Here is a 268,032-nt window from a genome sequence, read left to right as displayed (position 1 = left end):
CGGAGCCGCAGACACACAATAACAACATAAAAGAGGATTTGACGCTTCCAAGACAACCCGAAGAAATGGCAGTTGGAGGTGGAGAGGAACCGGGAGACCAATCCTTCTCACAAACCTCTGATGTGGAATGTGAGAGCGATGACGAGCGAAGAGAAAGCGAGGAAGAAAATTCATCTGAAAGCTATCTAAGTGCAAGTGATAGTGAAGAATCACCCATTTCGACTCCTGTGGAGATTTCTCCTACAGATGATCCTGCAGGACAAGATGATGTGGATCCACAAACAGGGATCTTTCTTAACAAACAGCATCCTGCGATGGAGGAATTGGTCAATGAAACAACGACAGGAGGAAGGAAAAGAAGTGTCTCGATGGCGTCTTATGGCAGAGATAAGAGAAAAGACGATCGATCCAGCCCTCCGCAAGGTAATGTTGAATCTACAATGTTCCCTCCCTCTACTGAATAACCCTCCTACTACATAAATATGAGCATTCTTAAAATAATAACATGGAATGTTAGAGGGTTACAATCAGAAAGACTAAGGAAGAAGAAAGTGCTTTTTCTGCAAAAACTGGACTATGACATATTATGCCTTCAAGAATTAAGATTGAAAACCAAGGAAGATATTGAAGAACTGATTAAATTATGGGGTCCAAGCCACTCAGTAGTCTCAATAGGGGAAGATAGTGCAGACGGGGTGGGCTTTTTCTTCAAAAACACTCATGTGAACATCATAAAGAAAAGAGATATAATACCAGGACGGCTTTTACTTGTTGATTGCCATTATGGTGGTCAAAAATTTCGGTTAATTAATGTGTATACTGCACCAGAAAGAACAAAGAAAATGCAATTACTAAAGAAAATGAGACATTTGTTGGAATGTGGGTTTAATACTGTTCTATGTGGGGATTTTAATATGGTTACGGAAGAGAATGATAGGATTGCTAGTACAATTTTCAAAGAGTCCAGGGAAGGCAAATTACTTACACAAATATGTAATGACGCATCTCTTAGGGATTTATATAGGATCTTAAACCCTCAGACAATTCATTTTACAAGGTTTGACTCATCCTCTAAAACTAGAATAGATAGGATTTATATATCTTCCGAGATTGTAGCTTTAAGATATAATGATTTCGTAACAGATTTCTCTGATCATAAGGTAGTCAGAGCTACGATTTTGTGTGGCACTGACCCCCCTTCCACTTATTGGAAATTAAATACGAGCTGTCTAAGTGACGGGGCACTAGTTTTGGAATTAAAGGTAGAAATTGTGAAAGTTTTGCAACTTAAAAAACTCACAACATCTGATATACAATTGTGGGAGATACTGAAAGAACGGATGCGAAATTTTTTTAAATTTAAATGTAGAGAAATAAATTATGCAAAAAATATAAAGTATAACGAACAAGTAAATCAATACATATTGTTGAAGAATAAAAAATTTAGAAAAGAGGATGAAGAGAACCAGATTGAAGAACTTAGAGTTAGTATTGAAAAAGTAAATAATGAAATATTATTTAACATACAAAAATCAATGGGAGGTGATATAAATGGTAATAAAGATTATATGATTGGTGCTAACCAAAAGAAACGTAATAATGAGTTCATTTCTTCTATAAGAGATGAGGGAGGAAACTCCTTCGTAAAAGAAGTAGATAAAAGGCGAGTTATCAGAAGGCTATGTGCCCATATGTTCTCTCCGTTATCTACAAAAACAAGTGCAGTAAAATGTTTGTTAAGTAAAATAGAACCTCTGGACTCCATCCAATATACCTCACTTTTAGGAAATATTACTAAAGAGGAGGTAGAATGTGCGATCAGTCAGTTAAACATAAACAAAACCCCTGGTTTAGATGGGCTTCCGTCCGAATTTTATAAAATAGTTGTGAATGAAATATCCAAATTTTTAGCCACTGTTTTTAATGAAGGCATGCATGAGGGAACTTTGGGTGACTCCTTTTATAATGGATTAATGTGTTTGCTATATAAGAAAGGGGAAAGAGATAATATAAATAATTATAGACAATTGACAATAATGAATGTTGATTACAAAATATTTGCTAAAATAATTATGAATAGGTTTGAAGAGGTATTAGATAAAATTATAGAAAAAGAGCAAACATGTGCAATAAAAGGTCGTCTGATGTGGGATAATTTATGTACTCTGCGTGAAATAATTTACAGTAGAAAAGACACAGAATTTTTTATTTTAAGTCTCGACCAAAGGAAAGCTTTTGATTACATTTCCCACTCTTATTTGTGGGAAGTAATGAAAGCATATAATATGCCTGAAACCTTCATCTCCATGATTAAAGTATTATATAAAAAATCCCTTGTCCAGATTAAAGTAAACGGAAGACTGACCGAACCCTTCCATGTCGAATGTGGAGTGAAACAAGGATGTCCTTTAAGCGCAGCCTTATATGTTCTGGCAATAAATCCGTTACTTAAAACAATCAATAGTGATAGCCGTTTTACTGGATACATCCTAAATGACACCTACAAGGTGACAGCCCTTGCTTATGCGGATGATGTCTCTGTAATTATTAAAGATCAAAAGGAGATATCAACACTTAAGGATTTGCTAACAAAATACGAACAAGCTTCTGGTGCTAAGCTAAACCAGGAAAAGACCGAAGGAGTTTGGTTTGGACAAAACTTAAAAGAACCTGTAATTGATTTAAAAACTAACAAGGAGATGAAGATTTTAGGTATTTGGATTACTAAAAATGATCCATGTCTTTTGAATTGGAAAAAGAAAGAGAGTGAAATAGAAAACGAAGTAGCTAAATGGGACAATAAAAATACAAACTATAAAGCGCGTGTGAATATCGTGAAAACACATGTAGTCTCAAAAATGTTGTTTCTGGCTACTGTCTTTCCCCCTCCTCACAAAACTGTTATTAAATTAAGTAAATTGTGTACCAAATTGATTTGGGGGACAAACCGCGAAGTAACACAGAGGAAATTAATGTATAAAGGAAAAGAAAATGGAGGATTAGGAGCGCCAGATCTTAGTATTATTTTGATGATTCCTTTTCTAAAAAATGTATATAGCGCATTTGAGCGAAGCACCCACTGGATCCAAGGGAAGGAATCTTTGTGGAAAAAAATGAAAGGGAGAGCCCGAACGGGTGTGCCATACTTTAAACTTGTGTTTGGGGATCTTGTGGATCAGTGGAAATTGGATGATTTAAATCTTTTACAATTAAATTCAAAACAGATATATAATAAAATCAATCTAAAAAAAAATGAAGGTATGATACAATATAAGGCTGTGGAAAAAGAAGAAAATCAGAAAATAGTTAAAAACATATATGACAAAGTAATATCCGAGAACATGAGAGATACAGTGTGGCTTATCTCTGTCGGACGGCTCCCAGTAAGAGCTGTGGTTCTGTGGAGTTGCTTCGTTACCACTAAGAAATGCCCTATGGAGAATTGTGATGAAGACGAAACTCTTGATCATCTATTGATATCGTGTTACAGGACGGTTGAAATAAGGAGGATGGAAAAACTAGGTTTTAATATTGAAAATAATATAAAATCAGTAAGATATGGTTTGTTTAAAGAAAAGATGAGTGAAAATAAAAGAAGATTGCTTTGGTTGGTGATGTGTATTATAAATGTTCACATATGGAAAACAAGAGCTAAATGTGTTATAGAACAAAAAATGATAAGTAGTTTCACCGTATGTAAAAACATTGTCACTGAGCTGAGAAGAAGAAAAACGAGAGATATGAAATTAGGAAATGATTTGCCGTGGGAGCTTTTATTATTGTAATATGTAAAATAAGATGTGAATAATTTGTACATGGCGCTTGTATTATGTGTATTTGTAATTGTGAATATTGATATTTAAATAAAGTGATTTTTTTAAAAAAAAAAAAAGAAAGGGAGGTTTTATGCGACACTACACAGAAATGGCAAGCGGTAAAAAGAGTACGCTGCTGTCGTCTTTAGCGGTCTATGGAGATGATTCGGAGCCCGACTCTGACCCTGAACAAGAAGAATCAGGGGGGCGTGTAGGAAGCCTTGTATATCGCTATGATGAGGATGACTTGAACCAAACTGTGGACCCAAAAGAAAAAGAGTCTGCAGATGAAGACAGCAGAGAAAACAACTCGGAAGTGGACGAATCTGACGAGGGGAGAGACGCAGATGACTTTGAGATCTCAGAAGCAGAAAAAAAGGACCCCAAGGAGCTAGTTGCTCTGTTTTCAGAAAAGGTGAGAAACATGTCACCTGACGAGATCAAGATCCCCCCCGAACACCCCGGACGCTGCTCCAGCCATCTACAGGAGAAGATTCATAAGCTGTATGAGAGGAAGCTCCATGGAGATTTTGACGTAAACGCCCATATCCAGCAAAAGAAGGAATTTAGAAACCCAAGTATTTACGAGAACCTCATTCAGTTCTGTGCCATAGATGAACTGGGAACCAACTACCCAAAAGATATGTTCGAGCCTCATGCCTGGTCGGAAGACTCTTACTATGAAGCTCTCGCCAAAGCTCAGAAGGTGGAGATGGACAAACTGGAGAAAGCCAAGAAGGAACGAACCAAGATTGAGTTTGTCACGGGGACTAAGAAGGGCACCAACCCCTCAACAGCACAGCAGCCTCCACCACCAGCAACACCACAACTACATCCACAGATGCCCAGAAGAGGAAAAGTAAGTTGGACTCTGCACTCCCTGTGACCCTGGCCCAGCCCACCCTCATCACAACCACAGCCACGCTGCCCGCTGTCGTCTCTGTGACTGTGTGAGGCTACTAAAGGCAGTGCTATAACATTTTTCTGTCATCATTTTATTTTCGATTAAGTGCAAGAGTTGTTAGGTGTGGATAATTAGATTATAGTTTATTGCAATAGTTTATTCCATCCCATCCATGATGGGAGGGAAGGAAGAAGAGAAGCAAAGAGTGATTCACAGGCAGAGCCTAAATTATTTCTCACAGTTTTTTGTTGCCTTATGGTTCCAAGCGCTGCCACCAATCTTTGCATTTTGTTATTATCTCATGACACTTGTTTAATCAGCTACCATCTCTCCTATGGACTTTTTAATGTCTACAGTCTCAGATCAACACAGCCCTGCCCTCCAGCACTATCCACAGCAACGCCTCAACGGCAACATTGTACCCATCAGGTAAAGCATCGGCTACGTTTGCTTTGCCTTGTTGCCCATATTAGATTCTTGATGAATGTGTGTTGTTGTTATTCAGCCTGGTTCAATGTGCCCCTTTTTAACTTTGAGCACCCGCCCCTTTAAACCTCTCTGCACAGCCCTGCCCAGGAGAAGTGTGGAGCGCTAGACAGCAGCCAGCACGAGGGGTGCTGAGACACGGACTATTCACGGAGAGACACGACACGGGAGTCAGGGAAAGCACGGGGATTTATTGTTGTTTGTACCATACACTGTAAATAAACGCACTGTTTGTACATAAAGCACCGCGCCTGGGTCCTCCTTCCCCACACCTCCCACGGTTTGCCATGCCGAACCGTGAGGAGAGGCTCAGGAGGGAGGTTATGGACAAAGTTTACACACACACACACACCTACAAGCATGGAGAAGAGCAGCAGCAACACCAAAATACATATGATGATAATAATAATAATAATATAATTCATAACTGCTCAGGGATCCTGGGTCGCTCAGACCCAGGACCCTGACAAAAAGTGATTTGTGAGGAGGAGGAAAAACCGTGGCAAGGAAGAGAAGTTTAGATACTATATGGGTTTTGACTATATTAACTCGCGCTTTATAGTTAGTATTTTTATTTTCCCATTTAGCTACTTCTTTAATTTTGCATTCCTTTTTAGACCAGTTTAACAAACAGGGGTCCCCTTTGTTGATCCAAATTCCCAAGACTTTCATTTCGTTATTTACTTGTATGTTTATTTTGGGCTTTTGTAGTGAGGAACCAAACCACACGCCTTCTGTTTTTTCTGGGTTTAATTTTGCCCCTGATGCCAATTCATATTGTTTGAGGTGAAAAAATAACCTGTCCAACTCATCCTGGTTCCTAATAATAACTGTAACATCGTCGGCATAAGCCATAGCTGTCACTCTATAGCCATCATTAAAACAGTAACCTTTAATATTAGTGTCTTTATTAATTAGTTTCAATAAGGGATTGATGGCTAAAACATACAAAGCAGCGCTTAGCGGGCATCCCTGTTTCACTCCACAGGAAGCATGGAATTGTTCGGTCAAACTTCCATTTACCTTGACTTGTATGATGGATTTTTTTATATAACAATTTTACCATGGCGATGAAACCGTCCGGCATCCCATAGGCTTTCATAACCGCCCATATATACGAATGAGAAAGATAATCAAATGCTTTCTTTTGATCTAAGCCAAGAATAAAAAAGTCAGAGTCTCTTCTGGAGTATATTACCTCTCTTAGGGTGCACAGATTATCCCACATCTGGCGACCTTTTATAGCACATGTCTGTTCCTTCACAATAATTTTATCTAATATATCTTCTAATCTATTCATTATTATTTTAGCTAATATTTTATAATCAACATTCATTATTGTTAATTGTCTATAATTATTTATATCACTTTTATCACCTTTTTTATATAATAAACACATCAGGCCAAAATAGAAAGACTCGCATAATACTCCTTTTTCAAGCCCTGAATTCAAAGCTGAGGTTAAAAGTTCATTTACTTCCGCTATACCCAACTTGTAAAACTCAGCTGGGAGACCATCTAAACCTGGAGTTTTATTGTTATTCAGTTGCTCAATAGCAGCTAAAACCTCTTCTTTTCTTATCACCCCACGGAGTGAATCAAAAACAGAAGGTTCAAGAGGTTCAATAACACTTAACAATGATCGTAAAGCATTGCTGTCTGAGGGTAATGCAGAAAACATGGAAAAGCATTGTTCTCTGACAACGTATCTTTTCTCACTCTCATTGGCGGTTAATTTTCCACTTCCATCCCCAATAGAGGGGATAAAGTTGCTACCACGTCTCCTCTGACCAGAGACAATCGCAAAGTCAGTGTTTCCGTTTTCATCACACCCTGCTGTTATCTGCATATTAAATAATAATTCATTATTTATCAATTCTATTTCTTTTTTCAACTCATCTATCTGATGTTCATCTTCTTCGTTTCTTTTTTTATACTTTTTTTTTTATACTTTTTACAGTGTCATGTCTGCCTCAACACTACGGTCAGTATATGGCCCACTTTAATATATAAAAACAAAACAAAACAAAACAAAAAACCCCACCGACCGCAACTACTGCAGAACTGTATCACACATCAAAAGCTTTTCCAATACGGGTTCCAAGTCAGATTGACCATTTATATGAAAAGAAGTTTGATAGAACTTGACTAGACACAAACAAAAGAGATAGGATCAGCTCTACAGAAGAGATGGGTGGCCCTTGTTGATCGATCAGTGCAGTAAGCTTAACCACCAAAGCCGTACAGAGTGCGGCCCTGTCTCTTGAGAGTGTACACCACATCCATGGCGGTGACGGTCTTTCTCTTGGCGTGCTCGGTGTAGGTGACGGCGTCGCGGATGACGTTCTCCAGAAACACCTTCAACATGCCACGGGTCTCCTCGTAGATCAGACCAGAAATACGCTTCACACCGCCACGGCGAGCCAGGCGGCGGATAGCTGGCTTAGTGATGCCCTGGATGTTATCACGAAGCACCTTACGGTGACGCTTTGCGCCTCCTTTGCCGAGTCCTTTACCTCCCTTTCTTTTTTTGTTTTTTTTTAAAAAAATCACTTCATTTAAATATCAAAATTTTTTACTGCAATGCATCTTGGGAGTCGTAGTAAATGTATCTTTCAACTCACGGTTCTGCAGCGAAGTTTTCGACTGGACACGAGGCAGATCCTAGCTAGGTAAGTTGTGATAAACTGTGGGTAATTTGCATGTTCACTGAAATATTAATTTCAGTGATATTAAACTGATATTAAACTTGAAATGTTTTCACAGAGCAGTCTGTGTACCAAGAGAACTACTTTTGCAAAAGTTTATTTAATTTTTTTTGTGATGTATTCTCATGTGTAAGACACTTGCTTGGCCACCCAGCTAATGTTAGTACTGCTCTATGCTCAATGTATCTTTTCTGTAATCAATTCAGTTTTCTTTTTAACCCTATTCACGTAATTAACTCAATATTAACGACTTAAATCTCGTAATTGATTTTTTTTCTAAATATGGTGTAATACTGCCTGTGTAACAGCAGTCTGGTGAGGAAGGAGCGGCTAGCCGGTCCAGCGGGCATGTGGTGTGGAGGTTAGCCGATAACACGGAGCCAGTCAGTTAAATTAAACAACAGACCTTTATTCCTTGTCAGCAACATAAGACCATACAAGCCAGGTCTCCACGGCTCTACACTGTCCGTACATACATGTGCGGGGATCGGTAGTCGCTGGTGCCAGGCCGTTACAACGGTGAGGTCTATCCTGAGAACAGAACACGAGCAGCATGTAATGGCTGCCGCTAACAACTCACACACCCCCTAGGAGACTCCCATAGCTACTACAATAGTAGGGCAACCCCCCCTAGTGGTGCTATAACCCAAAAGGGTTGTTACATCACCCCCCCGGCAATTAGGAGGCTGTCCTCAGCCGGACCCAGGTAACGCTCCTCCCGCTACCCCCTTTCACTATACATAGCTACTTTAGGTAGTAAGCAGGCTGTGGAGGAATTGTTATACAGCATCGGTACAGTCAATACAATCAATAAACAAAAGTAGTGTTTGCCGGCAATTGGGAGGCTGTCCTCAGCCGGACCCCAGGTGACCCTCCTCCCACTACCCCTTTCACTATACAAAGCTACTTTAGGTAGTAAGCAGGTTGTGGAGGTACACCCTTACGGCATTGGTACAGTCAATAAACACAATTAGTGATTGAAGCAAACAATACAGAACATGCAGTGTTACTGGCTAGTCATCCTCTGGAGATGGTCCTAGACAAGGGAAAAACAGTCAAAAGTACAACACATCCCACTGCTTACATCAGTACAACAGAAAACCAAACCAAAAGCCTCTCACGGGCTGTGGTGACGAGGGTTCAGTGGAACAGAACAAGTAATCATCCCTTGCGAACAGAATAATTACATCACATACATCTTGCATGAAACCAACCCTTAGTCAACCTCAAGATTGTCCGTATGATAACAGTTAGTCCACCTGGTACCCGTCCAACCAGCGGTCATTACGGGGCACCGGCGGGGTTCGTTGGGGAGATGGCTGCTCTCCTGGCTCTCCCGTAGCTCCCTGATCCAAACACTTCAGCAGGCTCTTCTGCCGCTCCAGCGAAGCCTGTAAGCAAACTCGTGGCTTCTTGACCTCCCCTTTCAAGTTTACCACTTCAAGATTGAGGTAAAGAGGTGTAGAGTGAGGGATGATGTACTTTGTCAGGCCAGGCGCCTCAGCATCCGGGTCGCAGCCATCTTCCTCACTCCTCGTGTCTGCGTGGGACGCAATTTTAAAAGTGTGGAAACAACTCGCTCCCACAAAAGTTATGGCGAAGTGAAAAGAGCGTTCACACACAGTACCTAAGCGCATATATCAGTCAGACCGAGAGCGTCCATGCACACTCTGATGCTTCAATGCTTGACACAAAACAACACGTCCTTCTGAATAAACACTGAGTCAAAGTCACTGCAGCATTAGCCTTAGCTTTAGCGCCGCCGATGTCGTAACGGTCCAACAGCACTGAGTTGGCGGTCCGACTAGGGTTGCCAACCGTCCCTTAAAAAACGGAATCGTCCCGTATTTCGAAACAAAAGTACACGTCCCGTATTGAGCTAATAAGGGACGCACTTTGTCCCGTAATACAGTGAGAATCAAAAGTAGTCTATAAATGTTTATGGAATTAACGCTTTGTTTGAAAGCATAACTCCCAGCCCCTCTCCTGCTTTGTGACCAATGAGCTGACAGCACACTTATGACAATTCAGATTACCGCTCATCTCATTGGTCGAGGAAAGGTCGCTTGCGGAGAAAATACCGGAAGACAACAGATGACCACAACAAGAAGCATGGCCAACAGGGGAACAAACGCCGACACTGCGGTGCAAGTCTCGGACAACAGTACACCTAAAGCTGGGCAGACACTGTGCGATTTTTTCAGTCACGTTATTCAGCTCCTGCTCAAACTGCACGATTGACTCGCAGGGGTTAGAAGTTGGTAGGTCACGATGCAGGTCTCACACTATACCACCCGATGCTCTGATGCGACCCGAGTGCTCACACTGTGCCTCCATAACATGAAGGTTATAACAGAAAATCTGTCGCTCTGTCTTTCACTCACACAGACACACACACCACCACCATCAACTTTGCTAAATTGCTAATGAAAAACATTGATCAGGCAGCTGTGAATGAGCAGCAGTGTAAATCCAACTATTTTAACGGTTGTTGTGGTCGTGATAATTTTGTGATGCCACATCGAAAAGGCTCGGATGAGCTTTCCAAAGTTCTACAAGTTGTGCCTCCATCGCTTGTGTCCAGATCACACGCTGCACAGCCGTGCTGCTCCGTCTTTTTCACCGACGTTTACGTGTTTGCGCGTGAGCAGTGTGAGCGGCTCACGAGCGATTGATGATCGGGAGCTGCTCGAGGTGTTAATCGCTTCTCGTTACCCCACGTATACTACACGATGCACGATGAAGGCCAAAATCGGGCCGATCACCAAATCAGTCGCACGACTCAAAAATCGTCTCAAAATGGACCAAAGATCGCATAATTAATTAATATTGCACTTTTAGCAGGTGTAAACAATTTTTAGTGCAGCCATGTGTCTCTGTGTTACCAGTGATTTGGTGCAACTGTATTTGATTTTATGTAGAACATGCTTTCTTTTCCCTCAGGAGGAACCAGAAGAGCTGTCTGACAGTGACTTTGAAAGTCCAGTCTGCCGGAGAAGACGAGGTATGTGACGTGAATGAAAACCTAGTGAGGTTCTAAGCTCAATGACCAGTTAGATTTTGTTACTGCAGTGCGTAATAATTCCTGGGGGGTTTGTTTGATGAGAGCATCATTAATTTGTCTGATTTTAATGTTTACGGATTATCACAGGTGATTACAGCCAAGGAGGAATATGTGCCCAACTTTTATTTGAACTAATATAAGGATATATAAAGGCTCTGTTAACATTATGAAGCAAGTCATGCTGACCTTCTTTCCTTTTTTCAGTGCATCATGCGTTGCCTACAACACCAGGTGAAAGTGAGGCCAAGCATCAGGAAACAGAGAGCTGCATTCAAGAGAGTGAAAATGAGGGACAGCAGATGTTTCCATATAAATTGGCAGAATTTGAGTAAGCTGTTGTCTAAGGGTTAAAGAAATCCTTCATTCTAGATGTTGTTTAGGATATTGTTTCGATGCAGGTTTCCAATTTGCATGTTTGTTTGTTTGGTTTTTTTGGGGGGGGGGTTGTATGTTTGTTTTTTTTGTTGAATGACTGCAACTTTAGGATTTACATTTAATCTTTCTTTTTTTTAATGATGTATGGTGAGAAATTCTTCAAGGCTGACATGTTTTATGATTTCTAATATCTCTTGTCTACTTAGCCCTCTTTTTCTGGAGGAAGATGAAGCTCTTGAAGAAGCAATTCAGCATAGCCTCCTAGAAGAGTCTGATAGACTGAGTCAAGTGATGATTTAGAATCATATAGTCGCTATTCCCATGAAATTCAGTACGTCTCAACATGTTAAATAAAACTTCTCTATTGACTCGATCAATGCTCTCCTTAAGAGACATCATTTGATTTTCCTCCTCTTCTTGTTTCTCCTTCTTATTTCTTAAATATATATATATATATATCTACTTACATTTTCATTGTATTTCATATTCTTAGCATGATTTAATTCTCTCGCTTTAAATTTAAAAAATTTACACATGCGTTGTTTAAGAAGTTCCCAAAGTTCCGTGAAAGAGGCAGTAAAAATCTTAAGATGTAATATTTTCTTAATTTCAGATTTAACTTCAGGCACAAGCAACCCATCTGCTAACAAAGATGTATTGAGTTTTCAATAGTTCAAAAATTCGTGGGAGCAACACAATATTATTGCCATAACCACCGTGTGATCAGAAAAATCTGTTAAGAATGTGTCATATTTAAGACTTTTAATATTAGATGATATGTAAAATCTATTAGTCGAGTTTTGGTTAATGAGTCGAACCTAGTGTAATGTACAGGGAGTGCAGAATTATTAGGCAAATGAGTATTTTGTCCACATCATCCTCTTCATGCATGTTGTCCTACTCCAAGCTGTATAGGCTCGAAAGCCTACTACCAATTAAGCATATTAGGGGATGTGCATCTCTGTAATGAGAAGGGGTGTGGTCTAATGACATCAACACCCTATATCAGGTGTGCATAATTATTAGGCAACGTCCTTTCCTTTGGCAAAATGGGTCAAAAGAAGGACTTGACAGGCTCAGAAAAGTCAAAAATAGTGAGATATCTTGCAGAGGGATGCAGCAGTCTCAAAATTGCAAAGCTTCTGAAGCGTGATCATCGAACAATCAAGCGTTTCATTCTAAATAGTCAACAGGGTCGCAAGAAGCGTGTGGAAAAACCAAGGCGCAAAATAACTGCCCATGAACTGAGAAAAGTCAAGCGTGCAGCTGCCAAGATGCCACTTGCCACCAGTTTGGCCATATTTCAGAGCTGCAACATCACTGGAGTGCCCAAAAGCACAAGGTGTGCAATACTCAGAGACATGGCCAAGGTAAGAAAGGCTGAAAGACGACCACCACTGAACAAGACACACAAGCTGAAACGTCAAGACTGGGCCAAGAAATATCTCAAGACTGGTTTTTCTAAGGTTTTATGGACTGATGAAATGAGAGTGAGTCTTGATGGGCCAGATGGATGGGCCCGTGGCTGGATTGGTAAAGGGCAGAGAGCTCCAGTCCCACTCAGACGCCAGCAAGGTGGAGGTGGAGTACTGGTTTGGGCTGGTATCATCAAAGATGAGCTTGTGGGGCCTTTTCGGGTTGAGGATGGAGTCAAGCTCAACTCCCAGTCCTACTGCCAGTTTCTGGAAGACACCTTCTTCAAGCAGTGGTACAGGAAGAAGTCTGCATCCTTCAAGAAAAACATGATTTTCATGCAGGACAATGCTCCATCACACGCGTCCAAGTACTCCACAGCGTGGCTGCAAGAAAGGGTATAAAAGAAGAAAAACTAATGACATGGCCTCCTTGTTCACCTGATCTGAACCCCATTGAGAACCTGTGGTCCATCATCAAATGTGAGATTTACAAGGAGGGAAAACAGTACACCTCTCTGAACAGTGTCTGGGAGGCTGTGGTTGCTGCTGCACGCAATGTTGATGGTGAACAGATCAAAACACTGACAGAATCCATGGATGGCAGGCTTTTGAGTGTCCTTGCAAAGAAAGGTGGCTATATTGGTCGCTGATTTGTTTTTGTTTGGTTTTTGAATGTCAGAAATGTATATTTGTGAATGTGGAGATGTTATATTGGTTTCACTGGTAAAAATAAATAATTGAAATGGGTATATATTTGTTTTTTGTTAAGTTGCCTAATAATTATGCACAGTAATAGTCACCTGCACACACAGATATCCCCCTAAAATAGCTAAAACTAAAAACTACTTCCAAAAACATTCATCCTCCTTTTCCCATATATGTTTTTTGTTTGTCTCCTTATTTATGAAGAAGGGGTCCTTTTATGATCTACAACGTACTTTTATTATTCAATCTTAGCCAGCCGGAAGAACAAGAGTATCTCACCGCTTCTTAGCTCGCATGCCCATGTTAACAGATAGGGCCACCTTGTGGTATGGCATGAAACTACATTAATTTACAGCAACAGCTGCTGATCATTACAATATGTATCTGTAAATGTACGTAATGATTTGAAATGTATGGGATTCTGTTTGTTTTTCACTTTGTGCTGTTAATGAATAAAAACTGTTGAATCATAAAGAGGTTTGGATAATTAGCACATTCCCTAGAACTGTTTCAGCTGCTCGACAGGCTTAATTCAGTGCAATGTACAACAAAATGAAAAGAAGTGTTTTTAATGTTGATAATCACAGGTTCCCATCTGTTTTGCACCAGTTTTTAATCTTTCTCAGAGTTCGTGTCATCAGAATTGTCAAGGCTAGAAACTGTTTTCAGTAAGTTCAAACGTAAGTATTTAAATAAGAGACTGTCTGAAAAGGTAGCATTCATTAAATTAGCGCAGGCTTCTTCTGACCTATCGCAACAGTCCACTTCACTGTACACTGAAACGGACAGAGCGGCTGCTCTCGCACTGCTGGTTGAGTCATTGGAGCCTCAGGCAGAAGTCATCTTTATGGCAGTAATCTTTTGAAGAAGCCTGTATATAATTACACTTTATTTAAAGTAAACAAGTTTACATATAAAATGCACATACACATACAATTACATATACAAAACCATGAGCACATACAAAAAGGAGAAACAAGGAGGAAAATCTAGCATCTGAGTCCACACAACGTTCACAAGACTTACAGTTTTAATTCGTTCCAGGGGAAAACTTTCCCAAGTTTCAGGTCCATTGTTCGTCTTCTCCGCAGGTCTGTAATGATATGTTTACTCACCACATCACTACTTATCATCTTTTGTTCAAGTACTCCTTTGGCACGAGTTTTCCAAATATGTGTGTTTATTACACACATTACTAACCAAAAGAGTCTCCTTTTGTCGTCACACATTTTTTCTTTAAACAAACCATATTTAACTGCTTTGATATTAACATCCACATCATAGCCAATCTCTGTCATCTTCTGTCTTATCTCAGTTGTCCTATAACAATCCAATAGAAGATGTTCTAGGGTCTCATCTTTATCACAGTCTGTCATAGGACATTTCATGGTGGTAACAAAGCAACTCCATTGTACCACTGCTCTCACAGGGAGGCGCCCGAGCGAGATGAGCCATACCACGTCTCTCATGCTTTCAGATAATAATTTGTCTTGTATATTTTTAACTATTGAAAGGTTCATCTTCACACTTATATTGAATTACACCTTCATTTTTGGTTTCATTAATTTTTTTATAGATATTTTTTGTATTATCTTGGAGAATATTTAATTTATAATTACCATCTCCTTCCTTTAATACTAAATATTTGTTACCCACGTGGTACATTGAGCTTTCTGCAGTGAAGTTCTTGACAAAAATAAGTTGCAAACACATTCAGAATTTGTGTGCTGCATGTCATGAATAGTTGCTGCTTTGGATGCAGGTCACGTGGAAGCCAGACGAGGGAGACGTTACGCAGAGAATAAAGCGGCGACAGTAACCTGAGAATACGGTGTCATGTCTGCCTCAACACTACGGTCAGTATATGGCCCACTTAAAAAAAAAAAATTAATAAAAAAAAACAAGAAAAACCCCACCTACCGCAACTACTGCAGAACTGTATCACACATCAAAAGCTTTTCCAATACGGGTTCCAAGTCAGATTGACCATTTATATGAAAAGAAGTTTGATAGAACTTGACTAGACACAAACAAAAGAGATAGGATCAGCTCTACAGAGGAGATGGGTGGCCCTGAAAAGGACCTTTGTTGCAGTTGTTGTTGTTGTCAGTGCAGTAAGCTTAACCACCAAAGCCGTACAGAGTGCGGCCCTGTCTCTTGAGAGCGTACACCACATCCATGGCGGTGACGGTCTTTCTCTTGGCGTGCTCGGTGTAGGTGACGGCGTCGCGGATGACGTTCTCCAGAAACACCTTCAACACGCCACGGGTCTCCTCGTAGATCAGACCAGAAATACGCTTCACACCACCACGGCGAGCCAGGCGGCGGATAGCTGGCTTAGTGATGCCCTGGATGTTATCACGAAGCACCTTACGGTGACGCTTTGCGCCTCCTTTGCCGAGTCCTTTACCTCCCTTTCTTTTTTTTTTAAAAAAAACTTTATTTAAAGTAAACAAGTTTACATATAAAATGCACATACACATACAATTGCACATACAAAAGGGAGAAACAAGGGGGAAAATCTAGCATCTGAGTCCACACAACGCTCACAAGACTTACAGTTTTAATTCGTTCCAGGGGAAAACTTTCCCAAGTTTCAGGTCCATTGTTCGTCTTCTCCGAAGGTCTGTAATGATATGTTTACTCACCACCTCACTACTTATCATCTTTTGTTCTAACACTCCTTTGGTACGGGTTTTCCAAATATGTGTGTTTATTACACACATTACTAACCAAAAGAGTCTCCTTTTGTCGTCACACATTTTTTCTTTAAACAAACCATATTTAACTGCTTTAATATTAACATCCACATCATAGCCAATCTCTGTCATCTTCTGCCTGATCTCAGTTGTCCTATAACAATCCAATAGGAGATGTTCTAGGGTCTCATCTTTATCACAACCTGTCATAGGGCATTTCATGGTGGTAACAAAACAACTCCATTTTACCACCGCTCTCACAGGGAGGCGCCCGAGCGAGATGAGCCATACCACGTCTCTCATGCTTTCAGATAATAATTTGTCTTGTATATTTTTAACTATTGAAAGGTTTTCATCTTCATTTGCATACTTATATTGAATTACACCTTCATTTTTGGTTTCATTAATTTTTTTATAGATATTTTTCGTATTATCTTGGAGAAAATTTAAACTATATTGTTCCCATTGACTTGATAAGTCACCGAACATAAGTCTGTGGTATGGAACACCCGCTCTGGCCCTGCCCCTTTTCTTTTGCCACAATTGCTCCTTCCCTCGAACCCACGGGGCACCCCGAGAAATTGCGCTTTGAGTAATTTTTATAAAAGGAATTCGCAAAACAATCTCTAAGTCTGGGGCTCCCAAGCCCCCGTGCTTCCTACTCTTGTACATAAATTTCCTCTTAGTCACTTCTCGATTGGATCCCCAGATAAATTTAATGCACATCTTACTTATTTTCATTACAGTTGTTCTCGGGGGAGGAAAAATTGCGGCAAGGAAAAGAAGTTTCGAAATTATGTGTGTTTTTACAATATTAATACGTGTTTTATAATTTGTATCTTTATTTTCCCATTTCATAATTTCCATTTTAATTTCATTTTCTTTCTTATTCCAATTTAGTAAACTAGAGTCAGTATTATCAATCCATATACCCAAAATTTTAATCTCCCTACAAAGGGAGATCATCATTTTAGGTTGTCTGGTCGGATGTCCAAGCCACACCCCTTCAGTTTTGTCTTGGTTCAGTTTGGCACCTGATGCCTGTTCGTAATGGTGTAATATCTCCATAACTGAAGACAATTCGTTTTGGTTTCTAATTATCACCGTCACGTCATCTGCATACGCCAAAGCTGCGATTTTAAGGGATTTATCAAGGACGTATCCCTTAATCCGTTTATCATCATTTATCCTTTTCAATAAGGGATTAATTGCAAGGACATATAACGCAGCACTCAAAGGACATCCTTGTTTAACCCCGCACTCAGCACTAAAAGGGGATGAGAGCTTTCCATTTACCTTAACTTGCACTAGGGACTTTTTATAAATCAATTGGATAATAGAAATAAATTGGTCCGGAAAATTATAAGCTTTCATTACTTTCCATAAATAAGAGTGGGAGACAGAATCAAAAGCCCTCCTTTGATCTAATCCTAAAATGCAGAGTTCTGAATCCTTTCCATTATAAATAATTTCTCTTAACATACTTAAGTTATCCCACATCAGTCGTCCCTTAATTGCGCATGTTTGTTCTTTTTCAATGATAATATCTAATACATCCTCTAGTCTAGACATAATTATTTTAGCAAAAATCTTATAATCTACATTCATTATTGTCAGTTGCCTATAATTATTAATGTCTTCTCTATCACCTTTCTTATATAATAAACACATAACTCCTTCATAAAACGATTTACCCATTGTTTTTCTTTCTATTCCTTCATTAAAATACTGAGTTAACAATTCAGACAGTTCTTCACTCACAGTTTTGTAAAATTCAGAGGGGAGTCCATCCAGACCAGGTGTTTTATCGGTACTAAGTTGGTTAATTACTGACTCCACTTCCTCTCTTTTAATTTTTCCAATCAAAGTTTCATAGATGACAGAATCTAATGGTTCAACCTCACTCAAAAAATTGTTAATAGCGTCGCTGTTTGTAACTATGGATGAAAACATCTCCGAACAATAATCTCTAATCACTTGTCTTTTCCCCTCTTCTTTAAAAACTGACTTTCCATGTTTATCCTTAATTGAGACAATAAAGTCATTCCGACTTTTCTTTTGATTATTAAGAATCATATAATCACTGTTCCCATGAAAGTCAGTACGTCGCAACATATTAAATAAAACTTCTCTATTGACTCGATCAATGTCCTCTTTAAGAGACATCATTTGATTTTCCTCCTCCTCTTCCTTCTTCTTATTTCTTAAATATATATATCTACTCACATCTTCATTATATTTTACATTCTTTGCATGATTTATTTCTCTCGCTTTAAATTTAAAAAGTTGACGCATACGTCGTTTAAGAAGCTCCCAAAGTTCCGAGAAAGAAGTAGTAAAAATCTTAAGATGTAATATTTTCCTAATTTCGGATTTAACTTCAGACACAAGCAACTCGTCTGCTAACAAGGATGTATTCAATTTCCAATAGTTCAAAAATTCATGGGGACAACACGACACTGTTGCCATAACCACCATATGATCAGAAAAGTCTGTTAAAAGAGTGTCATATTTCAGACCTTGAACATTATGTGATATGTAGAATCTATCAATCCTTGTGTTAGGTATTTTGATACCATAGTAGCATTTACAGGATATTGTTTTATACAGGAAAACTGTTACTCAATAAGGCCCAACTACTAGTTGTTTTTCTCTTTCTATGTGACCCAAGAATTAATGTGTAAGACTCACAAGCTGGTACCAGAAGGTCGAAAACACCACAGAGATGAGACCACTTCCTTACTCCCATCCTCCCTTTTTCTTTATCTCCTGGAAAAGGCTCGTTAAAGGCTAGGTGGTTTGTTTCAGAATTCACTGATGAAAGAACTCTGTATTTTATGTCTAGGAGTGTATTTTGCTGGGATGATCATAAATTGTAGCTGAACTGATAAACTATACAAGGGATACTTTGCTCAGAAGGCAGGAAGACGTTTCCTTATTTAGTCTGTACCGGTTTGAACTGGGAAAGCTGACACACGAACCTTTTTTCCTCTATATAAACTGCTGTGTATCAAATAAACCTTTGAGTCGATTTGGGAAGACAACCTGAAGCAGTCTGTGTTTCCTTGTTCTCCCAAGCTGCTCCCGACGTCGTAACTAACCCAGCTGAATGGCATACCTGAGTGTTACTTTAAATAATTAGGAATCTTATAAGGAAAGGACAGAACTCTGCTTATCGCTCACGCCACGGAGGAAACCCGGGAAGGCAATTTCCTTCAATTTTGGTGTCAGAAGTGGGATTACTGACAGAAGGTAAATATGCGTCTTTCATATTTATATAGAGACCATATTATACCTCTCTCAGTGATCGATCCATAAAAAAACGGGATATGCTGACGAAGTTTCACTTAGTGATCCAGAGAGATACACTGACTGACTTCCTCAGTCCCCGAGTAAAGAAACGGGATATGCTGACGAAGCTTCACTTAGTGATCCAGAGAGATACACTGACTGACTTCCTCAGTCCCCGAATAAAGTAAATTAACCCTTGTGTGGTGTTGGTGGACACAGGAAGTTGCCTGTTGTCTTGAATATTTTAATTTTGTTTAAAAAAAATAATAATAATAATAATAATTAATTGTTTAATTAAACGTACGTTAAAAAGTGAGAAGTTGCTCACTCAGAAAAAGTGACACAGAAAGTTGCCTGTTGTCTTAAATACTTCTCGTTAAGTGAGAAGTTGCTCATCAAAGAGTGACACAGGGAGTTGCCTGTTATCTTGAAACGTACGTTAAAAAGTGAGAAGTTGCTCACTCACAGAAAGCTAGTAAATAATTAAATTTAATTTTGTTAAAAAAAAAAAAAAAAACGAAAGAAAACTGAAAACGGGTCTCACAGACCCGATTACCATACAAGGGTTAAAAGCAGTAAATTAAAAGCAGAAAGACACAGGAAGTTGCCTGTTGTTTTACGAGAAGTTGCTCGTTAAGCGAGAAGTTGCTCGCTAAGTGAGAGTTGCTCACACAAACAAAAAATTGCTAGCAATAAATTTAAAGTGACCTCAGCTGTGCCGCAGCGAAAATACTAACATAAATCCTCCTAGCGTGTAAACCCCTCTGGAAATCACTGAACATGGGTCAGAATTATTCAAAGACCACAGACAGGTCCGATAAAAAATCTAAAGTACCTGTAAAACCAAAAAATTAATAAAATACAAAATAAAGTCTCAAATAACGGCTCAGTATAACTCCCATTTCCGGTTACGTGTATCCTACGTCCGCGAATCGGTGAAGACGTCCATGATCACGTATCCAGAACATGCGGGAGTGCTTATGTGACTGACTTTGTTTACAACTTAAGAAGTTCAATGCATTCTAATTTCTTTTCGGAGCCTTATCCCGAACGATTATCGCCAGAAAACAGGTCAGTAGAAATGTTGAATATCATTTGTGATAAGAAAAGTAGTCTGCTTAAAAAGTCCTGTAGAAAATATATGATAGAATGCCGCGACGTGATGCATCAAATGTTACCGCTATGGACAAAAGGAGGGTAAATAATGACAAAGTCGCCGATTTCTTTAAGAATCTAAAGAAATTCCTGCTAACAATGTCCAGAGACAAAATTGACTTAAATGCAGTAACTATGTGTAAACAGAAGCCTGATGAATCTATCCTAGTATTCATAAAACGCTTTATGCACTGTTGGACAAGCTAGAGGTGCAAATTTAGCTCAGTTTTCCAGCAGCCGCAGACACCCAAAGCAAAAATGAATTTGTGTATTTAATTTAACATAAAGGGTGAAATGTTTGCTGACACTGATAACAGCTTATGTTTTCTCTGCCCTATGTACCAACATGATGGAGAAGGAACATCCTCTGTGTCAGCTGGACCCTCAGCAGAGAATGAACTCAACATCCTTTTTGTCCGGTACTCTATGTCACACACTGTGTCAAAAAAAAAAAACGTGTACAGACGCCACTAACAGGTAATCCCATGACTGGGAGCCACACTTTTGTTTCTCTCACACTGTTCAACAACATGATAACTGCTCACACAAGTGAAGGTCAAACAGTGATTTTGTTACATAACTCAGACATAGGTTACGAAATATGTCGTCACATAGATCTAACCTACCCTATCCACTGTACTATTTCTGCACTTACGTTGCCAGCTGAATACCAGAATATGACATTGTGGTCTAAAAGTGAGAATGATATAGGATTTATTGACTGTACACTTTATCACGTACACCTATTAAAACACAACAAGCAGTATATGTCAAGCAGCATCCCATTTCCACGGAAAAAGCCGCAGTCCTAGATGTCATGATAGGAGATTTATTGACTACAGGAGTAATAAAGCCCACACTCCTGTCAATCCTGTGCCAAAGCCTAACAAACCTGGCGTATGGCGTTTCATACAAGACTTAAGGCAAGTTAATGCAGTCAACATTCCTCTGCCACCTCTCGTTTCAGATGTTCACAGCATATTGACATGCATTGCATACACATTTTACCGTGGTGGATTTATGCTCCGCTCCTTTTTCTCAGTACCTGTGACACACAGCCGTTATTTGCATTCACACATAGAAATAAGCAGTACACTTGGACTCGTTTGCCTCAAGGCATGATAGACAGCCCTGCTGCTTTCTCAATGGTGATCCGTGCTACCCTGGACAGCTCCACTCCTCCAGGGCTGCACCCTGATCCACATGTGGATGACCTCCTCCTCTGTGCTGAAAGTGAAAAAACTGTGTCAAACTGCTACACACATGCTTCTCCAGCACCTCCAAAAGACTGGCCACAAAGCATCTGCAAAGAAAATGCAGTACTGTCAGACTTCTGTTCAATATTTGGGATTCACACTGTCTCACGGAAAACGTCCCATGACTGCAGACAGGGTCAAAGCTGTGACCTCCGTCCCTCGTCCCACTACACAGAAGGACATGTCGTCCTTCTTAGGCATGGTGAACTATTGCAGACAGTGGATACCAGACTGTTCTTTTCATGACCACATTCTGCGTGAATGCTGCAAAAAAGACAAGCCTCCTCGAATACTGTGATCCACAGAAATGACTGCCTCTTTCAATGCATTAAAGGGAGTGCTGACCTCCGCCACTCAAAGGTGCTGCCTGAATTGTTCAGGGAATGCCGGCCTGCCTGAGGGCAGTAGCAGCTTGCTCTATCATGATAAGGGACTGCGAGAAGCTCACACTCTCACATGACACTATTCTACACACCAATCACAAGGTCACGACCATTCTAGCAAACATAACTAAACAGCATATGCAAATCTCACTATAAAAGCGAGCAGCACACCTGATTCGCCAGCACATTTATTGATCCTATGCTGTGTTCTTCTGACCGACAGGATGGCTCAGACAGGCTTGACGATCATGACTGCATGACACGTATACAGGAATCCACAGCACCACGTCCAGATTTAGAGCAAACACCTATCCCAGACTCAGCCACGGTTTATGTGGACGGGTCCTGTTCAAGGCTGAATGACAACTCATTTCTTTGTGGCTATTCAGTGGTGACATTGCCTGACATCATACTAGAGGCTCACTCATTACCATTTCACTCAGCACAAAAAGCAGAGCTCATGGCTTTAATACGCGCCTGTGAGCTACATTTGGATAAGCATGTGACAATTTACGCACACAGTCGCTATGCATTTGGCGTTGTGCATGACTTTGGCACATTGTGGAGACAGAGAGGATTTAGATCTGCTGATGGAAAATAAATTGCTAAATTGTGATTTTGTTCAAAGACTTTTTCAGGCTATACAGCTGCCATCGGCCGTTGCAGTTGTAAAAACGAAAGGACACAGTACAGCTGACACAGACGAAGCAACAGGTAATGCCTTAGCAGACGTGACAGCCAAGGCTGCAGCTGCATCACAGCTCCCACCTCCGCAGGAAGTATTATCTGTGCCCCTACAGCTGCCACTTAAACTCCCAGACTATTTAGGAACAAATGTTGATTTAAAATTCATACAAGAGCAAGCCTCTGCATGTGATTGCACCTATTGGGAGAATAATGACTGTACCTTAGATGACAGAGATGGCTTATACAAAATCTTAAGGGTTTGATTGCCCTCCCATATTCCCTGATGCCAGTCCTTGCCCGACATTTTCACTGTGTGAGTCATGTCGGACAAAGAGGGGTAATAGGGGCAATAAAATCAAGATTTGTAATTGAGAAAACATCGCATGCAGTAAAAAGCATATTAGCAACCTGTCTAACATGTGCACGAACTAATGTAGGAAAATCAAAAGCAAAACATCAGCATTTACCACAACCAGATTTTCCATTTCATACATTACAAATTGATTTTACACATATGCCAGCACAAGGAAGCATCAAGTACTTACTGGTAATAGTGGATCAATTTAGTAAATGGGTAGAAGCTTATCCAACCTCAAAAGAAACTGCAGAAGTAGTCTATCAAAAGTTGAGCAATGAAATAATACCCAGATTCGGAATACCTCACCAGATTAACAGTGATAGAGGATCTTCATTCACATTAGAAGTAATTCAAAAGTGTGCTAAAACTTTAATGACCTGGGTCAAATTACTTCCTCAAGTCCTCTGTGAGATTGGAATGACTCAATCTGCAGTAACCAAATTATCTCCATTTGAAATAAGACTATTTCCAACACCATGGTCAGCTTCCAGAGGGGCACCGCTAGTAGAAGGTGATGTATATTGCATTGTCCACTGATGTTCACAACCTGGTAGAAAAACTGAATAATAACTATCAGAAAGTTTGTCTCTCTCAGCTTTTCCCCTCCACAGTTCCACCAGTGGAGACAAGGAGACGCATGTTGGAGAAGCCACTAAAACCAAGGACTCTCTGGGAGGCCGCGCGTGTTCCAGCCCCAGACTGTACTGGCAGTGACGAAGAACCAGCATCCTCACGGACGGACAACCTCAGTGGATTCATGCCAGCAGGGTTAAGACCAGCCCAATCGGACCATCTCAGGCGTCGGATCAAGCAGATGACATCTCCGGCGAGCCAGCGCCCGGAACTAGAGCAAATAAACACACACGGGTAGATGACATCTCCGGCGAGCCAGCGCCCGGATCCAGTGCACACACGCAATCACTGATTAACACACAACGTCTGAAAGAACAACGACAAGGTACTCAAACATCCAGCAGGAACAGAAAGCCAAAAGTACCACATGATGTCTAACCTGATAAAGCCAGACTCATTTCATCCTGATAATGGAGAAAATGAAATGCCCATTGTCATCATACGACGCTTATTCAATGTCTCTCGAACCTGGGACCAGGCCAGGAGACGACTGAAGAACTGTCTTTCTTATATATTTAGGTTATTTATCATATCTATCGCATTAACCTTAGGATTTCTCTTTGCTATTTTGTATTGTAAACTGCAACCATGTTCACATTTCTGCAGGTCATATTTTGCTGACTATACCTCATGCTCCATTTTGCAAGACACCTACTTAATGCACTCCTCACGTTCCCTAAAATCAGTAAATAGCAACATAGACGCCACTAATAAACCATTTTATGCACCCTCTAGAACAGGAGCTAACGCCTGGTATGAAAATGCCAGAACAGCCGCTCGTGATTTAGGAAACAGTAACTGTTATGTCTGTTCAAAGGCTAATCCAGAACAGGTAATAGTAGGATACCCCATATCCGGTTTCCCCCTCACTGAGGGACTAGAGAAAATCAGCGGAAATAATGCTCTCTTTAAAGACGCTTTACAGTTGACTCTGAGCCCTCTCGACTGCTTACTTAGACACACACACACACCAACTAACCCTGAGACTCCATTAGGCGAATTATTGAAGTTATCTAATGACACCGCAGGGACCTGCGCCCCAATGAAACGCCCTAAGAATAGGTTAAAGCCCTCACTGCCCTTAGGACAGATCCCTCTCCATTTTAATACTAGTATGATATGTCTGCGCAGGCTAAAGTTAACTGGCCCAGACACACACATAGATTATACAAAGGATAACTATACATTCTTCTCTGACTCCCCAGGTGCACGCTGTAATGAGACATGGCTAGCTGTCTCTATGGCTGAAGTTTTATCATATCTGGAGGAACACACACACAGTTCAAGTTCGAGCAGAGAATCGATCATTGTTCCCCCAGAGGGTGTCTTAAATGATACTGACTGGGGGGAGTTAGTTAAATCACACATGGTCACGCGCCTGACCAGACCAATCCCACATGCTTATTGGTTGTGCAATAATACCCTTAGATTAGCTTTACCTGTTGATTGGACCGGTACCTGTGGTCTAGTAACCGTTGATGTATGCTGTACTTTCATTCCCAATAATACCGCTCCTAACGGTTCATTCACACAAGCTATGAATAAACTTGAAGCATTGCAGATAGAACTAATTGCCAATACAGGTCACGGTCAGTGGCTACATAAGTGGCTACAGGACACGTTTGGGAGATGGAAGGAACTAATTGTAGCCTTTGTAACCGTTGCAGCATGTTTTTGATGATTATTGTCTGTTGTGTGGTACCCTGTGTACGTTCAATGATAACCCGTATAGCTACTAGTACAGCTACTTCAATGTATTTGCAATTGGCACAAATTGACCCAGATTATGTGTCAGATGTTACCAATGATGTTCCTGATGTGTATATTGAACATTAGGTTGTGAACTATTACATTTTATGATTTGCTTTTTATATTATGTTATTACATTTGTGATTTTTCCTTTCTATTTGAGTTATTATTTTTAAAAATAATAAAAGAGGGGAACTGTTAGGTATTTTGATACCATAGTAGCATTTACAGGATATTGTTTTATACAGGAAAACTGTTACTCAATAAGGCCCAACTACTAGTTGTTTTTCTCTTTCTATGTGACCCAAGAATTAATGTGTAAGACTCACAAGCTGGTACCAGAAGGTCGAAAACACCACAGAGATGAGACCACTTCCTTACTCCCATCCTCCCTTTTTCTTTATCTCCTGGAAAAGGCTCGTTAAAGGCTAGGTGGTTTGTTTCAGAATTCACTGATGAAAGAACTCTGTATTTTATGTCTAGGAGTGTATTTTGCTGGGATGATCATAAATTGTAGCTGAACTGATAAACTATACAAGGGATACTTTGCTCAGAAGGCAGGAAGACGTTTCCTTATTTAGTCTGTACCGGTTTGAACTGGGAAAGCTGACACACGAACCTTTTTTCCTCTATATAAACTGCTGTGTATCAAATAAACCTTTGAGTCGATTTGGGAAGACAACCTGAAGCAGTCTGTGTTTCCTTGTTCTCCCAAGCTGCTCCCGACGTCGTAACTAACCCAGCTGAATGGCATACCTGAGTGTTACTTTAAATAATTAGGAATCTTATAAGGAAAGGACAGAACTCTGCTTATCGCTCACGCCACGGAGGAAACCCGGGAAGGCAATTTCCTTCACCTTGTTTTAGTAAACGAATCGAATCTAGTGTAGTGGACGGTATGTGGATGCAAGTGCCTGTATAAATCACGGAGTGCTGCTTCCTTACAGACTTTAACCAACAATTTGCTTTCTCGCAGTTCTCTAAATTCAACCTTGGATATTCTGTCAGTAGCTTCAGTAACAATGTTAAAATCTCCACACAAAATTATATTAAAACCAATCTCTAATAAATACTTCAATTTTTTCAACAATTGTATCTTTTTCGTTCGTTCGGGTGCATTATAAACATTAATAATACGCAACCTTTGCCCGTAATAACAGCAATCAACAAGGAGGAGTCGTCCCGGTATTATGTCTCTTCTTTTGATTATATTCACCGCATCTTTTTTAAAGAAAATACCCACTCCATCAGAGCTGTCTTCCCCTATCGATATTATTGAATGGGCAGTGTTCCACATTTTATTTAATTCACATACATCTACGTGTGTCTTTAATCTCATCTCTTGAAGGCACAAAATATCATAATCAAGTCTTTTTAAGAAATCAACCTTCCTTTTCCTGCTCTTATCTGATTGGAGACCTCTGACATTAAATGTTATTATTTTGATGTTACTCATAGGTTGACTAAAGGAGAGACCATCTCAGAAATATTACTCACGGAGGACTTGGTCTATTATCCTTCCGCTTATCTCTTCCAGAGCTAGAAGCAGAAACGCTCCTTTTTCTGCTTCCTCTCGTATCCTCGTTGACGAGCTCGTTGAGGGCTGGGTGACTTCCACTAAAGAAGGTCTTCTGTTTTACTTTCGTTTCCCCGGGCAGCGAAGCAAGAGCCAGAGATGCCGCCTCTGAGAGAGGGAAGGATCCATGGTCCTCGCTATCTCCGTCGTCCTCAGGTGTCTGCTCGCTGTCGATTTCTTCGTCGTCACTATCGCTTTCATTCTCGCCATCCGATGTCTCTATGATTAGGTTACCATCTAGCTCTTTATCACTCTCGTCGCTTGACTGAGACAGTGGAGATGGTAACTCATTTTGAACAGGGCTAGACTGGGTATCCTGTTCATCCACTTGTGGATTGTCCAATCCAGGCGAAACTGGGAGTGACAGTGAGGTAGTTGTCGGAGGAAGGTGGGGAGGAGTAGAGGGAGGGGGCTCTCTCACCTGGTCATTCACAGGGGGATCCAAGACTTGGGAAGGGTCCACCAAAGAAGGAAATTCCATGGTGGCGGAAGGTCGAGGTTGTTGGGAAGATTTAAGTATATTCACGTAGGACTTGGGGCATTTAAAGAAAGTGTGCCCTTTCGCACCACAGAGGGAGCACTCACTTTCGTTTTGGCAAATTTTAGCCTTGTGGCCCAACTCACCACATTTCCAACATTTGACAGTGGGGCATTCTCTCGCTTGGTGGTCTGGACCTTGGCAGATGAAACACCTCACCGATTGGCCCGGATAAATAATCCTGCCATTGTAGGGGCCCAAAGAGATGGAATTCGGAATAGAAATTATATGTCCAGCTTCGTCTCTACGCATCCGAACTTTGTATTTTCGGACTCCATACCAGAATCCGAATTTATCCACTGGCTTGACTGGGGGTTGAAGAATCTCGCAATACCTTTTAAGATATAACTCGATATCTTGGTCTGGAATCCTTCCAGTCCAGAACTTAACAACAAGAGTCACTACCTCTACCTGGACAGAAGACTCCACTTGCCAGTCTTTCCATTTCGGATGTGATGCGTTGGAAAGGGAGATCTCTAAGAAGCGACGTAAGGGCGCCTCTTCGGTGAAACACAGCTCAAAATCCCGTTTACTGGGCAGAGCGATGAAGGAGTATATGTCCTGCACATTCAGCCATGATGTTTGCAATATCAGCTCTTCAGCAACATAATCACGGGTCGGGGGGTCCCCGTCTCCGATGTACTTGAGTCTCACCCATAAATTGCTGAAGTTTGAAGCAAACGATAATGGGGCATACGGGGGCATGATTACATAACTAATAACCAATTACTCCGGTCTTTCCGCGTACACTCATTTTGGCTGTTCAGAAACAAATGTGAGTCGTTGCTTGAAGGACTCCTGAATTTACATCTGATTTGAGGACGTAAAAGAAAACAGGAGTGCTTGAAACTACGGCCATCTACTGGCCTTTGGCGGAAACGAGGAACAGCATGACTGTGCCTGGGGTGCAGTAGCTATGGGGCGCCGTTTGTAAAGTGAAACATGCTGAAATTAACGGCAACATTTTTCCACATTTAGCTCAAAAACAAGTAATTTTTTACAACATTTAGTAAAATATTTGTAACTTTTCATATTTAAAACAGAATTTTAAATGTTAAATCTAATTGTTAAATATTCAATCTAAATGTTAAATCTAAATATTATATTTAAATCTAAATGTTAAATCTAAATGTTTAGGCTAACATGCAAATTTATTGCACGGATCCGCGGAAATACCAAAATAAAAGCTTTCCGAAAACCTCCAGTGCAAAAGTGTGCCGGTAGTGGTCAGACACGTTCTCACTCCCAAAGCGTAATAATTTTCTCTAGGTGACAAATTGTCAACATGTTATGCTTTTGGGTACCCAACACGTTCCTAAATGATAGCATCGGAAAAAGGAGAGCTCAATCTACACATGTTCGTTCATTTTCTAAAGATCGATTTGGAAAACACTATTTTACGTCATTTAACTGCTAGTAAAGGTTATGAATAAGGTTATAGTTAGGGATAAGGTTAGGTTTAGGGCTGGAACACATGGCTGGAACGTCTATTATGGCGGGACCGTCATTCCACTGGAATTCAGCCATAACCCGACCATGAGAAAGCACGTCCGGCGATTTAGCTGAAAACATCGGAAGATCCGTTTTGTCGGCCATCCAAAGGTTCAGCAGTAGTGCACTCTTAGCAGCTGCAGTCTCCACTTCACAATCGCTGCAGCACATGTCCAGCAAAATCGCTGGACATGCTCGTAGGCAAGAAGTGAAGCAGCACATGGCGGGGAGAAGTGAGGAGGAGAACAGACACAATGTTGCACCGGAGGTTTTCGGGAAGCTTTTATTTTGGTATTTCCGTTGATCCGTACAATAAATTTGCATATTAGCCTAAACATTTAGGTTTAACATTTAACATTTAGATTAAGATTTAACATTTAGATTTAAATATAATATTTAGATTTAACATTTAACATTTAGATTTAAATATATTTAGATTTAATAGTTAACATTTAGATTTAATATTTAACATTTGATGAAAAGTTACAAATATTTTACTAAATGTTGTAAAAATTACTCGAAAAAATATGTTTTTGTAAGGTTTTGAGCGAAATGTGGAAAAATGTTGCTGTTAATTTCAGCATGTTTCACTTTACAAACGGCGCCCCATAAGTAGCTGTGTACTGTACATGATATGAGATTGAGTACTACATGTGTCACAGAGACAATCCAACAGTTTATATCCAGTTAATATCTTTATTAAAGGCCAATAACCAGTGGTGCCTCCAACAGAGCCAGAAAAGGGGGGAAGGTCATGCCATGAAATATTATTAGTTGTCCCCAGATCAAATAGGTTGTTAATGAGGTTTTACCTTGAAACTCTGAATACCAGAACTTCCATACTTCCAGAATCAATGTAGTTTTAGAAGTGGCTTTAGTACATGCAATAGCATTCACAGATGATCGCAACAGATTATTCAGAATGTCAATACTATATTTTCTGACTTGAAAGCGGCGGGGAGTCATACTGTGGGAGCACTATATCTATGATCTCTACTTGACTGGACTGATCTGGACAGCTTCACAGTATAATTTTTCTGTATGTTATCAATGTTAGTGTCAAAGTCTGAACACAGTTTGTGCAGTGAGATTAGTTTAACAGAGTTCCCAAAAGTCCGCTTCAATGCAACATCAGCGATGTGGCCTAGGTATTGGATCAACGCCAGCGGAACAAGATGATGCTGTGTTTCCATGCTCAAAGTTAGTTCAAAGAATTGTGTTAAATTGTTAGTTTTTTATACATCTTTGGGGAGTGAAAAAAAAAAAAAAAAAAAAAAAAAACAACCGCACCTGTGAACTGAACATGAACTGTGAAAAATATCTGATCCATGTTAGGCTTATTGTTATGTACATTCATAGTTTATAGCCAATTTAAACAACTCTAAAGGTACTTTAGAGCAGGGGTGTCACAGTCTTCTTCTACTGTAAGTAATGTAAACTTATGTGTAGCAGGAAAGAATTGGAAGTACTGGTACTTAGATCAAGTTACTGGATGCCACCTTCATGCCAAGCATATGGCTTCTATTATATAAAAAAAAAAAAAAACTGTCTTGTACTGTCTTGTATGAGGTTAATGTTATTGTAAGAAAGGAGCGCGCTCTCTGTGTGAGTGTGTTGGCTCTGAAAAGAGCCGTTGTTTGTAGGAGGGCGTGCAGACAGCTTAAGCCCTCTCTCCGCGGATGCGGCGAGCCAGCTGAATGTCTTTGGGCATGATGGTGACCCTCTTGGCGTGGATGGCGCACAGGTTGGTGTCCTCGAAGAGTCCGACCAGGTAAGCCTCGCTGGCCTCCTGCAGAGCCATGACAGCTGAGCTCTGGAAGCGCAAGTCGGTCTTGAAATCCTGAGCGATCTCACGGACCAGGCGCTGGAAGGGCAGCTTGCGAATGAGCAGCTCGGTGGACTTCTGGTAACGGCGGATCTCGCGCAGAGCCACGGTGCCGGGCCTGTAACGGTGAGGTTTCTTGACGCCTCCGGTGGCCGGGGCGCTCTTACGAGCGGCCTTAGTGGCCAGCTGCTTTCTGGGAGCTTTGCCGCCAGTGGATTTGCGAGCGGTCTGCTTGGTTCTTGCCATTCTTTCTCTCTTTAACTTTCCTGCGTTTAAAACAGAAAATGTAACAAGCGGAGGAGACTCGCCGCTCTTAAAGTGTGTGACTGGCTGTGACGCGGTGCCGCTGCGGCTCGTGATTGGTGAGGGGCTCCGCGTGATGCTCAGCACCGCTCAGAGGAGCCCCGCCCCGCCTAAGTGTGCGCTGCTCATTGGAGGAAGGTGCTTTGAAAAGGCGCGCTGCCGCGAGCCTGTCTGCGATTGGTGTGTGACGAAGCCGCCCGCGCTCTGCGGAAATATAAGCCAGGCTCGGCGCCGATCGGGCCACATTTCCTTTGAGTGTTGACACTGCGAAGAGAAGGTTCAAAATGAGTGGGCGTGGCAAAACCGGAGGCAAAGCCAGAGCTAAGGCTAAGACCCGTTCATCCCGTGCCGGGCTCCAGTTCCCCGTGGGTCGTGTCCACAGACTGCTGCGCAAAGGCAACTATGCGCAGCGCGTGGGTGCCGGCGCCCCCGTCTACCTGGCAGCTGTGCTCGAGTACCTGACCGCTGAGATCCTCGAGCTGGCTGGCAACGCAGCCCGCGACAACAAGAAGACTCGTATTATCCCACGTCACCTGCAGCTGGCTGTGCGCAACGACGAGGAGCTCAACAAGCTCCTTGGCGGAGTCACCATCGCCCAGGGTGGTGTGCTGCCCAACATCCAGGCCGTGCTGCTGCCCAAGAAGACCGAGAAGCCTGTCAAGGCCAAGTAAATGCCAAAGCCTCTGCTTCACGCACGAAACCAATAAACAAAGGCTCTTTTCAGAGCCACACACTTCTTTCTGAGCAAACATCCTCGTGTATATGGAAATGTAGTATTACCTTATTCTTGTGTGTGTGTGTGTGTGTGTGGGGGGGGGGGTCTTTCGCCTCCCAACCAGATCTTCAGGTTGTTTTAATTTATTAACAATAATATAAAATTATGCACAATGAATTACTAATGTAAAAATAGTTCAAAAGTTCAACACTGCCCCTAGCATCCTGGAGCACTTGTGTTGTCTTTTGTAGGTGTTTTGGAGTTTTTACGTGTTTTGTCTGTAGGGGCCACCGTAAATATACTTTTATTTATTCACTCCACATGAAATGTAATAAATCAACTATAATAAAATCCAACTATTCACATTTCAACTTTTAACTATTTAAATTTTCAGCTTTTTCCTTTTACAAATTTAAAGTGAAACAACACAAAACACTGCAAACCACAACACAATTAAATAGAAATTATAATATGAAAATAAAAAGAAGATGCATATTCTCTGTCATATGGACCTGCATGAATAAACTTTGTCCCTGGCTCTTTCTCTCTGTCCCTCCTGCTCTGTTCACTTTCTGATTGTGAAATGTGAGCCATGATAGTAATACAAGCTGCAAGTGTTATGAGAAAAAAACAAACCCAAAAAGTATCTTATCTTGCTTTGACAATAATGCTATTATTGTGAATAAGAGAATGTTGCGTGATTGTGAGGAAGGAGCTCTGGCGTGTTGCTGTGGTGGCTCTGAGAAGAGCCGTTGTTGAGTGCGAGAGTGTTGGCAGCTCACTTCTTCTTGGCTGCTGTGGCCGCCTTCTTGGCTTTGGGCTTGGCGGCCTTCTTGGCGGGGGCTTTCTTGGCTGCGGGAGGCTTCTTGGTGACCTTCTTGGGGCTCTTGGCTGCCGCCTTCTTGGGGCTCTTGCTGGGCTTTTTGGCCGCCACAGCGGGCTTCTTGGCCTTCTTGGGGGACTTCTTAGCTGCTGCGGGCTTCTTGGCTGCCGCTGGCTTCTTGGGGGACTTTTTAGCGGCTGCTGCCGGCTTCTTGGCTTTGGCAGGGGCGGGCTTCTTGGCTTTGGGAGCGGCTTTCTTTGCGGGCTTCTTGGCTTTGCTCTCGGTAGCCTTCTTGTTCATCTTGAAGGATCCGGAGGCCCCGGTGCCCTTGGTCTGCACCAGAGTGCCCTTGGCCACCAGGCTCTTGATGGCGGTCTTGACGCGGGCCTTGTTCTTGTCCACATCGTAGCCTCCGGCAGCCAGAGCCTTCTTGAGAGCGGCTGTGGACACGCCGCTGCGCTCCTTGGAAGCGGCCACGGCTTTCACGATCAACTCGCCCACGCTGGGGCCCACCTTCTTCGGCTTGGAAGCCGTCGTCTTCTTCTTGGCCGCCGGGGCGGCGGCAGCAGCAGGTGCGGGTGCTTCCTCTGACATTTTCCTCTTTCCCTCTGATCGAGTCACGGTGCAGTGATGGCAACTCGGAAGCGTCACACTGCACTTAAACGCACCATGAGAACCGTGGAGAGTGAATGTAGCGCGCGCCGCTCTCGCGTGCGCCACGCAATGCTTCCGTTTGTGTTTCGTGTCTCGGGATCAAAGAGCTCAAAGTGAGTGTGTGAGCAGCACTGCAGGCCGACAGTGGAGCAGTCCACAGCGGACTCGTGTCTCCTCGGGCAGGCCTCGTGTCGGGCTCTGGTGCTCTCTGCTCTTGCTTTGTGGAGCCTCCAAAGCTCAGCGACTCAGTGCGGAGCTCAGCGCTGCTCGGCGGCTTTTTGCGCTCTTTTCTTTCCTAAAACAAAGGAGCCGCAGCACAGCTCCGTGAAAAGCCCTTTTCCAGCTCAGACACATGTTCGTTCGCGCACTCCGACTTAAAAGCAGCATCTGGTGAGCGCAGCTATGGGACAAAGTGACGCCGCGAACTCCCAGCAAACACACCGATGCAGCTGGACGCCCACGGAGCAGCGAGACGTCTGTGAGAGCTGCTCACTTCTAACCAAAGCACAGCGGCCTCGAGTTTCACTCACGTTGTTGTATATCAGAAATCACCATTAGTTAGTCACCTTACGGCAGCTCACTTCCACACTTTGGCCCTGATCTCTTAGTCTGCATCAGTCCGTTTCCTTCCAGCTACAGTTACCGACTCTACTATAAACAACAACAGCGAATGAACACGTGAATACACACATCCACCAACTGATCACTAAGTATCTCAATGTGCAATACTCAATACCTGCTAAAAAACATCCAACATCTCACTATTAAACATTCTCTTTTTGTCGCTACTAGTCAAACGTATTTTTATATCTATTTCATTTATTTAATCAGAGTAATATTGCTGTTATTTTTTTGGCATTTATTTAATCCTGCTCTGTCCACGTTGCTGCTGTAACAAGGTGAATTTCCCAGCTCTGGGACTAATAAAGCTTATCTTATGTCCTGGATAGCGACCTCAGTCTAATCTAGTACAGTGCATTTAATTATGCCCAGTATATCTGTGCTCCTTTTTCTGGAGGATTCTATTATTCTTCCACCCACTAAAAAAATGTAACCACAGATTGTTGTCCAAGATAAGTAAAATGCTGCACAATACCTCCCACCCTCCCATCGTGTGCTTGACCAGTCACAGAAGAGCGTTTAGTGAGAGACTGAGATGACCAAAGTTCACCTCTGAATCAGAATGGGTTTTATTTCCTAATGTTGAGCAGGTTTACAACATTAGGAAATTGCTTCGGTACTTAGTGCAAAACACACTGTAAGACAACACTTAACTAAACATAAAAGATAAAAGTGCTAAGCAGATAGATATATCTTATTCATAGCACTTGCTATAATAGTTGTACTATCTAAAGGCATATAGAAAGGTGGCTACGGAGCCAACAAATTATGAATTAGATTCAAATAGGCACAACTTTAGTTTTTTTATTTCTATATGATGAACTCTGCATTAATATCAGTGATAAGAACAAGTAATCTTATGTCCTGTAATCATTATGACGCTATAATTTGAGATACAATAAATAAAATACGTTTTTGTACAAAGTATCGTATCGGATCAGTATCGTCGATACCACCCTGAATATTACTCGTTATCGGATCGGAAAGGAAATCAGTGGTATCGCACATCACTAGTGATTATAGTGTTTACGAGCACATCAAGTCAAGTGGCTTTGTTATTTCAAACATGTGCAGTGCTACAGTACACAGTGAAGCAAGTCAGCGTTCTTCCAAGACCGTGGTGCTACATAGGACAATCAACACAGGACCACATAAAGTGCAAATGTACAACATAAGAAAAACGGCGCAACCCCAGATCAGAACGATACAGACAAATTGATACTAAATTTTAAGTTTACTGCTTCTTTGGATTCTGCTATGCAAATTTTTTGTGAAATGACAAACTTTGGATATCAGAGGAGAAAAAAAAAAAAACAACAACAACAACAACACACAAAACACTTCCATTTCACACACCGTAAAGGAACTGTCAAAATGAGTTAACTGGCCAGAGCAACATTTGTGTTCAGTACTGTTTTCAATTTGTTCTTTGGAATTTGCTTTGTATTGAATGTATTTGGAAATCAGAATATATATGTAAAAAAATAAAATAATCAGCCCTTATCCCCAAGGGGCAAATAAGATACAATGGAGCAGCACGACATTGAAGACAAGGACAGGGCATAAACAGGCAATAAGAATGAGATAATAAATACACAGCATATACACAGTTTTAAAATTAAAGTGACTGAATAGGTGAATAAATAACTAAGTGACTAAAAGTGAATAAAGTGGCAGCACAAAAAGAGCGTAGAGTAGTTCATGTTTACAGGTGTGGGAGATGGTCTTAAGGGCTGGAGTTAAAAAGCAGAGTGGCTTTGGGGACAGAGGTGGCTCTCCTCCTCTCAGTCCTACAGGAAATGCAGCAGAGGCGCCGCCCACAGGGGAGCCATTGAAATGCACTGAAAGACTGTCAAACATAAAGTGGCATTAATGTTGTATTTGTAGTTACTTTGTCATCGTTCCACAACACACACACACACACACACACACACACACACACACACACACAATTTCCTGAGTCTGGGTCAATGTAGCGGATCAATAGCACCTAGTGACAAAGAAGCATTTCCGCGATTGCAGTAGTTGGCAACATAGTAACTGCACGTTTGAAGGTAGAACGTATGCTCTTCAGGACAGAGTGGATGGCTCTGAAAAGAGCCGTTGGGTTGACTGACAGCAGGATCAGTTTACTTGGAGCTGGTGTACTTGGTGACGGCCTTGGTGCCCTCAGACACGGCGTGCTTGGCCAGCTCACCGGGGAGCAACAGGCGCACTGCGGTCTGGATCTCCCTGGACGTGATGGTGGAGCGTTTGTTGTAGTGGGCCAGGCGAGAGGCCTCGGCAGCGATGCGCTCGAAGATGTCGTTGACAAACGAGTTCATGATGCTCATGGCCTTGGAGGAGATCCCGGTGTCGGGGTGGACCTGCTTCAGCACCTTGTACACGTAGATGGCGTAGCTCTCCTTCCTGGTCTTTCTCTTCTTCTTGCCGCCCTTGCCGGCGGTCTTGGTCACGGCTTTCTTAGAGCCCTTCTTGGGCGCGGACTTCGCGGGTTCAGGCATTTTGTTCCTTCGATACTCTGCAGCAACGAATGAGCTGTGTAACAGAGAGCAGCTCCTTTTATACAGCCTGTATGCTAATATCACTGCGCAGGCCCTCGGCTCTCATTGGCTGAGCTGCACAGTGGGCCGGACATTGCGTTGGAGGAAATCTATGAATTGTGCTACAACAGGCGCGTGTTTAACAAAGAAGTGGTCTGTGTGATCGTTTCCTCATTTGTTGGAACGGTCATTTGTATTAAATGAGCAGTAAATGTAGTGCTCTGTATGGCAAATATGGAGGATTTAGGGAGACACAGACTGAAAGCTAGAAAATGCTTAAGATGTGACTACAGTAGTGAATTGGGCCTCAGCAGCAGCAGTGTTTCTTTGGGGCAGTGAGCTTTGTTATCTTCACACCATGCTGGCGTTTTCAGAGTGATGATGATGACATTTACAGTTTTTTCTGATTGCTTAAGCACATTTTTTGTAACTATTGGCTAATTTTGCAAAACTCTTCACACAAATAAGAAAACCTGTCACCCAATAATCAAAACATTGTAGTTCTCTTGCAAAAGCAAACACAGCTAGATTAACTCTTCACACCTTTGTAAAAATGGTGTTTCCGTATCAAACAGTACACACAAGCCATCATCTACTAAGCACACAATGCGCCAACTGCACACTGATGGTATGAATACAAAACACATCTGGCTTTTGCTTCCTCTGTGTACAGATGTCAATTTGAGGTCACACCTTGTCATAGTGTCATGTAAACATACAAGGATCCAAACGTCAAGTATTGGTGTTTATTAACACTCATCAAAACCAAGACAAAGTCAGAACACAAAATAGGAATTCCACAAATAAAAGGGGAAAAAAAAAAAAAAAAAAAACACCACACACACACCACACAGACAATCAGCCTACATCATGTCGTCTTTCTGGGTCCGGCCACGTCGCCTGCGATATCCTCCAGTCCAAGGCACCGGGGAAAATATCTCCTTGAATGCTGTATCCAGGCCTGACATGATGCCTGGTCAATATCTCCACATGCCTCCTCCATTGCCTGTAAAAGGGCTACCTGTTGATGAGGATGACGGTCATACACTTTCCAGCGCCAGGCAGAGAAGAACTCCTCGATGGGATTCAAGAATGGAGAGTATGGAGGGAGGTTGAGTGCCATGAAGGATGGTTGGTCTGTAAACCAGTTGCGGACCAAAGCAGCCCTATGGAAACTAACATTGTCCCATATGATGACATATCGGGTCTGCTCTGGTCTCTGAACAGTGAGCATGTCATGCAAGGTGTCCAGGAATGCAATAATGTGTGCAGTGTTGTATGGGCCTATGGTTGCATGATGGTGAACAACACCATTTTGGCTTATAGCTGCACACATGGTTATGTTACCACCATGTTGTCCTGGGACATTGATGATGGCACGGTGTCCAATAATGTTCCTGCCACGTCTCCTGGTTTTACTGAGGTTAAAACCGGCCTCATCTACAAAAAGTAGCTCATGTCCCATTGCATCTGCTTCTAGTTCCATCACTCTCTGGACAAGACAAAACAAATGCAACACATCAGGCCCATGCACAGCACTACAGTATGCACCTCCAAATTCAGAACCAATGACACTAGCTTACCTGCACGTAGTCATATCGCAGTTGCTTTACACGTTCTGTGTTTCTCTCGAAAGGAACTCTGTAATTTTGCTTCATTCTTATTCTGTGGCGCGCAAGTACACGACTTAGTGCAAGCATTTCTGCACTGTGTATATTACTCTTACTGCTCCTTCCATTGTACTCCACGTAGACAGCTTACCTGTGGCCTGTTTATAGTGCTTAGGCTGATTGCAAAGTGGACTAATTATCTAAAACAGTTTTCACATGTGAAAGTGTGCCAGACAGTTGGCAAATTAGTGTTAATGATAGCCATACATGTGTATACTTTTGCTAGGAGTGTGTTGGAAATTTGGTAATTGGGTGTTGTGCAGTGAATTGTGCCTACAGTTTTGCAAAGTGTGTGTTACAAAATTGCAAACTGAATGCAAAGCAGTTTTTGTGCTTTTAGTTTTGCAAACTCAGTGAGTGGTTTTGCTATAAGTCTGAATAGTTTTAGAAATTGTGCTACAGGAATCACAGTTAGGGTTTAAGCATTCAGAAAAAACTGTAAGCCCTCTCTCCGCGGATGCGGCGAGCCAGCTGAATGTCTTTGGGCATGATGGTGACCCTCTTGGCGTGGATGGCGCACAGGTTGGTGTCCTCGAAGAGTCCGACCAGGTAAGCCTCGCTGGCCTCCTGCAGAGCCATGACAGCGGAGCTCTGGAAGCGCAAGTCGGTCTTGAAATCCTGAGCGATCTCACGGACCAGGCGCTGGAAGGGCAGCTTGCGAATGAGCAGCTCGGTGGACTTCTGGTAACGGCGGATCTCGCGCAGAGCCACGGTGCCGGGCCTGTAACGGTGAGGCTTCTTGACGCCTCCGGTGGCCGGGGCGCTCTTACGAGCGGCCTTGGTGGCCAGCTGCTTCCTGGGGGCTTTGCCGCCAGTGGATTTGCGAGCGGTCTGCTTGGTTCTTGCCATTCTTTCTATCTTTAACTTTCCTGCGTTTAAAACAGAAAATGTAACAAGCGGAGGAGACTCGCCGCTCTTAAAGTGTGTGACTGGCCGTGACGCGGTGCCGCTGCGGCTCGTGATTGGTGAGGGGCTCCACGTGGTGCTCAGCACCGCTCAGAGTAGCACCGCCCCGCCTAGGTGTGCTCATTGGAGGAAGGTGCTTTGAAAAGGCGCGCTGCCGCGAGCCTGTCTGCGTGTGTGACGAAGCCGCCCGCGCTCTGCGGAAATAAAAGCCAGGCTCGGTGCCGATCGGGCCACATTTCCTTTGAGTGTTGACACTGCAAAGAGAAGGTTCAAAATGAGTGGGCGTGGCAAAACCGAGAAGATGACCAGAGAGGATTGGCATGACAGTGAAGATGAGGATGAAGACAAATATGCAGATGATATCGACATGCCCGGTCAGAACTTTGACTCCAAGAGACGAATCACTGTCAGGAATCTGCGTATCAGAGAAGACACAGCTAAATACTTGAGAAATCTGGATCCAAATTCAGCGTACTACGATCCAAAGACGCGAGCAATGAGAGAGAACCCGTACTCCAACACACACCCTGATGAAGTGGGGTAGGCTGGAGACAACTTTGTTCGCTACAGTGGAGCCACAATTTCCATGGCTCAAACACAATTGTTTGCCTGGGAGGCTTATGAGAAAGGCTCCGAGGTGCATCTGCAGGCTGACCCCACCAAACTGGAGCTGCTACATCGTTCCTTCAAGGTCAAGAAGGAGGACTTCAAAGAAGAACAGAGGGAGAGCATCCTGGAGAAGTATGGAGGCCAGGAGCATTTGGATGCACCACCGCGGGAGTTGCTGTGTGCCCAGACGGAGGACTACGTGGAGTATTCGCATCACGGCGCTGTGCTGAAAGGACTCGAAAAGGCTGTCGCTCGCTCCAAATATGAGGAGGACGTGCTCATCAACAACCACACTTGTATTTGGAGTTCCTACTGGAAAGATGGCTTCTGGGGGTACAAGTGTTGCCACTCCATGGTCAAACAGAGTTACTGCACAGGATCAGCTGGAATTGGAATTAACAACTCAGAGTGCACTCCATTTGAAGAGGCAATAACTGAGCCACAGGAGGAGGAACAGCCCAAGACTCTGCTAGAAATGCATCAAGATAAGATGAAAGAGAAGAAGAAGAACAAAAAGAACAAGAAGCGCGACTCCGACAGCAGTGATTCGGAGGATGAGGAGAAGAAGAAGGAAAAGCTGAAGAAGGCTCTAGAAGCAGAGGAAAAGCGGGTGAAGCAGGTGGAGATGCTAATGCAGCTGGATGAGAGGAAGAGGCCGTACAACAGCTTGTTTGAAGTAAAGGCGCCCACTGAGGAGGAGATGGAGGCCTTCCGCATGAAACGCAGCAGGCCAGATGATCCCATGGCTTCCTTCTTGGGACAGTGACCTTTTCAGTCCCGGCAGATTCCCCTAAACTCTCCCCAAGGACTCTACTAGAGCAGCTGCTCAGTAAAATATAAAATCCCACATTCACTCAAGTTTTGTGTTTTGGAAAGAAGTGCTGGAGAAACTGTACAGTATTTTGTAAAAGTTAATGTTAACACATTGTTTTGAAGCTGCATGTCCATAAAATGTAGAACAACAATAAAAAAGGTGTTTCACTTCAACAGGAGACATTTAAATACTTTCAAAGCTTTCAAATTCAGTCTTTACAGGAAACATGAGAAACGTAACTGCATTTCTTTTTATAATAAAATCCATTTGCCTGGGAAAAAAAAAAAGCAAAACCAGAGGCAAAGCCAGAGCTTCATCCCGTGCCGGGCTCCAGTTCCCCGTGGGTTGTGTCCACAGGCTGCTGCGCAAAGGCAACTATGTGCAGCGCAGGCACGTGCAGAGGGGTGGGGGGCTAGAGGGGCTTGAGCACCCGCCCCTTTCCTGATGGGTACCCAAGGTGCCCTTTTGTTGAGGCAACTTTTTTTTTAAAAATTCTTATTTTTTTTTTTATGTATGTGTGTGTGCGTGCGGAGTCCTGTCTGTGCCCCTCAACAATAATATTTAACTAGTAATCACAGTTTTGCTAAATAAAAGGATCTGGCTTGCATCAGTCACATGATCACATTTAACCAATGATCGCCCTTGACGGCAGAACGCGCTGGTTACGAGCCGGGAACGAGCTCACTAAGAGCACGCGCATTTTTAGCGGTCCGGAGCTGTAGGAGAAACACAAGTTAACTCAGAGACACAGACTGATGCGACAAAACCAGTAAGTAGGTGTGTAGCGTAAACTGTAGTGTGTAGCACCCAGGAGTATTGGCTTATTGGGCGACAGTATGCCACGGAGTATGTGGCACGGACTACGCACCATTACGGACTACAAAGCCAGGGACACTGCGCCGATCAACGCCAACTCTGCATTCACCAACGAGCTGAATCGGTTCTACGCCCGTTTCGAGGTTAACCAGGCGGCTAATGCTATCTACCGCCTGACTACCGAGGACAGTGACGTCATCAGCGAGAGACCGGTGACCAGCATCGCGGAGCATGACGTCCGAGCGGCACTGAGGAGAGTGAACACAAGGAAAGCGGCAGGGCCAGACGGCATCACCGGCCGTCTGCTGCGCTGCTGTGCTGACCAGCTAGCAGGTGTGTTCACTTACATCTTCAACGAGTCCCTGGCGAAGTCTGTGGTCCCCACATGCTTCAAAAGATCCACCATCATCCCTGTGCCCAAGAACAGCAAACCCTCATCTCTGAACGATTACCGGCCAGTTGCACTGACCTCGGTAGTAATGAAGGTGTTTGAGAGGCTGCTGAAGAACATCATCTCCTCCTCCATCCCAGACACCATAGATCCGCTGCAGTTCGCCTACAGATCCAACAGATCCACAGAGGATGCCATCGCCCACGTCCTACACACCACTCTCAGCCACGTGGACAAGAAACAGGGTAACTATGTGCAAATGCTGTTTGTTGATTACAGTTCAGCGTTTAACACAATAGTGCCCTGCAGACTGTTCACAAAGCTGAGGGATCTGGGACTTAACAGCCGTCTGTGTGCATGGGTGTTGGACTTCCTCACTGGCAAAACTCAGGTGGTGAGGGTGGGCAGGTGCTTCTCCAACAGCATCACCATCAACACAGGAGCACCTCAGGGATGTGTCCTCTCGCCACTGCTCTACTCCCTCTACACTTCAGACTGTGTGGCCACCCATGGCTCCAACACCATTGTGAAGTTTGCTGACGACACAGTGGTGTTGGGTGCCATCTCCAACAATGATGAGGCGCCCTACATGGATGAAGTGAAGAATCTGGCATCGTGGTGCCAGGACAACCACCTCCAGCTGAACGTCAGCAAGACCAAGGAGCTGGTGGTGGACTTCAGAAGGGGTCAGCACAGAGACTACAAGCCCATTATCATCAATGGAGCTCCAGTGGAGAGGGTGCAGTCCTTCAAGTATCTTGGTGTCCACATCTCCTCAGACCTGACATGGGCTGCCCACATTCAGGTCCAGACCAAAAAGGCTAGGCAGCGCCTGTATCACCTTCGACAACTGAGGAAGTTCAGGGTCTCTCCAAAGATCCTCAGGATTTTCTATACAGGCGCTGTGGAGAGCATCCTCACACAGAACATGACATCGTGGTTCGGGAACAGCTGTGTGAAGGACCAAAAAGCTCTCCAGAGAGTGATCCGTACAGCAGAACGCTGCTGCAGGATTGCTCTCCCCCCGCTTCAGGACACCTACACCAGGAGATGCCGGACTAGAGCAGCGCAGATACTGAAGGACCCGTCCCATCCTGGCAACAAACTGTTCCAACTTCTGCAATCTGGTAGAAGGTTCCGCATCTTCTGGGCAAGGACAGAGAGACTCAAGAGGAGCTTCTATCCCCAAGCCATTCGTGCCCTAAACACACACACCCGCCCTCTCACATCATCTATAATTGACTGAGACAGGACTCTCTTCCAGACACTAAACCAAGGCACAATGTACATTCCAAATTCCTTTAATTTTAAATATGTTTATATTGTCTATCCTGTAAAATAGTCAGATGTCTATTCATATTAATGTACAGAATTCACCTGCTTGCTGCTACTACTGCACATTCACCCAGTGTATATACTATATAGGGTGGCTGTAGCTCAGGTGGCAGAGCAGGTCAGCCACTAATCAGAAAGTCGGTGGTTCGATCCCAGGCTGCCTCCTGGCTGCATGCCAAATATCCTTGGGCAAGACACTAACCCCGTGTTTGCCTACTGGTGGTGGTCAGAGGGCCCGGTGGCGCCAGTGTCCGGCAGCCTCGCCTCTGTCAGCGCGCCCCAGGGCAGCTGTGGCTACAATGTAGCTTGCCCTCGTGAATGTGTGTGTGAATGGGTGAATGACTGAATGTAGTGTGAAGCGCTTTGGGGTCCTTAGGGACTAGAAAAGCGCTATACGGATGTCATCCAGGGAAGGACGGACGTTGTTTTGCTGTGCTGTATTTTAATGTGAAGTGTACATATTTATTTTTTATATTGCATGCATTGGTTATATTTTTGTGCAGTGTTTTATTTAGTTTGCATGTTTTAGTTGCCGGCAAATTGTCCTGGAGAGACTCCGCCTTTTCCCCCGTTTTTACTAATTGGACACACCTGAGAGAAAAGAAAAGGTAATTTACAGAGTGCTCAAGGACACATAAGAGGTTTGGAGCCGGTGTTCAACAAAAAATGTAACACGGAGAATGCGAGACAGACAGAGGAAAGACACAGACGATCAGAGAGTAGAGATGATCAGATGGAGCAGACGACCAGCGACTGGGAAGAGAGATTACCAGCGACTGGAAAGGGGAAACGATCAGAGGAAAAAAAGGCAGATGACCAGCGACTAGGGACGCGTAGCGGCAGTCTGGTGGCAATAACGACAAGAGCCAGCTCGTGCACTGCGGGAGAACAGAAGCAGTGAGACCGCGGTGCCGATTGCAGTTTGAGGAAGCGGCGGGCGGAGTTGAGAGCTCTGCCCACCCGGGTAAGTCTTTGACTTATCCTTTTTATAAAGTAAACTGCCAAAGGAATAGTGACTGCCGCTCCCTCCCTTTCTTCAGTGCATCAGGACGTGGAATGCGGGGAGGAAGGCGAGGACTCCGCTGGGTTTCCCTCTTTTAATACTACGCTGGACCTCTTAGTTTTCTGTGACTTTTAGGCCGTGGTGGATTCCACTGGACTTTTAATGTTGTGTGTTATTGATTTTTATTGTGTCTTCCCTTGGCCAAGGTTGTTTTAATTCATTTTATATTTTTAACTATTTAAACATAATAAATTATATTTTTAATTCTACAGTTTTGTTTCGTGTGCTTTTTCCCTCGGCGGCTCCACTGCTCTGCCCGCTTTGAGGAAGGTTTCCTTCCTTTTAAAAAACACAAATCACCTGTGGAAAGAAGATAAGAGAAAGATAAAACTCAGCCTTTCCGCACCGGTGTCACACAAATGCAGGCCATTTTTATTTATATATATATATATATATATATATATATATATATATATATATATATATATATATATTTTTTTTTTTTTTTATAATGTTCTTCCTCTACACCCCCCCCCAAATTTTTGCACATGTCGAGGAGCGTGTCAGGCCACATTTCACTGTGTGTTATACTTGTATAACTATGCATGTGACAAATAAAGAACCTTGAACCTTATTACGTACACGTTGGTAAGTTGTCTTGTTGCAACTGATGAACTGAAACAAACGAGCGTGCTGTGTGTGCAACAGCGTGACAAACATTACCTGTCCTTTTATTAACTGCACAAGCAGTGCTGGTCATAGCTGCTGGCTACCTGTGTAAGGCTGTCATGGGTCTGCAGCTCTGTCACCGTTTTAGGGAACATATTTAGTTTTAAAGTACGTTTCCGGGCTTTTCCTGCCTTTCTGGAGGGATTATATTTCACTAAAAACGATCTAATATGCATGTCCACATAATAATTATTATAATTATAATATATTAAAAACACACGCTGTATTTTAAAGAACATACATTAAGAAGCAGATTATATCAGATTTATATTTTAAATAAGACAATTTGGATTTTACAGCAGTAAAATTATTGTATCTCTAGAGTTTAAACATGTAATAAGCTTTGCCCTGCACAGAGTGGATAGTGAAACAAATTGAATCATCATAATGACATTATTTCATATTTATTACTTCCCCCTCCTCATTGCTTTATTATTGTAGCTCTAGTAATAAATAATAATGTAAGGATTCTGGATCAGCACCATGATGCCCATAGTATATACAGTATTCTGAAGAAGATCTAAAATGTCACTGTGTGTGCATGTGTGTGTTTTATTTAGATGGATTTAAAAAAAAAATCTCTCTCCCACAATCGATATATGATCCATTGTTGATCTGCACACAGCTGTTGCCACCAACGGCGCACTCGCTTACGTCACTGTCGTGAGACATTCTCGCAAAAAAATCATGGTTTTAGTAACACAGTAACGCAGCGTTCCTACGGGAAAGTAAAGGTAATTTAATTACCGATTTTGCAATAGGCAAGGCAAGGCAAGGCAAATTTATTTGTATAGCACAATTCAACAACAAGGTGATTCAAAGTGCTTTACAGAGACATTAGAAACAAAAACAGATAAAAAGCATGATTTAAAATTGATTAAAACAAGCAAACAAACTAACTAACTAAACACACACATTCACATTCACACCTGTTCGCGACGATCTGAACCCTTATTGTAAGGGGCGCTACCAGTCCTTCTGTGGACGAGCTACTTTCTATTTTAAATTCCCTGAATTTAAAATACTCTCTAGACCCAACTGGGGAGCTACCCAGAGCTTACCTATTGATACAAAGTATTTCCTGTTTTCTAAGTATGTCTTGAACCAGTTTAGTACAGTTCCTGAAAGACCTGTCCAGTTCTCCAGTCGTTTGAGTAATATGTTGTGGTCAACTGTATCAAATGCTGCACTGAGATCCAGTAAAACTAAGACTGACATTTTTCCACTGTCTGTGTTCAGACATATGTCATTAAACACTTTGGTCAGAGCGGTTTCAGTGCTGTGGTTCTGTCTAAAACCTGACTGGAAGGCATCGTAGCAATTATTCTGTTTTAAGAAGTAACTGAGCTGTTGAGAAACTGCTTTTTCAATGATCTTACTTAAAAATGGGAGATTTGAGATCGGCCTGTAGTTGTTCATTTGTGTCTTGTCAAGATTGTCCTTTTTCAGTATAGGTTTTATTACAGCAGTTTTTAGTGATTCTGGAAACACACCTGATAATAAAGAAAAGTTGACGATCTGTAACAGGTCTGACTCTAAAGTCTTTGAGACCTTTTTGAAAAAACTTGTTGGCAGGACATCTAAACAGCAGGAGGAGGAGTTCAGTTGACCTAAGATGTCCTCCAGGTCTTTGCTGTTAATCGGGTGAAACTGTTTCATGGTGTTTAAACAGTTTTTTGGTGGACACAGTACATATCCTGGATCTGCTGTTGATGTACCAATTGCTTGTCTAATTTTTTGGATTTTTTCAGTGAAGAATTTGGCAAAGTCATTGCAGGCCATGGTCGAATGAAGTTCAGCTGCCACTGACACAGGAGGGTTTGTTAGCCTGTCAACTGTAGAAAATAAGACCCGAGCATTATGGCTGTTTTTAGTGATGATGTCAGAGAAGTAGGACCTCCTTGCACTCCTCAGTTGTAAATTATAATTGTGAAGTTTCTCTTTATAGATGTCATAATGAACCTGGAGGTTTGTTTTTCTCCATCTGCGCTCAGCTTTCCTACACTCTCTTTTTTCATTTTTCACCAGTGTGGAGTTTCTCCATGGAGACTTTTTCCTTTCAGAGATAACCTTCACCTTAATGGGAGCAATAGTGTCCATTACATTTAACATGTTAGCATTGAAGCTATTGACGAGCTCATTGACTGACCCTCTGGACAGGTCAGGTGTTAATGGGAAGACCTGGTTAAAAATTGCACTACTGTGTTCAGTTATACACCATTTTGTGATCACTGTTGTTGATATATTTATGTGGGCTGAGATTTTACTTTCAAAGAAAACACAGTAATGATCAGACACGCCCACATCAGACACAGTAATGTTTGAAATGCTCAGGCTCTTGGAGATCAGTAGGTCAAGAGTGTGTCCTCTATTATGTGTGGCCTCTGTTACATGCTGAGTCAGCCCAAAGTTGCCCAGAGTGTTACTCAGGTCTTTAGTCCCTTTGTCCTGAGGGTTGTCCACATGGATGTTAAAATCCCCAGCAATAATTACACAGTCAAAATCAACACAGATCACAGACAGCAGTTCACTGAGGTCATTAAAAAAGTCTGTGCAGTATTTGGGAGGCCTGTAAACATTAAGAAACACAACTTTGGATGGGGCCTTCAGCTGTAAAGCCACATATTCAAAAGACTGAAAACTTCCAGGAGATAGCTGCTTACATTGAAATGATTCATTAAATAAGACAGCAACCCCTCCTCCTCTCCTGCTCGCCCTGACCTCACTGATAAAACTGTAGTTAGGAGGGGTCGTCTCGATGAGAACAGCTCCACTGTTACTTTGGTCCAACCAAGTTTCAGTTAAAAACATAAAATCAAGGCTGTGCTCAGTGATTAAATCATTAATTAAAAATGTTTTCCCAGCTAGAGATCTAACGTTTAATAAAGCCAACTTAAGTGTTTTAGAGGTATTACTTGTCCCCTCGTGTTTGGGAGCAGTCTGTGGCACACAAGGTATGTTTACTATGTTTAAAGATCTTTTAGAGTGCACCTCTCTGTGTTTTGACCAGGCCACATGTCTCCTGTCACCTAAAAGTACAGAGATTTTAAAACCTTCTAGTAAACAGGGTCCCCGCTTCTCCTGGGAAAAGTCACCACTGCCATAATCCTCGCAGCCCGGACCCTTCACACATCACACATCAGACTGCGGAGACAGGGCATGAAGGTGGTAAAGAGGAACTAAGGGGGGCGAGGCTGGGCAATGTGACTTCGATTGCTCTGTTGAGGGTGGGGCTCGATGGCGAACCTTTGGCCGCTCTGGTGGGGGGTTTATGGGGGACAAAAAGGGATTGGGCCGGGGGGTAGATCTGAGCCCAGCATTGACCCGCTCCATCATCTCCTCAGTGAATTTCAGGTGTGGGGAGGAGGGAGAAAGGGAGGGGGAGGAGGGTGATGGCCTGTCAGGGGTTTGGGGGACTGGGGAAGATCGTGGTCCCTGGTCCTGGTCGTTGGTGTTGTTGAGAGAGTTGGAGGCAAATAGGGACCCCTCTTCTTGCCTTAGATGTCTCTCCTTTCTGAGGCTCTTCCCGGGTGGGGGCAAATGGAGCTCCTCCTCAAGGTTTCTGCTGGGCTTTGTCTGTTCTTGGAGTTCTGTTTGTTCCTCTTTATGAGATAACTCCTCGTTTATCTCAGCCTTGGCACCAAGCACAGATGGATGACGTATGGAATAAAACAAGTTGGAGGTGAACAGTTTCACCCTTGACTTGTTAAAATTAAATCCATTTGCTTTAAACAGATGCCTGCGTTCCCAAAAAATATTAAAGTTGTCGATAAAATGCACCGAGTGGTCAGTACATGCTGATATAAGCCATTCAGTGTAAACAACCTGCTGAATCTCTCGTCTCCTCCTCTGACCGGCGGTACAGGTCCACTGATGAATACAGCTGCATTCAGAGAGTTTACAGTATTTAGTAATCCAGTAAAGTCCCGTTTCAGAACCTCCGATTGTTGTTTGGACACATCGTTTGACCCTGTATGCAGAACAATGTTTGTCACAGTTGGATATTCATCTGCAATTTGAAGAATTCTCTCTTTCAGGTTGTTGACCATATCCTTAGGAAAGCAGAGGACTTTAGTGTTCTTACCGCACATCCTTTGTACATCCTTTACGGCAGAGTCACCCACAATCAGAGTTTCAGGCCTAGCCTTTAGATTTCCCTGTGGTCTTTTACTTTTCAACAGATTTTCAGACCTTACTTCGCTGCTTTTAGATGGATGGTTGTCCGATATAGATCCAGGGTCCTTTGATAGTGGAGCAAATCTGTTGTGCAGTTTCACATTCAGTTGTTTTGGAGGTTTGTTGTTAACCTTCCTATTCACGGTTGTCCAGTCCTGTTTCCTCTTGTATACAGGGGTAGAAGAGCTTCTCTGTCTCGTAGGAAGTGAAGGCCAGTCAGTTTCAGAGATTTCAGCTCGCTGTGCTCTGCCCGTGATACGTCCTCCCCCTTCCAGGAGACATGATTTATGTCTTGGTTTTGCACCAAGACAGTCCAAGGGGGGGATTATCACTTGAGGATTTATAATAATGCACAGAGTCTACTTTCTTGGTCATGTTATCTGTGCTCCTTAGCTGTGTACTAGCTTGCTCGTCGCCATTGTTTTGAATCAAAGGCAAGGTTGTTTCATTTCCACACAGTCCATTTACCTCCACGTTTACTTCTAAGCGATGAATTTTTGTCTCCAGTACTACAATCTTCTGCAGGAGGCTGTGGTAGTCATCTGTGGAGAGGGAAGGCATCTTGTTGCTAGTTAGCCTAGCGGTTAGCACCTTTCCAGGCTATAGAGGCTGTTCGGTGCCCAAATGCTGTAATCAGGCTTCAGCTGTGTCTAGGCCACAGACACACGGAGCGCTGAGGATAAGGTAACTATAAAAATGTTGCTGTTTCTGTTAAGAACACTTTAGTCCTAATGATCTATAAGTGTCCAGAAGCTATCGCAGGTAAGCTCATACGGAAAAAAGGGAAAAAATCAGCATAAAAATCAATAAAAGAAAAAAAGAAGAAAAGCATTTAAGGAGCAGAGAGATGAAGCGTCCACATTCGCAAAAGGGGAGGGGCAGTTGTAATAGTAATCCCTTACTTTACTCGTTACTTGAAAAAAGTAATCAGATTACAGTAACGCATTACAAGTAACGCGTTACTGCCCATCTCTGCTAGGGAATAAGGAAATACATTTTACTTTACAAAAGGAAATTGAGGATACAAAATAGGGCTGAACGATATATCGCATTTGCGATAATATCGCGACATGATCAAGTGCAATTTTCTAACCGCAAAGGCTGCGATTATACTGCGATTATATTATACAATTCATGGGCTGCATCCTCCTGAGGCCGCATTTGTAGACCGATTACATCACAGCGACGCGCCGAAGGCTGTCCAAATTACTACCATATCCCAGAATTCATAGCGCGGCCCAGCCAAACTCCAGTTTCCAGCAATGGCGGCCGCTACTAAGTTTTAAAATTACTCATACTAATCTTTCTGGGTCACAAAATAAACTTTTAACATATTTTCAGGCGAGAAAGTAGTTGTGTAAACATCAAATATCTGCTCGGTTTATCAAGATATCCCATATTTGCAAAAGTGCTTCGACGTTTTCAGAGGCGTCTGCTACCCACCAGCTCGACAGCTAGCCGGGAGCTCGAGGGTTACTGATGCGGCCGAGAACGGCACAACTCCCGGCACATCATTTTCAGATCACCGCGGAGTTTCGCTGCTCGGGTTAAACGTAATATATAAGTCACTTAGACAACCTAAAAATGTTATTGTTGGGCTTTTTTCAGTGTTTTGTTTGTTCGTGAGTAAATCGGTTTGGCTGAGATTAAAGTTATTAGATTAGATAAAATAAAACTTTATTAATCCCCCGGGTGGGTTCCTCCTTGGTTTTCACACAGCTGACTAAACGTCAAACAGAAAACTTATTAAACAGAAGTATGAGACAGTCGAGAATTTACACCAGTGTCTGGTTATATTTTAGATAGCAAGAAGCAGACGGCCGAGTTTATTAAACTCCACCGAGACAGCGGTGACGCTAATCAGAACTAGACCGTCCAATTTCACGCCTTTAAATTTTAAAGGCGTGTTTGTGTGTGTGTTTATACAATTGCTATTATGTTTGCACTTTATGTGTAATGTTACTGACTGCAGAGATCAGTAAGATGTGTGTATTTTTTATTTATTGGTTTTATTTATTTAATATTATTTTTTAATTGAATGACTGTCTAGTAGTTCACAGATGTCGAAAAACTGAGTGTGGTAAAGCCACTGATTTTTTTTATGTATATTTCTGCAATCTGCACATTGTACTGACTTTCATTTTAATGTTTACACCAGGGTTCCTTGCCAGCACTTTATGCTCAGATGTTTGTAAGCTAAAAATAAACTATTGTGTATGTTCAAATATACTGTTGTGATTGAAGAAGTTAAATAAAAATGTCAGTCATCAATTCATGCATCACCTCATGTCATCATAACAGAGGTCTGTCTTCCAGGAAAGAACAGTTTAAAATTAATGTAATATAGTATTGGCCATACTATATGATGTATTGCTTGTCTTTGTTTAATAATACAGAAGACAAATACCTTAAAAAATAATCGCATATCGCATTGCAATCGCAATATTGGGGCAAAAAATCGCAATTAGATTATTTTCCATAATCGTTCAGCCCTAATACAAAAGGTCAAATGATATGTGTCCAATAGAAGGCTTACAGGTAATATTATGCAATATCTATGCACCAAATAAAGAAGATTACAATTTATTTATTTTTTTATGAAGTGAATAAAGTGTCAGGGGATATAGATCAACAAATAATACTGGCAGCATGAATACATCAGTGCTGCAAGACAAAAATGTGAAAACATTTGAAAATAGGCCCATTTGGGAGCCCTTCAAAGTATATATAAGAGGGAAACTGATTGCCCACTCTGCAGAAAAAAAGACAGCACGCTATTGGGATTAAGATATTAGACACTGAAATCATAATAAAAGAGAAAAAGATGGTGGAACAGTTCTCCCTATCACAATATCAAGAACGATAACATCTAGTTATCGACCACTCTCACTAATGAATGCAGATATCAAAATTATAACCAAGACATTAAAATCAGAATTGAGAGAGGAATTGGGCATGGAAATATCAGAATCAATGTGGGACAAATGCCTATCAAAAATTCATTCCTGCTCTGTTAACAGCAGACATCAATTAATACAATTTAAAATTGTCCATCGGCTACATTATTCCAAGGTTCGGCTACACAAAATTTATCCTTCAACTTCCCACATAAGTGACAGATGTAAAACACCAGAGAGTACGCTTTCTGGCATTGCCCCTCATTGACTAATTTTTGGTCCAAAATATTTGATTGGTACTCTAAAGCTTATGGAATTTCCATCTCACCCAATCCAGAAATTGCAGTTTTTGGCTGTGTACGTTCCAGAACTATCCCCGTGACTGTGCGGGTGCCAATCGATCTCGGAATGATGATTGCGAAAAGACTTATTCTAAAGGAATGGAAGTCCACTGCTCCTCCCCCCTTCAGTGTCTGGCTCAATGACATGTTATTCAATTCAATTCAATTCAATTTTATTTATATAGCGCCAAATCACAACAAAAGTCGCCTCAAGGCGCTTCATAGATACAGAGAAAAACCCAACAGTCATATGACCCCCTATGAGCAAGCACTCTGGCGACAGTGGGAAGGAAAAACTCCCTTTTAACAGGAAGAAACCTCTGGCAGAACCAGGCTCAGGGAGGGGCGGCCATCTGTTGCGACCGGTTGGGGTGAGAGAAGGAAGACAGTTATGTTATCAGTCATTCAACTGGAAAAAGTTCGATACCTGCAAACACCTGCAGCAAATGTTTTCTCAAAATCCTGGACTCCGTTTTTTACTCATCTTGAGAAAGCTTACGTTGTATAAACATGTACCATCCATCCATCCATCCATTCACTTCCGCTTATCCTTTTCAGGGTCGCGGGGGGCGCTGGAGCCTATCCCAGCTGTCATAGGGCGAAAGGCGGGGTACACCCTGGACAGGTCGCCAGTCTGTCGCAGGGCTAACACACAAGGACAGACAACCATTCACACTCACATTCACACCTAGTGGCAATTTGGATTATCCAATTAACCTATCCCTACAAGCTGCATGTCTTTGGACGGTGGGAGGAAGCCGGAGTACCCGGAGGGAACCCATGCAGACACGGGGAGAACATGCAAACTCCACACAGAAAGACCCCGGCCTGATGTTGGAATTGAACTCAGGACCTTCTTGCTGTGCGGCAACAGTGCTAACCACCGTGCCACCGTGCTGCCTAAACATGTACCATGGCACTGCAATTTCCCTGTTTATTACATATTCATGACATTTAATTCATCATGGATACTGGTAGTTTCTAATTTTAATGTTTTCTTTCTTTTCTTTGTTTTTTTTTTGTCTTTCTCTATTGATTATTATTATTGTGCAATTTCTTGTCCTATCATCTCAGCGCCGAGCAGTATTTGTTCGGCGATGGGGTTTTCTATGCTGAAAAAATTAAAATAAAATATTGAAAAAAACAAAAAAAATCAGAATTGAGAAAGTCATCTCTTTCCTATTTCACCCTGATCAAACACATAGATCTTTTAATTTAATGGTTTCAATACGTCATAAAAATTCAGCCATTATAACTTTAAATGCAGAAAAAGCATTTGATAAAGTAAATTTGTCATTCCTGTCCTTGATATTAAATACATTTAAATTGGAGATTCATTCATAAACTCGTTTAAACTATTTTATACATGACATTCTTGACCTCAAAGAACTTCATCTTACAAGGAGGTACAAGGCAGGGATGTTCACTTTCTCTGTCCTTGTTTTCCATTTTCATTGAACCTGCAATTCATCAAAACTCTACCATAAAAGGAATTAATTTAACAGAACATGAAATTTTGTTTATACGCTGATGATGTTCTCCTATATCCCATATCCCTCAAGGATATGGTTCTTGAGCTCAACTCACGCGGAAGGGCAAGGGCTGTACTAAAACTTTGATGCTTTACGATGTTTTCGCTGATGTCAGCCTGTAATTGCTTCAGCTCAAGCTGTTATTGGTATCTACCATCACATAAAATTTGAAAATGATATCTTGAAAACTGTAGACCCTAGAATGCTATCAAACAGACAGACAAACAGAACCAAACACAAACTCACTCACTTCAGGGGATGGATTACATAAAGAGTACACAAGTCACAGGTGAACAGAATCAAACTAACAAGATAGGGATTGTGAGGGAGTAAAACTAAATATAAGGCACAAGAGATAACAGAGTACCAAAATAAAACAGGAAGTAACAAAACAGAAAAATACACGCTGAGTAACTAAAACTTGAAAACAGACTACAAGAAACAGAGGTAGGTAAAATCAATTGAAAATCCAAGGTGTCATGTAGACCCAGGACCATGACACAAGGACTTAAATATTACCTACAATGAAAGTAAAAAGCAAACCTGAAATACAAAACTCAAAGAACCATAAACTTTACAGAAATTAAAACAACAGGTCAACAATCCAGGACGGTGACAAAAGCAGAAACTCATAATTAGTTAATGTATGTAAAATAAAATACACCTGCCCAGTGAATACACTTGTCTAATATTTGTGTTTTAAGCAATTCCGTTTCAACCATGTTAAGTTTGAAAAAGAAATGTTTAAATGGACCTTTTAATATGACTTACTTTTATTGCATTATTTAGTGTCATTATATGTTAATTAATGCCATGTTAAACTGATTTTGATCACAACACAGTTCACCAAACACCAAACATTTCTCTCAACTCCTTCTCATATAAGTTGAATCTAGTTTGGCTGTATAACAACAAAGGAAGTAAAATGTTATTCCTTTGCACTGTTGATAAGGAGAAATGAAACTCGTACTTTGGCCTGATCCACTATCAATAAAACCTATAACCCTTTACAACCTGCCATAAAATAATATTACTGGGGACAAAAGAGGGCGAGGTAAACAGCAGGTTCCTCTTAACACCTGTTGTTCATGTGTTCAATTCAGTGTCGGTTTTCAGGTTTGGGGAAGAACAACTGTGCCGACATGGACACGTTGAATAAGATTTGTGTGGTCCTCATTCTATCCATTTTTGTTTGTGTCATCACTGGAAGTCCAATAGGTAAGTGCAGCCTGAATAAATGGAAAGAATGTTATTTTGTACCATAAACAGCTGGAAAAATGATGATGATTGTTTTCAGTCTATGCTGAATATCTTATTTTTACTATATACATATATTACATTATACTGATAATGGAATCATTAATCGGTTTTTCCAATAGTTACAAAAATCAAACAGAAATACATGGTATTTGTGTAGTTATAGATGATAAATTCTGACAATGGGATACCTGGATTAATAGTAAACATTTTGAGCTATCATTAAGTCCTGCAGGGTATCAGGCTATGCAGTGAGTAATCCATAGGTGACACCTTTTTCTACCCCATACTAAATGTACCATAAAGCTTTTTATTTCTGCTTAGACTATAGCAATGTCAAATTGTGCTGATAATGCTTGATTTCAAACTCATTTCACATTTCAGTATTTGTGTTTCAAAGTCCAGTTTAGACAAGATTGTGTTGTAGTGTGTGAGAGAAAAGCTACATTGATCATTTTAATGCCGATAAAAAAAAAATCTAGACTATTTTTAACTCTCACTGGTGCCTCAGTTCTTGTTTGTTTGTGGGAACTGAAGTAGCATTTGGATCCAATATAACTAACAACATTAAGCTTAATTTAGCAGTAAGGATCGATTCTAATTAAGTGCTTTTATTTTTCATATGTATATTTTGTTATTAATAGTATTTGTTTTTTGTTGGATTGTTTGTTTGTTTCTTTTATGTTTGTTGTCTAAAACCATGAACGTGATATTAGGACCGGAGTAGGCTACTAACAGATTTTGCAGTTTTGTGTTGGAGTAAATTATTCACAGATTTTTCCCTGTCAGTGTGTCTTGTTTGTGTCATGGAAGTTTGTTTAATAAAACACAAGCACTTGATGAGTGTCTTTGAAATGGGTTTAATTACAAGCTGCAGCTTCCCCCAGGAGGCCCCCTTCCTCTTCAAGGGTGAGACAGGGGTCTCGAACTCCAGGCCTAGAGGGCCTGCAGGTTTTAGATAGCACCCTGGATCAACACACCTGAATCAAATGATTAGTTCATTGCCAGGCCTCTGGAGAACTTCAAGACATGTTGAGGGGGTAATTTAGCCATTTGAATCAGCTGTGTTGGATCAACACACATCTAAAACCTTGAGGCCTGGAGTTCGAAACCCCTGGTCTAATGTCTCTAATGTCTAATGGTGCCTGGGTGTGCTAGTCTACCTCTAACTATTACAATACTACAATACTTAACTGTGTGGAATAAAGTATAAATCAGATATATGATCCTATCCTTCATTTAAAACTAATACCTATATATTATTGTCAGAACATGTGATCAATCCCCTAAGGTAAAATACAGTGGGGCAAAAAAGTATTTAGTCAGCCACCGATTGTGCAAGTTCCCCCACCTAAAATGATGACACAGGTCAGTAATTTGCACCAGAGGTACACTTCAACTGTGAGAGACAGAATGGCTCCTATCCCAGCTGTCTTAGGGTGAGATGCAGTGTACAAACACCCTGGACAGGTCACCAGGGCTAATCACAAACAGATAATTGGCACTCACATTCATCTATCTACTGGCCTATCCCCACTGAAATCAATCAAATCTGACAAAATTTTCCACCTGCTCTATTCCAAATCAACTACTTTTTGGTTAAATAACTTTATCATAGCTAATAAAATCACGCAAAATATTATGTTCATACTATTAAAATTACAGTTACATGCCCTCAAATTATATCAAATTATATAGTTATTTTATAATATTTGTTAAATATTAAATGTGAGATTTTTTTATTTACTGAAGGAACTAAAAACCTTTATAATGATGATTAAACCTCATACAGCACGTACAAAGGGTGGGGTTTGTACGTTAAACCTTGGCCCTTTGCTGATATCAGGAGCAATGTGCCCTGTTCTAATAGTCATGATGTCATGGAAATAGAAATTTCCACTTGGTCATCATGAGTGTATGAATTTTAATTGGTAACATAAAGTCACTATACATGGGAATATAATGGAAATATAATGTGAAGAGTCAATTGACAAACTAAATCATTATGGAGTTCTACAGTTGGTGTTTTCACAAACATGTCTCCCACAAGCGAACTTGTGGCACATATCCTAAACAGCCATAGCAAAAGCTTTTGTGATTGAAATGGAGGAATGATTAAACACCTTGTGATACAGCTAGTGATGTGTCAGTCGTGAACGAAACAGCTCTTAGTAGTGATGGGTCGTTCGCGAACGAAATGGCTCTTAGAGCCGGCTCTTTGACGTGAACGACGCGAGCCGGCTCCTTATCGCGAGCAGTCACGTGTTTTGTTTTTTTTTTCTTTCTCTCAGCCTCTCTCTCGCACTTTTTTTCCCGCTTCACTCTGCACGCGAGCCTTGTGCTTTACGCTGGGCAGAGGGGGGAGGGGCGGTAGTTACACTCACAGTAGCACAGAGAGAGAAAGAGAGCAGGGACAACAACGTCACATTAGAAAGGTATAGTAATCATCCACAACTATTTTCGGTTGCAGATGATAAAGGATTCGGAAAGTGCGGATTCATGCGGGCCCATATGACAGAGAATGTGCATCTTCTTTTTGTTTTCATATTATAATTTATATTTAATTGTGTTGTGTTTTGCAGTGTTTTGTGTTGTTTTCACTTTAAATTTGTAAAAGGAAACAGCTGAAAATTTAAATAGTTAAAAGTTGAAATGTGAATAGTTGATTTTTGTATTATATGATTTATTTATTACATTTTATGTGGAGTGAATAAATAAAAGTATATTTACGGTGGCCCCTACAGACAAAGCACATACAAACTCCAAAACACGTACAAACTCCAAAACACGTACAAAACACAACAGAAGTGCTCCAGGATGGTAAGGGCAGTGTTGAGCTTTTGTTACCTAGTGGCTACACAAGCCAGGAAGTACCAACGACCAGATTTGGTGTGTGGTAGTAACAGGTAAATGAACTTTTTTTTTTTTATTTAAATATATATGAGTGCTTGTGTATAAATACACAAACAATGCGCATATGCTTTCAATTGTGTAATTTAAGTGATCTAGGTAGCTCTGTTTTGAAGTTCAGTTAATGCTAGAAATGTGTTTGGGAGGTTCTTTGTCTCTAGGGGCCACCGCATATATTTATATATAAACATATATAAATTAAAACATGTTTTTTTTACATTAGTAATTCCTTTTGTGCATAATTTTATATTGTTGTTAATAATAAATTAATTAAAGCAACAAAACAACCTGAAGAGCCGGTTGGGAGCCGAAAGAGCCGGTTCTCTAAAAAGAGCCGGAAATTGCATCACTACAACCAAAAGTGTTCATATCAAAAGGAAGACAGAGTAAGTGCAGTAAATCCAAGGAGCCAAACCAAACTGAAAATCAGGAGGGTGTCAGGCAAAGAAAATACAACCATTGTCCATATCTGAAATATTACTGCAGCAGCACCGGTGGTGCCTTTTAAAACAATGCATGGTACCTTGTAAGAGATTAGAAGTTAACACCATCAGAGAGAAGAAAGTGTTAAATAACAATATTGGCAAATCATTTTAGCACAGAAGGAACCACAGATAAAAGAAAAGCCTGGTATCAGAATGTAAACAAAGCAAAACAAAACAAACAAAATGGAAAAGAAATCTCAGTGAAATGGACATGCCCAGTTACATCTGCATATCAGCTGTTAGAAATAGTGTTTTTATGTAATATCGATAATCTGTTCACTCGGTGCTAATTCATCGGTTTTGTTTCTGAAGGTTCTTCAACCATAAATTGTGAAGCGGTGACTCCTTCTAAAAATATAGGTGAAGTCAATGAAGGATATTCAGGTAAAGTGTCTTCTTTCATCTTTACTTTATAATTTTTTAATAACAAAATAATCAAACATAGTATATTCCTGTGCCAACAATCATTTAGTCTGGTATGAAATGAATAAATGCGTGATGGTAGTAATACAAGTGTCAAGGATGCACTGTGTGGCAGGCTGGGTGAGGACCCAAAAAAGGAGTGAAATGAGGGAGGCAGTTTTATTCCTGTATCAAAAATATTAAAACATGTACAAGTACAAGTATTATTAACCAAAAACGCAAAAACTAGAAACAAAGAACTAAACCTAAGAAACTGCAAAACTAAGACTGGACCAGAGAACTAGGGAGGTAACGATAGGATGAGAAACAGGAGGGAAACACAGCTGGAACAGATCTAACACGATGAGAGAGGTAGGAAGCAAAACAAAAAACAATAACACAGGACACGAGACTGTCCAAGTAAAACAGGAAACAGGAGACACACTATAAGACACAGACTGAGTGAACATAGGGGACAGAGGAAGTGAGAGACACGACTGGGAAACAGATGAATAAACACGGAGACAGAACTTAAATTCACAAGAGACATGGCAGACTCCCTCAGGGGAGGCAAGGAAACAGAACCAGGAAGTATACTGAAGAATATAACATTAACCGGAAAGCACACACACTGCGTCACACACCCAGGATTGTGACAGGAAGACTATGGCATGAAAGAAACAAGAAATACAATGTTTTTTTTCTCCTGGTCTGGAAAACTATCCATACTTACACATTTAGTGTTTATCTTGTATTCTTCATAATTCTCCATGATGCTGCAGGGGATGTGGAGAGGATCGATGGTATCGTGCCAGGAACCAGTGTGAAGTTAGTGGACTATGTCTTTCTTCCCCACCTTGAGTTTCTGGAGCTGAGTTTCACACCTGGGGACAGCTTTGCAGTTGTTCACACCAAGAAACCTCTAGATGCAGATGCTCCGATGTCTGTAAGTTTGGGCAAACCTATTTCCCAGAAATTCCATATGTATTATAAATACAGCTTATTTTAAACATCAAAAGAAAAGGAAACATTTTCAGTAACTGCCAAATTAAAGATCTGCAAGCATACTCCTATTGATTGCAATACAGTATCTTCCCATTGCAGCTGAAGACCAATATACTAAACCCTTTAAAAACTTAATGGGAGCCTTTTGTAATAAAATGCCAAAAACATATGTAAAAAAAAAAATATGTAAATCAGTGCACTAAATAACCACAGCAGCATATAGTCTTACACATCAAAACATCCAAGTGAAATTCTGCTGCACACACAATGGGCAACACTTAAGAAATTCTACAATTATGCAACATTTTATTATAATCAGCTGCAGTTTTTATTAGATTTCATTATCTTTTTTTTTTTTTATGCTGTTCGGTTTAGTTTAAACATAAATGACTCATTTGAAGGTAATCCACTGTGTTCCTGTCTTACAGAGTCCTACCACCCTGTATTATTCTGTCATGTGTGATGGTAATATTAAGGTGGGTGATATTCTGTGGTTGCAAAGTTTCAATATTTATGCATTACAAATATACATTACAAATGAAATATGTCAAATTATTTTATTTCATTTTTTATTTTACAGTACAATAACACTCGGACACTGAAAATCATAGATCTCAATGACAACGCTCCGATATTTGAAAAGAAACTGTACTCCAAAGATGTCTCTGAGGTTAGCCACTAAAATCTGTTAAAAAATGGAATGTAGACCAGTTGCATGATACATTTCTATAAATGTGAGAATCACACCTGTACTTAAGAGGAAAATTAAGAAGGATAGGATGGAACTACAAAACGTGTTTTTCTCTGGCTGTATATGATTTAACTTTTTCTTCTTTCAGACACTTAATCTGAATGCTGAGGTTATTCGAGTGACAGCTGTGGATGCAGACGCCACCTCACAAAACAACAGAGTGACATATTCCATTGTAAACACATTTAAAATTTCTTGAAAAGCTAGTGAGAGTATGTGTTTCTTAAGTAACGTGCAGTTCTATTTACTTGTCACTTCAGTGTTAGCTGAGAATAAAGCTCTTCACTAATTTTTGTGTTTCTTTTTTTGTGCATTTTTCTATGTAAAAAAGAAACATTTTTAATGCAAATGTTAGTGAAAATTATATAAATAATTAAGCTTTCACATAAGGTAATTCATACTGGTCGTCGGTAACGTGTCTGTATTTAATCTGTCATTATAAAAAGTAACAATAACAACATGGTGATGATGTTTTGGGCTTTTGTTGCTTTTTCATAAGACACCAGCCACAGAAGACTTTGAAGTTACTGACTCAGGGGCCTTTATGTTGAAAAGACGTTTGAACTACAACGCAGTCCAAAACTACCACTTTACTGTAACGGCCAAGGTGAGTTAAAATTATTTCGAGCAACTGAACTACTTCAATCAAGAACATCTATATGATTATAGTCTTACTATCCTTCGCTGCAGGATAACGGAGGATTGAATGACACAGCCTCGGTGGTGATTAATGTAGAGGACTTTGATAACTTGAATCCCTATTTCAGCCACAGTCTGTACCAGGCCTTTATTTCAGAGAACCAAGTAAGTCTCAAAATTTTAATTCTGTACACGTAGTGTTTTAATCACAGTCTTTAAATATTAATTCTGGAAATTTTGTTTTTTCCAATATGTTTTATGTTCCTTCTGAATTTCATGTCTACAAGACATGGGGGTTTTTTTTACAAACAGATTTGATTTGATTTTATAGCCATGTTTACATGATGAACACAGTGCAGTAGTAAATGCAAATAAAACTATACAAAGACAAAAAAAACAAACATGAACAAGATTCAGAAATGCTGATGCTTTCTGAGAGGATAAACTCAGCCAAAACCAGCCAGAAGTCCAGAATTTTCTTCTTCTTTTTTTCTTCTTTTTCCTTAAATTTTCAAAACATCTAGACTAACATCACAAATCAGATTTCATTTACATATCTTCACTTTTTAAATTAAACATGTCAAAATCTGTTAGTTATTTGGGGCCCATCCTAGCTGTTATAGAGTAAAACGCAAGCAACGCTCTGGAAACGTCACTGCGGCAGCTTTGAAATACAGAATGTAACTCTCGTGTGTGTTGTGTACTTCAGCTTGGATTATTCCATACCATTCAACCAGAGACAATAAAGGCACAAGATGGAGATATTGGGATCAACATGACTTTAACTTATACCATCAGTGCTGGTAAATGCTTAAAAAAATGTGTTCAGTTTTTTGTTTTACTAATACGACATTAAACCTGTGAAAACCTCTAAATTATTTATGTTTGTTTAGTTTCTCCAGACAAATATCAAAGAAACTTCAACATTGACCCCTCCAGTGGAGTTTTGTCTGTGATTGCTGCCTTCGATAGAGAGGAAATGAACAGCAGCATGATCTCTATCAGCATCAAGGTACTGACATTTTAATCTATGCATTCATTAAGAGTAAAAAGGTCTGTTGTGTCAAAATGGTTCAGTCTTAGCTGAAGGCTCATCAAAATTTAACACACTTTTTTTTAAACACACAATTTTCACTTGTGTTACATATAGAATTTGCACAAAAGTTAAGAACGTGGCCCATATGAACAAATACTGCTATTCGTTATCTAAATCTAAATATCGCTCTGCTTTAATACTCTTCAGGCAGCCCAAACAGACGACAGTATGAAGACAACTGAGACAGTAGTGTCTGTCACTGTAGAGGATGTTAATGATAATGCTCCAGGGTTTGATGAACCCAGCTACTCTGTGACACTTGTGGAAAACTCGCCTGTTGATGCTGTTCTGTTCAAAGCTCCTGTCACTGATCTCGACCAGGTAGTCTACAGTTACAATACACATATGATTTCGAGATATATTCTGTCAGTTGATGCTGTTAATAATATATAAAAACTGCATGTATATTTTCATTCACTCTCTTCATTTTCATATTCACTCCTAGGGAGGGTTTGTGGGAACCATGAGGATCATCCCAGAGTCTGCTCCTTTCTCTATCAGCTCTGATGGGACAGTCAGAGTGAAAAACTCTACAGCTCTCGACCGAGAGACCACTGAAACAATCACATTTCAGGTCATTTAGATTTAAGATAAAACAACTGTCAGTATATACTGGGTCTTAATTCATGTTTAAAAAAAACTTGAAAACTCATTTTGAGCCATTCAGTTTTAAACAGATTAAAATAATTGAAACGTGGGAGAAAAACTGTGTTTTTCAAAGAGTAAAGTTTGTCCCAACTTTCATCTCAACTTTGTTCTTCGTACTAATTTTAAAGGTAGAAGCAAGAGAGCAACATGAACCCAACAATGTTGCAACAGCACAAGTTACTGTGACTCTTCTGGATGAAAACGACAACATTCCTAAATTCACCAGCGGCGTGTATGAGGGAAAAGTGTTTGCAAATCAAACAGAGGGATTGTTGCTGGTCCAGGTTAGTGAGTTCTTCTCAATAAGACATATAACTGCATGTGTATTTTTTTAATCACTTCAATTTACTCTTTTGCTTGCATTGCATTCAATCATACCAACTCAGAAAAATATTTTTTACAACTAAAAAAGATAATCACTTTCTCATGGCATTACTAAATCATATTTTATGCATATCATCCAAAGATATTGTTTTTTGTTTTTGCTGTTATCATCTTGTGTTTTGTTTTTTAATTTCCGTGACATTTAAACTGTGATTTGTATTATGTGACTCCAAGGTTAGGGCAGAAGATCCAGATGTCGATGCAAATGGGCAGATTAAATACTCTATTGACTTTGGGAACAGTAAAGGATACTTCACAATCGATGAAAACACCGGAGAAATTACACTAGCTAAAACCATTCCCCTGCAGGAAAACCAGATTTTGGAGTTCCCTCTCTATGTAACAGCAAAAGATGGTAGATTTTTTTATTATTATTCTTATTATTGTTGTTGTTAATATTGTTGAGGTTGTTGTGGTTGCGGACATGGCTTGCCAGAATAGGTTATTCAATTTCAGAATCACTTATTCTGACATTCACTAAATCATAACTTACACACTGTGATTATTTGGCATGTATGCAGCACAACTGCAGCATATGTGCACAACTTCACCGCCTGCTTTCTTAGTTGCTATGCCTAAGTGTAATGTCATAGCAATCAATCCACTTTAGCATCATAACATTGTTACCTTGCATGTGCCAAGGTTTTTAATCTCATATGACTAATTCATATTTTTCACAGAACTTCATTGCTTTCAACAAGGCATTTTACAGTCAGTTCTGTCACCTGAGTAACTTTAAGATGGAAGTAACTACTGTTACATAATCTTAAAGTAGACCAGCTGACCTCTTAATGCCTGCCATCATTAAAGTAGCATAATATTCTTCTTCATCTGTCCTCTAGGTGGCGTCATACCTCGCTCCTCCTCAGCACAAGTGAATATTTTTGCTCCTGGTGATTCAAAACCTCAGTTTTTACAAAAACTTTACCATTTTACCATAGAGGAGGAGCAGGAGCCAGGAGTTGCAGTTCTTAAGGTATGTTTCCCAGTGAATTTGTGTGCAAACCAGTGTTTTTATCATCCAAATGTTCCTGTGTCAAATGCCAAGTTACATTTAGCTACTCACTGTTGTTGCTATAGTTAACTTTAAATGTCATAGTAGGATTTTGTCAATTCTGTATTTCTTTCAGGTTCACTTCCTTGCAGTACCTCCAGCTATTCCAGAGTTTTTAGTTACAACAGAAGGTGACAAATTCGAAATCTCCAACAGTGGTGAATTCACCACCAAGGTTAAGCTTGACCATGACGAAGGCCCTCAAAACTACTCAGTAGAAATTACCATCACTGACGGAACAACCAGTGACAGCGCCGTGGTTGAGGTCCAAGTCACTGACATCAATGACAACAGTCCAGTTTTTGCCTCCAGCTCAGTCACCAAATCTGTTCTGGAGGATGCAGAGGTAGGATTCAATGTTACTGCAGTTCCAGCTACAGACAAAGACAGTGGCTTCAACAAGGAGATCAGATATTCACTGAGAGGAGGAGAAGGGAGCTTTTCTATTGATCCTGTGTCTGGGATGGTCAGTTTGGCCGGCGCACTTGACAGGGAGACCAAGGCAGAATACAGCCTGCTGGTGGTGGCTGAAGATCAGGGTCGTCCAGCCAGGTCAGCCACAGCCACTCTGACGGTACAAGTATCTGACATCAACGATAACGCACCAAAGTTCTCAGTGGCTGAGTATCAGGTTGAAATCTTAGAAACAGAGTCAGTGGGTGCAAGCTTGCTCACCTTATCAGCTCTAGATCCTGATGAAAGTGTAAATGGAATAGTTACGTACAGCATTTTCCAGCAAAGCCCTTCATCAGACCCTGCTGTTTTTGATTTGGAGTCATCCACTGGGATCCTGCGACTGGCCCAGCCTCTGGACTACAGTGAGGCAAATATGTATACCCTAAAGGTTCAGGCCACTGATGGGGGAACACCCTCTTTAAATGGGAATGGCTCAGTGGTGGTGAAGATAAAGGACGTGAATAATAACCCACCTGAGTTCAGTAAGGAAATCAATCACATACTCATCTATGAGAACCTGCCCGGTGGTGCATCCATCCTGGTGCTGGAAGTTACTGACAAGGATGAGGTGAGTTACATGACCGGGTCCAGCTATGATAAGTTTTGGTTCTTATTTGGTCTACTGTGCAAAAAGACCAAAGTGTTTTTCCACAGTTGTACTGATATATCAGTATATGCACCTGATTTGTTCTTAATAATTACCTTTGGTTATGAAGACGTCTTATTTAACATAACTACCTTCCTTTTTAGGGTGGCTTCTCCAATGGCTACTTCCTTTACAACAATGACACTTTTGAGATCAATAAGCAGGGAGTCGTCTCACTGAGAAGAGATGTAGCCTTGGACAGAGAGACAAAAGACAGCTATTTGTTACAGGTAAATATACAACATATGTATGGATACTGAAAATTGTGATATTATATTGTCTTGCACTATTGTTTAAAACGTAATTAATACATGGCATTCTTAGATTGCCATGTATTAACGTATACACACATCAAATATTTTCTGTTTTTAAAACTTAAATACTTATAACCCAATGGTGAGCCACTGAACCATTTTTGAAATTATTACATTGGGAATAGAAGAACGAGAGGCACAGAATCAGTTCAGCAATAGTTTTCTCATTTTTTCATTATTCAGTCCTCTTTCCATTTTCTTTTTATGTGTAAAAATATAACTTTACTGTAGTTAATTTGTGCAATGTTAAAAAGCAAAAATAACAATAATAATAAGTTAAAGGGAACAAATACTATGTGCCCAGGCTAAATTTTATGTTTTTTGGTTAAAAAAAAGTAACTTGGTGTCTAAGAGCTAAAGTTAGTAGAATCCTGTGGGGGAGGTTTCAGTAACTTTCTGTGTTTTCTGTGTCTCTATTCAGGTTGTCGCAGTGGATCAGGTGACTGATGGTCTGAGTTCCACGGCTCAGCTGAATATCACAATCCTTGATTACAATGACAATTCTCCACAATTCCCAAGCATTCCTGACCCACTGATGATCATTGAAGGCGATTACTCAGTGGAAAGCCCAGGAGAAATTTTTACCATCACACCCACAGACGCAGACCTTGGGCTAAATGGAGAGGTCACCCTCTCCCTTATCTCCCCCCACCCAGTCTTTAGATTCAGAGAGGTGAGGCAAAAGGGAAAAAACAGCTGGGAACATTTTCCAACATGCCAGAATTCCGCTTTTTGTCTATTATAGCGACTGCTTTACCTGACATGATGTTATATATTGCCACACACATATTAATTCTGTTCATTTGTATTAGCGCAATCTGAAGTCTGAACCTTTGGCACAAAATGAGCCTTATTTAGTATGCAGTATAAGAGGACATAAACTTCTAAAAAAAGAAAGAAAAACAAATAAAGGAACGCTTAAAACACATCAGATATCCATGGATACACCTCCACAGACAGGTATGCCGTTGGCTAGCATGGCGTTATCCATGCTTCTCCATACCCTTTCTTGTTAGGCTCAGGGTGAATTTGCTTTCAGCAGGGTACAAGTGGTGGACCTGCCAATTCTATGGCAAATTCTGATCAGGCTCCACAGACAGTGCCAGACAGTGAGTACAGGGCCCATTAGATAATGTTGGGCCCTCAGTCCACCCTAATGAAGTCTGTTTCTGATTGTTTGCTCAGAGACATTCATAGCACTGGCCTGAAGGAGGTAATTTTGTAGGACTGACAGTGCTCATCCTGTTCCTCTTTGCACAAAGGAGCAGATACTAGTCCAGCTGATGGATTAAGACCTTCTATGGCCCTTTCCACTTATGTAGAGTAACTGCCTGTGACCTGGAATCTCCACCATATTACTGAGACTTTATGAGACACAGCAAACCTTCTGTCAATGACACATGTTGATGTGCCATCCTGGAGGAGTGGTAATACCTGTGCAACCTCCGTAGAGTCCAAGAATCACCTCACACTGCCATGCTACTGATACAAGCTGAATGTAAACCCAGTGAAAAAACAGTCAGAAAATATGTTGAGGGACAAAAGGTCAGTGTCCCCCACCTGTAAAACCATTCATTCATGTTTTGGGGGCTTCTCTCCTTGTTGCTCCTCTAAAGCACCTGATGATAATTCTGTTAACACCAAAGCAGCTGAAAATGATTAACAATCCCCTTTGCTACTTAACTGACCAGATCAATATCCTACTCTGATTGAAAAAGTTTTCCTTTATTTTATTTTTATTTGGTTTTATTTTAGTGTATATGACAGAAAATAAGGAAAGTCATACTCACAATAGAAATGTATAATAGGGCCTTAATTAATTAATCAATTACAGTAGTTGTGGGCTCTACAATGCACTGTATTGGGAAGCAGCAACAAAAGTTACAGTATAGACATTGTTCGCAGTGCTGCATATTTTAGGATTGGATGGAAAAATCTGTCCTAAAGAGGGGCAAAATGATTGTTTCACTATTATGTGAGTGCTCTTGGGCTGGTTGTAGTTATGTTGTAGGTATAGTATAATTATGTTGGATGTGTGTTGCAGTTTCATGTGTTGTGTTACAGGATGGGACATTGCTGGCTATTGGTCCTTTGGATCGGGAGAGCAGGGAAACATATGACCTGACTGTGACGGCTTTAGACAAAGGCAACCCTCCAAGAGAGGTAACTACAGAAAATGCTTACAGACCCTGAAACAGCCAACATTCCAAAAAAGTTCTTGTATTTTACAAAATTAGGTCTACTTTTGGTCCAGTTGAGTATTTTCACATCAGAAAGGCACTCTTAAGTTGTACTTGACAATTACTATTGTAATTGAACTTTGGACTTTGAACACCAGAACTTCACCTCGATCAGAGTGAGCCTAGCTGACCTGAACGACAACAACCCCGTTTTCAGTTCCAGCGACTACGTCAGCACCATCCTGCTGAAAGACGCAGAGGAAGGAAAGCTTTTGCTCACGCTGTCTGCTACTGACAGAGACACCGGGAACAATTCTCTCGTCACCTACAGGTCAGTTCAGATGGACAGGACGCTTTTGGAATGTGACTGCAAAGTCATTTCACCTTCTTTATGTAACAAATTGAAAGTTGGAAGGCTTTGGGAAATTTCAGGGACTCTGCAATTATGTTTTTTTGTATCACGATAATACATTACAAACTATAAATACTACGAGTGTTATTCTTTTTTGGGCTGTTTTTAAACGAACTCCTATCTTTATGATTCTGACTTTTCTGTTTGATTCTGGTTTCCTTATATCATTCTACTTCTCAACAAAAACGACTCTACAATATTAGAGAAAAAACACTCAAACAATCAGGCAATCCCTGATAAGCAAGCACCTGGTTATGGTGTAAAGAACACATTCAAGGAGGTGCAACCATCTGCTACATAGGAAGACAAGGACAAAAAATCATACTATGGGAGAGAGGAGTTAAAAGTTAATGACATGAGGTAGAATGGTAAATGGCCTGTATTTATATAGCGCTTTACTAGTCCCTAAGGACCCCAAAGCGCTTTACATATCCAGTCATCCACCCATTCACACACACAATCACACACTGATGATGGCAAGCTACATTGTAGCCACAGCCACCCTGGGGCGCACTGACAGAGGCGAGGCTGCCGAACACTGGCGCCACCGGGCCCTCTGACCACCAGTAGGCAACGGGTGAAGTGTCTTGCCCAAGGACACAACGACCGAGACTGTCCAAGCCGGGGCTCGAACCGGCAACCTTCCGATTACAAGGCGAACTCCCAACTCTTGAGCCACGATCGCCCATGTAAATGCATCGTGAGTGAAAAGAGGAGAGGAGGAATGCTCAGTGCATCATAGAAAAGTCTCCCAACATTCTAGCAACTCTGCAATGGCAGAGTTCAGGGTTACCTGATCCAGCTCTAAGTATAGGTTTAATTGTCTGTGTAGTAAAGACCTGGTACCACCAAAGTGAATGCTGTTGCGTTTTATTGAACAGGGTTTTGACGCAATTTCTCGCAGTTTCTGCTTTCCAACATTCACATTGCAGTCACTGCAATGCAGTGACTGCATCGTCACGCCAGGGCATGTTTCAAAATGGTGCTCTATGTGAGTGGAAAGACCGGGCAGGTGAGAAACACATCTCCAAAACGTTGTTGCAATGCAGCAACATCTGCTCTCTGAGCCTGTGTGAGATGGTTGTCACAATGGAGTGAGGATGGAAGCTAAATTTGGCACTTCTGGCCCCAACTTCTTTCTTTCCTTAAATCGGTTCACCAGAGATGGATTCAGCCTGTCTTTATGCTTTCAGGAGGCTCAGGTGATATGATTTGTGTGGCTTGCTTGATTTGGTCACAAATCTGACGCAGGGCTAAGAGCAATTTATCTCCCAGTGAAAACTGTCTGAGTTGTAAATGTTGTAAAGTCACTGCTGACATTCCTGGGCCTGGAACAAATTCTCCCGTGACAACCTGCGCAACACTGGCGCACATCCCCTCAGATGTCCAGCTACTAAAATTGGGCAATGATTTACTCCAGATTTTTATCATAACTCTGGAGTAAATGGAAAATAGCCTGGAAAATAAATTCCCGCCTGCTTTTAGGCACCAACAACTAGGCGTGCTCTTCCTGTGTATGAGTCTCATGACTAGGGATGGGTACCGGTGTCCGGTGCCATGATGGCACCGGTTCTGACATAAACGGTAGTAACCAGACCGAAAAGCAGCGCACATTTCGGTGCTTTATTTCGGTGCTTTTTTTTTCCTGAGCTGTGATACACTTCTAGCCAATCATTTTACGTTTCCGAGGATAGTAGGCGGGGCCAGGTACGTACGTTCTGTTAGAGCAGAGCTACAGATTAAAAATGCCCAAGGCGAAGCGGTCAAAAGTCTGGCTGTACTTCACAGCAAAATATGCAAACTCAGCAGCAACAAGTGCTTTAAGCTGATACTGTGATACTGTCAAAGGAGGTAACACCAAGAATCCGATGAAACACCTGGCGACGCATAGCGTTTTTTTTAAAAGCCGAGAAATGCGCCGTATTTGATGGCAGCAGCAGCCGTTGTTCTCTGTTGTTCGCGTGTAATTTACGCTGAGTAGGCTAACCACGTTATTACATTAATGCATGTAAGGTGAACTAGCAAACAGCGTCGTAGCTACATGCGGCTGTCTTCTTGTTTGATGGCAGATACTCCCTTCACCCTGGCCAAAAAGGCTAAAATGACCAAAGAAAAAGAGGGAAACAGCTAAACATGAGAGGTTTTTGGACAAAGTTTGTATTTTTTCCATTGTTTAAGCACTGCTTCCAGCCAAGAGTGATACCATATATGCCCCATAGCTGCAGAAAAGGCTAACATTGTTATCTTTTTACATAAAACCAGCTGAATATGAGAGGTTTTTGGACCAATTTTGTGTTCTCCATTCTTTAAGCACCGGTTTGAGCACCGTTTGAGCACCGGCACCGTTTCAAAAGTACCGATTTGGCACCGGTATCGGATAAAACCTAAACGATACCCATCCCTACTCATGACTCACTCAATATAAACTGTCACTCATTACAAAATACAGAAATTTCAGTGCTACATCAACTTTGATCACTTGCTGAAAGGCTGAGCTCAGACTGTCATCACTGCTCTTGTGGGAAATCTTTTGTGGAGCAAATCACCGGAGCCAGTGGGCTCTCACGTGAAGGCCCCACCATTTCTTCTTCCCCAGAGTTGGTGTCTGATGACTTCGAGGTAACAACTGAGCACAGCACAGGCATACATACTTCTGTATGTTTCTCCTGGGCTGGGTGAGGGTGTCAGAAGGCTGGTGGTGCACATCATCTGCGCAGCTTCCACGAGTGGACATTCTTGGCAAATGTTTCCTGGCCACCCACACGTCCAGCACTCCTGCCCTAACTGTCATGCTGCTCCCGGTGGGCAGGGCACAGCATCCATAGCCACAGCAAAACATATGTGTGCAACCAAAGTCCACAGTTGAATTAAGTAGATCCAGCATGTTCTTGTTTTCAGCTGAGGGAAGCATGTATTTTTTTTCTATAGTATTGTATAGGCGGAAGAGTCATTGTGTACGTGAATATTTTTTTGTTTGTTTGTTTGTATTTAATTTTTTTATCTATTAAAATGCATGGATTAAACATATTCCAAGATAGTTTAGTGTTGTTGTATGTTGTTGTAGCAGGAGTATTTATTAAGGTTCCTTAAATGTATTTTTTTCATTTTTGCTGTTTTAGTTTCTCTGGAGAAGGTTCGCCATACTTGGACCTAAACACCCAGACTGGGAATGTGACTTTGACCTCTAAATTTGCTGATTTAACAGAAGATACCGCACTGGTGCTGACAGCTGTGGCCACAGACCACGGCCAGCCCCCTTTGAGCACCACGGGTCAGTCTAACGGCTCTTGGCATCATTGGTTATTTGAGCTTTATTTTTTGATTTAACTGTAAACCATAACATCATAGTATGCATGCATTTTAACCTTCCCAAGTTTAGAAATAAATGCATTCCTGCTTTGTATTGGGAACAGATTGATAGGAAAGGAAAGAAGTAAAACTGAAATGTTACAGCCCTGCATGGGGAAAATGTGAGGCATAAACAATCTAGAGTTGTGTTTTTGCAGAAAATTCATCTTCAAAAACAGACTGTGAAAAAAAGGAAGTTGACATGAAGAGATAACAGTCTAACGTTACAATTTACAATTGACATTTAAAGTGACCTTGAAGTGGTTTAAAGTGACCAATGTAGCAGCTTTAAAGTTTACAGTATGAGTGAAATAAAGTGACCAACATGAGCAGGATTCCTGAGTGTAGATAAGATAAGATAAGATAACTCTTTATTGTCATTGCACAGTCATACATAGTACAGTAGTACAATGAAATTGGAAAAACTGTCCTACGTCGGCACTACATATAACACAACACGACACGATATGACACATCACAACGTAACAAACAACACAACACAGTATATTAACTTAGTATAAAAAAGAAGAATAAGTGTATGTGTATTGCACACTGTTATTATTGCACATTAATTATTATTGCACCTTGTTATAAATATAAATATTATTGTTATCGTTTTAAACATTGTTACCTCCCCCTAAAAAGTCCAGGGAGGTATCCAGTCAGGTCAGCTATTTACATTGATCAGGGCTATTGCCCTGTTGTAAAAGCTGTCCTTGAGTCTATTTGTTCGGGACCTCAGCAGCCTGAACCTCCTGCCAGACGGCAGCAGCTTAAACACCCGGTGTCCTGGGTGTGTGCAGTCCCGTAGGATGCTGCGTGCCCTCTTGAGACAGCGAGTGCTGTACAGGTCCTTCAGGGAGGGAAGAGGATGTCCAATGATTTTTTGGGCCATGTTGATGACCCTCTGGAGTGCCTTTCTGTGTGCTGTGGTGCAGCTGGAGAACCACACACCGATGCAGTATGTCAGCACACTTTCAATGGAGCAGCGGTAGAAGACGGTCAGCAGCTCCTTCTTCAGGTCCATTTTTCTGAGGATTCTCAGAAAGTGGAGACGCTGTTGGGCCTTCTTTAAGACCGCAGAGGTGTTAGAGCTCCATTGGAGGTCTGTGTCTATGTGCACACCCAGAAACTTGAAACTGGAGACCCTTTCCACGCACTCCCCGTTGATGCTGACAGGCTGCAGCTCGGACTTCCTCCTTCTGAAGTCAACTACCAGTTCTTTTGTTTTGGTGGTATTGAGGTCCAGGTTGTTGTCTGCACACCAATCTGACAGCCTCTGAACTTCAGCTCTGTATGCAGTCTCATCTCCCCCTGAGATGAGCCCCACCACAGTGGTATCATCTGCAAACTTGATGACTGTGTTGTCTGGGTGGGAACTAACACAGTCATGTGTGTACAGAGTGTACAGTAGGGGACTCAGTACACAGCCTTGTGGAGAGCCGGTGTTGAGGCTGAGGGCTGAGGAAAGATGAGGCCCCACTCTAACTCTCTGTACACGGTCTGAGAGGAAGTCTCTGATCCAGCGGCAGGTGGTGGAAGGAAGTCCAATTTCCAGCAGTTTAACTATTAGTCTGTCCGGGAGTATCGTATTGAAAGCAGAGCTAAAGTCAACAAAGAGCAGCCTGGCGTAACGGCCCTGCACTTCCAGGTGAGAGATGGTGGTGTGGAGCGTTGTAGCGATGGCATCTTCAGTTGATCTGTTAGCTCTGTATGCAAACTGGAGCGGGTCGAGTGTGGGTGGCAGGCAGGACATGATGTGACGTCGGACCAGTTTCTCAAAGCACTTCATTATAACAGTGTAGGATTGTCTATAGAGCAACATCTGTATTTACAAAGGCAGTGGTATCAAAGGCTGTTGAGGTTGTTGGGCTTGACAGAAAAGTGTAACTCTGTGTTATCTGCATAGTAATGGTAGGAGATTCCATTAAAACCATTAAGTAGGTGACCCAGTAGTCTGTCAAGGGTGGATTGGACCACCCTTGACTGCTGCCTAACACACATAGCACCTGACCCCTATGGTGCCTCGTGCTATTGGTGGAATTACAGAAGGGCAGGCCCATGACTCCTCTAAGGCTGCACCCAGCCAGGCTCCATGAGCAAAGGGGGCAAACAGACGCTCTTCCTTGAGCTCCCTTCTCAGCTAATTGTGCCTCCACTCTGGGGGTGGGGACACAATAAGCTTATCCCTGGCAGGGTAAACTGGTTCCTTGGTTAATATCTTCTCATAGGTGTCATCTGCAGTATGTAGAAATGTGTAAAAATGTTTATGAATAACTCAAACACTGGACACATTTGAAAAACGTATGTTTAGACATAATGCTATATTTTATTAGTCTTCAGTTCCAGTCACTGCTTGATCAGGATTAGGAATAAATTAATAAATAATGATTTATTGGAAGTTAACATGATTTGACTTTAAAAGCATCTTTTCACAATGTTAACCAATTCAGTTCAGTTCAGTTTTATTTCTATAGCATGGAAAATTATTCGACTCAGCTACGAATTACACAAAAAAATCGACAGAAATTTCAGTATGTACTAAGAAATCCTAAATTTTGTATGGACCGTTAAGTTTCTAAAAATTAACAAATTAATTGTTCATGTGAAGATCCTGTTCGATGCATTTAAAAAATTAGCTTCACCTGTGTGGGAGTTTAACCCATGAGCATTCTGTGCTATAATTTCCCTGCAGCTCGTGTTGTGGTGAATCTACACATTTCCAGTCTGACTGAGACTGTGGCCTTCCTGAGCTCCTCCTATAACTTCAGCCTGCCTGAGAACCAGGAAGCAGGGGTTTTGGTAGGCAAGGTCACTGCCTCCTCAGGAAGCAACCTTTACAATGTCACGTATTCGCTGAATACACACAAAGACCTGTTCTCCATAAACCTCAGTGGAGCTATCTTCACCAAAGCACAGCTCGACAAAGAACAGCAGGAATGGTACTTCTTGGAAGTGGAGGTTGTGGACACACGGAATCCACCTACATCAGCAATGACGACGGTATTGACTTTAACAAAAATGAGCTATTTCAATTCAATTCAATTTTATTTATATAGCGCCAAATCACAACATAAGTCGCCTCAAGGCGCTTCATAAAATTCACTGATTGCAGAGGAACAGAGGAAGGGAACAGAATTAGATAGAAGGTATGTCAAGATGGCACAGCAAATGTGATCTGGTGTGTCTACAACAGACTAGCATAAAGTTTTCATGAAGTGTTACTAGAGCTCCTTGGCAATCCAAGCATGACCAAATACGTGTCCTTGTATTTTAAATTTTAATTAATTAATTGTAAAGTAATCCTTTGAGTTTACTTGTAGTGTTATTAACATGAGATTAGTCTCAAAGTCAGGAAATTTATTATTACAGTAGCAGAGTGAACACAGCAGGGATAAATACATACAGCATAACCTAACTACAATAATACTATACCAAAACAATACTGTAGTACTGTATTGCAGAGTTTTGTTTTTTGTTTGGTTCTGTATATCTGTGCATATGTATATACACAGATATGATACAAAATACAGTTGATGGGAGAGAGAGAGAGAAGTCTAGCAAAAACTAAATGCTTCATAGTGCAGTGGACAGTGTTGCACATTGAGATATGTACAGACCATGTGTGTATCCTCATGTTCATTTCTGTTAGACATAGTAGACTCTGGAAAAAAAAAGGCATCCAAAATCTCTCCTGGGTACGGCAACCTGTCACTGAAGGAGCTTCTTAGTGCTGCATGAGGTGGGAGGTGTTCTCTAACAAGGATGGTAGCTTAGCTACTGTTCTCCTGTTGCTCACTGTTTCCATTGAATCAAGAGGTTATCCCAGCATAGAGCTGGCCTTCTTGATCAAACTGTTTAGTTTCTTTCTGTCCCCAGCAGAGCTACTGCTGCCCCAGCAGACTACACCATAAGAGATGGCTGATGCCACCATAGAGTCATAGGAGCTATACCTGCACTCCAAAACACCCAAGTCTCAGTAGGAGATACCAGCTGTTTCTGTAGATGGCATTTGTGTTAGTCGTTAATAACCATGTACTTATGAGTCCATGATCTCAATATCCGTTCCATGGATGGTTTCTTCTGAAAGTGGAGGATGTTTGGTGCCTGCAAAAGTCCTTGTTATACCCATGGGGGACATGGCCAACAACTGAGTCATCAGAGACTCAAAAGCAGTTAGCCGAGTTGTAGAAGTATCCGGTGCATATAGTGAAAAGAAACGGATCCAGGACTTCTGCTTGTTGGTCATCTATACTGCCGGGGAGCCCATCACCAACACAATTCTCGATCTATATGTACTGAGGCCTGTTGGTAAGGTAGTCCAGAATTCATGTGGTGAGGTGATGGTCCACATCTTTGTACTCCTGCCATGATTGTGGGTATGATAGTGTTCAAAGCAATAGGAAAAGATATACTCAGTTATGCTGATATACTCAGCTATGTACTGGAGGTCAGGGGCAGCACACAGGCAATGTAGTGGATAAGTGTGAAAGGAGTTAAGGTGGGATGGGCAGTCACTAGAATGCCAAGATGATGGTTGTGGCAGTAGTTGCTGCACTGGGAGCAGACCCGGCAGATGATGAATCTGCCTTATCTGAGTTTACTCACCGTAATCCAAACAAGCAACAGAAAATTCTGTTTCTTAAAGCCCGAGATTGAAGGTGTTTTCCCCTCCCCCTCTCCTCAGCGATCTCTTTACAACCTTCATTTCTTCCTTGATTCCTCACTTGAGCGTGGACTTGATTCTCCTTTTCTGCTTAAGGGCAGCCTTGATATTATGAGTGATCCACAGTTTATTGTTAGAGAAACAAAGTACAGTCCCGGTGGGTATGGCATTATGTACACAGATATTAAAGTAGTCCATAATGCAATTGTAAGGTCAAATACCTACAGTCATTCAAATCATGCTTTACTTATCGCCTTGTTTTTAAGCTCTAGGCAAGGTTACCTAAGCATTAAGATAGCCAAAGACTCTCATTGCCGTCTAATCATTTTACAAACTAGAGGAATGTGACATTGAAATGCTTTAAGCATTGCACAGAAATTCTCTTCAATGTTTCTTTCTGTCTCAGGTTAGAGTTCAGGTGAAGGATGTGAACGAGTCACCACAGTTTCCCCCAGAGGTTTATAGTGCCTCTGTATTCAGCATCGCCCCCTATAAAACTCCCGTCATCCAAGTGAAGGTAAACACACCCAACTTTTTCAGTTTCCATCTGTCTGGAAATAATATAATGGTTCTGCGAATGTTTGCCTCCTTTGATTTTATGTTTACATAAAAGGCATCTGCTATCATGCAATGTACTTTGAACTGAAATCCACTCAGTAATCTGTTCATGGTTAATGTGTCTGTGAGTAGCAATGAAACACACCACATCACCAGGAATCAGAGAAAAGCATTCACAGCAACACTTCCTACATCTTCCAGTATGTCAAGTGTCCTGGCTGAGTAATCACCAATGAAAACACTAAATCAGTCAGTGTGACGTGTGCACTGCCAGTAAACACAGCGACAAGAAATATCTAGTGAAGTTAAAAAGATACGTCAAAGATGAAGATTTATGCTTAAAAATGTAAAACTAAAAGCTGTTTCTCCTAAGTGGAACGAGTATTAAGCTTTTATTGTGTATTAAATGAAAATACAGCAATATTATTGGCTAACTGTGCTTAGAATATAAAAAGAACAATTTGCAAAAGAATGACAATTATTACAAATTTAAATAAATTACATTGTTAAAACTGAAGCATAAATGATTAAGCAGCATTATACTGCTGTCACTCACTGATGTGCAGCTAGTTTGGATAACTTAGTTTTAGACTTTTGGTTTAATCCAGTAGCTCACAAATTAGTATCAACTACAATCGACTACATTAGTTCATAAAGGTTTTAAGTGCTTTTTTTGCTCTCTACCTCCAGGCTTCAGATCCTGATGTTGGAGATGTGGGGCAGCTGGTCTACAGTTTGACAGCAGAAAGTCCTTATTTTGACATTAACCCATCCTCAGGTCTGGTCTATGTGATCTCAGCAACAGAACTGGCTGGACAGACAGCTAAAATGGAGGTGAAGGCCACTGATCCCCACGATCTTCATGCTACCGCTGTAGTGGAGGTGAGTGTTTAAGACCCCCCCGCTTTCCTGTCCACTCTGCTCCAACGAATAAAGGCAAAAGTCTTTATTAATAATAATTACACAAAAAAGAACTGATAGCTGATTTTCATATGCATAAATACAAAGTATTTCCTTTTAATTCATCTTCTTGTTTATTTTGTTCAATAAAACAGGTTAATAAGAAGTTAAATTCCAAGTTAAATTAATCTCTCTTCTGCCCCCAGGTGATGGTTCAGGCAAGTGCAAGCAGCTCCAACGTTGTGACCATCTCACTTAATCAGCCTGCTAACATTGTGGAGAAGAAAGTTGAAGATTTATCGACGTAAGACAGGTTTAGCTGGTGTTAAAGATTGCTTTCTATAATCCACTTCTGTTACTTCTAATAGATTTTTGTGTCTCCCAGGTCTTTGGGCAAAGTTCTGGGCTGGACTGTGAACATCGTTCAGGTGTTCAGCGCTAACGATGGATCCACTGGCACCCGAAACCTGAGAGTTTCTGTGAGGACTTTGGTCCGTTTCTTTGCTGTAGATGGAGGGGAGGTTGTTTCCTCTGAAGCAGTCATAAAGTAAGAGACTGACTTCTAATGTGTTCTACATCAGGCCCATCTGTTAGACACTCAGTATTGTTTTGCTTTGGTTTTTAGCAAACTTGCCTGAAATTCATTAGTCTGAGTAATGTTGATTTTGAGTAATTTTCCAGAGGCACCTACCATTTTGACCAGTTTGAAATCTAAACCTGGTCTCATAAAAATTAACTTCTATATTTAGATATAATCAGGGAAAGATCACCTTGGTGAACTGTGTAAAAAGGTCATGTGACAGATTTCTTTTGACCTCTTGCTGTCTGATCCACCAGGAAACTGCAGAGCCAATCAAATGCTGTGAATGCAGAGCTGTCTCAGTTGTTTGGGGAGGAGCTTCATTTTGATGTTGAGATGGTGGACCCTCAAGGGTCCACCTCCAATCAGGTGCTGGTCATTGCTCTGGGCGTCCTGTTTGGGCTGAGCACCCTGGGATTGATTCTTGCTGTTGCGTTTCTCATCAGGTGAGATTGCAGTGTTTCAACTGTTGCTACACATTTTCTTCAAATTGGTTAAATTGTTTTCTCGGCTCAAAAGCAGACAATAATTGTCCAAGTGGACAAAAAAGAAAATACTGCCGCTTCAAATTTGTAATTTAACTCATTATTTCTATACTGTTGTTTTTAAAAATGGTAAAGTTTACCAAAACAATTTGTATATCATTCAATTCAAATCAGTTTTATTCATATATTGCCAAGTCACAACAACAATCGCCCTAATGTGCTTTATATTGTAAGGTAATAACCCTACAACGTTAGAAAGAAACCCCAACATTCACACGACCTCCTATGAGCAAGCACTTGTCAACAGTGCGAAAGAAAAACGCCCTTTTAACATGCAAGCAATACCAGGCCAGACCTCAACTGGTTTGGAGTGGAGAAAAGACACACAGTGATTTAAAAAAAAAAAAGTATGAATATATAGAATAAATTAACCTTATGTTGAGGTTTTTTTAATTCTCTGCCTGGCATCAGCTGAACTATTTCAGTACTTTGTAGAGTTTGATAACTGTTTTGCGACAGCTGTTCAAACTGCAAATAGTACAAATAATTTTGAGTCTATATTGCGTCACCTTAAAGATCATATTGAAGATCCCCCCTACCCAGGGGGAAATTGCACCCAAAAGCATAGCTTCTGGGATCACTGGAATGTATTAAGCCCTCTACTGCAACTTCACAGTGGGATTGATTTATGTGTTTATCCTGACAGGTTCCATAGGAAGGGGAAACATCAGAAGAGTTCAGACAAAGAACATCTTACCAAGAACGAACAGTCTGAGAGTTCCATGTAAGATGTCTAAGAAATTAATTTTATATCACAGTTGTGTATGTCAAGCATTTTTTAAATGTTGACTTCCTGTTATATTTCAGAAATAGTTCTCGAAAACCTTCACACACCTCTGAACAGGTACATTTTACCCAAATGTAATCCAAAAACCACAGTTTGCTTCAGCTGCTGCTGATCGGTGATTTGTGTTACAGAAAAGCTCACATGAGTTTATTGATTGATGTGTTTATCCTGACAGGTTCCAGGGAAAGGGGACACATCAGATTCCAGACCTTCAAGTCCGTCGTCTGAGTCTATGACCAGCAGCCACCATTTCTGAGCTGAAAGTGTTTCTACATGACATAAGAATCAACACCATAAACCAGGGGTGTCAAACTCAAATACACAGTGGGCCAAAATTCAAAACTGGAACAAAGTCAATATTTATTGAAAAAAAAATCTTCCTCCAGATATAAGAATGAATCTTTTCTTATGGACTCAAATAAGTTTTGCTGGAAAACTGAATATGGAACAAGCAAAGCTTAATACTAAACAATATATATATTAGCTGTATAATACCAGTAGGCCAGCTCTGATAGTCATTTGGTGTGGCTTCGCGGGCCAAATGTAATTAGGCTGCGGGCCAGAGTTTGACACCTATGCCATAAACACAATAACTGAACATGTATTTAATTTTTCCACTTGTCTTGATATTTTATTTTTTAATGAATGAACATGAATGAAAATGAGAGTGAATAAAAGTTGAGAGGCACTCGGTGTATGCACAAGATGTACAGAAATAAACTACAAGAATGATTATTATTTTCTGAAAGTTATTCATAACACAAATGCAAAACTTTGGCTATGAAAAGTTTAGCCTTTCTGAACGAGAATATTCTAGATATGCAAAGGTTTTAGTGCTCCCTTTTAAACACTCACACCAGACAGAGCACATACAAATAGATAAAGAGACACTGACATACAGAAAAGCCTATGAAGAGACTCAGGGAGGGCCGACTCTGTCTGTTCTAATTCTTGAATAGGAAAATGAATCAAATTATAGTAGAATTTGTTTTAAATAACACTATGCATTATGTAAACAGAGTTCAGAAGTAAAGCAGCAATGAAAATATGCACAGGCTCATGGAGAATTTTGTTTTATCCAAGTAAGGCACACACTGATTAAAGCAGAGTATAAGAATATATACAGTAAAAATAATCAAAGTTACTGTAACTGTTGAACACCACGATATCAGATCATCCCTCTGTTCCTGTGCTACTGCGAGTGTAACTACCGCCCCCCTCTGCACAGCGCAAGGCACAAGGCTCGCGTGCTGAGTGAAGCAGAAAAAAAGTGCGAGAGAGAGAAAGAGAGAGAGGGTGAGAGAAGGAAAAAAAACCCCACGGCTTGCAATAAGGAGCCGGCTCGCGTCGTTCACGTCAAAGACCGGCTCTAAGAGCCGTTTCGTTCGTGACCGACACATCACTATACTGTCGGCATCAGGACCAGCAGAGTCAACCTGATGATCTTCATTATGACTGAACTCAGTAAAAATAAGACCACACACAGCAGATCTGTGTAATGTACAATTTGGTCAACACATTAGTTTTATTTGCGGTGCTGTGGTGGCACAGACTTTGTATGTTAGTTCACATGACTGTATAATTTATTTTCATTGACTTAAAATGAGCAACATCCTTTTTTGTTATCCTTTTGTTGTTACTTTTCCCTGGCACACTCTCTCACAGTCTGTTCTCTAAAACCTAAAAGAGGAATTATGGATTGGATCAACTGGTCCCTAAATGCAATTGACACCTGTTACGCCCCTAGTCTAGGCGGGTAGGGACGCACATAAGGTTGGAGGAGAGAGAGACAAATCCCCGCCCTGGTTCCCAAGCCAAACATCCAAACCAGTTGTGAGTAAAAAAAGTGATTTTATTTAAGGACAAGAAGCATAGCTCCAGGGTGAGCCCAGGCCAAAATAATAAACAAAACCAACTAAGTCCCACCAGAAAAGACTAACTAAACCCTAAGAAAGAAAAAAGAACAAACAAATGCCAGAGCTATCCCTCGCTCCCTGACCAAGAAAACAGGAGAAAACGATTCCAAAAGAAAAGGCAGCTCACCCCTTCCGCTTCAGCCCACGAGTGCTTTTACAATTCACACTCCCACAAATACACAAGATAAACACAGGCTGGGAAAACCAGGGTCAGGACTGCGACGGCTCCACACTCTCTCTCTCTCTCTCTCTCTCTGGAGCTGTCAGAGCGGCTTTTTGAATGTGGTCACCTGTTCCATGGTCCAATCAGCTGCTCACTACTCTTCATTAGGGGAGGGACCTGTAAAGAGTCTTAAACACAGTAAAGAGACAGAACAAACAGCCCACACAGTGTTCTTATGGCCACAGCCGTAACAACACCCCTTTCTCAACGAGAAGTTTGGGCTTGGGTGAGCCTGAGTGCTGAAGATATCTACCTATTCGGAACCATGGTAACAGGGTTCTGATTGGAGCTGGCTTGGCCCTGACTTATCGAAGAATTAAGAAAGCAGAACCGGCTGTTCAAACCCCCACAAGGCTGCCCGCTGGGATTGGAACATTGGGAAGAGGCGTGAGTTTCTCAAAATGGGCTCATTGAGTCAGCACGGATAAGATCTTGGAGAGGCTACGGCTGCTGTGAATACTCAGAATAAGATCTCTGACTGCAGACTGGATGACATCTCGGAGGGGCTCGCTCGGAATAAGATCTCTGGGCGCAAATTGGATGACATCTCGGGGAGGCACACTGCCGTGAGTTCTCAGAAATCGGCTCCTTGAGCACAAGAAATGACAACATCACAGAACGCAAGTATGGAGAAGCTCGCGGCTCTCCAACGGGAGATTGAGAGACCAGTGTTGGACTGTAGAACTGCTTTGAAATTCATATGAGCTGTTCTCAAAAAGCCATCTCTAGACCCAGCAGTCTTAGCTAATTATAGGCCAATCTCCAACCTTCCTTTCATATCAAACATCCTTGAAAGAGTAGTTGTCAAACAGCTAACAGATCATCTGCAGAGGAATGGCTTATTTGAAGAGTTTCAGTCAGGTTTCAGAGCTCATCACAGCACAGAAACAGCTTTAGTGAAGGTTACAAATGATTTTCTTATGGCCTCTGACAGTGGACTCATCTCTGTGCTTGTCCTGCTAGACCTCAGTGCAGCATTCGATACTGTCGACCATAATATCCTATTAGAGCGATTAGAGCATGCTGTAGGTATTACAGGTACTGTGCTGCAGTGGTTTGTATCATATCTATCTAATAGACTCCAGTTTGTGCATGTAAATGGAGAGTCCTCTTCACACACTGAGGTTAATTATGGAGTTCCACAGGGTTCAGTGCTAGGACCAATTCTGTTTACATCATACATGCTTCCCTTAGGCAGCATCATTAGAAGACATAGCATACATTTACACATGCAGATGACACCCAGCTCTATCTGTTCATGAAGCCAGATAGCACACACCAATTAGTTAAACTGCAGGAATGTCTTAAAGACATAAAGACCTGGATGGCCGCTAACTTTCTGCTTCTTAATTCAGATAAAACTGAGGTTATTGTACTCGGCCCTGAAAATCTTAGAAATATGGTATCTAACCAGATTCTTACTCTGGATGGCATTACCTTGGCCTCCAGTAACACTGTGAGGAACCTTGGAGTCATTTTTGACCAGGACATGTCCTTCAACGCACATATTAAACAAATATGTAAGACTGCTTTCTTCCATTTGCGCAACATCTCTAAAATTAGAAATATCCTGTCTCAGAGTGACGCTGAAGAACTAATTCATGCATTTATTACTTCCAGGCTGGACTACTGTAATTCATTATTATCAGGATGTCCAAAAAACTCACTGAAAAGCCTTCAGCTAATCCAAAATGCTGCAGCAAGAGTCCTGACAGGGACTAGAAAGAGAGAGCATATTTCTCCTGTTTTGGCTTCCCTTCATTGGCTTCCTGTTAAATCCAGAATTGAATTCAAAATCCTGCTCCTCACATACAAGGTCTTAAATAATCAGGCCCCATCTTATCTTAATGACCTTGTAGTACCATATCACCCTATTAGAGCACTTCGCTCTCGCTCTGCAGGCCTACTTGTTGTTCCTAGAGTATTTAAAAGTAGAATGGGAGGCAGAGCCTTCAGTTTTCAGGCCCCTCTTCTGTGGAACCAGCTTCCAGTTTGGATTCAGGAGACAGACACTATCTCTACTTTCAAGATTAGGCTTCAAACTTTCCTTTTTGCTAAAGCATATAGTTAGGGCTGGACCAGGTGACCCTGAATCCTCCCTTAGTTATGCTGCAATAGGTGTAGGCTGCCGGGGGATTCCCATGATGAGTTTTTCCTTTCCAGTCACCTTTCTCACTCAGTATGTGTTAACAGACCTCTCTGCATTGAATCATTGAACCTCTGTCTCTCTTCCACAGCATGTCTTTATCCTGTCTTCCTTCTCTCACCCCAACCGGTCGCAGCAGATGGCCGCCCCTCCCTGAGCCTGGTTCTGCTGGAGGTTTCTTCCTGTTTAAAGGGAGTTTTTCCTTCCCACTGTTGCCAAAGTGCTGCTCATAGGGGGTCATATGATTGTTGGGTTTTTCTCTGTATCTATGAAGCGCCTTGAGGCGACTTATGTTGTGATTTGGCGCTATATAAATAAAATTGAATTGAATTGTTCGCACTAAAGTAAAAAGCACCATCACTTCATGCGGATAGCCCTTTGGTGCCAGTGGCGGTCTCGAGGCTGGAGCCGAAAAACAACACCCTGATAACGACTGTGTTTAGTCTGTTCCTTCCCATTCCATGCTAGGCCACCTGGGTTGGCTGGTAGACTGTTTACTTAGCCTGGCAGGGCGAAGGACACTGTCTCAGCTGAACTATGGACACGCACACACATACACTTACACTGATAAGCACACACTCATCCCCCTCCCTTTCCAAATGCCTTCGATGCTTGTTTCCTGCGGGGGAACACGGCGGGTCTGTGTGCCGCGCTGGAATGGTAGCGCTGTGCAGGGCGGCTGCTCTGCTCGCTTCGGATTACTCCTCACCCCCCACCCAATCCTGTGGCTTGTCATGTCTTTCACAATGTTGTGCCGTGGACATTTATGTGCTTTTTGTGCAGAGGAGTTTTTTTGTTTCCTGTTCTCATGCTGTCCTACCATGGAAGCACAGCATGAGAAGAGGTCTCTTTTTTCCTCTTGTACTTTCCCATTGTTGTGTATATTTCAGTGTTTTTCTGTAATGCTACCGATCTCCGACTTGCATCCCCATGTGATGTCTGTGTTGTGTGCGTAAGGTGTGTGTGTGTGGGGGGGGGGGGTCCCATTTCACTGCAGGGCAACCTGCATGTGGCGAATAAAGCTTTGATTGATTGATTGATTAGTTGCCAGGTAGAAATCCCTGTTCTTACATTGTGAAAGTTTCAGTTTAGATAGAAAGTGTCAAACTAACTAGCCATAGCAGTCAGATGTCCTCTTATGTTGTGGGCTTTGCAATAATAACTCCCACTATGTCAAGTGTGAAGTCAGTGAAGTTTCCTCATGATGCTTCTGCTGAAGTCTTCATTCTCCTTGTACCTGGTATAATTAGCTGCTTTGTTAGTATTGCTAAAGAGTCACTGAACTGTGTGTGGGGAAGCTTTGGAGCATCTGTGGGACAATGTGAGGAGAAACAAATTAATATGAGATAAGAGTTTGTTCTCTTTTTTCTTTCTAGATGCCAGTTATGCTTAAGTAAATGCTGTGGAGGACCAGGAGTTGAGCTCATCAAAATAAAGCATGTATGGATTAATAATTATTTGTACTGTAAAAAATGCATTAATGACTTAATTTACTATAATTCTCTTTATTTAGACATTAGTAAAATAACTAAACTATGTAAATGATTAGCAAAGGTTTAGGGGCGCATTTATACATAGAATGATAAAGATATCTCTCAAACATCTGTTAGGGTGTTAATAAAACCTGTCCCTGGATTAAACTGGGATGTTACTGCATTACATTAAGAAGCTCCTAAATAACTGGCTCATCCTTGATGTAACTCTTCATTCAGAAACTTGGATAAAAAATGCTGTCTTCATTGTAAAATGCATCAACTAATTATTTATTGGTAAGTATTAATTCATGAAAAGCTTTATCTCAATGAATACAACTCTCCTGGCCACCCAATCAAAATTGCGCTGCGAAAAAAAATGAAGCAAACATTTGATCATCACAGTACAACACCAAATCATTTAAACTTTAGAGATATCATTGTGTCCAGTTACAAAAAGCATAAACCACTGTGAATCCATAGTGGTGTACAGTCGTGGCCAAATGTTTTGAGATTGACACATATATTGGTTTTTCCAAAGTTTGCTGCTTCAGTTTTGATTATAGCAATTTGCAGATACTCCAGAATGTTATGAAGAGTGATCAGATGGATTGCAAAGTCCTTCTTTGACATGAAAAAACCCATTTCCACTGCATTTCATTGCTGCCATAAAAGGACCCGTTGAGATCATTTCAATAATCTTCTCGTTATCTCGAATGTTGATGAGCACAAGGCTGGAGATCATTATGTCAGCTGATTGAGTTAGAATAGCAGATTAGATGTGTTAAAAGGGTGACGCCTAAGATCCTTGTTGTTCCTGTTAACCATGGTTACCTGCAAAGAAACACGAAGGAGCATGCCAGGGCGAATTGGAGAGGTCAACACTGCACGTATTGACTCTTTGCATAAATGTGATGTAATCGTCAATAAAAGCCTTTGAAACCTATCACGTGCTTGTAATTATACCTCAGTACATCACAGAAACAACTGACACAAAGATCTAAAAAGACTGAAGTTGCAAAATTGGTGAAAACTAATATTTTTGTCATTCTCAAAACATTTGGCCACAACTGTAGTAGTAGTGTTATACTGTGATGACTGCAGCAATTTGTGTAATATAACCCAAAGCAGAGAAAATACGCATAAAGATGTCCAAAAAGCTCATGAATATGGCAAAAGAATCTGTTGGGCCTGGGTACTTTTACCCCTCACCGTGAATGTTTGAGTGCGGTTGCTTAAATTTGATCTGAAATTACTTTTCTATGCTTCGCCCTTCTTCCTCTCAACTTTTGAGTCAGTTTCTTTAGCAATAAAGTTTAATAAATTGGTTCATTTCATACACAAAAAATGTACAGAAGGGTTTAGTGTTTTAGCAGTTAAACTCTCCAGTTCAATATGTGAAATTGTCATTAAGTCAAATTGGTGATGGAAACATTTAAACATTTTTGCCAGTTAGCAACAATCTGCCGACATCACTTGAAAGAAATACACAGATACACCTGTGTGACTTCCCTTTAATGAATATTAACATGAAGTTTTTTGTTCCGTTTTCCATCCCAAATCCATTTCGAGTTTCCCTACATCAGTCTACAGTTGCTTATAAGCAGATGTTTAGTTTATTATACTTTTAGATGAGAAGTTCAGGAAAAGATCAACAAAACTTTTTCTCTTAAAACAGATTAGTCGTGAGCTAAGATTACCAGCTTTTCCCCCTTTCAGAACAAATGCAGAAATCCTTCGTCATCAGACCATCTACCATCTACAGTGTTAGTTTAACAAAACATAAACAAAAAAGCCTTTTCTGAGTTTTAGGAGTCAAGATAACTACATACAAAGGTACTTTTGGCTGTTTCCTTGGTTCACAAAGGATCCCAGCAGATGGATCTGCATGTTTAGTTTGGCACAACCATCCTTTAAATCTGGATTTGGGACCAGCATGAGTACACTAGCAATAGCCGCTGAATTTCATTTTTTTTTATCTTTTATGTGCAAGACAAATGTGTTAACTCCTAAACTATGTTAACAATGTACACTATTGACACAGTGATTCTTTAATAACGAAGTATTGATGTGAATAAATAATTCTTTTTTTGAAGGCTTTGTACAGTTACGGTGCCAGACTCAAACCCAACTTGCCAATAAAGAAAGCGGTCACAATTTTTTTGGTGGCTTGGTTGCCGTTTTCTACATTATTGTGAATTTTTCAAAATCACAATAATTATGAAGAAAACAAACCCAAACCTAACCCCCACTACTGTACGTGCATAATAAACACACAGTTGAGCTTGCCATAGGCCTAGATTCTGAGCACAGCCTGAAGAAATTGACGAGCTACATTTATTTTGGATATGATGCAAAGCAAACAAAGGCAAGAAATCAAACCTCACAGCTCGAGAAGAATTTTAGTTCATAATTTTTCATATTAAAACTGTCTTTATTAAGTTAATCTCTAATAAAATAAAAGGAGGAAAACCAGAACACAGCAGAAGCCAAAAAACAAAAAAACAAAAAAACAACGAAACAAATTGGAATGTACTTCAGTAAAGAAAATAAAAGCTCCAGCTGGTCCAACAGGGGGGCTTTATTTCAACCACAGTCAAATAAAGCACCGCTTTTATATATATATATATATAAAGATATTTTATATATATATATATCTATATATTTATATATATATTTATGGTTTTCATATACACCTTCAGGCAATGACTAGAGAGGATTCTTTACAGAATCAAGTTTCTTGTGGTTCTCTTCATTTACAGGTAAACTTAGTTTCTGGATAATTAAACCACAGAAAAACTCAAGGCAACTTTTCTTGCCTTGTTCATAAAGTACAAAACTGGCACAGAGGACAACCTTTTTTTTTTGTTTTTTTTGTTTGTTTGTTTTTATACACAGTAAAAATGCAATAAAATTAAATTACATACAGAGGAGACAAAAGTTCTGTAAACCTTTCCCCTTTACAGCAAAGCTCAAATAAAATCAGTATAAAACACACCAAGAAAAAAAACCAAAAAAAAACCCCACCAAGCCCACTCACCCACCCACCCTTTAAAAAAAAATGTGCTGTAGTCTGTACTACTTTTTCTGCTTTTCTTCTTTATTTCTCAAAGGAGATGTTGGCTCTGCGTGGAGTCGCAATCTTATAATGCGAAAAGAGCGGCGGGAGCCGCTGAAGCTGGAGAAAGCGTCCGACTGAACATCGGCAGAAGGCAACAAACAGCAGCACAAAACCAGCAGAAGAAGAAGAAACATAATGAACAGGAGAAAGTTTGTTTCCTCTGAGCTGAAGTCAGACGTCCATAGCAGAGAGAAAAGGGGGGGAGGGAATTCAAGATATGGCGGTGGTCAGTTGATGATGTCATGAAGAGGGCTGGCCTTTAATAGAAAGTTTGGTAACAATGGCAATGGTGGCTTCCACCGTCCTGTACAGCATGTCCAGCGTGTCAGGTGGGGGGCCAACGCTCTGGAACATCTGTGAGGAGGAGGAGGAGTGGCTGCCACAGCCATCTGGACCCTCCCCCACCAGCCCTGATGGGAAAGCAGCATCCTCTGAAAGGGGTGGGGCCGGGCTGCTGCTGGTCTTAGAGCTCATCTCCTTCTCTTCCTTCACCTCCTCTGAGCAGGTAGACACGGCCTCATCCCTTCTCCCCTCCCGTTGATCTCCCACCTCGTCGTTCTCCTCGCGTGGCACCACATGTTGCTGCAGCTCAGGCTCCTCCCCCTGGACAAACCCCTCTCCCGTCTCCTGCAGCAGGGAGGAGGAGGAGGAGGAAAACGAGGAGGATGACGACGAAGAGCCCTCCATCTTTTCCTCTTTGGGAGAGGAGTCCAGATTTCTAGAGGAGGTGGGCATGGGGTCAGGAGAGGGCGGATCCTGCTCAGTGCCTGGGTCGATCAGTGATGAGGAATCTCGTGTTTCCGTGTCTGAGGTGCTTGTGGGTGTTAGCGCCTCCTGTTGGTCAGGCTTTGGATCACTGCAGGGCGGAAGAGTTGAAGAGGAGGTGGAGGCGGCGTAGAGCTGGGCTCCTCCATCTCCGGCTCTGTCGTCATCACCGCTCACCCTCCGCCGCTTCACCGGGGTCGCCCCTTCATCCTCAGCTGACAACAAACAGACTGTTACTGAAAGGAGCCACTATTCTACATCATTTACAGCACTGACTTTAAATTTTTCACAAAGTCTACTTTGTTGAGTCATACTCCAGATTATTCTGCCTAAATGGTCAACCCAAAGAAATGTGCTCAAATTGAGGTTGTGTTTTGGTTTAGTGATTGAATGGCATGTTATACCTTTGCATTTGTGGTCTTTGGCCTCCAGCTCTAGAGTGCTGCGTTGCTGGAGACAAGCACGACAGCAGCTCAGAAGCTCTTGCAGGGCTGGGAGGAAAGCTGGGTCAATGGCCTGAGAAGGCTGCACAGACAACAGCAACATCAATGCCCTCAGGTCCTGACAAAGAGAAGAGAGATCAAACAATGAGAAAACAGTGGCACCATGTATCAGGAGGACTGTTCTATGAGTGTGTGCATGCATGCATACAGCATTGAGCAGGCTGCTGGTCTTGTTAAGCTCCAGGCGATGAGCTGCCAGTTCAGGCTGCAGACTGCTCCGTTCACTCAGCAGGTTTGTCACCAAAACACCAATGAGGTTGGAGCAGCTGGGACCAGACAAAACCTGGACCTACACATACACAAATTTTTATTCTGTATTTAATTACAAATTAAAATGCAACATCATTTGGACAATCAGTACAAACTGGGTACAACCTTGATCAAATGTAGTGACTATTTAGGATTCCTACAAGAAAAGCTGAAACTTTTTATACCTTGTGCAAAAAGCAGTTAAGGAAGGTGTAGGCCACGTTGTTGTTCAGAAAGGTCCTCTCGTCCATTAGGATACATTTAATGTACTCGCTGAAGGCTGGGTCTTCACAGAGCAGCTTCACACACGTTTTAGCCATAACAGACTGAAAGAAGAGCGAGATGAGAAGGATTTACCATTGTGCTGCTGTCCATATCCAAAGAGCCCGAGTCTATTAACAAGGCCTGACCTTAAAAATGGTTGAAATGAGTGAAATCAGAGGAACGCAGCTGTACCTGTGACTGACAGAGCTCTGTCCACAGTTTGGGGAAAAGCGCAAGATGGAGGGGAAGTCCTTCATACGCTATCAACACACCTGAGAGGGAGGCAGAGCATTAACATGGAAACATCTATGTTTCTGTGCAAATTCATGTGTGCTTGCAGACAATTTACGGGTTGATCAGTATGCTATAATGATAACAGTGGAAATACAAACACGTACTTAGCTTGACAAGTGTATCTGTGAATTTCTCACAGTTGATGGCAACGCGACACAGCAAGTGAATGAACTTATGGTAGGACAGGAAATAATCCAGCAGCATTCGATCGTACACCTCATCTTTACCCTGAGATGGACACAAACAAATATTACCACCAACACCAAGCCTCTGCAGGTACTGAAGGTTTTCTGTTGAGGTTTCTTTTACTGCTGACACAAAACGATTTGGAACAGGAACAGATAACCGTACCTTGCTGCTCTCCACCAGTGAAGGCAGCAGACACATGTTCAGCTCCGGTCTTGGAGGTCGGATGTTGTTTTTGGCTCCCATAAGTTTGAGGTTCTCTCTGCATGGCAGGTAAGGACCAAACGACACTGCACAGGGACAATTAAAAGTCAGTGAAAAGAAAGACAGATTTTTAATTTAATCTGAAAGAGTTTAAGTAAAGATGAACCAGAGATTTTTAAAAGTCGAAACCACTGAAGGTTTTACTTAAAAACCTTTTGGATTATAAAAGCTTAACTTGAAGAACATCAGACAGTATATTTGTCAAATATGTACTGTTCAAACGGTGGATGATTATCATTAAAAATGGCCCAAGTTTCAAACACTGAGACAAATGTTCATGTAAGTAATCTCTGTTCTACTTTGGTTACCGTTTGATGTCACTGTGAGACAACAGGCCTCATATACTGATGTTTACCATTAATATTTTGTTGTTACCACGGTGCGTATGCTAGTAAATCAAAATTGAAAAAAGAAAAGAAAATATAGAAAAAGGTTTGGAAACAAAGCTGATATGAAAATGACTAACAGTCAAAAAGAAAAAGAACATTCAAGGAGAAGCTGTGACATCTAGCAATGAACGGCATCATGCAAAGCTACCATGTTCTTGGGGATCCATTTTAAGCTATAAAACAAGAATGCAAACCAAAAGAGGACAATCAACATGAATAATGAGGAGAAGACTTACTGGGGATATTGCTGTGGTGGTATGTGCAGTGGTTGTGTTGTAAGAAGGGGACTAGAGTGTGCAGGAAGTCATGAGGACTCAGCAGAACGAGTTCCTTCAGCACATCTGCAACAAGAACATCACGTTACAGGACACTTTCTAAAACTTCCAATTATTGCTACATCTGACCCGTTACATTTTTAGAGAGACGCAGATATGTATTCTGCTAGCCAAATTCTACTCTGTCTCAGCTGGAACAAAGGATGATTTCTGTTTTCTAGAGTTTGGCTACAATAGTTGCCAAAAATGTACACACAATCACACAGAGTCAAAAGTGTTCATAATACTCAATTCAATGTGATCACTGGTCTTTAAATTGTAAGGCAGAAACCCTTCAAAAATCAGACAATCCCCTGTGAACAAGCACTTAGTGAAGATTAAGAAGGAGCGCAGTAGTTTTTCCTTCCCACGCTGAGCTCTTTGGACTTTCCCATTGTTCTGAGCATTGGTGAGTCCAATGAATGCTGTCAAACAAATCTTTATCATCCTGGCAAAGACAAACTACCAGTTGTAGCCAATCACAATCACTAATGAGATCACAGGACTTGGCTTTATCAAGTTAGCACATTGTAGGAACAGTTCAAATAAATGTTTAAAAGCCCCAAATTACCAGGACATACATGTCCATAATAAGTGTATATAAACATCTGACCTAACTTAATATACTTGAATGTTAGCTGGTGGGTTATCAAAGGTGAGTGTTACCCAAGCAGGCGTTGCGGAGCTCAGGTGGGCTATAAGAGTTCAGCAGAGTGAGAAGCTTGTGGGCAAAGTCAATCCTCTCCTGCCACTGGATCAGAGCCTGTTTCACATCTGGGTAACAGGAGAGAGGAAAAAACAAAAGATCAGCACAAATACGAGAACACACATCTGCAGATATTTTACTCTAATACAGCCCTTTGTAACCAATGGAGTTGGTACACTGTACCAGAGCTGCTTCTTGGATGTTCAGAGTCAGATTCAGGGACATTTCATGTTCACTGGTTAAAGTTTGTGTATCATAATTTCTAAACACAAAAAAATTGTCATTTTATAGGAGCTAAAAATACAAAGTGGCTGAAGTTAAAGCTATCCAGAGATCAGAGCCAGCTGTAAGCCAGCAGCCTCGGCATGAGCAATGGAAGAAAAGAAAAAAACCAAAGCAGTTATGAGAAAAATGAAGACTATTAAAACGGTGAAGTCTGGTGAAATGATGCAAGTAGTTAACATTTGTATTTACTATATGAATCTGTAGCTGTCAAATAAAGAAGGATGTACAGCAACTCATTTTTTCCAGTATCAGAGCACTTTTGTTTCACTTGTATCTACTTGTTGAGCAGATACTAAAGTCACTGCTCAGTTTTGTTATGAAAACAATATTTCACATTTGCAGCAGTAACTGCCCAAGAAAAGTGCAATCAGTGCATCTCCAAATATGTTTCAGGCATTCGTTGTTTTCCTGACATCGTTGTATTATACTCAGTCGTACATAGCATTTGTATTTTATTCTATTCTATTGTGTACAGTTGATTCTTATCCTATTCCAGTGTTTTTCTAATTTTTGCTATGTAACTTTGCACTGTCCACTTTCTGCTTTAACAAAACACATTTCCCACCAATAAAGGTTATCTCATCTCATCTAAGGTCACATTTTTTGCACATTCATTTACTTCATGCCAGACAGATCAACTCTTCTGTAGTGTAATGCTGTCCTGGGGTTTTATGTCTTAGTATGGTCATCTCCTTTTTAATGGCAAAAATCAAAGTAGTGATCGCACAACAATCATCCAACTAACCACACCTCTTTATGAACAAGAGCACAGCAACTTCAATTAATAAGACTAAAAAAACTACCGGATCCAAAGTGACACTCCTGTGCTACGAGTCAGTGTAGCTCACTGCTGCACCATTTCAAATCTGGCAAAATAACCACAAACAGCTTCTAGCTCTGCATACGTACTATCAACAAATTTCCCACGTGTGGGACTAATAAAGGTTATCTTATCTTATCAAGTGAAAACTGGAGTTCACCTACAGAGCCTAACTTCTTGCTAACATGTTGCATTAACTACAGTTTCATTTTATAGCGCCACATCACAACAGCAGTGGCCTCAAGGGCCTTGATATTGTAAAGATCCTGCAATTATAGAGAAAACGCCCAACAATCACATAACCTTCTTTGGGCAAGCACCTGGTGCCAGTGGGAAGGACAAACTATTAGTTTTAACTGTTTAACCTGTGTTACTATTACATGTGTTCGCCCTGTTAAACAGTAGGGGATGGTGCACACCTTTGCGCTGCAGGTATGGCCTGGTGGCTTTGAGGACAGAAAGAAAGATGGAGAGCAGCTCCACCAAGTCTCCAGTGACGTGGCATGCTGTCGCCTCATGGTACATCATGTGCAGAGTGTTGAAGGACTGCAGGGAACAAACAAACAGTGCACATAGCTTTACTTATTAGATTTGGAAGGGTTAAAAAAAATGTAGTAAGCAATGAAATGCAAATTTTATTTTCATGTACATATACATATTTTAAATGCACTTGTAATATACTATATTTAATTTTATCTTTTTAAATCCAGATATTAATGATTCCCTTTGGCCTGTTTTAAATATAATGCCAAAAAAGGCAGATGATGCATGAAAATGAATTGGATTATGGCAGCATAGAAAGATGAGACGACAGCTTAATTTAGCAATTCTTTTTGTAATATTTAGAAGAGACCTGGATTGTACCTCAGTCATTAGGATAAGTCCTCTGTTGAAGACTACCAACAGTCGGTCCTCGTCATTCTCCAGCAGAACTCTGAAGGCACTGAGAGGAACAGCACAGAGAAAGGTCAACTTAGAAAGTAACGTCAGTAAACTTTCCAAACTCTGATACAAAATGGACAGTTTCTGTGACAAACATCTTCACCAGGTTACAAAAACAAGCTTCACAAGACCTTCAGTGATAAAAGTGTGTGTGTGTTCTTACCTGATAAGTGTGGTCCAACAGGAGCGCCCATCCAGACAGCGGAGGTAGCAGCTAATAGTGGTCTTCTTAAATTGTTTAATGTCCTCCACTTCCTCTTCCCTCATCTCAGCTCGCTGCGCCACAAACAGCTGCATCAAATTGAACAGTTCCTCCACTGCCTGCAGGGAGAAGCACATCAGCGGTTATGATTTTTACATTATCACAAATAAACATAACCAAGGCAAGATCTTTAACCCTTTAAGACCTACCATAGAACCAAGTCCGCCAGAGCTTACTTTATATTTTTACATGTTGTAGAGCCATTTTTGGGAGCATTTCAAGTTGCTATACATCAATACAACTGTTATAGCCCATATTTTAATAATATGTATGCATTAAGTCCATAGTAACTACATTAATTGCAAAAAAGTGCAATAAACTACAAAAAAATTGAAAATTGTTTTTGTTTTTTTTACATATATTTCTACTTGGAGAAATTTAAGAGGCTTATCCCTCAAAACTTTAAATACAAAAAAGTTGCAAAAAATAGAATAGAAATTTATTTTTAGTGTCTTCATAGTTTTATTTTGGAGATACACCATTTTTTATATACTGCAGGAAAAACGAAAAACAATCCTATGATGCAAGTTTGCAAAGAAAACAGCAGGTGCATCAAAATAAACTATTTCCAGCAGTGCAATTCGAGTTCTAAGCATCCCAGCAACTATTCAGAAAAGCATAAAGTCAAACATGACTTATAAAAACACCAGTATAGGCTCTTAAGGCCTACAAATAAAAAACTACATTTTCCGCGAAAATGACGTCACTTCTGGTTTCGGCCAGGAAATGGTGGACATGCGATAGTTCGCGCTGACGTCTGTTTCACTGTGGGAAGTGTTACGAACAGCTGATCGGATCGGCAAAGCGTGTTTCTGGAATATTATGTTTTTGTTCCTGCAAGCGCTTTTTATGCAATTTTTGCAAAGCTTTATGTGGAAGGAAACCGTGACCGAGGACAAGCTGATGGCATCAGATGTAAGTACAACTCCTCCGGTTTCATATGCAAAACAAATTATTGCGCTAGCTTACATGGTTGCAGTGCTACTGGGATTTAAAAATAGTTACGCAAAAAGGAGCGTGCCCGCTCCAACCGGCTTTAAAGGGTTAACAATTAAAGACTTCCTTTATGTTTTGCTTTTAGGTGGGGAATTTTCAAAGTGCTATGGACAATAAAGTCACATCACTGCTAGAAGTCTGACTGTCCTCTCACCCCTGGATACTGGCTGGCATGTGGAGTCAAGTTCTTGAAGGCCCACTGGATGTTTTGGTGTGATGCTAGTTGGCGGGTGAAAGCAGTCGACTGCTCGCAGCACATGCGCAGGATGCCATAGTAGGCAGGGAGCATGCCGCGGTTGAATAGCACCACCTCCTGGTCATCGTGGTCAGCCAAGATATAGTTGAAGGCAATGTTTTTGGTCACCACAGGGTTCTGCACCACTAGCCGGACGTTCTCCGGACAATCCACACAAACGTTGTACCAGAAGGACAGCAGTGCCTGCTTATTGTGGTTGGTTGCAATGGCTGGCTCTGACAGTTTCGGCTGAAAACGTGAAAGAAAAAAAGTTCTAAATTCTGCACCTAAGACTCGGACACGCACATTGAAGTGTACAATCGGTACAAATCTTTAAAAATATCTTCGCAGTCAAAGAAAGATGTACCTGGAAGAGGTTCCAGAGGTCCATGAAGTAGCCAGAGAACATGAGTTTCTCCGTCTTGGAGATGAGGCAGTAAGTCATGAAGCTGAAATACTGCACCAGTTTGGTAGTACCATGAACACTGGCATCCACATACAGCTTGGCACGTCCCAGCAGCCCTAGCAACAGGTTGTAGACCTGGTGGAGAACCACGGTGGTGTCGGGGGACAGTGGGAGCTCACGGGTCGGCAAGTGGAGGGAGCGTGTGGAGCGGAACATCTGTCGAAAGGAGTTGCTGGGGATGAGGGAGACCAGGAGGTATGCAGCAGCTAGAGGGAGAAGAGAGAGTTAACTGCTATCATAAACAAAGGACTACTGTGGCTGCAGTGGTACCTCATGTTAATTTAAACATGTTGTTTTTAAAGGTGGTCTTTTCATTATTGACAGAATGCTCTGCTCTTATTAAACAGGCTTGAGTTTTTTTGGACTTGAATGGTCTCATAGTTTGCAGATATTTTTTTTGGTCATCTCAGACATCGCTCTGGTAGTCAATACAGAAGCCCAATCAGAAGAAATTTAGCTTACAGGGAGCTAAAACCGCTCATTTCGACAATGGATGAACTTAGTGCTGCAGCAACAGCCACTGTAAGACTAATGAGGAAATGTGAACCATGCAAATCTCTTTAACCATCTTTATTTAACCATCATATTTAATCTTGAGATTCTTTTCTGTGAGAGCCCTGGCTATTTTAAGAAGCAGGTTACACTATTAGTAAAGTTCTATTTACATTAACAATAAAGGAAGAATGTATATCTATATAGTCAAAGTAAAAATTGGGTTGTGTACACTAAAGGGCTGTTTAATTTAATAATTAGCATTTTTTTAAAAAACTTAACGTTATATTTGTTTTGGCTTCTAAAGTTCTCAGTTTTCAGAATTTAATCCACCTTTTTAAACACTGGCACAATGTCTTTTCATTCGTAGTTGGTTTAACTCCCTGTTGAGTGTTTGTTAAAAAAAAGAACATGAAACTAAATACAATGAGACAATGCAGAGGCCCTTACACGTGCGGACTCGGGGATAGTTGTGTGCCAGCAGGAAGCGTTCTACCCAGTTCTCCATGTTCTGCAGCACCCAGCTGTGGGCCAGTTTGTTCCTGGGAGTCTGCACAGCCAGCCAGTCCAGACATTGGGATGGATTGTACTCAATCACCTGACAGGAGGCACACAGATGAGACAGCATATATTTAATAAGGACTTTATAAGCAGTATATTCATTTTAAAATGGCAATCCTAAACACTGACCTAATTTTTTCTGTTTGGTTTTATTGACTTTTGATCCTGCATGTGGTGCAAGTTTACTTTATTGATAAATAAGATGTAAACCAGTTGCAACTACATGTATGGATCTCATTCCATTCATCCATCTTCCACCACTTATCTAGGGCTGGGTCACAAGGGCAGTAGCCCAAGCAAAGAAACCCAGAAGCCCGTGTTCAAAGTCACATCCTCCAGCTCATCCAGGGGAACTCTCTCCAGGATGCCCTGGGCCTACACCTCAGGACCTTATCCTGGTAGGACATGCCCAAACCACCTCAGCTGGGTCCTTTCAATGTGGAAAAATCGTAACTCTATTCTGAGTGCCTTGCAAATGACTGAATTTCTCACCCCTCCTTGAGAGAAAGCACAGCCACCCTTTGGAGAGAATTCATTTCTGCTGCTTGTATCTGCAATCTCATTCATTTGGTCATATACGTGAGGGTGGGGACATAGATCAACCGATAAATCGGCAGTCTGTCAATCTCCTGCTATACTCTACTCTCACTCGTGAACCAGAAATACTTAAATTGATCTACTTAGTGCAGCAACTTGTCCCTGAGCCAGAGTGGGAATTCCACCCCTATCCAGCTGAGAACCATTGCCTCAATCTGCTATGAAACGCTTGGTGCAAGGTGGAAGCCCCAACCTGATGAAGCCAACAGAACCACATCATCTGCAAAAACCAGAGCTGCGATTCCGCCATCTGGCTACGCCTAGAAATTAGGGGCAAAGGGCAGCCGGAGCAAAATCCCACACCCACCGAAAAGAACGAGTTATTGCCAGTAATGCAGATCAAGCTCTCGCTGCACTCGTACAGGGATCTAATAGCTCCTAAATATGAGCCAGACACCCACTATTCTGTAAGGACCTTGTACAGAATCACCTGAGGGATGAGGCTCAAGTCTACAAAGCACGTGTAAACTCCCACATGACCCAGGTACATCTTTCTTTGACACATCCATGCATGGAATTATGGTTAAAAAACCCAAATCATTAAAATAGTGATTTGGGGTTTATAACAAAGCCAGAAACAGAAATTTTCTGAGCAACCTGAAATGTTGAAATGAACGTTGGAAGCAACTATTGAACTATAAACAAAGGAAACCATATTTTTATGCAGTATAGTTTTGTCCAGCCTAAAAGGATCAAATTTTGGCAAAGCACCAAAATTATAACTAATATTATTTCTAGTAAATGACATTTGATCAACTTTTTGAAGACCTGTATTTAACAAAACCCAGAGAGGTTTTCTTTTGATAATGATAACTACATATTACATTAAATCATTTTATTAGATCTAAACAAATGGAAAATATTAGTGTGTCAGTGTTTACCTCCCAGATCCTTTGGAGAATGTAGGAAGCAAAGGAAGGCATCCCCGGAGGTCCACCCGCAAACTCCATCAACATTGTTAGCAGCTTGAAGAAAGGATTGGCAGCCTAACAGAATTTAAGGGGGGGTCATGAAAAATCATTTTTGTATCACTACACCATATTTTTAAATGGTTTATTAAGCGTTATTAAAAAAGGCAAGTTAACAAACGTGAATAGACAGAAGTTCAGTTTCTATCTATTCAGGAAAACAAAATGAACAAAGGCTAGATTCGATTGTTTTTTCAAATAAAGATGATTTTAAGCCCAGTTTCATTTCTGTGATGCTTACCTCAGGAGTCAGCTTTGCAATCGAGGTGAAGAGCATCGACACAATCTGCAGAGAGAAGCATTCAACATGAGAAAATTAAAATGGATGCATTTTACACTTGTATAGGTGGCAGTCATTGCAACATTTACTCAGTCCATTTCCTACAAACATACATGTTCAGCCAGCCGGTTATTATAGCGACAGAGGCTAAATATGAGGTTACAGGTCTGCCTGATGTTGATGCCATCTCTGATGTGCTGGAAGAGGAAAGGGAAGCCCTTCCCTCCAGTCAGCGCTGCCATGTCGCTCTGGGACAGAGTCAGATGTCTGGACAGAGAGGAGAGGAGAACGCAGTGGCTGCTTGAATGCTTAATTCTAATGAGAATGAATCTAAACAGAAAAATGCATGCATGTTGTATACTCGCACCTCTCAGAGCGAGACTGCTCCACCAGCAGAGCAATGAGTGCGATCATCTTCTCCAAAGCTGCAGGACGATATTTTTCTTCAGCCAGAGACAAGATGTCTTCTTCCTCGTCCTCCTCCTCTCCTTCCTCCTCTGACAGCACCTCTACCTGAGGCTGAGAAGGACGTTGGTTAGGTCCTTCTTATAATTAGGTCATGTCTTCTAAACACAATATAACTACAGGCTGGGTGTTACTTCATTTAAAAAAGACAAATAATATTACAAAGAAACAGAACCATTCAGATTAAATCTCTCTTTGATAATATTACTGTAAATAAATGAGTTGTGAAATATAAGCAGTGTGTAAGCTTACATTCTCAGGGCCTTTTGTTCCCATGTAGAAATGCACCATGATAGAAATGGCTTGTAGTGACAACAGGAACTGACTCTGTGGACACAAAACACAAAAAATATTAATCGTTTTTAACAAGGAAGGGGGAAAATAACCAAACCACATTTATGAAACTAAAAAAGGACTCAAAATCATGCTGTGTCAACTGTTAGCTGAGAAGAAAGACCCAAAGAAAAAGCAAAATAGTGTCAGGTTTCTTTTTTTTTTTTTTTCCACACTAAGTGATTTCAGGCTGCAAAACTCAATTTACCTCCTCCTCGCCCATCTTGGCAAACTCATACAGAAAAGCGAAGTACTCAGTCAGGTGTTTGCTGTGAGGCTTGACGCCGTGCTCCATGATAGAGAGGAGGGTCTTAACAAAGCGAGTGACACAGGACCGGCTGCCGATATCCTCCACTGGCCCATCCATGTCGTCAGAGCTGAACAGACACAGGAGCAGAGGTTCTGAGACTGAGGTATCTAATGACACATCTAAACTCTTTAGTTCATGTGGAGCCACAAGTTTTTTTCTCAGAGTCTAGTGTGGCACAGACACTGAGTGACACATAGCTCCTGCTTGGATCTGTGTGGCCATCTGATTTCACAGACACAACACTGTGTTTGTGCTGCACACCTTGCATGGCAAAAATGTACCACATGAGATTTAAGTGGGTTGTGTTGCTAAGCAATAAAGATAGCAGGGATGAACTGTAAAATTCTGGGCCAGTGTTTTAAGTAACAGTGTGGTCGATTTTTTTCTTATTTTTGCTTTATTTGATCTTTATCCCAGTAGGAAAAGAAGTAAAATAAACAAAATGATACAATCTTAAAGGCTTTCGGTTCCTTCCGAAAAGCGAGAAGAGGTTTTTGAATGACATTAACGCTATGTCAGCCTATTATACAGGGAGGCACTAGTCCCTCCTGACATGGGTGTCACTTAGCCAGCCTGTAAGGCATAATTTAGCCATTTCAATCAGCTGTGTTGGATCAAGGACACATCTAAAACCTGCAGGACACCGGCCTTTGAGGCCCAGAGTTCCCCCACCCCTGCGGTAACGTCTGGCGTAATGGCATTTAAGCTTCTGATGAAGTCTCGCAGGAGGCAGTCTCATAGTGAGACACGAAATGAATGCTATGAAAGAGAACTATCAGTGTACATTCAGTACCGGTGCACGAATCGTCATAGGAGCGCACTTGCTGCCAAATGCAGTCATCCAGTTGGTCAGATCTATTATTTGGATAATAATAATAATAATAATAATAATAATAATAATAATAATAATTTGTCTAGTGAATTTACATGAACAGCTACATTAAGAATGGTTTAGTTGAAAACTATTTTTAATGCACAAAATATTTGCACAGACTTTGCATGTTCGGTGTGAAAAGGCCTTAATGGAAGACTTTGAGACTCCTAATCTTGGAGAAAATGTTTTGATCAGGGAAACCTGTCCCACAATAATGAGTGACATACCCATCCTCCATGCCAGGCTGCAGGTAGAGATGAGCATGAACTGGCCGCAACCTCTGGATAACGTGAATACACAACCTCTGGAACATCTGGAAGACAACAAATTAAAACAAGAAAATTTACATTTAAAAGTCAATTTAAAGACAAACTTCCACTGACAATAAGTTCAGAATGACGTAAAAAGAGTTACAATATAGCTATAAACATTGGGAAAAAATAAAATATAAGTACTTTTGAGTCGTTTTGGTGTAGTACTGTCTCCTCCACCTCAATCTAACCCTTTTCTTAGAATCACACATCTGCCTGTGTCTTCGTTCACTACATAAATGAACCTTCTGTTTTTTTCCCCTTTAAATCCAATATATCCACTGTCCCATATGTGCACATGTCTAAACATTCTCAGTCTTGCCTGTCTAGTTTTCTAATCTTCCACTACGTCGAGCTCTGCCTGTCTTTTAGGTCAGAGCCACCTTCTCCAAACCATACATCCTTTCACTCTTGCTGCTATCCTTCCGTCGTGCCACATCATTTTTTTCCCCTTTAGCTACACAATTAGTATTTTTGAGCACATTAGTCCAGTTTCAGTATTGTGAATGTTGTTGTTTTTTGAGGTTTGTTTTGTGTACAGTGATGTTTTATGACTTGTCCCTGACCTGTCTGACAATCTGATTGGGACACTTTATTAGGATCTGCATCGGCCACCAGTTGTCATCAGCCATCCGGTCTAAAAACCACTGAAACAGAAAAATAATGATCAAAGGTTGTGCAAAAAAAAGAAAAAAGTTTATTCACAGTATCCATTTACTTTGCTGTAATCACCAGAATAAAAAAGGTTTAAAACTCAAACCTCGCAGGCGGCCTGGCTGTTGTTGAACTGTTTGGTCAGCAGTTCAATCCACTGCAGCATGGTGGGCTGGAGGTAGCAGAGCAGAAAGGATTAACAGTCTATCAGTAACTTCCTTCCTCCTCCCCTTTCTTTCCACTTATCTTTACAAATTAACAACACTCAGAAAATGATAACAGTGAAAAGGATGAGTGTGCATTACCTTCTCCTTGGAGTGAATGAAAGTCTCAAGGACAAAGGAAGTGCTGAGCTGCAAATGAAAGGGGAAAAAAACAACAGTAGAAAAGCAAGTTTTAGTTAAACTAATTAGCATTGCAAATCAGTGACATCACGCAGCATGGTATAAATATTTTTAGAAAATGCGGTCAGTTAGAAAATAGATTAAAATAACATCTTTCTGAGTAAAAGATGCAGAAACTTTTACCCATTTTCATTTTCTAGATTGGGCTTCAGCCAGCTGTTATTCCAGTGTGTTTTATCCAAAACCCAAAGTAGCTAGGAAGGAGCTAGTTTCCTTATTTTAAGAGAGAACTGTTCCATTTTTAGTACTTTTGTAGTAGTAAAGTGAAAACAAAAAAGTCTTTTTATTTTAAAAAGTAATTCGCACAATTACAGTTTATACATTTTCTCAAAAATCCAGGTTTCAAGTCAATAAAAGCCAGAAAATAATAGCTAAATGCTTGCATTACTTCTCACCTTGGCAGTCATGAGGGAGACAGCTTTGGGGTCTGGCAGGGTGCTGGGGATGCTGCTGCAGAGCTGCCACATGAAGCTGAAACAATGACAAGTCGTGCCATTGAGTGAGTAGTGATCAAAAAGGCCAATAAGATGTGACCAAAAATACAAACTGATTTATGCTCACCCAAAGTAGGTGTGTTCAAATATGTTTTTATCCTGCAGAAACTGCATGTTGTCGTGCCAAATCCACTGAAAGAGAGAGTTGGACATTTAAATGAGGGATTTAATAGGAGTAATGCACAGAGATCTGCTACATTTAAAAGAAAAAAAAGCACAGTCAGTACCTCAAGTAGATCAGGAGAGACATCAAAACTAAAGTCCTTCCCATTGTCATCCTCCGGTTCCACTCTCTTGTAGAAGAGCATGTAGGCACTGTGTGTCTGAAAGTTTGATTATCATTTCATTGTTACCTTCTGGATCAAACACAGAGGATAAAAACTACAAAAATGGACCAGAAATTCTCACCTTCTCAAAGGAGAAGTCCATAAACTTGTCAGTGACAGAGTCGTAGGTTTTAGTCTAAAAGATAAATAAAGTAGGTGAAATTAGAGATTACACGTGGAATTAAGTGGTAGTATTTATCTTGCAACTCTCGCTCATACCGTCATCTCTCCACCAAAGCACTCAGAGGCCAGCTGAGCTGAGTCAAAGGGTTTTACCTCTGCATCATTGAAAAGGTACCTGGAGGACAAGATAAACCTTTGAGATGGTGGCGTCCTATGACAGTCACTCACTTTTTGGGTTTAAAGACTGATTATTAAAACTTTAATATGCATCATCCATCACCATTTATTGTTCTTGTAGGCATGGGGGTTGACAATGTCCCGGATGAAGCTGTAGTAATGGCCGCCATCTGCTGTGCCCGTGTGCACAGTGACGCCAATGAGGTCATACTCATAGCTCTCTGTGACCTTTGCTTCACCCTCCTCTCGAAAACCTGAGGCCCATGGAAGGCAACACTTGAAGAGTCAATTACAATCATCAATACACAATAAATGTCCGACTGGGTGAACAGAAACTAACCCTCTTTGCGCTCCCCTTTGCCCATGAGGAAATCCTCAGTGTAAGGCGTCATGTCGAGGCGCAGGGGGAAGGAGAAGTGGGTGTTGACCTTCTCCTTCATCATGGTCACCATGTTAAAGGTGTATCTCATTGTGTTGAAGCTCAGGATGCGAGGCAGTTTCTTAAAGCAGGCCCTGTGTAAAGAGACACAGTGAGACATGGTGAGACACTGTGTTGAGAGAGGGGCATTATTTTTTTCAGGATTTTAAATCGTTCTGACCTTTTCTCTGCGCGGACCTTCTTTCCACACTGTGAGCAGGTGTACATGTTGTCACCCTCCAGGGTGTCTTTGATGGTCACTTCATCCAGAGACTCCTGAGGAAAGATAACAAAGCACAAATACATCAAAGAAGGAAAAGTCTGCAGTGCACTTTTAGAGAACAAAAGACAAAAGTTTGTGTTTTCTCTCTTAGTTGGTAAAAGATGCATGTGACATCACTCCTTGTTAAGCAATGGCTTTTTCTAAACCCTCAAGATGAGCATTTAACTCATTTTGGGTCTGAATATGAAACTGATGGAAGCTGAACCATACTGCATCGGTATATGGTAGCAACCCTGCGTTATTCTTCTTTTTTATTCTAATGAGTATCATTTACATACAAGATTTCTGTATATAAAAAAACAAAACAAACAAAAATGGACTGCACTTTTCAGAACCATTGTGGTTTGTGCAGGACTGTTTATGTGGCAGAGGTTGATCTCCACTGAAGCTGTAAGAATCACAGGTGAGCTTCAAACTTGCGTAACATTTTCGCCCCACTCACATAGATGTTCTTCATGTCTGCCACCTGACATCTGACTGTGTAGAACTCCTCTGCAGTCTGACTGACATGGTCACAGTCCTGTGGGAGACACAGAACAGTGAGAAAAAACAATGGCAGAAAATGTACCTCACGCTGAGTCTGTGGAACCCTTAACTCATCTACTGTAACCTTTGTAGTTTTAAAAATAACTACATTTGTGTGAGGTATTAAAATAAACACGAAATTCAGCTGTGCTTTGTTGTTCTCAAAACAGTTTTCCTTCAATTTAATATTCCTCCTTTCAAAATCAATTCCCGCACTCACCAGAGACACCACATTGTTGGTGATGACACCTCCAAACAGAGTCTTCACTGTGTTTTTCTGTCAACGTAGATAATTAAGATACATCAGCTTATTAATCAACTTTAACATGTACTATGATGCCTGAACTATTACTCATGCTCTTAAAATTATCTTTAATATTGCATAATATTTGTGGTCATCATTTGTATAATAACAACATCTTATTTGGATATGTACTTTTTATACAAACAATCTACTTCTTAATATGTATAGTGCTATAGAGAGATTATTGTGATTTTCTGAATGGCAGAGATGAACACTAAAGGTTTTATGAAGATCAGTAATAAGTGGCACCTGCTCCAATCTGGAAATTAGTGTTTGAATCCTTTAAAGCATTAAATATATAATTTGTGTGTATGTAAAGATGTATGCTCACCAGCTCCTGGGACATCTCTTCTATCTTGGTGATGAGGTCGGTGAAGAACTCTGTCATGTCTTTCTGCTCGCCGGTGTTAAGAGGCTGTTTGTCCATTGTGTAGGTTTTACAAAATGGCCGGGGGTTGTATGCTTTTCTCTCACTCTCCTGAAAACACACAGATTAACACAGATAATCCATCTCACCAAACCTTCTGATTTTGCCGTCTGTGGTGCTCAGAAAAAAAGTCCAATCGTCCAGATCTTCAGAAACTGAACGGGTGTTAAAAGTTACTCTACTAGTGACTGTAGTTTTAAACAAATACGACAGACAGAAGGGAAGGACTAAAAGGAAAATCAAAACTCACCATGAGATATGTGAACATCTTCTGCAGCTCCAGCAGTGTTGTCTTGTGTTTGATATCTTCAGCGTACTGCACGCAAACACAGAGGGTGAGGACCTGTGTGCCATTTGAATTTTAATGACGTTATTGTAACAATCTTTCAGATACTGACCTTGGCAGTGAAGACAGCCTGGCGGGCCTCAGGGATCATATAGAGCTGCTGAATGGTAGAGGCCAGGTAGCATGTTGCTCCCAGGTTGGTCAGACCCACGAAGCGGCACTCAGCCCGGACGTCGTCATGGGGCCAGTAGTCCCACTTGTATGGAGCATGAGAGCCTAGAAGCAAAAGATTAAAAGAAAGTTTGAGTTTTATTAAATTATTCAAACTGGCAGTTGCATTATTGCAGGGGTGTCAAACTCAAATACACAGTGGGCCAAAACTGGAACAAAGTCGCGGGCTAACGTTAATATTTATTGGGGGGGGGGGGGGGGGGGGGGGGGGGAAATCTTCCTCCAGATATAAGAATGAATCTTTTCTTATGGACTCAAACAGGTTTTGCTGAAAAACTGAATATGGAACAAGCAAAGCTTAATACTAAACTATATATATTAGCTGTATAATACCAGTAGGCCAGCTCTGATAGTCATTTGGTGTGGCTTCGCAGGCCAAATGTAATTACGCTGCGGGCCAAAGTCTGACACCTATGTATTATTGGGTTGCAAATGGAATTTCCAACTCGCCCAAAACCTTTTCCGACATAATTACAGATGGCCTTAAAACAAACTAAACTTGGAGAACAGTCTGGTAATCTGGTTGTTAAAGCTATGATTAAAATTAGGCATGGTGTAAAAACATATCTAAAATTAAGTCTAAAATAATGATAGGATTCTGCACTTCTGTAGAGCTTTGTAGTTTCAGCTCATAGTGCTCTTTAAAACTCTTTCACAACAAAAAGTGTCCCAGTCTCTTCAGCATTAGTCCCAATTGTGGGTCAATGTCTTGTAGAAGAAGACTGGATTCACTGTGGCAAAGCTTACATTGAGTCAGATCACTGACCTAGAGGACTACTGACACAGAGTGTAGCTTGCATATACAGTCAGAAACACAGTACACAGAAGTAAAATAAACTACAGAAAGAGCACTACCAAATAAAAGTAATCAAAAAGTGAAGCTCTTCACCCTGCATGTGCTGAGACATGACCCAATTATGGAGCAGCCGATAGTTTTCTACCGAGCCCTTCACCGTCTCCACCAACAGATCATAGGCGGCGGCCCTTGCAGCGTGGGACTTGCACTTGGGCTGAGCACGGTCAACCAGACTGGGGAGGAGGAAGAGGAGGTTGTAGACATCCCTCAGAAACTCCTGCCCCTCACGGGAGAACTTAAAAGGAGGCTTGTGTTTGAGGACGCTGGTGGCAAGACGAAGGAGCCCTGTCAGGCCATCGTCTTCGATTGTTCCATCTTGTTGGTCCAAGATCTCACGGCTGGAAGTGAAAGAGTTATGTTTACATCAAAGCAGTATCAATTGTAGAAATTTGCCATTTGGTTTAATTTTAAAAGCCACTGCCATCAGTAATATTGTCAGCATGAACTTTCAGCAAAATGCAAACATCCTTTAAATCTTTGTATACGGAGCATAAAATTCAGTTTGTGACAATCAAACCTCCTAATGCAGTCGGCAAGATGTCGGGCAAGAGCATCCAGGTCCAGCAGGGTGGTCTGCATCGAGCCGGCCAGCGACAGAGAGGGAGAGACCTTCTGTGAGTTCAAACAGATCAATACTAGCAGCAGCTCAATACAAAAATCAAAACGTTACTACAAACTCAAATCTACTAAATCAACAGGTTGGTATGATCATCAGCATTGTGGTTTGACGTTCCCACCTGGCTCGCATCTTTAACGTGGATGTTATCGATGAGTTTGCAGAGCAGCCAGAAGTATTCCTTACAGCCCGTCCTTAACAGAGGCTCCTCTTCATAGTCTTCGACCTGCAAATATAAATGCACAGTTACTGCTTAAGAACATCCCAATGAAACGTTAATTCATCAACTCTTAAAGTCTCATGATGTGATCTAATAGAGTGCATGTCAGGTTCTGCTGCATTAAACCAATGTGAGAAACAAGGCTTAGTAGAAACAAACCAGATTCAAAGTAGCAAAGGTCAAACTGAGTCCAACGTTGCCTCTGAGGAGTACTGACAAGCGTACCGCTTCCAGTACTTTAAGAGGCTGAGCTACTTGAGTGCGAGACCTACCCTTAGTGGTTTGAGGGCCTGGGCGTCAGGCAGGAACTTGAGCAGTGTGGAGGCGGCGAGCAGCAGGAAGGATCTGTTGATGGACTCTCCTCCCTCCAGACCTGACAGAGACAACTTGTACAGGCCATTACATGCCTCGTGTCTCACTGCCGGCTACAAAGAAAAACAACGCACCTCAACAAAATGATGATAAAGTGAAGCATACTGACATGCTGATTAAACGACTAAAGTCTGAACCACAATCTTGCTTGTGCTCTACTGCCCTGCTGCTAATACGGCGAGGACCCGACAGAAGTATGAAACAAACTTGAAGCATTCAGGTATCACAAACAACTGAATTGCATAAATTATCCTCAAAGAAATGTGAACTTGTCGCCCTCATCAGGCTGTAATAGTAATTACAAAAACAACTGAATTGAGTGTTATAAAGATTTCTAAAACAAGTCTGGAAGAAAATTCATGAACATTTTAACAGAGGTGTGACTGGGACCAGTTTAGATGTGAATGGTTTTTAAAGTCCACCTGAGGATTAAGGATTAATATTTTTGACATCCATTGTCCCGGTAAAATGCTACTGAGAGCTCAAGAAAGCACAAAAATGATCCATCTATACGGTCATACAACATCACAAGACCATTAAGAAAACTTCTACCTTTTTATGGAGTAAATTAATATCTCTTGACTTGTGATGGAGCTGTGGATGTTAGACTCACCTCAGGAATCAGGAGGGTGAGTTTTTTCAGCCAGTCGTGCAGGTGGTCGCTGTCAGCCAGACTGGATTTCACTGTTGAAGAGCAGTGAGCCCAGCTCACCAGCAGCCACATGGAATAGTGAGTCACTGTGGGTAAAACATTACTGTCACACTCCACCAGCTTACTTCTTTTAACATTTTTAGCATGATCACCGTCTGAAAATGTAAAATCCTTACCTTCGTGTCGAGACCTGTGGTCAGACTGAGCCTTCAGAACTCTGCAAACAAAAACAAACAAAAACAACAACAAACATGTCAACTATGCTGTCCATTTAAAAGTAAAGAACACATTTTTGAGCTTTTGTATGGCAAACCTGTGTGCAAGGTTGTCGTAAGTGTAGGCCACATTGATTAGTCGCTGGATCAGGTTGGTGCCTTGAACAAGGCTGAGGAACACCTGCGAACAGACAGAAGAGCCGATGATAAAGATCCAGAAGTCAGAAACGTCCTGTTGGCAGTTTCTGCTACAAAGCATTACAAGTCAGCTGGAATAGTTACTTCAGTCAGTCGAGGGATGTGCAGGCCTTTGCCATGATCTACAGTGGATTTGCGCGATTTGCCTGGCCATGCCCTTTTACGTTGGCTGTCGGAGAGGCCTGACCAGGAGAAGACATCGTGGTAGGCTAAATCCAAGTCTGCAGGGTCTACAGCAAACTGGCAGATCAGCTTCAGCAGGCAGGCCAGACAGTCCAGCAGCCACTATAGATAAAAGGACATCAAACCAAACACTTACTTATATTAGTCTGCCCAATAATATGCTCATAAAATACATCTACTATCTACTGAAAATGTAGAAAATGACAAAGGTAGACTAAACTGTCTCACCACTGTCCAGGATTCTTGGTCTTTGGGTTCGAGGATGCCCGAATTAAAAATTTCCAAAAGCAGCTGTAAACCTCCAGATGAAACAAACTAAAGAAGAAGAAGACAATTAAAGCCAGGATTGAGAGGAATTTGATTTCCATCCTGCTTGAGTTAGTGTTGTGCTGTACCTTGCAGCTCCAGGTGTTTTTGCTGTTTTCTATCTGATCCTCACTGGAGTCGTCCGAGTCTGGATACAGGTCACTATAGCTGCCCTGGGAACGAACAAGCAAGAACTAAGTAAAATAGTAATACTGTCACTAACACAATTTTACGTTTTTGAAACGATGATGCCAAGTTCTCCATGAAACACGCATTGCACTGTAAAAGTATCATTATTTATGGAATGTTTTTAATGCCGGCTTTAGTCCAAATAGGGGGAAAGAAACTACCCAAACTTTTCTGGATTTAAGGGCCAATTACTTTTTTACGCAAGTCTTGTATAGCTTTTTTCCCTTCAAAAATGAACTCATGATTTAAAAATTTATTTTTATATTTTCTTGGGTTATCTTTTTTATCAATTTATCAATCTGAAAAATTTAAGTGTGACAAATATTTAAAGAAAGGGGCAAAAACTTTTTTCACTGTACTGTACAGAGCACCCAGCATATTGATTTTAGTGACTTTACATTTAAATATATTTGGGATTACAAGTTGTACCTCAATTTAAAAAACAAAAGTGTCTACAGTCAGACTATAGTCGCAGTAATGGTGCTACCACTTAGTTAATTTGTTTTAACTCGACTCGTGTCCCTATATTAACATCTACAGATTCCACACTTGGCAGCGGATCCTGCGGACAGAAAGAGGCCATCAATCCTTTATCTGTCTTACTGTTGACTCTCTGTGGATGCGTCGATTGGGCTTTCCCAGAGCCTCGATGATCTCTAGAGCGTACAGCAGCTTGTGAGGACTTTTAATCCTCAGCAGCTCCTTCCAACACAAACCCTCGCCATTCTTCAGACAAAATAAAAACACAAAATTAAAAGCAAATTTAGTTATTCTATGTTTGTGCGATCAACAACAAACTCTTGAAGAGCCCTTATTTAAACAGGATGACTGACCGTATCATCTGAGATGTTCTGGAAGGCCTGCAACATTTTGGGACAGGTGGGAAGCAGCATGAGCAGCTCCCAAACTCGACGAGACAAATTCTCTGCGTGAAGGTGAAGCTCCTCGCATCGTGCGCTCTGAGTTTAACAACAAAACAAAACAAAACTTTAGTTAGCAGGGACGTTCCTGGTGACTGTCTTGATGCTCATCCAGGTAACTAAATCCCTAAAGGTTGATTCTATTCATCTGGACGTAGCGTTCTCAGTGGGAGAAAGGTTTCGTCACTCATCGAAGTGACTGAGTGAACAATGGGCTGTCAGTTCAGTTCCTTGATCATTAATATGCAAATTGTCATCACCATTGATCAACAAGCACAGATCAAAGACCTTGAATATCATTCACAGAGAGTTGGGGAATGGCTGCAATGGCTGGTGATTAATTTACTTGCAGATTAAACAGAATTTATGTCAAGTAGTCTGCGAAAACTGAAAGAAAATAGCCAAAACTGAGTACAGCCCTCATGGACAAAGTTAGGAAAGGACATATTCAAGAGCCTTAAGAAATCAATGATTCTGATCTTCCAAAATCAAACAGTGTTTTAACATTTTGTTATTTTATAAACACATCTGTACTGAATTTGGTTATGCTTTGTTCCAGTTAAATGCTTTTATATCATTTCACGTTTGTCAGTTTATGTAATTTCTCCTGAACACCTACATGCAACGGTTCATTTTTTCAGCCAAAGAACTGTCGAACCCGTCTTACTTTCAAATTTGTCTGTTTACAACTTCCTGTCACAGAAACACGCTGACAATGCTGCCTTCAGGCGATGGAGTAACCAAGGATGACACCAGTGAGTAGTAGGTGGCAACATAACATCTTAGACAACATGGTGTTGTGCATTAATTAAATACAAATAAATAGTCTAGCATATTTCTAATACTAAGGCAAGAAATGTTAACCATTTTGCATACTTGAGGCATCTCTCTTACCCACAAATGTAGTTATACATGTGGATGAACATGACTGTGAACATCAACTAACATAAATCAAAGGTACACCTTAAAACAGTTTTCTGTGTTTCAGTGACCTCACCTCTCAAACTGGGTTTCAGTTCATACCTGCTCTTTTGCATTATTACATGTGGTCTAATATTATACCTAGTAAATACAATTTTCCATACATTTTAGCCAATATAACAGCCATATGATGTATACATCCCTTCAGGAGTTCTTCCATAACTAATACCCACCTCTGGGCTCTCCTGGACCTTCTCTGTGTTTGGGCTGGGTGGTTTGAAGCAAGCCAGCATCTCCAGCAGGTCGAAGAGTGTGGTGAGATGTGGCTCCTGAAGGAGCAGTAGCATAGGAATGTGCTCTTTCTGAGGAGGTGGAAGACAGGAGGCAGGCAATTGGATGCCCTCGCCCTTCCTCTCCCTCCGTGGAGCTCCCAGAGACACAAATACCATCTGGGATCAGATAAGAAGATGGTTCATAAAACTCATCTGCACTGAACAAATGTAATCAAAATTTACATGATTAGACAACAACGTTAAAAGATGTAAAACAATCTTTCAGACTTGAGCTGAACTGCAGTCTGTCCTACTGTTGGCCGTTTCTTATACAGAAGAGAAGTCAAACTGTTACCTGCATGTCTTTAAAGCCCAGCTCATGCAGAGTCTTCTCATCATAGTCTGTGGTAAGTTCATGACCAGAAGAGATCATCCTGACCGGTCCCATCAAACCACCTGCAGAACACGAGACAACATTTCACTAGCAGACTCACTCACACATTTACACACAAACAAAAGCAAGGGAGAATATTTTATGGAGGGACCTGACCTGGGAAGTCTCCTGGCTGCCGGCCACTCTGGCCAAATTCCTGCAGCTGAGCCTGATGGTTCATCTGCTCCTTCTGCAGGTTCTCGTACCAGTGGGTCACCTCAGCTCGCAGGTCAGCTACTTGGTCACTGGGATACATCTCAATGGTCATCTGCAGAAATATGTAATGGGTAGTGGGTCCAAACATTTGACTTGTACTGTAGAAGCACATTATAAGTATTTATGCAATAAGACTTATTTGCTTTTAATAAAGTGTCACCTTGTCAGGCAGGCCGGCGGGCTGACAGACGATCCTAAGAGGTAGAGACTGTTTGTCACTCAAAGCTTTAAGGTGGCTGCTGATTCCCGTCCCCTCGATCTGCCACTGTCGCAGGTGGTAAGCAAACCTGCCACAGACCAGAGACGAAACGATGTGCTGCAATACTGTTTGCTTTTTTTTTTTTTCCCCATATAAAATGATTTTGACCACTGAGTTTTTCATAATGTAAACATTCCAGGTGTGTGTACCTGCGCCGGAACGCCTCCAGGTGTGTTTTGAGCATGAGCAACCCCCTCTCAATGCTGGTCAGACTGGAGTGGGCATCCTTCTCCAAGTTGGCAGAAGCCATCAGGAGGCTCTCCATACATTTCCTTATGAACTCTTGTTCCTTCTCCAGTCCTGTTTTACCAGCTGGAGACACACAAAAGTAGAATTAATAGATTAAGATCAGCAATTTTTCAAAGTCTTCTTGTTCTTATTGGTACGGAAGAACAAAAACAACAATTTCATAACAAAGCATATGACTTCATCATAGTGCAGTGAGTAAAAACTGACCATTGATGTAGTAGGAGTTGATGTACTGTATAGCAGCGCGGCTGATATCAGCAGATTGAGCTCTCAGAGCGATCCCCCACAGCTGGTCCATCCCACACAGCTGGCGGCACAGACATTCCTCAATTAAGCATCTACTCAAATGTGTCTGAAGACAACATGTCTGATTACGAGCATCACATGCTTTTGTTTCCATTTACCTCACAGCTAGAGGCGTTGTCCAGTGCAGTAGTGGCAAGCCGGGCCAGGTTACAGAGGTGCTGAAAGAGGTTGAGGCCTGTCATGCTGATAGTCTCTGGTTTCAGCTGTGGCATCTGGAGACACACAGTGACATTAACAAACACAAAGTAGTCAACATCAACACACGGCTGCTGCTCGTCTGAAGCTGCCCAGAGGGTCGTGATTGTGCTCCACCCCAGCTGAGTTTAAACCCATCCAGTTGAATAAACGTATGAGAAATAGTCTGATAAATTCTGTTCCTGTTTTTTTTATTTATTATTTATTTCCAGCTCTAAACTATAAACCTGAGGCTACAGTCCCACACACTTACACAAAACCCTATTCTAATGAGGACACGCATATGATCTTTCTTTTAGTATTTAGGTATGAACACAAAGCGAAGATGGGGAAAAAAAGCACAAAGAGACTTTAAAGGAATCGCCGCTGTACAAACATGAAGAGGTAGGAACAGTGGCTGCAGCCTGACTGCTCATCACTGCTTTTGTTACCCGTTGAAGTTCAGGCTGGCTGCTGGGCTGGGCTCTAACATCACTTTGTTCTTTTGACTAGCTTAGCATTAGCATGCTGTCTGTGTAAGTGGTTGCAAAGAGCTGAAGTTGTGTTAGCAACACATCATGCTCTTGTCCTCTTGTGTAACATTTCCACCCTGTAGACTGCCATACTATATGCACAACTACAGACAAACTAAAAAAAAAAAATCTAGCACAAGTGCAAATGGAGCTGATAAGAGAGCTCGATAGCCAGGCAGACTAACAGATCGCAGAAATTGAACTAGAAGACAACCAGTTCTTGTACAGAACCTGTATAGTGAAACCAAGAAAAGAAAAGAAAATCTTAATGCTATGATTCTTTTCCAACTGAAAAATTTCCTGCCAAATTAACGTTGCACAGCACAGGAAATAAAGGGTATTTTGTCAAACATTTAAGAGATTTATGGAATTAAATTTATGTCACAAGTTGTACACGAAACGGGCACAGGTTTTTGCCCCGTCCCTCCACTTTGGAATTATCTATAATTCCACAGCCATTCTTATTCATTACCCATGGGACACCCATAAAATTCTATAATCCACGGTCTTTTTACTACCTTCTCCAGGAAGAGATGTTTGTAGGTCTCCATGCCCATAGCATGCTGGTCTTTGCTGCGGACCTGGTTGAGGAACCAGTGCAACGCATCATCGTAACATTCAGCGTCCTCCACCAGACAGTGCCACAGAATGTCCACTTGCTCCAGACTCAGTCCTGACAAATCCAAACACCAAAATAATTACAAACTAGAGTTCAGCGATGTCAAACGCAGACCGGGTTCATATAACGCAGACCACTTTTCCCCCTTATCTTTGGGCTTTTGGCCATAATTATCTGCTTACGTTGCACATCCATACATAAGAGGCTAAGAGCTTCTAAAGGGGATTAAAAGGTAAGAGACACATTTTCTTTTATTATACGTAAACACGCTAAAAAGGTGGATAATTTTAGAGATCCCCAATGTAAAATGAAAGAACCCAACAAGAAAGGCTCAGAAATCAAGACTGAAATGCAAAGTGCTAAAGACCACGAAACTTTAAGAAAACACTTCACTCCTTTAAATTTTTTTCCCTCTTTTGGGGTGTAAAATACTCCTCAAGAAGTGAATGGTGTGGTGTGGAAACACAGCAGAGATCAGGGTTATGTTATGAAAACCACAGCTGTTATTTACTAAAGCATAATATGGACACCTCTACCTCTGTGCAACTCTCTGGATAGGTGCATGTCTTTTAAAAGCATCTTAGTTCACAGAGAATATTACTCTAGTACATAAATGGTATCGGAATCTTACTGAAGTGGTCGGGAGATCCCAGTGTGGAAAAGACACAGGTAAGGAACTGCAGACGGACCTGGACCTCTGCACTGTGACTGTACCTGCACAACACAGACGAGTTATGTGTCAACAGTGAAGAAAGTGAACTGATGTCTGAAGATCACAGTTTGCAGAAGCTTCCAACTGCTCTCTCAGAAGTATTGACACCAAGCACACTTCTGCTAACGCAGTCTTTGAGATGCATGTGTAAATAATTTAAATGAACAGTGGCTGCTATCATGGGCACTCCAGAAATATCACACTAGTGGGCAATTACAGTGTCATTAAAGGTTAAAGCAGGATAATAACTGCACACAAGGGAACATTAAGCAAAGCAATCAAATGGAACTAAAGAGGTGTTATGCAGATAATGTGAAGATAAAAATGAATTTGCTGGTGGACAGAATCATGAGACGCATCTTTGTTTTCCAAAAAGCAAAAACTCAAACACTTGGCTAGTCTCAACGAGGAATTGTAACACTGATGCTCTCACAACAAAAACTGAAATTTTAAATTGGGTACAGGAATTCCACTGTCAGCATGATTTTTCTGAGAAGTGACTTTAGTGTCCAATTCTTCCTAAATGTGGAATTATCAGGTGGAAGGTGCTTTGTTTTCTAGCCATAATTAAGAGAATAAAACTGTGACTCAGAAAGCTGACAAATTAATTACAAACAAGAAATGATAAACTGAAAAAGGAAGCATTGTTTAACTTAAATAAATGAACTAAGGTCAACCAATTTTTTTTTAAAAAGTGTGCATATATGAGTCTCTTAATTTTAATAAAGAACAGAAAGTATTCAATGACTACTAAAGTAATGTGGCCTAAAGAACTTCATAGAAAGATAAAAGTCATTATTAACAACTGCAAAATCAAGCGTCCTGTTAAGTACAGTTATAGAAGTTTATTGTCATTTCGTAGTGTTACCCAGCCTGAAACGAAATACTGTTTCTCACCAGCTTCTACAGTGCAAAAAGCAATACAGTTTAAAAAGAAGTTTAAAAAGAATAGGTTTAAAAAGAGCAGTAAAAGAGGCAGTAATGAATTGCAACAACAGTTATGGATAAAGAAATAACATAAAATCTAAGTTTTAAAACAAACTCACATTTGTCCGGGTAGCCAGCAGTCCTTTCACGGAAGGGGGTGGTTAAATTAGGTAGTGTGTGTGTGTGTGTGTGTGTGTGTGTGTGTGTGTGTGTGTGTTAGTTATACACAGTATACAAGGCAAAAACAGTTTGGACAGTTTCTAACAAGTTGAAAGCGAATATTTAGTATGACCAACTTTATTCTTCACAGCCTGAACTCATAATTTCTTTAAGTCATCATGAGGAAAATTTCTCCAGGCTTCTTGAACCACATTGAAAGGTCTGCTTCTGTTGTTCTTTATCACACTGTTGACAGTACCATTTTCTCTTGTCTTCCAAATCTCCAGTTTCCCCAAGATATACAAAGTTTCCAGCTAATAGCAGTTTGTGAATCAACTTGTTGGTGCAAAAGTGATATTTTATTCTTGTCATACTATCATGTCGGGCCTTTTTTGTAGATTCAACTGAAGAAATGAGAACAAATAATGTGCTTTTCTAACAGACAATTTGATACGAAGTTGTCTGTAAAGCCGACTTCACACCTTGAATTACAGCAGGTGCTGCTGTTTTGCTTGAATTATTTATATGTCAGTGGTAAGTGACTTAACTTGTTTCTGGACAGGAACAAAGATGGGATTGAGTGAAAAAGCAACCAAAGAATTTCAGAAAGACTGGAGAAGCTCAGGGAACACTTTAAAAAGAATTACGAGTCCGGCTTCTTGCAAGCAAAATATAAAGAAATAAAGGGAGACTCAATATTCTGTATAGTAGTGTCGATATGTAGTAGTGGTGTAAGACAGACTCACAGTGCAAATTTGTGCCGGTGTTCTCTGACTTCTTGGATGTAGTGTTGCAGGTTGTCGAAAAACAGTTTCATCATGTGCAGCTCCTTTTCAGCCCACCTGACAGAACCAACAACCAAATCAGTGCAAGGCTCACAAAACAAAACACTTCAATACTCATATTTCTATTTTTTTCAGAAAGACTCAAATATTTTGACTCAGCTTTGATGAGTCATGTAATTGTATCTGAAACTCCATATGGTATTTGACTTTTGCACTCTGAAGAAGTGGTGTAACTTACATGGTGATCCAATGAGTGTCATAGCTGGAGCCAAATTGCTGGAAAGTGCCAAAAAGTTTAGGGAGTAGACGCAAGGAAACCACAACTGACCTGAGAGAAGAGAAGAAGACAGAGTCCAGTTTTTCAAGATTCCCAAACGAGAATAATTACAAAAATAAATAAGATGAACATTTTAAATGCTCAAGAAATGATTATCTGGTGTTGATAAATCAGTAGTTTATCTATGCACAGGAAGCTACAACATGCAACCCTTTTTATGTGTGCACTGCAAGAACAGGTGCCTACCAATTATTCATTTTCAATACATTCAATCAGAGATAAGTCCTAAACATCATAAGCGTGTTGTATTTATACATTTATGCACCAATTTAAAACATAAATAAAGAGGTCACTCTTACCGGTGATGGGCCAAGTTGTCAAGACAACCCTCGATAAAGCGCATTCGAATCTGTCTGTCAGTGAACCAGCAGACCAGCGAGCACAGCAGTTTCTCAGCTTCATTGATAAGACCTTCAGAGAGATGAATCTAAACACACAAGCAAATTATAAAATGAATTTTACACAATCCTACTGAAGCTAGCTGAAGCACCATCTATCAACTCTGTGAACATAAAGCATTGTCTATAAGGAAATATTGGAGAAGTGGAAGTCGTACCGCATCTTCATCTTGTACCAGGTCCCAGAGCAGAGTGTTGCCCTTCTTACAAACATTATCCAAGTTGATGTCAGTCACAGCGTGGCTGCTGGAGTACTGATGTTTATGAACAGCTGGACCTGAGGGGATAAAGAGCATTCACATGGTCAGATTTACTACTATTATTATTATTATTGTTATAAATTAAACTGTCCTAGTTCCATAGTGTGGCCCACCTTGCACCAGATGCTCATGGTAAATGGAGGCCAAGTTGGGAAGGTGCTGCTGCAGGTGGGAGCTGAGCTCAGCATGGGAGTTTATCTGGACTAGCTCCTCCTCACAGCCCGATTCCTCCCCGTCAAAATCAGCCATGTTCTTCTCTGACTTCGCACTGACCTGGGAGCTGCTGCAGCTAACGTCATCAGCACTCAGCATGTCCTCCACCATGGGTCTGAGGGAGGAAAGTAGGGTTTATAGATCAAGGATAGACTGACAGGTACATTTAAAAGAGAAAAAACAAAAACACTAACATGTATAACTACAGAGAGTTTCCTAGCACAGATGAAATTTGTGATTTAAGACAAATATGCAAAATAAACACCGCAGTCAATAAAATGTTTTACATCTAAAACCAGCTTTAATACTACAATATGTGCTGGACATAAGCTGTACTCAGAAGGTAAAATCCTATACTTACCTATTAATATACAGTATATAAACACACAAAAATTGCTATATGCAGAATACCATGAATGTCCCTCCATTTCTACCCTAATTTGAAACTATGTGCTCAGTAGACAGACACTCTGTGTTAGCCATTCATAAACAGAAGTGTAGCAGTCTTACCCTTCATGATGGTGGTGGTGGTGATGATGATGGTGGTGATGGTGGTGGTGGTGCTGAGGGCCAATGAAACGACGGCAGTTGAAGAGTTCACTGCTCATGGCCTCTCCTAGGAAGTCCCCGGGTCGCGGGAGACAGGGAGGCTCCTGAGGTCCCTGGACAATCTGAGAAGGGCTGATATCTGGCGGCTGCTGCTGGGTCTCTGTCCCATCAGGCCGAGCAGATGACGATGCTGAACAAGTGTCAAGCATTCTCATGCGGCTCTCTAGAGACGCTGTCGCCGCTGTTACCATAATACCAGAAGTTTCTGGGTTGAAAGGGAGAACCTTGGATTTGGCTCCTCCCCCTGGGCCACTCGGCCCTGCCCCCTCACCAAGAGCATCCCCGGCTTTCCTTTTCCTTGACTCAGTCTGCTCCCGGGGCTCCTTTTGGTGCCCACCTTCAGCAGCTGAGCGGTTACCCTCATCTTCATCTTCTTCATCGTCATCATCCTCCTCCTCTTCGTCTTCTTCTTCATCCTCTTCCTCCTCCTCTTCCTCCTCCTTTAAGGCCTCGCTATCTGCCATGTCATCAGAGTGCAGCTCGCTGCCTGGGCTCCCAGCTGACTGGCTGGCTCGACTAGAGGCGGCTTCGTTGCTGGAAGCCTCGCTGCGGCCACTGCTGCTGCCTGGTCCGCTGCTGCCTTCCTCCACGCTGTTGGCAGTTTCATCTGAGCTGCCCTGCATAGACTCCTGAGGAAACAGCAGCAGCTCTTTTCACCTGGTTGTGCATTTTATGTTAACAACCTGGCTTTAATTAGACATTACAGAAAGACATTAGACAAAGAAACAGGTCATGGTATAAGATTTAAGGGCCTCAACTCCCTTCAGAATACGTCATTTTAATCATTTCAAAAACTGGACTGAAGTTTTGACCGAAAGTAAAAATTATTGTGGCCAGAAAAGTCAAAGTGACCTTCATAGTGCAGAAGGTCACAAGGATAGGACAGACTTCAAAACAATCATGACTGTTACAGAGGAAAATAAGTCAGCTGCTCTTTATTCTCTTGTTTGTATGGACGGGTACTTGCATACAACACTCAGCCAATCGTACCCACCTTCCTACAGCACTTTCTAACATTCACACACATACTCTAATAGATGCACTGGGGGCAACTTGAGGTTCAGCATCATGCAGACTGAAGTCAGGGGTCGATCCACTGACCTTCACATTGGTAGAACACCTGCTCTACCACCTGATCCTAGTTCATTGTGTCACCATATGTGCTCTATACCTCTGTGTCAGATAGTCTTTGCTGATTCCTCTTGCTGCCAGTCATCATCTGGTCATCCATCTCCATGTCGCTGCCTCCACTGTGTTGCGTGTCGCTATTGTCACTGCTGTCTGGACTTGCGGCCGGTGAACCTGAAACCACATTAGACGACAGACTGAGGACCGTGTATAATCCTGAGGCTCAATAACGCATCGACAGTCTGAAAGTGGAATTGACCAGGTCTAATGAAGATTCAGGAATTTATTGTGTAAAAACACCACTCATCCTAAAGTCATAACCAAACTGTACATAAATAGAGGAACGATAACTAATGATGAAGATGCAAATATCTGGAAATCACACTGCAGATATCTGCAACTTAACTGTAGATATTGCCAATGGAAATCTGCAGACACGCGGCAAAAATGATGTCAGCTGTCCTAGAATCACATTATCAATTATCCCGACAGGTGCGACTGAGTATATAATCATTTTAGCCACTATTGAATGAAATTAAAAACTTGTTTCTTGCTTTTCTTTAAATCAAGTGGCAGGAAATCTCTTGGGTTGTGGAACATTTTGTATTTTGGAAGAAATTTTATCCTAAAATTATCGTTAGTGAAGAAGGCAGGTCCAGTTATAAAACCAGAAATTAAAAACTACATTTCTGGTAAACAGCCAGTCCCACAGCCAACTAATATAAAACATGTTGTCTTTAAACTAAAGCTCAGATACTGAAGTGGTAAGAAAAAGCCTCAAAAATATTATACTGTTTTTTGGTGGGGGGTTTTTTGTTTTGTTTTTTAAATAACAGGCTTCGTACTGAAATGCATGCACGCTGACCTTTCTTGTTGCCCATGGGGATGTTGGTGTTAAGCAGGGAGGCGAAGGAGCTTTGTTTGGAGAGCTGGGCTTTTGCTGCCAATGCATTATTCCAGAGGGCCTTAATCAGCATAGAGGCCAAGTACAGTGTCTGTCCGGGGAGAGTGGGGAAACACAGAAGCAATTCATCATAGCGACGTCACAACCACTTAAAGACAATGTTGGTGAAACTGTGCCCAGTGCTTCAACTTCAGAATGTTTTGTACCTGCTCGGTGTGAGTGCTCGGATGCAGGCCTGATACAAGGTTGAGGACATGACGGAGAGGCACAGGATCGAGGTTTTTAATGAGAGACGGGAAAAGGTCGTGGATGTAGCGGCTGCAATGTTTTAACTGATTTTTAAAAGAAAAAAAACAACAACAAAGAAGCTGTTATTGTTGTTAAACACAAAACGCCCACAATCTCATCAACTCATCGCAAAATACTGAAGGGAACATACTAATTCACCTGAAGTGTTTCCATGATTTCATCACAGTACAGTTATTATATATAACACAGGCTAAATATAATATTGCATTAAATCACAGAAGAATTTGAACCATTTAAAGTTAATGAAAGAATAAATAAAAATCAGATCACGTTCCCACTTCATCTGCAGATGAAAAATGGCTTCTTTGCCAATTCTGACATTCACAGCAATGTATGTTAATGTGCAGTGTCCCTCTTAAATGCATAAACCATTTAGTGGCATATACACCCCTAGTTTTTAAAAGTTTTGTTCCCAGTGCTTCTGACACAGAAAAATCCACCAATACAGAAATACCAGCACCGATCACTTGGTATGACTGATGTTTGACTGCAGGCTGCCCCATGATGGAGTGGAATAAAGCTGTACAGTCTCTCATTTTACCTGAGCTGCAGCCCAGATGCAGTCTATGTGCTGTGTGCTGAGCCGGCCCTCTGCAGCCAAGAAATTCAGGATCACTTGGCACTGTTTAATGATCTACAAAACACACATACACAAATGTAAATGTGCAAAACTGGGGGAAATGTTCTCCAGAATAGTTTTTTCATTTTTCATTACTGGAACCAAAAGTCTCACCTCAATGTGCAAATTTGGGCCAAATATGTGCTCCACTACATTGTTGTGGATCAGCCAGTCGGCTAGTTCCTTTGCTATGGACCTGAAAGAAAAAAGCAGAATCATAATACGCTGTGTGAACCATTTTATTTTATTTATTTGTTTATTTATTTATTTTTAGCCCAAACTGGTTTAAAATAGCACCACATCCTTCCTGTTTGCTTGCATTTATGGACAGGCATCTTTTTTCTTTACACTAACTTACGTTTCTGTGTCAGACACCAGGGATTCGTTGTTACACACATCGTTGAAGGTGTGCAGCTGATTCTGAAGAAACACAAACATGCCCCGCAATAAGTGAAGGAATGAAGCACAACCTGTCAAATTAATAACTGCAGCACCACTGGCTCATAGCTCTTATTTAACCATCTAGTGGACAGCATAGATAATAGATGTTTGTTTTTGATGTTATTTCCCTCAATTAGGAGTATACTTAGTGAAAGTATTCTCAGTTTTAGCACTTAAACAGTTTGTTTGTTTGTTTTTAAACCTGGACTGCATTTACTTGTGTTCTTTCACCAAAAGAGGAAATTTACAGATACAACACAATTCATCCCTCTATTTCCCACCAAATATTACAGACATCTCCAATTGCTTAAATATTTTTGTGCAAAGTCTCATTTTGACAAAAGGTCCACAGAAAACTAGAATCAGCCAGACCTACATGAGGGTGTGAGAATGAGTTAAATCCGTTTGGAGTCCGACTCACTGTGATTTGGCTAAGTCCGGCCAATCTCATCGTGAGAGTGGGTGACATGAAATATTTGAAGGCAAGATCCAGGCTCTCCTTATCAAAGCACAGTGCGCTGTCCAGTGGTTCCTTCACCGTGCTCCACATCAGGTCTGCCATATTGCGTGCTGCGCTCTGTCGCAGCTCCTGGTCCGACAGCTTACACAGATACCTGCAGACGCATCCGACTGACAGATAAGCTACTGACAAAAACTTTTATGTTTAATACTCTCCCCAAGGGTTGTACAGTATTGCCAGCACTATTTACGTATTATTTTAAAAACCCACAGTATTTGTGACCACTCCCCCTCCTACATTGTACAAACTGCCCCCTCTCGTCAGATCTTTGAAATTCACCAATCATTACTTCTGAGAGGAAAAACAAAGGACCTTTAGGGTACTATTAAAACAAACTTGTCAGCATCCCAAAGCTAGAAAAAAAAAGTTTCATAAATCCTCCTCTAAAACAGCCAAGTTTCATTTTGAAGAAGAACTCTCACTTAAGGTTGGCTGTTTTGAATCAGACTTTTGTAGGCGTACGCTATAATTTTCCAATAAACAACTGTGCTGCTGACTCATTTACTCTCCACTCTGGATGGCTGCGTTTGTGGTTTTTAGAGGTGTAGCTTGGAGAGTTGCTACTGAAGTACTTTGTGTTCATTTAAATAAAAAGAAATCTTTAAATAGAATGGAAAGTTACCATGATGTGAAAACTGTCCTAATTTGGGTTTTTGTTAACGTACCTTTTTATCTTTTAATTGTTATCATGTGAAACCACTTCTCTACTGTTTGGATGTGTTCCTTATGGTTGTGCTAATCAATCATTTTTATAGAGGTATACAGCACAGTCTGCAAGGCAGAGCTTAAAATATTCAAGCAGCTTTACAAACATTAGCATGCCAACCTACTCACAATAACAATACTAACACACTGATAATCTAGTAAATATCAAATACTGTGTTCACTATGGAAGTTTAACATGTGTTTAATTAGCAAAATCCTAATTGAAGTACACTGAATGCAACATTATTACATTTGCAGATTTTTATTTGTATACTATAGTATTAGGAAAAATATTGACTTGTTAAAGCTGGCTCCAATTTTTCACTCTTTGGTACAGAAAATGTTACCAAAGAGTTAACTTGGTAAAGTCGTATTTTTTTTGTTTTGTTTTTTAAATACAGTAGTTTATTTAGTTACCAAGCTACTCAGACAAAAGAGGCAATACGGTAGCAGAGCATCAGTCTGCCTACATCACATGCACTGCCAACACTCTGCCTCCTCTTGGGTCACGTGAAGAGACACTGACTGGAAGTCTGGCAACTGTTGCTATGGCAACAAAGGCTCTTCCTAGCAACAAATGTATGGCACTTTAACAAGAAGAGAAGAGGCTGCGCTGCCTGACTGAGACAAATGGCGAGCTCTAATGCAGAATCAACAACGTCTGGCTTATAAATAATAGCAAATCTTGACTTCTTCAGCTGGGAAACAAAGCTGGACACTGAATCTAATATTCAGAGCTTTGCAGACAAGATTAAAAATCTGACAGTACACAAGAATACTGCAGTAAGAGTGTTAGTGACTGTCTTCAGGTTCAGAAAGTGTGGTGTTCAACAACATGGCAGCTCCTGAGGCACTTACAGGTCTTTTAACCTGCACCTGAAAGCAAGTGCAACTGGTGAGAATCACCCGTCTCTGGCTGAGGAAGATGCTCTATGTTGTTACATGTTTAAAGCCAAGAATTGTGTGTAAACTCACCGTATCACATAGGTCCGGAACGGTATGATGTGTTGCATGACGGCAGGAATGTGCAACCATATTCGGATCTGTGGGAAGATCAAATACAATATGCGAATAATTAAACTTTTTTTTTTTAAGTATAAATTTCAGCTGAGAATCTGCCTTGCATCTTAAACAGAAGTTCATGTTCAAAGTTGTGCGTTATATTTATTACATGGACATTATAAAGAAAAAAAAGGCAGTTAGCCAAAATATCTTCAGTACTTGCCTCCAAAAAAAAAAAAACTCAAACAGATTAACAATTTCATCTTAAATTTAGCAATTATCAAATTTAAACCGATCACAATTTACTGCTGTTACCACTATTATCCAAGTTGTTTTTAAACATACTAATTCGTATGAGAACTGGTTCTGCTAATCTGTGGTTTTTGAAATAACAGCAGCGGTTTAGATTGATAGCACTCACATTAGAAACTATGGTGATGAAGGCGTGGGCGATAGGGAAGGGGAGGCTCTCTGGAGTGCCAAACTCGAAGCACTCCTTCATCAGGGAGAGGCCGTGTTTCCCACAGAACAGGCAGACGTAGCGCAGCAGATGCAAAGGTACCTCCACATCCTGGACAAGAGTAGAGCAGGTTTACAAACGGTCATCCACTCAGAAGCTCATTTACCTTTTTTTCCTTTTTGTGTGTGTAATCTGAGCTAGCCCTGTCAACTGTGATGAAGTGCTGTTGCAACAGAAGACAAAGCTGTTGAATGCATAAAGACAGGGCAAAATGACTTTAAAGAAGCATCTTCTATTCTAAAGAATATTCACTGGTTTTGTTTCTTTGTGACTTAAAGACGACTGTGTGGTAAAAGTATACTGCTGTGGCAAACTCAGCATACTGTGAACTTGAGACTGAAAGTAGTGAATTAAAATAAAGCGTGTAAACACTTATTTCCTATAGGTATGAGTTACTTTTGCTAATAAAAACCAGAAAAGCCATTAGTTTCCAGATTTCCAGCTCTGGAGTTTTTCATAAAAATGTCTTCTTCAGGCCATCTTAAACCCTCTCCTCCCCCAAGCCTAATAAAAACTTTATCATAGTGGCAAAGTGAACAAAGATAATCCAGGGACACATTACTTCTCTCTGGGGCACTGTAACATCATCTACAGGAATTCACAGCACAAGTTCCCAGAACAGCTTTAGTTTCATGTTGACAGTACAGAGCTAACACATGAGCTCATTTACAATGTTTACAACCCTTACAATGCTCATTTCAGAAAACAACGAGCTTCAACAGGACCCATGACCAATAAAACCCTGTTACCATGCATTTTATGAAGCTTAGAAATTCTCTTAATAATGTAAGCACATGTACGAAAAAACACAAAGAGAGCAGGAAACTGGGACAACACTTAGCTAAACAAAAATGTAACCCCCCCCAAGGACTACCAAAACAGTGACGTGACCACTGTGAGTCATCTGGTAGGAAACGGAAAGAAGGTAAGGACCAGGGTTACATGGTTAACAGTAACTGTACTTTAAAACTCAGTGTGTGGGGACTGTAAACCAATCAAAGATGGCATTCTCTCAGAGACAAAGGTAAGCTTAGCCCTAACCTTACCTATGTAACATCTACATATCAGAGTAATTGTATTTATATGGTCACTCAGTTAGCAGCATCTTATCTACAAACCATTCTGGGCACTCTAAGGGACAGATGAGACGGCTGTTTTCAACATGTGATGGTCATGATATTTACTTCACAGTAGGATATAAATATCATCTTGAGATGTTACTGGTATACATACATCTCTTCCTACTGTTATCTATGCAGCGATGAGAAATCTGATCTGCTGCTGCCAATTTTCCAAATTACATTTAGAATAGTCACGTGAGCTGACCCTCTGAAATCTGCTTTTGGAGGAAGTAGAATAACACTTAAGCAATTTTCTTCCAGGTCCCACACATTAGACTGGACACCTTTCATTACTCTTTTTCTGTTTAAAAAACAAACAAAAAACAAAATCATAATAATGCCCCAGTGCTATAATTCAACCACATCAATCAAAATGCAAGCGCGAGTGAAACAAAAGTCCACCACAATCGACAAGAAAAGATGTGACAATAAAACGTGACTCTCTTCACCAGACTCGTGACACTGTCACGGCATATACATGTTGTTCCCTAGGGCTGGGTTTTGATGACCGATTTATCGATTAAAATCGATTCTGGCTTGGATAACGTGATATCGATTCATTAAAATCCTGAATCGAAATTTATTTTGCCAGAATCTCAGGTGAAACGTCACAAAATTTCAACAACCACCAAACAGCTAAAACCGTAAATGTTAGCAGGAACACGGACTCTGCACAAAGACGTAAACACAAAGCGCGGACCCGCCGACGCATCAGAATCAGTGAGATGTCGCCTTTCTCACCCGACGGACACGGTCGGGGCTGAAAGCCGACAGCTCGCTGATTCTGATGTTTCGGCGGGTCCGCGCTTTGTGTTCACGCCCTTTTTGCGCTGATTCTAAAGCTGTTAGTTTGATCTCTCTCCAAACAATATTGACCGAACCAGCAGCAAAAGAAGATCCAAACTACGCTTCACATAAACATCGTCATGAATTCCCTCTGACTTTTGCTGCCACCTTGATAAAAAAAAAAAAAAAAAAAAAAATTACACTTCATGCACAGCTCTCTCTCTCTCTCTCTCTCTCTCTGTGTACTTGAAAAACAGTTTCCCGTCTAAAAATCTGTTTTCTGCATTATTCGCTTGCTTGTTACGCACAAGTCTACCGTTATTTACAGCGCTGTCGGGCGATGTTTTTTTTTTTCCTTTTACTTACTTCCGAAAACAAAGCCTCATTTCTGCTGTTCAATAGGCTTCTGAACAAATTTAAACTTTTTAAAATTATGCAAAATTTCAAATCGCTCAGCTGTGTCTCTAATAAAATCTCTGCAACTTTGCTCTGCTTCACTTCAGCAGCATCAGCTAATGTTCATATGTTGATTAATGGTTTTCTTTCGCTTTTGATCTACTGCAGAATATTTTTATAAAATCCCAGGCCAGGAAAATCACCTTCACATTTTCTGTGTTTTATCTTCAGCTACTTTGACACAAAGGCCTCTGCTGTGATGCTCACACCTTTGATAAAGTCTCGCAAGTGTCAGCTTTCTTTTTATAGATATAAAAATATGGAAACGTACTGATGCATGATCTGAATTATAATATTTCTGACTGTCTGAGGCAAAATTTCCCCGATTCAAATCGAATCATGGATCGAATCGATTTAGGACCTTGTGAATCGGAATCGAATCGATTCTAGAAATCAGTGACGATACCCAGCCCTATTGTTCCTGTCTTACAGCTATTCCCAACTCAAGGCCTACACCTACCATCACCCCTGCCGCCCTCCCTCTAATGCCCTGGATGCACCACAGCTGTCAGGTTTGGAAGTAGAAGATGTGAATGCAGCTCTAATCAAAGAGTTTCAGGGTGGAACAAATGACAGAGGCAAAACTGCCACAAGAACAAGACAGCATGAGAAAACCAAGTACAATTTAACCATTTTGAGGATACAGCTGTCAGAACAGCTTGTAAGTCTGATCATTTCCCCCCTGTGGGAGGATCCAGTTAATTAACAGGAAACAACTTGTAACCAATTTAAAAAAAAAAAAAAAAAACCTATGACAACGTTTGGTTCAGTGCAATAAGGATAAAGTGTATTTCTTACATTCATGTCACAGAAGGAGCCGAGGATGTTGCTTTCATGAGCCGATATGTCCTGAAATTTAAAAAAAAAACAAAAAAAACGTGTAAGACCAAAATGAGTTTTAACCTAAAATGTAAGATAAGATAAGATAACCTTTATTAGTCCCACACGTGGGAAATTTGTTTTGTCACAGCAGGAAGTGGACAGTGCAAAAGTTATGAGGCAAAAATTAGAATACAATGTATTCTAATGTAGAAGATCAGTAAATACAAGTTTCTTAGTCACAGCCCACACTTGTCACAATCAAAGCATTTTTTAAGGTGCTTAAAGAGAAGAATGTGTTTTGGCACTGCCATCAGAGAAAAGACAATGCATCTGTGTTCATCATATAATCTCACATAATCTAAGAAGAAAAACACTAGGCAAAACATAGCCTTAAGAGCAAAACCATGTAAACTGCATAAATAGATATGGTATGACTGAACGGCCACATTTAATGTGGTGATGAAGCCAGGAGGTATTTGCTAAATGTGTCAGCCAATAACTAAACAGTCTACAGTAGAGAAAGAGGAAACCTTGACCACTGTGGGTGTGGTGATGTGTCAGGTGTGTTATCCAAGACTCCTCACCTCTATGGTGGGATGTGTGTTGTGTTTGTAAGCTGTGTAGAGGGGGAACTGGATCTGGAAGATCTTGGCTGCACATAGCAACAGTTTCTCCCTCTCCTCCGTGCTCCAGGAGCTGAAGGGATCTTGACTGTCCTGGTTACTTTCAATGCCACATGCCACATCGTCCCCACTCCTGGATTCAATGCTGGCATCCCCAGATCCAAGAACATCTACTTGAGATTCAGCAGACTGGTTCTGGCCCTGATCCTGGGTCTGGGGCTTGTTCTGGTTTAGGTCTGGCGTATCAGCATCCTCTTCAGCCGAGTCTCTTTCCACATTCACAGGCTCGTCTTCACCAGGTGAGTGTGGCTGGGGGAGGGTGACAGGTGCGGTCTCACCTCCACTCCATTCAGACCCCGCCCCCTCTGCCCCAGATACGCCTCTTTTGTGAGTGTGGTCCTCAACGCTGAAGAGTCTCTCTCTCAGGCTGCTGATCTGAGCAATGACCAGGTTGATGAGGGCGTAGACTAGCTGGTTAAAAACCTCCAAATGCTTGTACTCCTTGAAGCAGCAGAGACATTGCCTGGATACAAAAAAAAAAAAAAAAAAAAAAAAAAAAAAAAAAAAGCACACATACAAAAAAAGAAGCAATAAACACAAAGGAATCAGAAGCTTAAAGAGTGCTCAGAGGATTGAAATTCCTTGTAGTATATTAAAAATGAACAACAAGTTTAGAAGTGTGAGGCCTTTTGTTACATTCCTCATGTTATTTTGTAATACTACTGTTTTTCTGCTATTGTATAAGAGAGGTGAAGGGTGATAGTAAAGAAGAAAAACAATTTAACAAAATATTTTATGTATTTGTTAATCTCTATTTATCTCTGTGTCATTTTGGCAATTTTGTAATCATTTATGGATGCGCTAGATTTTCTTCAGTCGCTGGCTGTCACAGTGTAAGTATGAAAGGGGAGGAGGAGCAGAGCATACCGTGCTCATAACAGCTCATAGCACCAAACACTTCCAAATAAATGCCTTAATTCATTTAAAACCAAAGATGGGCAGAGGACCCCCAATTACAAAACAGTTATCCTACTGGAAACACAAAACAATGCTCTGGTAGACACCATCAGTAGACACCATCAGTAGCAAAAAAGAAAACTCTTTATTATGAGGACTCATAAAAGTGAGCAAAAAAAAAAAAAAAGCGGTGGGAATGTAGAAAAAATACCAAAAAAAAAAAAAAAGTACGCTATGGAGCCTGACCAGTGACATAAACAAATAACCATAAATCATTAAAAAAATACAATAAAATAAAAATAAATAAAGGAAAGAAAAAAAATGTTGGGTGCAAGAAAAAAAAGCCACTGTTGAAAGAAACCAAGTCTATAAAATCCCAGTAAAATAAATTTAAGTTTGTGGTTCAACATGACAAACTGTGGAGAAGTTCCAGGGTTATGAATACTTTTTTTTGTATGTCCTGTCCAGCACTGTAGCAATGAGAATCTCTGAATCTCTTATTCTCTGAAGACTAGGGCTGCCACAAACGATTATTCTGATAGTCGACTAATCAGATCTTGCATCCATTGGACGTAAAACGTACAGCTTATTGCACCAGTAGCATCTGCTCTTATATAACTATCATTAGCTTACAGCTTTAAGTGTTTAAGGTCTGTGCTAACTAAAAATAAAGACAAGATGATAGTTTATTAAATTGTAATGAAATTTGCAGATTGTTTCGGTGAAGTTTAATAAACTCAGCCATCTGCTCCTTGCTAAGATATAACAGGACACCGGAGTATATTCTCACACTTCTGATAATCAGCTGTCTGCTTGACGTTTATTCAGCTGTGTAAAAACTATAATTTAATCTCAAGTTATCTAAATTACTTATATATCATGTTTAACCTGAGTAGTGAAAGACGGCGGTGGGTTTGAAAACGATTTGGTGTTCTCAGCGGCTCTAGTGAGCCTTGCACCCCGGCTAGCTATCGAATTGGTGGGTAACAGACGTCTCAGAAAACGTCGGAGCGCTTTTGAAAATATGTGGTGTCCTGACAAACTGAGCAGATATTTGAGGTTTACACAGCTACATTCTCGCCTGAAAATATGTTAAATGTTTATTTTGTGACCCAAAAATATTAAAACTAACAAGCAGTCGCCATTGTTGGAAACTGAGCAGGGCCGCTATGAATTCTGGGACACTGCTTCTTCTTCTTTGGGGTTTAACGGCAGCAGTCATCCTTCTTCATGCAGTGCTGCCATCTTCTGTTTCAGTCCGCTATTACACTCTTAAATCCTACTACTTATTCCTGCCCTTTGGGATCTTACAAAGCTTCAAACGGCGCGTTGACAATTAAATCGGTCGTGGACAATTTTGATAGTCGACTAATCGTGGCAGCCCTACTGAAGACCAATGCCTTTCTGAAGTAGACCATCACAGCTTTTGCTATACTGATCCACTTGATTCTCATATTTTATTTCAGCCTTTACTATTGTTACTTTTTTTTGCCTCCACCCATTTTGAGTTATTACAAATCAGAACAGACAGGACCGGGGGACAGGAAAGAGAAAGATAGAGGTTGGGAAAACACTTAATAGAAGGAGAAGGGAAGAAAAATAGAGGAGAAGAGGGATAGAGAAAGAGAAGACAACGAAAATCTGTTTGATCACCAGCTGAGAGAAAAAGAAAAAAGGCAAAAAGAGGACAACAGTGTCAGGAAAACCACAGCAACCACCAATATAAGCATCAGTAACAATAAATAATAAATCTTGAAGGAGCAGCATACAGTACTAATAATGCATGAGGTTTAGAGGCAGCAGCCAACCAAGACAGTGTGTGTCTGTGAGTACCTGTTTGTACACCTGTGTGAACACTTGTGTCACATCTGTGACTATGAGTGCGCTTATGTTCAGAAGATTTCTCCATGCAAGTATTTTCTAATGGTGACCCTGCAACTGCCTCTGTGTGCACACAACCATCAAGTCACTAAGCTCCTGGACCAGGCACCCAGGAATATTCTGCTTAGGTGGACAGGTGTCTGTCCCCCTCAGGGAAGACCTGCAACTAAGCAGGTAGCTGAAATCCTTCGATTAGATTCTCCTCAAACAAGTGTATTGACTGTCATGTTACATTACATTAGGGTAGAAGGAAGTTCAGCTTTAAATTTCTTAACAAATTCTAGAAAAATAAAGTACTTGTGAGTGGAAATAAACTGTTGAAGTATGAAGTAAAAGTATTGATTTATCAGGAAGCCTGCTATTTTAACTCTAGAAAGACTAAAGAATTACTCAGAGAACGGCACAAATCAGAAAAGAAAAGAGTTTTTGGTAGTGTTGGATGAATGATTTAACAACTCTGGGATGTTCAGTTCAATCACCAAATATAAGCAAATGATAAACTACAGTCCTTCTATATAAGGCACTTTTGTCATCAGCTGACCTCGACCATCACCCAGATTAGACCGTGTTCTTCTCTCACAAACGAGGAATGCTTCTCTTTGGAAATAAAAGTTTTCAGAAGACCATGTTTTGAATATTTATTTATCTAAGTGAAGGTTATCAGAGAATGGAGCTACAGATTTATTACAGCAAAGTTATTTTGATACCTGAGACACCAAACCAAAGGCTTCCATTCCTCTACCGCTTCACCGCCTTGCTCAAAAGCAGCTGAACTATGATTGCTGTTCTTCAACATGACTGAATATATGGGTATTCAACCCTGTTTGTTAATTGTTTACAGTAATAAAGCATAAATCTACAAATACGGTACCAATGGGCCAAAAAGTCTGACCCACAGTGTAAGAAAAATACTACGCTGAACACCAACAAACCAACAAGAACAATTCAGCAGCTAGTGAAGGGATTCAATTTCAGATATTTCAATCTTACCAAAAAAGAAGAAGAAAAAAAACCCCACACCACACACACAATGAAGAAAAGCAGAAGCATGATGACTGATTTTCTGAAGCACTGACCTCTGAGTCCAGGAGCTGATGTAGCCCAGCACTCGGAGAGCATGTTCCTTCTTCAGCTGAAAGCTTCCTTCGCTGCTGTCTGCATCTGATACTGAGGAGAAACAGTACAGAATACTTATCAGAGAACAGCTAGACAATTCCCTTCGATTTACTACAATCAGAATCCAACCAATGTAGGATTCTTAAGGACGATACCAAGAGCAATATCCAACGATTTAAAAAAAAAAAAAAAAAAAGAAAAAAGAAAAAATATGCAAGATATCAACTGACATTTTATTTTTCCTTTCAGACACACAAAGCATAAACACATATGCCAAACATTTGTTATTGAAGTTACTTATGAGTCATTAATATGATATGACAAAATGTAAAACTCAGCACCAAGTCTCCAACATCATAAATGTTATGTGCCAATGTATGAACACACTGTTGATGGATGCTACCATAATATTTTTGCTGACTTGATAAAACACCTACAGAGCACAAAAAGATCATAGTGAAGTTTCCCCACACTGTTGTTGGTCTTCTTAAGTCGCCTGTGCAAGTCTTTTTGTGTGTGTGTGTGTGTGTGTGTGTGTGTGTGTGTGTGTGTGTGTGTGTGTGTGTGTGTGTATATATCTAATATGGTAAATCTGGATAAATTCAAGGGCAATATTTAAACAGTAGATCAAGACCCCCAAGTTTCCATCTGCCTTGTTTATGTCTTTTCTTTCTATTCTAAAATGTAAAACAATTCAAAAAATTAAAAGAGGAGGACAACATCAGAATACCACCTTTATCATTTAATTACCACTGAGTATTGATATTAGCTTAAAAAGGATTCTATCAGATTTGGAGTCCAGATTGAAACATGTTAAACACTGGCACCATACTTGGACTGTGTCTAAAGTTTCTGTCCTTGTATTCAGTTCCACCCAGCTCAGGGGATTCAAGTGCCTTCTGCTGAATTGCTGACCTCCTTTGGCAGCCAAAACAGACAAAAAGTGTCAACAATAAGAGTTTAATAACCCATCTCAGCAGGACTCCTCAATCAACCTGAAGTGAATGTCCTCAGCTCTGTATGTGAACAGAAACTCCTCAGAGGCTTCAGGAACAAGATCGAGCCCGCACTATTTCGAGATGGGATGAGGGATGTCATTTTGCTGCTTTCAGCTCAGCATGGATATAGATATAAAGCAGGAGAACACCTGCACTGTGTGATCACACTCCTCAGCAGTGACTAACATTCAGTCACACTGGAAGCATTTTAACACGAATGTTCCAGGTGTGACACTATAACACATGCATTTCAACTAAAATGTATTTTTGAAAGGAAACAGAGGTTAAATGCTATTGGCAACAATACTCAGCTAGGCTGTGACATTAAGGCTACGTTCACACTGCAGGTCTTAATGCTCAATTCCAATTTTTTGATCGAATCCGATTTTTTTTGTCTGCTTGTTCACACTACAAATAAAATGTGACAGCAAACGCGCTCTGGCGTGAACCCTCAAAGCGGCCGCATGCGCAAAAGAAGACGTCACACACAACGCGCTCTGTTTAGACCCAGTTTCCCAATTTTGCTTTAAGTTATAAAGTTATTTTGTTATTTACATATGGCCAAATAACTACTATACTACTACTATCCTTATAGCTGTTTTAGAGAGGAGCAGTGCGTCTACACTGGATAGCCAAGAAGCCTTCACGATGTCTCCTCGGGCGCTTCTCCTGCGCTGATAATTGCCGTCTGTCTTGTGTCAGTGACGTAAAAGACGGACTCAATGCGACATGGCCATTCAAACAGCAGTCGCTGTATGTATCGGATTCAGTACCACATACGAAAGTGACCCAGGTCGGATTTGAAAATATCGGATTTGTGCCGTTCACACTGTGATACCATGAATGGGTCAATATGGGTCAAAAAAGTCAGATTGATGCGCTTTCGCCTGCAGTGTGAACGTAGCCTTAAACAATGCTCACTTCGTACAAAAATGATCACCGATGTCATTACAGTCACTGGATATTCTCTTTTTCAGGCCACTCTCAGAAAACTCAGCCCAATCTATGTGGTGCCTACAATCATGCCAAATTTAATAATATAGTGAATAAAATATTGTGTTAACAATAAAACCTTTACCTTTGTGCCTCGGTATATTAGCTGATATTTTCAAAGATAAGTGTTTCAAGTTAAAGTTAAAATAAATTGGGTATATTCAGTCTTGATATTGGCAGAATGTCCCCCACTGTATCTCTTTATCTCTCTTCTTGTGCAGTTCTTCTGTTCTGTGTGTTACACAACACAGCTAGCAAATACTGTTATACCTAGTGGATAACGTTACATTAATCTTGTGCAGCATCACCATCTCTCCATCCTATGACTCTTGGTATTTACAGTCCTGTCAGCGCACAGCCTTCATTGGTAGTCATATCAATCTCTGGTTTTGAGGTTGATTATCACTGGCCTGGGTCTGAATGCCTCTTTAGTCAATCTACTCACCACTCAAAATGTCGAAGTGAAACTTATAAAGTTTGTTAACAATAACCATGGAGAAGCTAACCCTGGCCATCAGCGACATACCAATACAGCATCCCAACAATGATAAAGATGCTTTGGTAACCTAGCAACAATAAAAGACAGATGCTCTTTTTGAAAAACTGCTCTCTGTGGTCACAGACCCTTTGCTTGTCTATTAGAAATTAATCAATACTGCCATACAGAGGAATAAACCATGTAACTATGACTTTAGCAGTACAGCCCAATCCTAGATTAGAGTATATGACTGTGAGTTAAGAATTTGTGTGGTTCAGAATTTGGGTGTAAACATTTGCTTTCCATTTTACAGAGAGGTAGAGATAAACAAAAGCAATACTGGTGGCTTCTACAAATCACGCACACTGTAAGTGCCGCCTTGTCCTACGGCCCTACAAGGCGGTAGGACAAACTACGAGCACACTTCCTTCTGCATCTTCAACGTGATTAAGACAATTTTGTTGAGTTTCCTACCTACTTTCTTGAACCATTTTGTTCATTACTACTATTACTACTTAGAGCTTTCATCTAAAAGGCAAAGTGTCCAAAAAATTATTTTTTTAAGAAACCACACAGATTAGTTGTGTAAAGAAACATCAGTTAAATAAAGATCAGTGCAGTAAAGAGAGTTTCTGTTTCTCTCTCACACATACACATTGATGCAAATCTGAGGTCAAAGGTCACCCACAGTCACAGCACATGGATCTGCCCGTCTAGCTGACAGAGCTGTCACAGCTGACAGCACCCTGCTGGCGAACCATCCATCTCACCCCTACATAATGGTCACACTACTGTGTATCAGCTGGGTTGTAAAATCTTCTTCCCCCCCCTCTCCATTCCCTATAATAAGCCAAAGAAAAAGTTCAGCAGTTGCCATGGTGAAGTGGTGAAAGGCCAGCATCAGCAGTAATCTGTTTAAACCATGTGGAAGTATATGGCGTATCAGCACACAGCAAATATTAACCTTCATTTAACTTCAATACAAGAATAAAATGTGAGACTTCTTAAAAGAAGTTAAATCCACAAAACCCTTTGTTAGCCAAGTAAAACAGGCTCAATACTTTAACTATACGTTTACATGCATAGCCACCCTTGAAAAGGCCCGTTTTAATCCAGAACTGTGATGTATTACAGTAGCGTTGTGGTTTAGGTGCAGAGAGCCAGGTACTTTATCTACACTGGTAATGCACAGCTTTAGTCTGCACAAAATCACCAGCTAATTGTATTCACACTATGAGCCACTGCCAACATTAACATAACATTAGCTTACTGATCTTAGCTGAACAGCACAAGGTTCTATACTAAATTACAAAGCTAAAAGCTACAATACAGTGAATTATAGAAATGGGATCAACTGCAGCAGGCAAAACCTACATGTACTAAATGTCCATGAAACATAGCAGAGTGATGAGATTTTAAGGTAATTATAAGAAGATTGTGAAAGCTGATGTTTGTTTGTTTTTTAATATTTCGAGAATAATCAAACTTCTTCTTATGATAAGGTCATGGTTTCAATTCTTAATATCACTCCTTTCACTAGTATTGAACCTTAAGAGATGTGTGAACATCTAACTTCTTTGTTTACGAAATTGCACAAATGAGAGCTGGGCGATAGAACAATAACGATATGTATTGCGAAATAACTTTTTCTCGATAGAAAAGTTAAACCATTGTGATAGGCCTCATCTCTCCTGTCCTCAAAAAAGAACAGCCAATCCAAATTGACTAGCGCAGAGCCGAACCAATCACAGCCGCAGCGTCACGTCACGTGACTTGTTACGTACAGCACAAGTGCCAAGCCGCACATGTGTATTTGTTTGGGAAGCAGCCAGCCGCCGTGCCGCCCGGGTATTGGAGGAAATGAGTGTGCTGACTAGAGGAAACATCAACCGAGCGTGACCGAAGGTTACCGAAGAGAAAACAGATGATGGTTCCAATGCCGGAGATTGTCGAACGGAAGAGCCATAGAAGTTCCGTAGTGTGAAGGTATTTCGGCTATTTCAAGTCTGACAAAAAACAGAGTAGCGTGCACTGTAAATGTGCCGAAAGCAAGTCTGGAAATACAATAAAGCGGTGCAGCTCAATCTGACTGGAAGCGCTAATTCGTCATTCGGCTTTTGTCAGACTAAAGTAACTGTTAAAACTGTTTGAAAAGCTCAGCTATACAACAAGGAGAGATTGAGAATTTCCTTTTAGTTCTCAGTTTATTTGATATTGACAAAAGTTAGTCAGTTTTGTCTGTTCTTCTGTAAAACAAACTAAGATTTATTTTTAGAATTAATATTTTGTTTCTAAGTGGAATTGACAGTTTAGTCTGTTTTGTTTGTTCTATTTTGAAACTTAAACGCTTTAGTGGCTGCCTTTTGTGTAGTTTGCAATATTTGTCTTTATTTATCTGAAAAAGTCTCATGTTCCTTAAGTACATCTACCCTGTTGAACTTATTATGGGAAATAAATATTTAAATAAAAACAAGCTGCTGATTATTTCACATTTTACTTGTGAGCAACGGCACATTTAAATCTTACAAATATAGTTATTTGGCTGATATCGTGATGTATATCGTTATTGCCTGAAATGAAAAAAAACATATTGTGATATGAAAAAATCTTATATCGCCCAGCTCTAGCACAAATTAGAGCCAATATGTTCCTCCTCTGCTTTGACTCTTCATAAAGTGTGAGCTGCTCTGCTGCTTTTAGCAGTCTGAGCCTGTTTCTCTCATTGGTAAAGAAAATTATAACTTAGCTTAAGCCAGCTTCTTGTCCCAGTCTCACTGATGTAGTCTGCTTTTTAAAAGCTCTGGGAAACTACTGGGCCAAATATTAAAACTATTATTAACACCAGTCTCACTTCTGGAATTGTGCCTGCTTACTTTAAACAAGCTGTGATGCAACCTCTCATTATACAAAACAAATTTGGATCCTTCTGTTGTCTCTAGTTTTAGGCCTTAGTGTTTTTTCTGGCTCTTAAATCAGAATAATACTGATATGTTCTTACCTTCTATTTATTGTTTTATTAATTAAACCGTGTGGTGTTTTCTGCCTTATATAGCACTCTGTAAAACTATTGTGTTAAAAAATTTACCTTTAAATAAAATTGGATTGAATAAACTGGAAGTGAAGGGAGATGCAGAAATTGTAGTGACTCCAATCATTTGTCATATCTGTATTTTTACGGTAACATTTTTAAGACAATAGTGCATTTCCAGCTTTTGGGGAATGGTCTGGGTTTAGCCCTTTCCTGTTTCAACATAACAATGTCCCCAAAGGCAAGCCCACAAAGAGCAGTTTTTCTCACTTTGCTGTATAAGAGCGTATAGTTCGACCCCAGCAAGCACCTCTGGGATCGAATGAAAATGCAACCTTTGACTAGTATCTGTTCTTTAACTCGCACATTAAGGAAATATCTAGTATTGCATTGTGTTCTTTCATTTGTGCAATATTGCTAAAATTACAAACATCCTAAAAAACTAATCCATGTGACTTCTTCACATTAGCAGGCTGTTCTAAAGCCCCCAGAATACTGACAGGGTCTAGAAACAGATTACATAATACCTTCTCTTCACCGACTCCCTATTTAATCCACAATTGAATTTGAAATCCATAAAAACATATAAAGTCATAAATGATAATGAACCATCATATCTTTAAGATGTCTTGGTATCATATGATCCCAATGGAGCATGTTGCTCCCAGACTGCAGGCTTACATGCAATTCTCACATTTTCCAAAAGTTAGAAAAATAAAAATGCACCTAGTTGTTGCCCTGATTTTTCAGGCTGCTAAGACACAGACACAAAGTAAATTTTGGTATCACTGTTGTCCTTTTCAAAAGTCTATTTATACTTCTCTAAACTAAACCACAACTCTGAAGTTTTCACACTAAAAAAAAAAAAAAGCAAGATCTCTGTTTTAGGGGTCCTAGTGTGGCCAATAGACATATACACTGCTGAAACCTAACAATTATATGAGTAAACCATTTGTGGATTTTAGTGCCTCATTTAACAGCAAAATAAACAACATGTGCTTTGGTTCCTCAATATGTAAGTATCTGACTTCTTTACCAGACGCCCACAGCAACTTTGAAAACAGCTCTTTAACCACCGTCCTGAACACACAAAACTCAGGTTATGTTCCCAGTTCAAAACTGTTCAACCTCTACTCATAAACCTCTACTACACTTAAGTGCAATAATCTTTTCTGGCATCGTTGTATTTTTACTCAGTTGTATATAGCATTCGTATTCTATTTTTATCTTATTGTATATTTTTATTCTATTTTATTCTACTGTATATAGTATATTATTTTATTCTATTCTATTCTGTACAGCTGTGTACTGTATTTATTCTTATTGTATTGTAATTTTTGTGTCATAACTTTTGCACTGTCCACTTCCTGCTGTGACAAAACAAATTTCCCACGTGTGGGACTAATAAAGGTTATCTTATCTTATCTTATCAATGCAAATTTGCAATTTGGTCTGATCACTGACAATGAAACACCTTACAGGTTTCAAATGGCACGTTTGGCATACTGCTGTGAGAAGAGCAGCCTGGTCCTTAAAACTTATAAAAACCAATGAACTGATCGAAGACTGGGAATAGGAACAGGAAGTATAGCCCACCTGCCCCTTCACATATGTGGCAAAGTAGTAGAGACTGAAGTTCCTTGGATTTAACTTGCCCAAACCTTTGACTTGGACATTCAAAACCCAAAGCCTGGTCAAAAAAGTCCAAAGACTATTTTTCCTAAAATATCTGAAACAAGCACAGCTCTCTGAAAAACTTCGGCTAGCATTCAATAGAACCACGACTGACAGTATCCTTACAAACTGGATCACGCTGTGATACAGAGTCTGCACAGCTGCTAAGCTGAAGCCTCTACACAGTGTAATGAAGACTGCAAAGCATGTGATGGGGTTGGAACTCCCAAAGCCAGAAGACATTTACATCAACCATCTGTGGAAGAAGGCTGAAAGCATCATGTCAGTCACTTCACACACCCTCTATTTGATCTTTTGCCACCAGGCAAACGATGCAGATCAATAATATCCCATACAAACAAACAAACTGAGGAACAGCTTTTTCCTGACCAGCTGTGGCCTTCGCCAACCCCCAATACACTACAATAACTTGCACTGCCAAGAACTTTAAGGACTATCCTTATATACCCTATATATACACACACATATATATATTCATCTTAATCTGGAGTAATAATCTATTATTATTATTCATTTATTATTGTTTTTTCCAATAGGATAGGCTCTCTTTTGCGGGATGCCAGTCTATATTAAATTTACTTGCATAACCACAATAAAGTTTACTCTGTTCTATTCTATGAATGCAGTTAAAGGTCTGCCTGTGCATTTGTACTGTAGTATATTTCTAAAAGTCTCCCTAAAAGGAGTTTTTCCTGGCTATTATTCGGCTGTTATGACAGCATTCAATTGTCACTCATGTCTGTAGTGTTTTCACTTTGAGTAATACACTCCACAGCTAAACCCTAAATATTTGGAAACACACGCCGTAAAGTCTTCTTCTTTGAGAGATTACAGCTTGTCAAAAGGAAGTTATCTACATGATCTTCTGTTCCATTTTAAATATGATGTAGCACGCCACGCCGCAGTCAGTCTGTAAAAGGAGCTGTCTCCAGAGCCTCCAGCAGGAGCTTTCAATTCACAGACAAGTTTATGGAACAAGGGAAAACCGCTAACAGTCCGTCTATCAATTTATGTAAAGACTTTGAAAAATGATCGACTTTGTGTTAAAAATCGTTTTCCGATGAGTTTCGGACACCCGTAAAGTCCAGCAAGGCCCAGTTAGCAAGCCTAGATTAACGGCTAAGTTTTTAGCAATAAAAGCAACCTTGTATTTATGTTTGCTTTGCTTAAGCTGACGTTAGCCGTGAGGGTGACATGGAGTTCCGTGGCAAGACAAGAATGACCAACAAAACAAAGAAGAAGTTAAGCTAGTGTGCTAAAAACATTAGAAGAGAACAAATAAGCAAGCTACCGAGGATTAACGGCGTGCTATATGCCAAAATATGCGCCTCGATGCAGCCGTTAATTTGGGGGGGGGGGGGGGGGGGGGGGGCTAGCTTAGTTGCGGCTAGCTTAGACTAACATTTTATAGACTTGGCCAAAACACACATAAGAAATACACATGTTCCTCTTCGTGTCAGCACTATTAACCATGGGCGTGTTGTGGAGAAGCAGGCCCATTCAGAACTGTGAATGTGGCCGTCTGCAAAACAATGGGTGGCAGCGGAGAGGACAGCTAGCAGACTGACCTGACAAACACATCAAACAAAGTCAGCCTGCTCGCTAGCTGCACTAGCTAACTTCCAAACCCGAGCAACGCGCTTTTTAACAACATCGACATCTTTCAAAATATCTTATGTACTCCCTGTCCAACAGATTTGAAGTATTTTAACACAAGGCTGTAATGTCATGCAGAAATCCGACTGAATTAATTAGATATTTGAAGCTAGAGTTTTGTGAGCAGTGTTTGACGGGCCCAAAACTGACTGCCAATGTGAAAGAGAAAATGGCATTTGTATTTATACCAAAGCAATGCTGTCTCACATGAAAATACTACTGCAAAATAAGCTGCTGAAATGTCATTGTTTCCAGTGTCTTATGGCTGGATGTAAAGGACAGCTAACCAAGAAGCACACAAAGTTACATTTAGTTAGCCAACAAGCTAACATGCTTCCATCAAGCTTCAGTGGACAGCGATGCTAACACCAAGCAGCTAGTTCAGCTTTACGTAAATGACACGATTTGTTTACTTACTTTCATTTAAAACCTCCACCAGCTCGGCGCAGTTTTCACACATTGTTCATGAAGAGGCAAACTAAGTACACCAACTCAAACCATTGCACTGGAAACAGTTTTTGGCTGGCAGTTAGTTGTTTTGAGGATAAAAGGGCCCACTGGAAGGAGTAATTGGTGAAGGTTATTCCACTAAATAAAACCAAGAGGAGCAGTGAAGTGCAGAACGGGATTTGCATCCAAACGAATTTGATGTACACCAAATATAAAGAGGCTCTGTAAGGAAGAGATCGAGTCAGTCTCCAATCTGTGCGATACTTGAGAGCGCAGGCAGAGCAGCCATGTTGGAAAAGGAGGGGGGGGGCGACACAGCATGGAGACCGTTCGGGACTTTACGTCCTCTCTCCACCGCCAGTTCGTTTTTCTTCGGCTGTCTCGCGATAACTTTCAAATGAGGTAATATTCACAACCTCTAATCACAATCTCAAGGGCAAATGGAGTGAAAACAGCATGTTTCCACAAAATATGAATAGTTGGCCCCTCTTTTTAGACAAACACGCTTTGTGTTTCTATATTGTTATAATTTAGGGAAAATATTTATTAAAATGTTAAGATAAGATAAGATAAGATAAGATAAGACTTTATTGATCCCACAACGGGGAAATTTTTGCGTCACCTCAGCTCAAGTACAAGTTCCTCTGTTTAAAAATTCAAATACCTTTTAATTCATTAGTTAGTTCATAGTTCATTTGGTTACTTTAGTTGAATTGAATTATTAATGTATTCAGTTCAAAGAGCAGAACATCACACTGTTCGAGCAGTGTCTACATGTGCTCTGTGCATTTATTCTACTGCATTTGTGCATACTACTGTATACGTATTGTCTGATATTACAGGTTTTTCTGCGCTGACATTTAAATGTATGTTTATGAAATCACCTTAAAAACCTGGGCAACCCTCTTTATCCTTGTTTTTGACAGAAAAGCATGTTTATTGTTGTTTTCTTTGTAATGACATTAAATGGATCCGAAATATTATAAATGATTAATGTAATCATTAATCATCAATCATTCATGACTTGTAATGGAATATATATGTATATACAGGTTTACAAAGAACCATTTTCATGATGTATGGTTTCGAGACAGTGGTACCAACAAAAAGACAGGAGGCCGAGTTGGAGGTGGTCGAGTTGTGTGGCTGTGGCTACAATGTAGCTTGTCATCCCCAGTGTGTGAATGTGTGTGTGAATGGGTGGATGACTGGATGTGTAAAGTGCTTTGGGGTCCTTAGGGACTAGTAAAGCACTATACAAATACAGGCCATTTACCATTTACCATCCGACTAGGTAAGGCTGAAATGGTTTCAGCATGTGCAGAACTGGGATAGTGGATATTTTGGGGAAAAGATAGTAAATACAGAGCTGTCAGATAGGTGGAAAAGGGGAGGGAGGACCTCATATGTCTTTGCTGGGTTGGTGTGACAGAAGAGGATTATAGGGATAAGCTGAGATGGAAGGAGATTTTAGTTGGTCTCAGCTGTGTCCACCCCAAAAGGAAGCAGCTGGAAAAAGGAAGGCGATAATCTTGCTAACCCAAACCTTGATACTTTTGCAGTACAACTTTTATAGCAGAACCTATTATGCTCATCTCCAGCAATATATTTGTATGTGTGACCCTACTATAGTAGCTTTGCATTGATTAACAGCTAAAAAAATAATCCTTATTTATCTTGTACTGGGCCTTGGGGCAGCTGTTTTCTTCCTTCCACCTCCGTTTAATCCAACTTTCCTCTGATTGGTTGACAATCCAAACACCTGCTACAGCCAGAGATGTACATTTTAGATGAACATATAAGGATTTCCCCCTGTATACAAATCCAAAAGTAGAAGAAAAAACAACCTGAAACAGAGAACTTGTTTTTTAAAAAAAGATCTTGGGTGAGCAAGGCTATGTGGCCGGAATGCAGTAGGCCTGGGTTTGAGTCTGACCCGTGGCCCTTTAATACATGTCTCCCCCCTCTCTCTCCCCAATTTCCTGTCTATCATCACTGTCTCTGCCAATAAAAAATCTTTTAAAAAAAGTACAAACTTGTACATAGGCTGACCAAACTATTTAACATGAATATTAGAGCAGCACTTAGCAAACACATCTGATCTCATTGGAAAGTCTTTTATACCTACACTGATATGGAGTGAGTAATGCACCAAGAACAAAAAAATGCTACATCGTTTGATGAAAATGATCAACCTACAAAGTGCTGCTTCAAAGACACCTACAAAATCAAAGTGAAAAAGTATGTGGGTAGCTGGTCCATTTTGCAGAAATTTCATTGCAGCAACTCAAAGTAATGCTCTGCAGTTTGTATGCCTGCCATGACAACATTGGAGAATGCACCTATCTGCTCCCCGAGGAGCTCCTGGACAGTCTTGAGGTGCAGCCTGGTGGCATCATATGTGTGGATGGAAACATAACATTCCACGTGTCGTATAAAATGTAGATCAGGCGTGTGTGGGGCCCAGTCATGCTAGGATGCCAGAGTTGACTCAGTGTTGTTTTTTTTTTTTTTTTTTGCCTGTCCCGTTTGGCTCTTTTGCATCAGAATTGTTGTCTAAAGGCAAAGAAAGATGCCCAATGGATTTACTTTACCAAATTGACCATCCCAGCCTTGCCGTAATGGTCCATTTGATTCACCTTTTACTGTTCATTTTATTTTCACTTACTGAATACGGGACAGACTTGACTGGGGGAATGAGGGGGAGAAAGAAAGAGGGAAAGAGAAACAGCTGAGAAGAGGGACGGGGGAGAAGGGCAAAAGACAAAAACCAACAGAACGGGCAGAAAAAAAAATGCATATATCAATCACCTGGATCACCTGCTGAGAAAGAAAAAAGAAAGCAAGCAGAAGAGAACAAGAGTAATAGAATAAACAACATCACAATGATATATGGGAATATGACAGTAAATACTAAATATTAAACATTATTGTGCAGCACATAAGATCAACAGAACACAGTGTGCTTTGAGGTAGGAGCCAAAAAGGGTGTGATCACCCGTGAGTTGACTCAGTGTTGCTCCTGCAACGAAAGCAACTCATTAACCCCCTCTGCTACCTAACTGACCAGATCAATATTTAAAAAAAAAAAATGAATCTAGTTAATTTGATGCTATACTCAATTAAAAAGTGGTCATTTTTTGCGCAGGGTATATCACAGAAATCAAGTATAATTTATCCATTTTAAAATGTATAACAAAACTTGTTATTACTCCTTCTGTAGTATCAAAGAAGTGCTATATTTGGATAAATGTGCAAGTTGATTTAGTTCAACATCTCCAATGTTTCATATATGCGTGCTGCAAATAACTGACTGGGGCACCACAGTGGCTTTTTAAGTGTAGTGATTATTCACTTAAAAACTGCATCTCATCTGACCTATCAGTAGCACCTGAAGCTTATCTATTTTAGGTCCTTAAGGTTAGGCTTACAGAAAGAAGAGAATCATACAGAATGTTTTGTAAAAATAGCCAACTTTATATTTCCAGAGTACTAAGACAGCTTTACAAACAGGATGATATGCACGCACTCATCCAAAAGCAGAGGAACCGAAGCCCTGAATTTATCAGAAAGCCAAAACAAAAGAAAAGAAACAAAACAACCACACTCAAAAACCAAAACAACAAACACAGGAAGCAAAGGAGTACAAATGGACCCCTTGAACATCACATTCGTTCTGCACAGTGCACATGGCACTTGTGAAACTGGAGCAATCTGTCACATAACCATTGCAAGTGTTTCAACATTATATATATATTACATATTAACAAGTGGGAAGGAAGTTGAAATAAGCATGTAGTAGGTTAAAAAATAACCATTACTTCTTACAACTTCATGCAGGTTTAAATGAATGCATGGCCAAACAAAGCTTTGACAGCAAGAAGGTAACAAAAGATGGCATGTTACATAAACAATGTATATAAAAGAAGCTGGTGGTGGGGAGGAATCTGTGCCAGAATTGGGGGTAGTAATAAGGGGCGATTCTCATTTACATATTGACAGAATTTGGTCGACATACAACCGAGTGCCGGGTCCCCCCCTCCAATTCTCTTCAACACACACTTGCACACAACCACACTTGGAAGGAAAACAACAGGAAATGTCTTTGCTCCCTGTTGAACTTTCTCCCTTCAGAGTTGGTCCGTAGGGGCTATGGTCACTTTAGTCGCACATCTCCTCTGGCAACTCATGGGGGTTGAGGATGCCGGGCACAGACATCTGGAGCTTGTGTTTTTCTTCCTGGGCTTGGCGCAGAGCTGTCTCTCTCTCCTCCAGGAAGAGGTCTGACGTGTCCTCACCAGCAAACTCCTGCAAGACCACACAAGTGGACGGTTTGGAAATTTGGATTCATTTGGGTGTGTTGTGCTCCTTAAACCACACAGTTTCAACACCAGTGCTTTTAAATTCAACTCTTCTACTCTTAAATTCTATTCTTCTACTAAGAAGCAGGTGTCTGCAGTGTTTTCATTGATGAATAATATCTTTGTGCTCAAATTTACATGAGCACAAAGGTTGGCATACTTTGGATCCAAGCTAAGAATCATTGCTCATTGACTTTTGTGTTGGCAAAGTCAATTTCTAGCTGACAAGTTTTTTTGGCCATTTTCTCACCTTGATCTGCACAAGGAAGTCCCTTAGGTGCTCCTTAAAGGCTGGGATATCCTGATTGAGGCTGAATAGACCCGTCACAAACACCTTCACCTGGGCACTGTAGATAAAACATTCAATGAGCCTCAAGTCTGGAAAGTACAACTTGTAAAACTGTGGTCAAAAATAACATCTGTTGTAATTCTGCAACAGTTTAATTTTTTGGCCTCATATTCAAGAAAAAAAGCGCCTTTCAAAACACTCAAGGACACTTTACAGAACAAATAAGACAAGCATAAAAACAGGAAATGAACACAATAATAAAACAAAGCAACTAAAAGTCCTGCCCCCCACGGTAATACAATGAAATGAAGGAACAGAAAGAAGAAGAGAAGAGGAGGATCTGAGGCACCGGGATGGGATGGAGATCTGTACCATGTCAGAGAGTTATGGTGGGGGGAGAGAGAATGAATAGCCTTAAATGTGTGGAGGAGTATTTTGAAATTAATACGGAGTTGAACCGGGAAGCAGTGAAGCTGCTTCAGGATAGGTGTGATGGTGAGTAGAGGGAGTCCTAGTAATAATACGGGCAGCAGAGTTCAAAGCAAGGTTCAGCTGACTTACTCTTGGAGGTGGGGGAAGGCTGTCTTGAGCAGGTTGGCGATGTACTCCTGGACATGTCCCTGATTGTTGGCTGGGCTTGCAGCACTCAGAGCAACACTAACTTTCCCCTCTTCCACCAGGTTAAACATATACGCCAAGATGGTGGCATGCATCGTTAATCCTAGAGAAAGGGCAGAACAACACGCTGGTTATTTAGTTACTGGCTGGTCTTATAAAAAAACTGGCTCCTGACTACACTGAAAATGGAGTGCTGCATCATTATTGTATTTATATAAAGGTCAAACTGAGAAGCCTTTATAATTGTGTGATGATACATTCATAATCGCTTTACCTGCAGTGTGAGATGTATCCGTGACCACAGAAAAGATGTGCTGCAGAATGTCACAGAAGTACGTCTGGTAGAAGCTCTGCGCTGCTGCTTCCTCTGCAGAAACATTCTGCAGGAGAGTATATAGGATCTGCAAGCCTGCAAAAGAGGATGAGACATCCTTTAGATCAGCAGAGATTTGAGAAGAATCTGCACTACATACACGTAAGGTCAGTTTCAAATTTTGCATATTACTTGATATTGTATTGTGTGGTATATTACTTTTATTTTGAACTGTTGTGCTCCATATTTCTATTCCAGCACTGCACTAGAATAAAAACACTAACTGTGCATCATATCTTCAGCTGTTCAATATTTTTATCCCATCCTTACTTATCTTATACGTAGTCTCACTTCATTTGTTGAAAAAGTTTAGATTCTCTCTCTTTTAAGCATTTTTATACCTATTGGCTGCCTCTTGTTAAACCCCCCCCCCCCCCCAAAAAAAACAAAAAAAACTAAACTAAACAGGAACAGCTTGTGAACAGTTTATGGCTCATATGATCAGTCTCAGAGCTGATCACATTAGGGATACCCGATCTCAACAACATCACATCGAATCAAAAGCAGAAAAAAAGCATCTCCCTCTGTGTTGTCTGAACAATCTAACAGGGTTAGTGCTTTCAGTTCAGACCTGTGTCAGCCACATTTCTCATCGTATGCTTAAAAGCCCAGATGATGGAGTCCAGGATCAGTTTGAACTGAGCTGGGGCAATAGATAGGAAGGCTGGGAAGCACTGGGAGGTGGCAGCCTGAAGGAGGTAGAAGAAATGGGTTCTGTGTTCTGGAAATTCTTCAAAGTCCTACAGGCATAAATGGAAAACAAGGAGTTAAGAAGGGTTATAAACTGTTCAACTTTAAATTTTTATTCTATTCTATCAGATACAGTTAAATCAACTCAGTTAAACCTTGTTTATCATGTTCAGAGTGCACTCGAAGACAGCGTCAAAGATCATGGGAATTTCTCCGGTGATATGGACTCCCAACTTGTTCACAATGGTTGCCATGGTGCTGAGGACCTCAGGCTCCCGGGCAGCTGGAACATTCCTCTGGTAGTCTATGAGCACAGCTTCCAGCAGGGGAGGCACAAAGTTCTCTGCCACCTGAACCAAAGGAACGGCAGCAATTATGATGGGTGTTTCACACCCTCATATTTTATTAATCCTTTATTTATCCAGGTAAAAAATCTCATTGAGATTAAAAATCTCATTTCCAAGAGAGACCTGGCATCATGGCAACAAAAGTCACATACCACATAGGTATATAACATTTAAAACAAATACAATATCCCATACAAACATGTGTAAAATATACAATAACAGATCAAATTAAAAGTACATTAAAAACAATCACACTGAGTAAAAGAGCTGTTCTCTCGTTCCTTTAAGACAGATATTAAAAGATTTTGAATAACTCTTTAGTATAACACACCATTAACTACTGGAGCCTTAAAAATATAATTAGAAGGTGAAAACTGACAACTCCTTTTACAATAATTTACTACATTTACAGACATTTGACTTTAACCATGACAGATTTTAGTTAAGCGTTTCATTAACACAATTTTAACATTATTAATTTGCACTCTAGCTTCAAAATAATAATAGTGCCCATTTTCCAGAGACAGTGAAGGTTTGAAAGAACATGCTTTGGTCATACTTAGGGTTATAGCAGGGAAAAAATCTAATTTAAGCTTCTCATTGTTTCTGAGGGGAAAAGAAACCCATGCTTACATGCAAAGCAGTTATTACAATTTTCAGTTTGTTACCTGCAGCATTTATTTCTTCATTGCTAAATAAATGCAGGAGGGGTTTTATATGAATTACTGCTCGAAACAGAAGTCTCCATAAACACAGATTTGAATCTGTTTCATTAGAGAACAGACTAGAGGAAACAAAACAAGGCCAGGCTCACCATCTGAGGGTCATTGGAGCGACTGACCCAGCCAGAGATTAATTTTAGCGTCTCTCTCTTTACGGTCCTCATACTCCTAATCAGAGGCTGCTTAGTCACCATCTCACCTGTACAAACGAGAAAAACCAACAAGTTTAAGTGGCTGACGTCTCCAATGAGCACATACTGAGGATGAATAAACTTTCAAGGGTTTCATCAAAAAAACTTGGCAGTAAGTTTTTGCACATTATTTTTTTGGTCAAAATTATTACTGTGATTTACTGGTTATATTGTCACAACAGTGATGCTGTGTGCTTGAATTCCCATTTCTTTACTACTGTAGGTTTTATGTGGTAAGCAGTCTAACAGTACTTTATTGATAAGGCTCAAACATTAGTCTGGTTAATAAATTGAGGGAGAGCCCATAAACTTACCATTGCTTTGGACGGCTGAGGAAATGTTTTCACTTAGACATTTGTAGACGTTGAGCATGTCCAGGTAGATGCGTCCTAGCTGGACAACAAAGGGATGGCCAACAGCTTTGCAGGCTCTGACGTTTGTCTTGAGGATGCTGCCCAGCTGACGCACCGTCTCTGCATCCTTCAGGATATCCACATTCTGTAGCACAAGTCCATGTTAAAGATTAAGCACACACTAACAAAACAGAAGTGGGCTGCAGGCTGCCTTATTGACAATGTAACAGCACTGGCACATTACATGGTTTCTCACCTTAGTGGCTTGCTGGATGATGCTGTCCCACACCTGATTAGGCAGCAGCATGTATTTCTCTATCAGAAGCTCTTGAACAGCCTGGTCTGTCTGAGCTCCAATCATGTAGCCCACTGCCTCATAAAATGTATGAACCTGCAGGAATGGGACTGGGCTTAATTCTAACATAGACCTTTGTCAACATGTAGGTTTGGAACTTAGCAAACGAAAAGTTCTACTGCAAAACACAATTTCCATCCCGTGAAAGTCTGACAGACGCACTTAAACCTATTTAACAGCAGAACTATAACAAAACCACGTGAATAAGTCCAGACACTGGGCAGGGCTCACCTGCTGAGGCTGCAGGTCACAAATGATGGTGTTGATGTTGTTCAGAATCTCATCTATAAAGGGCATCACCTCTCCCACCTGAACCTGCACAAAATGACGGCGGCACTTTTGGGCTATCTTGATGAAAGTATCACATGCCATGTCCTGAACGCCATCATGTGTCTCTGTGCGAGGAAAAAGAGAATAAGCCGAACAAAATCACAATAAGCCTTATTCATTGACAGCAGCCAATGAGATTTAGTGTAACAATGCTTTGCATCGTTTCAACATTCTCCTAACACCAAGCATCAGAAAAACACAAAAATTCAGCACAAAATATCTCACCATGCATAAACTCAAACAGCTTGTTGACGACCGTCTTGAGGAACTTCCAGTGGGCTCGCAGGAAGCGAGGATACTGACCCACGATATACATGATGTTTGATGCTATTATGGCCTTGTTGTCTTTGCCTCTTTTCTGCTCACACAAGCCAAGCAGGTCCTGCGATTGTAACACACCTAATCAATTTATATTGTTTGGTGTTACAGAGACTGACAAAATCTAAACATATTTTTCAGCCATACTGATGCCATACTGTGTTAATGACATGTGCTACAACAATGTATGTTTCACCTTGATGACAGTCACAAGGAACCTCTTTTCATCCTCCTCATGCATCGCTCCGCTGATGGAACCAATGGCCCAGCACAGCATGTTCAGGTTTCTCCACGACCACTCGGTGCCATTCACCTGGTTGTGAAGCTTCTCTGTCATGATGCGTTCAGTATCAGCATAGTCCAGATGAGTCAGATACACTGTGCACAAAGAGAGAGTTACTTAATACAAAGTGCCAATATAACCAGTAAGTGGTGCTGACCACACCATTTTAATAACAAGATGCCAGATCTTTTAATAAACCCATTTTTGGTTTTCATAAATTTAAAGAAAAAAAATTAATCCTCTTCGAGACCCCACAGGAGCAGCATACATTACTGAAGCATAAAATTACAACTGAAAGGTCTTAAATGTTGAATAACAGCCTGGTACATACAGGACGTAACTTGACAGTGAGAAAAACCACTGAAAACTGCACAATTAAAATATTTTATAAATATAAATAAGTAATATTATAAATATAATATTTTATAGTTAGTCACAAAGACCGTTAACAACTTACCAAGAGTCTCTCTCATGTTCTTGTAAAGGTTGATTGCATCTGTGTCCTTCATAAACTCCCTGACCACTTCGCCCTGATCGTTCTCCACCACGAGCACTTCCTCTGGTTTGGCCATACGGCTCACCATCAGTAGACGCACCTGAAAGAAGACAGGGATATAGAGAGTCAGTTAGACACATCAGTTTTGTAAGAACAGTGTAAAAAATGCAATTATTTTGTTTTAGATGTTTGCAAGCATTTTATGCCATTTAAAAAAAAAACATGACCAATAAATAATCATAACAATATGATTGTAATGCTGTTCAATATAATCATAAGTTGCATTTGGGACAAGAGTGTGACCTCTTAATCCACTGACATTTTGAGGATACAATCTCTGTGTGTGCGTGCGTAATAGCAGCCCAACCTGGGAGAGCACAGGTAGGTAAAGGTGTCTGCGTGGTGGGACATCAGAGAGCAGTGGAGTGCTGGAAGTGGAGAAGGGACTCTCTCTGTAGAGTTCAGCTGCCAGGTGGTTCCAGTATTCCAAACAGATCTTAAAGATCTCCGTCTCCTCCACTTCTGACACCAGCAGCATGTAGTGCAGCGCCTGCAGACAGGACAAAGTGTGGTGAGGCTGGACAACTTTAAATGTTTCAAGTCAACTGATGAAACAAAGTATGTCATTATTCAAACTTCTATCTATTCTTTTTTTAACGTGGGGGTTATTATGTCATGACTCTTCTGGTCAGTCACAGACTAGTTAAATTATCCTGTTGTAGGTAAAATGTGGTGGTCATCCACAATTACATAACAATGGGTTCTCCAACATCAGACGAAAATAAAGAACCAGCCAGTCAAGAATCACAGCTCTCACAGATGAGAAGCTCAAAAGAAGCTGAAAGAAGAAAATCAGCTGTCAAAGAAAAGATTCTGGCATCTTCATGGACTCACTGGAAAAAGTCTGACTGAAACAAAACACTTTACAGTGGTTTTATAAATGTTGATTTCTTGTGTGTAAAAGTAAGTGATAAGGATTCCATTTCTTGGAATCAACATAATCTCAGGTGCATTTATGAAGATGTTTCCTATCCTTAAAATCTTTGTGCTTCAGAACAGATATAGGACAACTAGGTCTTCTCAGGTCAGTTATTCGTTCAGTATGGATGTACTCAGTGCTTTAGTACTGACATTTGCAAGACAGAAAACTTTTATAACACGATCAGATGCAATACACTTCTTTATAGTGAGCTTTTTAAAGTCAAAAGATCTCAGGATATTCCTCACTTTCTTTAACCAAATGTGGGACATAGTATGCCCTGAATTTGTTGGTTTCAAGCATAATCAAGTAGTCTTCATTGGCTGTCCTATAAATATAGTATGAAGATAATATAATGGTACAGTTTGTAATTTAAATAATCTCCCTTTTACTTTTTAAGCAACTTCCTGATTTCCTGGTCCACTTGTCCTTAGCGTTTTATATTTCATAAAACAAACAGATAAGTTATGTTTACATAATCAAAATTAATGAGCCTTTTTATGGTTAAATTGCAGTACAGATTACTGATATTTCCTGTGCTACTCTCATTCTTCACAGTTCCCAGAACAATTAACTATCTATACTTATTTAAGTGGAAAAGAGAAAGGTCGACCATCCCAGTGTAATTGCTTCAAAATGTATACCATTGCAAAAGTGTAATAAGTAGGGATGGGTACCGGTATCGGCACCGGTTCTGACATAAACGGTAGTAACCAGACCAAAAAGCAGCGCACATTTCGGTGCTTTATTTTCCTGAGCTGTGATGCACTTTAGATTCTAGCCAATCAGTTTACGTTTCCGAGGATAGTAGGCGGGCCCAGGTACGTACGTTCTTTTAGAGCAGAGCTACAGATTAAAATGCCCAAAGCGAAGCGGTCAAAAGTCTGGCTGTACTTCACAGCAAAATATGGAAACTCAGCAGCAACAAATGCTTTAAGCTGATACTGTGATACTGTCAAAGGAAGTAACACCTCGAATCCGATGAAACACCTGGCGACGCATAATGTTTTTTTTTTTTAAAGCCGAAAAATGCGGCGTATTTGACAGCTTGCTGCAAGACCTCACACCGAGCACATCTACTGCGGGTGTGGTGCCTGTTATCGGACCCAGAGTTAGCAACATCCCCAAAAACACGAAGAGGAGAGTCCTGGCCCCGCCCTGCCAGTGTAGCAGAAATGATGAGGATGATGATGCAGCAGCAGCCGTTCTTCTCTGCATGAGTAGCTTAATGTTGCACGTGTATAATTTACGTTGAGTAGGCTAACCACGTTATTACATTAATGCATGTAAGGTGAACTAGCAAACAGCGTTGTAGTTACATGCGGCTGTCTTCTTGTTTGATGGCAGATACTCCCTTCACCCTGGCCAAAAAGGCTAAAATGACCAAAGAAAAAGTGGAAAACAGTTAAACATGAGAGGTTTTTGGACAAAGTTTGTGTTTTTTTTCCATTGTTTAAGCACTGCTTCCAGCCAAGAGTGATACCATATATGCCCCATAGCTGCAGAAAAGGCTAACATTGTTATCTTTTTACAAAAACAAAAAACAAAAAAAAAAAAACAGATGAACATGAGAGGTTTTTGGACCAATTTTGTGTTCTCCATTCTTTTTGAGCACCGGCACCGTTTCAAAAGTACCGGTTTGGCACCGGTATCGGATAAAACCTAAACGATACCCATTCCTAGTAATAAGGACAAAATGCATGAGGAGAAAAAGAAAATCTGGCAGTCGACTGATACAGAAAGGGATGCTAATATAGACAAAATGACTGTAAGCCACAACATGAGAGTTCAGGGTCCACATGAAAAAAGAAACAAACAAACAAACAAAAAGAAAAACAGTGAAAATGTTCTCGTTTGTGTTGCTGTGTTGTCCGCCTACCTCCATGAGTGTCTCGCGTAGGTTGGGCCTTTTCTCAATGAGCTGGCCATGTTCTTTGAGGAAAGTGCAGAGGAACAAGCTCAGATTCTGAATAAAGTTTTGTTCGTCATCCTTCCCATTGGCGTACGCCACTCTGATGTTTGTGTTTAAAGGCAGCATCTGGCCAAACAGCAAAAAAAAAAAAAGAGAGAGAGATTACTGCAAAGCCTTATAATTATTAATTTATCTTCAAAGCTTTCATTGAATCCATTTGGGGTTTTGTTTGTGGACATTGCATTTGCTGTAATCAAGTTTTATCTTATACTCAACTATGAGACCACTCAAGATTCAACTTTAATCTAAAACTAGAATATAAACCACAAAGTTATACCAGAAACACTGCCTGTTAAGGAATACTGGGTGATAACGTTTAGTATAGTTTCATTTAAGGAATGTTTTAATGAATATCATGTAAAGTAAGGACCAGGTTTACTTATAACTTTAGAAATGTAAAATTTTCTGGTAACTAAAGAAACCCTGATCTTATATTCATTACATTTTATAATCTTCTGTTCAGATAATTTGTCAGGCCACAGCTACGCAGAAAACTTCTCCATCTCATGCACTAGCATCATTTTGTTCTTATATAGTCAGAGTGGAGCCTGAAGTACTAAAGTACATAGAAAAGTACTTAGTACAGAGACTCTGGAGAGAATAAACGATGACTTATCAAGTAAGAGTTTAAATGTTTGATAAAGTACAGTTTACCTATTGATAGACACTGATGTACAACATAAAATGGGCTACAACGAAACAGTTCTACAGTACAAATAAAGCCTATGACCTGACTTGCTATAGCACCATATGTCAGTCTGCTCAATGTTACAGACGACATAATATTCTTGTGTGTGAAACACAGCTGTGATTATTACATGATTCATTCAGAAAAGCCTGAGCTCATGCAATGGTCTCAGAAAGGATTAAACTCTTCACTTTAGCCTAAGGCACTCTGTACAAGCACATTCACAATACACAGCACAGTGAAAGTAGTTGGTTTTAAGGTGACTAAAAACTCTGTATTTTAATTTGTGAACAGAAAGTACTAAACTATCCACTGCTTCCTCTCATGCTTTGTGTATTTGGGCAGTTTTTGAAACTTATCTGCTGTTGTAAACAGAGCAACTCAGCAAAACTGTTGAATTCACACATACACACACTGAAAAACATTTATGCCCATTTCTGAATGGACTAAGGAAAATTTCTTACTTAATCTACATTTATTTTGGGTCTTTCTTTTACTGAGAGACTGACAGCCTGTGCTGCCTGTTGAGCTTTTGTGGAGGTGGAAGGTTGGAGATTTGTGTGTAATAACTCAAACGGTATTTCTAAGCACGTTGTAACACTGAGTGCAATTAATGCAAGAGGCACTCAATACTAATTGGGTCTGAGTGCATACCTGTTTGAGCTGGGACATGGTGAGGGTAAAGAGGTTGACAAACTGCTCCTCATACTGGTTCACGCTCACACCAGCGATCTCAGTCAGACATTTCAGAGTCACATTGCGAAACATGGGTACGTTCAAGAACTGAAAAAGAAAACACAGCAGGTCAGTGCTGACATGTCTATTTTCCTTGCTCCTATAATTTGTGATGAAGGAATGCATTTCTTACATGCATACAAGTTAGCTGGTTAACAGCCTTGACTCAACAACTATGATAGTGACAGACTCACATTTAGTCAGCTCAGGGCTCACAAAAATCGCTAGCCCCGGGACGTCGGGCTAGCGAGTTTTGTGAGCCCTGCAGCTGTAACCAGTTCAGATCAATTTGATGATTTTATGATCATTATCTAGCACCAACTGCTTTATATGCATGTAATAAATGACTGATTCCTGACCAAACCAATGACACAACGAGTTCTGGATTAATGGCGATATTTCCACAATATTGTTATGCATCTTTAGGATGAACCACCATAGCTCAGACGGTGGGATCCCTTTGAACTGATAAAGTTGTCAAAATTTAAGGTTAAAACCTTTTCGAAGTTTCTACTTGTAATTGATTCCATGTGCAAATCTGAGCATTTGTTCTTAGACACTTTGCGTGACAACATTAATTTAACTGGCCTTACCATGCCATGTCAGTGTTTTTCAGTATAACCAGACTCACAGACATACTGTATCACGCTGTATTAGAGTTAATTATTTCAAGTTTTATTTAATGAAAGAGTATCATCTGGTTTACCTTGTAGACCAACGTGCTGATGAGTTTCGTCTCAAAGATGTAACCTAAAGGAATCCAATTCAAAAAGCGGAGTAAAGTCTCCAGGGTAGCGTGGACCAGTGGGGCATTTTGGGAATTTTCCTATGGAGAAGAATTATACACATCAAATTGAGGTATTGAGACTTGCACAAAATGTTTTGAAAACAACTGCGAAAAAAAATTGTTTGTCTTACCATTACAAACTGGCACAGCTGGAATATTTGGGAGAACTCATTGCACATGCTGACAGGGAAAAGAGAGCGGAGTGTAAGTACTCATCATCTGGATTTTTTTTTTTTGTTTTTTTTTTTAAAGCTCTCACCCTTTTCCCCCCAAGTCTAGCGGAGTCTACCGTGGCACCCAATGAGCCAAATGACCAACAATCTGGCTTTGCGTTGACCAGATTAACAAATGGTAGTAAATTTTACATACTGCTGCTAAAACCAATTAAAGTGGAGTCTCACTCAGGATGTCAGAGTTCACAATCTTCCCAGCCTTCTTCTGGGATAATTGCTACATTTTGTTAACAAAAGGTGCAATCTTACATCTACACAGCTTTTTTGGGGGAATCATCAGTATACAAATGCATACAAATTACAATATAACCTGCAGGTTTTGGAATGCAGTATGACTGATCGAAATATGCAATGGAAACGCGAGAATGCACAACATCAAAAAAAATATGATATCTCTAACTGTGCCTGATTGGACTGAAAATAAAAGACTCAAAATCAACAATGAACCAATATTTCTCCTTCTTTCAGTATTCAGTACTCAAATGTAAGACCTGACGTCCACTATTTGCTCGACATAAGTTATACAGTATATCAGATCAGTTACCTGTCTTTGAGATGCTTGGCCTTCACCTGGGTCATCTGGCCACTGGAGAAGTCAAACACCTCTTCACTGAGCAGTTTGAGGATGATCATGTTGTTCTGACAGAGGCTCTCACTGGTCCGACTTGCACCCACAATATCACTTATAAAAGTGGGCCAGTGTTTGGGCCATTCCTGCTTCAGGATCTAAAAGTCCAGAAATAGAGCTCATCATCAGCATCATTGCTTTATGTCAAACAATAATAATGTACACTATATCAAACATTAAATGCCTATTTACCTGTACAAGGATCATGTTGAGTTTTGAAATGTATACCCCCTCTTTCTGCAAATAAACATAAAAAAGGTTACATGTTATGTTAGCTGTTAACTATTAGCAACTACCCAATAGCCACATTAGCCATTTTTAATCAGTCACGTAACAGCTAGCAGACTATGGTTAGAAAAAAGATTAATAAATGGTGCAGGGCTGACTGGGTCATGGATAGAATATTGAGCAGTAACAGACTGGATTACGGACACATGGGAAACTAGATGGGTTGCTGGCTGTGCAGAGCAGCAGGGGAACAGTAGCTGAACAGTGGAGAGAATGTGACAAACTACTCTGAGCAAATTTTGGAGGTGAAGTGAAGAGCTGCAGAGTGAGGCAGGACAGAGTGAACACTGGATGAGCAAGAGGTTGCAGATCCGGTGAAGAGAAGGCAGATGTGTACAAGATGATATACTTTTCTGCTTTTGGAATAATTTATCCATGTGTTAATTATGCATTTCTTATTTTGTTGTTGCCAGCCATAACTTCAGTTTTGAAGTGCAACCAATCAGTGAGTGATTGGTTCAATCTGCTTCACAGTGAACACTCTTGGTTTTTTATCGTTTTTATATTAGCATAAATACATTATTATTTGTAGTTTTTCTATAATCCTCTTTGTCTTCAATGATTAAAAAAATATATCTTGATATGTTAGGTATTCTGCAGTTGTACCCTTTATCTATTGATATGTTTTAAAATATATTTTAACTTCAGTCTATAATGAAATCTAAATCATTTGTAAAATTAATACATCAAGTTTTTCAAGAAATGATGTCTTTGCCATTACTTCTGTTGTTGCACAATGTGGTCAAACTTCCCTGTGGTATCAAAAATTGTGTCAAGTATTCTCCTGAACATCAGAACAGAGTTTGAAATTCTAATATCGGGACAACCCTATTACAATGACACGAGTATGTTTAAGTGCACCATATCACACAGGACACCTTACCTCCATGTTCGCAGGATCAGAAGAAGTCTTGATAATCAGTCCAACAACATACTTCTTGATTCCTGAAAACACAGACATGTGTTGTTCAGAGAAAACTGATTACACCTTTCAGACAAATAACATATCTGAGGAAGAAAACACACAGATATCCTGATTAATGTCATTAGGGTGATTTTTACCTTCACACTGATTTCTTGGAAGAATCTTCCAGCGTGTTTTGATGACTGTCTCCAGAATCTGAAGAGCATAATACTATTTGGGAGGGGAAAAAAGAAAAAAGAAAAGAAAAGATGAGTTAGAGCTCTGAAAAAGACTCAATCCTTTCATCACGATTTACAAGCAAAAACAAGAGCTAACCTCAGGAGAGTCTTTGCACTGTCATGTCTCCACGGTGACCCCATGTGGACAGCTTTGTGCAGCCCAAAATTGATGACCCATGGTCTTTAGACATTGATATTACTGGGGCTGTCAACGAATATTCTAAATTCAATTCAAAGTAATTAGACATTTAATTGTGCAAATTATTTGACTGTGGAAGGAGAACCCAGCAATGGCTGCGAAGGTGCAGCTCTGGCTGCGGCAGAGTTTAGATACACAGCTACTGGTGCGAGTGAGAAGTGACCTAATGTAATTAGTAAACGTAAGTGGATAAATATCAGCTACCAAAGATAAACACTATTAAGTCATAATATGCTTAATAGAAAAACCTTTAGCTTAAATGAATCTTTCAAGATATTTATATGGGTGTATTAACATAGTTATCAGTAACAGGCTAAGGCCTAATTTAGACTTTTTCGGTGCATCCTACAACATAACCTACATAAGTGGCCAATTGTGCATGGTATAATATGTGTTAATTATCATATGGTTATATCCTGCTGTTTTATATATGGTGCTAGTAGATAAAAACAAAAAGCTGGGATTTCCCCCCTCATCATTTTAAAGTCCTTATTGATGCTTTGATTATTAATCCATATATTGAGATGATGACTGCTCTCTCATTGATAAACTCAAAAACTGCAGTGAAGAAGTTCAAAGGAATTCACATGATGAATCAAAGGTACTGAACAGGCCTTTCACAATAGCTGTGGGCTGCAACTTGTAGTTACATCTTTAGGGAGATGCATTTCAGGTTACACTGTAAAGTTTAAGAGATATTTGTGCTCATGACAGACTTCCCACTTAAGCTTTAATCCCCAGTTAGTTTAGATGTAGTAGTTTGTTTTTAAAATACACAAAGTTAGCTCAAACTTGGTTTTACCTTTAATTTTTTGAAAAGCACCATGTGGTAATGACTGCAGAGAATTCACAAGCTAATTCTGCAGCAGTGACTTTACACCCACAGTCTTCAGGGAAATTTCTGATTTTGGTCAACTGATTGCAAAACAGTGGAACCTTAAATTTGCTGACTGATTTGGCTATTGAGAAAAGCTTCAGGCAGCACTGGTCCCTGATGGTTTGATTATGTCCTGTTATTTGTTCAAAAAGATCATTGCTGTTCAGCACATTGAATGCTTATTCTATATAACTTATAACTAATCATTTTATTCGGTTATTTTGTAATGTGCATTTATGTAACTTTCTGTTTAAATACATATACCAGAATATGTCTCTCACTGTACTACTTTGCCTTTTTCTGAGTGTGCAATATTCAAATAGTTGGAAAGTGTGTCTCTCTCTTTTTTCTTTTAAAGCAATAATCATACATGACCTTTGGTCAGTGTTGACAGGTAAAAAACTAATTGTAGACTTCAGCCACATATTTAGTCACTGTTCTTACACAAAATATATACAAGTGTGGAATTGGCATTGTTATAATAATTGAACTGTTATAAATGGACACATTAACCTTCAACACTTGCACCTACGAGTTAAGCATTTAACTCTCTTGCAACAGCAGCTGTGTGTACCTTAGACCAAAGACAAATAAGTGTGCATACTAAGCACAGTCTCAGAGCCATTATATACACAAATGGAGACAGTAGCAATGCCAAAAGAAGCCCAAAACAAACATTCTGACAGCACTGACAACTGAAGATAGCATCACAAGAGTCTTTAAATCCGTGATCTAGTAAAAAAAAGGCACAGCATGTAAGGCTGTCAAAAACTACTTATTTAAAGATAGTGACGCATGACCCATTGACTGTACAAGATATCCAGTAAACACTAGGTCAATCATAATGATTTCTCACACCTCACCTCCCTGAAAGCCTAAGCCTTATGTGGATAAAGCAATAAGCTTCAGCTCACATTAATACACTGGTCTTCAACAGTGTAATAATGTAGCTCGTCTAAGGCCCTAGCATTCCTTAATACATGCTTGTTATGCTCACACCTTAGTTTTCATGTTCTGAGAGAACTCCAGGATGGTGTCGACTCTCGTCCAAGCATCAGGGTGGTCCTTCAAGTTTGTGAGCACTTCCTGGGCTACTCGTTGCTAGAAAAGAGCAACATAGTAGCAGTGGGTTTAGAGCAACTTAAAGTATACTTCAATTTAACATACATGTATTTGCTACAAGACAAGCTCCCAAACCCATTAGGGACTTGAAAGTAGCACTGCTTTGACTGAAGGTGAAACACATAAAACACACCTGGGATCCAATGTCATGATACATGGAGTTGACAACATTGTCCAACAGATTTATGTCCAATTTCTGGCTGAAGTCCAGCAGCTGTCTGGCTGGGTGATCTGCCAACATTGTCATTTCTGCTGGCATAGAGATTCTGACAGGGGAAACGAAGCAACAGAAACCTTAACCCCAACTTTTCTTTGGGGGAAAAGTAACAAAAGAACTACCAAACACAAAAGAACCGCATCTGTGATTAAAATTTGCAGTACAAGTGCTAAAAACTAAGCCTTTTAGTGTTGAAAATTTACACTGTAAATACTAACACATACTAGATAAGTGGAACGTAAAAAAAATGGAATCGACAACCGATATTCTGGAGAAATAAATAAGTCAGAAACAGGTTATTCCGGTTTTGCCAGCCCCTCGTGGTAAAGTTATGACAGTCACTGAAACAAACCATAAACTGGCGAAACACGAAACAGCGCCGCCAACCCGCAAATACAGCATTCAACACACGTCCACTCAGATCCGTTTGCTACTATTGGGCGCAATTAAAGGTACCAGTTTACCAAGTACAATAACTTGTAAGACGTCTGAGTTCTATAACCGGTCATCATTACCAATGGTGGTTAGTTTCAAAACCGATACACCCTGACGTTAGTCTTAATAAGTTAATGGTGATCAGACGCGACTTACCTGATAGTTGGTGTCCGCTCGTCGAAAACTACTGATGGTTTTAATAATGTGAAACCGCTAAATACGATACAAACTAATTCGCAGCTTTATCTCATGGCACACGTTTACGTTACGCTGCCCTTAAAAGTCGTTAGCCAAAAGCTAATAGTAGCTTTCCTCGATTACACCAACAGTCGTAATTTAAAAATGCTGTCAAGCTGGATATTCATCGATTTTTTTTAGCGATATATTAAAGAATATCCGACGTTTCTTGTCTTTAGCCACTCTGAAACATAATTGGTAGGCTACCAGTTACATCCGACCAGGCTAATAGCAACTTAGCGTGCTAATGGAAAAGTCAATGATTTAGGTCCGCTGGCTAATGTAACATCAAGCTAAGCTAACACCAGAGTTTCACGTAGTCAGACTTGGAGTCGTATTCCGGGTCACAAAGTAAAAATAATCTCGTTTTATTTCTGGTTCTGTTCGCACACACTGTTGGGAAGCAAAGATGTTTAAGTGCGTGCAAGTGTGCTCTTCCTCTAAGCTCACGCTTCCAACCACGGACCGGTTAAAACCGGTTGAGACCGGGATATTCATTCTCGGTGTTTCGACCCGCCGAGCGCCGCGTAAAATTTGGACTAAGCACCCGCCTACTGAGCATCTAATTGGTTCAGCCATTGATTTCGTCACGCTTTATCATGGGCTGTTTGAAGCTGTCAATCTGGCTCATCTCCCTCCCCCTGTTTATCTTCCACTCTGACCTCTGCCTAAGGCCCAAAGCAACAAATACTGAATTACTTAAATGCTTAACCAAATTACACCATTTTTAGTTCTTAAATGAGTGGCTTTTTTTCTACACGAGTCGTCATGATATAACCGAGGCCATGTGTCCAGGAATGCCAGTCAATGAAATATTTCACATAACTAGAAATCTTTTATTCTAAGCCAATACAAAAAAGGACAGCTATCGATTAAGTATTTATATATAACACATTTTGACGTGCTAAAAGAAAACATGCACATTTAACAATTAAATAATATAACTATCTGAGAATATACTCCAAACATTCAAGTTACATTTTGCTGTTTCTTTATTAAGTTTATTTTCAGTGATAGTTTGATTTAGTTGAATTTAGACACTGCTTAAAAAGTGGGAAAATGTTAAGAACTAAAGCAGTACATCACAACAAAAAATATGAACTATTAGTACTAATTCAGGACACATTCTGATCATGGAGTGCTAGAAAAGACCAGTGAAACACAAGGTTCTCCTAACAGGGCAAGTCAAAGTGTGTGTTGTGACAATGGCTTGTGGCTGTGTCTGAAGTTACTTCCTCAAGCATGAAATTTGTGTTACTGTTATGCTTTCTAGTAAGTAAAATAAAGTCGTTATCTTAAATGTATGGTAATGAAATCACATAATGCAATCATTCACATCTGTCACAGCCATGACACAAAAATGATAGAAAACTAGAAAAAATAGTGAGTTTCAAGGGATGAAACAAGACAGCTCAAGCTTGAAAGTCCTATAATAAAGAAACATTAACCTTTCACAATTTGGTCAGATTTCTCTCTCAGAGAAAGAACACATGATGACATTTAAAATATCAGTCCTCTGCCTCCTGCTCCTTAGTGTCAGCAGCATGTTCACTGTCTTCTGAGTAATTCTCGTGATCGTCTGAGTATTGGTAACTTTCATCAGAATAATGGCAATCATCCCCAAGACAATCCTTCTCTGTGTGGTGACTGTCTTGGTAATTAGACGAGACCTCGTCGCTTTCCTCGTCTGCTCTTCCTCCCTCCTTCTCGGCTGGATCATCCACATCATCATCCAGGAAGACTTTCCTATAGTGAACTGGTTCATAACCCAGGTCTGCTTCCTCAAGGTCACTAATTATTAAAAGAACATAATGAGTAGTGTACCGACTACTTATTAACAGATAGAATACTGAGTTTAGTAAGTTTGTAAGCGTCACAGATTTACCTCTGCTTGCTCTCGCTGGATGGAGATAATTTGGGTGAAGATCCTAATTTGCCTGCTTTACTGCTGATAAACTCCTCTGTCACGTCACATCCATGCAGGGTGTTGGTGTAGTGTTTATCTGCAGCCTGTTTGGCATTCCTCTGTTACAGCAGGACAAATTCAAACTATTAGAATAATTAAAGATGTACTGTAAAGAAGGAATATGTTCTACTTAAAGAACATATTCCATTTAATTACTTAAGAAGTAGTAAAGAAAGTAATATAAGTTAATGGCAGTCACAATTTTTATAAATATCATAAAATCATGATAAATTATGATATTTATGATATAACTTGGTAATAAGCAATAGTCATATGAACAAAAAATATATGATCATGAAAATATGGTGATGGAATAGGATGATGAACAGGTTGTTTGAGATAGAAATTCAAACTGGAATAATTCATATTTTTGTGCTGCTGTCATTTTAAACAAAAAGTTTACTTTTTTGACAAGAAATGCCACCTTGGCAGGACCCTGTTTTTGGGTACTTGTGTATGTGTGTGTGTTAAAATGTGTTAAACCAGGCTGGGTTTAACCTGATTGCTGTGAAACAGCTGTTTCACCCTCATTCAACCCCAGCGACTTTGAGTGACCAGAAGTTCTCGCCTGCCTGACTTTCACCTACCGGAAATAGCCCCCTGACTGTAACCCCTAGCCATGATCTTGAACTTCTCCCAGACCCATCAATAAAGTCATTTCAGAGAGGCAGGCTCTCGCTTCAGCCACTAAGAGACTGTGGGACAGTTTTGATCTGAATTTATGGCCTTCTGACGAGTTAAGTACGCAGAGTTTTTGAAATCAACCAAGACAGCTTTGCAGACTTTGCAGAAATACACAAGTCCTTACCAGCTGCTCCACAACTCAGTCTTGCTGGTCCCCTCACCACATTCAGGCGTATTCCCACTTACAACATTGCTCTTTCAGATTTTTTTTAATAAAATGCCAAAGAGCCATTTTTAACCTCCAGTAAAGAAGACTTTGCATTCATTTGGTCCCCAAATAAGGGTCCAATGTGGCATTTTTGGTCAAAAAAGTAAACCTTTTGGTTTAAAATGATAGCAGCACAAAAATATAAATTATTCCACAGGTTGAATTTCTATCCTAACCTCCTAAGACCCGAACTCTTCCACGGCATGCATTTTTGATTTCTCTTTGATATTTGGGCTGATTGGGACCCAATGAATGTAAAAACAAAGAATGACCAGATTTTTTTTTTACCTGATTTTTGTTTCTAAGAAAAATGAGAACCACATATGAGGATATTTGTTTAAAATTTCGATAGAACAGTAGCAGTATAATGTCCTCGTAAGTGGATATCAGGCCCTTGTAGAGCAAAATTGAGTATTTTGGTCTAAATAACCCAAAATGTGATGTCCACATATGTGGACGCAGGTCCTAGGAGGTTAAACAGCTTATTCATCATCCTATTCCATCACCATATTTTCATGATCATACATTTTTTGTTCATATGATTATTGATTATTACCGAGTTATGAAATATTATAATTTTATTATAGTCATAAAAATGATGACTGCCATTAATTTTTATTACTTCTTTTATTACTTCCTAACTCATAAATCGTGGACGTAATTCACTGATTTGACATAGGGTACCATAACCAGCAAAGAGAGGGGGAGAGAGAGAGAAAGTATCATAGTGATTGTCATAGTGTGATATTATTTTGTTGTTGGATACAATGTTTGTGTAATTATCAGTAGAATGAAGGAGTGAGGAGAATAGAGGGAGGGAGAGAGAGATAGAGAGCGAGAGGACACACGGATTGTACAAGAGTGTGATAAGATAAGATAAGATAAGATAAGATAAGATAAGATAAAGACTTCATTTATTCAAAGGGAAATTCTTTTGTGAAGTTAGCTGGAAAAACAATAGTTATATTTCACCAAAAAGTTGAAATGCATTTAATGGATGCTTTGTGTGCTTTCCAGCAAGAAAAGATTTCTGCTAACATTTTACACATGAATATTTACTGCTTGGCTTCTTTGTAATTGTTCTTTCATCAAATTTAAAGCTATTTCGTTCTAATTTCCCTCACATTTTTAAATCTTTAGAGGCACATATATATCGTCATGATAAAACCCAAATGGTGTAGTAAAAGATGAAAGACAGCAGGTTTGTCATGCAGGTGATGATGTGATATGATGTGGCTATGTAGTGGTTACACAATCACCTGTGCAACTTGCTCCAACAACAGTGGCCTTCCCTTCACTCTCTCCTGCATTTCTTTGATCTCCTGCTTGTATTCCTTCCTGCGCTGAAGATCCTGTTTCCTATAAACATAAGAGTGCAGTGGATCATCTTTCTCATTAAAGAACATGGAAAAAGAAAAAAAGTGCATTTCCTTACTTTAAGACAAATATAAAACTCAACTTGAATGTACTGCATGGCCATAGGAACTTGCAACCAAGCGTTTCTTGCAAAAACCTGCTCAGCAAAGCTTAGAGTGAAAGTAGCGCTGTTTTCAGCATACCTGAACTCTTTGAGCTTGTTTGGATGGGTCTGTGAAAGAGCTAGGTGGGGGTCATTGGCCTGGGCACGTTTCAGAACTAGCCCCTGCAGCCTCTTCTCCCTTTGCATCTGCCTTTCCCTCCACCGCTCCTCCTCCTCCTCAGCCTTCTTCCTCTGCTGCAGCACCTTCCTATTCAGGTAGAAAATTTGGTCATGGATGTAGGAATGTTTACAGGTAGTGCAGGTAATTAAGCTTATGGGTGCAAAAACAAGCTATATAAGTGTATTTGGTTATAAGGGTTGCAGGGGAAGCTGGGAGGAGGCCTTCTTTTTAATCATGGAAGACAGCTGGTGAGGACTTTGTCTAAATGGGACAATTCACTGTCTCTACTAAAATGATGGAAGTTTTTGGTGCCCTAAGGTGGTACCTCACGGCCTCATGGCGCTTTTTTGTGGCATCTGTGACTTTGGCAGGGAGGACCTCCAGGCTACCTGAGAGGGATGAACAGAGGCTTGAGTTTGGCGTCCGGGTTGGCCCAGGGCTGATGTATGGCCAGCGCAGTGTTCGAGGGCTACTCTGCTCCTTCTCGATATCAGTCAGGATCCGTTCCCGGTGTGAGGAAATCTGTGATGTCCTCAGCTCAAATGGTTCACACGCAGTCGCAGGCTTTATCTCTTTTCGTTTCTCCAGATGCTTCTGGAAGCGCCTATAACTGGCATTGAAATCTGGTACCTCTTTGTTTATCTGCGGCCTGTGTGAAAAGCCATCATCCCCCCCGACTCCAGCTTTGACATCTTTGCGATTCTTCCGTTCACTGAGCCGTCGTTTGAGCATGCTCGGAGGCATGGAAGCATTGTGAAGCATCTCCTCAGCCCTCATCTGTATCTTGATAGACCGATACAGCTGCTCCTCTTTCATCTGCTCCCCTGATGCTGCTATGTAGACAGACTTTGGCACAGGCTTGGCCTTGAAGGGTTTCACTTTCTCCTGATCAGATGGTTGCAGGTGACGTAGTTGTCTCTGCTCCTTCTTCAGCCGCTCCCGCTCCAGGAAGCTGAATGGCTTCTGTATGGTCCGGAGATGCTGCTCTTCTCGCTCTCGCATGGCTCGCCGTCGTTCCTCGTTGCGCTCTTGTAGCTCATCATAAAGTGGCAGGTGAATGTGTGCAGGTACGGGGCTGGCACGGAACTTCCTCTGACACTCTGTCAGTTCTTCCAGTTGCCGTCGCAGCTCTATGTTTTCCAGTTCAATCTCTGAGCGTGTCTTTATGCCTCGCTTTCGCTGCTCAGCCTCACGTAGTGTCATCTGGAAAGGTTTTGGGACAGTTACTCTATCTTTCCGGTGCTCCCGCTCTCTATCTTTATTCCTCTGTTTCTTGTGCCCTGTTCTCTTTTGTGGTTTATTTTGGTCACTTGTTAGACTGCGCAGCGAAGCAGAGGACAGGTGGGCATGATAGGGGGACAGCTTAAAGTCCTTCCACATATTCTTGATGTGCTCTTTGGGGGAAAACAGTATGCCTTTTTCAACATTGTTGCTGGCAGTTTGATCTTCATCTGAGGAGTCTGAATGCCCAGAGACCCATCTGAGTTCAACAGCAGAGTGAGACTTCCTCAAATGACAGTGTGAAGCTGTAGCAGTAGCATGAACCCACGGCAGTCTAAAAAAAAAAAAATAGAAGAAGAAAAAACAAACTTGAACAAAAGTCATCAATAATAATACCAATTATTCAATTTATTAGTTTTGTTTAAGAAAATGCTGTGAAAAATGTCATTCACAATTTCTCAAAGCTTATTTTGTCCAGTCAGCAGCCCAGAATCTAAACAAATAAATTCCAACTATATAAAAGCCTCATAAAATTCTTAAAATTGTCAAAAGTGTCAATATCACTGGTTTATTGTTGGATACAAAAGTTGTGTGCTTTTCTCTAATCAGAAAAGGACTATGGTCACAGGTTCACATTTGCATAGCTTCACTATATGTTTTATGGGGTTTTTGTCTGTTTAGTGTTGTTCCAAAAATTCTTTACATACAGAAAGACAATGAACAAGTGTTTAGTTCCTTACATAATATTGAACAAAATCCACCCACCTCTGCCTTCCATCCATCACTGTCATATCTAATGGCTCCATGGACTTGAGCTGCAGCTTTTGGCGATACATGCTCTCCAGCTCTGCCATGGTGTGCAGGTGGGCCTTCTTCAGTTCCTCCAGCTTGCTGTAGTACTCCTCATTGGAGAAGAAGATTTGACTGAGGTCGAGGCGATCTCCTGCTGCTCTATAATTGTTTATCATGAAAGGGCCTCCTGTCCCAGCGTAGTCCTCATCACAGTAATCAGAGCCTGAGTCCTCATACTCCATCTGAAATAGTCACAACAATCTCATACTGCAATCAGCAGCCATTTTATATCTAAATATAATAAGTGACCAAAATACACTGCACTTATACACTGCCCTGCGACAGACTGGTGACCCGTCCAGGGTGTACCACGCCTCTCGCCCTATGGCAACATGGATAGGCTCCAGCCTCCCTGCAACCTTGCATAGGTGGAGGAAGATGGATGGATATGCTGTTCCAGTGTTGGATGCTTATGTTAAATATGATCAAAGTTAATAATGAGTCATAATAACAATAAAGAGGTCAGGTAATGTACAAGTAACCTCTGTGAGCCACATGAGATGTTTCCATTCTCGTTTTGTTTTTGGCTCTGTGTGTCAGTGATAGGGGATATCCTTATCTCACCAACACTTTTACTGTGGGTTCAGATGCTTCTTCCAGCTGCTGTTTATCTCTTCAATTTGCAAACGGCAGCAAATCATGAGAAGGTTTGCTGGCTTATTAGGGAGAGGAGCTAAAACAGCTTGTTTCAGACAGAGGATGGACTGAGGGGCTGTATCAAGTCCCAGTATAAGATGAATAGGTAATATCTGAGTGTGAATCATGCAAAGCTATTCTAGAAGAGTCCAAGAGGCAAAATACAGAGGTGGAAATGACCAGAATAGGTCATCATTAGATAACTTTTTGAACAATATATGTTTGGATTCAGTATATTAAATGTTGCATGGAATAAATATACGAATTGTGAAGCTGTCACGTTCATCCATTTCATGTTCCTACATCTTCAAACATAATGGCTTAACCACCACTCATTGAGCACTCCTCCAGGACTAAGCCTATTATGCTGTCACAGCAGCGACACTGACCATATGTTGAGGCACGACAGGCAGACACACAATTTACATCAGGTGTCTGCCTTCACAACTTTTTACTAAATTATCAAGATCCTTGATGGAAGAACAGCAGAAGATGAGTGATTTTAGGATTATACACTAAATGTGACATCTGATAATGTGGCTGAGATGGAAGTCCACAAATAGTATGCTAAACAAATTAAACAGATCAAATCCCTTCCACCACACAGGCTGACCTTAAACTGTCAACGGCCTGTTGGAACCAGATCAGAAACAGTGTGTGGCTTACTTCACAAAGTAAAGTCTGGATAATAATGGAGAAAAAAAACTTTAAATACAAATAGCCGATTCTACTCTGTTCAGACAGACAGTTTAAACTTAATATTTAAAATACAATGTCTCAAATTGTAATATGTCAAAGATCCCAGTAACAATAAATGTAAAGGTCTGTATAGAATGACCGGGGGTCTATCTATGTTAAATTACTATTACTAAATTATTATTATTATTATTAAAAATAAATTTTAACAATTGTCGGAACAATAAATTACTTTTTTTGCAGGATTAAAGTATTTACAGTGACTTAGTCTGCAATTTTTTCTCCAGCATGTAAGTAATGCACTTTCTGTGTGGATTTTCCTCCACCATTGAGGAAAAGGAAACATCTAAATTAACTATCTGTAAATTAACCAGAAAGCTACGGTTCATGTCAGTAAAAGAGGGCTGGCAGGCTGATTATTAGGGGATTTTTAAACAAAAGGCAGGTGTTGTAATTGATAATCGGAATCTGTACACAACAATTAAAACTCAGTAAAAATTACCTCTTTCTCGTAATCCCGGTTGTCGACGTGACCTGTAACCATGCACGGCAGGACTCTCTCGCGTTCATACGAAGCTAACGGCGCTTTGGTGTGCGGGTCTACCGGCGTTTTCAAACATGAAGTAACCAAAACGTTTTTCCGGTGAGCATTTGCCATGTTTTTGTAAATGTTGCTTTTTATTTATTTATTTTTTTAAGTTGCGTCACAAAATCACTTGTAGTAAGAGTACTCAGTCGAGATAACAAGCTCGCTCTCTATCCACATGCAGGTAGCAAGTGAAGCCCTTAGCAACAGAGAAGCTTGGTTGGGAGGGAAGTGACGGAGAGTGGCAGGAAATGAAAAGCCTTGGGCTCCATACAAATTAAAAGCACCAGAATTTGTGAAACGAATAGTTGAACAAAAAAAATAATGTTGCAATTGCCTTAATGTATTGATTAATACTATGACATAAGTTATGGATGTGGAAAAATTAATCCTCCAGAAGTACCCTTACTCACAAAATTGCAGTACCCCAAAATAAATTTTAAGTCTAAAGATATGGTTAAATCTTAAGTACTTTGCATCTGTGATGCAGATTACTTATACAAATTAGCTAGAACAATACATGATTATTTTTGAGACTTATGTTCTTGTCTGCTTTGCGTGATGGATATTTAAAAATAATTCATTTTATTTGATTCAGTGGTGAAATTTAGCAGTTATTGTTATTCTTAACTGTAATCTTCAGTGTGCAAGTTTGCTACTTAGACATATGACAGGTATCTTGCATGCTCTGATTATACAGATTAACAGAAACAAGACAAAAGGCCAAGATGTAAAGGTTCAACTTGCTTTAAAAGATATAATCACACAGACAGGGAATGAATGTCAACAAAAAAAAAACCAAGTTGTTTTTTTTTTTATTAAATTATGCAACGTAACAACTACAGTGGAAATCTGAACAGAATGGTGTTAACAGAGTCCTCTGATCCCTTGCAGTGTGAGCAGGCTTGGTGACAAAACTCAATGGACAGACCTATCGGGTGTTCACCTGCAACAAGAAAACACATTTCCACTGGTTTGAACTGTAATCTAATAAACTCAGATTTTGCAAAAAGCCAAAGGTAGTATACAAGAAATTATCTTAAAATAATTTCACTTTAAATGTTTAAAAAAAAAAAAAAAAGATTAAGTCTTACCACATCATCAATCTTCAGGATGCTACGGACCGTCTCAGTGGCCAGTGTCAGTGCACTGATGGAGACCAGTAAAGGCTGCACCACCAGCTCCTCAAGGATGTTGGAGATCCCTCCCTGTTGCACATACAACAAATTGTTTGGTGTGTGTCTTTTGTGTCTAACTGTTCACATTTCAAAATTCATTTTACACTGACATTCAACAGGAAAAAGAAAATTAATGCACTAAAAAACAAAACAAAACCCCACAAAAAACAAACAAACAAGACAATAGTTTTATTGGAGAGCAACTAGAGAACATTTTTATTGGATAAGTAGCTTAAATATCTACTTCTGTTAGCAGTACCTTCTCCACAAAGTCAGGCTATGCTAACTTTAAAAAATAAATTAATAAATTAAAAGATCAACCTTGCGAACGTTGATGCCAGCCATCTTGTCTCCCTGTGCGTGTCTGTTACGGAGCTCCGTCACAGTGGAGATGGGGTTCAGGCCAGCATTCTCGGCAAGCGTCGATGGGATCACCTCCAGGGCATCAGCGTATGCCTGCACACAATAGGCCTCCATGCCAGCCAGTGTGCGTGAGTACTCTGCCAGACGCACAGCCAGCTCAATCTCTGGAGCACCACCTCCAGCAATGAGAGCCCTGAGAGACAGAGAAGGCAAAAATGCAAAAGCCATTGGAACTGATCCTATTACTGAGAGAAATTAGGATCAAAATAAAATAATAACAACCAAAAAGACATTTTCAAAAAAAGAATACATCTGTTTGAATGCTCTCCATCAAAGTTGCTGAAGCAACCCATTGCGAAAATAATGGCGAGCTTTCCTAAATACTGTTCCTCTGTTTGTTACGCTCCTGCAGGATGCGTCAGTGCAAAAGCGCCTTTGTCAGAGGGCAATCGTACCTGTAACTGTATCTAAAGGTGTTCTTGAACAGTCCAACTTTGCCATGTGAGCCAGCATGGAGGGGTATGTTTTCAGGTTCGTTAAGAATTTTTTTAACAATGAAATTTACTCTTCAGAAATAACTGACTGACCTCTTCTTGACCAGGCAGCGGATGACACACAGAGCATCATGGATGGAGCGCTCTGCCTCCTCAATCACAAGCTTGTTGGAGCCGCGCACCACAATGCTCACCGTCTTCCCAGGGCTCGTGCAGCCTGTGATCTGCAAAAAGTGGCAAGCGAGGCACAGAGTTGTTTCAGCTCATTTTTTCCTCAGCTGCAAGTGAAACATTCTGTGTCCTTTAACTCAAAAAAATCAACTGAGTTTCTCTGAGCAAAGACTCAACTGTACCTTGACTAGTTTGCCGGACCCATCCAGATTGACTTCCTCTGCTAGCTCTGCAGTGCCAAGCATCTCTGGAGTGAAGTGGTCGATGTGGGCGATGGGCTTGGTGCCAATAGTCTAAAGAAGGGGTGGGGGCTTCAGTTAAATGGTGTGCAATGCTAAACACAGTTGTCAAAACTAAATACTTGCTCACAAGTTAAAAGTGTACAAATCTTGTTAACTGATGATTAGTTTCCTATAAAATTTTAAAAAGTATAAAGTGCTGCCAAATGTGATGTAGATCTATATATGTCCATTAAATACTGTGTGAAAAACAGAGAAGCCGTGGTTCATTTGACAATACTAACCTTGCAAATGAACTCGATATCCTCTCTCTCAATCTCCTTCACCACCATGATCTTCATTTTGTTGAGGAAGTGCAGGGCGAGGTCACTAAGAGCATCTCTGTTACATGACAGTTAGTTGTTAGTGTGACAGATGTTTCGTGTATCAGAAGAAGACTGAAATGCATAGCAGAGTGTGTTTTTCTCGTGTCCTTCGCTCCCTGCATACCTGAGGATGGATTTCTGGATGAGCAGCACGTTGCAGCCAGCCTTCTTAATCTGTTTTACCAAGTTGAGGATGTAAGCACGCTCCTCCCGCAACACGCGGTCCATTTGGGCGTAGTCTGACACCACGATCTGGTTGTCCATCTACATGCCCCACAAAAACCCAACAGAAGGTCAGAAAAAGAAGGCTTTTCCTGAAGGAATACATAATGGTTCACAAGAACAGCACTGACAGTGTTTTCTATCTACTGAAAACAATGTCTTCTCTTCTGTATGACTGGAAAAGGAGCAACGATAGCAGTTGAAGCAGTCAAAACTGTAGCAGCAGTTCACTGTTACAATCTGAAGCTGAGCATAAAAAATAAGGCAGAAAGGGTTTTCTTGTCAGCAGATATTCATCAAGCGACTCACATCAGTCTTGGGAGGGGACAGACAGAACTGAATAAGGCCAATTTTGGCCTTTTCCACTCGGGTCACACCAGTGTTGGCAACTCTCTGGGTCAGCACAAGGCCGTCTACCAGCTCACAGTCATCAATGGTGCCTCTAAACACACAACACACACGTGATTAAGCCTAGCAAAAATCAGAAGAAAGTGCTTAAATAAGAGTAGAAAAACAAACAAACAAAAACACTCACCCAAGCTTCTTGATGATTTTGATGTCCTGTAGGTCGACACCAGTGGCTGTGGCTGGGTCAATGACTCGCATAACAGCATCCACACTCATGGGTGCCAGCAGGTTTGAATACTGTGACACCACCTTGGAGCACAGTGACGTGGTGGCACTGTTGAGCAGCGTCTCACGGTCACTCAGCTGCACTGGCTGGCTCATGCCCGTTAGCACCTCCACGCCCTTATCGACTGCCTTTTGGAACGACTCCGAAATGATGGTGGGGTGGATACCTGGCAGGTGAGACAAGTAATTAAACGGGCTCAATTGTGCTCAATTAAAGGTTCATGTTGTTATTCTTCAACTTTTCCAGATACACAGCTCAAAACGATCCTTATTTATCTTGTATTGGGCTTTAGCGCCATCTTAAGTTCATCTGCTGTGCAAAATAAGCCTTGCAAAGTAAAGGGAGTCAACATGTCCAGTGCGTGAATTCAAAATGCGCATAAAAACAAACTACAAGATACAAAAAAGACAGAAATAATTCTACTATTACTCTTAAAAAAAGAGAAAAAAAATTAAGCTGTAGCATCACTTTTTCGATTTTTCAATCCCCTAAAGCACTCACCTTTCTGCAGCAGCTTGGAGCAGGCATCCAGCAGCGCTCCAGCTATCACCACCACAGAGGTGGTGCCATCACCAGCCTCAATGTCTTGGGCTTTGGACAGTTCCACCAGCTGAAACACATTTGGTTCAGGCCATATGAGTTAATCGCCGAATTAACAACAGTGTTTGGTGTTTAACGAAGCTTAAAATTATACTTAGAAAGGGAGCACTCATAGGTCCGTTTTAGTTGCAAAGCTTCTGTGCAGGCTGCTGTAACGTACCATTTTAGCAGCAGGGTGGAGCACCTGCATCTGCTTCAGGATGGTGGCCCCATCATTGGTAATGGTTACATCACCCTTCTCATCCTGGATCTGAAACCAAAAACAACAGCCATCGTTTAGATACAGGTGTGATGAGGGGCCTGGGTAAAGCCATCAAATCTGTTCACTGACCATCTTGTCCATGCCTTTGGGGCCCAGGCTTGTTCTGATGGCATCTGCAACAGCTAACAAACAACAAAGGGATGGATGAGAACACAGGTAATAACCAAGTCAAGCAAATTCCACTCATCTTGTCTTGCATTTTAAAAAACAGAAGTGAGGACTAATATCCAAGCTTCTTCTTGGTAAGCACAGCATATTCATGTTTATGAACTAATGAAAATATTTCAGTATCAATATCATTGATATAGCAGGAACCTCTATGTTGTACATTACCTATTAAAATCAAAGGGATCTTACTGGTAATCTAGTTCAGCTGACAGCTCAGCAGCATTACAACCCAACAATGAAGAGATTGTGCTGAATCATTAGCATCCTGTAGCAAGTGCTCAGTAGTGCTCTTTTTTTGTTTTTTAATTAAACCCTCAAATTATTATATTATTATTCATGTATTAATTTGCTTCTTTTAACTAATCTGGAAAAAGTAATACAAGCACCCATAATGGTTTATTCAACATTAGATAAAGATGTTGGATTCTTGTAAACTATTAACTGACCATTATCTGTTATGGCCGCTGTATTGTATTTATATAGCAAAGAAACGCCGTCAACTATAATGAATGAGATTTGGACTAGGCGGAAGGTACCGTCTATAGGACCAGGAATAACGGTGCCCAGCAAACAAGCAGAGCAGGTTGCTGTACAAACCCTGAATCCCATATTAGCTGCTTGATTAACTATGATTATATCAAAATACCTTTGGCGGCAGAAATGTTACTATAGCGAATCTGCGCCGGTTTGTCGCGGTCCACATACGCCCCTCCTTTGTTTTTGCCTCCGTTGGAAAGCTTCGGTGCTGCCATCGCTTCAGGCATCTTGACTTTATAATCGATGGGAAATGTTTAGGGGAGTCTTCAGAGTCAGACTAGTGAACTCCGGCGCTGAAACACCACAGTTCGGCTTCGGATGGACTCAGATTAAGGAGCCGATACCAGCACCCTAGTTAGAAGCTTCCAGATCGCCGGGTGCTGCAGCAGAAGGAAGGACCCGGCTGTCAAATTACCCGGCGCTTGGAGATGACGTTTGCAGACAGTAAAGATTGAGTATAGAGAACCCAGAAGTTATTGATTAGGGTTTACTGTAATTTATTAAAACAACATTTTTATCCATGTGATATCAATAGCATTTGCTATCACCTATGAACTTAAGTTTAGCCCTCGTCTTGTTGCGAGAGGCAAAATTTTATCCTGAAGCTTCTCCTCTTTTGATTAGTTTTGTCTGGAAGGGCTCAGACTACAGGAAAGGGACCCTCTATTGACGAACGTGCCTTACGAATAACTGATCATCACTGTTCATAAAAAACACTGTTCTGTCAGGTAAGTTTAATTCTGCTGTCACCCATAAGAGGTTGTGTAGATTGTCTGTAGATTATTAAAACTTGTTAGCTAGCTTAGAGTATCAGAAAATTGAAGTGAGCCGTGCTGGAGCTGCAGTTGTTGGATTGCATAGGCGTGTTTAAGATGATTAGCTGCAACAGTCGTTTTTTTTGTTTTTTTTACACAATCTCAGTCTTCCGATGGCACAAAATTCTTATAATTAATAGTTTATGGTTATTTTAAGATGTAAAACTTTTTATTGTTGGTTTAGATTTTTTGTTTTGTTGTTTGTTATGTGTAGACATAGCACTGGTTCACCCGTTGAGTTGGGAATATTTAATAGATCCGTGTTAAGTAGCTTAGCAAATAAACATTGTATGAACATGGTTAGGTTCAAAGGCTGGACTAAAAATGCGAGAAAAAGCAGCCACTGCCCAAAGAAACACCTTGAAAGCCTTTCAGAAAATAACTGAATAACTATTTTTCGAGATCATTTTAAAAATTACAAGACGTTCTTGCGCCTTGGGTACAAAATATACAGATATTTAGGAGTAGCTCAAGAGTTTTGGGCAGCACGTTAGAAAGCTAGGATCAGTGCACTCTGGGAAGATGTTAACGCTTCCTTAAACATATTTGCTGTGGGATCTGGTGAGATGGAAACTGCTGGTTTGAGTATCTGTTCAGACGCTCACACGTGCTCTCTCTGAGATTTGGGGGAGGGGGGGCCTTTAATGTGTCTTTTTTCTTTTTTTTTTCTTCTGTTTTTTTAACACTATCTCTGACAAACATACGTATAACAAACAGGAACATGACTGCACAAATATTTGGAGCACTAGGTCTGAGAACAGCTGTGTAATGGCTCTCTACAGGCTGAACAACAGTCACAGATCTGCACTGTAAGCCTGTTGATGCAGTGACAGACAGCTGTTCTCCCACTTCCTGGAGCAAAAGCTGTGTTGCCTTTTTGTGTTTCAAAATATGCCAGACAAAATACTTCTCTAAAACAAAATGTGAAAATGTCCAAATGGTGAGAAAAAAACCTCATAGTACTTACAGTAAAAGTAAAATGAATCAGTTTATTATCTAACTGGAAACTGTGTGTTTTAACCATAACCAGGAGTTTCGATGTTCTCCCCTTGTTTGCGTGGCTTCTCTCTGGGTACTCCAGCTTTTTCCCCACAGTCCACAGACATCCAGCTGTAGGTGTGAATGTGGGGTGTTAATGGTTGTCTGTGTCTCTGTTAAACCTGCATCAGGCTGGTGACCTGTCCAGAGTGTACCAGCCTCTCGCCCTATGGTAGCTCAGATGGCTCCAGCCTGGATGGATGGTGTTTTAACCACAGTTAGATATATGCATGCTTATTAAATAAGATTATTTTCATGTGGTTTTTCATGCAGTTTTTTCTGTCTTTCTTTCTTTTTTTAATACACCTTATAATAAATATCTTGACACATGCTCAATCATCCAGGTGAGTAAATCCCAAAAGTTGATTCTGTTCATCTGGACGTAACGTTTTCAGTGGGAGAAACAGAAGAACATCATATCAAGAAGACCCTGAGTAAATGTGGTTATCCCAGCTGGACATTTGTCAAAGCTGCGATGGCACCCAAAGAAAGCTCCAGCTGATCCAGGAGAGAAGGACAACTGTTGCCTAAGCAAAAACCCTTAGTGATCCCTTATGTGTCAGGGCGTATCGGAACGGCCCAAATTTCCCCTTGTGCAACAATTAAAGGATCATTCTATTCTAACAGCTGAGATGCATTTTTTTCTCAGCACTGCATCTCTGTGGCTTTTAAACCCCAAATCACACAACGCCAAAAATTGGTCCACCCCAAGGATCGTGTCCCCCGACACAAACAGAGTAACATAGTGTACGCTGTTAAGTGCCAGGAGGATTCCTGTGATTTATACATCGGGGAAACCAAACAACCTCTGGCTAAGAGGATGGCACAACACAGAAAAGCCACCTCGTCAGGCCAGGACTCTGCAGTCTATTTACACCTACAGGCCAGTGGACACTCTGGATGTACACAGGGAGGAACGCTGGTTTGAGCGCGGAGTCAAGGAGGCCATTTACGTGAAAAGGGAAAGACCATCTCTGAATAGAGGAGGGGGAATAAGGGTACATCTGTCACCATCTTACAATGCTGTGATTGCAGCCATTCCCCAACTCTCTGTGATGGTACTCATGGTCTTTGATCAGTGGTTGTTGATCAATGGTTATGACAGTTTGCATAAATAATGATCAAGGAACTGAGCTCCCAGCCCATTGTTCATGCAGTTTTCAGTCATTGTGCAAATGCACTGTTTATAAGGTTGGGAAACCTGCAGTCAGCTGAGACTGCAGAAGTCACTTGGATGAGTAATGAAATATTTCTGCCACTCAAAACGCTGCGTCCAGGTGAACACAATCAACTTTTTGGGACTTGTAATAAATAACACACAGTATTTACAAAAGGCAGTTAACATCTGCAACATTTTAAGACAGAATAGCCATTTATCATGCCGAAATGTTCATGGTTCTCCTTTTGCACTCTGCAGTCATGCTGCCCCTGAAGGAGAAGGATAAACCAATCATCCAGAAGTTGCTGTCAGCTGGCTGCTGCGCTCGCTGTGTCCTCAGATTCTGCTGCGTGAGTGTGCAGGCGGCCTACCGGAAGCAACCAGAGGTGAGGCTCATGCTGCAGACGCCGCTTTTATACCTGCTATATTCTTTAATCGTCATCTTGTTTAGAAATTATTTGTTGGTTTGTTTGTATCGTGGCTTATGCAGAGAGTTACAAGGAAGAAAAGATTGTGAATACTTATCTTCTTGTTTGGGGAATGTATGCTCTCGTTGTCGTATTCTACAGATTTCGTCAGTTGCATTAGTAAATATGTCAAAATACATGAAAGTTCTAATTGCATTTTCTTCGACCTGACACAGGAAACACTTAAAGAACTTCAAATTTTCATCAATGATACAGAAAATGATAAATGTCAAGATTCAGTAGCTCTAGACTCCAGAGATGATTACAAGTCCAAAGATGCTGCAGAATCAGAAACATCTGAAGACCCTCCCAATAAAAGAGCAAAACTGGAGACCAGTATAACTGATGTTCAGTCAGAAGAAGAGGCAGCCGCTGTGGTCAAATCAAAGGATGGGGACTCACGTGTATGTGTGGTGTGTTTGGGAATCCTGCAGGGACTATGTGGTACAACCCAGGCGATAAAGGTGTGTGCGCTCGACAGTATTCACTGTTTCCATTTACACTGCCGTCAGTGTTAAACTGCTGTTTCTGGTGTGTGTTCACAGATAGCAGAGGCAGTGAAGGCTGGAAACTACGAGTTTGACACACTGGTGCTGTCTGTGTCTCTGCCCGCTCAGCTCTGTGTCCGCGAGGTCAGTATGGTTGTGTGTGTGTGTATGAACCATGCTTACATATTTTGTGAGGACCAAAAATTGGAATGGTACTATACTTGTGGGGACCAAAAGTCAATTATGAGGATAAAATGCTCGTCGCCACGAGTTTGAAGACATTTTTTTAGACTTAAAATGTGGTTTTAGTGTCAGGGTTACAATTAGGTTATGGTTAGAGTTAGGCTGAGGGTTAGGTGTAGTAGTAATAATAATGATAATGATGATAACACATTTTATTTAAATGCGCCGTTCAAGACACCCAAAGACACTTAACAGTAGAGTAAAAACACATAATAGAACTAAGAACAATATAAAATACACAATAAGTTCACAGTGAATAAGCAAACTTGAACAGAGAATCAGTGTTTCTTATATTCGGGGTAGAGAGTTCCACAGGCTGGGACCAGAGCAGATGAAGGCTCTGCTTCCCATGGTGCTGAGGCGGAAAGAAGGCACAGCAAGTGCAGAGGAAGATCAAAGTGAGTGGGCAAAAGAGGTAGTGCTTAATAGGTCAGAAAGGTAAGCAATGTTATGAAGGGCCTTGAAGGTGAACAGAAGAAGCTTGAATACTATTTGGAACGTCACAGGGAGCCAGCGACGTTCCTGAAGGACAGGAGTGCTGGTAGGAGGGGTTCTGGTAATAATGCAGGCAGCAGTTTTAAACCAGTTGAAGCTTATGGAGGGATTTTGGAGGGAGACCATTGTAGAGATAATTACAACAGTCAGTGCAGAAGGTAACAAGACTATGAACAAGGATTGATAGAAAGGGGTTAATTTTGCATAGATGGAAATAGGCAGAATGGGTGAGATCATTGATGTGTGATTGACGTAGGAGACGAGGTGAAGAAATGTGACAGTGTTGACTTCCCAGCACAAGTTAATTTGAAACAACCATTACTTAAGGCATTTTTGATGTCAACATTCTAACCTTTGTGGTTTTTGTGGATTTTTTTTCTGTGTCCTTTGAGTTTTGGGTAATTGAGATGGATGTCTTGGTACTCGCAATATCGTCCATTTGGTACTTCACAGTTTTTCACGTTATAAGTTCATTTCCAGGCATTCATACATATCTGTAATATTTTCACTGGATGTTCATTTGTATTTATTGCTTATGTAAAATATCTGCGCACTGTTTATGACAATTTCTTTTAAAATACTGCAGCACTCCTGTTGGCTCTACGTGAAGAAGGAAGTGAGGTAAAGTATTTGTCACCTACGTTTTGAACATCAGTCGATGTACAGTCAAGAGTCACAAGGAATCAGATGTTTAATTTAATATTTTCAGAGAAAAGGGCTTAGTGCTCGACAAGGACGATGTCATCCAGGTCAAGGAGGCCTTCAAGTGGATCATGCAGGGCATGGTTACCAAGGAGCTGGGGGGCATTGCTGTGGTTACCAAGGTCAGCCCGTTTGAGGTCAGCGTGGAGTTCACTCATCCAGAGACAGACGCTGACTGCCACTTCCTGTGAGTCCTGAACTCTTCAAGATCACATGAAATTTCTGAAACAGCTCTTGGTGAAGAACATGAAGTTGGAGGGGAAAGGAAATATTTCTGAATTGCTAACATAAAAAATGACCAGTAATAATTAAGACATATCCATTTAATTTAGAAAAATCCATTAGAAGGATTCACAAATTCCCTGAATTTCAAAAGCTAAACTGATTTTAGATTAAAACAGGAACAAGATGTGCTCTGAGTTTTGAAATGTAAAAGATTTATGGGTTAAACAATGTCCTTTTTACAGAGCTGCAACATGTCCTGACTGCTTCAAGCCCACCAAGAACAAACAGGTGAGGAAGCAGAGTTTATCCTTCAAAATAATCAGGACGACTAGTTTGTCTTCATAATTTAATTGAAAGTTCAGTAATAATGTATACTTTATTGATCCCTGTGGGGAAATTCCTCTCTGCATTTAACCCATTCACTCAGTGAAGCAGTGGGCAGCAGCGTGTAGGGACGGTACTTTGCTCGGGGGTACCTCAGGGTAGCCGTTTAGTGGATTCGAACCCCCGACCTTCCGATCACGGGGCCACCACTCTACCTACTGAGCTATCCCTGCCCCTGTGTGAATCTGTATCTTCTCTCTGCAGTCTGTGTTTACTCGGATGGCGGTGGTCAAAGCTCTGGAAAAAATACCCGATGCCAAATTTTTGAAGTAAGGATCCTCTTCATCTTTAACGAGTAAAAAGTTCTATGGAATGATTTTGAAATGACATCTTTTATTCCTTCATTTCCTTTCTCCAGGCACTACCCCTGTCCTCCAACGCAGCCTACCAGCAGTTGCAGCCCTCAGGTCCAGTGTCTGCACGTGTCTGTGTTTGTGGCAGGTGACGTAGGACATTAAGAACATCTGTTTGAAATGTTGTTGTCTAAAACTGACAGCATAATAAATAGCATAATGATGTCTCCTCGTGATGTTTAGGGAGATACAACAAGTTCTGTCGCAGCCTACCTCAAACTCCCTGGGTGATCGATGGAGAGAGGAGGATGGAGTCTTCAGTGGAGGAGTTGATCGCGGCGCCTATCCTCTCTGCCTTTAGAGCGGATGGTGAGACCACAATCGCAGCTTAAATGAAGACAAGCACAGTTTTTGGGGGTGTTTTGGTTTAGTTTGGGAGCAGGTTCATTTTAAACGTGAGCCAGCTTGACTTTTAAAACCAGAGATTTTGTGACACTTTTTCAGTGAGCAGATTTTAAACTGTGTAATAACTATTGTACATTTATTCATGTTTATTTATATTATTACTGTTTTGTTTTTTTCAGCACATGACACGTGACTTGCCGTAGAATAAAATCTTTATCTCTGTTTTCGGGGTTGCAGGTTTTAATTTCTCTTCATCTGGCAGAGAGGATGTGGATGTCAGGACTCTTGGGAACGGTAGGATTTTTGAAACTTTAAGATTTTGTCAGTTGTGAAGATTGAAGAACTGTTTATTTTATCGGGTTCATTGGTTCGATTTGGCAGGACGTCCATTTGCGATGGAGCTGCTGAATCCTCACAAATCCAGATTCAGCAAAGAGCAGATGAAGCAGCTCCAGGAGGTACAGATGTGTCCTTTCACTCCGTCCATTATTCTGCAGTCACTTAGTTGCTGAACTGAAGGTCTCAGCAGCAATATAAGAGTTTCCTTATTAAGCCTGTTTTACATTATGAGAAATGTTGCAGTGACTGAAAATATTTGAATTCAATCCCTGGGAATCTCTTCTCCCTTAATTATTTTAATTTGTAATATTTTACTTCAGCCAAGAACATCTTAAAACACAGTTATTTTCTTTCGTTGTTTAGCATTTTGTTAAAATGAGTTAGTCCCTGCATTTGATTTGAAATATGTTAAAGTTGTATATAAGTAGGAACTGACTTTATTGCATAGTACTTTTTTCTTTAGAGCATAAACTGTAATAAAAGATGGACATGGACACCTTAACATCAGGTATTGGTTTTGGCATTTTGAAGAGGTGACATTAACTCTGTGGAGGTTGCCATGTTAGGATTTGGAGCAAGAAGTGAGCTTATTTGGATTAGCGTTGTTGCTAGCAAGCTTGATTATTGCTTGCTCATGTGACCCTTTAATTAGCACTATGTAATAGGAAAAATATGGAACTTAAGGTACCAAAACAGAAGTGCAAACCTGTTGGACAGGCTGTACCACACAGCAAAAACCTAGCAGAGGTTCAATCAATCAATCAGTGGTGGTAAGACCTATCAGATCAGTTATAGCTACCTGGGTTTACCACACCTGTCAATCTTAGCCACCACACAACTATAGAAATCAATAATAAATTCAGATGGATTAGATATTAAAGGCATTTGGGATCCATACATTCCATCCATACACAAGGTTGTAAAGGGAAAATATGTGTTTTGCACCACAGTGTAAATTTTAGCATTTTAACATGAGAGTTTGTAAATTTGCAGTTTTGGGCAATTGGCAGATCCTTTTTTTTTTCAGCCTCCTAAAAAAATGCTTGTTTCAAAGTTAAGCTGACAGAAATGTACGTTCACTGATGCAAAGACTTTAGGCCTGCTGATATCATTTTTATTTTGTTCTTAGACCATTAACCAGTCGTCAGACAAAATCAAAGTGAGAGACCTGCAGATTGTTACCAGGTGAGAAAATGACTCATTCTGCATTTGTACAGCGACATCTCCAACATATGTGAAAGACTAAGAAAGTAGTCCATGTTTGCTGTGTGTTAAATTGCAGAGAGGCTATGAGTCGCATGAAGGAGGGAGAGGAGGAGAAGACCAAGTCATATACAGCTCTCGTGTGGACCCAGAAACCCATCCAGAGAGAAGACATCTCTTTTATTGATGACATCAAGGTCTAGTTGGTCTAATTCATAACCTGTTGAAATTGGAGTGTTTTAACACTCAAACATCAAGAATCAGCAGTGTGACTGTTGTGTGTCTCATCAGGATCTGACTCTGGACCAGAAGACCCCTTTGAGGGTTCTGCATCGACGGGCGCTGGCTGTCCGACAGCGAGCCATCCACAGCATGAGCACTCGCTTCCTGGACTCTCATCATTTCTACCTACGATTGAAGACGCAGGCCGGGACGTATCCTCACTTTAAATGGCACATCTGTGCGATGATGAATTATAACATTGCACCGGTCAGTCTGTTGTTAATTGAAACGATAAGCTAATAAAATATTTTACCCTGAATTTTATCTGAAACCTGCAGTGAGACAAAAAAGCTCCTTAATGCTCCGCCAACAGTTACATCAAAGAGTTTGTCCACGGAGACTTCGGCCGAACGATTCCCAACCTGTGCCAGCTGCTGAAGACTGACACAGACATCCTGGAACTGGATGTGGAGGTGGGAGAAAGTCACATCTGTAAAACAAATATTCAATATGTTTGCTTTTTTTATTATCATACAGAATATAACTGTCACTGTCTTTTCTGGAAATGTTATGTCCCTAAATTCCTACTTGTTGAATATGATGTTTCCCTTCTCAGTCTGTGGATGTGGACTGGCCTCCCCCTGTGCCAGAGTGAAAGCTGCACTGCCACGCAGACGCTGCTCTTGTCCTGTTTCTGAGAGGATTCGGCTTGGACTGCACTGGTTCCATCTGCTGCTGGATTCCTGTTAGACCACAGTGCTGAACTGTCAGCAAACGGGTTCTGACAGTTGTGGTGAAGCCATGACGGTGCTTGGAGGAGAGGAAAACACAGTTCTCTCGGTTGGCTAGTCTGCTTTGTCTGGATTTATTTTTCATCTTCACATCATCGACTGTGAATCTTGAGTCTGAAGTAATTTAATAAATAATAGTGCCCTTGTTCTGTTTTGAGTTTTTTCAGGGCCAAGTGGACAAAGTAGTTTGTATGTAAAGATGAAAAACACGCTCCTTCTATTTTTGTGTACATACTGGTGCTTATTTGCTTTCAATTAAAGTGTATCAAAAACTATCATTTGTTCCTTTGAAGCAGAATGTCAAATAAGACAGGCTAATGTGTAAAATGTAGTTATAAAACCTAAAAAAGCTCTTAAACCTAAAACATTTTATTAAATTGTATTCTATTTTTTCTGTATTGATTTTGTTTTCTTTATTCTTTTTAAGCAGACTTACCAAATTAGTAGTGGATTAAAAATCAGATAAGGGTAGTATGACAGATGTATATTTTTAGTTGGAGTGGCTGATGGAGAGTTCGTTTGGATGCAGATGTGATGCTGGTGATCAGTCTGCATCACTTCCTAAATGTTGCTGAAACAAACAAAGGCAGCAGAATTTAAAACATACTTTTAAAGAGTTGGATCTTAAAGAAGAGGTCAGAGGTCCAAATAATGTTACAATTAGAATCTCCATCTCCTATGTTGTCAGTGCATGCTATGGCAGTAAGAAACATTTTAAATTGCTCTGTGTAGCATTATTAGGACTTTGACCTTGAAGGAGAGGTCAGACTACAGGACCACCAAACCCTCCCCCGCATCCTCTGATGTCTCCTTCCTCAACGAGCTCAACAACGTTTATGCTCGTTTTGAGCGAGGGAACCCCACAACCACAACCAAAGCAGACATGACGCCAGACCACCAACCTCTGACTCTCTCCCCCACCGATGTAGGAGCGGTGCTGAGCAGGATCAATGTCCACAAGGCTGCAGGTCCTGATGGCATCCCCGGGCGTGTTCTCAGAGCGTGTTCTGGAGAGCTTGCAGGAGTGCTGACAGACATATTCAATCTGTCCTTGGCCCACGCTGTGGTACCGGCCTGCTTCAACTCCACCTCCATCGTCCCGATACCCAAAAACTCCAACCCATCTAGCCTCAATGACTACCGCCCAGTAGCACTCACCCCCATCATCACTAAGTGCTTAGAGCGACTGGTCCTAGCACACTTCAAATCCTGTCTCCCCCCCACCCTGGACCCCCACCAATTCGCATACCGCCAGAACAGGAGCACAGAGGATGCAGTCTCCATCGCACTGCACTCTGTCCTCTCACACCTGGACAACAACAACACCTACGCCAGAATGCTGTTTATAGACTTCAGTTCAGCATTCAATACAATCCACCCCTCACAACTCATCAGGAAACTGACAGACCTGGGTATCAGTTCCCTCATCTGCAAATGGTTACTGGACTTCCTGACCAACCGCCCCCAACATGTCCGGCTGGATAACCGCTGCTCATCTACAATCACGATGAACACCGGTGTACCACAAGGCTGTGTGATGAGCCCTTTCCTCTACTCCCTCTTCACCCACGACTGCAGACCTGCTGATGGTTCCAACACCATCATTAAGTTTGCAGATGACACCACGGTGATTGGCCTCATCAGTGACAACGATGAGGCCGCCTACAGGGAGGAGGTGGATCGTCTGGCTGAGTGGTGCGACAGAAACAACCTGCTGCTTAACACCGAGAAGACCAAGGAGCTCATCGTGGACTACAGGAGGAATGCTGACCCACATCCACCCATCCACATTAAGGGGACGGCTGTGGAGCGTGTGAGCAGCTTCAAGTTCCTGGCAGTCCACATCTCCGAGGATCTCATCTGGACGACCAACTACTCCAAGCTGGTCAAGAAGGCTCACCAGGGCCTCTTCTTCTTGAGGACTCTGAGGAAGAACCACCTGTCCTCAGACATCCTGGTGAACTTCTATCGCTGCACCATCGAGAGCATCCTGACCAACTGTATAACAGTCTGGTACGGGAACTGCTCTGCCTCGGACCGGAAGGCGTTGCAGAGGGTCGTGAAAACTGCCCAGCGCATCGCCGGAGCACCACTTCCTGCCATAAAAGACATCTACAGGAAGCGGTGTCTGAAAAGGGCTGGGAAAATCATCAGAGACCCCAGTCACCCATCACATGGACTCTTCACCCTCCTGCCCTCTGGGAGGCGCCACAGGAGCCTCCGGACTAAGACCACCAGGTACCGGAACAGCTTCTTCCCCACAGCTGTCAGACTCCTGAACTCTGCCTCCTGACATCTGACCCACGTTAACACACGGACTGGACATACACACACCCACAATGGACAACTGTACCCTCAAACACACAATAATAACATGGACTGAACCACCACTCACAACCACTAGCACTTTATATAGCGTCTTAACTGCACTACTGCATAGTTCTGTGTAAATAATCATACGATAATTTTTAATTCTACAAGTGTTTACAACCTGCATAGTTCCCATTTCTGTATAGCTGTATATCTCATATTTCTGTATAGTTTTTTTTTTCATATTTATATCCTGTTCATAGCCTGTACATACTTATAGTTATAGCATATTCATAACATACTTCATACCGTGTACATTATAACATACCATAATAGACCCATTTCTGTAATATACTCACATATCTATATTATTGCTAATATATATTGTAATATATCTATATCACTAAAGCACTTCTGGATGGATGCAAACTGCATTTTGTTGCCCTGTACCTGTGCATGTGCAATGACAATAAAGTTGAATTCTATTCTATTCTATTATTAACTCCGCCAGGAAGGTTAAGGTGCACATGAAAAACTGACTTTGATTTTAAAGACTTGATGATTTTGGTTTCCAGTGACTGTTAAGTAGATTTGGTCTCGGCAAATGACCCAGAATGTGTCAGTCGAGACTTTCAGCTAGAATATTCCACTCATCAAGAGTCCGTAGTTCATTTTAGTGAGTCCATCATTTCTGGGGCAGCATATTTTAGCTCTTTTAAGTAATTCACAGACAAAAAACCTGAAGCCACAGATTATCTACTAATCTTTACTGCAAGTGGTGTTTTTGCAAAAAAAAAAAAAACTTACTTTGTTTTACATCAAGAAGCTCCTGGGCAGTTTCAATTTATGAGATTTATTATTAAGTTTTTGTACAGCAGATAGTTTGATATTAGAAATGTAATATTTGGCTTTTTTAAAAACTATTTTGTCTTCCATGTTAAAGAACCAAAATATTTTTTTGCTATATTAATCCAATCCAAGTGTATTTGTAAAAAAAGTTGAACTTATTAGTTTTCTCAGATCTCTTTCTTCATAAAAGGCAAGATCTCATCTAAACAATAAAGAAAAAGGTCTGAAATCACCTGAAATAAAGAGTCACAACAGCAGAAACCCTGAAATGTATTTCTTTTAATTTAATTCAAAATAAATACTACCACGGCAATGCAAGTCCACTACTGGGTTCTTGCCCTAATGTTTTGGTAAGAAAACAAACAAGCAAATGATCGAAAAAAAAAAAAAAATCAGTTATGCATCCATCATTCTTCAGCGACTTTCAAGAGGTGCCTTTTTAACAACATACAAGGTAACACTGTCTAGAATGACAAACATTAATAAAACAAACACTATGGTATAAAAAGGAGGGAAGGAGAAGGAATTGGGACTGAAGAAACCTGATGAAACCAGCACCGCACACACGCACACACACACAGGAAATAAAACAAACAAACAAACAAATGACAGTCCTCCAAGGCTCCTCTTATAGTTTTTTAAGAAGGTGAAGGGAACAGAAGTACAGTGCAGACTCCATGTTACAGATGTCCTCACATTTCTGGAGTCGATCGTTTTCAGGGACCATGGTGACATAAGAAAGGCGGGTTGGGGTTCGTCTCCATGGAAACATCCTCATGAATCACAAAAAAACCAAACAAACGCAAAACTGAAAAAACAAACAAAACCCAAACAAAAAACAGTGGAAGGGTCCATTCATTGACACGTGTTTATTTTTTCCTTTTAAATGTTTTTTTCTTCAAAGCAGTTTTTGAATCGTTTGCGGGTGGTTTGGATTTTTCGGTCACTATTCTCATCAGCAAGCTTAACATACAGTCACACAGAAAACAAATGTTTATGCCTCATAAGTGAAGACAAAAAGAACAAAAAAGGCATTGCATATTTACACCAAGAAGTTTGGGGCCACTTTTTTCTCGCAGTCCTCACAGTCTTCATACACGAGTGTCTCACGGCTCAGTTTTCTTGTGATCTGACATGATCAGTAAATTATTGATACTCTTACTTCAATTTAAATATTTGTCTGTGTGTAAATACATTTCTCTCATAATACTGACAAGATTAATTGGGTCAGGACCCCTGCGTCTGGAGCTGGAAGCCTCACTTCTGCTTAGCATCTGTGTGATAAATTACATTTTCTTCACTAAGATTTGTCATGTAAAAACAGTCTTTGTATCTGTGTTTGTGAGTCAATATTTCTCCTCTTAAACTGAAAACAATGTTTCTCTTTTTTTTCTTTAAAAAAAAAAAATCTTTACAGCAATCTTCTTTTTAGGTTCCTGCACAGCTGCAAAACCCTTTCCCTTCACTTTTTACTCACTACTTGATATGTCTCGGTCGTACTTCTCTACCTGCGTCGTTACTTTAACACACAAAGACGTACCAATCCTCAGTTCTTCTTCTTAATCTTTCCAAACATCTGTAAATGTACAAAATACTTTCAAGTCGGCAGAATTCTCCAGCAAATCAGATCTGATGTGTGCTCACAGGTGAAAAGGCTGCTTCACAAGGACAGTTTAGCTGACAGTATTTGGGATGATTGGATCGCTTTCCCCAATTCTCCACAGTCAGTTCCACTTCTTGTAGGAAGTGTGATGCATCAGTCAGGCCACTTCTGGGCAGAACTCACTAAACATATGCTAATACTGCCAGTGTGGGAGCCAAGCCTGCGAGCTAGTCCAGACGAGCAAACTCCAGCTGCAGTGTCAGTAACACCAACACGGCCCCCTCACTTTCACTACACTCCAAACACACCGTCTGCTGGTGGGTTTAAGCCGCAAAAGTCCCCACACTGACTCTGGCAAGTCAGTACTGCTGCTACTCGTAACCATCGCAACATCCACCTGTAGGGTACCAGGCCATACTCTGACTATCCAATGCTGTAATAAATTCATCACTTTAAGCTGTAGTTGCCCAACTACTGCCTTTAGTTGTAGCTGCACAGCACATCAGAGGACTATCTTCTCATCCATATCATTTTTTTGCCAAACTTACTGTCTGAATGAGTTTGGCAGCTTTCTGATCACTTTCAACAGCAGCTGAGCTAAGAAACAATAAAATATCCACACGTCTTACTGTTTCCAATGAACAAAACACTTTTTCAGCTACATGTCAGAACACACATTGGAACAGGCGATACCAGAAGATTGTCAATTTTGGTTTCTGGATATAACAGCTAGGTTACTTGTGTTAAGGACTCACTATTTGGAGGCTATTGGAGGGGCCTCCATAATAGCAGAGGCCAGCAGGAATCAGTTCAGTGACCAAAATAACTAACACATGATGGGGACGGAACTGCATGAAGCTCAGTCTGAACGGTCAAAAACCTTCTTGTGACTTGATGCATGGAGTTTTTCCTTTGCAGACACCTTTCTCACTCACTATGTGTTAATAGACCTCTCTGCATTGAATCATACCTTATAAAGCGCCTTGACGCGACTGTTGTGATTTGGAGCTATATAAATAAAATTGAATTGAAATTCAAAAAGGAAAATAACAAAAAATGAAAAGTGGTTGTCCAGTGTATACTTTTGTATTTGGTAACTAACTGCAAGTGACTGCAGTGACCTCTTTAGATCGCAAGGCAGTTCCAAAGGTCGCCTGGTGGGAGGCAATCTGTCAGACGACTGTGGTCTGACTCAGAGTGACTGAAATCACTCAGATTTCAAAGGCTTGCACATAACCGCTGGATAATTAGAAATAGACTGACAACATGTTGCTTTCTGAGTCAGCCTGTGCCAAAGAGAGCCACTCTTCTGTCTCTGTGCAACAAGACACTTGTCTCAGCTGGTTGGCAACTGGTTGTGTTCTTGTACATGCACAAAGCTGCTGATGTCATTTTTAAAGTAAAATTGCCATCCCAAGGCAACTGAACAAATCTGTTTAACACAGTTAATTTGTGCAAAAACATTGTATCCAAGTACAAATCTGACCCCATTAAATTGCAAACTGAGCGGATACAGCAGACTGACTGCTTGACTCCAATCTTATTGTCAAAGTCTTGATGCACCAAAAGTGCTTTGAAGATGGCAGGTGACACAGTTGCAGTGATTCTGTTCATGCTTTGGACTCCAACCACTGTTTTCACTAGTGTGACTGTAGCAATAGAGGGTTAAATAAGCAACCAGAAGCAGGAACAGGCATCAGAACCAACTACAAAGCAACGTGCAGCAAGCAAACTGCTTGGCATGTAGACGTGACCTGAGGCTTGGGGCTTCTGCAAGTTGTGGAGCATTCTCGTGTCCCCATGTTTTGCAAAAACAGAAGAAAAGACCATCAAATCTCAGTTTGGAGTAAACTGCCGACTTCACTATGATCATTATAGACAACACTGCGGTTTACTACATCTGAGAGTAAGTGTGTGTGTGTTTCTGTGTGCTATGACAGCATATTCTTGACCCCCATTCAATCGCAAACTGTACATACATACATGAAGCCATGTTTCCCTGTGTAAACATCCATTCCATTCTAGTCCTACAGCTACAATGAAGAAGAAGAAAAAAAAAGAGGAGAGGTGGATGATGAGGAGGAGAAGAAGCGGCGATGCTGCAGAGAAAGGCCTCGTTCCCCTGCCGGCTGTGGAAAGCTGGAGCGGTTAAGCTGAGTTTGAATGCGGTTGTGCTCTGTGGCGCCTGAGTGAACTGTGCAGTTTCTGGCAGTTTAGTGTTTCTTGTTTCAAAGTAACTTCAAAAAAGCGCAAAAATAAAATAAAATAAGAGGGAAGTTACTGCGACGAATGAAAGGAATGATATAGATTCACCCATTCTCATCTTTCAACTTCTCTTTTCTGTTTGTTTGTTTTTTGTAATCTGTAGGCTCACTGTGATTTTCATCACCATGGATTTGGGAAATGTGCGCTGCCATGGCAAATGTACGAGGAAGAGGTTTTTTTTTTTCTTTCTTTCTTTTTGTTTTTTTGTTTTTTAATGAGTGAACCATGAGCCATGCACTTCTTCTCAACTATTTATGACCTTTCACATCCCAGAACCCACCCACCCTCTCCCCTGATGAAAAATCCCAATCCCCAAAAACAACAAAAACACCACCCTGTAGGTATGATGCAAAACATCTGCACACATAAGGCAACATTTTTGGTTTTTTGTTCCCTAAAACGGCTCTTCCAAACCAAGTGCAAAAAAGTTAAAAGAAGAACAAAAAATGGGCAGAAACAACAAACAAAAATATTAACGCAACCTGGGTCAACAACTTAATACTGACAGAAAGAAAAAAGAAATAACAAAAACATTGCCTTCTGCAGTAAATAGCGCTGAAAATGTAGGAGACTTATTTTTTAGTGTGGGGAGACCGGCTGGAGTCTATCCCACTGTGCAAAAACCTCTTTTAAAGTCCCTAAAAAGACTTCTCCCCCTCTGCAAGGAGGCAGAGAAGAAGAAAAAGAGGGGAGACTGGTGTTTTTTTGTTTTTGTTTTTTTTTTTCCTAAAATGGCTACGCGTTTTCCTCAAAATGGCCACAAATGGGGACGATACTGCCTGGCTGGGCTGGAGCTCACTCTCGGCCACTGGCCGAGTAGGAGAACTGTGGGAAATGAGGCCTTCGCTCGTTGTCTGCTGCATCCATCCCGTCCTCATCGTCTGTAAAAACACAAACAGGAAAACATAAGAATGTTCCAATTATGGACAGTAAGGTTGTCCTTACAAACTTTAACGGCAGTTACCCCGACTCTCCTCAAATATTCAGTGTGTCCAATACTAATACTGTTTTCATTTGCAGTTGGTGTTTAGAGCCAGTGCCATGCAAACACGCTAAACTCACACTAGCTGCTGGCAGTGTCATCTCAGTCAGTTAATACAATGCAATAAATTACAGTGAATGTGCACTTACATTTTTCCGGTGGAGTGATGGTGATGGTCTGTGCTGTGAACTCTTCATCGAAGTAGCGCGTGTCTGTCTCAGAGGTGACCTGAGGCTGGAAGGGTGGTACCAACTGGGACGGACAGAAAGCAGAGAGCGGTGGTGTTGTATCACTGAGGGGTTCAGTCTTCAAACAGCTTCACATATGCTGTTGTTTCAACTGAAGGAACACTTTTTTTGTCAAATGACTTTTATCAGTCGTGCTAATATAACACAGATTTTAATAGAGCATTTTACCCTACAGACACCCTCTGTACTTTTAAGATTAGGCTTAAAATTCACCTTTACTAATTAGGTCCTGCATTTTTTACAGTTAGGGTTAGATATTTTTGTTCACCTTAAACAGAACTCAAATCAAACATTTAGAGCCTTTTTTTCTTTTTACTTTATTAAAATTATTTTGGTGAGTTCTAAACTTTTAGATAGTCTAACATACACTAATACAAAGAAATTATCACCAGACTACAGAGTGTGTTATGTTTCTTCATTAGACGTACAAAAAAGGCAAATTTCAGGGGAATACAGTTTCCTGGTCCAAATGTGAACACAGAAGAACTGGGGAACAAAATCAGTTTAAAACTTCACACCATATTGTTGTCTGTGTCTCCAATACACACATGGGAGGCCTGGGTGGACACGTTATTATGAAAGCTCAAGTTGAGAAAAAAACAACATACAAATATGTATAAAACGACCTGGTGGTACTTGTCTGACTGTGTTATAGTGTTCAAATGAAATAAAGATGAGGTAATGTTTTGTCCTTTTCATTCCATTTTGGATTTTACATGTCAGCCAGACTTCTTTTGAAAAATACGGTAACCCTGATACCAGAATACCTCAGAAACACTGTTTGAATCGATTTCGATTGAAGTGACGATGACGTCTAGCAGCTAAATCCTGCTCTCACCTTCTTGTCGTAGACGTCCTGCCAGTCGATTGTGCCAAAGAAACTGTGCCGCATGATCTCCTTAGCGTCATCCGGTCCACCGCCCAACCTGTCAACCAACACACAGAATACGAAGGAGATGGCGTCAAAGTCATACATCAAATAGCGCTCTCACAAAGTCTCCATCAATGGAACCAGAATATCCACCTGCTACTGATCCCAAAATAACTTGATGGGGTGAACAAGTTCGCTCAGTGAAGCTGCAGTAGCCTCTTTTCACTGGCGTCTTCGTTAGACACAGAAAATGCTTCAGGGATGATAAGAGTGGAAACTTGAACGCAGCCACCAGCTGGTTTTGCCTGAGAACATTTTAGCTGGGCACCCATTAACATAAAGAGTTTGTGCTCTCATCAAGTGTGCGCAAGATTATTAATTTAAGCAACTGTATGTAAGAACATGTTATCTGGATATGTAACCACTTTGCCAAAGTCTGGCAGGAGACGCAAATTCCACCTCAGGTTGAAATTAGGTAAAGTTAGGATGTTAAAGAAGCACAGAGGCTCAAGCCTGCCATTAACTGGAAACTACTGGAACACACAATAATAATAAGTTTTACATTGCCAGGGACAGAGAAGGTACTGACCAACAAAGAAGCACCTGCTCCAAAATCGACAGCTTCAAGCAAAACTATAATTTGCTGATTTTCACCCGTACAAGCCAAATGCCTTCTGGAGAAAAGTTTTATGGTCAGAGAAGATAAAGTAGGGCTGCACGATTTTGCATAAAATGAGAATCACGATTTTTTGGCTTAGAATTGAGATCACGATTCTCTCACGATTTTCTTTTCCATTATAAATATTTATTGCACTTATTAACTGCACATCAACTTCGTAACAGTTGCGACTGAACATAAAAACAATAAATAAACATAAAAACAATAAATGTCTCACGTTTTGTTGTTGCCGCAAAATGTTGTACTGCTTGAAATTCCGTCTCCACCGTTGCTCGACGCTGCGTGTACAGAGCAGGTAGTGCAACAATAGAAAAATAGTTGCGGGACGGCACTGTGTAGCGTTTGTCTAGGGTGTTGATCATTTTCCTAAATCCCTCGTTTTGCACAGTGTTGATGGGAGCCATATCTTTGGTCAGGTGATAAGTGATAGCCTCCGTAATTTCTTTGTGCCTGCGGGAGGTCGACGGGTAAAGGGAAGCGCTGTATAAGGTTCCCGTTATTGATGTTTGGGTGGTTGACCGGGACGGATTTTCACCGCGGTAAAGTGAGCCGTCATTTGTGAGCCGCGGTCAAGCCAGCCGCCTCCTATCCGCCGCATAAATTTCCTTGCGCTTTTACACCACTCTTTACGGTAGCGCCTTTTCGCTTTATGTGCCGATTGAAAGCCTATACCCGCGCACACGTGCACGCGCGCGCACAAATTACAATGTAACGGCCCGATACAGTCAATACAATTATGGAAATGTCAGAAATTCATTAAAAATCATCCTGAGTAGTTGATGTACAACTTTCAACACATCCCCCTCTGGGACACCTACTGTACCTGTGTGCCACGTTTCATCCAGATTTACTGTAGAATTCCTCAGAAATTAAAGGAAACTTATATTCAATTCAATACAGTCAATACAATAGAATTATGTCAATTTTCAAAAATTCATTAAAAATCATCCTGGGTAGTTGATGTCCAACTTTCAACACATCTCCCCTCTGGGACACCTACTGTACCTGTGTGCCAGGTTTCATCCAAATTTACTGTAGAATTCCTCAGAAATTAAAGGAAACTTATATTCAATTCAATACAGTCAATACAATAGAATTATGTCAATTTTCAGAAATTCATTAAAAATCATCCTGAGTAGTTGATGTCCAACTTTCAACACATCCCCCTCTGGGACACCTACTGTACCTGTGTGCCAAGTTTCATCCAAATTTACTGTAGAATTCCTCAGAAATTAAAGGAAACTTATATTCAATTCAATACAGTCAATACAATAGAATTATGTCAATTTTCAGAAATTCATTAAAAATCATCCTGAGTAGTTGATGTACAACTTTCAACACATCCCTCCTCTGGGACACCTACTGTACCTGTGTGCCAAGTTTCATCCAGATTTACTGTAGAATTCCTCAGAAATTAATGGAAACATTTATTCAATCTAATACAGCCAATACACTACAATTGTGTCAATTTTCAAAAATTCATTAAAAATCATCCTGAGTAGTTGATGTCCAACTTTCAACACATCCCCCCTCTGGGACACCTACTGTACCTGTGTGCCAGGTTTCAGCAAGATTTACTGTAGAATTCCTCAGAAATTAAAGGGTACTTGTATTCAATGCAGTCGGCCAATAAACTACAATTATGGAAATTTCAGAAATTCATGAAAAATCATCCTGAGTAGTTGATGTCCAACTTTCAACACATCCCCCTCTAGGACACCTACTGTACCTGTGTGCCAGGTTTCAGCCAGATTTACTGTAGAATTCCTCAGAAATTAAAGGGTACTTGTATTCAATGCAGTCGGCCAATAAACTACAATTATGGAAATTTCAGAAATTCATGAAAAATCATCCTGAGTAGTTGATGTCCAACTTTCAACACATCCCCCCTCTGGGACACCTACTGTACCTGTGTGCCAGGTTTCAGCAAGATTTACTGTAGAATTCCTCAGAAATTAAAGGGTACTTGTATTCAATGCAGTCGGCCAATAAACTACAATTATGGAAATTTCAGAAATTCATTAAAAATCATCCTGAGTAGTTGAGGTCCAACTTTCAACATATCCCTCCTCCGGGAAACCTGCTGTACGTCTGGGCCAAGTTTCAGCCAGATTTACTGTAATATTCTTCAGAAATTGCAGGGAACTTATGTTCAGTGCAAGAAAGGCTGAAAGACGACCACCACTGAACAAGACACACAAGCTGAAACGTCAAGACTGGGCCAAGAAATATCTCAAGACTGGTTTTTCTAAGGTTTTATGGACTGATGAAATGAGAGTGAGTCTTGATGGGCCAGATGGATGGGCCTGTGGCTGGATTGGTAAAGGGCAGATAGCTCCAGTCTGACTCAGACGCCAGCAAGGTGGAGGTGGAGTACTGGTTTGGGCTGGTATCATTAAAGATGAGCTTGTGGGGCCTTTTCGGGTTGAGGATGGAGTCAAGCTCAACTCCCAGTCCTACTGCCAGTTTCTGGAAGACACCTTCTTCAAGCAGTGGTACAGGAAGAAGTCTGCATCCTTCAAGAAAAACATGATTTTCATGCAGGACAATGCTCCATCACACGCGTCCAAGTACTCCACAGCGTGGCTGGCAAGAAAGGGTATAAAAGAAGAAAAACTAATGACATGGCCTCCTTGTTCACCTGATCTGAACCCCATTGAGAACCTGTGGTCCATCATCAAATGTGAGATTTACAAGGAGGGAAAACAGTACACCTCTCTGAACAGTGTCTGGGAGGCTGTGGTTGCTGCTGCACGCAATGTTGATGGTGAACAGATCAAAACACTGACAGAATCCATGGATGGCAGGCTTTTGAGTGTCCTTGCAAAGAAAGGTGGCTATATTGGTCGCTGATTTGTTGTTGTTTTGTTTTTGAATGTCGGCGAGGATTCCGCACGGCACTCCCCTCCATTCACCTCGCGAATCTCCGCTCTCTTCCAAACAAAGTCGACGAATTACTGCTCTTAAACCGGACTAACAAGGACTTTGCACGCTCTGCTGCCCTCTGCTTCACTGAAACCTGGCTCAGTGAGCGAGTCCCAGACGCTGTCTTAAATCTGCCGGGCTTCCAACTTCACCGGGCGGACCGCGAAACAGAGCTCTCAGGGAAAACAAAGGGTGGTGGAGTCTGCTTCTACATTAATGAAGGTTGGTGTACTGATGTCACAGTGTTACAGAAACACTGCAGCCCACACTTGGAAAGTTTTCTCATCAACTGTAAACCTTTTTATTCACCGCGGGAGTTTTCTTCCTTCATGCTGGTCGGAGTTTACATCCCTCCACAGGCCAACGCGAACAACGCACTGTGCGAGCTGGCTGACCAGATTACTACCCTGGAGAGGAAATTCCCGGATTCCTTTACAATTATTCTTGGGGATTTTAACAGAGCAAACCTAAACTACGAACTCCCTAAATACAGACAGCATATAGACTGCCCCACCAGGGACAACATCATACTGGATCACTGCTACACCACTCTAAAAGATGCCTATCGCTCTGTGCCCCGGGCAGCTTTGGGACATTCTGATCACTGCATGGTCCATCTTATTCCAGTTTATAGGCAAAAACTCAAACGTGCCAAGCCTGTAGTCAAAACTGTGAAGAAGTGGACTAACGCAGCAAAGCAGGAACTGCAGGACTGTTTTGACTCCACTGATTGGACTGTTTTTGAAGCTGCATCTGAGAACCTAGATGAGCTCACGGACACTGTGACATCATACATCAGTTTCTGTGAAGACGTGTGTGTGCCAACAAAGACCTTTTGCACATACAACAACAATAAACCATGGTTCACTCCTAAACTCCAACATCTTCGCAAGGCCAAGGAGGACGCTTACAGAAGTGGTGACAGGGTCCTGTACAAGCAAGCCAGGAACACACTGACCAAGGAGATCAAAGCAGCTAAAAGGATCTACTCCCAGAAGCTGGAAGAACGGCTCTCAGCCAACGACCCTGCGTCAGTGTGGAGGGGCCTGCAGGAAATCACCAGCTACAGACGCCCCCCACCCACTATGGAAGCAAACAAAGACCTGGCCAACGAGTTAAACACTTTCTATTGCAGGTTTGAGACGGACAGACTCCCACGCCCCACCCTCCCCTCCCCAGGGACATTGCTTCAGACATTGACCCCCAACACACCTTCCACCTCTCCCCCCTTCACCCTGCCCCTCCCCAATCAAGACTCAACGACCACCCCCACCCTCCCCAATCCAGACTCAACGACCACCACCACCCTCTCCAACCCAGACTCAACGACCTCCACCACACCTCTCACCCCCCTTTCCTCCTCCCTGAAACTCAGAATACACACTCAGGATGTGAGCCGACTATTCCAGAAACAGAAGCCCAGGAAAGCCCCCGGACCAGATGGCGTCTCACCCTCCTGCCTCAAAACCTGTGCTGAACAGCTGGCTCCCATCTTTACTCGCATCTTCAACAGATCCCTGGAGCTGTGTGAAGTTCCCTCCTGCTTCAAACGCTCCACCATCATCCCTGTTCCCAAGAAACCCACCATCACATGACTGAATGACTACAGACCTGTCGCCTTGACGTCTGTGGTCATGAAATCCTTCGAACGACTGGTGTTAGCCCATCTGAAAGACATTACAGGCCACCAGCTGGACCCTCTGCAGTTTGCCTACCGGGCAAACAGGTCAGTGGATGATGCAGTGAACATGGGGCTGCATTACATCCTGCAACACCTTGACCGCCCGGGAACTTATGCCAGGGTCCTGTTTGTGGACTTTAGTTCGGCTTTTAACACCATTGTGCCTGAACTTCTTTCCTCCAAACTCTCCCAGCTCAGCGTGTCACCAGCTACCTGTCAGTGGATCACCAGCTTCCTGACAGACAGAAAGCAACAAGTGAGGCTGGGGGAGATCACCTCTGAAACCCGGTCCCTCAGTATTGGTGCCCTCAAGGATGTGTCCTCTCACCACTACTGTTCTCCCTCTACACTAACGACTGCACCTCCAATAACTCGGCTGTCAAACTCCTAAAGTTTGCAGATGACACCACTGTCATTGGCCTCATTCAAGATGGTGATGAGTCTGCATACCGGCAGGAAGTTGAGCGGCTGGTACTCTGGTGTAGTCAGCACAATCTGGAGCTGAACACTCTTAAAACTGTAGAGATGACAATGGACTTCAGGAGACATCCCTCAACTCTGCTCCCCCTCACCATATCAGACAGCCCTGTGTCAACTGTGAAGATCTTCAAGTTCCTGGGTACAACCATCTCCCAGGACCTGAAGTGGGAGACCAACATCAACTCCATCCTCAAAAAGACCCAGCAGAGGATGTACTTCCTGAGACAACTGGGGAAGTACAGTCTTCCACAGGAGCTGCTGATCCAGTTCTACACTGCGGTCATTGAGTCTGTCCTGTGCTCCTCCATCACAGTCTGGTATGGAGCAGCCACTAAACAGGACAGGAGCAGACTGCAGCGGACTGTACGGGCAGCAGAAAGGATCATCAGCACCCCCCCTGCCCTCCATCCAGGATCTGTACCTCTCAAGAACCAGGAAACGGGCAGGGAAAATCATCGCAGACCCCTCACACCCTGCACACAGACTTTTTGATCTGCTGCCCTCTGTCAGACGGTACAGAAGCCTGCAGACCAGGACCACCCGACACAGGAACAGTTTCTTTCCCCTCGCCATCTCCCTTCTTAACAGTTGACCTGTCACACTGCCAGACTGCAACTGCACCTTATGTACATTTTGTAGTATTCATTCCACCTCATTCATTTCTGTATTTTATGTATATAAGGTTAGATTCGTTATTTATAGTTGGTTTACATAGCTTTGTGTATGTATGTGTATATATAGACACGTGTGTGTGTGTGTGTGTGTGTGTGTGTGTGTGTGTGTGTGTGTGTGTGTGTGTGTGTGTGTGTGTGTGATTTACATTGCTGTGCTTGAGAGCCACCATCTACCGGAACCAAATTCCCTGTATGTGTCTGCACATATACATTGGGGCAAAAAAGTATTTAGTCAGCCACCGATTGTGCAAGTTCCCCCACCTAAAATGATGACAGAGGTCAGTAATTTGCACCAGAGGTACACTTCAACTGTGAGAGACAGAATGTGAAAAAAAAAATCCATGAATTCACATGGTAGGATTTGTAAAGAATTTATTTGTAAATTAGGGTGGAAAATAAGTATTTGGTCACCTCAAACAAGGAAAATCTCTGGCTCTCACAGACCTGTAACGTCTTCTGTAAGAAGCTTTTCTGTCCCCCACTCGTTACCTGTATGAATGGCACCTGTTTGAACTCATCATCTGTATAAAAGACACCTGTCCACAGCCTCAAACAGTCAGACTCCAAACTCCGCCATGGCCAAGACCAAAGAGCTTTCGAAGGACACCAGGAAAAGTATTGTAGACCTGCACCAGACTGGGAGGAGTGAATCTACAATAGGCAAGCAGCTTGGTGTGAAAAAAATCAACTGTGGGAGCAATCATCAGAAAATGGAAGACATACAAGACCACTGATAATCTCCCTCGATCTGGGGCTCCACGCAAGATCTCATCCCGTGGGGTCAAAATGATCATGAGAACGGTGAGCAAAGATCCCAGAACCACACGGGGGGACCTGGTGAATGACCTGCAGAGAGCTGGGACCAAAGTAACAAAGGTCACCATCAGTAACACACTACAACGGCAGGGAATCAAATCCCGCAGTGCCAGACGTGTTCCGCTGCTGAAGCCAGTGCATGTCCAGGCCCGTCTGAAGTTTGCCAGAGAGCACATGGATGATACAGCAGAGGATTGGGAGAATGTCATGTGGTCAGATGAAACCAAAGTAGAACTTTTTGGTATAAACTCAACTCGTCGTGTTTGGAGGAAGAAGAATACTGAGTTGCATCCCAAGAACACCATACCTACTGTGAAGCATGGGGGTGGAAACATCATGCTATGGGGCTGTTTTTCTGCCAAGGGGACAGGACGACTGATCCGTGTTAAGGACAGAATGAATGGGGCCATGTATCGTGAGATTTTGAGCCAAAACCTCCTTCCATCAGTGAGAACTTTGAAGATGAAACGAGGCTGGGTCTTCCAACATGACAATCATCCAAAACACACCGCCCGGGCAACAAAGGAGTGGCTCCGTAAGAAGCATTTGAAAGTCCTGGAGTGGCCTAGCCAGTCTCCAGACCTCAACCCCATAGAAAATCTGTGGCGGGAGTTGAAAGTCCGTGTTGCTCGGCGACAGCCCCAAAACATCACTGCTCTGGAGAAGATCTGCATGGAGGAATGGGCCAAAATACCAGCTACTGTGTGTGCAAACCTGGTAAAGACCTATAGTAAACGTTTGACCTCTGTTATTGCCAACAAAGGTTATGTTACAAAGTATTGAGTTGTATTTTTGTTATTGACCAAATACTTATTTTCCACCCTGATTTATGAATAAATTCTTTACAAATCCTACCATGTGGATTCATGGATTTTTTTTTCACATTCTGTCTCTCACAGTTGAAGTGTACCTCTGGTGCAAATTACTGACCTCTGTCAACATTTTAGGTGGGGGAACTTGCACAATCGGTGGCTGACTAAATACTATTTTGCCCCACTGTACTTGGCCAATAAACACGATTCTGATTCTGATTCTGAGATGTATATTTGTGAATGTGGAGATGTTATATTGGTTTCACTGGTAAAAATAAATAATTGAAATGGGTATATATTTGTTTTTTGTGAAGTTGCCTAATAATTATGCACAGTAATAGTCACCTGCACACACAGATATCCCCCTAAAATAACTAAAACAAAAAAATAAATAAAAACTACTTCCAAAAACATTCAGCTTTGATATTAATGAGTCTTTTGGGTTCATTGAGAACATGGTTGTTGTTCAATAATAAAATTATTCCTCAAAAATACAACTTGCCTAATAATTCTGCACTCCCTGTAGGTCTGTTGACAGAGCTCTGTACAGGTCTGCTCGAGCTGACCTGAAAAGGGGTCCCACCTGTCCAGCAACAACACATGGCATGGAATAATAGACATCATAAACCACAGAGGCAGAACTGTGAAAACAGAAAACCTGAGTGTGCAGCTAGCAGAGGACATAAACAGCTTCTTCGCCCGCTTTGAAACACCACAACAGCAGCATTCATCTGCCTCAGCCCTGCTCCCATCCTCATCCTCACCTGGTTCCTGCACCGCTCCATTCACTGTAACGGAGCACGATGTCAGATGAGTGTTCCTAGCAGTGAACCCCAGGAAGGCGTCCAGACGGAATACGTGGTAAAGTGCTAAGACCATGTGCCCACCAGCTCACCCTCATCTCCACCAGAATCTTCAACCTCTCACTGGATGAAGCAGCCATCCCATCCTGTCTAAAATCAGCCACAATCATCCCAGTGCCAAAGAAGTCTCCCATCACCAGCCTGAACTATTATTGCCCTGTGGCCCTCACACCGGTAATCATGAAACTAGTCCTTCAGCACACCAAGGATTACCTCCCCCCAGAATTCGACCCCCACCAGTTTGCATACCGTGCAAACAGATTCACAGAAGATGCCATCACCCTCCACTCGGTGCTGAGTCACCTAGAACAGCGGCAGAGCTACGCCAGAATGCTCTTTGTGGACTACAGCTCACCCTTCCACCACTCGCCCATTGAGAGCCTACTAACTTACTGCATCACAGTATGGTACAGCAGCTGCACTAAGGCGGATAGAGCCACCCTCCCAGCATGTTTGCAATGAGTAGGAGATGCTCTGTATCTCACTGTACAACTGTATAGTGACAAAGGTATTGGGTTCTTTTCTAAAAATTGCTATAAACAGAGGAACCCAAACTGATGAAAAGTGGCGAATATTTTTTTTCAAATGACTATTTTTAGTGGATTTTTGATATAGAAGCAGAATGACAGAATGTTAAAAGAAGTTACTTTTAGTCATTCTAAGCTGGGCATTGCGTTCTCTGGCTGTTCAAAGCCATGGAACTTTAGACTTTCCAAGCAAATAATGATGGCCATGCTGATGTTCTTTTCAGTACATTTTACTTTATGTTCATTTTCATTTTTATGATGTTTCTATTTTTACATAATTCCTCCCACATAGCAAAATTGGTATGGCCTGGATCTGTCCCACACAATGTGCTTACACATGGCCTGCGTACCGCAAAGAATGACGGCCCTATGGTGGCCCAGATCTGGTTTACCAGAGGTGGCCCACACATGAGCCAGCACAAGGCCAGTTGCAGACACACTGCTGGCCCTGTGCTGGCCCAGAACAGTTTCAGCTCTGGCCCCAGATGTCAGCCTAATGTGTACCTTAGCCATGTAAGCCATGTAATAACAACATGTGCTGGAACATAATAGTGCAAAAGTGACATGACGAAACTCTGTTCAGACAGTGAATGGACTGATTCTTATACAGCACTTTTTTACTCACCCATATTACTCAAAGTGCTCTATACAACATGTCACATTCACCCAATCAGGCCAAATGTGGCATGCCATCACATAAACAGTGCCATCTTACCATGCCAGAAGTCAGCCAGCAGTGCCGGCTTGACACCAGATCCAGGCAAGACCCGTCTGCTATGTGGGATGACTTGTTCTTTTGGCATTTTAGTTGTGGATTATGTTTGGACTGTGTCTCTTGCCCTTTCAGTATTGTTTCCTTGTGCTTCTAAGTGTCCCTTTGTTTCTTTTTAGGTTATGTAGTATGGGTTAGAGATATTTTGTATGTTGTTTTTGTTTAATAAATCCGCCTTTTGGATTATTCCCTGATGTGCCTGAGTTCTGTTATTTAGTGTCACTTTGAAAGGACACACAGCCAGCATTGACATAGAATTGTTCTTTCAATTTTTGATAAAGATTACAGTGAATTGAGATGTAACTTGGCCCAGAGGTACGGTAGGACGCCCAGAGTAAGAAAGTGTTGAAAGTTGGACCTCAACTATTATGGATGATTTTTAATGAATTTTTGAAATTTCCATAATTGTAGTGTATTGACTGTATTGAATTGAATAAATGTTTCCATTAATTTCTGAGGAATTCTACAGTAAATCTGGCTGAAACTTGGCACACAGGTACAGTAGGTGTCCCAGAGGGGGGATGTGTTGAAAGTTGTACATCAACTACTCAGGATGATTTTTAATGAATTTCTGAAAATTGACACAATTGTAGTGCATTGGCTGTATTAGATTGAATAAATGTTTCCATTAATTTCTGAGGAATTCTACAGTAAATCTGGCTGAAACTTGGCACACAGGTACAGTAGGTGTCCCAGAGGGGGGATGTGTTGAAAGTTGGACATCAACTACTCAGGATGATTTTTAATGAATTTCTGAAAATTGACATAATTCTATTGTATTGACTGTATTGCATTGAATATAAGTTTCCTTTAATTTCTGAGGAATTCTACAGTAAATCTGGATGAAAATCGGCACACAGGTACAGTAGGTGTCCCAGAGGGGGGATGTGTTGAAAGTTGGACCTCAACTATTCAGGATGACTTTTAATGAATTTTTGAAATAAACATAATTGTAGTGTATTGACTGTATTGCACTGAATATGAGTTTACTGTGATTTCTGAGTAATATTACAGTAAATCTGGGTAAAAACTTGCCCAGAGGTAAAGTAGGTGTCCGAGAAGAGGACTGTGTTGAAAGCTTGGCATCAACTTTTAAGAATGATTTTTAATGAATTTTTGAATATGCAACCAGACTGTCACGATGGCTGTATTGGGCTGTTCCATTGTAATTTGTGTGCGCGCGTGCGTGTGACTGTTCACGCGCGTGCATGTGTGCGCGAGTCTAGGCTTTCAATCAGGATATAAAGCGAAAAGGCGCTACCGTAAAGACTGGTGTAAAAGCGCAAGGAAATTTATGCGGCGGATAGGAGGCGGCTGGCTTGACCGCGGCTCACAAATGACAGCTCACTTTACCGCAGTGGATTTTCTCCTGTCACTTTCTCGTCATCCCTGACGTGCTCTCCGTTGTTTTTTCCCTGCTAATTTTAGCATCACACGGCACAGCTTCTGTATCACGTGGTATAAGGCTCCGCCCTTGTCATTTGTTGAGCAGGAAGAGTGAGCGCTTGTTTTCATGCAGAGTACGTCCCGGATCAAAATGCGGTACAATCATCGTCTTTTTTTCTTTCTTTCTTTTTTTTTTTTTTAAATCGTTGTCATTTGGAAATGAGATCGCACATAAGCATGAATCGAGATCGCGATTTTCTAACGATTAATCGTGCAGCCCTAAGATAAAGATTAATTTATCTAGCCACAATGACATGAGGTATGTTTAGAAAAGTAAAGCTGAGGCTTTGAAATGCTGCTAGCAGCAAAATGCACCTGGTTGAAGTGCAACTTGCATGCTGCATTTGCCTGCCTGCCACATTAAGCACATCTCTCATACAGTTTAAAAAAATGTTGGTTAAAATTTGGTTTTCTTAGTTTTCTTATCCCTTTGAAAAGACCTGACAGAAAGGCCTGTTGCACCTGTACATTTTAAGTGTGCTATCAGTGACAGAAAACCGCTGAGTGAACCTCAGACAGTCAGCAGGTTTTCCATTCGTAGCTAAGTCAGTAGTGAAGTCAGGACTCGTAGAGAGTCTTTGTGTCAATGAGGGGACTCTGTCTAAACAGGACAGGGCAGTTAGCAATAAAAAGAACTTCACTGCACTGCACAGGTAAGCTGATCAAAATTACATTTGCATGCATACCGTTTGTTGGGGTCCTTAATGAGCAGCCCTGACAGGAGTGACTTGGCGTCAGCTGACAGGGTTCGTGGGAATTTTATCTCTTCCATGAGGATGAGCTCAAACAGCTTCTCGTGGTCCTGGTTGTAGAAGGGCAGGCGTCCGCACATCATCTCATATGTCACCACGCCCAAACCCCACCAGTCCACTGCACGTCCATAGTCATTGTCCTCTAGCACCTGAGGATTTACACAAAAACCCTTTTACTGTATTGCTCCCACTAGCCCCATTTGTATTTCATTCAGAAGAAGCCCTACATAAAAGGTTCTCCTCTAGTGACTGTTTATATTAAAAGCCACGAGGCCACTATCGTTATGATTAGCTCAACTGAGAACTTCACAAAAATTCTTTTTTCAACCTTTAACTGTGTGATAACCTCTTTCATATCCTCTTTATGAAGCAAACAACTTTCTAGTTCTCCACTGAGAACCACATTAAAAGAAGTGAGATCAGTTACCCACTGGAAAGAAAACCCTTCATCAGAGGAACTGCCTCCTAGGGCACTTCCACATTGGACCTGGTAGTTGCTGGGTGGTGACACACAGACAAACAGAGGATCCGAAAAACAGTTTCCTTCCTGAATTTGTTACAGAGGACAAACCGGATAAATTTGGTTTTGTTTTTTTAATCTTATGCTCTCTTTCTTGTTTTTTATAGCCATAGGAAGGTTTGTCAACATCTGAAACCCAAAATTCAGATAATAGTCTTTATGTGTATCTGGTGTGACCGCTGACCTCAGGAGCCAAGTACTCCGGTGTTCCACAGAAGGTTTTCATAGTGGCAGTGTCAGTGATGCCTTCTTTGCAGAGACCAAAGTCAGTGATCTTGATGTGGCCATCTTTGTCCAACATGAGGTTCTCCAGCTGATGAGCAGTTGAGGAGAAGAATAAAACCCATTAACCTTTACTGTATCCTTTAATAAGCAGGAAATTCAGAATAATAACGGACACTTCTCAGATCTCACACAGAGCAGGTGTACTTTACCTTCAGATCACGGTACACGATCTTGGCAGAATGCAAATAATCTAAAGCAGAGACGATCTCAGCGCCATAGAAACGGGTGCGGTCCTCTGAAAAAACTCTCTCTCTTGACAAGTGGAAAAATAGCTGTGGACAGGGAAACAATAAGAATTCATGCAGTTTAGATATGTTTCTCTTATCGAGTGATAATTCACTTGGTGAAATCATGACTCAATAGCTTCAGCAAGCAAACACAACAACTTTGAATTACACACAGTTTTAGTCCAAACAAAAGCAGAATCATTGTTCAGTTTAATAGAATAGAATAGAATAGAATAGAATAGAATAGAATGCCTTTATTGTTACTATACAGTTGTACAATGAGATACAGAGCATCTCCTACTCAGTGCAAACATGCTGGGGGGGGCACAGTTCTGCAGCACTATATGCATATGGACAGTATTAACAGAGAAAAAATATATAAAATGTACAAATATACACAAGCCAGTTTTAAAAAGTAATAAATAACTTTTTAAAGCAAATCTATAAAGGAGACCAAGTCTCCATGTCACTCACACATTTAATAGATTCAATATAGATAGAATTAAAAAACATCTACAAACACTTAAAGTTGCTTAAAATCATTTTATATATCATAATTGTCACTTTATGGTCATAAAATAAACTAAATAAACCCTGAACTGATTCGTGCTTTAAAATGATGAAACTATTACCACAATGGAACCACAAAAGTTCAGACTTCCCAGTCCAACGTGTTTCCCAGTGAAACATAACACTATCTAGTGAGAGACTGCTTGCTCTAAAAGCACTTTGGATCTCATACTGTCATGTTAATCAACATTATTCAATAATTTTTAAAAATCCTTGTATGTTAAACGAAAACATCTCTCATCAAAGTGCTATTTAAAAAGTCTCTGAGTGACTTCTTACCTCTCCTCCGTTGACATACTCCATTACAAAGCACAGCCGATCCTTTGTCTGGAATGAATACTTCAGAGACTGTGAAAAATATTGAAATATATTTTAAACCCAGACGCGCCATTTGTTTCAAACGCAACACAAAAGCTCTTTGAATCGAGTGCATCTTTCCAGCTGTTAGTCTTCACAACACTTCTTAAGAGTCTCTGCACAGATGCTAGTAGTCATGGCTTGTTTGGACAAAATGCAAATTACAACTTGGTTCACACAACTCCTAGCAGGATGTGGCTGTATGTGGTGCAATGATACATGCAATCTACCATACTTACAGTTAGGAATGGATGCCGAGTATTTTTTAAAACCCTACTTTCTGTGAGAGTGTGAGCAACTTCATCCTGTTCAAAAAGATTAAAGAGCAATGATTAGTGAGGAGTAAAAAGTACTGAGCTGAAATCTAAAATTTGAGAGAATGTTTGATATGAATGTGCTTCATCTAACAAATGCAAAACACCAAATATTAGAAGGCAGACATGCTGTAATTAGATTCAGATTAGATTAGTCAAATATGTAACAGTAGATTCAAAAAATACACCTCGTTACTGAATTATTCAGCAATAAGGCTGATCATTTAAAAGAGGACCTTGGCAATGATGACTTCTTTTTTGAGGATTTTCATGGCGTAGTAGGTGCCGCTCGCCTTCTCCCTCACCAGAATGACTTTACCAAAAGTGCCTTTGCCCAGAAGCTTCAAATAGTCAAAGTCATTCATTGTCTGTGGAAAGAAATATCAGGAAACAGTTGTCATAAGCATTTCTCCAGTCTTCAGTACACTTCATCTTCAAAGCAATATGCTTAAAGTAAACCAGTCAGCTCACAAACTGGGACATAGAAGAATGGTCAGATCAACAATACTGATTTTTACTGTATATCCCACAAACACTTTGTATTGTGAGTCCTTGATACTGTTTTAACCTCAACTGCTTTATTACAGTTGGACTTCTATGCTTCTTCTTATTTTCTGTCATATTTGTAGCGGTACGACAGTGGATGTTCAGGTTTCCGGAAATTAGGTCAGTGTGTGTAGCAGTAATCCAGATGAACCAAAAGCTCGGGTTTCACACTGCTTTAAACACTCGGTTTCAGTTAAAGAAACGAGAGCAGACACAGATATCTTGCTGTTCAGATTTTACGTTATTTAGAGGCACTCAATCAGCAGGGAGGCCTAAAGAGATTAAGAAGCAAGCTAAAACAGCTTGTTTCAGGTGAGAGTGGGCGTGCTTCAAGGCCCAGCATATGATGAACAAGGATTATTTTGAACTGTAACTCATGAAAAACTACTCTAGGACAGTTCCAGCAATAAAAGTATGAAGCTGGAAATGAGAATTAAAGCAGTCTCTACCTTTCGTTTGTAGTGGCTAATGGAGGTGTCCATCTCCTCCTCGTTGACGTTTTCAATCTGGGAGGTGGGGCTGCACAAGATGCCCTCCTCCTCCTGCTTGGCTAGTGACTCTGCTACCATCTGGATGGCCTCAGCCCACTCGTCCCTGTAGGAGATACGTGGAAACAACATCATAGATTAAACGTCAAAAGTCTATTTTCTAAATTTCTTAAATAGATGGTTAAATTAAACTATATGCCTTCCGTATGGGAAAGGTTAAAGTTTTCATAACGTCACTCTGCAAAGTATTCTTCTTTAGTTCGACAGCTTCCGGCTGCACATTTTTTTGTCAAGTTCTCAAGATTTGTAGTAGTAGTATAAATTGTTAATTCAAACAGGTAATCTCTTGGAGACAGACGCCTCTTTTTCAAGAAGAATCTGTCTGCAGAAAACCGTTAAAAAAAAACCCTGAGAAAAACAACTACATAATAATACTGTGATTAAATTCAATCAAGGATCAAAGGTAAGCATGAAATCTTTACAGCAGAGTCTTATAAATAACAATTTGCTGGGGGCCTAAATATGAGATACAATGGTGAGTAAGAACAGAATCACTGGTGATGAACTGTGAATTCTATCCTGGATGAAAAATAATCCAAGTGGCACTCTGTCAATCTTTATAAATGTGAGCAATTGTTTTAAAATGCAACGTGAAAAAAATTACGAAACTCCGACTTCTTTGTCTTGCATCGTTTAGAGTCCTCAGTGTTCAGTTTAAGACATTTTCTTAAGATGTTTGTTACATTTTTTTCTTGCCTTTTAAAACTTTTTAAGGAACCTTTTGGATATACTTGGTCAAAACAAACTGTTCTTCAGGGTCTCTCACAGCGATCCACCATCCTCAAAACCAACCAAATCTGTGATAAAACCACCCCCACTCATGTGTTTTTAGTTTAATGTTGTTAGTAACAAATCATTTCACATCAGGTATCAGGTCTTTGTGCGTACATTTTTTTAGTGTTTACTTGCAAAACTTGACTTTCCATCTCAGTCCCACTCACTTCCTGACTGTCTTCTCATTGTGTTGATTGAATCCTGCTGTGTAAAGTAATTAGAATTTAATTCAACCATTTCCATAATCTGACCCACTCCTTTCATATTAGGTAATGACTCTCATATCTTTTTATTAAATATTATTTATTTTTTCTTCATAATAAATACACACAGTCAATGGAAGCCCACAATCTAATAAATTATTTACATTAAAAGAGCTGCAATGCATTTCCGTTTTCTCTGTCATACATGCACACTGTTCTAAACGCTGCATTTTTTCCCTCCTACTCTTGGCTTTTTATGTCAGTGAGATAGGATATTGCTAATATGATTACTTCAACCCTAGAGGTATTTCTGTGAACACGGAAGCCTTACCGATCTGCCTTCGTAGATCTGCGTTTAATATCAAAGCCAATCAGAAGAACGTTCACTTAAAGAGAGAGATACTTGTTTCAGAAGGAGGGGGGGTTGAACAGTGGTGTGGTGCCTCATAGTAAGAAGGTTCTGGATTCAAGCCTCTCAGGTTTAGATTGATTTGTGATTCTAAATTTCCCTGCGAAGAACACAGACAGGGCAGCGCACCCTACATCTTGCCTTTGGTCAGCTAAACTTCAGCTCCGGCCCCGCTGGAGGCTTAAGAAGTTAAAAATATGAAAGAATGTATTGAGGCTCTATAACAAGTATCAAAAGGACATTATTTTTAACTATAAATCAGACAAAGTTATTTAAACAGAATCTACGTAACTTCTGTAATATTTTTTCTCCTTTTCCTTAAGATGTATACCTTTTTTCTTTTTTTTTTTAGAAGGATCTTCTTCATTATCCAAGGCTGCTGTAATAGTGAAATACAGGAATTTGTAAGATGACAGCTCACCTCTCATCAGGAGTGTCAACATGAAAAGTTCTTTCGATGACTGTCGTCCACTGCAGACAGCGGATGATAAAGGTGTTTGGCTTTGGCCGCTCCGTCTTCATCAGCTGGCATTCTGACAGTCACACAGAGAGATGTGTTGAGTCGTACAAAGTTAGTGATGTTTGAAACGTGCGATGATCTACTCATGGCTTACTTGCTACAGAGAAGTTGTTGAGTGGGTAGGCCAGGTCAGAGTCTTGTGGTTTGTCCTTGTAGCCGATGAAAGAGCCGTCTGTCTTCAGCAGAAAGTAGCGTGGTCGCCAATTCTTGATGTACTCTCCTGCAGGTAGGGAATAAAAGATAAAAATGGCACCAACAGCTCATACCCTGGTACTATCACGTCTTTTTAAACCTTTCATAAGTGTGTTCTATAAAATAGAATTAAGTACCAGTGCCAGCTCCTAATCCACAGATTACCACTAAGACCACTTTGGACTTTTATTTACTGGTGTTTTAATCATGAAGACCTCACACTAAACTAATGATAGCTGGGGAATGCTGTTCAAGTTCAGAAAGATCCAGAGATTACACTTTCAACTAGGATTAAAAACGTCTGCAAAGTCACAAACGAGTCATCCCTTTAAAACCTAGTAATTGTTATTTTGTGTCATTTTTTGTTTTACTCATTTTAGCTTCACCCCCAAACTCCATATAACAATTTATGTGTTGCTTCCCTGCTATCTGAGTCATATATTTGTGACATAATTACAACAAATGCTGTAATTATGCTGTGCTGTATCCATGTTACTTGGGTACATAGGGCGATCGTTGGGAGTTCGCCTTGTAATCAGAAGGTTGCCGGTTCGAGCCCCGGCTTGAACAGTCTCGGTCGTTGTGTCCTTGGGCAAGACACTTCACCCGTTGCCTACTGGTGGTGGTCAGAGGGCCCGGTGGCGCCAGTGTTCGGCAGCCTCGCCTCTGTCAGTGCGCCCCAGGGTGGCTGTGGCTACAATGTAGCTGCCATCACCAGTGTGTGAATGTGTGGATGTGTAAAGCGCTTTGGGGTCCTTAGTAGTAGTCCTAGTAAAGCGCTATACAAACACAGGCCATTTACCATCTACCATGGATACATCCTATATATATATATATTTATATCTTGATAAATTAGAGAGTCATACTAGCAGCAGAGTTAACAAAGAACTGTGATATCAGTGATTAATATCTGAACCACTTTATGGTCTATCAAACAAGTCAAACCCTGAAGAAACTATGACATGTGATGACTCACAAGGCTTCAGAAAAAACAAAAAAAACAGTCTTATGGGAAGGATAAAGGCTTCGGCATGAGACAGACACCAAATATCTCTGTCAGTAAGATAACTGCCGCTGACAGCAGCTCTACTTTAAGGGTAAAGTAAGCAATTTTAGTGGGGGTCATTTATTAGAAAAAACAAACTCGACATTGTCGCAATTACTGTCAGCAGATTAAACGGGGAACCCTCCTGGCTCTAAGCAGCTGACACTTAGCTTGCTAAACATTAACAGCTAGTTATAGGCTAAAATTATGCCAGCTAACGTAAACACGCGAGCTTCACTGAATCATGAATTGATATCTGAACGTTTTACAGCCTCATTCAGAGTAAACAAACATGGTGATGCAGCATATTGTCAGCTGAGGTAAACAGTGGACTGACAGCCTACATTCATTACAGATGAACGGCGGCAAGAACAGCTCTTTGTCCTAGAGTGGCCAGCATAGCTAGGATTGTGCACTTCAATTGGGAGGGAAAACAGATTGTTGTCATCAATCTGACATCCATTGGTGAGATTTTACATACTGCACCTTTAAAGCTGGAGAAAGGTTTTTGAATGTATTTTTTGTCTCAACAGTCCACATCTCTGCTTAACAGAAACATGCTGTATGTCCAGATATTTGTACAGTGGAATAGTAGAACTACATTTTTTATATCAGTTGAGCTATTACTCATATAAATCTCTTCAAAATGTGTACTGTCTGGTCCTGCCCTACTTGACCTTTCAAACTGAATGATTTCCCATTAAGTTACAGTTTAAATCTATACCTGATCACATTAAACAACTTGCAGCTTCAGCTGGTCTTGCTTGGCCTCCCTCTTCCTTACTCCCAGGAGAGGGAACTTCCAACTCATTTACAACTTCTTTAGTCCATCCTCTTTAAACAAGCTATTTAAGGTTCTCTTGTTTTAAGGTCACCCTATCTGTAAGCCCCCTTCCTTCTGATTAACAAAAAGGTTTAAACAACAGGTTGGTGGGACCTCTGTGCCAACAGCCAGAGCAATGTGACATCACTGAATCCAAAAGTAGACCCCCCCCCCCCCAAAACAAACAAACAAACAAACAAACAAGCAAAGAAATAAAAACACAGGCACACAGCCTGAAGCCCAAGTCTTTGGCTCACAGGGATACATTGTAGAGACACTAAAGTCTTTTTTTTTTTTTAATCTTCAGCAATGTTTAATATAAACTTCTACCTTTATAGCAGCAGATATGAAAAAATGAAGGAGAGGTTAACAGATCCCTTTTAACATCTGTCAAATTAGATTAGAAAATTTAACTGATATGTGAAACATTTTACTTGCATTCTGTGAAAGCTAGCTATAGTGCAAAACTGTGCTTCCTCTGCTTTGTTTTAAACCAGCTATATGTAAAAATGTGTGTTCCCCACGCCCACTAATATGTAGTGTGGAAACTGTGTCCAAACTTTCCTGAACTTAATGTGAACTCTTGAGTTTTGATGTTGAAACAGCACAGAGAGCTTGTGAGGACAGCGTCCCTGAGACGGACATTAAGGCTGAATTATAAGAACACACAGAGGCGCAATAAACAATTCAGGGACTTGTGGGGGCCAGATAGGAAGGAACCAGAGTGTTAGGTCATCCTCTGTATGCTCATAGTGCCACTGAGAAACTTCCCCCTGCCTGCCAGCCAAAAGCCCTGAGCTCATACCAGACAAACCCACCTTCAGCAAACACAAACACACACTTACACAAACACAAAAACCAGTGTGGGAAATAAAACACACCAGCAAAGTGCAGTTCAGACTGGGCTGCAGCCCTTCAAAGCTTGCCTTCACTGCTCAATGTCTGGCAGGTAAACAACCATTGTTTGGAGGTTCTGTGCTTCAAACTGGCATGGTGGCTCAGGCCATGTCCACACATAGCTGGATAAAAACAAATCTATTATGACTGAAGCCGGTGTGTTGAAAAGCACAAGCGGTTTCTTTTTAAGCCCTCTTAGCAGTGAACTGATCTTAAAAATAAATTGGTAATAATAATAATCATTGGTTTATATGTTTAATAAGTAAAACAGCCAGAAGCAAAGTGAGCAACTAGTCAATGAGACAATTAGGACTTTTTTCAAGTGCAACAACAGTTGCTGTTGGTTCTAAGATCTTACTCTACCTTGCGCTACCCACCACAGACAGCAGCACCCTCCATTCCCCTCTCGCTTCTGTCAAAGAAAGTTCTTAACAAATAATGTGAAAAGTAAGACAGATGAGAGCCCCGTGAAACAGTGCAGCTCTAAAACACTCAACAGTCAGTTCACTGTGCTAGTCATAGGTAGGCTGAGTCAGATTAAAAGGGCATAAAGCCACATTCTGCACAGACAACATGAACCTTATCTTGCAACAAGGCTGCAGATCCAAACACCACTACAAGTTAGTTACACTCAACTAATCTAATAATTTATGAATGCAGAGTATACCATTTGAGTGGAGTAATTCAAGTAAGCAGGTTAGGAAATTAATTATATTTCTTATAGACATCCTAGTCCTTTTCACTACAGGTGTGATATGTGCGATACGAAGATATATATCGGTCGACAAAATGAAAACATCTATAGTTTCAAATTATACGCTATTGTTTGTTTCGTGGTGTCGCAAAATACACAGTTTACGGCAATATTTTTTCATCGGGGCACGGAGAATACCACCGTGGCCAGTGAAGACGAGCCAGAACCAGGTAGCTCCAAACAGAAAGACCAGTCAAAACAAATCGAGGACCTTATTCCTAAACAAGGGGCTACCTCAGTTGCATGGACATGGTTTGGTTATGAAACGTCCGACAGGGACCAGAAAACTGTACTATGCAAATTATGCCTCAAACCGGTCCCCACAACGGACTCAAACATGACAAATCTCTTCTACCACCTACACAAGAATCATGTGAATGGGGAGATGAGAAGCAAAAAAGAGCCGTCAGGCGCTCAAAATAAACCTTAGACTCAAACGTTAGAACAGGCTTTTCCCCGCAGCATCCCATGCAATAAATACTCAAAGTTTCATGCATCGGTCAAAACACTCGACGCCCAGCTGGAAACACTTCACACAAGTCGAACTGCCTGAGATTCACAGAATTTACAGAAAAAGCGCTATTTTGTGATATATATCGTTATCGTGATGAGAAACATCTCATAATGGGATATGAGATTTTGGTCATATCCCACAGCCCTCATGATCTATTTCTATGATGACATAAATGATTGCATTTTCCCAGTTTTGCAGAACTGCTCAAAGATTGCACTTTGTTGAAGTGAAATGCAGTTAATTATAACAGAACAATATAATAATATATAACAAAAGCACGAATAAACAGGCATTTAACTACATTTAGTAGTGAAATGTATGTTCTTTGAAACTGACAGTTTTTTCAGTATCACTTCAAACGTATATTGGTCATAACAGAATAACAACTAACTTAAAAAAACAGTTGGTCTCTAATAAAATTAGCAACACATCAGCATCCTGGGTGTAACTAAAAAGAGAAAAGGCAAAGTTTGTGCCAATAGCTGGATACGACTGTTTTACAAATGTATTACAAGCCTTGGAGCCTCTTGAGTCTAACATGACTCCCTCTCAGTCCATCCAGCATGATTTTGATTTTTTTGTTTTAAGATAAACTTCAAACATTACTTTTTCCGATGTATATTAGACTGCTATTTCCCTTAATTGTATTTAAACAAGCATGAACAAACAATTAAAAAGCTAGAAAAGAGATTACTGAACCAGGCAAATGTTAAGAAACTAATTAAATTAATAGTATTTCACTTGTACAACTGATGTCCATCCACTTATGTTAACAAATCAGGGTAGGCTAAACTATTGATCACTGTATATAAACAGTAATCAATATGATTTTCTGCTCTTCTGCTAGAATTTAAGAGCATACCAACTGCTTTCCCTTCAAAACAATCCCACGTGTCTCTCCATCTCCTTCATCTTTCCTCCTTGCACAGAGGTGCACATGCATTAACAGTACAGCAGTGAATAGCATTATATTAATTGTGTTTAACTCCTGTGCAGGTGGGTTTCTAACAACTTTTGTGCTGAAAACTCAAACACATTCACACCATGACTTTGTCTGCAAAAAATTAATAAACCTTCCAGTTCTATTTTTAAGATTAATCCACATTTGGTGCTCTAACAGGTATTTGGGACGAGAGTTTAGTGTATATGGGAATGACAACTTTGGACAGCAGTGTAACTCTGTGGGACACAACAGAGGAATAACACATCAGGCTCTGGTTACACTGCAGGTCTGATTCTTCACTAGGTCTACAATTTAGCATTGATTAACCTGCCAATTATTTCTTCAATTTACTGCAATGTAGGATAAGCATAACAAATAAATACTACGTTTTTGCTTGAAAATCGAATCCATTATCAAATCACCATTCAATTCATTGCAGCTCTATTTGGAATGCTCAGAGCTACAAGGTTGCCAGATGTGTTTTTAAAGACCAGAGTTTAGAATTCCTAATAGAAAAAGAAGGAAAACTTGCCTCTTTTCTGGACCCAGCCTTCCTTGACGACGTTCTGGTCGCTCATGGTGGCTTCTCCTCGTGACCAGTTCTCCCAGCTCTCCCAGTATGGTGACCGTGAAGGGACAGTTGTTGGAGGGTTAGCAGGACAGTGGGTTTGTCTGAAGCTCAGTCAGCTGTCCGTCTGACCGCTTGACTTATTCTCATCAGACTTTAAATTCTTCCACTCACTGCCTAATAGATGAATAATTATACTTCTCTTGTCCACTATCACTTACTCTTTCCTCCTCTTGCCCTTCTGACCCAACCTGACTTTCTCCTGCTGCCTCTCTTCCCGTCTAGTGTTCCTCACCGTCTTTACTTTTCTTGCTCCCTCTTTCCCTCCCTCCTTCCTTCCTTTCTTCTCACTCCCTCTTTTACAGTGTTCCCTTCACTCTCTTGTTCTCTCAGAGTTCTTCAGTTTTCAGGCGGTCCAGTAGTGAGTCAGCCTGGAAGGAAACAACGACAGAGAAAGGAGAAAACTGAGAAGAAAAAAAACCCACAGCAGGTCAGTGGATAGTTTCCTTCTCACAGCAAACACAGCAGGCAACCACTCATTGTTCAGAACCTTAGCACGCTTCCTGCCTCCTTAACTCCTTCCAACCTTTTCCTTGTTTCCTTTGTTACATCCCTTGCCAGACAATTTGCTATTTCTTTCATGTCTCTGGTTCCCAGCTCTGTAATTTTTTCATCTTCTCTTTCCTTTGTCTCTCTTCACTCACCTTTAAGTGAAGGAAATTCACGTATCTCATTCTCTCCTCTCCCATTTTCTATGCCAACTACCATTTAAGGTTGATTCTGTTCATCTGGGCGTAACGTTTTCAGTGGGAAAAATGCTACGTCCAGATGAGCAGAATCAACCTTTCAGGATTTGCTTGCCTGGATGATTGAGCATGCATCAAGACATCTATCATTTACCTGCTATCAACTTCCTGATGATTCTCATTTTCTTTTACTTCCTTTAGTCCTTTCTTGTCATGTTCCTTCTCTTCCTCACAAACTCATTTTCTTCCTGTCTTGTCCCCTCCCCATTCTGTCCCTCTCTTCATCATTTCTTGACTAGGTATACTAGTTTTTTCTCTTTCTCCGGTCCTTCATTCAGTTTCCCCATCCATCTCTCCCTTGGCTGACTTTTCCTCCTTCCACACAGAATTCCAGGACCTCCCAGTCTCACCCGTTTCCTTCCTTCCCTCCCTCCCCAGTTCTCACTCCTGCTTTCCTCCATCATTCATTTTAATTCTTTTGCCTCACTTTTTCAACTCCTGTCGCCCCCTTCTTCTTCACCAGCCCCTACTTTGATTCTTTTTCCTATTTCTATTTCTCTTCTCTCACCTTTTTCATCCATCCTCACATTTTTCCATCCTACCCCTCATAACCTTCTCTGACTATACCAACAGACTTCTCTGTTCTTAGGTAGGACTTCACAGTTGTGAGAATGTTGCTTGTTTATGTAAATAAGACTTACAGTAAATATGACAAGTTAATTGAGAACAATGGGACATATGTTTCTGTTTCTAGAACAATCTGCATTGTGTCAAACTTATGACTTAACTTATGTCTTAACTTATCAAGGTAACAACAACAAAAAGGCAGCGGCTACTATTTACTTTAATTCATTGATTTCCCAAGATAAATTGTTAGTCTTGAGTGTGAAAATGTACAATACACCAACAGCTGTTACATTATTTCATAGAACAGCTAAACAATTGGATAAAACTGTTTCTATATAAAATTTAAATACAGTGAAATAGTTTTTCCAGTTTAACTAGAAAAGGAGTTGGGAGTTTGCATATCATGTCAAAATAAATCAGATCCAGCTAGCTGCGGCTAAAGAGACTATTTCTCTCTGGGGATTAAATAGTCCATCCATCCACTGCAATTCGTCTGCAGCTGGGTTGCAGGGGCACCAGTCCAAGCAGAGACGCCCAGACCTGCCTTACCCCAGCCGCCTACTCCAGTTCTTCCGGAGGTTTCCAAATCAGCCAGGGGGTCTTCTCGTGGGGCATGTCTGGAATACATTACCTAAGAGGCACCAAGGAGGCACCCTAGTCAGATGACTGGTTCCTTTCGATGTGGAGGAGTAGCATCTCTATTCTGAGACCTTAATTAACCGAATTCCTCTCCCCATCTCTAATAGCCCTTTTCCATTAGTACATACTCGGGTCAGCTCGGTACAGCTCGACACGGTTTTTAGGGTTTTCCATCAGATGACAGAACCTGGTACCTGGCAACAAGGGAAATGCCCACACAGAAACAACACCGTGGTGCTGAGCCTGACAAAAAGCCACAGACCGAGCAGCAGGTATAACATCGCCTTGACATCCACCTTTGTTCATGTCACATACAAATGACGACACGGGATGTTCAGCCATGTTGCTATAACAACCCCATGCACATTAAATGGTACTCGATTGTAATGGAAAACAAGTTGTGCCGCCTCGAGTTGCTTTGTGCCAATTCAAGTAGGTAGCAATGGAAAAAGGGCTTAAGGAAGAGCCCAGCCACGCTTTGGAGGAAACTTTCAGCTGTCTATATCCTCAATCTCATTCTTTTGGTCACTACCCAAAGCTTGCCACCACAGCTGAGGATGGGGATGCAGACCAACTGGTAAATTGACAGCTTTGCTTTAATGCTCAGCTCTCAGTTTTCCACAATGAGTGTCTCCATTACTGCAGAAGCAGTACCAATCCATTCATCAATCAAACACTTCCCTCACCTATGAACAAGACACCAAGTTACTTAAACTACTCCAAAAAGCAATGATAAGATTTTGAGGCCACCAAAGTGAAGACCTTCTGCCACTTGGCTTCACCAAATTATTCTGTTCATAAAAAATTATGCACAGTGACAAAGAGCAGGTCCAGTGCTATGCAAGTCAGGGTGCAGCTTTAGGTGAAGGCCCTAACAGTCTGATTTCTGCCTTTTGAAACTAGATGTTGAGACATGGAACAACAGCTTTCAGCTGGGGAAGAACCATGAGCAAGTTTGGTTGACTCTTAATGGACTGCATTCCACACCTCCATTGTTGAGGTGTCTGTACAGAGCTGTGGCTGCGAGGTAGCTGATGCCTGTCATCGTGGCAACCTCCTAAGTAGATAGCAGACACCAAATGTGAAAAGAACTGTTCAATTAAAGAAGACGTCCCATAGGACTTTGTTAGATCGTATATTTCCTGAGATACCTGGCAAGTACCAAAAGGCAAAGTGGACTGTAACTCTGGCAGTGACAAAAGCAGAAACTCAGCTGTGGGAAAAGTTTGGTGAGATAAGATAAGATAAGATAAGATAACCTTTATTAGTCCCACATGTGGGAAATTTGTTTTGTCACAGCAGGAAGTGGACAGTGCAAAAGTTATGAGGCAAAAATTAGAATACAATAAGAATAAATACAGTACACAACTGTACAGAATAGAATAAAATAAAATACTATATACAGTAGAATAAAATAAAATAAATATACAATAAGATAAAAATAGAATACAAATACAAATACTATATACAACTGAGTAAAAATACAACGATGACAGAAAGGATTATTGCACTTAGTATTATTGCATATGTATGGATGTGTGTGCTTGATCAGTTAAAGTCTTTATTATGGAGTCTGACAGCAGTGGGGAGGAAAGACCTGCGAAATCTCTCCGTCCCACACCGTGGGTGCCGCAGTCTCCCACTGAAGGAGCTGCTCAGTGCTGTCACAGTCTGCTGCATGGGGTGGGAGATGTTGTCCATCAGGGATGACATCTTAGCCGCCGTTCTCCTGTCACTCACTACCTCCACTGGGTCCAGAGGGCATCCTAGAACAGAGCTGGCCCTTCGGATCACCCTGTTCAGTCTCTTCCTGTCCCCAGCAGAGATGCTGCCGCCCCAGCAGACCACGCCATAAAAGATAGCAGAAGCCACAACAGAGTCATAGAATTTCTTCAGGAGTGGGCCCTCCACTCCAAACGACCTGAGTCTCCGCAGCAGGTACAGCCTGCTCTGCCCTTTCCTGTAGAGGGCGTCTGAGTTATGAGTCCAGTCCAGTCTATTGTTCAGATGAACACCAAGGTACCTGTAGCTGTCCACAGCCTCAATGTCCATACCTTGGATGTTCAGTGGTTGCAGTGGAGAATGCTTGTGCCTGCGGAAGTCTACCACCAGTTCCTTGGTTTTACTGGCGTTGATCTGGAGGTAGTTCAGCTGGCACCAGTCCACAAAGTCTTGGGTCAGACCTCTGTACTCCTTGTCGTCCCCATCAGTGATGAGGCCGACTATTGCAGCGTCATCAGAGAACTTCTGCAGGAAGCACTGGGTGGAATTGTGGGAGAAGTCTGCAGTGTAGATGGTGAAGAGGAACGGAGCCAGAACCGTTCCCTGTGGGGCCCCCGTACTGCAGACAACCCTGTCCGACACACAGCCCTGAGTCCTCACATACTGTGGTCGGTCGGTGAGGTAGTCCAGGATCCAGGTAGTGAGGTGATGGTCCACTCCAGAGTTCTCCAGCTTGTCCTTTAGAACCGAGGGAAGAATGGTGTTGAAGGCACTGGAGAAATCAAAGAACATGATTCTCACAGTGCTTCCAGCGGTCTCCAGGTGAGCGAGGGAACGATGTAGGAGGTGAATGACGGCATCATCCGCTCCAATGCCAGGCTGGTAGGCAAACTGAAGTGGGTCCAGTGATGAGCTTATTAGGCGCCGAAGCTGAGCCAGGACCAACCGCTCCAGGGTCTTCATCAGGTGGGATGTCAGAGCCACCGGCCTGTAGCTGTTGAGGTCCTTGGGGCGTGAAGTCTTTGGCACTGGTACAACACAGGAGGTTTTCCAGAGCTGTGGGACTCTTCCCAACCTCAGGCTCAGGTTGAAGAGGTGCTCCATCACCCCACACAGTTGGTCCGCGCAGGACCTGACGACCCTCGAGCTGATGCCATCTGGACCCGCTGCCTTCTTGCCATTAATCCTCCTCAGTTCCCTCCTAACCTGGGTGGTTGAGAGAGACAGGCTGGAGCCTTGTGTTGAGTGTGTATTGGATGCTGTTGTTGGGGGTGGGGGGGAGTGAGCAGGGTGAATAGAGGAGGTGTGAAGTGTCTGAGGTGGAACAGCAGCAGTGGGGGTGGGTGAGTCTGCAGCCGATGTTGCAGACTGCCTCATGGCTGAGTCAAATCTGTTGAAGAAATGATTCAGTTCATTTGCCCATCTCACATCCCTCCCAGGCAGAGAGTTCTGCTGTTTGTGGCCCGAGATGGTTCTGAGGCCTCTCCAGACTTCACCAACGTTGTTTTGCTGAAGCTGGTTCTCCATCTTCTGCCTGTAGCTGTCCTTCCCATTCCTTATCAGTCCCCTCAGCTCTCTCTGCACCCTTTTCAACTCCTCTTTGTCTCTGGATTTGAAGGCCCTCCTCTTCTGCTTGAGGACGGTTTTAATTTCTGGGGTAATCCAAGGTTTGTTGTTGGAGAAACACCGTACAGTCCTGGTAGGTACAGTGTTATCCACACAGAAGTTTATATAGTCAGTAATGCATGTAGTAAGGCTGTCGATGTCCTCACCGTGGTCATCACAAATCACCTCCCACACAGTCGACTCAAAACAATCCTTAAGAGCCTCCTCGCTCTCCTCTGACCATCTCTGTACTGTGCGGGTGGCTGGTGGCTCCCTGCGCACTAAGGGCTCATACACAGGGACAAGGTGCACCAGGTTGTGATCAGATCTGCCCAGGGGAGGGAGAGGTGATGAACTGTATGCCTCTTCAGCATTGGCATACAGTAAGTCCAGTGTTTTATTGACTCTGGTTGGGCAGGTCACATACTGGGTGAAGGTGGGCAGTGTGGAGTCCAGTGAGGCATGATTGAAGTCCCCTGATATTATGAGAAGGGCTCTCGGTGATTGTGTTTGCAGTCTGCTGACCACAGAGTGGAGAGAGTCACAGGCTGCATCCGCGTTGGCCGAGGGGGGGACATACGCTGTTATCGCGATAACATGCGAGAACTCCCGGGGCAGGTAGTACGGACGCATGCTAACGGCTAACAGCTCAATGTCTCTGCTGCAGAGTTGCTCTTTTACAGTGATGTGCCCAGGGTTACACCATCTGTCGTTCACAAAAACTGCCAGTCCCCCTCCTTTCCTCTTACCGCTGTCTCTGGTCCTGTCCGCTCGCAGCAGCTGGAATCCCGGTAGTGTCACGCTTGTGTCCGGAGTTAGCGATGTTAGCCACGACTCCGTTAGCATCATGATGCTACATTGCCGGTACTCCCTCTGTGACCAGGTTAGCGACATGAGCTCATCCATCTTATTGGGCAAAGATCTTACGTTTCCAATAATTACAGAAGGAAGAGATGGTCGATAACGTCTCCTTCTCGGGCGACGGCGCTCCTTCCCAGCACGACACCCCCGTCTTTTCCTCCTCAGCTCGCTGGGAATATCGGGTCTGTCCGCCGGCAGTACCGCTGCAGGACTCAGCGCTAACAGCTGATCCTTACTGTAAACAAAGGATCTCTGCTCTGGGTCCCCAGACACGGGTGAAAAAAGTAGAAATAAACTGAAAAAACGACCAGGGCTAGCACAAAACGGTAGAACATGGTTGCAGAGTCTAATTACTAATACGTTAGTTATAAAAAAATTACGAGAAAAAAGATAAGAAAGAAAGAAACTCAGAATGAGCAGAGCTGCTGTAACAGGCTGCCGCACACGGGGGGCGCCGGAAGTATAAGGCCATGGAGCAAAACATTTGATTGGCCTCCAAACAATTCTGTTGAACCATTATACAACTTAGGCCCTCCTAAGTTGTATAATGGTTCAACAGAATTGTTGAACCAGTACCATGCTCTCATGGTACTTTATACAGTGAGGAAATGGTCCTGCTGGCTTCAACTGAGAATTTAGTTGGGCAATTGAAGGAATAGTTTGAGGATCTCCTCAATCCTACTGACACAGCTTCCATAAAGGACAACTTGCTAGTCTTCCCTAAAAATGTTACATGCAGGCCGCCATCTAAATATGATTTTGAATCAAAATGAAATGTGGACAGCTATAAGTACAGTTACTTAATCCACCCGATTTCAAACCAACTTAACACCTGTGGAAGATTTTAGCTAAACATTTTAGTCAGTAGTTCTGGTAGATTTTCTGAGACTTTTAGAAATAACACTGAGCAGCAACAGATCCATGGATGTGTAACTGTCAGTTCTTTTTGTTACTATTAGGGCTGCCACAAATGATTATTCTGATAGTCGACTAGTCACCTATTATTTTTGCGATTAGTCGACTAATCAGATCTTGCATCCATTGGACGTAAAACGTACAGCTTATTGCACCAGCATGCATCTGCTCTTATATAACTATCATTAGCTTACAGCTTTAAGTGTTTAAGGTCTGTGCTAACTAAAAATAAAGACAAGATGATAGTTTATTAAATTTTAATGACATTTGCAGATTGTTTTGGTGAAGTTTAATAAACTCAGCCGTCTGCTCCTTGCTATCTAAAATATAACAGGACACCGGAGTATATTCTCGAGCATCTCACACTTCTGATAATCAGCTGTCTGCTTGACGTTTATTCAGCTGTGTAAAAACTATAATTAAATCTCAGCCAAACCGATTTACTCAGGAACAAATAAAATACAGAAAAAAGCCAAACAATATCATTTTTAAGTTATCTAAGTGACTTATATATCATGTTTAACATAATACCTTTCAGGTTAAACATGATACCCACCGCCGCGAAAGACGGCAGTGGGTTTGAAAAAGATTGCCGGGAGTCCGGTGTTCTCACCGGCTCTAGTGAACCTTGAACCCTGGCTAGCTATGGAGCTATCGAAAATGTCGGAGCGCTTTTGAAAATATGTGGTGTCTTGATAAACTGAGCAGATATTTGAGGTTTACACAGCTACATTCTCGCCTGAAAATATGTTAAACGTTTATTTTGTGACCCAAAAAGAATAATAAGAGTAATATTAAAACTAACTACCTGCCGCCATTGTTGGAAACTGAGCAGGGCCGCGCTATGAATTCTGGGACACAGCTTCTTCTTCTTCGGGGTTTAATGGCAGCTGGCATCATTGTACATGCAGTGCTGCCATCTTCTGTTTCAGTCCGTTATTACACTCTTAAATCCTACTACTTCTTCCTGCGTCTTTTGGGATTTTACAAAGCTTCAAACGTCGCTAAGACTATTAAATTATTCGTCAACGTAACCGTGACTAGTCGACTAATCGTAGCAGCCCTAGTTACAATTAGGGCTGTGCGATATGACCAAAATCTCATATCCCGATATAAGACATCTATCATCCCGATAACGATATAAATCACAAACGTGTAAAATTTTCTGTAAATTCTGTGAATCTCAGGCAGCTCGACTTGCATGAAGTGTTTTCAGCTGGGCGTCGTGTCCCTGGAGTTATGACTTTTAGCCGATGCATGAAGCTATACATTTTTAGACATAAGTTGTAACAGCCGCCGTTTTCTTTGTGAGTATTTATTACATGGCGTGCTGCGGGGAAAAGCCTGTTCTAACGTTTGAGTCTAAGGTTTATTTTTTAGCACCTAACGCCTCTTTTTTGCTTCTCATCCGTAAACACTGCATACTCTCTCACGGGATTTAGTTTATTTTGAAAAGTCTCAACAGGATCTTGAGCTTTATTGTGAAAGGTTAATATGCAAAACAAACAAGCAGACAGTGGAGCCACGCCATTGTTTTACCGTGGTGGTTGCTAACGACAACGCGTAAAAACAGTCGCTTGTCCGTCCATAGTGTGGTCATATTAAATATAAGAGAAAGAGAGAACTTTAACAAATTAATATAACCACTACAGTGACCATCAAAACGATGAAAAAATATTGCCGTAAACATTATATTTTGCCACACTACGAAACAAACGATAGCGCAATATGAAACGATAGACGTTTTTATATCGTCACCGATATATATCGTTATATCGAACAGCCCTAGTTACAATATATAGTTTTAGTTGAATATCTCTATTGGCAAATATTGGCCCTGTTGATTGATGTTTATATATCTAAATGCACGGCAGTATTTTCCGAAGTTTTCTTTTTTTCCCCCCAATTCTAAATTTAAACATATTTTTAAAAAGAGAGGTTAAAACAAGTTGTCCTTTTCCCCATGGATCAGAAAGGGAACTTCAAAATCCTTAGCAGCTTCAGCTATTGGGACTTTTTTCTGCGTGCTTGTGAATTTTTGAACAGTTTGTGCAGCCCTACCAAAAACACAATGAAGAAAAAAAAAACCCACCAGCATCAGCTCCTTGACTCACATTCAGAGGCAACATAGGATCTGAGATAACATGTATGGGATAAATATTTGACATTTAATAGTATAACTTTATTATGCAAAAGTTTGGGTATTTAAAGTGTTTAGATTCTTCTCCATCATGTAAAGATCTCAAGAAGGCATCTGATCATCTCAAATTCATGCTGCAGCTCAAACTCAAAGCTCAAACATCCAGCCAGATGCATCAAGCAAAAAGAACAAGGAGTCCTGCAACTGATGGCCCCTACAGAGCCCCAATCTCTACATCACTGATACTTAGACTACATTTACAGAACCAACACTATCAAGTGAAATAATGGATGTATGCAAGTTAAAATGTTGAACACGTGTATAGTTTAACACTGCTTCATTACAATAACTATTTCAGCATATTACCTGAAATTACTTTCACAGGTGCATATAAAGACATTTTCCATGATGATGTTTTGTAAATGAATGCAAAAATCATACAATTAAAAAAATAAACTCATGTTTAGAGCAACTAACTGTGTGCAACTGTAATATAGCTCCTTGGAGCCAAAACTTGTCCCTCAGCTTAAGCCTTAATAAGACCCAGCCATTGCTCTTAACCACTTATCCAATTCAGGTTAGCAGAATGTAAGAACTTATTATATCAATTTATTTGTCAAATTATCCACTTTAAACACAGAAAGATAATGGATATCTATATGCTAAATTATATCACCCCAGTGACTATAAACAGAGGGACTACAATTAGCTTTAAATGGTTCTGTAATGCAATTCTGTTCCTTATGAAGATCACACTGAACTGCCTCTGAACAGAGCTATCTGAATGCTCTGACAAATGACCTTAGAGATAATTGTTTTCCTGATCAGTTTTACAGATGCAGTGATGATGATGATTCATAAAGGTTTGTCACTGTAATGTCTCACAAGTAACTGAATTTCCTATATGCCAGTAGACAACATGAGATGAGACTAGTAGGTCCACCTCTGCTATCATTTTACAAGTAATTTAACAATAAAACCTGATTCCCACATCAGTGGCTTCTCTTTCATATGAAAAAACGAACACATTGTGGGTAAAAATCGCATGCCTTATACTGACAATAATCATTCACATTTCAGCATTCAAACAACATATGGTACTGGTTGTGTTCTGATGACCGACTGGTCATGTTGCTTCAATGCATGGCTCACACAAGCACCATTGGGAAGATCCAGCGCTGGAAAACAAATGCTGAGATCTCCAATGACAACAAAAACAATGGCTGACAGGAGCAGGGGTTGTATATTTCAGAAGCCGGCTCAGAGCTGCGGCCCTCGGTGCGACAAACACTCCCCCCTCCCCTGTCTGTGATTTCTTGTTCATGATTGTGCCCTGCATCACACACACAAACAAACAAATACTGAAACAACAGCTTTTGTTTCAAGGGCGTGTGGTGTCATTATCTGTTACATAACAACATCCGCTTGGCGTGCTCCATTATATTTTAATGGGCGAGCCGTGAATAAATGTCTGGCAACGGCTCTTATGCCGATTACTAACTGTTAGTGGCGATGAAATAGCTGGTGTGAGACGGCAGGATGGGAAGGTGGTTGTGTGGTTGGCCTGTGATGGCTCGGCTGGAGGATGCGGGTTAGCCAGGGATGCTAGCTGGGGAGGGTGAGGGGGGTGATGCTAGTGCTAATCTTAGCCGGTCAGCCAGTTCAATGCCTGGCTAGCATAGCTGGCTAACTGACAGTCCGGCAGTCAAGCTGTTGGAAGTGGTGTTATTTCTCAGATGAAACCACTCCGGTATCTATCATCTGCGATTTTTGTTTGTTCATCCTGAACTGAAACGAGAGTCTGTGGTTTATGAAGGCGGGGGGCGCAACGAAGAGAGGTGGGAGGGGGGGAAACGGGAGGTTGGGGGTGTAGTTCATAAGGACGATGGGCCGAAGCCAGACGGCCGGTACAGTTACCATTACTGGCCCTCCCCTCCCTGCTGCTGCAGCAGCGGCAGCATCCCAGCGCCGCATCCTTCCCAGCCCGGCGAATGACGAAGCAGCAGCAGTCCGCTAACTGCAGCTAGCTAGCGTGCTAACCTCCGCTCCAGGCTCGAGACAAACCCGCTGCCCGTGCCCAACAAACAACGACTCCCACTCCCCCCTCCTTATCACCCTTTTCACACAAACAACCCAAGCGTCCACCCCACACACATTATATCATATAATTATTTCACCTGGCAGTCGAAAAATGATAGGGATACCCCCTCCTCCTCCTCCTCTCCTCTGGGCACTGGAGCATCCGACGGAGTAACGTCGCTCAGTGTGGATAACAGGAGGACATCGATGGGTCCATAGCCGTGGATGCCGTCTCCAGACCGTTGAAGCCGTAAAGATGAGTTTTCGGGGGTGTATTGTTTTGTTTTTATATCCCAGGCAGACAGCGACTGCGGCGGCGGATAGACACACGAACAGACAGACAGACAGACAAACCCGCTCAACTCCGCAGCTCCGCCAGGAAACCTCGCTCGGCTCCGAGTCGGCTCGTCACGTTCAGCCAGATCTGACTGGGAGGACTCCTGCTGGCTTCAAGGGCTGTCGGAAATGTGATCTTTCTAAAAACGGTGACAAAAAAGTCGCAGCTAATCAAATAATTTGGGGTACTTTATCCTCGCCATTTAGTCGCAGCCACATTACTTAACTTGAATCAGACAACACTGCTTATGACATGTTGTTTAAGTGGGGGACCAAAACGCAATTTAAAACATAGATTATATTTCAGGAGCTTGGCTTATTTACTTAATTCAAATAGCTGCAGAAAAATTACATGTGAGGTTCAAAGGTAATTATTTATTTGGCATCAAATAATTTCTTCCTGTACTTTATAAGTATATGTGTTCAGATTCATTTAAAAGCTCAAAATGCTGCTTTTATGCAATATTTTTCCACATTCCACCTGCCTTATAGTTTATATATATTAAAATGCAGGTAGAAACAAGCTTTTACTCAAGTCCTAAACTTACATTTTAAAGTATTTATCAACAAATGGAGTCTCACTATCCATTTAGTAACCAATTATAGAATTAAACTCATAAGAAAACGGAAAATGAAACGTTTTCTTAAAGTTGTAAGTGGCATCTATTGGCTAAAAAGGGGCCATTCTTGGTGTGATTGAATCTCTTTGCTGGACCCTTGTTATGAAACCGTGGATAAACTCTAAAGGCGCTAAAATGATTTGAATCCTATTCGAATGATGGGGATTACGTTGTGGTTACAAAAACGTTTGTGGATTTCCACTGAGCTATTACTCGTAGTGTATTCTTCTCAGTACTCTAACTTTTTCTGCTTTATGTCATCTTTACCCTTTATTTTTATCTTGTGAAAACCCAGGTGTTTCAATTTTTGTTTTTGCACTTGAAAGAGACACTCGACTTTCCACGTTTGTTTGTTGGCTACATGTGTATGTGGTAAAAGAGACTTTACGAGGAACACGTGAATGCAGCATCTGTCTCCTCATGGCATCCTAGGCTTTTGTTGATCCCTGGCTTTTGTTCTCTCTCTCCCCTCTCTCTCTCCCTCTCTCTCTCGCTGTGTGTGTGTGTGTGTGTGTGTGTGTGTGTGTGTGTGTGTGTGTGTGTGTGTGTGTGTGTGTGTGTGTGTGTGAAGCGTTTGTATCTGTCCAGTTTCAGTTCAGTTATAATTCATTTCCTATGATTCACAGCAGATATAAGTGTCTTCTTTGTGTGTATATTTAAGTGTATGTTTTGCCCAACACAAAATATGTATTTTCGGTAATGTTTTGTTGTTTGTTTGTTTGTTTTGTTTTGTTGTGTTTTAAGAAAATGTATAGCAACCCCCCCTCTTTTCCTCCCCAGCCTTCCACTCAATGGCTGCTTTGTTTAAGGATCCGGTCCCAGTCTGGCTGTGGGAGTGATGCTCCTGTTGCTGGTGCTTTGCATTAATCAATTGGTGTCTGAAAGAACAATTCAGTCTCAGTCTCTGGTCTACAACATCCATGAGGTAGTTTAAGGATATTGTTCAAAAATGAGATTTATTAATAGATGTAAATTCATTGTACACGTTGATTTTTTTTGTTTTTTATTGTTAGATCTCAGCACTTGATGCCATTATTATGATTGTGATTATGATGAAGATTGTTATTGTTATTGTATTAGCATATTTGTGAGCATATTTTAAATATTTTTGAAACCTGCTACAGAGCAGGTTAAGATCCAGATTAAAGATCAGCAGGTATGAAATTATCACCTACTGACCAAATAAATCTTCAGAAAATAGCATCAACATTCCTGGAAGGACCTCCAAACACAGAATACACAGCAAGGATACCTGTTCGACCAATAAAAAGGATTTACTTTTGATCTGCGACAAGTTGAAGCATCTCCTTTATTAGGCTGTGTGATAGTAAGCTTTAATGTTTAAATGGATTCAGTGTGAACTGCAGCCATCACATTACAAATAATAATCTGCAGTGAGAACGCACTTGGTGATAAAACTATTAATTGGAATTAAAATATTTATTGTGTGCACTAAATCGCCAGAATAACTAAAACATTTTCTGCAACATTTATCAGCATCATTTTAACAACAATATTGTATTTTACTGGTACATTTTTGTGATCTGTAGAGATTTATATCACCATTTGATAATATTTCTGCAGCAGGCGCCACTCATTGGGATCATTTTTTGTGGAAAACAAGTCATATGATCTGTGAAACACGCCTCTGTGACTGGTTAGATGATGTCAACCAATTACTTGGGTAAGTTAGAATAAGTGAAACCAGATAACACAAAGATACCCTAGGTATGTTGAACTCTCTTCGTCTGAACAAGTGTCAACTTCTGTGTTTGTACGCTCCAGGTATTATTCCTGTTTTGGAGATGTTAATATTAATTAAACTGAGGTCAGTTCAGCTCAGTTCTTTTAATGTAGCACCAGCTTACAGCAACATCCTTTCAAAGGCTTTATAGGGTAAACAGTGTGATAGCCTGTTGTCAAACTGTAGATAAGAAGAAGGACCAGAAGATATTTTCATGGAACCAACAGATGCTCTGCCATGACTGATTTGAGTAGAAAGAAAACAAACCGAAAAAAAAAGAAAGAATGAAAGAAAAAGTGAGACTAAGGACCAAACAGAAGACAAAAGTTCTGCCATTATAGCAAATAATCAACTGGAGTAGAAGTGCTTAGTGGACTGTGGGAGGTCCCAGCCTGTGTCTACAGCAGAATCTGATATTCTTTATGATAACCAACCCAGTCGCCATAATGTAAAAAAAAAATCGAACCTCTGAACTGAAGATAGAAACATTGTTTTACAGGAATTTGAAGTTCTGGATGAATGAATGTGTGTATGCAAGATAAGATGTCCCACATATTTCTCTGTGCAAATTACTAGCAGGTCAAATTGGAACTACAGGTGTATGCATGTGTCTGTGTGTGAGCAAGTGAGGGAGTGAGAGAGGCAGAGAGAGATTAAAGTTGCTAGTATCAGCTTTCTTTGTTGCCAGAGCACTTAGTGTTGGGTTTCTCTGTCAGAGAAGAGAAGAGAAACATAGGATAGGAAATAGTGAGCAGAATCGAGTGTATCTGGTCTCGGGTTGATAGGACGAATAGATGTGATGACTCTCTCATGTTAAGGTAAGGCTGCACGTCCTCCGCTGCTTTTTCAATTAACAAGGCTTTTCTTATGTAGGAAACATATTTCAAAGCCAAAGTTATTAAATAAATGAATTCATTATATTTTTCCTATTCTGTGCTTAAACTCACTAATGTGATTGTTTTTATATGCAGGCTTTGACTGCATTTCTTTTGCCTACAACTATACTTGGATTAAATATGCTGTACAAAATATAGTTATTAGTATTATTATTAGTATTATTAGTTAGTAAAATACTATATTTATATATACTAAAAATACGACACTATGAACATAACTAAAACAGTAACTTCTCACTAGCAACCTCAAGTGGTCAAAATAATCATTACCCATCAAAATATATTAGCACATGACACCAGAATACTGCACACATATATTACTTTAGAGGCTCAAAGATGACTGTATTTCTTAGGGTTGTCATTAGGCATGTTCACAGATTTAAAGGCTGACTGATGATATAGAAATGCATTATTCAGCAGAGATTATTGTGTCTCCTGTGTTTTCTTCAGGAAACTCTCAAACTTGAACTGTGATAGTGGATTCATTGTTGACCTTCACTGGGATCCGTTGCAGACATTAACTTGGACAGTGATGGCAGGATCCGGTGTCGCTGTGAGGCTGCATGAGTTCAGAGAGTCTCACAACTCCAAAGAGCTTGTCTCACCAGCTATGTTAAAACCAAAGTGAGTGGTCACTCTCTCAAACTAAATCTGGATAAAGTTCTCAAAAAACACTCTGACCTTTTGCTTAAGTAAAAGTATTAATGCCATAATGTGTAAATACTTTGTTACAAATAGCCCTCAAATTTACTTATGGTATAAGTAATAAATGTAAATTATACTGCTACAAAATAAAAGAAATAAAAAAACTTGTTAAAAAAAAGTCATGCTTATATCTATACTGAACTGCGCATTGTGTTAGGAACGGCAGGATGGCATCGTTTGATGGAAATTAAAATGATCAGCCTACAAAGGGCTGAATTCACACACAACCCCTTAATTCAAAATGAAATTCTGATGTGGCAGGCTGGATCATTTTGCAGAAATTTCATTGCAACAACATAAATAACACTCAGTAGTTTGTCTGACCCTGACATGCTTGTATGACAAGCTAATAAGATGGCAGATGGTGTCCTGGTGATTTCTTCCCACCACCAAACCGGTCATGCTGAACCATGTGACAGGGAGCACAACGTTTTCCACAGTTTCTCCAGACCCTGTTACATCTGTCTTAAAGTGCGTAGGGTGAGCATGCGCTTATTTGTGAAAAGCACAGGATGCCAGTGGTGGATCTGCCGATTTTGTCTTCATTGTCAAATGCCAATTGGTCTCCACACTGCCGTGGATTGAGCACAAGGCCCCCAAAAGAATGTCAGGCAATTCTTTTTGAACAGTGTAAAAGTGTATATATGTAAGTTTCAAAATTGAAAGGAGAAAGACTTCAAAAAACCTTTCACATCTATCCTGCTGCAGTAGTGGAGTAACTATATATTTGGCTAACATCAGATCATTCTTGTCATAAAAGTATTACATTTACAGTAAATCCCAAATATATGCAGAAATCCAAGTAGAAGCAAATGCAGTCACTGTACTCGGCAGATAGCTTGGATTTGATTTCTCTATCTTGCTGGAGCAAAACTCTACTAGCCCACTGGAGAAAGAAATAACAACTGGCCCTATAGTTAGCTTTCAAAAATGTATTAGAAAAGTCTGTAACCTTATTGATTTCATGAACTTTTATGTGATCAAATGTAATTTTATTATTTTATATTTTTGGATATCATGATTAATGAAGTGTAGCAATGTCAGGAGTAAGAGCAAAAAGTTTTTCACACAGAATTTTGTTTCTTTTTCTCTACAGAAGATCACGTTTGGGGAGGAATGTGCATGGATTATATCCAGGACAGCTGGGCAGAGTACACACTATCCACTCCAAGGCCTGTGGGTAAGCTGGTTTTATATGAATCTTTGCTGTGGCGATTACAAGGGATTTTTCCTGTATTTCATCAGTGATTTACCTTGTTACAGCTAAAAGATAAAAAAGAAGGCATAAAAGCTTAAAATGTAAAAACAGATGAAAGACCATTTCTGTGTTTTTTTCTGTCATTATTTGCAAAATAGTTATACTTACATTATTTATCATTCTTTTTTGTACAGCACTTGTATATAAAACATACATGTTCTCAGTTTCAACAAAAATAGGAAAAATATCAAATGGACGAGCAAACATTCGATCCCAGTGGTAGGTTCTAGTTGACAAACACATGGGAAAAACATTGAACAGTGATTCAGCACAAATATCAGAAGATCAAATATTCTTCGGTTGAAAAATCAGTTACACTGTTGGCCTCAGATCGGAGGAAAAGGAAAAACATAACAAAACAAAAATATTTGAGGTATTTTGAAGATGTTCATTTGTTTCTGACAATAGCTCATTAAAATGATAATATTTTACTCTTTTTTGACAAAAGTATTTCCTTTTTTTTTTTTTTTTTTGCCTGTCCCGTTTGGCTCTTTTGCCATCAGAATTGTTGTCTAAAGGCGAAGAAAGATGCCCAATGGATTTACTTTATCAAATAGACCATCCCAGCCTTGCTGAATGGTCTATTTGATTCACCTTTTATTGTTTATTTTATTTTCACTTGCTGAATATGGGACAGATTTGACTGGGGAAAAGAAAGGGGAGAAAGAAAGGGAAAGAAAAACAGCGGAGAAGAGGGACGGGGATAAAGGGAAAAAACAAAAACAACAAAATAAGCAGACAAAAAATACAAATATCGATCACCTGGATCACCTGCTGAGAAAGAAAAAAGAAAACAAGCAGAAGAGAACAAGAGTAATAGAATAAACAACATCACAATGATATATGGGAATATGACAGTAAATACTAAATGTTAAACATTATTGTGCAGCACATAAGATCAACAGAACAGTGTGCTTTGAGGTAGGAGCCAAAAAGGGTGTAGTTTGTGGGTGTGATCACCCGTGTGTACACCTGTGAGCATGGACGCGCTTGTTTTTTTAAAAGGTTCCTTCATGTAATGATCTGCTAGAGGGTGTGGGGGGGCCACAGCCCCGTCCCCCAGGGCATGAAGCAGGTATGGAGGAGATCAAAACTCCAGACATCCAGAGGCCCCCAGAACACAAGAGACCAAGGAAGACCAACAGAGGGGCAGCTGCGCCACTGTCCCAGAAAGAGCTGAGGAGAGTCCCAGATGAGGGCTCACTCAGCAGCCGCGGAGCAGAAGCCAGGGGGAGTTGCAGTGACGCGCCCGTGAGCTCCGCCGGCAGCCAGCCGTGCCTGAGTGACCGAGCCCCAGGCCGAGAGGCCGGGGGCACCCCACCTCTGAAGTGGCCCGAGCGAGCCCCAGGCTCCAGGCCCCGACAAGCAGCCACCAAGGAGTGAGCCGGTGTGTACCTGGACGCCCATCCCCAGACACAAAGACCCACCAACGCACCGATGTCTGAGGGCGTCTGCCACTGGCAGGGGGAGTGGTGGGGGGAGATAGGCCTCCAAACCTTGGAGGGCCTGAGATGTCCCCAGAGAGGTGGCGTCTGATACCCAACCTGACATATAGACACAGACATACAGGCACACACAGATACAAACATCCATTCCCACCCTCATGCTCTCATATGCACTTACTCCACACTCAACCAACGTGGAGACAGACATAAAGAGACGCTGTACACACGATCACACTCCCCAAGCGTACTCTACGAACCGGGTCTAGGTACCCTTGCCCCTGGAGGGGGAACTGCACCCAGACCCAGGTAGTGTTACCCTTTTCCCTGGGGTGAAGAGAAACAGACCGCCCCGACTCCGCAGCAGCAGCAAGGAGGCCCCACATTCCAGACCCCAATCGGACAGCCAACTCCTCCTCCTAGCCCCCCCGCTCCAGCAAGGCCGCACACACGGGGTGTGTGAAGACTCCAAACCTCCCTCCACCCGCTCATATGTAGTGTTGATGCATGTGTGTTCTAAGGTGCATTTAAAACCCAGGAGGGCATGGAGCTACCTGCCAGAGAGCAGCAGGTAAGCGCATAGCCCCTCCTGCTAGCCCTCAATGTCTACGTGTATTTAAAATTGAGGGGTGGGCAACGACGCCAGGGGTGAGACGTACACCCTGATGGTCTTTTGGATTCCGTGTAGCGTGCCCACCCCCAAGATCCTATATGTATGTGTAATGAGAGTGTGAGTAATGTGAATGTTTTGGGATAAAATTGAGGCACAGGCAGCCAGAAGGGGACAGAGGGGGGGATGCCTCCCCTGCACCCTGGTGACACACCTTTACCCCAAGGCCCTGCATGTGTGGGTGATTGTGGTGGAGCGGGAAGAGGGACAAAAGTATTCCTGAATTAGCAGACTATTTCAAATCCCCACATCTTAAAGTTCAAAGTTCTGTGTATTTCTATAGAATTAGTCCTCGATGAAACCCTGAAATCTTTTTGAGCCATTATATGGTCAGGTTTCTTGCATTATGAGCCCTTATTTTTCAGCATTCCCTTCAGACAGCTTTTTATACAGAAAGGTTAGGTTTAGTTATCTAGCTGGTCATTGTCTTTATTCAGCTTCAGTCTGTTGTCTTTTTATATTCTTTTTAGAAAGCACATGTTTTTCTGGCATGCCTCCCATGAAGGGTCCTGAAATCTTTAGATTCTTAGAGACATCAAACAGTCTGCTCTTGAGTTCAGTGTGTCTGACATAAACCACTTGGAGATGATCTTGCTTAGAGTGGAATAAATATAGCTGCCTTTTTGAACATAGCATTTTTGTTAATACTGTTTAAAAGTGTTTATGTATCTAAATATGTTTTTAAAAGGCCAACATTTTACATGTGATATTTACTTTTGCAGATGATTTATTTCATTAATGCAAAAGAAACATGTTCAGTTTTCACTGTTGGTGATTAAACTACTTCAGAAATATATAACTTTTATACTGAGAAATAAGTAATTTCTGCTACATGTATTTTCTAATGCTTCCATGCATGTAGTCTTAGTCAGGTAACTGTTGTGGTAGTTCTCTGTATAATGCAACTTCTCAAGTAACCCCTGCATCTTGAAAATAGACTCCAATTCCACCCTCTTGGACAGCATCAGGTGACAATAGTCGCTCTTTTGCTTTCCGTGAGACTGGAGCTAATGTGTCACCCCAACCAGAACCAAACATGGTGGAGAAAGGGGCCATTGCCTCCAGGTACACACCCCACACGTAGGGTGCAAAGAATTGAAAGGACACGCTAAAATCTGCTCAAAATGAGACCACCGTCTCAACTGGCCAGCTGTAGTCCAAGACCGTGGAGTCTGGACATTTCCACCTGAGCGGTCAGCCTTTGAGACAAGCAAAGCTATTATCAGTGACTTTAAGGTATTAATGCTTGTGTTCATGCTATTTTTCACCATGTAACAGCTATGAACACCACAGTGAACAGTCTCAGCACCTCCGTGCGTCTCCAAACCATCAACAGGAAAGCTACCAGCCGAGCTTTGATATTTGCACTCTGAGAGCTTTGAGTGTCCTTCGCCACAATGCGGAAGTCTGGGAGCAGCACCTTCCTTGTTCAGCCTGCCAGGATCATTTTCAGCTGTAGTGTGTCACTTTTAAATAACATCTAACTGTATTTTCTGCTCATTCATATTGTAAATGTGATATTCATGAATATGCAATCTTAACTTTACATGTCTGTCTTTGTTTTAATCCTTTTCTCCTGTGGATTGCAGTACATTACCATGTTTAACATTAAAACAAACTGAAATCATTCCAATAGACTTATTGCTTTTACTGCATTTTTGTAATTGGTGGTAATTGAAGAGGGCCACAGGTTTTGTTTTTCATGAAAGAATAGCTTGCACAGAGAGGATCACAGCATGGAGCCAAAGCAGGTAACTGGACAGCATTTCACTGCGTGAGCGGAGAGGTAAATTAGTCCAGGTAAGTCTGTCAGAAATGCTGTCAATGTTACTCCGTGATACTGGATTGGGAGGTGAGTGGAACAGCTTACTTTACATTGCAGAAGAAGAATCCAGGTGATGAAGCGGATGACCAAAGAGCGGGAGACCACGCCTCCATCCAGAAGTAGAACCATGCATGCCCAACCCAAGCCAGACCACGGAGAGAGTGAAACCACAAAACACAAGAGCAAACCAGAGCCCTATTCCAGAAAGCAGGTTTAGCTAACAACTCTGAATTTGTCAACTTAACCCTGAGATGAGGGAAAATTCAGGCTTTCTGTTCATGAAAGACAATTAACTTCAGCTGGGGTTACCGGGGTAACTGATTATCTTCACATGCCAGCTGTCTGCTGACCCTCCCTCTAACTTAAAATCAAATTAAAAATAGTTAAAAACTGGGGAACATTCAAGCAGATTTTTATCCAGTAATAGCAGAAACACTTTGTATTTGTTCAACTAAAGTACATTTTTATTTCAGATACTAAACCAACGCAGTGCATGAAGTCCTTCTCTGAGCTGCACATTCGTTCTGATGTGAATCAAAAACGGAAGCACTATGATAACACGTCTGTATTCTCATCAGGTCATTGGCCCAAAAACCTGTTTTGTTTTTAGCAATCCAGGTATGTGATATGTTCATACATGTACTGTCTGGCATGATCCTTATCATTTCTGGCATTAACTACTTACATAAGCACAATATCTTCTTTAGTGCAACAAAAGCCCCACATGATCCGTCCACGAGAGAAACATGTGCACTTCTGCATTCATGCTTTAGAAATGGATTCTATCATAAGAAAACACTGCAGGAAGTTACGTGAATCGCTTGTAAAAAAGCCATACAAATACAAGAAGTATTATATGTTTTACCTCTCAATATGCTGCAACTGAAAATACATTTATTTAGGAACTTTTGAGGCTGTTTGTTGATGGTTTTACGATTTGGTAACATTTTCATTTATCTTCCGTCACTCAGTTACATTTCTCAGGAGCAGATTTTGATGGCTTTCTTTGCATTTATTATATCCTCTGTTTGTAGTTTCTGTTTATACTCAAGTTCATCTTCTTGGTTCTGTAGTTTGAGTTGTCTCCTTTTGTAATTCCATTCTGTTCTTTCTATCCTGTCTTGCCTGTTTCTCTTCTGTCTCTCAGGTTCTCGGGTTCGCATGTCTTAGTCTGGTTCTCAGTGTGTGTGTTAGTTTCAGTTTTATTTAGATAATCTCGTGTGCTTCATATTGAGTTTTATGTCTCCATTAACATTATTCCTGATTTTTTAGCTGAGTTCCCCGGTGTTTCACGTTACCTAGTATATATTAGCTCGCTCTTCACTCATCCATCTGTGTAGTGTCCATGTTCATATCTATGCCTCTTGTGATTCCTAGTTTTGATTATTTAGCGCCAGCTCATCTGACGTCCTTGTTTTGTGTTTGCTTTGAGAGTTTCTTAATAAATCTACCCACTGATTTTACATTCCATCTCCTGAATCCCACATGGGGGTCCTTTTCCTGTTTTCCACGCTTCTGAACCAAACCAACATATGTATATACAGTACATATTATATAAATGTGGCAAGTCTGATATCTGCAGAAGTGCCTCCTGTCCAGAGGAGGTCGCTCTTTCTGTCCTAGTCAGGACAGGCCAGTCTGCTTTTACATCAAACTACAATGGAAAACAACCCAAACAATAAACACCATATACAGCATATAAGGCAAAACTGGGGCTTGTACAATTCCAACCAACGTGAAAGTCAATATTTAGTATGGCTGCTTTTATTCAGCACATCCTGAATTCTCTTAGGTAAGCTTTGTTGTAAATTTTAATTTCTCGTTTTCACACTTCTACAGTGGCCTACTTTGGTTAATGGTAACATCAGTAATGTCAAAAATTTCTCCCCCTTAGCATTTGGCATTTTCCCAACAATATAATGTAATACCATAATCTAAACCCAGTCAATAAAACATAATTTTCTTAAGCAAACATCAGCAACCAAAAATTACCAGCTGCAAGATTAAGTCTCCAGCTCCACACTCTCATGTGAACCTCCAGTCTCTCTCTCTTCTCCTCCTGCCCCTGCCAAAAGCAAAGCAAAGCAAAGCATCCCCTTTCTCTTCCCTGCGTGGTTAATTGTTTGTCAACATTTACTCATCCTAACCTTGGTCCAGTCTTTGTCTCAGTGTCCGGTCAGTCAAAGATTCAGTCCACATCGTCAGTCCATCGCAGTTCTGTCTGTCTTCTGTCTTCATCAGGAAAGTGACTGTCCTTTAAGCTTCTTCTCAGGATAAGGACAGAATGAGAGGTGAAGCTGTCAAACCTTTAAGCCAAAGCCTGGCCTGTCTTCGTCCTAATTCTGTTAATCTATCATTTTGCCGCTGTACTCATGTTTTCAAGTTGAGAAGAGTCCATGGACACGTGTATTAACACACTAAAACATTTATTTAATATCATTTTCATTACCATTTCTTAACACTACCTAGATTTTTAACACATCTCTCTTTCTCTGGTTGCACACTCCACACATCCGCCAGTTTCCTTTTATGGGCATGCAAAGTTGTTCACTTCCTGCCAGACACACACACACAAATATACTCAGCTCTTTGCATTTGCAAGCATTCACATCAAAATCCAGCACACTTAACAGAGCTCTTTTGGCACAAATCCTCAGGATAATTAACAGTTTTTTTTTCACACAGATCACCATTCTTTAGCTCGGTTTTGTAGCATCATTCACACAATACTTTCTCACACACACACACACACACACACACACACACACACACACACACACACACACACACACACACACACACACACACACACACACACAGCCTTTCCTCTCAAAACAATGTGCACATTTAATCATTCATCCAAATAACAATTTTACACTTCATTTATACATTCACACATTTATAACAAAAGACTGCCACTGACTGCCAAGGTAAATTATTTCTATTACCATATCACATCTTCACTTCATCTTCAAAACCTCAGTACCTAACTTTTCGACTAATTTAAAAGCCTCTAAGGCCCAGGTTTGCCCACCCTGCTGGTCAATTTTACCCGCTTCGGGAACGCCCTCACCGATAGCAGTCAAATTTCTAGGCCCTAATTAATTTATAAGCACTCCCCGCAGCTCAACAGGAAGCTTTTATATTTCATGCACTTATGATTGTAGAATAAGCCACTGTCAACCTATATAAACAATAAATTAACTTCACTTTGTGTGCAGAGTAAAGGTGAGAAAACTTTCAAAGACTTTTAAGCCCTTTATAACATCGTACATTGACTAGGCTATTTTTTAGGTTGACTTTGTGTAGCTTGAATTTATCTGTCAGATCATTGTTGCTGTTTCGTGCGTTTTGTGGAGACATAACCGTGATGCTTGCAGTAAATTTTACAGTTTTCACAGTTGACAGTTTTTTCCCTCACTATTATTTTTAACCAATGACTTCCTTGTAGGCTTACAATGATGCCTGGGAAGAAATTATTGAACAGCAAACTGTGACTGTGTTCACGACAATCTGCTTTAAGGTTTCTTGACAAATATTTCAAATAAGCTTATTTTGTTTATCATGATAATCATCATCAAGCATTAAAACGTACTGCAGTTAAAGTCGTGAAAACCTGGCAAGCTTTTGTAAATTCGATTTTGGATGTTGACACATAAAGTGCATTCATTTTTGTTTCCTTTAAAGTTTCACTGACTTTAAAACAACTGATGATATTGTTCGTGTTATTTGGTCTGTTTACTGGAGGTAAGTTCTGCACAGCAAAATACACACAGGTCAGGTACCTGAATAAATATGCAATCTATGTCACGGTCCTGAGACTTTGACCCAGCATTTTGACTTTTGGACTGTGGAATATGAGGTAATGTTGCAAGTCAAATGAAGATGAGCACTGCTTGTATAATGTGTTGTACTTCTGGTTTCTTCTTTTTAGTCTCCTTCCTGAGTGAAGAGGATTTGCTCTTCTTATGTTGCTGTTTTGCTGGACTTGTTATTGTTCTTCTTTTTGTTGGATATAAAATGACAGCTGCACTCAGGAATCAGGTGGCCTTATATTTAATACATTCTGTGGTTACTGTAGTAACACTGTGTGCTCAAACACCTGATCCTTTATTATGAATCCTGATAATGTGATAATTCAGCTTCACCTCATCTGTCCTTTACACTCTCAGCCAGGTCTTTTCAGCTACATGAAGGCATGCCCTATAAACAAGAAAAGAGAGTTTCAGGTAGACATATCATTTTCTTCCCACACCCTCTTTTGAGCTCAGAAGCCATGTGATATTGGCTGCTGGTGGGGATAACTATTGTGCTCCATTCAGGGAATGGCATTTATCTAAAGTGAACAAGAGATGGCCTATTGCCAGCGGCTCTGCAGATGATATATTCTAAGTCACGTATGGTCTTTGAGTCAGAGACGACAGATGAACTCAAGATGAGGGTACACAGAATATTTCTCCTGGTAGTGCTGGGCTGCAGCTGGGCCGGTGGACGAATTGTGCCAAAATGTGAACTGAGAGACCAACTGATCTGGGCAACCAGCAGCCTTCCACAGAAAGCAAAAGATTCAGGACTGGACAGTGAGAAGTTCGTGACCAAGAGTAAGTGGCAATGATGCACTGAAGTCTGCTTAGAAATGAAATAGATTTAATTTAATGGATTTATTGTATTTTAGGACTTCGATTTTATATTGATATTTGTTTTAAGTCTCGTATAGAGTCTTTGAAAGCTGATGAAATCAAAACATTAGACTTGTAAACAAACTGGGAGTATGACAAGAGTCATGCCTGACATCTTTTTTCTTGTATATCTTTAATATAAACAGTAATTTGGTGTTCACTTTAAATGGCAAGCTAGCCCAACTCACTCTTCTATCTTGCTCTTATGCTTTAGTTTCATTATTAAGGTACTTTAACTGTGGGCTCGACTCTGTTTCCTCTCTGAAATCCCATTTTAATGTGAACAACTAAGATCCGACGATTCACGTGAAATGACAAAGCAAACTCTCAGCAACTTATTAAGCACCACTGTGATAGCAAAGAAACATGCCAGATGGCAGCTGCTTTGTCATCTTTGAGAAGGATTCATATTGCAACAGGATAATGATCCCAAACACAGATAAATATTCTTCCTCCAGATCAACCAGATTAGTGGTAAAAATGTTAGGTGAAACTGGTTCGGGTTTGTTTAAGATATGTTAAAAGACATGTTTTGAAATGTTGGTGGTGCTAGGAAAAACTAAGTCATGGAATTATTAGCAACTTCTAGGAGCCATAAATATCCAGAGGAAATTAAACAGATATATGCCCAGTCGTTTGAAAAACATTTGTCAGTTTGCTTCTCTTTTCTTCTCCAGTCGTCTGTTTTGTGGAAAACGTATCAGAATTTAACACCAGTTTGGTCAGTAACGGGCTGAGAGACGATGGCATTTGGCAGAAGAACAATTCTTCTGGGGACTCGGACGACACACTCTATGGCATTTTCCAGCTCTGGGATCAGCTGGTCTGTGGTAACGGCACAAATTCATCACCAAATATTTGTGCGATAAACTGCATGGGTGAGTATCATTCATTACAGGCAAATAAGTACGTTTGTAGATTTTTAATATCTTTCACTTGTTATTTTCTTGAAATTTGATGGATAGAATATCAGATGTAATTGTAGCGTCAAGCCTAGACAATGTAAATAAACAGAATCTACATCTGAACTAGAAAAATGTTTGTTTCTTTTTCTCCTTCTAGACTTGATTGATGATGACATACAAGACGATGTCCGCTGTCTGATGAAGCTCTTCGTCGATCTGGTGTAGGTCTTTCTGTCTTTTCTATGTAATTTGTCGGTATGATGTCACAGGATGCAACGAACCAGCAAAGATCCACGATGACAACTGAGAGATTTTGTTGTGATCAGATTAGAAAGTTGAATGTTTTGTTTGCAACTACACCAATTATTAACAGAAGGAACCGTGAGTACTCAGTGAAATTCACTTCAGTGCCTATTTTCATGATTTCCACAGTGAAAAAGGTTTTGGGGCAGCCCATTGGAAGGAGCTAAAGAAAGAGTGAGTTATGTCTTTATCTGTTTTGAAAACATGACCTTTAAGATGAACTCGTTGCTCAGTGCATATGCTATTCCTAATAAATTGCAATATTTGAATACATAAACTAATGCAAATCTGTTCTCTTGCAGGATTAAGCTCATCTTGCAGGATAAGTGCAAAGATAAGCAAGCAGCTGAGTACTTTGCTGAATGCCATTAGTAATGAATCTTATGTTAACAGGAATAAAGTGATTTGTGAAAATAAAATAAAACTAAAGCATGTAAAGTAAAGATTTAGAGTTGTCTGGAAGAACTGAATTGAATCTAGGAAATGTGGATTAAGATGAGCAGTGTGAAGAGGAGAATACAGAAATGTTAACCAGTGACTTAGATAAGTAGAGATAATAATGTCCTATGGCACAGGTACTGCCATGGAGCAGCTCAAAGCACAAACAAAACAGTGAGACCACACAGATAATGGAGTTTTGAATAGCAACAACAAAACAATCAAATTCAATTACCATCAAAATATATGTGATGAGTTCATGAATGTGGTGAAGGTGTTAAAAGGAAGAAAGATGCTGTTAGCATCAAGCCATTTTTAAAACAGTCAGCCAGTAGGTGTACTTCCTTTAGGAACTGCCTCGCACACCCTGCCTGTCTCTACACAAAACCAGAAAGAGGACAGAGCAGGCAGAGTGGGAGCACTCATCACCAGTGTGAGGTTGATTACTAAACTTTAGCATCAGGAGACACAATATAGATGTAGGATGTACTCGACAAGTAAGATTCACTTTCAGCTTTGTCAAGAGCCCCAACAGTTCTAGCAGGACGGTGCAGAGCTATCCAACTTGTTCTTACTGCAAGGTCGGAGGCTGTTGGCCTCACAGAGACGAACAAGGTGTCCTTTAGTGTCAAAAATCCAGAACCATTTCATGTTTTTATTCACCCCAGTTGCTTTAGAAGCGCCAGTTAACTTACCCCTATGCATGTCTTTGGACTGTGTTAGGCTGCTGAAGTACTGGATAATATGCAAACTCCACACAGAAAGGTTGATCCCACCTTGATTCAAATGCAGGACCTTTTTGTTGGCAGGTGATAGCCCTTCAAGGGCTGTAGTTTAATTATTTTTGATCCTCAATAATGAAGACATCTTTTTGTTCAAACATGATATATGACGCAATAACAAATGCTAAAAACAATTCTGTGCTTCTTTCAGCCTGGCATAGTTACAAATAATACCACTATCATGGTTTCATGTGCAGTGTTGGGAACATAAATCAGATTTCTACTAAAGATTATGACCATAACATGTGATCGTGTACATCATACAGTGTATTAAAACCATATTAGAGTAAGCAAATTTGTTGATGTTGTCATTCTGGCTTGTTACCACTAGAGGTCAGTCTTTGATGCAGTTTCTTTAGATTCTTCATCCTGCACTTCTACATTTGTCTTTCTCTCTGTTCCACTCTGTCCTTGGGGACAAGTCACACACATGTCACGGTCACATGTCACAGAGGGGAAAGAAAATCCGAAACAAGTTGAGAACACAAACAAGTGTATTCACACATGCAGTAAATGTCTTGATGCATGCTCAATCGTTCAGGTATAAGGAAATCCCAGAAAGTTGATTCTGTTTATCTGGAAGTAGCGTTTTCAGTGGGCGAAACATTTCATCACTCATTCAAGTGACTTCTTCAGGCTCCAGGTTTCCCCAATCTTATAAACACCACATCCAGAACACCTCGGATTTTGACTATAGAGGCAGATGAAGCAATGGTCTGGTACGACGTTACATCTCTCTTCACTTGTGTTCCAGTTACTGAAGCAGTGGAGGTAGTTTGTAAGAGATTACAGGGTGACCCCAACCTCAGCAACAGGACCACTCTCTGCACTTACCACATTTTTTTGCTCTTGGAACTGTCTTCATTACACCTATTTTAGAAATAAGGGTCAGTACTACAGGCAGAAACATGGCTGTGCCATGGGTTCCCCAGTTTCATCGATTTTGGCCAACCTGCAAATGGTAGAAGTGGAAAAGGGGGCTTTGTTATCCTACCATGGAACACCAACAAGCTTTGGATCAGGTATGTGGATGACACCTGGAGAAAATCAAATCTCAGGACATACCACAATTCACTGATCACATTAACACGGTGGGTCAACACAGCAAGTTCACCAGGGAGGATGCGAAAAATGGCAGGTTGGCCTTCATAGACCGTGAGATTTACAACAGTAATGTGGACATTTAAAAGCTGATGTGTGCCTTAAACCTACGGACACGGATCAGTATTTAATGTCTGACTCTCATCATCCACTGGAGCACAAACTGGGTGTCATCAGGACGCTACAACACTAACCCTTAGTGATCCCTTGTGTGTCAGGAGAATCACACAATCACAATTGAGACGCGTTTTCTCTAAACACTGCATCTCTCTGGCTTTTAACTCTTTCGTCCTGACCCCAAAACAGTTAGAAATCCATAAGTTTCAGGTTTTCTAACTGTTAAACTGGGGTTAAACTGACCTCCCAGCCCACTGTTCATTCAGTGGTGCTAGTTTCAGTCGTTGTGCAAATGTATTGTTTATAAGGTTGTGTAAACCTGCAGTCAGCTGAGACTGAAGAAGCCTGGATAAATAATGAAATATTTCTCCCACTGAAAACGCTACGTCCAGATGAACAGAATCAACTTTAATAAAGACAGTAAATAAAGACCAGCATGCAATTCATATCATTTGTTCCCTTTAAGTCCAGTTTGGCTCTTGAACAGCTAGATGGTCCTTTCCAGTATCTGTTTACACTGGCATGTGGTGTGTTTGCTTTATCAGAGATTGCTACTGCCCTCTGCTGCTAGAAAAGATATTACATGTAGTGTTGAGGAAAAAAAACACACAAGACTTGATGTGTACTAAGATCAAAACAGGAACCAAGAGAAGCTAAAGTTTTCTATTGCGCTGGAGAGTTGGATGATAGTTAAGTTGGCTGGGTCTGGTTTAGGACAATTGTCACCCAGTGGATTTGAGCTCTGGACACATTTTTGCTTCTATATTTTCTATTTTTATGGACTCTACATCTTTGGAACTGGATAGGCTGGCAGCTCTGGTGATCTTGGTGAGCGTTTCCTCGTACGGTGGAGGCAGGTAGACCATAACAAAGACTCCATCGGATCCATCAGAGCTGGTGCTGGCGTGGCGCTCGGCGTTCTTGGTCAGAGAGGACAGAAACTCAACGCTGCTCTCTGCATCCTCAAGGTCAAGAGTGATGATGTTAGCCAAGCTTAGTTTACTGTGTGAATAACAGCAGTATATCAGACCAACCAGGACAGCCAGCAGGAGGACGGAGACAATTGGAAGGATAATGTAAACCACCAGCTCCACACTTTCTGGAAATCCTAATTCGAGTCCATAAAAACTGTTGTCCTAGAGATCAGCAAAGAAGAATTCATGATATATTTGTCAGCACTGTCAGAACTTCCATAGTCATCTATAAGCACATTCATGTAAGAGATGTGCAAATTAATGCAGATTGCTAATGATGTACAGGTAAGTATATAACCTTATACCCCCCCCCCCCCCTCCCAAAAAACCCCAAAAGATTTTATTCACAATAAAACATTAAAAACAAATCAAATGTTTAAACTGAAAAAATGTACCATTTAACCAAAAAACAGCCCTCATTCACTAACAGTGCATAAATTATGTGTCAGAATGTTTCATTTACAAATTGTTGAATTATTACAGTTGGTATTTTATGAACAAATTTGTACAAACAAAAGGAACCTGGCTGTCTCGTAGTAGAATACTGCTACTACTACAACTGCTGTAATAATCCATCCAGCCAGCCATTCTCTTCCACTTATCCTTTTCAGGGTCGCCGGGGGGCTGGAGCTTTTCCAGGGCAAGAGGCGGGGTACACCCTGGACAGTTAGCCAGTCTGTCACAGGGCTAACACATAGAGACAGACAGACTTTCGTACTAAGATTCACACCTGTGGGCAATTTATAATAAGCAGCAGCTGTTTCTGCAGTGAGATAACATTGATTTCATTTTAGATTAAGCTGTCCCACCTGCACATCTGCAGTGCTGATCACTCATAACCCTGAGACGGTTTGATCCAGAAACAAAGGGTGATTCTACAGCCCTCCAGCTTTGAGAGAACAACGTGTGAAGAAACATGTTCTTCTTACGTCCACTCATAGTGTCCCTAATTCCTGTTGCCTCACTTTTTCTAGCAATTAGTTAATGCTGCCTGGATAGGCAACAGGAAAGTGAGGCAACTCTGCATTTCACAGAGTTACATGTTGGCGCTATATAAAATAAAATTGAATTCAATTGAATTGAATTGAACATATAACAGGTGAAAATTAAATCAGATTAACTGAAAAAAAATGAGTTGACTTAAATAAAAAAACCTTTAATTTAACTGTAGCATAAAAGTATTTATTAAACATAACAGCTGCAACTTTGAGCTTAATGTAAAAATCTGTTTCCTTAACAACCAACATCTGCTATCATCAAAGCAGCAGAGGAGCCAGTAACTCATCTTAAGGTGTTATGGTGTTATTCCAACAGATGTTGGCTCTGCAGCATCAGTGCTGGAATGACTCATATCTTAAAATTATAACATTTAATTTAAAAACAAGGATACACAAAAATAAGCTAGGTGAGAAATGTTTCTTTCATTCATTATTATTATTATTAGTACGGTAGTAGTTGTTGTTGGGGGAGCTTTAATATAAAGGATTAATTTGTCAGATTTACACAGCTGAACTCTACACACCTGCTGCTCTGATGTTGAAGGAGATCCTGTCACCCAGTCATACGACTCTCTGCCTGCTGGTCCAAACCTCATCCAGCTGCTATCCAGTAGCCCCCGCATGATGCTGAGGTGTGTGTGATTGATGTTGGATGGTGAAATATATGTTTACAGAGTAAAGACTGGCTCGAGCTGTTGGTCCGGATGTTTCGGGAGTAAACAAAGCTGAGAGCAGGGCGGAGATGGCTGCTGATTGGGGGGGAGGAGGGTGCTTGGAGTCCGGTGAAATGAGTAAAACTGGGGTCAAACGGTTGGTGGGAGGGGCCACATGCTAAGCAGCTGCTCACATGCTCGCACATGCAGGCTTTATACTCCAGCCGGCCTTATAAGAATATTAAGTATATATGAGCGTGTGTGTGAAAAGCTTGGTTACATAAAAAGGCGGGGCTTCACTTTACATCAAACCTCAGACACAAGGACATAATCGAGAAATAAATCAATCTGAGAGTGAAGTTACACACCTGTTACAAACTATTTGTGTATTACTATTTATTGCTACAAAATGATAAAACATTCATGCATTTATCCATTTTCTTAATCATTTGTCCGAGCCAAGGGGTGCTTTTAGAAATATTTGCTAATTTAGTTAAAGTGTAAAATAGAATTCCCTTATTCCAAGTTTTGTCAGCCTTAATTCAGCCATTTTTACAGCAGTTACAGTTTTAAGTCTTCTTTGACAAGCTTTGGACGCCTTCATGTGGGCGGCATCGACACCAGCATCACATGTGAAGATCCTCTCAGAGTCTGTTTCAGACTTCACAGATGATAAGAAGTCTTGTGTCCCCTGGAGATGAAGCCTGACTTTCAACCCAGGTTTATAAATCCGCAGACTCGTTGCTCACTCTGGTTTAAATCCCCAACAGGCCTTCAGTCAGGGGATTTAAAGCAGCCATCAAGCTCTGACTGATGATGGTGCTTATACAGATGAGCATGAGAGTGATCACTTTGAATTTAATACACCTGAGCTCTCTTTGTTCTAGAATGTCGTGCCTATGTGTTTATATACAACTTTTTTGGAGCAAAGTATCATTAAATATTCTGTTTCATTTTCAAAGAGATTTTCCTAGTCTGTCCATTCAGTTGAATTCAACTTTATTTAAACCACAGTCATTCACAGTTGCCTCAAGCCAGTTTATACCGTAGATCCTAGCATGATGGATGCGACAGAGTTTAATGAATAAAAACTTGGCGACAGTCTGTAGGTCTCTTCAGTATTATTAAGTAGTGAAAGTTATGAATTACAAAAGTATCCCATTACATTGTTACATTGTGACATTACATTATTATGCCTTTGTGTTGTCTCATATGCTACATGAGTACTATAGCATAGGTATAGAAGTACCACCTATGTGATAGATATATTAATAGATTTTATGTCAACTCATTCACTGCCAGCCATTTTCAAACGTATGCTTGCAATTGACGTCTATAGACGTCAATGGCAGTGAATGAGTTAATAGATTAAATATCCTAATACTTAAGTAAAGCACCTCAAGTACATAAGTAGGAGACTTCAACCTTAAAAACTCACCTGTGGACTCTGAAGTAGGAACTGACTTGGATTGGCAGGTTAATATTAAAATTAATATTAATATTAAAATTCAAAGTGTGTAACAAGGTCATCAAGAGGCAAGACTAGGAAATGGAGTCAAAGTTGTTCACACCTTCACTGATGTACATTTTTTCTTGCAAAGTGCAAGCACTTAGGGAAGTGTATTTGTGTATGTTTCCAGTTTCCTTGAGTATTAATCTTTCTGTTGGCTTACAGGAAGAAAGTGTTGCAGTCTGACACTGGGGACCTAAATACTTTAGTCCCTGATGCCAGATGGCAGGAGGCTAAAGAGTTGGTATGAGGCATGTGTGGGGTTGTCCTCAGTGCTTGTGGCTTTTCAGATGCAGTGTGTGTGAAAAAGTCTGCGATGGAGGGGAAAGTGACTGCATAAAGATACAACAAAGGAGGCACAGAACTGAGTGTGAAAATATTCACCTAACATACGGGTGTCTCATTTTTAGTAAACTCGTTTTGTTTGTTGATTGTGAGTGCTGCAGATTAAACAATACTGCACTCAATTACATTTTTTTTTCCACTTTTATTTGAATGGTGTATTTCTTTTCATTTAACAAATAGCACCCAGTAACATCGGCTGTCCCGCTGTAAAAAAAAATGCAGCTCACAGTGTTGATCAGTGATTTATTTACACATCTGCAATCCAGCTGTAACATCTGTGTAGAGGGAACCCGATGGGATGCTCGATGGCTTCTCTGTCGAAGGGTTTGGGGAGTTGAGGGTGGGGAGATTTAGCAGCGAGTAGGATTTGTCACAGCTGGATTAGTGATATGGGTGTGCAGAAGGCAGCTGTAATACAGGCTCACGTGGAGTGCCGAGTGGTCAGAAATCCAGGAGGCTGGGTTCATGCCTACAGAGGTGGAGCGAACAGTCATGGAAAGAGTAAGACCTGTTGTGACTGACACCACAGATTTTTATTCTTTTTGCCAACTAAATGTTACAAATCTTATTCTTTTTAATACAAAAAGTACAAATTTTACAGTTTTTTCTCAACTTCTTTAGCACAATTCTCACAGCAGTAATGTCACTCTCATTAATCTTAGTGAAGCTCATAGATCAGTTAAGGCAGTCTTCATTTATTAGGCATGTCTGTTCAGCTGCTTGTTAAGACAAATATCCAATCAAGAATGAAATCAAGAGATGGCCAAGAAACCCTGCTACGTTCAAACAGAGCATCAGGAAGAAAGGTGAGATGTGTTGTGCTTTCAGTACATAGTTTGTTTGTAATGAGTAGTTATTTGAATTAGTGTTGCCTTCCTATCAGTTCTCTTATGACATCAACAAGGTACAGTCCCGATCAAAAGTTTAAGACCACTTGAAAATGGGCAAAAATTCATATTTTGCATGGTTGGATCTTAACAAGGTTCCAAATAGAGCTTCAACATGCAACAACAAGAAATGGGGGTGAGACAAAACATTTTTTGAGCATGCAATTTATTAAAAAAAACAAACAAAACAACCACAACAATTAAACTGAAATGGGCTGTTTCTACAGCTGATCAAAAGTTTAGGACCACACCTCCAACAATCCTGTTAAACGCAACAGAAATCAAAGTTTCAAACATGAACTCAGTAATCAGTAGCTCCACTGTTATTATTGATCACTTCAATAATTCCTTGTGGTATGTTTGTTGCAAGCATTTCCATGAGGTGAGTGGGAACAAGTGGTGAAGACGGTCGCACAAAGGGCATCTACTGTCTGGAACTGTTGTCCATTTTTGTAAACTTCCCTTGCCATCCATCCCCAAAGGTTCTCAATTGGATTTAGATCAGGGGAACATGCAGGATGGTCCAGAAGAGTGATGTTATTCTCCTGGAAGAGGTCCCTTATCCTGCGGTCATTGTGTACTGCTGCGTTGTCTTGTTGAAAAACCCAGTGGTTACCTCACAGACGAGGGCTCTCTGTCATCAGGGATGCTCTCTGCAACATCTGGACATAGTCACTGGCTGTTTGACGCCCCTGCACCAGTCTTCAGTCTCAGTTGCCATCTGATGGTTACGGGGCTGCAGTCGGCACCCAACAGCCCGACAGCCAATTGGATACTCCGGCTCAGTGCTGGTGAATTTTTTTGGGTTCTGCCAATTGACTAGGCGAGGGGCTGGACTAGGCGAGGCTGAAACCGAAGCCGGGGCTGGACCAGGCGACGGCGTGGGTGTAGCTGAAGCTGGAACAGGCGACGGCGTGGGTGTAGCTGAAGCTGGAACAGGCGACGGCGAGGATGAATACACAGAGGCTGAAGCTGGACCAGGCGAGGATGAGGCAGCTGATGAAGAGGCTGCAGCTGGACCAGGCGACGCTGATGAGGATGCTGAAGCTGGACCAGGCGACGCTGATGAGGAGGCTGCAGCTGGCGAGGATGATGAGGCTGCAGCAGGCGAGGACGAAGCTGCTGCTGCTGCCGGCGGCGTGGATGAAGCTGATGTTGCTGCCGGCGGCGTGGATGAAGCTGCAGCTGGCGGCTGGACGGGCTCCTCGGGCCCTCCAGCTGACGAGGCAGAAGGCTGGACGGGCTCCTCGGGCCCTCCAGCTGGCGAAGCAGGAGGCTGGACGGGCTCCTCTGGCCCCCCAGCTGGCGAAGCAGGAGGCTGGACGGGCTCCTCGGGCCCCCCAGCTGGCGAGGCAGGAGGCTGGACGGGCTCCTCGGGCCCCCCAGCTGGCGAAGCAGGAGGCTGGACGGGCTCCACGGGCTCCACGGGCCCCCCAGCGAAAACAGTCTCAGAACCAGCGGGCACCGGGGCCCCTGGCACACACAGGACTGAACCAGCAGGCACGTGGGCCTCTGGCAGGCACGGAACAGAACCAGCAGGCTCTGGAACCTCTGGCAGAGACGGAACAGAACCAGCAGGCTCTGGGACCTCTGGCAGAGACGGAACAGAACCAGCAGGCCCGGGGACCTCTGACAGGCACGGAACAGAACCAGCAGGCTCTGGGACCTCTGGCAGAGACGGAACAGAACCAGCAGGCTCGGGGACCTCTGGCAGAGACGGAACAGAACCAGCAGGCCCGGGGACCTCTGGCAGGCACAGAACAGAACCAGCAGGCCCGGGGACCTCTGACAGGCACGGAACAGAACCAGCAGGCTCGGGGACCTCTGACAGGCACAGAACAGAACCAGCAGGCCCGGGGACCTCTGGCAGGGAAAAAACAGGTAGCGCTGGCTTCTTTACATCCAGGGGGCCAGAGTTAACTGAATGCTGACATCTAACCTCTGGGGAGGCCCTGGAGAGAGCAAAAGTCTCAAATTTAGCCAGGTCTTGAGGAGCAACAAAAGTCTGTGTGGGGCTATCCTCCTCCTGAAAACAAGTGGGTGGAGATGGTGGCTGAGGAGCAGGCAGTGCTAATGGCTGAGGTGCTGGCAATACAAGAGAGTGCACTGAACTCGACTGAGTAGGAGACTGAACTGACTGGAGAACGGGAGGAGACTGAACTGACTGGAGAACAGGAGGAGACTGAACTGACTGGAGAACAGGAGGAGACTGAACTGGGGACCGTCGGGCAACTAACTGAGCTTCTGGCTGAAGAGGTGTTTGTAGCAAACGTAAAGAGGGTGGTGGCCTATGTTCTCCTGAGCCTCCAGAGCACAGTTTCACCCGCTGGATGGGCTCAGAGAAAACAGTTTTCCTCGGGTTCCCCTGCTCTGAGTGGGCAGGTAAAAAACAGTCTTTAGCAGGCAGGCTGAGCTCGTCTGGGCTCTTAGCAGAAATAGGAGGCAAAGACCGCTCGGCTGAGCTGCCAGTGGGGGGAAGAGCAGGCTGCACTAGCCCCATAGGGTCAGGAGACACTAGTTTAGCAGCAACAAGTGCTTCTCTGGAATTTTTAGTCTCTGAGTTAACCTTCGGTTTATTGGGTATGGTTCTAAGCTCCAAAGGAGTATGAACAAAGTCCTTTAAATCCCCTGAGAGGGAACAGCCCCCCTCAGACGAGACAGAAAAAGTGTTCTTGTCACTCACCCCAGCCGGCTGCTCAGAAGTTCCCGAATCCAGCTGAGGTAAGGGGTGCCGGCGGCGTGAGCGGCGTTTCCTCCCAGACGAGGGAACAGAAGTGGCGGAGGGATGACAACTTGCTCCTCATCCTCTGACCACATCGCTGCCAAGAAGGAGGCCGGTGAATTTGGCTCGGAACAGCACGCGGAGGAATCCCGCGGCAGAGGTGTGGAGACGCCTCTCCCCTGTGACCGTCGCTGCTCCGTAGCGGGAAGCTCCATGCTCCGCGGCTGCTGCTGCGGTGGCTTCAGGTTGGCAAACTGGGAGCGGGCAAAAGCCGCGAGTTCGCAAGCTTGTAGCACCTCCTGGGCTTCGTGCAGCTGGTCCATATAGCCCATAAATCCTCTTAGCTGGCGCAGGTGAGGATTTCCCTCCAGGATGGCTTTGATAGCGTTAATCCCAACCACCATAGTCGTAGTGTCTTTGGTGTGGGAAATCCGCTTCATCAAACCTTGGATGCGGGAGAGATCACACTCCCGGGACGAGTCCGCTGGGTCCTGGTTGTGGTCGCATCGTTCTGTCATGTCTGTGTGTAGGCAGGCAGGAAGAGAGGACCCAAAATGCAGGACTCACTGAGGCGGAAGTAATTCAAAACACACAGCTTTATTGCTGGTAAGAAGCAGAACAGAAAAACACTAACTAAACTGGAAGAACGGAATAAGTAGGCAGGAAGGCTGGCTGGCAAACGGAACACACAGAGGAAGCGAGGGTGAACAGACGTTAACGATGTGACACCGAGTAGGGGAAGACACAGACACTAAATACAAGAGGTGAACAGAGCGAAGAGGAAACAGCTGGGAGGCACGGCTGACGCTGATTACACTGACGAGACAGGGAGAGCACAAAGCTGAACGCACTGACAAAGGACACAGACCTACAAAATAAAACAGGAAGCACACGCCAGACAGAGACAGACTCGTAAACAGGCATAATGACGTCATGGACAAACAGAGGGACATACGGGCAGAGACGACTAAGCACAGGCAACCTAAACTAAACATAAGGGCAAGATAACAAAACCTAAACCAGAAATAATCATCATCGTCATCAACATCATCATCAGATAACTAAAGAATCAGAATATAATCGTAATCAAAACAGTACCACCAGAGAATAACTAATCCATAATGCAAAAATAAACCAAAACATAAGAAACTCAAAATGCTGGGTCGACCCGACCCAGGACCGTGACACTTTCAAAGTGTCTGACCTACCAACTAAAACATCCCCGTCTTAGCAAGTCACTTTGTCATTTGAAGACCTGGTTTCAGATATTGACACCCTTTTCAAAAAGATTATTTCACCAAACTGTGATTTTTTTGTAATAGGTAATGTGTTTAAATTGCAATGTTTGAATCTTAGATATGATCAACCTACCTCTATGAAACAGCTATGCACAACGGGCATCACTTGACCTAGCTGTCTTAGCTAATTATAGGCCACACCCCAATCTTCCGTTTACCTCAAAAAATTTTGAAAGAGTAGCTGTAAAACACCTGACTGATACTGTTGACCATAATAATTTATTGCAGTGAGGACTGCATGCTGTAAAGGTATTAAAGGTACTCCAATGCAGTGGTTTGATTCATGTCTATCTAATAGATTCCAATTTGTGCATGTAAATGGAGAGTCCTCTTCACACACTGAGGTTAATTATGGAGTTCCACAGGGTTCAGTGCTAGGACCAATTCTGTTTACATTATACATGTTTCCCTCAGGCAGTATCATAAGGAGGCATAGCATACATTCTCACTGCTATGCAGATGACACTCAACTCTATCTATCCGTAAAGCCTGGTATAACACACACTAATTAGTTAAACTACAGGAATGTCTTAAAGATATAAAGGCCTGGATGGCCTCTAATTTTAGTTTTTTTGTTTTTTGCTGCTAAATTTAAATAAAACTGAGGTTATGGTAGTCGGCTCCAGAAATGGGCAACATGGTATCAAAAGTGTTGCTTACTCTTAATGGCTTTTGGACTCCATCGTATCTTGATCACCTTGTAGTACCATATCACCTCAGAGCACTTTGCTCTCAGACTGTGGGCTTACTTGTGGTTCCTAGGATATTTCAAAGTAATATGGGAAGCAGAGCCTTCAGCTTTAAGGCCCCTCCTCTGTGGAACCTGGAACACTTTCCTTTTTGACAAACCAAAAGTCAGGGCTGGATCAGGTGACCCTGAATCCACCTTTAGTTACTGCTGCACTAGGTCTAAGCTGCTGAGGGCTTCTCATGATGCACTGGTTGTTTCTCGTTCTCTCTTCTCTTTTTGCTCACCATACGTTTATACATCACTCTGTATTTAATTATTGGTTATTAGCAATCTTTGACTCTCTTCCATAGCATGTCTTTGTCCTGTCTTGCTCCCCTCACCCCAACTGGATACAGTGAATGGCAGCCCCTGCCTGAGCCTGGCTCTGCTGGAGGTTTCTTAAAAGGAAACCCACTGTCGCCAAAGTGCTTTCTCACAGGAGGTCGTATTCTTGATTTTTACTCTGTTTTCTTTGTGTTATTGTAGGGTCTTTACCTTACAATATTAAGCTCCTTGAATTGAAAGCCTATTTACTTTCTTTTAAACAGCAGCCATAAATGCTCAGTGGAGTTGGGTGAAGACTGCAGGCAGACCTCTCCACTCTCAAATTCTGTAGTCTCTAACAAATCCTGCTCTGTGGTGATGAGCATTGTCAGAAGGATAGAGTTCAGTCCCAAAGTTTGACAATATGGACTGCTGTCATGGTCCTGAGTCTGAGGACTCGATGTTTTGTGTTTCTTTATATTCTTCTATATACTTGTTTATTCTGCCTTGTCTTTTGTTTAGGTTTGCTATGTGTTAGTGTGCTTGTTTCATGCCTGCCTGTGTTCCCTGTCTGTCCATGGTGTCACTGTGTCTGCTCGTGAGTCTGCCTGCCAAGTTCAGTGTCCGTTCTGGTTCTGTCTGTTAGTTTCCTGTTTTGTTCTGAAAGTTCATGTCTCATGTCAATGTGTTCAGTTTTACCTTTCTCCTGTCTCGTTAGCCTAATTTCTCCCAGCTGTGTCTCCCTCCTGTTGCCCATTTCCTAATTACTCCCCTGTGTATTTAAGCCCTGTGTTTTCCTGTGCTCCCTGTCGCGTCGTACCCTCATGCTGTGTGTTTCTACCTGTAGCTCCCTGTGTGTTTTGTTAGAGTCTTTGTGTTCAGCAATAAAAGCTGCCATTTTGAGTTCAGTCCTGTCTCCAGTGAGTTTGCGTTTGGGTCCAATTCCTGCCGGCACACAGCCGTACTATGACAGACTGCCATTGGTTGCAGAATAACATCTCTATATCCCTCTGCACTGAGATTGCCTCCAATGATGAAAAACCTTGTTTTCCAGTGAAAGTGATGCTGACCCACACCATCACACTGCCACCAGCCTATTGGCCAGCAATCAGAATAGTGTTCTCTGTATCTTCTCCACATTTTGACTCAGCAATTCAACTGTCATTGGCAGAATCTGGACACACAGCTGAACCTCTCTCCACATGTTCAGGTTCCAGTGCACATGTTGCCAGAATCAGCACACCACCAATGGGCCTGACGGTGAAGGGCAGCCATTGCAGTACAATAAGACTGGAGGTTTGCTCTGTGCAGTCTTTTCAACCGACCTCTATTAAACAGCTATGCACCACGGGCCTTGAAGCTGGCAGTAGTTAAGCCGTTGCTTCAAAAGCCATCACTTGACCTAGCTAAATAGAGAGCCATCATCAATATTATTCTGTAAACCTTGAGTGCAAAGCTTTAAGAGACTGCCTGTGGTTCCTAAGTGCTGACAGGGTAAGGAAATGGTCTTCTTGTGGTGTGGTCTTTTTAAGATGCCCAGTTCGTGGCCTGTCTCTGATCTCCCATTTCCCATTAAATATAACGTGTCCTTCAATTTGGGGATGGTAAATAATGCTGCATGCTGAGTGAGGGAACAAGGACACACTGTGGAAGAGAGTGAAAGATTAATAATAACTAATGATTAAGTGCTGCGTTGGTTTAAACAAAGGATGTGTCTAAGTTGTCAACCAGTCAACTAGTCATCACCATTGCCATTAGTTGGTACTATGCCTACTAACTGTTTAATCTAATTATTTTACATTTTAATTGATTGGTCAATAATAATAATAATAATAAACATTATTTATAAAGCACAGTGAAAAACCAAGGGTATACCAAGGTGCTTGACAAAATAACATAGGAAAAAAGGAGATGGGAGAGGGAAAAGAGAAAATACCCAGCACGTATTAAATATGAAAACCATAACAATCATAATACATAAAAGTAGTTAACAAAGCATAACAGATAAAAATGTATCAACACACATCAAATACTCACAAGAGATTTTATATCCTGTTTATATCCTGTCTGGACAATTTTGGCTTACACCAATATATGGACGTTCCCACACACTCCAAAGGACACATTTTGGATCTTGTTTGCTGGATTGGTGTCACCCCTAAGAATTGTGCTGTATTGGACATGCCTTTTTCAGACCATAAATTAGTTTTATTCAATGCTAGTTTCCCACTATTCAAAAATAAACAAAACCGCTCAATTACTTTTAGAAATATTAGGGGCATTGATCTTTCAGCTCTTTCCCATGGCATTAATATATTTACCTACCACTAATGCCTCAGCTTCCATAGACGACCTGGTATCTCACTATAACAATGAACTTAATCAACCTCTTAGATACCTTGGCTCCCCAAAAAACTTGAACTGTTTCTTTCTCTCGCTCTGCGCCATGGTACTCATCTGAACTTCGCCAACTTAAAGCTACCGGACGCTGCCTGGAGTGTCTCTCCAGGAATACTATTCACAAGGACATGTATCTCAGTCATATACAACATTATAAAGAAGCTATTCATCATGCTAAATCTGCTTACTACACCTCTGTTATTGAATCCGCTGAAGGAAACACTTGCACTTTGTTTTCTACATTGCATAATATTGTTAAACCCCCAGATACCTTTGCCATACATGCACACTCTGTCGCAGTTTGCAACAAATTTATGGACTTTTTTTACACCAAGATTGAGAACTTTACCAACAATTGCCCTCGTCCTGTGTTATGGTCAATTGTTCTATCTGCATTTTTTGTCCTCATTCTCTCTATCCAATTTTGAACTTCCCACAATAACTCAGCTATCTTCCATAATTACTAACTTAAAGTCATCGTAGTGTAAACTTGATCCACTGCCGACAAATCTTGTTAAACTCTCATTCCCATCTCTTGCCCCACTGATTGCTAATATTGTATACAATATTACTCATCTCTTATATCTGGTTCTGTTCCTTCTTCTCTTAAAACTGCAATAATAACCCCAATACTGAAAAAGAATGGTTCAGATCCCTCCAATCTAAATAATTTCAGGCCAATTTCAAATCTCCCTTTCCTAGCAAAAAATCTTGAAAAGATAGTGGCTGCACAGGTTCATCGTCATCTTACTGGAAATAACGTGTACAAACAGTTTCAGTCTTGCTTCCGTTCATGTCACGGTACAGAAACAGCCCTAGTAAAAATCACCAATGATCTTCCGCTTGCAGCTGATTCTGGACTTATATCCATCCTCATTCTCCTTGACCTTACAGCAGCTTTTGATACTATCTCCCACTGCATCCTCCTTCACAGATTAGCATCTATTGGCATGGTACAGTACTCGCCTGGTTTATTTCTTATCTCTCTGGCTGCTCACAGTTTGTTCAATTACTCCCTCACAGATCAGTATCTACTCCAGTTAATTCCGGTGTACCCCAAGGCTCTGTCCTGGGTCCTTTACTTTTTATCATCTATCTCCTACCCCTAGGTAATATTTTTAGGAAGTATAACATCCAGTTTCACTGCTACGCAGATGACACCCAGCTCTACCTATCCTCCAAACCCACAGCTACTCTCGCACCCACATCCATTTCTGACTGTTTAAGTGAAATCAAGGTCTGGTTTCCTCACAACTTTCTTAAACTTAATGGCAATAAAACAGAATTCATTTAAATAGGCACCAGATCAAAACTGACTACAGTTCCAACCAGTCTTTCGTTATCCATTGATAACTCTGGTGTCACACCCTCCCCTCGGGTTAAGAGTCTTGGTGTCATCCTCGATAGCACTCTGTCCTTCACAGCACATATAAATATTATCACTCGGTCTTCCTACTTTCATCTTCGTAATATTAACCGTCTTCGTCCCTCACTCACACCAGACAGTACCGCCATACTTGTCAATGCTCTTGTCACATCTCGTCTGGATGACTGTAATTCTCTTCTCTATGGTCTACCTCATAAATCCCTCCATAAATTGCAGTTAGTTCAAAATACAGCTGATCATATTATGTTCCACCTGCTCGTCTGACTACCATTGGACTTAGAGCCTTTAGTTGTTCTGCCCCGAGACTTTGGAATTCACTTCCACTTGCTCTACGGACCACACACTGTCTCACCACTTTTAAATCACGTCTCAAACCTCATCTATTTAGAATTGCATACACCTGATCTGTCTTAGGCCATTTTTACCTTGCTCAGTTTTTATATTTGCTTTTATACTTTTATGACTGTTTATGTCTAAATTTTATCTTACCATGTTTGCTATTTATACATTTTTCTTATATTTTTTATGGTATTGTTTACGTGTTACTGTAAGGTGACCTTGAGGGTCTGAAAGGCGCCTATGAATAAAATGTATTATTATTATTATTATTATTATTATTAAATAGCTAGATGGCAACGCAAGATTAAATAAATGTCTTTAACCGTGATTTAAACAATGACATAAAGTCAGACACCCAGATAGCAACAGGAAAATTGTTCCATAAGACTGGGGCAGCTACAGCAAATGCAAGGTCGCCCCGAGACTTCAGCCGAGAACGAGGTTGCTCCACCTGGGTAGTTGGGTAGCAGATCTAAGTGCTCTGACAGGAGTGTGTAACCTAAGAAGTTCATTGAGGTAGCTCGGCGCTAAATTATTAAGAATTTTGTACGTGCAGGGTAGTATTTTAAATTGAATACGGTACTTAACTGGCAGCCAGTGCAAGCCGGCAAGACCAGGAGTGATGGAGGGAAATTTCCTGCTGCATTCTGGACAGTCTGCAACCTAAGGAGAAGGGAGGAGGAAAGGCCAATGTAAAGAGAGTTGTAGTAATCCAACCTGGAGGTCACAAATGCGTGAATAAGTTTCTCCAGGTCTTTATGAGGAACATAGTGCATAGCCTTAGAAATAAGGTGCAGCTGATGAAAACTACACCTCACTACAGCAGACACTTGCGTGTCGAATTTAAACGAGCTATCCAATAATATACCCAAATTACCGGCATAATCAGAAGAGGAACTAGCAAAGGGCATCAAAGCAGCACACAATTGGTCGCGGAGGATTTTACTGTCGAACACCACAATCTCTGTTTTCTCTTTGTTCAAGACAAGAGAATTACTCTTAAACCAATCTTTAACCCCACGCATGCATTCACGAAAATAATGAAAAGACACAGCAAGATCGTCAGTAATCTCAAAGTAAATCTGTATGTCATCGGCATAGCAATGAAAGGTAATATTATACTTATCAAAAATTGCTCCAAGAGGGAGCAGATATAATGAGAAGAGAATAGGGCCTAATACAGATCCTTGAGGCACACCACAGCGTACAGGTACCAAGGAAGACGAGAAGTTGCCCAAATTAACCGGGAAGGACCTGTCAGCCAGATAAGATTTAAACCAGTTAAGGGCAGTGCCTCTAATACCCACAGTATGCTCAAGTCTTAGTAGAAGAATGTTATGATCCACCATATCAAAAGCAGAGGAAAGGTCCAATAAAACCAGGACCACAGAGCGTCCAGAATCAGTGCTTATAAGAAGGTCATTGAGAACTCTAAGCAAGGCAGTTTCAGTGCTGAGCCGTGGCTTAAAGGCAGACTGAAATTTCTCTGCAATGTTGTTTGCGTCTAAATACGCCCGAAGCTGAGAAAGAACTAGTTGCTCCCGGATCTTGGACAGAAATGGAAGCTTAGAGATCGGTCTGTAGTTCAAGAGATCATAACAATCAAGATTCTTTTTTTTTTTAGAATAGGCTGGACTAAAGCATGCTTAAAGGCCAGTGGGACGGATCCAGAGACTATTCTTAAATTATTAAGAATAGAATGCTTGGTCCAGTTACATCAAAGCAGCCCTTAACAATGCGTGATGGGAGAATATCAAACATAGTATTGGTGTTTTTCAGTTGATCAACCAGCTGCTTGAGAGTCAAAAGTACCACGGGCTCAACTCGATGAAAAGTTGAATTACACCCAGAGGAAAAAACAGGACAAGAAGCAGATGAAGAGGAAGACTTTCAAGATGAAACCTTATCTAAAAAGAGAATTTGAAAACGCTCACAAAGAGCTTGTGAATATAGTAAAGGAATATCAGAACAGGGATTAACAACAGAATTAAAAATTTTAAGTAACAAAATTTTTTACTTAAAATTTGTTACTTAAAAACTAAGTAACAAATTCTGGCTCAGCATTAGGTCATTAGCCATTCTGCTCAGTACTAATGGTTAATGACCATTAGCCAGAATGACTTTGGGAGAAAAAGATGCTTTAGCCATTCTAGCAGCAGTTTGAAAATTTGAGCGGCTAGTCCGTAACATATCATAAGAGACCTGAAGTTTACCTTTTTTCCACCTTCTATCATCACAGCGACAAACACGTCGTAAGGCATGCGTAGTATTATTTAGCCAGCAATGAGAGTAGGTTCTAGAGCGCTTCATTTTGATGGGAGCAGGAGACTCAAGAATAGAAGAACAAAGAGCTAACAAGATATTACCATAACCATCAACCGAGCAGAGAGAACAGCCGTCAGGTACAGCCAAATCAGGGGTAGAAGAAAATAATGATAACAAAATATTAGCATAACCATCAGATGAGCGAATTGAGCAGCAGTCAGGAATCATAAATACCGAATCCAAAAAAGACACAGCAAACTTTGACACAGCTTCAGAGCTGAGTATATGTAGCAGACAAGAGGGAGCTACAGACTGCGGTCCCACAGCAGATAAACCAATATCAAAAATAACTGGGAAATGATCATTCCAGCGTCATTTATATCCTTAATACATATATCCATACGTAAAGAACAAGTCCAACATATAGCCTTTAACATGGGTTGGTCCATTTACCCATTGTAGGAGGTTAAAAGAGTCAGTTAAAGCAAGAAAGTCTTTAGCAAGCAGGTCATCCTTACAACAGATGTGCATGTTAAAATCACCAATAATAAGAACAGAGTCATATTTAATAATAATAATAATAATACATTTTATTCATTGGTGCCTTTCAAGTCACCCAAGGACACTTTACAATAGGATAAAACACATAATAAAACGATGACAAAATAAGAAAAATAAAACAAAAGCATAAAATAAAATGAACAAACAGTGGATTCACAGTGAATATGCAGATTTGAACAGATGGGTTTTGAGTTGAGATTTAAACTGGGGGAGAGAACCAATGTTTCTTATTTCTGGGGGTAGAAAGTCCCACAGCCTGGGAGCAGAGCAGCTGAAAGCTCTGCTTCCCATGGTGGTGAGGCGGAAGGAAGGTACAGCAAGCTGGATAGAAGAAGAAGATCAACGTGAAAGGGCAGAACAGGTAGTGCTTAACAGGTCAGAAAGGTAAGGAGGAGCGAGGTTATGAATGGCCTTGAAGGTGAGCAGAAGAAGTTTGAATATTATCCGGAATTTCACAGGGAGCCAGTGAAGTTCCTGAAGAACAGGGGCTGGAGCCGAAAAACAACACCCTGATAACGACTGTGTTTAGTCTGTTCCTTCCCATTCCATGCTAGGCCACCTGGGTTGGCTGGTAGACTGTTTACTTAGCCTGGCAGGGCGAAGGACACTGTCTCAGCTGAACTATGGACACGCACACACACACACTTACACTGATAAGCACACACTCATCCCCCCTCCCTTCCAAACACCTTCGATGCTTGTTTCCTGCGGGGGAACACGGCAGGTCTGTGTGCCGCGCTGGAATGGTAGCGCTGTGCAGGGCGGCTGCTGTGTTCGCTTCGTATTACTCCTCACCCCCCACCCAATCCTGTGGCTTGTCATGTCTTTCACAATGTTGTGCTGTGGACATTTATGTGCTTTTTGTGCAGAGGAGTTTTTTTGTTTCCTGTTCTCGTGCTGTCCTACCATGGAAGCACAGCATGAGTAGAGGTCTCTTTTTTTCCTCTTGTACTTTCCCATTGTTGTGTACATTTCAGTGTTTTTCTGTAACGCTACCGATCTCCGACTTGTATCCCCATCCACATAACCGTCAGGATCATTTAAGAAAATCCTAATGACTGTCTTACTGCGTCCCACCTCAGCAGCAATGGTGCGCTCTGAGAGACGCTGCTTATGCAGTTCAACAACCCGCCCATGTTCAAGAAGGAGAAGGGTTTTTGACTTTGCCATCAGAACATCATGACAGTGTGACTACCTTACAGAAAATGGCAATAAATCCACACTTTTGCACAGATTTGACCTTTTAAAGGCATGTGGTCCTAAACTTTTGATCAGCTGTAAAATAGCCTGTTTCAGTTTAAGCGTTTTTTTTCAATAAATTGCATGCTCATAAAAAATGTGTTGTCTCACTCTTATTTCTTCTTGTTGCATGTTGAAGCTATACTTCAAACCCTGCTAAGACTCAACCATGCAATATAAGATATTTTTTTTGCCATTTTTCAAGTGCTCTTAAGCATTTGATCAGGACTGTACATTTACCGAGAGGACTGCTGGGTAAAGATATCTTGGAACTGGATAACTGGATTTTTCTCATTTCAGACCATTCCATGTAAATGGCTGTGCAGGAAAATCAGGCTGTGTGAGATTAATGATTCAATCCTCTTTCTTCCTTATTCTGATGCTCAGTATGAAATGCAGCAAGCTGTCTTGACCATGTCTACATGCTTAAAAGGCTTTGAGTTGCTGCTGATGCTCACTCCTTGGCGGCCGCTTATCGGGGCCTGGAGCCTGGGGCTCACTCGGGCCACTTCAGAGGTGGGGTGCCCCCGGCCTCTCGGCCTGGGGCTCGGTCACTCAGGCACGGCTGGCTGCCGGCGGAGCTCACGGGCGCGTCACTGCAACCCCCCCTGGCTTCTGCTCCGCGGCTGCTGAGTGAGCCCTCATCTGGGACTCTCCTCAGCTCTTTCTGGGACAGTGGCGCAGCTGCCCCTCTGTTGGTCTTCCTTGGTCTCTTGTGTTCTGGGGGCCTCTGGATGTCTGGAGTTTTTATCTCCTCCACACCTGCTTCATGCCCTGGAGGACGGGGCTGTGGCCCCCCCACACCCTCTAGCAGATCATTACATGAAGGAACCTTTTAAAAACAAGCGCGTCCATGCTCACAGGTGTACACACGGGTGATCACACCCACAAACTACACCCTTTTTGGCTCCTACCTCAAAGCACACTGTGTTCTGTTGATCTTATGTGCTGCACAATAATGTTTAACATTTAGTATTTACTGTCATATTCCCATATATCATTGTGATGTTGTTTATTCTATTACTCTTGTTCTCTTCTGCTTGTTTTCTTTTTTCTTTCTCAGCAGGTGATCCAGGTGATTGATATATGCATTTTTTTCTCTGCCCGTTCTGTTGGTTTTTGTCTTTTGCCCTTCTCCCCCGTCCCTCTTCTCAGCTGTTTCTCTTTCCCTCTTTCTTTCTCCCCTTCTTTCCTCCAGTCAAGTCTGTCCCGTATTCAGCAAGTGAAAATAAAATAAACAATAAAAGGTGAATCAAATGGACCATTCAGCAAGGCTGGGATGGTCCATTTGGTAAAGTAAATCCGTTGGGCATCTTTCTTTGCCTTTAGACAACAATTCTGATGCAAAAGAGCCAAACGGGACAGGCAAAAAAAAAAAAAAAAAGACAAACTGTGAGCAGCTCTGAGGGCAAAAAGGGATTTAATTTACCTACTAAAGTGGTCGATGAGTGCATGTCAAGTCAAGTTGCTTTTTTTGCTTTTATTGTCTTTT

At 41.2% G+C, this 268,032-nt stretch overlaps 15 protein-coding genes, 1 long non-coding RNA gene and 3 pseudogenes across 21 annotated transcripts; 7 read left to right on the top strand and 12 right to left on the bottom strand.

Annotated features, from left to right (window-relative positions):
* Window positions 1–3,919: 3,919 nt before the first annotated feature.
* LOC146571901 (SAP30-binding protein pseudogene) lies at window positions 3,920–4,769 on the top strand (annotated as a pseudogene).
* Window positions 4,770–7,431: 2,662 nt separating this feature from the next.
* On the bottom strand, window positions 7,432–9,576 carry LOC146571900 (histone H4-like). Its single transcript, XM_085278423.1, has 3 exons — window positions 9,564–9,576; window positions 9,202–9,453; window positions 7,432–7,757 (listed from the first exon to the last, which is right to left on the bottom strand). The coding sequence occupies exons 1-3, from the start codon at window positions 9,574–9,576 to the stop codon at window positions 7,432–7,434; spliced, it is 591 nt and encodes a 196-aa protein (XP_085134549.1).
* A 6,016-nt stretch (window positions 9,577–15,592) lies between these two features.
* On the bottom strand, window positions 15,593–16,393 carry LOC146571899 (histone H4-like). Its single transcript, XM_085278421.1, has 2 exons — window positions 16,252–16,393; window positions 15,593–15,909 (listed from the first exon to the last, which is right to left on the bottom strand). The coding sequence occupies exons 1-2, from the start codon at window positions 16,391–16,393 to the stop codon at window positions 15,593–15,595; spliced, it is 459 nt and encodes a 152-aa protein (XP_085134547.1).
* Window positions 16,394–29,636: 13,243 nt separating this feature from the next.
* Window positions 29,637–31,672, bottom strand: LOC146571898 (histone H3). The gene has a single exon (XM_085275896.1). It carries the CDS (start codon window positions 31,357–31,359, stop codon window positions 30,949–30,951), a length of 411 nt encoding a protein of 136 aa, XP_085132022.1. The 5' UTR covers window positions 31,360–31,672; the 3' UTR covers window positions 29,637–30,948.
* Window positions 31,673–31,700: 28 nt separating this feature from the next.
* Window positions 31,701–32,087, top strand: LOC146571897 (histone H2A). Its single transcript, XM_085275897.1, has one exon. It carries the CDS (start codon window positions 31,701–31,703, stop codon window positions 32,085–32,087), a length of 387 nt encoding a protein of 128 aa, XP_085132023.1.
* An 88-nt stretch (window positions 32,088–32,175) lies between these two features.
* Window positions 32,176–33,563, bottom strand: LOC146571896 (histone H1 pseudogene; annotated as a pseudogene).
* A 1,494-nt stretch (window positions 33,564–35,057) lies between these two features.
* On the bottom strand, window positions 35,058–36,758 carry LOC146571895 (histone H2B 1/2). The gene has a single exon (XM_085275899.1). It carries the CDS (start codon window positions 36,731–36,733, stop codon window positions 36,359–36,361), a length of 375 nt encoding a protein of 124 aa, XP_085132025.1. The 5' UTR covers window positions 36,734–36,758; the 3' UTR covers window positions 35,058–36,358.
* Window positions 36,759–38,868: 2,110 nt separating this feature from the next.
* Window positions 38,869–39,291, bottom strand: LOC146571894 (histone H3-like). Its single transcript, XM_085275894.1, has one exon. The coding sequence runs from the start codon at window positions 39,289–39,291 to the stop codon at window positions 38,869–38,871; it is 423 nt and encodes a 140-aa protein (XP_085132020.1).
* Window positions 39,292–39,649: 358 nt separating this feature from the next.
* Window positions 39,650–40,870, top strand: LOC146571893 (pre-mRNA-splicing factor SLU7 pseudogene; annotated as a pseudogene).
* Window positions 40,871–55,060: 14,190 nt separating this feature from the next.
* LOC146571892 (protocadherin Fat 4) lies at window positions 55,061–80,752 on the top strand. The gene is made up of 30 exons (XM_085275892.1): window positions 55,061–55,209; window positions 58,956–59,027; window positions 59,828–59,991; window positions 60,479–60,526; window positions 60,631–60,720; window positions 60,890–60,976; window positions 61,301–61,408; window positions 61,492–61,605; window positions 62,150–62,243; window positions 62,334–62,452; window positions 62,684–62,857; window positions 62,982–63,110; window positions 63,313–63,468; window positions 63,743–63,923; window positions 64,411–64,544; window positions 64,699–65,646; window positions 65,829–65,954; window positions 66,460–66,711; window positions 68,103–68,201; window positions 68,377–68,549; window positions 71,750–71,901; window positions 74,674–74,981; window positions 77,051–77,161; window positions 77,893–78,084; window positions 78,309–78,406; window positions 78,488–78,649; window positions 78,940–79,128; window positions 79,874–79,951; window positions 80,035–80,071; window positions 80,190–80,752. Exons 1-30 carry the CDS (start codon window positions 55,080–55,082, stop codon window positions 80,268–80,270), a joined length of 4,806 nt encoding a protein of 1,601 aa, XP_085132018.1. The 5' UTR covers window positions 55,061–55,079; the 3' UTR covers window positions 80,271–80,752.
* Window positions 80,753–87,069: 6,317 nt separating this feature from the next.
* Window positions 87,070–143,296, bottom strand: usp34 (ubiquitin specific peptidase 34). 2 transcript variants are annotated; one of them, XM_085275889.1, is made up of 78 exons: window positions 142,960–143,296; window positions 133,655–133,745; window positions 129,702–130,263; window positions 129,094–129,144; window positions 125,834–125,983; window positions 125,386–125,453; window positions 123,607–123,799; window positions 123,103–123,164; window positions 122,859–122,940; window positions 122,667–122,759; window positions 122,023–122,148; window positions 121,778–121,907; window positions 120,956–121,086; window positions 119,686–120,413; window positions 119,076–119,290; window positions 118,861–118,979; window positions 118,604–118,731; window positions 118,206–118,295; window positions 117,929–118,024; window positions 116,016–116,098; window positions 115,284–115,438; window positions 114,157–114,270; window positions 113,960–114,059; window positions 113,653–113,815; window positions 113,405–113,531; window positions 113,146–113,296; window positions 112,951–113,051; window positions 112,557–112,772; window positions 111,316–111,441; window positions 111,086–111,208; window positions 110,383–110,466; window positions 110,216–110,302; window positions 109,889–110,089; window positions 109,705–109,787; window positions 109,568–109,608; window positions 109,353–109,477; window positions 108,640–108,792; window positions 108,269–108,373; window positions 108,049–108,143; window positions 107,565–107,869; window positions 106,557–106,720; window positions 106,409–106,474; window positions 106,063–106,209; window positions 105,648–105,704; window positions 105,345–105,422; window positions 104,801–104,895; window positions 104,542–104,714; window positions 104,305–104,455; window positions 104,121–104,199; window positions 103,984–104,037; window positions 103,803–103,898; window positions 103,643–103,707; window positions 103,477–103,552; window positions 102,983–103,030; window positions 102,784–102,849; window positions 102,590–102,670; window positions 101,940–102,025; window positions 100,737–100,905; window positions 100,448–100,522; window positions 100,098–100,249; window positions 99,844–99,997; window positions 99,692–99,736; window positions 99,364–99,468; window positions 97,775–97,922; window positions 96,734–97,038; window positions 96,286–96,615; window positions 95,037–95,194; window positions 94,796–94,874; window positions 94,351–94,477; window positions 92,787–92,894; window positions 92,043–92,147; window positions 91,319–91,443; window positions 91,072–91,195; window positions 90,866–90,945; window positions 90,595–90,735; window positions 90,309–90,449; window positions 90,062–90,218; window positions 87,070–89,872 (listed from the first exon to the last, which is right to left on the bottom strand). In XM_085275889.1, exons 1-78 carry the CDS (start codon window positions 143,000–143,002, stop codon window positions 89,133–89,135), a joined length of 11,046 nt encoding a protein of 3,681 aa, XP_085132015.1. In that variant the 5' UTR covers window positions 143,003–143,296; the 3' UTR covers window positions 87,070–89,132. The 2 variants fall into 2 exon arrangements, with proteins under 2 accessions (XP_085132015.1, XP_085132016.1); XM_085275890.1 differs by having other exon boundaries at window positions 108,049–108,104.
* Window positions 143,297–146,448: 3,152 nt separating this feature from the next.
* xpo1a (exportin 1 (CRM1 homolog, yeast) a) lies at window positions 146,449–163,771 on the bottom strand. The gene is made up of 25 exons (XM_085275888.1): window positions 163,178–163,771; window positions 162,503–162,635; window positions 162,247–162,348; window positions 160,091–160,163; window positions 159,912–159,973; window positions 158,933–158,977; window positions 158,657–158,838; window positions 158,011–158,059; window positions 157,799–157,918; window positions 157,012–157,140; window positions 155,577–155,735; window positions 153,086–153,268; window positions 152,680–152,818; window positions 152,136–152,317; window positions 151,847–152,003; window positions 151,523–151,686; window positions 151,193–151,327; window positions 150,898–151,081; window positions 150,485–150,591; window positions 149,479–149,673; window positions 149,205–149,373; window positions 148,535–148,669; window positions 148,204–148,363; window positions 147,604–147,700; window positions 146,449–147,300 (listed from the first exon to the last, which is right to left on the bottom strand). Exons 2-25 carry the CDS (start codon window positions 162,626–162,628, stop codon window positions 147,154–147,156), a joined length of 3,201 nt encoding a protein of 1,066 aa, XP_085132014.1. The 5' UTR covers window positions 162,629–162,635; window positions 163,178–163,771; the 3' UTR covers window positions 146,449–147,153.
* Window positions 163,772–164,108: 337 nt separating this feature from the next.
* Window positions 164,109–172,094, bottom strand: fam161a (FAM161 centrosomal protein A). The gene is made up of 7 exons (XM_085275880.1): window positions 171,664–172,094; window positions 169,743–170,011; window positions 168,082–169,311; window positions 167,676–167,843; window positions 167,376–167,475; window positions 165,144–165,283; window positions 164,109–165,049 (listed from the first exon to the last, which is right to left on the bottom strand). The coding sequence occupies exons 1-7, from the start codon at window positions 171,817–171,819 to the stop codon at window positions 164,767–164,769; spliced, it is 2,346 nt and encodes a 781-aa protein (XP_085132006.1). The 5' UTR covers window positions 171,820–172,094; the 3' UTR covers window positions 164,109–164,766.
* A 430-nt stretch (window positions 172,095–172,524) lies between these two features.
* Window positions 172,525–177,223, bottom strand: cct4 (chaperonin containing TCP1, subunit 4 (delta)). The gene is made up of 13 exons (XM_085275886.1): window positions 177,090–177,223; window positions 176,345–176,397; window positions 176,174–176,263; window positions 175,915–176,023; window positions 175,315–175,579; window positions 175,089–175,221; window positions 174,682–174,821; window positions 174,477–174,573; window positions 174,136–174,246; window positions 173,876–174,006; window positions 173,247–173,481; window positions 172,842–172,955; window positions 172,525–172,693 (listed from the first exon to the last, which is right to left on the bottom strand). Exons 1-13 carry the CDS (start codon window positions 177,205–177,207, stop codon window positions 172,679–172,681), a joined length of 1,611 nt encoding a protein of 536 aa, XP_085132012.1. The 5' UTR covers window positions 177,208–177,223; the 3' UTR covers window positions 172,525–172,678.
* Window positions 176,245–186,603, top strand: pus10 (pseudouridine synthase 10). Of its 5 annotated transcripts, none has more exons than XM_085275885.1 (18): window positions 176,253–176,431; window positions 177,605–177,708; window positions 180,251–180,378; window positions 180,636–180,923; window positions 181,005–181,091; window positions 182,272–182,306; window positions 182,395–182,574; window positions 182,855–182,900; window positions 183,201–183,265; window positions 183,355–183,437; window positions 183,533–183,658; window positions 183,932–183,988; window positions 184,076–184,152; window positions 185,163–185,218; window positions 185,316–185,433; window positions 185,528–185,670; window positions 185,832–185,931; window positions 186,075–186,597. In XM_085275885.1, exons 3-18 carry the CDS (start codon window positions 180,253–180,255, stop codon window positions 186,111–186,113), a joined length of 1,626 nt encoding a protein of 541 aa, XP_085132011.1. In that variant the 5' UTR covers window positions 176,253–176,431; window positions 177,605–177,708; window positions 180,251–180,252; the 3' UTR covers window positions 186,114–186,597. The 5 variants fall into 5 exon arrangements, with proteins under 5 accessions (XP_085132008.1, XP_085132007.1, XP_085132011.1 ...); XM_085275884.1 differs by lacking the exon at window positions 176,253–176,431 and adding an exon at window positions 177,288–177,424; XM_085275882.1 differs by lacking the exon at window positions 177,605–177,708 and having other exon boundaries at window positions 176,245–176,431; window positions 185,528–185,725; window positions 186,075–186,603.
* A 6,967-nt stretch (window positions 186,604–193,570) lies between these two features.
* akt3b (v-akt murine thymoma viral oncogene homolog 3b) lies at window positions 193,571–230,582 on the bottom strand. Its single transcript, XM_085275891.1, has 14 exons — window positions 230,246–230,582; window positions 218,778–219,244; window positions 213,172–213,297; window positions 212,979–213,090; window positions 211,073–211,217; window positions 210,314–210,445; window positions 210,003–210,068; window positions 209,686–209,754; window positions 208,759–208,881; window positions 208,509–208,637; window positions 207,739–207,953; window positions 195,345–195,432; window positions 194,408–194,510; window positions 193,571–194,157 (listed from the first exon to the last, which is right to left on the bottom strand). The coding sequence occupies exons 2-14, from the start codon at window positions 218,821–218,823 to the stop codon at window positions 194,072–194,074; spliced, it is 1,440 nt and encodes a 479-aa protein (XP_085132017.1). The 5' UTR covers window positions 218,824–219,244; window positions 230,246–230,582; the 3' UTR covers window positions 193,571–194,071.
* A 2,986-nt stretch (window positions 230,583–233,568) lies between these two features.
* Window positions 233,569–239,309, top strand: LOC146571885 (uncharacterized). Its single transcript, XR_014892884.1, has 4 exons — window positions 233,569–233,665; window positions 234,194–234,367; window positions 235,545–235,628; window positions 239,097–239,309. It is a non-coding gene; the product is annotated as an uncharacterized LOC146571885 (long non-coding RNA).
* Window positions 239,310–244,042: 4,733 nt separating this feature from the next.
* Window positions 244,043–247,249, top strand: LOC146571884 (lysozyme C, milk isozyme-like). The gene is made up of 5 exons (XM_085278546.1): window positions 244,043–244,244; window positions 245,000–245,200; window positions 245,385–245,448; window positions 245,660–245,704; window positions 245,833–247,249. Exons 1-5 carry the CDS (start codon window positions 244,043–244,045, stop codon window positions 245,900–245,902), a joined length of 582 nt encoding a protein of 193 aa, XP_085134672.1. The 3' UTR covers window positions 245,903–247,249.
* Window positions 246,443–250,614, bottom strand: smim28 (small integral membrane protein 28). Its single transcript, XM_085278547.1, has 2 exons — window positions 250,465–250,614; window positions 246,443–249,104 (listed from the first exon to the last, which is right to left on the bottom strand). Exons 1-2 carry the CDS (start codon window positions 250,561–250,563, stop codon window positions 248,691–248,693), a joined length of 513 nt encoding a protein of 170 aa, XP_085134673.1. The 5' UTR covers window positions 250,564–250,614; the 3' UTR covers window positions 246,443–248,690.
* Window positions 250,615–268,032: the final 17,418 nt, after the last annotated feature.

Source organism: Mchenga conophoros, linkage group LG6 (assembly GCF_057382185.1).
Source record: "Mchenga conophoros isolate Kocher_MC1m ecotype Shallow Benthic linkage group LG6, M_conophoros_male_GT1.1, whole genome shotgun sequence".
Classification (NCBI taxonomy): Eukaryota; Metazoa; Chordata; class Actinopteri; order Cichliformes; family Cichlidae; genus Mchenga; species Mchenga conophoros.
The sequence above is the reverse complement of the archived record's forward strand: the minus strand, read 5'-3'. Positions and strand labels throughout refer to the sequence as shown.

Coding starts and splice junctions, on each gene's coding strand:
- LOC146571900 (XM_085278423.1), bottom strand. Junction 7,758..9,201: donor ACGAACCCCGCCGGTGCCCC/GTAATGACCGCT, acceptor ATTTAAATGAAG/TGATTTTTTTAAAAAAAAAC.
- LOC146571894 (XM_085275894.1), bottom strand. CDS start 39,291: ATGGCAAGAACCAAGCAGACCGCTCGCAAATCCACTGGCGGCAAAGCC.
- LOC146571895 (XM_085275899.1), bottom strand. CDS start 36,733: ATGCCTGAACCCGCGAAGTCCGCGCCCAAGAAGGGCTCTAAGAAAGCC.
- LOC146571884 (XM_085278546.1), top strand. CDS start 244,043: ATGGTCTTTGAGTCAGAGACGACAGATGAACTCAAGATGAGGGTACAC. Junction 244,245..244,999: donor TGAGAAGTTCGTGACCAAGA/GTAAGTGGCAAT, acceptor TTTCTTCTCCAG/TCGTCTGTTTTGTGGAAAAC. Junction 245,705..245,832: donor TGGAAGGAGCTAAAGAAAGA/GTGAGTTATGTC, acceptor GTTCTCTTGCAG/GATTAAGCTCATCTTGCAGG.
- pus10 (XM_085275881.1), top strand. Junction 181,092..182,271: donor CTCAGCTCTGTGTCCGCGAG/GTCAGTATGGTT, acceptor AAAATACTGCAG/CACTCCTGTTGGCTCTACGT. Junction 183,266..183,354: donor CCCGATGCCAAATTTTTGAA/GTAAGGATCCTC, acceptor TCCTTTCTCCAG/GCACTACCCCTGTCCTCCAA.
- cct4 (XM_085275886.1), bottom strand. CDS start 177,207: ATGCCTGAAGCGATGGCAGCACCGAAGCTTTCCAACGGAGGCAAAAAC. Junction 174,247..174,476: donor ATATCGAGTTCATTTGCAAG/GTTAGTATTGTC, acceptor CCCCTTCTTTAG/ACTATTGGCACCAAGCCCAT. Junction 172,956..173,246: donor CTGGCATCAACGTTCGCAAG/GTTGATCTTTTA, acceptor TATGTGCAACAG/GGAGGGATCTCCAACATCCT.
- akt3b (XM_085275891.1), bottom strand. CDS start 218,823: ATGAGCGACCAGAACGTCGTCAAGGAAGGCTGGGTCCAGAAAAGAG. Junction 208,638..208,758: donor TCGTGTACCGTGATCTGAAG/GTAAAGTACACC, acceptor ACTGCTCATCAG/CTGGAGAACCTCATGTTGGA. Junction 194,511..195,344: donor AGGACGTCTACGACAAGAAG/GTGAGAGCAGGA, acceptor TGTCCGTCCCAG/TTGGTACCACCCTTCCAGCC.
- smim28 (XM_085278547.1), bottom strand. CDS start 250,563: ATGCGGGGGCTACTGGATAGCAGCTGGATGAGGTTTGGACCAGCAGGC. Junction 249,105..250,464: donor CTTCAACATCAGAGCAGCAG/GTGTGTAGAGTT, acceptor GCTGATCTCTAG/GACAACAGTTTTTATGGACT.
- LOC146571898 (XM_085275896.1), bottom strand. CDS start 31,359: ATGGCAAGAACCAAGCAGACCGCTCGCAAATCCACTGGCGGCAAAGCT.
- usp34 (XM_085275889.1), bottom strand. CDS start 143,002: ATGTGTGAAAACTGCGCCGAGCTGGTGGAGGTTTTAAATGAAA. Junction 118,025..118,205: donor GACACTCATTGGATCACCAT/GTAAGTTACACC, acceptor TGGTTCTGTCAG/GTGGGCTGAAAAGGAGCTGC. Junction 90,946..91,071: donor AGATACACTTGTCAAGCTAA/GTACGTGTTTGT, acceptor CCTCCCTCTCAG/GTGTGTTGATAGCGTATGAA.
- LOC146571892 (XM_085275892.1), top strand. CDS start 55,080: ATGTGTTCAATTCAGTGTCGGTTTTCAGGTTTGGGGAAGAACAACTGT. Junction 63,469..63,742: donor AGGGATTGTTGCTGGTCCAG/GTTAGTGAGTTC, acceptor TGTGACTCCAAG/GTTAGGGCAGAAGATCCAGA. Junction 78,650..78,939: donor TCCTCTGAAGCAGTCATAAA/GTAAGAGACTGA, acceptor CTGATCCACCAG/GAAACTGCAGAGCCAATCAA.
- LOC146571897 (XM_085275897.1), top strand. CDS start 31,701: ATGAGTGGGCGTGGCAAAACCGGAGGCAAAGCCAGAGCTAAGGCTAAG.
- LOC146571899 (XM_085278421.1), bottom strand. CDS start 16,393: ATGAAATGCCCTATGACAGGTTGTGATAAAGATGAGACCCTAGAACAT. Junction 15,910..16,251: donor TATTAAAGCAGTTAAATATG/GTTTGTTTAAAG, acceptor CTTTAAATAAAG/TTTTTTTTAAAAAAAAAAGA.
- fam161a (XM_085275880.1), bottom strand. CDS start 171,819: ATGGCAAATGCTCACCGGAAAAACGTTTTGGTTACTTCATGTTTGAAA. Junction 169,312..169,742: donor GTGATGGATGGAAGGCAGAG/GTGGGTGGATTT, acceptor TTTTTTTTTTAG/ACTGCCGTGGGTTCATGCTA. Junction 165,284..167,375: donor TGTTGGAGCAAGTTGCACAG/GTGATTGTGTAA, acceptor CTGCTGTAACAG/AGGAATGCCAAACAGGCTGC.
- xpo1a (XM_085275888.1), bottom strand. CDS start 162,628: ATGCCAGCAGAAATGACAATGTTGGCAGATCACCCAGCCAGACAGCTG. Junction 162,349..162,502: donor ATCATGACATTGGATCCCAG/GTGTGTTTTATG, acceptor GCTCTTTTCTAG/CAACGAGTAGCCCAGGAAGT. Junction 158,839..158,932: donor TCAACATGATCCTTGTACAG/GTAAATAGGCAT, acceptor CTGGACTTTTAG/ATCCTGAAGCAGGAATGGCC.